The sequence below is a fragment of the Tursiops truncatus genome, chromosome 17 (assembly GCF_011762595.2).
Source record: "Tursiops truncatus isolate mTurTru1 chromosome 17, mTurTru1.mat.Y, whole genome shotgun sequence".
Taxonomy (NCBI): domain Eukaryota; kingdom Metazoa; phylum Chordata; class Mammalia; order Artiodactyla; family Delphinidae; genus Tursiops; species Tursiops truncatus.
This window is the reverse complement of record NC_047050.1, coordinates 34,518,460-34,806,817: the sequence shown is the minus strand read 5'-3', so window position 1 is coordinate 34,806,817 and position 288,358 is coordinate 34,518,460. Positions and strand designations below refer to the sequence as shown.

General features: G+C 36.2%; 2 protein-coding genes across 2 annotated transcripts; both read right to left on the bottom strand.

The window, feature by feature from the left end:
* Window positions 1–80,723: 80,723 nt before the first annotated feature.
* Window positions 80,724–262,173, bottom strand: SLC26A7 (solute carrier family 26 member 7). The gene is made up of 18 exons (XM_019925419.3): window positions 260,332–262,173; window positions 220,279–220,389; window positions 214,346–214,518; window positions 176,357–176,521; window positions 150,820–150,972; window positions 147,528–147,610; window positions 144,738–144,885; window positions 142,605–142,718; window positions 134,579–134,656; window positions 133,300–133,395; window positions 125,425–125,531; window positions 124,375–124,441; window positions 118,838–118,975; window positions 113,805–113,853; window positions 87,439–87,539; window positions 82,020–82,074; window positions 81,834–81,937; window positions 80,724–80,759 (listed from the first exon to the last, which is right to left on the bottom strand). The coding sequence occupies exons 1-18, from the start codon at window positions 260,522–260,524 to the stop codon at window positions 80,724–80,726; spliced, it is 1,971 nt and encodes a 656-aa protein (XP_019780978.1). The 5' UTR covers window positions 260,525–262,173.
* Window positions 120,098–124,209, bottom strand: LOC101332449 (serine/threonine-protein phosphatase PP1-gamma catalytic subunit B). Its single transcript, XM_019925385.1, is given in 4 exon segments — window positions 120,098–120,168; window positions 121,166–121,565; window positions 121,567–122,133; window positions 124,135–124,209. Coding segments are annotated over 4 exon segments (1,113 nt in total).
* Window positions 262,174–288,358: the final 26,185 nt, after the last annotated feature.

The window sequence follows — 288,358 nt, the reverse complement described above, 5'->3', positions numbered from 1 at the left end:
ACAATCTGATTATAAAATGAGTATAGAACCTGAATAGAAATTTTTCCAAAGAATATATACAGACAGCCAGCAGACACGTGAAAATATACTCAGCATCACTAATCATCAGGGAAATGCAAAAGAAAACCACAATGAGATATCACCTCACATCTGTCAGAATAGCTATCATCAAAAAGACAACAAATAACAAGTGTTGGCTAGGATGAGGAGAGAAGGAAATCCTCATGCACTATGGGTGGGATTGTAAATCTGTTTGGTCACTATGGAAACAGTTATGGAGTTTCCTCAAAAAATTAAAAATAAAAATGTCATGTGATCCAGCAATTTCACTTGGGTATTTACTCAAAAAAATCCTACTAATTTGAAAAGATAAATACATGCCAATGTTCATTTCCACATTATTTACAATAGTCAAGGTATGGAAGCAACATAACTGTCCATCAATAGATGAATGGATAAAGAAGATCTGGAATACAGTGGAATATTATTCAACCATAAAAGAGAATGAAATCTTGTCTTTTGCAAAACATGGATGTATCTAGAAGGTATTATGCTAAGTGAAATAAATCAGACGGAGAAACACAAATACCAAATGCTTTCACTTAGATGTGGAATCCAAAAAAACAAAGGCAACAAAGAAACAAAACAAAATGAAAACAGACTCATAGATACAGAGAACAATCAGATGGTTGTCAGAAGGAAGGGAGTGGTGGGATGTGCTAAATAGGTGAAGGGAATTAAGAGGTACAAACCTCCAGTTATATAATAAATAAGTCACAGGGATGTATTTTACAGCATAAGAAGCATGGTTAATAATATTGCAATAACCTTGTATGGGAACAGATGGTTACTAGAATTATCATGGCAATCATTTCATAATGTATGCAAATGTCAAATCATCATGTAGTACACCTGAAACTAACTTAATATTGTACACCAACTATATTTCAATAAATAAAAGAAGTATTTGCATTCTATTATGCATGAAAGAAGGGAATCAGTGCTTTGTTTAACTTAATACAATCAATCCTTTTTTCTTTTTTCTCTGAGTGATGTCAGTTATTTTGGCATTTCTTGTTTCCTTAAGGTCATCAATAGCTGTTACAACAGATAAATCTCCAAATTTCAGTGGTTTAACATAATAAAAGTGTGTTTTTTCTCACATAACAATTCAATGAGAACATTTGGTACATAACTTTCCATGTAATGATTCAGGACAAAGAATCTTTCCATGTTCTGTCTACCACATCCCCTAAGGGTCTCATGGTGTTTTGTTTACAGCTTGGGAGAAAGGGGAAGTGAAAGTAGAGAAAGCACATCTACTTCTTTATCAATTTGGTTAAGAAGTGGTACATCTCTACTCATATTCCATTTATAAGAGGTAATTTTATGTCCCTCCCCCACCTACTAATATGCAGAGCAGAAAATGTAGTCATTTGAACAGCAGCTTCCTAAAAAATATTCTCCTGTATGGAATGGGAGCATGGATATTTACTAGACAGCTGAATGTGTCTGTCACAGTTTCCAATAGCTGGACATTTGGCCTCAGATAGACAAAATCATATGACAGTTATTGAATGAATGAATGAGTGTATTTATGTGCATGTTTACATATTTGAGGATATATGTGTTAATTGAACCTATAGAGACTACAGTGAACATCAGTTGTTTTAGTTTGTGGGATATTCCTTCCTACTGGTAACACATTTTTTGTGGTTTGGCTAGAGCCACAAAACCCACTGCCAATTCAGGAACACATTGATCAGGCCTTGTGATTCAGAGTGGACTTGACCATTCCTCTGGTAGCTGTAATTGGTTCATGAACCAATCTGGGTTCTCCACAGGATTTAGTAGCTTAAAGGATGTAAATATAAGGCTGTCAGCAGCTATCATGCCCTTCATAAGAGTATTCATTAGAAAACCTCAGAGACCATTGGAGAAGACCTAGCCCAAAGTTATTTTATTTTCTCATCTTCATTTATCACATGTCCTTCTTACTTGTACTCTCTCTGGTATGGTTCCTAAAGAATGAGCAGCAAGAAGAGAAAAGAGATAATTAATAATGAGGACAAGTATATAAACAATGGAGGGGAGCATGTGCAGAAGATGCTGGCCTGGTTGGCAGCAGAGAGGGCAGAGGCTTAAAGGAAGATGTTGTTGCTCAGTAAGGTGTGGCCATACCAGAAAATATTTTTAAAGTTGGAAAAATTAGTGTGAGATTTCTTCTGTGGACAGTAGGTGAACATTAAGATTTTTGAAAAAAAGTAGAAATATTGAATCATAAAACAAGTAAGAATTTGTGAAACTTCAGAGTTAGGAACATATAGAGATCATTTTATCAAAATTTTTTTTCTCTATATTTAAATTCTGATTCAGAACTGAAAATTGGGTAATTAGAAGATAAATCAGCATCTTTGTGGGAAAATAAAAAATGGAATCATGCAGGGTGTTATCAGAGTGGGCTTGGGCTAGGAAACTGGCCCTGTATAAGAATTATAGTAATTAAAAGCATTCCATATAGAGTTCCAAAGTAAGGAAAAGTCATATGCACTTAGATTTCAGGTGAAAAAATGGAGATATGGTACCACTGACTAAAACAGAAAAGTTAAATAAGAATGCCAGTTTTGGAGAAATACCATCAGTTCTGTTTTAAAAGTATACACCCAGAGAATGTTGAGTTTCTGAGTATAGCAAATCACACAGGAAAATTTTCCAGTAGAACTAGTTATAGGGGACTTCCCTGGTGGTCCAGTGGTTAAGACTCTGCACTTCTACTGCAGGAGGTGTGGGGCAACTAAGATCCCACACGCTGTGTGGCATGGCCAGAAAATAAAAATGAACTAGTTATAGAGCATATAGTAAGGGCTAAGAACTACGATAAGTGATTTATTTACAGATACTATCAAATTTGATTCTCACAACACTGGTTTGGGTTCTCAATGAGAAGGTTTAATGGCTTTGCCTAAAGTCCCAGAACTACCAAGGGTCAGGGCTGGTAGTGAAGTCAAGACTCAGCTGTCTTCCAGGCTCATCCTCTCAATAATGACATCTCCCATTGTCCTGTCTTCCTGAAGATACTTTGGAGGAGTAACCAACATGACTCAGTGACCAACATGACTCAGTGACATATAGGCCCTGAAGGAGGTGAAACAGTCATTACTTCCAAAGTAAGGGTGTACATATGTATTTTTAAATCATTGGTACAGAGATGATTGTGTATCCTTTGAGAAGGGCATGGGGCAGTTCTCACGCTGTGGTAATGAAGTGAGGAATATAGAACAAAGACAAGATCTTAAGTATCTATACCCACAATAAGGTCCTGCACAGAAAAAAAGAACTAATAACAGGGTAGAAAAAGGAAACTCAGAGAAATTGGAAGACTTAGAAATGGCATGTTTTAAAGTATATAGTATCTTAGAAAGCCAGGAAGAAGAGGTTTAAAGAAGATGGATTTAATTACTCAGGTCTAAGGCAACAAAAAATCAAGGTACAATTGTGAAAAAATAGATTTGGCCATTATGATACCATGGGCACCTTAGTGAGTGCAGTTACTTAGTAATGTGGAGCAAGCCTGTGGTGGTGAAATAGAAAGATAAAGGTACAGAAATAGAAACAGTGGGTCTAATTCTGCCTTCACATGGATTTTTTTTCTTCATCTGCTTCTGTATCATATAATCATAACTGCATATAATTTATATTTCTACATTTGAAACTCTAATCAGAATATTCACTTCATTTAGACTTTGATCCTTTGCTCACTGGTTCTCTCAACTATTCTCAGGTCATCTGTCAGCTCATAAGCATCTCCATGCTCCAAAAAGAAGAGACGTTGCTGTCTATGTTCTAAATCCCAGTGACTTAGAACATGCAGAAATCCCTTAATGGGGAAACAGTGGGAAAGATCTGTGTAGTGATAAAGGAAAGAGGACAGACTTGGTAGAGCTTTTTAAAGGAATTTTGTCCTTTCCCTACTGTTACCTGTCTGATCACAAATCACTCACAGCCAGATGGAACTAGATTTGCATGATCTGATTTTCTGGCAAAGGCCAGACTTCTCTCACTTCTCAAAGAAAAGTATCCAGTCCTGCTGCAGAAGCAGCCGTCCTTTTAGATTTCAACATGGAATTTTTATGCTGTTTTGCTTGCTCCTCTTTGGTATTATAAAACAGTCAAGCAAGATGAATATGGCTGGTAATTTATACTAGTAACTTGCATTGAATTGTACTTGGATGACTTATTAAATGAAGGATATGATCAATATTACATCTGTCATAAATGAAAAACTCCACTTTTGAATGGATTTAATCCATTCATTGTTTTATGAGCAGAGTGGCCTCCATAGAGAGTCACAAATCCAAATAATGTCACTGAGTGATGGATTTTATGTTCTCTTCTCAGACATGGCTAAAAAATGTGTGAGATCCTTATGCAGAATGAGGGTTCCCCTTTGGCAAATCATTGAAGCACTGAAAGAATCTTTCATAGAAAAGTTTCATGAGACTATCAGGAAATGTCTTTGTTCAGCTGCAAAGATTATAAAAAGCAAGGAAATAAATGGCAGATGGGTAAATATGGCCTCAGATAAAAAGAACCTCTTGTTTCCTTACTAGTCCCTATGAAATCATTTAATGAAAGAGGCTAGATTTGGAAGTCTAAGGTTCCTTCACTTGGTTGATGTTGTTTAGCTCAATCACTGTGTTTTGCAACAATGACAAGGAAATTAAAAACCACAAAAGTTTCCTCATTTCCTTAACAATATTTCCTATTATACATAATATTTTGCATTAATTTGTAATTTGTAATGCTTAATCTCTTTTTGATGAACTATAATATCTTCCATATAAGACACAATCCATTTTGTGTAAACTCAACTCTAAGATAAAAATGGATGACAACCATTGTAGAGTTCTCTAGAACAATAGTAGTCATCCATTTTAAATTAATTTTAAATAAAATTAAAATTATTTAATTCTATAAGACATCGATGAGATAGGTTATATTATTGTCCCATTTTTAGACAAGAAAACTGAGAAATAAATATTATATTTTTTGTTTTGTTTACATATTGTCTGTGGCTGCTTTTTTAAAACTGAAGTATAGTTGATTTACAATATTGTGTTAGTTTCAGGTGTACTACAAAATGATTTGGTTTTATATACATATATATATTATATATATATATATATATATAAAATTCTTTTCCATCATAGTCTATTTACAAGAGAGTGAATGTAGTTCCCTGTGCTATACAGTAAATCCTTGTTGTTTATCTATTTTATATATGGTAGAATGCATCTGTTAATCCTATACTCCCAATTTATCCCTTACTCTCTTCCCCTTTGGTAACCATCAGTTTGTTTTCTATGTCTGTGAATCTGTTTCAGTTCTGTAAATAAGTTCATTTGTACTATTTTTTAGATTCCACATATAAGTGATATAATATTTGTCTTTTTCTGTCAGACTTACTTAATTTAGTATGATAATGTCTAAGTCCATTCATATTGTTACAAATGGCATTATTCCATTTTTTTATGGCTGGATAGAAAATATTTTTAAATTGCTTAATATCAAATAGCATGCATCAGAACTCCAGAACTCTCACTCTTAACCATTAAATATAATTCCTCATAAACCTCATAAATCACTTGTAGAAGAAAATTTCCCAGGGTGAATATACATTATTCTACTGATTAAAAGAGCTCATCAAGTGCCCAGTACAACAGATGAAAAAAATATCTCACCAAAGCTCATCTTTTTGAAATCTCACAATAGGAGTGAGGAATAGTAACTAGAGATTTTAGAAAGAATAAATATCACCTACAAAGGGATGAAGAATTATCTGACATAAGGTATTTTAACAGCAAGCTTCAATGCTAAAAAATTTATACCCAGCCAAACTTTTAACCAATAGACAGTAGAATGAAGACATTTACAGACAACTATGGTCTCTGAAACTTTATCTGATATGTCACCTTTCTTAGGGAGTTCCTTGAGAGTGTACTACAGCAAAAACAAATGAGTAAGTAGAGAGGAAGAAACAGGTTTCAGGAAACCACAAATGAAACCCAAGAGAGCAGTAATAGGCCATCCCAGGAAGATGTCTGTGCCCCAGGCTCTGAGAACCTTGAGGCAGAACTGCATAAAATTCACTAAGGAAAAAGCTTACTCATTAAAATGTAAGAAATGATGGCATGTTTGTAAAGAAAAAAAAGAAAGAAAGAGGATTACTTTAAGTCATTTTCTTGGGGAATGGGAGAGAATGGATACTTCAGAAAGGGAAATTAATGGTTTGCTTAGAGTATATTGGGGAGGAGATTGGTTCAAGATGGTGGAGTAGAAGGACATGCACTCACTCCCTCTTGCAAGAGCACCGTAATCACAACTAACTGCTGAACAATCAACAACAGGAAGACACTGGAACTCCCCAAAAAAGATACCCCACATCCAAAGACAAAGGACAAGCCACAATGAGATGGTAGGAGGGGCACAATCACAAATAATCAAATCCTATAACTGCTGGGCAAGGGTGGTGACTCAAAAACTGGAGAACACATACCACAAGCGTCCACCCACTGGAGTAAAGGTACTAAGCCCCACGTAAGGCTTCCCAACATGGGGGTCTGGCAATGGGAGGAAGAATTCTTAGAGAATCAGACTTAGAAGTCTAGCAGGATTTGATTGCAGGACTTCAACAGGATTGGGGAAAACAGAGACTCCACTCTTAGAGGGCACACACAAAGTAGTGTGCACATCAGGACCCAGGGAAAGGAGCAGTGACCAGACCTACCTGCTAGTGTTGGGGGGTCTCCTGCAGGTAGGGGGTGGCTGTGGCTCACCATGGGCACAAGGACACTGGCAGCAGAAGTTCTGGAAAGTGCTCCTTGGCATGAGCCCTCCCAGAGTCCATCATTAGCCCAACCAAAGAGCCAGGTAAGCTCCAGTGCTGGGTCACCTCAGGCCAAAAAAACAATAGGGAGGGAACTCAGCCCCACCCATCAGCAGAGAAGCAGATTAAAGTTTTACTGAGCTCTGCCCACCAGAGCAACACCCAGCTTTACCCACCAGCAGTCCCTCTTATTAGGAAGCTTTCAAAAGCCTCTTAGACAGCCTCATCCACAAGAGGGCAGGCAGCAGAAGCAAGAAGACTTTTTATTCTGCAGTGTGTGGAATGAAAACCACATTCACAGAAAGATAGACAAAATGAAAAGGCAGAGGGCTATGTACCAGATGAAAGAACAAAATAAAGCCCCAGAAAAACAACTAAATGAAGTAGAGATAAGAAAACTTCCAGAAAAAGAATTCAGAATAATGATGGTGAAGATGATCCAGACCTCAGAAAAAGAATGGAGACAAAGATTGAGAAGGTGCAAGAAATGTTTAACAAAGACCTAGAAGAATTAAAGAACAACAAAAAAAGAGATGAACAATACAATAACTGAAATAAAAAATACACTAGGAGGAATCAATAGCAGAATAACTGAGGCAGAAGAACAGATAAGTGACCTGGAAGACAGAATTATGTAAATCACTGCCATGGAACAGAATAAAAAAAAAAAAAAGAATGAAAAGAAAAGAAGACAGCCTAAGAGACCTCTGGGACAGCATTAAATGCAACAACATTTGCATTATAGGGTTCCCAGAAGAAGAAGAGAGAGAAAAGGGGCCCAAGAAAATATTTAAAGAGATTATAGTCGAAAAATTCCTTAACATGGGAAGGGAAATAGCCACTGAAGTCCAGGAAGCACAGAGAGTTCTAGGCAGGATAAACCCAAGGAGAAACATGCCAAGATACATAGTATTAAATTGACAAGATTAAAGACAAAGAAAAATTATTAAAAGCAAGAAGGGAAAAATGACAAATAACATACAAGTAAACTCCCATAAGATTAACAGCTGATTTCTCAACAAAAACTCTACAAGCTAGAAAGGAGGGGCATGATATATTTAAAGTGATGACAGGGAAGAGCCTACAACCAAGATTACTCTACCTGGCAAGGATGTCATTCAGATTTGATGGAGAAATCAAAACCTTTACAGAAAAGCATAAGCTAAAAGAATTCAGCACCACCAAACCAGCTTTACAGCAAATGCTAAAGGAACTTCTTTAAGTGGGAAACACAAGAGAGGAAAAGGAACTACAAAAACAAACCCATAACAATTAAGAAAATGGTAATAGGAGCATACATATTGATAATTACCCTAAATGTGAATGGATTAAATGCTCCAACCAAAAGAAAAAGACTCACTGAATGGATACAAAAAAGAGACCCATAGGGCTTCCCTGGTGGTGCAGTGGTTGAGAGTCCACCTGCCAATACAGGGGACACGGGTTCATGCCCCGGTCTGAGAAGACACCACATGCCGTGGAGAGGCTGGGCCCGTGAGCCATGGCTGCTGAGCCTGCATGTCCAAAGTCTGTGCTCTGCAACAGGAGAGGCCACAACAGTGAGAGGCCCACGTACCGCAAAAAAAAAAAAAAAAAAGAGACCCATATATATGCTGTCTACAAGAGACCCACTTCAGACTTAGGGACACATACAGACTGAAAGTGAGGGGATGGAAAAAGATATTCCATGCAAATGGAAATCAAAAGAAAGCTGGAGTAGCAATACTCATATGGGACAAAATGGACTTTAAAATAAAGAATGTTATAAGACACAAGGAAGGACTCTACACAGTGATCAAGGGATTAACCCAAAAAGAAGATATAACAATTATAAATACATATGTACCCAACCTAGGAGCACCCCAATACATAAGGCAACTGCTAACCACTATAAAAGAGGAAATCGACAGTAACACAATAATCATGGGGGACTTTAACACCTCACTTACACCAATCGACAGATCATCCAGACAGAAAATTAATATGGAAATGTAAGCTTTAAATGACACAATAGGCCAGATAGATTTAATTGATATTTATAAGACATTCCATCCAAAAACAGCCGATTACACTTTCTTCTCAACTGCACATGGAACATTCTCCAGGATAGATCACATCTTGGGTCACAAATCAAGCCTCAGTAAATTTAAGAAAATTGAAATCATATCAAGCATCTTTTCCAACCACAACACTATGAGAGTAGAAATCAATTACAGGGGTAAAAATGTAAAAAACACAAACACATGGAAGCTAAACACTACGTTACTAAATAACCAAGAGACCACTGAAGAAATCAAAGAGGAAATCAAAAAATACCTAGAGAAAAATGACAAAACATGATGATCCTAAACCTATGGGATGCAGCAAAAGCAGTTCTAAGAGGGAAGTTTATAGCGATACAATCCTACCTCAAGAAACAAGAAAAATATCAAACAATCTACATTTATACTTAAAGGAACTGAAGAAAGAAATAAAAACAAAACCCAAAGTTAGTAGAAGGAAAGAAATCATAAAGATCAGAGAAGAAATAAAAACAAAGGAAACAATAGCAAAGATCAATAAAACTAAAAGCTGGTGTTTTGAGAAGATAAACAAAATTGATAAACCTTTAGCCAGACTCATCAAGAGAAAAAGGGAGAGGAATCAAATCAATAAAATTAGAAATGAAAAAGGAGAAGTTACAATTGACACCACAGAAGTACAAAGCATCATAAGAGACTACTACAAGCAACTCTATGCCAGGAAAATAGAAGAAGTGGACAAATTCTTAGAAAGGTATAACTTTCCAAGACTGAACCAGGAAGAAATGGAAAATATGAACAGACCAATCACAAGTAATGAAATTGAAACTGTGATTAACAATCTTCCAACAAACAGAAATCCAAAACCAGATGGCTTCACAGGTGAATTTTATCAAACATTTAGAGAAGAGCTAACACCCATTTTTCTCAAACTCTTCTAAAAAACTGCAGAGGAAGGAACACTCCCAAACTCATTCCACGAGGCCACCATCACTTTGATAACAAAACCAGACAGAGATACTACAAAAAAAAGAAAATTACAGACAAATATCACTGATGAATATAGATGCAAAAAATCCTCAAAAAATACTAGAAAAGAACACATTAAAAGGATCATAAACCATGATCAATTGAGAGTTATCCCAGGGATGCATGTTTCTTCACTATATGAAAATCAATCAACGTGAAAAACCATATTCACAAACTGAAGAATAAAAACCATATAAATATCTCATTAGATGTAGAAAATGCCTTTGACAAAATTCAACACTGATTTATGATAAAATCACTCCAGAAGGTGGGCATAGAGGGAAACTACCTCAGCATAGTAAAGGCCATATACAACAAACCCACAGCAAACATTATTCTCAATGGAGAAAAACTGTAATCATTTCCTCTAAGATCAGGAAAAGGACAAAGATGTCCACTCTCACCACTATTATTCAACATATTTTTGGAAGTCTAGCCATGGCAATCAGAGAAGAAAAAGAAATAAATGGAATACAAATTGGAAAAGAAGAAGTAAAAGTGTCACTGTCTGCAGGTGACATAATACTACACGTAGATAATCCTAAAGATGCCACCAGAAAACTACTAGAGCTAATCAATGAAATGGCTAAATTTGCAGGATACAAATATAATGCACAGAAATCTCTTGCAATCCTATACACTAACAACGAAAGATCAGAAAGAGAATTTAGGGAAACAATTCCATTCACCATTGCAACAAAAAGAATAAAATACCTAGGAATAAACCTACCTAAGGAGGTTAAATACCTGTACTCAGAAAACTATAAGACTTTGATGAAAGAAATCAAAGATGACACAAACAGATCAAGAGATATACCATGTTCTAGGATTAGAAGAATCAATATTGTGCAAATGATTATACTACACAAAGCAATCTAGAGATCCTATGCAATACCTATCAAATTACCAGTGACATTTTCCACAGAACCTGAACAAAAAATCTTAAAATTTGTATGGAGACACAAAAGACCCTGAATTGCCAAAGCAGTCTTGAGGGAAAAAACAGAGCTGGAGGAATCAGACTCCCTGACTTCAGACTATAGTACAAAGCTACAGTAATAAAGACAATATAATACTGGCACAAAAACAGAAATATAAATCAATGAAACAGTATAGAAAGTCCAAATATAAACCCACACACCTATGGTCAACTAATTTATGACAAAAGAGGTAAGGATATACAATGGAAGCAGACAGTCTCTTCAATAAGTGGTGCTGGGAAAACTAGACAACTACATGTAAAAGAATGAAATTAGAACACTCTCTAGCACCATACACAAAAATAAACTCAAAATGGATTAAAGACCTAAATGTAAGACCAGACACTATAAAACTGCTAGAGGAAAACTTAGGAATAACACTCTTTGACATAAATTACAGCAAGATCTTTTTTGATCCACCTCCTAGAGTAATGGAAATAAAAACACAAATAAACAAATGGGACCTCATGAAACTTAAAAGATTTTGCACAGCAAAGGAAACTATAAACAAAACGAAAAGACAAACCTCAGAATGGGAGAAAATATTTGCAAACTAATCAACGAACAAAGGATTAATCCCCAAAATATATAAACAGCTCATGCAACTCAATATTAAGAAAAACAAACAACCCAATCAAAAAATGGGCAGAAGATCTAAACAAACATCTTTCCAAAGAAGATGTACAGATGGCCAAGAGGCACATGAAAAGCTAACGTCACTAATAGAGAAATGCAAATCAAAACTACAATGAGGTATCACCTCGCACCAGTTAGAATGGTCATCATCAGAAAATCTATAAATGACAAATGCCGGAGAGGGTGTGGAGAAAAGGGAACCCTCTTGCACTGTTGGTGAGAATGTAAATTGGTACAGCCACTATGGAGAACAGTATGGAGGTTCCTTAAAAAATTAAAAATAGAATTACCATGTGACCCAACAATCCCACTACTGGGCATATACCCAGAGAAAACCATAATTCAAAAAGACACATGCTCCCCAATGTTCATGCAACACTATTTACAATAGCCAGGTCATGGAAACAACCTAAATGTCCATTGACAGATGAATGGATAAAGAAGATGTGGTACATATGTACAATGGAATATTACTCAGCCATAAAAAGGAATGAAATTTGGTCATTTGTAGAGACGTGAATGGACAGACTGTCATACAGAGTGAGGTTAAGTCAGAAAGAGAAAAACAAATATCGTATATTAATGCATATATGTGGAATCTAGAAAAATGGTACAGATGAACCGATTTGCAAGGCAGAAATAGAGACACAGATGTACAGAACAAATGTATGGACACCAAGGGGGGATTTGGGGGGCATGAATTGGGAAATTGGGATTGACCTATATACACTAATATGTATAAAATAGGTAAGTAATAAGAACTAATAAGAACCTGCTGTATAAAAAATAAATAAAATAAAATTTAAGGTTAAAAAAAAGAAAGAATCAAGAATGGGCAGAAGTAAGAAAAAGTTATTTTGAAACAGAAGTTATTACCAGTTGAGAGAATTTTATCTTGTGCTTCTAAGATGACCGTGGTAGAAATTTATTTTATATTTCCGATTAGGCCACTCCCAAGGTACTTTTTTTCTAATCACTTTTGCTGGTTGGAAAGGAACTTTCTTGTGGGTGATTCAGAATGAAGGAGGAGGGATGCTAAAGAGCTTTCCTTCTCTACCCCTGCCATCTTTACCCTTCACCCTTCCCCCTGGCCCTATCGCCTAGAGGAGAAAGAGACTAGATTCTGAAACAGAATCGGCCAAAATGGCCTGGATCTAGAGTAACATTTTCTGCAAATTTCCAAGTCTATGCTCGCATTGTGGGAGGGAATTCATCAAGGAGGGATGAGGAGAGACACTTTTAATAAAGGAATCAACATTTCAATTTGGAGTAGGAGTTAGTCAAGTCAAAGTGAGCAGTAGGGAAAATTTTCCAGGCTGAGGGAATAGCTTTGTCAAGAAGTGAGGAGACCATTTCATGTTCTGATAAAGTGTTCTGTGTGACTACATTGTGAAAGATCTCAATTCACGTGAGAAAAATACACCAAAAAGAAAGAGAGCAGTTCAGAAAATCCTTGCTGAAGGAATGGACTCCTCAAACCTGAGCTATTCAACATGAAACAGTTCTGAATCCATGTCCAAACATAGGGAATTTGGATGTTCCAATATTTTTTTAAAAAAATGAGAAAAGAGAACAAAAAAATGTGAATGGAGAAATAAAACTTTACATAAAAAATCCACAAAGCAAGAAAAATGTTGGAAAGCAAATGGGATCACACTGAGTAAAGTTAGTTCCTATAGTGTTCAAACATGTTGAAGAATTAGCTATAGATTTGCAAGACCGAAGTCACATTAAGAGCATTATGAACTATTTTCTCACTATGAAAGTCATGGATGTTGGATGTTCACATTTAACAAGGTAGGATTAGTGACCCACAGGGTGCATGTGCTGTGGCTTCAGGTGATACTTAATGGGAAGAATGTGTCCTAGGACCAAGTCAGGAAATATATGGCCTTTTCACAATCACAGTACATATCAAGGTAGCCAGGCCAATAGAGAGAGACCTGAAGTGAGGCTCGCTAAAATAGAGTAGATCGCTTAAATTCTGGTCAAAATAACACTCATTTGAAGACAATAACTGCCTTTGAAATCTGAACAATGAGAGTTAAGAAACAAAACAGGATTGATTCAGGACATTTTCTGATCCATACCAGGATTGCATCAAAAGAACTGTGTTTCTTACTCTAGTGGTGTACAAGCTGTGTGTTTTCACATAGAGGTTTTATTGCTGCTTATGCTTTTCTTATTAATCATATTCCATATATTTTGGCGGCCTGTGTACTGTGCTTTTGTTTTATATCCATGAGATGAGAGAAAATTATTCAGGAAGCAAGTCAGCCATCATTTTTGACAAAATATTCTCAAACATCTTATGGGAGCTCCTCCGCCCTCCAGAAGGAAACACAATTGACTTTAATATCAAAGTCACAGTTGTAGGGAGTACAGCTTTTACTAAGATGAAAAGATTGAGGCCTAAAGTAAAGAAGGTCAGGAGGAAGCAAGTTAGGGTTTAAGGAGAACTGGAAGCCTTTGAGAAGCACATATGCGCAATGGATTTTACTGGGCTAGAAGTTTGGGGACAAACATTAGTATGAAAAAAAATGGGCATTTATCTATAATTTAATTTAATTTTATGCAGAGGCATATATTCCCTGAAAATCCAAGTGGTTGAGGATTCTGTGACTTGAGGCTTCAGTCATTCCTCTTTCCCTCAAGGACATAATTAACATTATTATTACTGAAATATAACTAACAAATATTTTTAAAGTATTCACTAGTTATCTATATATAATGGCTCTAGGATAGAATGTTTCTCTTTGAAATAACAGAATTTTTAAAAAGCAGAATAAAGAGCAGTTATTTCTTTTTTTTTTTTTTTTTTTTTTTTTGCTGTACGCGGGCCTCTCACTGTTGTGGCCTCTCCCGTTGCGGAGCACAGGCTCCGGACGCGCAGGCTCAGTGGCCATGGCTCACGGGCCCAGCCACTCCATGGCATGTGAGATCTTCCCAGACCGGGGCACGAACCCGTGTCCCCTGCATCGGCAGGAGGACTCTCAACCACTGTGCCACCAGGGAAGCCCAAGAGCAGTTATTTCTTAAAAATAAAAAAGGGAAGATACACAAACTCTATTACATTTTTTTATTACAAATAGATTATAAATTCCTCTTACAAAATTAAGGAAGTACAGGTTAGAAAAACTGTACAGTTTAAAAAAAAACTTTGAATCACATCATACCTAGCTTTTTAATCTGCTTTTTCATTTATACTTATATATCATCAAGAGTAAAGAGTCAGATACTTGGCTTCCTTTTACTCCCCCCTTTCATTTATTTCTTTCATAGTCAATAGAGCTGGTTTCAGATATTTTCTCTCAATTTTTAAATTTATCAAAGCTTCAAAGGTTAGCAAGGGAAAACACTAATCTGTATACATAGACAATGCAAAACTAAAATAAAGACTGTCCTCATTTTGGCAAAGAATTAAAACACTTAATACTGCTATGGGAAGAAAAATAGTCATTTCTTTTGATTGAAATACTAAACAATCTATGCAATTATCTAGTAAGAATAAAAATCCAGTAAGATGACCAATAATGCTCTCTCTACTTTATATTAATACCCATTAGGCATTACAGAGGAAAAGAAGACTCAACATCCTCTTTTTTTTTCCACATTCAGGTTTATGTTATTAAAATAAACAGATTACTTACAGTGGAGAATTTGTCTTGTGTTTCCAAATTCAATCTGATTGGGTAGTATTAAGCCTAGGAGCTTATTAGGAAACCTTTAAAAATAAGCTTATTCTCATTTCTGCTTGAATAAAACATTATTGTGAAATAAATCTCTTAGATGTGCAATTATATTATGTACATGTCTTAAACTTTATTTTACCTATTTATTTATTTACTTACTTCAAGTATATCCTGAACAGGTGTTACCTTTGTGGTCTAAATGTTAGTGAATTGTCATAAGTAAAAGTCAGTGGGCAACCAGGACTTCTGGAATATGAACTCAATCCCTCTCACTTTAATATGTCAGCCTACGGTGCTAACATATGTGAGTATATCTGCCATTGCCCTAAGAGCATATCACACCCCCTATGCCTATCCTTCCTCATTAGATTGGAAGCTCCCTGAGGATTGGGATCTTATCTTTCACGCCTTCATGTCATCTTCACTTCCTATCAAAACAATGGAAGTGTAGCAAAGTTGAACAAATATTTGCTAAATGAATTAATATATGTCATTCATTCACACCAGGTCATCAAACTACTTTTTTTGTTGACTTAGTGAGTATATGTCTTCAAACATGTCTGTTAGAAAGAATACCAACCCCTGAAAAAATGTAACACTATTTGAAATGTTCTATTTTATCACCACTCTGTTTATCTGTTCTCAAGGACTCATGGCTAAGGCGTTTTAGACAGGAAAATAGAACATACCATGAAGATAGTTTAAGATAAAACTGACCCTCACACTTATCCCATGCAAAATCAAATTAAGCCCTCCACACATATATACACTAACAAACGTAAGGTAGATAGCTAGTGGGAAGCAGCCGCATGGCACAGCGATATCAGCTTGGTGCTTTGTGACCGCCTGGAGGGGTGGGATAGGGAGGGTGGGAGGGAGGGAGACTCAAGAGGGAAGAACTATGGGAACATATGTATATGTATAACTGATTCACTTTGTTATAAAGCAGAAACTAACACACCATTGTAAAGCAATTATACCCCAATAAAGATGTTAAAAAAACAAACAAACAAACAAATTAAGCCCTCCATATCTGATCCGGTTATTGAAATGGATGGCAGATAATCCCACAGAAGGATGATACTAATAAATAAATTTTGGGCTCCCAACGACAAGGTAGGGAGAATTTGTATATTTCTCTCAATCTTTTTTCTGGTATTTTTAGAACTTAATCTTCTACATTTGGGTCAACAAAGTTGGGAAGGGTCAACAACTCCCAAGAATAAAGGAGAAAGTAATAAGGTGGTTGTGGGGCTTTGTGGACTATAATTGAAATCCTTACTTTTTAACAGGAAAATTACTTTTACCCACATTTTTCTTTAGAGCTAAACAGACCCTTGAACTATACTTGAATCCCTCTCTTTAATATGTAGCAATACCATGCTTTTTTTGCTAAGAAAGCTGCACTGTGTTAGTGCAGCTAACACAGTTAGTGCAAAGTTGAGATGCAAGACTGGGTTGAATATCAAAATGTGTTTCTTTGTAGACATGTTGTGCCGGTTGAATCACCTATACACAAGGGAATTATTTACTTCATTTTAATTTATTTAAAATATCTTAGAAACCATTTGATGGCAAACCATTTTCACTGAAAAGGAAATAGTGACATCTGGTGGAATATTTTTATCTAAAAGCCTAGCCATTAACATTTCTACTCCCTCAAAATAAATGTTTAAAATATACATTCTTTCCCTGGAGAACAAATGTGCCTTTGTAATGGAACTGGCATTTGCTATATATCATGATGTTACATTATGGTTCCAATACCAGTAACTAATTCCCTTCTTAAAGTAAAAAACATGGAGATTCTTCAGTTAATGTCCACAGCAATAAATCTTAAAAAAAAAAACCAAAAACTGATTACAAGGATTTGAGTCTTCTATCATTCTAGCCATTTGAGCAATACAATCTGAAAGTCACAAGCAATATGGTATGTACAGAGATATGTAAACATACTTGTATATGTATATGTGCATATATGTGTATGTATATATTAATTATATATTATATGCTTATGTATATATTAATTATATGTTATATTATTATATTATATTAATTATATAGTATATGTGTATCTAATATGTGCATACACATATATAACTATATATAATTATATGTACATACACATATATTAATTATATATTAATATTAATTATGTATTTACACTTTATATATTTAATATAATCATATATATATACAATATAAAAACATAATTTGTGAGGTCAGGTAACCTGGAGAAAAGTGAAACATGCTTTTATAATGCTCAAGAGGGCTTAACCCAGACCATAATGAACTTGCAAATATTCAAATGCCTGTGTAGCATATAATTTTAAAATTAATTTATAATTGAGTATGAATAGTGAACCATGAAGTAGTCATAAATTACAGTACTGAATGATGGTCTAGCCTGGTGCCCACATAGCAGCCACAAAGGGTAAATGTTTCCATGATTACTAATTGTACTACATGTCCTGGAATGTGAGTCATTTGTAGCTACTGTGTATTGCAAATTCTAAGTCAAATAAAGCCAAAGATCTCGTCTAGGTTACATGGTTCTTAAGAGGTAGTTTAGATCTTAGACTTGGATTCCCACAGACCTGGATTAGAATCCTGGTTTCAAATTGGTTAAGTCATTTAATTTCTCTGTATCCCCATTAGTAAAATGGGGACAAAGGTGCAACTGAGTTGTTGTAAGTATGAATGGAAAAATATATGTAAAACACTTTAGCAGAGTGACTGGAAAATAATGCTTATTTTGCAACAGTTATGATTACTCTTATTACTCCCTTTCTGTGTCACACGTTGTATAATACATTGTGTAACACAGTATGTTGTATCACATATTTATTTTTGTGTAAAAATTTCTGACCTTAAGTACAAAGGTCAAAGCTACACAGCACTTGAGAGCTTGGAGTCTAGAGCAAAATCAGAATGTGGTTCAAATCTTGGCTCTGTCATTTACTGTGTGGTCTTGGGAAAGTTACTTAATTTTTCAGTGACCCAGTTTCATCAGTTATAAAATGAGGATAAAACTTTATCTTACCTCATACAGTTTTATTATGAGAACTTATTGTGAGGTTTTATTGTGAGGATTAAATGGTTTATGCATGTGAAGCTTTAGAGCACTGCCTGGCAGAAGGTAAGAGCTTTATAAATATTACCTCTTAGTATTGCATTATCTAAAATGTAATAACACAGAAAACAAAGAGAACACTTGGTCTACTATTCCAAATAATTTCAGTGGATGTGAGTGGAGAAGTTGATCTAAATTTGACTCCTAAAGTACAAATAGCCCAGAAGAGAATTCCGTGGCCTCTGTCACTGATCACTTCAGCTTGCTTATCCATTGATGAGTATATGTACTCAACTGAAATGTGTAATTGATTTTTCCTTCTTATGTATATATGATCTCACCTTGGGCCTAAATTATGCTCACTGTTGGGATTCAGACATCACTGGATATCTCTGGATGACAGGAAGAAATTGCGTTGGGGTAGTATTGTGAGTTGGACCTAGATGGTAAATAGAAGCCAAATCAAAAAGGGCCTTGAGTATTAAGCTTATCTATCAAATGGGAAAGTTGTAATGCATAGACTCTTGTTCTGTGTCTTTCATGTAGCGTTTGCTGTAATGGACGTAAAGCCCTTTCTCCTATATCACGTGGAAAAGTAGAAGCTCAGGATTGGGTGAAACGAACTCCTAATTCCAATCTGAGGCAGGAATCCTGTCAAAGTTCCTCTTGAGTGATTGTCCGTTCTCTGCTTGAACACCTCCTGTGACTGAGAACCATCACCTCTTGAGATATCACATTACGCCTTTTAGAAAGTAATTACTGTAACTAAAGTCAAACATGAAATATTGAGCAACCCATTTATCTCCCCTCTTCATCTTCAAAATCCAAGTAAAACAAGTAAAGAATTGCTTTTTTTAAAATTCCACAAGAGCAAAGAGCCAGGGATGTTAATTAAACTTTGGAAGCTGATTTGACAGAATAGAGAAATGAGAAACTCAAGTCTGCAAGGCAGAAGACAAACCATGGAAAGGCTCATGTACATCTGAAGTGTGATGTGGGGCTGAAAATGAGAACTTATTGAAAGGCTGTTTAAAAAGAGTCAGACACCCAGATTCTCTCCCTCACCTCATAAAGCCAGAGAACTGTCCTCCCTTTCACCCAGGCATATTGAATTCCTTTCTGAAGATGTTGAACAATAAAGATTGTCAACACTTGGACACCAGGCAGAGGGGATGGTGGAGGTGAAGCACCTTCTGAAAACAAGGGGATTAAGTGTGGTTCTGTATATTGAACACTGAGCCTCTCAAAAGGCCTTCCAGCACAGTAGTCACCACCCAACTCCTTCCCCAATTTCATCTGTGGAAATTTACCAGCCCAAGAGAAATATCTCTGATACTGATACTTAAGGATCTCCCTAAGTGATCACTCTCCCAAAATAATCACCTTGTGGTAAGGTCTACCATTTGCCTAACCTCACGCACATCACAGAATTTAATTGCCTTGCTGTTGTGGATTCTGTAGTGTATTATCTAGATTCTCTCTTTAGGACTGAGGTGATGCTCCTAGTTGCTGGATGTATCAGTGGCTTATGGATCATAGCTGATTTCCTCTTAGGAAATCACCCCAAATGAAGAGAGTTGCCTTGCCCAGAGGACTAGCCCAAATCCATTGATTTGTAGATGATTACAGTCTTTCCTGGAGCACATCCCAAATTCAACAATTTGTAGATGTGAAGCAAAGAGGTCTGGCCCTCTTGCCTCAATTTAGTCCATCTCTCATGTGTTATCCCAATACCAGAGCTTTCCTTGTGTTTGCCTGATAACTGATTGAAACCATATTCTCACCCAATTTCTCTCTCTCCCCTTCAGGTGTTGATCCCAAGAAAATCCTGAGTAAACCTGCTGCACAATCTATTTTCCAGGGAACCTAATCTAACAGACTCACTCTAGAATATGAGAGGATGTCCCAGCCTTTAGTTTTTAGGAAAGACTCTAACATGAAACGCTGAGTACAAATCAATGCACAGTGAGGAGGAAAAAAAGGAACTTGAAGGAGAAAGGCAATACAGAGAATATTAATACTAAATTATTCTCAAAGATAATACTTCATTCATAAAATGAAAAACAGGTTGCTCTAAGAACAGAACTTTCAGAGAACAAAGACAAGCTCTTGAGAATTAAAAATACAGTAACAGAAATAAAAATTTTGATAGCCTGAAAGATAGAATTGTGGAACTCTTCAGAATATAGAACAAAATACAGAGAGATGGAGAATAAGAAAGATAGCATGAGAAACTTCGATCTGGGAGGCACAACATTTTACTAGAAAAGTAATTTTAAAAATAGAAAAGTTCTTTAAAAAACTAATAGAGAACATGAGAAAATTTCTCTGAACTGAAGGCCAAGAGTTTCTAAAGTATCCACACAATCAATAAAAAATTCCACATTAATGCAAATCGCTGAGAAATTTCAGACTAGAAAGTATAAAGAGAATTTACTGAAAACTTTCCAGAAGGAGAATAAGCAAATAAATGCAACATATATGCAAAGGATAGTCTCAGGCTTCTTACCAACAATCCTGAAAGTTAGAAAACAATGATGAAAGCCATGCCTTTAAAATTTGAGGGAGTGTAATTTCCAATCCAGAATTCTAAGCCCAGGAATACTCTGAATCAACTTTAGGAAAGAATAGGGACATTTTCAGCTGGTCAAGTTTCAAAAATTTTATTTATTATACGTGAGGAAGCTTACTGGAAAAAATGTTCCATTAAAATAGGGAAATAGAACAAGAAAGAGGAAACTGTAAAATTCAGGAAATAGGTAAAGGGTATTGAAAGGACCACAGGTGCATCAAGATAGGAGCCAGTGAGCTGAAGACCCCAAAGAGAATTTTGCTAAGAGAAAAGGGCACTGAAAGATTGACCAACATGTTTTACTGCATTGATTGAAGCCTTGCATCTCTGATGGAGAGTTTGAGGATGAATTAATAAAAGCACCCAGGGGAAATAGCAAAAATAGGATAATCATTAATTCTAAGGAAAACAAGACATTGTATAAGACAGAAAATATCATCTTAATACTTTATGTGACTCAATCATGAGCTATTTATATAAAGTACATTCTGAATATTGATTTAACCAGAAACAGTTATTTAACTATGCTGAGAGAAGGGGAGAAGAGGGACAAGGTGATAGAGAAATAAATTCCCATTTTCTATAGTAGAAGTCATTAGATTTAATGTTTTTAAAGCAGAATATGCATGATATTTAGAAAACAGAAGGAAATACTGGAAACATAAGTGAAAATAGTCCCTAGAGGTTGCTCTGGGGAGCAAGGATTATGGTGGGCAGAGAGAAGATAACTGTTGTTTTAAATTACATGCTTTGCAGTGTTATTTGTCTCTGTAAACTCTGTGTGTGTGAATTACTTTGATAAACATTTTTTAAAAAATAAACATTTACAATAAAATTTCTTTCTTGTTCTGACCTAATATCTGTCTCTCTACCTTCTGGTCCTAATTACACTCTCTGTGACTCAACATATAAAAAAATTAAGACTTTCTCTTCACCATGACTATCCTTCAAGTACTTTAAACCAGAGCTCTTATTCTTCCTTCAGTTTGCATTTATAAGGGCTAAAATCTCCTGTTTCATTCAACCGCACTTTACGTGAAACCATTTGCTTCCCTGACTTGATTGCTTTTCTCTGTACTCAATGGAGAGGTATCTGGAGCTGAGGAAGATACTCTGGAGATAAGTCTGGCTAATTTACAGCAACATTATCACTTCTTTCATTCTGTACATTATAATCCATTAAAGGCAACAAAGATCACATTAACTATCTTAGAATCCAAAACACATTAATGCTTCATAGTGAAATCTTAAAGTCTCTTCTGCGCATATTATTTTTAAGTCACCTATCCTACAGGTAGAATTTGCTGTGTAGATCTTTTTTTTTTTTTTTTTTTGTCTTGGTAGAGAGCCTTATATTTACCTCTGTTAATGTGTAACTTATTAAAGTCATCTTATCATCAAACTGAAAAGAAAATATATTTGGCTCTTGATCTATTCATAGACGGTATTAGCTATCTCTTCCAAATTTGTGTCACATAAAAGTGATAGCTGTACTTTCAATTCAGGTCTTGAGTAAAAATGGCAAACACCACCAAACCTAGCAAGACAGAGCCCTTCAGCCACTGGAACACGTGTTTCAGGTTACCAACCATCTGTTAGTCAGCTTTAAGTTACAACTTGTTCAACTGTTACAATATCATCGAATCTGGCCCAGAGCCAGATACACCAAGTAGGTAACAGTCCTATATTTTAGTCATTTTATTAGTCCAGTCATTAAAAAGATAAATTAATATAATTAAATGTATTACTCTTTATTCTGATACAAATTATTATGAAACAAATACAAGCAGCTACTATCATTCCTACTTCATTAGCTATTCAGACACAGAGCCGTCATTTGGCTTGTCTGTTATAGTGACAGACCTGGATACAAGGTGTTTTTTTTGCGGTACGCGGTTCTCTCACTGTTGTGGCCTCTCCCATTGTGGAGCACAGGCTCCGGACGCGCAGGCTCAGCAGCCATGGCTCACGGACCCAGCTGCTCCGCAGCATGTGGGATCTTCCCAGACCGGGGCACAAACCCATGTCCCCTGCATCGGCAGGCGGACTCTCAACCACTGCGCCACCAGGGAAGCCCTGGATACAAGTTTTGATTTTGGCTCCTGACTTCAAGCCCTATTCTTTAGAAGTGTCTTTGAATATATTATTATTGCTGTTGTTGCTGTTGTTATCTTAATGTGAGTTTGTAAGCCAAAGATTTTTATCTTCATTTTCATACCCTGAAATCCCACGTGCATATAGCATAGCTCAGTCCTGGAGGTCACGCCATAGATATTTACATTTTAACGCGCAAACCCTGGCCTCCCCAGGCCCAGCTATTCCCATTGCTTTCTGACAACTGACTGAAGATACAGCTTTAAGCCTTTAGATGTTCCTAGGCAAAGAGTCTGTACTTTGACATTTGCATTTATCTCATTATGTTTGACTGGCATATTGAGATCCATAAGCTTGTGGTTAATACACTGTCAAGGATTCTTAATTAAGCTGGTTGTACAAAAAAGGCATCAGAGTCTCTTGAGAAATGTATAATCTTTGCCAGTCATTCACTATGAATTTGCCTTGTTGCCCTGGTGGTATAACAGTAGCACTACAGGGAAGATTGGAGGCTTGACATAACAACCAAAGGCTTGTAACCTGGTTCTGCCATTTGAGTTGGGAGGCAAGGAAAACTGTCATGATAGAGAGGAGAGACATGCAGAATACCTAAGTTCATATTCCCTATGGACAAATGAAACAGAAAAACAAAATATATCACAGGCAAAGCTGCCAGTTGTCATACTCCAGGGAATTAGTGAACATTAACATGTTTACTTTTTACTTACTTTTTCCTACTAGCCTTTTCATGAAATCAGGGAAGCTGAGGCAAAAAACATATCTCTACTGAATCAAAGTCACATATATGTGACTGTGTACTGTAAGGCAGTGGGTCTCAAAGTTTGCTGCAGGGACAAGCAGGACCAGTATCAGCTGGCAATTTAGAAATGCAAATTCTCGGGCTTCCCTGGTGGCGCAGTGGTTGAGAGTCCGCCTGCCGATGCAGGGGACACGGGTTCGTGCCCCGGTCCGGGAAGATCCCACATATCGCAGGGCGGCTGGGCCTGTAAGCCAATGCCGCTGAGCCTGCACGTCCGGAGCCTGTGCTCCGCAATGGGAGAGGACATAACAGTGAGAGGCCCGCGTACCGCAAAAAAAAAAAAAAAAAAAAGCAAATTCTCAAGTCCCACTCCAGAGCTATTAAATCAAAAACTTTAAGGGGAGGGCCCAGAAATGGGCGTTTTAACAAGTCACCCAGGTCACTCTGAAGCACTTCAGTTTGAGAACCACTGGTATAAAGGAACCACTCGAAGTTTCCAAGGTGGGAACCTCTCAAAAGAGATGATAGAGTGATTCTGAGCAAGGCAAGGACAGCTCGTGGAAAACTTTAGGCTGAGTTTACTCACTTTTTCCCCTGCCTGCTTGGCTGTCATTGAATTAGCATCCCCTGTGTGGCAAAAGCCACAGGGACCACAGTGTCCATCAGATGTCCTTAGGGGTTTCCTTTAGGAAGCAGCATTCCTATAGAAGAGGCATGATGCTTTTCTCCCCATGATCCATTACCTGCCAAAGTAACTTCCACCTTTGCCTTCTGTCTTCTTTGCCCTACCTCATGATTATGAGTCTTGTGAGAAAATTAATTTTGTTGACTTTGGGCATTTGCATTCATGTCATTCACACCTTCCCTCCCCTTCCTGTTCAGGATTCCTCCAGGCATCCCCTTTATGGCCTGACCAGCAGGACGCTGTGGTTTAAATATAGGTCATGCAACGCATAGTGCGCCACTGGGATCTAGGCTGCTCTGCTTTCCTTATACCCTGTTTATTTCTAATGATCCCATTCTCAGTTTTGTTCCAAACCCCTAGATAATGCTTCCCTGGCACACGATGGTTGAGACGTCTCAGCTCTGCTATGCCCACTGAGAATCTGTTAAATACAGAGAATGAGTATTGGGCTTTAGTCCAAGAAGGGTTTGGTGACATTTCCCTTAATTGTCATATATACCAAATAACCCTATGGCATGCACCCTTGAACAGCAACTGTTCTACTAGGAGGCACATGAGGGTACATGCTGAAACAAATGCGTTTAAATCTTTTCGATTGTGGATTCCTAAGTTGTTTTCCTTTTGCTGTTCACTCACTGTGCCTAACCTTTGCCAAACAACTGCAGAACTATGATCTGGCCACAGGTTTTATTTGTTGCCTTTAGTCATTTTCAATTTCTTAGCAGAAGCAAATATGAAAGTAAAAGTCAATGGAAAGCAGGTTTAGGTAAGCTCCATTCTGTCCATACATATTGCCAAGAATCCCTGCATGTACTTGAGGCAAGGAGGTAGTTTCTGCTTGGATTTGGAACACCATAAATCAAATAACTATGGTTCAACCACCCCCAAGACCACTGACATGTCTCCTTCCCAATATTTATTGCCACATGTAAGAACTTACAAATGCCAGCATAAATATGCTGCCTGCATCTGGCAAATTATTTCTGGTTTGTCAGAAAATCCAGGGGCTGCTTTTGTTTGATGTTAGCATGGTTCAGTTATTGTTCCAGTGCTGTTTGAATGACAATCATTTCACAGCAACAGAAAAGGTGGGAATCACCAGGAGAACCTCCAGACCTCATATTGTATAATCCTTTTCTCCATAAATGCTCACTGACAAGCCTCTCTTCATATGTGCCAGCATTTAAAGATTTCAAAGACAGAGGTGACCAGTGAGTTGTTTTCATAGCTAGCAGGTATAGTTAGTTGAGTTGTCATTTTACATGGGTGAGAAAATGATGTGTTTGATGAGCATTTCGTGAGCATCTAGTATGTGTCAGCCACTGTGCTGGGGACAGTGGACACTGACCCTGCCCTCAGGAAGCTGACATCCTTTGGCACCATTTAGGAGTCCAAGTGGCTTTCTCCCTGCTTGTTTACCAACACACGTGTACCCCTTGATGTCTGAGTGGTTCTTAGCTGTTCTCTGTCGCACTGAGCTCTGTGGGATGGAGTTAGTTATATTGTCATTGTAGCATAGCTAGTGACAAGGTCATAGAGGATATGACCCAAGGCTGGCCATTCCAATATGGTCACATGATTCTACTAGAGCCAGTCATAGTATTTCCTAAGGCTTTTTACTTGAACTAACAAGGAGTCTAGGAAGATGTACAGGAAGCCATTCTGACGGCCACAAGGAGAGCCCCTGCCTGAAGAATGAAATCAAGTAGAGAGACAAGCAAAACAGTAAAAGAGAACCCTAATGATAATCTCTGATTTCCAGGTTGTAGCTATATCTGAAGTTGGCTTTGTTCCTAGAATTCTAAGTTTCATGAGACAGTAATTACTATTTAGCTCAAACTAGCTGTAGATTTTTTTGATACTTTCAAACCAAAAACACTGAAAAAACAAAACCTATTCTAACATACAACTCCAAACTATCCCACAGAGCTATAGGAAATATAAAATCTAAGGCCAAGTCTGAGCCACATTGACTAGAATGAGGTTCGGAGGAAGAATTTATCAGTTTGATCAGAGCTACATATCTAAAGAATGGAACCAATTCTCAGGTTAAATAAACTGAAAGGGCATTTAGAAATGTACTCATGGGGCTTCCCTGGTGGCACAGTGGTTGAGAGCCCGCCTGCCAATGCGGGGGACATGGGTTCGTGACCCACATGCCGTGGAGCGGCTGGGCCTGTGAGCCATGGCTGCTGAGCCTGCGCGTCCGGAGCCTGTGCTCCGCAATGGGAGAGGCCACAACAGTGAGAGGCCCGCTTACAGCAAAAGAAAGAAAGAAAGAAATGTATTCATTAGTTCTTTTCTTAAAAAAGATTTATTTATTATTTATTTATTTAATTAATTAATTTTGGCTGCCTCACGTCTTAGTTGCATCACGCAGGATCTTCACTGAGGCATGCGGGATCTTTCCTTGCGGCGTACGGGCTTCTCTCTAGTTGTGGTGTACGGGTTTTCTCTTCTCTAGTTGTGGCGTGCAGGCTCCAGGGCATGTGGGCTCTGTAGTTGTGGCACACGGATTCCACAGTGTGTTGGCTCTGTAGTTTGCGGCACACAACCTCTCTAGTTGAGGCATGAGAGCTCAGCAGTTGTGGCACGTGGGCTTATTTGCCCTGCAGCATGTGGTATCTTAATTCCCCGACCAGGGATCGAATCCGCGTCCCTGCATTGTAGGGTGGATTCTTTATCACTGGACGAAGCCCCTATTCATTAATTCTTACACACTATGTGCTTTTTTTTTTATAAATATGAAATAAGAAAGCTCCAACTCATATCCCATGTCATGATAGTCACTGAAGAGGGAAGAATACAATAAGTAGAAAACATGGCCCTCGTTTCAAAGAGTTACTAACCTAGTTTGACAAAATTGATACATGCATATTTCCTGTTGCTTAACTAAAACCTAAAAGAAAAGTGATCAAAGTAGCTCACTTCTATAGCCTGCTCTACTAGGACTTTTTGGAATATATGTTATGTATAGGACTACATAGGATCAACACATTTTCCCCAGTTAGGCTCCAGCTGATGCTAGGATGCATTCTATGAAGGTATGTAATATGTAATATATGAGGTAATAGAAATAACACTGAACTGAGAGCCAGGAGACCTCCTGTAGATAAGTCACTAGCCCCAAGTTGTCAGGTGACTTAGGCTTATCATTTAACTGAGTTCTAGTTTATTCATCTATTCAACAAGCAATTTAAACTTCAAAGGCTCTAGCACTAAAAGTCAGAGATTCATTATTTAAAATATAACACCTCAGAATAAGGAATTAGAGTTGTCCCTTAAGACTATTGTTTCTTCAGTTACTCAGCCCATGTCACCACTTTGGTGAATCCCCTGAGCTCTCTAGACAGAGATATAACACATCTAAATATTCAAGATGGTTGAAAATAAAGAATGGAAAGATATGTTAGGCAAACAATGACAATAAGCTTGTATAGGTACATTAAGAACATTATTAAACATATCATAATTTAACAAATTGTTATAAAGTGCACACCTTGTACCCACCACACAGATCAAGAAAGGGAGGATTACTGGCAGGACTGGCCCCCACCTGAAACCACTGTGCGTGTCTTACTAAGCACAATGCTTTCCTTCCCTCCTTGAGATACAACAGTAACTTTATGGCAAGAATGTTCTTGCTATACATTATATTTTTACCATCATTGTTTTTCAACTGTATGTGAAACAGAATCATAGTACATACATTTCTTTGTGATTTGCTTCTTTAAAGTAACATTATATTTGTTGCAGCCAGCTGCAATTTGTTCACTTTCATTATCATATAACATTCCATGTGTGCCAATTATTGATTTATTTTTTTCTCTTACCCTTCCTTGCCTTAGCTTTGTGATACTGGAGCTAGATCTTGCACATATTTCTTTTCTGCCAACTCACACAATATTGAGCTTTGTTAGTAGAGCACGCTGGAGAAGATCTATAGGAAGAAGAGGCTTTATCTTCCTGGTCCTAGTGTGTTTTCTTCTTGTTTTTGTGGTTCATAGCTGTCAGCTTCATCAGGGACACCTGGTGACACTCATGTCATGCATTTCAGTGACACCTCAGTGGATGACTGTTCAGGGAGTTTCACAGCACCCCTGCAGGCAGGTTCCTAGTGAGTTGCACTGGCATCCTAGTTCATGGTTTCCTGTATACCAACCCTGGCCTGTCGCACCTCAGCAAATTTCTCTGACATGCAGTGGGCCACAGCCTCACCCTCCCCTTGAGGTGTGAACCTCATCCTTGTAGGGACCCTTCTTCAAGCTTCTTCCTTCCTTGGGTACTTTCTCTCAGCTCTAGGCTATCCCTGTATCTGTTCTTTCTATATTGGTTAGAATTCTCTTTCCCTCTCTTAGTAGTTTATCCTCTGCTATTAATTATCTCTTTTATTAAATTTTGAAATTAGTGATACGGTTTCTGTCTCCTGCCTGGACTCTGACTGATATATTTCATACATGCAAATATTTCTTAATTGTATTAGTTTTTTTTCAAAGAACCAACTCTTGGTTTTGGTGATCTTCATCTTTGTATATTCCTGTTCTATATCACTAATTTCTGATCTTTATTTCACCCTTTCTTCTACTTTACTTTCCTTTACTAATGTCTGCGATGGATGCTCATTTTATTTGTTTTAATCTTCTTATTTTCTAGTATAGGTATTTAAAGCTATAAACTGCTTTCTAAGTACTACTATAGCTCCAACATGCATGTTTCTAAGATTTTGCTATCATTCAGTCTAAAATATGTTATTTCCATTTTAATTTACTTTTAACTCATGGAAGATTTAATTTTCAAACATTTGGGAATATTCTAGTTCTCTTTTTGGTATTAACTTTTAGATTTCATTTCCCTTTTTATCAGTTAACAGTCCCTATATGATGTCAGTTCTTTGAAATTGTTGACACTTTTATGTCTCAATACATAGGAAATTCTTATTTTCTATTTCTTGAGGTGATATTATTAGGTTCATACAAATTTTAAATTAATATATTTTTCTGATGAATTTAATCCTTTTATGAAGTGGATCTCTTTACCTCCCTTAATGTTTTGTCTAAAATCTAATTTGTCTATTATTAGTGCAGCTATAAAAGCTTTCTCAGTATTTGCCTAGTGTATCTTTTCCTATCCTCAGATTTTCAACCTTTCCATATTCTTAGGTTTGGGGTGTTTCTCTTTTAAATAGTGTAATTGTATTTTTTAAAATTCATTCAGAAAATCTTTACCTTCCTTTTATTCTACTTGCATATGTATAAATACTGGTATATTTGGGTTTAAATCTATTATCTATTTGTCCTGCTTAATAAATATTCTTTTTTCTCTTCTATATTGCTTACTTTTATATTGCTGAATATTTGTAGCATTTTCCTTTCTGGTTTCAATATTTTAATGTTTATCCTAGGAATTAAAATATGTATACTAAAAACATCAACATTAAAACATGTATAATCAACATTTACCTTCCTCTCAGGTAACACAAGGGCCTGAGAATATTTCACCTGCAATTCACTCTTACTCTTGACTGATATTTCACAGTTTTCCACGTATTTTGACTCAATAATTTTTAACTCTCTTAGAGATTATTCTAACTGTTTTGTATATCATTGTTCATTTACATTTGCCCACATATTTATACTTTTTTCCTCTTAATTTGCTTTTGCATCTCACACCTTCCATCTGGGATCACTTTAATTCTTCCTTAAACATCTTTTGAATATCCTATTGAAATAACGCTATTAATAAATTCTTTTAGCTTCATTTCTTTGAAAATATCTTTATTTTGAAAAATATTTTTGATGGTTTTGGAATTCTAAGTGGTCAATTCTTTTCCACAGCAAATAGAAAATATCATTACACTTACTTCCACCTTCCATTTTTATGGTTCAGTCAGATGTCAGTAGCTTAAACAGAATTTGGGTTAGGTTTGGTCTCTTCAAATTTTTAAAGATTTTTTTCTCTTTTTAGTTTTATGTAATTTTCTTATGGTATGACTAGGTGTGGAGTTTTTCATTTTATTGTAGTTGGAATCCTCTGGGACACTTCACCCTGTAAATGGAAGAATTTCTTATTTCTCATTATTATATCTGCTCCTCCTTCTGTGACTCATCAAATGTTTGTTGATCTCCTTAAAGTTCCCCCCACATTTCTTGCCCCTTATTTCCATCTTTTTTCCTCTTGGTGTGTATATTGAGTAAATTCCTCTGATCAATTTTTCAGTTTACACATTCCCTATTTCTTTATTCTATCTGCTGCTAAACACTTCCATTAAGTTTTCTTTGTTTAACTATTTATTCAGAAGTAGATACAGTAATACAACAAACATAATACTCACACAGCTTCAACAATTATTAGCTCGCAGCCAATCTTGCTTCATTTATATCTTTTCTCACTTCTCTCATACCCATAACATTTTTTTATACCCATAACATTTTGAAGCTATTCCCAGGTAGCATTTCACTTCATCTGTAAATGTTTCAATGTGTTTTCCAACAGAAATAATTGTTTTCAAAATAATCACAGTAATATTATCACAAATTAAATTTGAAAAGTCTTTACTGTCACCAAGTATCCAGAGTTAAATTTCCTACTGTTTTATAATATCTTTTACTCTGGTGCTTTTTTTGTTTTTTCCATTAAATCATTGAGCATATTTATAAGAGGTCTTTTAAAATCTTTATTAGCTACTTTAATCATTTCTGTAATTTCTGGGCCTGTTTTCATTGACCGCTTTTTCTACCAGTTATGGGTCTTTTTTTTTCCTGCTTCTTCACATTTCTAGTAACTTATATTAGATACCAGACACCATAAATCTTATTTTTGAATATTGGATTTTGTTTTATCTCTTTAGATATATGAGCTTTGTTCTGGCAGGGACTTAGGGCACTTGTGAATCAGCTTGATCTTTTCTAGGGCTCTTTTTAAGCTTTTGTAGGGCCAGGTCAGAGAAACTTTGCTCTGGCCTTTCTTTAGTCCCACTGCTAATATGTGCCCCTTTTATATCTCTACTTAGAGGCTGTATATTCAACAAGGTCTCTCCACTCTGGCTAGTGCAAACACAAATGATTCCAAATCTTTGTGTTCAGTTTACTGTTCCTTGATAATTATTATTTTTAAGCTTTTTTTTTTGCATATTCTTTGGAGTTTCACCTTACGTATACACAGATGGGTATTAAAACAAAGACTCAGGGAAATCCCTATGCAGATTTCTGTAGCTCTTTCTCTGCATAGCTCCTTCCTCTAGGATACTCTACCTGTAAATTCTGTCTCCTCAACTTCGTAAAATTGCTGCACTCTGTTTGGGTTCCCTACCTCTGTATCAATTCAGAAATTGCCACCGGACCTACAGTTGTTGTAATTGTAGGGCTCATTATTTTTATTTCCCTTCTCTCAGATCACACAGTTCTGAACTCACCATTGTTCAGTGTCTGAAAACAGTTGTTTCATATATTTTTTCCAGTTTTATAGTGATATATAATGATAAGGTTTAAGTCCTGTAGAAATTAATCTCTCATAATCGAAAGAAGTCTGATAATTATTTTCTTTTAACATAGAAACTATAGATGTTTTATAATCTTTGGATAATTCTAATATCTGAAATCTGTTTCTCCTCTCTATTTTCTTCTTTGGTTCTCACTTTTACTACCTTGTAGCCTTGATGTCTATTTATCTTTGGCAGAATGATCGTCACTGCATTTTTTTTTTTTTAATTACATGGAGATTCCCTAAGGCCTAGGATGTATGTGTCTTCTACCAGAGGCATTTGGATGGGAATCTCCTCAAACCTGGGACAAAAAGAAAATAAACGGAAATATTAATCTACTGTCATAAATTTTTAGATATTTTTTCCCCATTTCTCCTAGTTCATTGCTTAAGTCATATTTTTCAAAGTTTGGAGAGAAAGACAAAGATAGTTTTAATTATGGGTTGCCCTTATTTCCTCAGTGAGACCAGTCCTAGCTTAATGTGGGAGAGGATCTCTTATAAACTGTGGATAGGATCTTTTATGAAAAACAAAAACTTGAGTTTAAGCTTCTGTTTTCCTTGCCCCAAGAGGGCCAATAGTGTCACCTTCACATATCCTCAGCATAAAACAAACAACAAATGACAAATAAATGGCTTTAGTGTTCTGATATTCTGTTTACTTTGCCTGATTTTCTAGATTTAGACTTTTTCAAATATTTGATCTTTGATATGCAGTTTCCTACTAGTATATATTAAAAATACATAAATAATATATAACTAACTTGTAAAAAATAAATCATAATATAACATATTATTCCATATATATTAATATAATTATATATTAATATATAGTATATACTAATATATATATACTATATATTAATATAATATATAATATAATATATATTAAATATGTACTATAATATATGTGATATAGATGATATATATTTGGAAAGAGCATATAATTCCACTATATCTTACTGTTTTCAGCAAGAGAAAGTAATCTAAATAATCTAATTCATCATTCCCAGAAATAGAATTCTTTCGAACCAATTACTTAAAAGCTGAAATCGTGAAGAGTGAAGAAATTGTTCTCTTCTTCCTTCTCAGCCTCAGTGCAAGGTGAAGTAGTTTTTTTGGGTAAGTGTGACTGCTCTGAAGACCCCTCTTCCCATGTGGGCTGTTCTAAAGTGCAGGCTTAGAGGGATAGATAGTATTATCAGCTCCATTTGATTGTAGATCTATAACCATATTCTTTTTTCATCTTATAACTGGAAGTCTATATCTTTTGACCACCTCTAGCCATATTCTTCAATCAGGTTTATCTATATAATAAGGCTTATATTTGATCTCCAGTTCTCTGTTTCCTATGTCTTATTTCTCAATTGCTTCCCAAACTTGGAAAAGAAGAATAGTTACCCATTCTATCCAAACCCTTCCCCCCCAAAAGAAAAACACAACAGCATATATTAAAAGATATTTTTCCTTTTAATTCCTAGCTAAATTTGTATGTGGAATTATGAAAAGGTAGATGAAAAAGAATGATGCAAGAAAAGAGAAACAAATCCTTTGTGCTAGTCATGGTCACTGAGATGGGAAAGAGGACTAGTTATTTCCTGTTTCTCCTCTGCTACCCAGAGAATAGCTTGATGATCCCTACTACTAAGTCCAATGGTGCCCCAAAGATACCTAGCTTCAGTATGTGGTTTTACAGTTTGAGGATCCTCAAGATAAGTATGTTACATTGTTTTATTTCTCAGGACAACTAAAGTCATTACATACAGCAGTGTTACCTTCTAGCACTTTTACTCAATGACTGCTCTAAACCTCACCTGTTAAATATTCATTTGGGGGACCTCTGCGTTCCTTTAACTTCTTTGGCCAGAAAATAAGAAAACATGTATGAAATAATTAAAGACATCTCAATGAGGTTAAGGTAAGAATTAAAGAAAATTGCTTAGTTCTTAAATACACCTAAAATAATGAGCCACAAAATCTCTGCTTTCTATGCACTCTCCAAATCATTCTGGTTTCTGGTGCCTGGGACAGGCTAAGAAGATCAGCCTACACTGTAACTCAATTACCAGTCCACTAGTATCAGTTATGCACAATGAGACAACAATAATATTGGATGACAAGAGAGTCTGTTGGAGTGTAAAAAAGTTAAAAGGTCAGAAAGGTAAACAGAATCAGGTCCATTGAGAACTTTATAGGTCATTAAAAGAATTTTGAAAGCCATATGCTCTCTAGGAGGCAGCCAAGATAGAGATTGTAAGATGGGAGAAATATGATCTGTAGATCAAGTCCTAGTAACAACGCTGGCAGCAGCAGCATTCAAAACCATCTGCAGCCAGTTTAGCAAACAATCTGGAGTGCCACCAGGAACAAATTAAAATAGTCAGTCCTGAAAGAAATGAAAGCCTAGCATGGATGAGTGAAATGTTGCTTGCTGGAGAATGCAGAGCCTGTAGTCTTACAATATTCTAGAAACCATAAAAAGAATTTTTCACCACCAATGTAATATGGAGATTGAAAGTTAAATTGAGGGCCATAAAAAGAAACATGCGTGGAAAAACTGCCTTTTGAGGCAGTTTGAACATGAATCCCAATCCCATTGGTTCTGCTAGCATAACGTGCAGCTCAGTTGGGAAGGAACAAGGTTAACTCTGCCACAGTCTGTAAGGGACACTGCTCACCTGGCCAGCCTTAGAAGGACAATAAGGTTGAGTTTTGGAGCCAGCAATTTGAATAATGCCCCTTGATAATACCTAAAGTGGACTTTTAGATCAGAACTATATTAAGACTGCAACTCGATTTGTTAACACTTGTTGAGAATGAACTCACGTCATTCAGTAAACATATTGATTCTTAAATAACAAGCAAAAGCATAAGCAAACATACATGATCACTAACATTTACTAAATGCTTACTCTATAAGCCAGCACAGTTCTATGTGCTTTATATAAAGTCTAAGGTCATTCTGACATCATGAAATACTGTTATGATTTACCTGTTTCCTTTAGGCTAAGTGCCTGGTTGTCTTATAACTCCTCTTCCTAACCCTTCAATGACATTGCTCAGAGAGAAAAATCCATGCCCTGTCCTTTGCAATCATTGGAGCAGAGGATTCTTTAGAATAAGTATGGGTTTCTAGCATTGCAAATTTACATGTAGAAACTGATGAGACTAAATGTGCCTGATGTTGTAACATTACCAGTGAAGTGATCATCCCCATTTTACAGATAAGAAAGCCAAGGAACCATGAAATTTAGTAGCTTGCACTTTAGTGCAGTGGTCCCCTTAGTATTCAGGACCTGTCTTCCCCAACCCCACGGATACCAAAATCTGTGAATGTAAGTCCCTTACATAAAACTGCCTAGTATTTGCACATAACCTATGCAAATCCTTCCATATACTTTAAATCATCTGTAGATTATTTATAATCACTAATGCCATGTAAACTCTGTGTAAATAGTTGTAAATACAATGTAAATGCTATGTAAATAGGTGTCAGCACAGGGCAAACTCAAGGTTTTTTTTGGAACTTTCTAGAAATTTTTTTTTTTCCAAATATTTTTGATCCATGGTTGGTTGAATAAGGGCCATCTATGTGTTGCTGGGCCAGAATTTGAACTCTGCTGCTTTAAAATCTTATACAAATCTAACCTCATAGTGGTTCTGCATTGTCCGTTGAGTTCCTCTTGAGCCAGCCTCTCAACCTCTCTCCCTCTTTCTCTGTTTTCCCATGTGAATGAAAAATATTGCTTACCATATCAATAAACAAATCATGTTGCAGCCATCAAGCCATAACATTACAGCTGCCCGAGGAAGTTAGCCCTAAGGAGACTCAGGAAGAAAAAGAACAGGATACTGGCCCCAGATAGCTGAGGTGCATATCAAAGAAATGATTTCAGTGAGTCCAGACTCTTGCATCTTCCCATACATAGAAAAAGAAATAAATTCCTTAACCTGAGATATCTGGTTTTCTTTAATTAACAGTGACTCTTTTGATGTTCTGGCTACCTGGTCTTTGTTGCAAAAACTCTTATATATCCTGGCTTCTCCCTTGCCTCTACAGAGCAGTCTCTAAGAGCTATCTGAGATGCTGTGTCCAGGGCTTAACTCCTCAGTTTTGTCCACCGAATAAAACATAATTCTCAACTTTTAGGTTGTGCATTTTTTTTTCAGTCAACACCCATTACTCATTGTATAAATTTAGAAACTAATGATATGCTTCAGTATCTGTCTGAAACTGTTCACAATTCAGAACTTTTTTTTTTTTTTTTTTTTTTTTTTTGCAGTACGCGGGCCTCACTTTTGTGGCCTCTCCCGTTGCGGAGCACAGGCTCCGGACGCGCAGGCTCAGCGGCCATGGCTCACAGGCCCAGGCGCTCCGCGACATGTGGGGTCTTCCCGGACCGGAGCACGAACCTGCGTCCCCTGCATCAGCAAGCGGACTCTCAACCACGGCGCCACCAGGGAAGCCCGCACAATTCAGAACTTTTAAAGACAAAGCGCCCCGCAGGGAGATTTAAACACCTCCAGCTCTCCGTCTCATTTCTGCAATGTTAGAACTCCTATGCTCATTCTAAGAAGTTGTCAGCTCTAGTTGCTTGCAAAGAGCCTTGTATAGCCTTTTTTCTCTCTTGGTAATGTCACTGAGGAGTTAGGGAGAGAAGTAACAGGATAAATTTGGCAATACAAGCATACCTCATTTTATTGCACTTCGCTTCATTGTATTTCACAGATACTGCATTTTTTTACAAATTAAAGGTTTGTGCCAACCTTGCTTCAGCAAGTCTATTGGCACCATTTTTTCCAGCAGCATTTGTTCACTTATGTCTTTGGGTCTCATTTTGATAATTCTCACAATATTTCACATTTATTATTTATTTCATACTTTATTATTTCACACTTTATTATTATTATATTTGTTATGGTGATGTGTAATCAGTGATCTTTGACGTTATTACTACTACTCACTGAAGGCTCAGATGATGGTTAGCATTCTTTAGCAATAAAGTATTTTTTAATTAAGGTATGCACATTGTTTTGTTTAGGCATAATGCTATTGTGCATACAGTAGACTACAGTATAGTGTAAACATAACTTTTATATGCACTAGGAAGTCCCAAAATTCATCTGACTCACTTTATTGCAGTGGTCTGGAACAGAACCTGCAATATTTCTGAAGTATGCCTATAATAACTTTCTATTTGAGCTCTGTCTAAAAAAGTTTTATCCCATTGTATTGACTTCTTAAAAGTGTTAAGGATAATTTCTGTGTTATACTCATAAAGTCTATCCTCCTTTACTTCAGGAGTTACAAGTGTTGACCAGCAGCACCATCCTGGTATTTAACATTTCAAACTCACTGTGTTGGCTTCACTTGCAGGCTCCAAAAGATCAACTATGAATCACGGGAGATTTGCAAGTGGGCTTAAACTTCCTCAGAAATAACCCTCACCCAAGCACGAATGGACAAGGATACATTAACTACAAAATGGTAATATTTGGTTAAACCACAGCACAACCAGTGAAAAATTAGATGAATATTTGAAGGTTTCTGTTTGTTTTACCATGATTCTCAGAAGAGGAACAGTAACAGGAAAAATCCATCTGCGAGGAAGCCAGATTTTATATGTAAATTCTGAGAAAGATTCAAAAGTCGGTTGAGATTTGCATATGACTTTGATATTTTAAGTAGGATGGGTGCCTTGTAAATTTGCTCTAAAATATGGTTAAGAGATTATTCTAACTTTGAAGATTACTGTTAAAACTGCATCTTGAGCCTAATTTATGATTGAGGAAGGACATTCTGATATTCTAAAAAAATGTAAAGTATCAAATTTACATACAGAGATGTATTACTGACATTGATAGCAATTGATCCTGTGAATAAAGTTTACAATAGTCATGAAGCTATTTTTGTCTTTATCACTTCTTTACACATCAGACATAATATGGACTAGAATTCAGTGTTTTAATAGCTAATTCAATAGAATACCACTGATGATTATTCCATTAAACTAAATACTAACTGCTGGTTCCCTAGTTTATACAAAATTTCACAGCCAAGGAAGAAACTAAGAAGTGGGATGGAAATAAACTGAAAGAAAAAGAGTAGAAGTCATGTATTCAAAGCTTAAATTTGCTAGGCACATCCTAAATATTTTTACATTCAGTATTCATTTGATTGACACTGCATATTAATGGCCCTTTAAAGAAGAGGACTCCAACTATAGTAGCCAATGGGCAACAGGAAATTACAACTTAAAAGCATAAAAGTAGACTAGTACTATAAATGTTCAAGTCAGTGCTTTAGGATTCAGGATTTTGACATATTCTGTAGATGGCATTATTGTGTCCTGAAGGAATATCTAAATGTTTATTTCAGTAATTTTTTTCAAGAAATATTTTCACATTCTCGTAAATGTCAGAGATTTCATGTATAAATACACAATCATATATATGTAAATATACATATACATCTACTCTGAAAATAACTGATATTTATATTAACCATCCAAAAAGTTGGGCAAATTTGAAAACTTGTGCATATATGTTCATAGCAGCATTATTCATGTAGCAAAAATGGAAACAACTCAAATGTTTATCAACTGATAATGGATAAATGAAATATAGTATGCTCATACAATAGAATATTATTCAGCAATAAAATATAATGAAGTATTGATACATGCTACATGAACCTTAGAAACGTTAAGATAAGTGAAAGAATCATAGTCATATAAAAGCATGATGTATATTTCCATTTATATGAAATGTCTAGAATAAACAAATCTATGGAGACAGAAAGTAGCTTAGTGATTCCATGTAGTAAGGAATAGGAAGTGAGTACTAATGGGCATGGGGTGATAAAATATTATAAAAATAGATAGTGGTAATGGTTGCATAAGTCTGTGAATATACTAAAAAAATACCTCTGAATTAAATACTGTAAGAAGGCAAGTTTTATAAGTGAATTATATCTCAATTAATTTATAAAAATATAACTATGATCACATTTAGAATAATATAAATTTGTCAATTCATGAAAGCAACATACATCAAGAGAAAATCATTGACTAGAGTCATGTGACATATAAAATTAGGACAATTTTGATGCAGTTCCAGTCTAGATGTTATTAATTTTAAGGGTAGATAACTGATTATCAAAAAAGAGAATATGTGGGGCTTCCCTGGTGGTGCAGTGGTTGAGAATCCACCTGTCAATGCAGGGGACGTGGGTTCGAGCCCTGGTCCGGGAGGATCCCACATGCCGCGGAGCAACTGGGCTGGTGCGCCACGGCTGCTGAGCCTGCGCTCTAGAGCCCCCGAGCCACACCTACCAAAGCCCGCGCACCTGGGGCCCCTGCTCCGCAACGGGAGAGGTCACTGCAATGAGAAGCCTGTGCACCGCAGTGGGAAGTGGTCCCTGCTCACTGCAACTAGAGAAAGCCCGCTTGTAGCAGCGAAGGCCCAATACAGCCAAAAATTAAATAAATGAATAAATAAATTTATTTAAAAAAAAAAAGAAAATATGTGACCAAGACAGCTTTCATAGGAAAATAATTGCCAATCTAGCTTAAAATTTGAGAGTCACTTTAGTAAGCAATTTAAAAACATTATTTATTATCTTTAGTAAACAAGACCATTCTTTCATGGTAAATGAAGAGAAATCCACTCAATCCAAAAGTTAAGCTAATATAAATGTATTCTGTCTTTTATAAGACGATGTTGTTATTTTTACTCTCACAGGTAAATCTATTTTAAAAATACCCAAATAATACTATCTGTGACTCTTCAGAACAGGACATGGTGCACAAGAAGAGGACTGATATTCAGCTGGTACAACTGGTATGACCATACTAGTGGTTAAAATAGTGAAATAGTCTGTACTTTCTTGTAAATAGCATCTACCTCTACTAACCTCTTAGTGCCTCCCTCCCTTCCAGTTGACCTGAACCATACCTTAGATTCCAGCCTCAGATCTCTGTATAAAGCAAGTATAGGATTGAAAATCTGGTGTCCATACAATGCAGTTGTAAATAGTCAGAATATAACACCTGATTAGAAATAATAATCTGGCAAAAGCAACAGCTAATCAAAGCATAGCATTTATAGCTTATAAATTGCTTCCACACATTTTTTTTTAAATTAAAGCATAGTCGATTTACAATATTATATTAGTTTCAGGTGTACAACATAGTGATTCATGTAATGCAAAGTTGTTTCAACAAATGAAAATCAATGTCATACATCACATTAACACAATTAAAAACAAGATGATCTCAATTCAACACTTGACAAAATTCAACACTGTTTCAGTCATGACATTCAGCACACTAGGAAGAAAATTACCTCATAATACGTAATAAAGGCCATCTATGAAAAACCCACAGTTAACGTCAAATTCTATGAGGCAACTAAATCATTTATTTTAAAAACAGGAACAAGATAAGGATGCCCATGTTTGCTACCTCTATTCAACACAGTACTGAAAGCCCTAATCAGAGCAATCAGGTAAGAAAAATAAATAAATAAAAGTAATCCAAATTGGAGAAATAAATAAAAGTAATCCAAATTGGAAAGGAAAATATTTATAAAATTATCTCTGTTTGTAGATGGAATGATCTCATATGCACCAATACTAACGATTCCACATTTTTATAAAAAGCTGTTAGAACTAATTTAAAAATTCATCATTCTCTTATGAACATACAAAAATCAACATCAACACAATTTCATATTTTTACATGTAGTTGTCCAGTTTTCCCAGCACCATTTATTGAAGAGACTGTCTTTCCTCCATTTAACACCACACACAAAAATAAATTCAAAATGGATTAAAGACCTAAATGCAAGACCAGACATTATAAAACTCTTAGAGGAAAACATAGGCAGAACACTCTCTGACATAAATTACAGCAATATCTTTTTCAATCCATCTCCCAGAGTAATGGAAATAAAAACAAAAATTAAAAAATGGGACCTAATTAAACTCAAAAGCTTTGGCACAACAAGGGAAACTATAAATGAAACAAAAATACAACCCACGGAATGGGAGAAAATATTTGCAAATTAAGCAACTGATAAGGGATTAATCTCCAAAATATACAAACAGCTTATGCAGCTCAATGTCAAAAAAACAAGGAACTCAATCAAAAACTGGGCAGAAATCTAAATAGATATTTCTCCAAAGAAGACATACAGATTGCCAAGATGCACATGAAACTGTGCTCAGCATCACTAATTATTAGAGAAAATCAAAACTACAATGAGGTGCCACCTCACACCAATTAGAATGGCTATCATCAAAAAATCTACAAACAATAAATGCTGGAGAAGGTGTGGAGAAAAGGTAACCCTCCTACACTGTTGGTAGGAATGTAAATTGGGACAGTCACTATGGAGAACAGTATGGAGATTCCTTATAAAAGTAAAAGTAGAGCTACCATATGATCCAGCAATCCTACTCCTGGGCATATATCCAGAGAAAATGATAATTTGAAAGGATACATGTGCCCCAATGTTCATTGCAGCACTATTTACAGTAGCCAGGACATGGAAGCAACCTAAATGTCCATCAACAGAAGAATGGATAAATAAGATATGTTACATATACACAATGGAATATTACTCAGCCATAAAAGAATGAAATAATGCCATTTGCAGCAACATGGGTGGACCTAGAGATTGTCATACTGAGTGAAGTAAGTCAGACACAGAAAGAAAAATATCATATGATACCACTTACATGTGGAATCTAAAAAAAACGGGTACAAATGAACTTATTTACAAAACAGAGCTAGAGTCATGGCTATAGAAAACAAACTTATGGTTACCAGGGAATAAGGGGTGGAGGGATAAATTGGTAGATTGGGATTGACATATACCCACTACTATTTATAAAATAGATAACTAATAAGAACCTACTGTATAGCACAGGTAACTCCATTCAATACTCTGTAATGGCCTATATGGGAATAGAATCTTAAAAAAAAGAGTGGATATATTTATATGTATAACTGACTCACTTTGCTGTACAGCAGAAACATTGTAAATTAACTATACTCCAATAAAAATATTAGATAATAAAAAAATCAACACAAAAAATCAGTTGTGCTTCTGTACACTAACAATGAATAATCTGAAAAGGAAATTAAGAAAACAATGATATTGAAAATAATAAGATACTTAAGAATTAACCACAATGATGAAGACTTGTACATTGAAAACTATAAAGCATTACTGAAGGAAATTAAAGAAGATAAATAAAAAGAAAAGCATCCTGGGTTTATGGATTGGAAGACAATATTGTTAAGAAACCAATGCTACACAAAATGATCTATAGATCCACTGAAACCCTTATCAAAACCCAATGACTTTTTTTTGCAGAATTGAAAAATCCATCCTAAAATTCATATGGAATATTAAGGGATCTTCAATTGCCAAACCAACTAGAAAAAGAGCAAAGCTGGATTTCAAAACTTACTACAAAGCTACAGTAATCAAAAGAGTGTGTTACAGGCATAAAGACAGACATATAGACCAATGGAATAGAATGGAGAGCTCAGAAATAAACCCTCATATTTATCTGCTTATGTCAAAACTTCTTAGAAGTTTCTTAGAAAATATCCCTGGGTTAAAATTGTCCATAACATTTATTTATACTTTTGGTTTACAGGATTAATACATAAAAATACATTCATGTTTTATTGGTCCAATAACTGTGTTGTGGCTATATTGCCAATAATAACCTTTTTTGTCTCAGTAGCCTAGCTGGTAATGGTATACAGGGTCAGGTAGATGGGTCAGGGTTCAAATCTTGCAGAAGAGTGGGATTTATATTAACTATGTGTACCAAGGAAGAGTTCTATAGTTAGAGAAAAACACAGAGGACAAGCTGAGAAGGGGATCTCATGATGCATGTTGTGTTAATACAGGCATACCTTGGAGATATTGTAGGTTTGGTTCCAGACCACTGCAATAAAGTGAATATTGCAATAAAGTAAGTCAGGTTTTTTCAGTTTCCTAGTGCATATGAAAGTAATATTTTATATTATGGTGTAGTTTATTAAGAGTGCAATAACATTATTTCTAGAAAACAATGTGATACCTTAATTTAAAAACATTTTATTACTAAAAAAAATGCTAACCGGGACTTCCCTGGTGGCACAGTGGTTAAGGATCTGCCTGCCAATGCAGGGGACACAGATTCGAGGCCTGGTCCGGGAAGATCCCACAGGCCGCAGACCAACTAAGCCTGTGCACCACAACTACTGAGCCTGTGCTATAGAGACACAACTACTGAAGCCTGTGAGCCACAACTACTGAAGCCTGCACACCTAGAGCCCGTGCTCCGCAACAAAAGAAGCCACCACAATGAAAGCCTGCGCACTGTAACGAAGAGTAGCCCATGCTCGCCGCAACTAGAGAAAGCCCACTCACAGCAATGAAGACCAAACGTAGCCAAAAATAAATAAATGTATATTTTAAAATGCTAACCATCATCTGAGTCATTAGCAAGTCACAGTGGTTTTGCTGGTGGAGGTCTTGCCTCCATGCTGATGGCTATGACTCATCAGGGTTGTGGTTGCTGAAGGTTGAGGTAGCTGTAGCAATTCCTTAAAATGAGACTACAAGGAAGTTTGTCACATCAATTGATTCTTCCTTTCACAAACAAGAACTCTGTAGCATGCAATGACACTTGATAGCATTTTACCCACAGTAAAGTTTCTTTCAAAATTGGAGTCAATCATCTCAAACCCTGCTGCTGCTTTATCAACTAAGTTCAAGTAATATTTTAAATCTTTTGTTGTCATTCCAACAATCTTCACAGCATCTTCACCAGGAGAAAATAACATCTCAAGAAACCACTTTTGAGCTTACCTGGTGGCGCAGTGGTTGAGAGTCCGCCTGCCGATGCAGGGGACACGGGTTCGTGTCCCGGTCTGGGAAGATCCCACATGCCGTGGAGCGGCTGGGCCCGTGAGCCATGGCTGCTGAGCCTGCGCGTCCGGAGCCTGTGCTCTGCAACGGGAGAGGACACAGCAATGAGAGGCCTGCGTACCGCAAAAAAAAAAAAAAAAGAAACCACTTTCTTTGCTCATCCATAAGATGCAACTCTTCGTCCATTAAAGTTTTACCATGAGATTGCAACAGTTCAGTCACATCTTCAGGCTCCATTTCTAATACTAGTTCTCTTGCCATCTCCACCACATCTGCAGTTACTTCATCCACTGAAGTGTTGAACCCCTCAAAGTTATCCATGAGAGTTGGAATCAACCTCTTTCAAACTCCTGTTAATGTTGATATTTTGATCCCTTCCTATGAATTGTAAATGTTCTTAATGGCATCTAGAATGGTGAATCCTTTCCAGATGTTTTCAACTTACTTTGTACATATCCATCAGAGGAATCACTATCTATGGGAGCTATAACTTTACAAAATATTTACCTTAAGTAATAAGACTTTAAAGTCAAAATGACTCCTTAATCCATGGGCTTCAGAATGGATATTGTATTATCATGTATGAAAACAACATGAATCACATTGTCCATCTCCACAAGAGCTCTTGGGTGACCCGGTGTACTGTCAATAAGCAGTAATATTTTGAAAGGAATCTTTGTTTCTGAGCAGTAGCTCTCAACAGTAGGCTTAAAATATTCAGTAAACCATGTTGTAAACAAATGTGCTTTGTTTGTTCTAGTTTTAGAGCAGAGTGGATTCAGCAGAATTCTTAAGGGCTCTAGGATTTTCAGAATGGTAAATGAGCCTTGGCTTCAACTTAAAAGTCACCAGCTGCATTATGCACTACCAAGAGAGTCAACCTATCCTTTGATCCTCTGAAGCCAAGAATTGACTTCTCTCCCCTACCTATGAAAGTCCTAGATGGTATCTTCTTCCAGTATAGAGCTGTTTTGTCTACATTGAAAATCTATTAATTAGTGTAGCCACATTCATTAATTATCTTAACTAGGTCTTCTGTATAACTTGGTAGAGATTCTACATCAGCATTTGCTGCTTCTCCTTGCACTTTTTTTTTTTTTTTTTGTATGCGGGCCTCTCACTGTTGTGGCCTCTCCCGTTGTGGAGCACAGGCTCTGGACACGCAGGCCCAGCGGCCATGGCTCACGGGCCCAGCCGCTCCGCGGCATGTGGGATCTTCCCGGACCGGGGCACGAACCTGTGTCCCCTGCATCGGCAGGCGGACTCTCAACCACTGTGCCACTAGGGAAGCCACCCTTGCACTTTTATGTTATGGAGATGGCCTCTTTCCTTAAATTACGTGAACCAACTTCTGCTAGCTTCAAACTTTTCTGCTACAGGTTCCTCACCTCTCTCAGCCTTCGAAAAATTGAAGAGTTAGGGCCTTTCTCTGGATTAGGTTTTGGCTTAAGGGAATGTTGTGGTTGGTTTGATTCTCCTATCTAGACTATTAAACTCTCTCCAAATCAACAACAAGACTGTTTCGCTTTCATATCATTCATGTGTTCACTGGAGTAGCACTTTTAATTTACTTCAAGAACTTTTCCTTGGCTATTTGGTGCAAGAGGCTTAGCTTTCAGCCTATCTCAGCTTTCAATATGACTTCCTAAGGCATGATTTCTAGCTTTTGATTTAAAGTTAGTGATGTGTGCCTTTTCCTTTCACTTGAACACTTAGAGGCCATTGTAGGCTTATTAACTGACCTAATTTCAATGTTGTTGTGTCTCAGAAAGTAGGGAAGCCCAAGGAGAGGGAAAGAGATGGGGAAGGGCTGGTCAGTGGAGCAGTCAGAACAAACGCATCTATTAAGTGTGTCATTTTATGTGGCACAGTTCAAGGCACCCCAGAACAATTACAAAATAACATCAAAGATCACTGATCACAGATTACCATAACAAATATAATGAAAAAGTTTGAAATACTGTGAGAATTACCAAAATAAGACACAGGGACACAAAGTGAGCAAATGCTTTTGGAAAAATGGTGCCAATAGACTTTGCTCAAAGCAGGTTTGCCACAAAATTTCAATTTGTAAAAAACACAATTATCTGGGAAGTGCAGTAAAACAAGTTATGCCTATATGTCACTGGGCATTTGGTTGGATGTGGCTGGGTTGTTCCATGAGGGAGGAGTTTGAAAAGAGAAGCTTGGTGAAACACTATAAAAAACAGGTGGCGAACATGTTAATGTAGGCTCTTTACAAAGTGTCTTGCTTGTTTGGAAGCAATGAGATCAAGTGTTGTAACCAAGCAGGACACATCATCCCCACCCTGCCATGTCCTCCACATTGTCTGTAGAAAAACGTTAGCCTCCTAGGCCTTACCCGAGTTCCAATGAGTAAATTTATTCAGAGAAGTGAGAAAATGCATAAGGAAAGGAAAACAGTCAAGCAAGACAAAATAATAATTGTTTTGCCAATAAACAAAGTCAAGGACCTGTAGTTCCTCCTCAAGGACTATAGATAATATTCTGAGCCATATCCTTTGAGCTGTTTTACAGATAGTGAAACCCCCACCATGTGGAAGAAGTTAACTGTATGCTGCCCACAAGCATATAGACCCCAGACCAGTTGGAACCAGAAAGTTGATGGTGTTGATTCACAATTATCTCACCACCAACCAGACAGAAGAATGTACACAATCTGATCTTGCACCCCACAACCCCTCCTCCCTCACCCTCTCTTTAAAAACCTTTCTCTGAAAGTCTTTGGGGAGTTCAGGCCTTTTAAGCACTAGCTGCCTAGACTCCTTGCTTGGTACCCTGCAATAAACCCTGCACTTTCCTTCACCACACCCAGTGTCAGTAGATTGGCTTTACTGTGCATGGGCAAGTGGACTCAAGTTTGGTTCGGTAACAGTGTGGCTCTCTACCACTTAGAGGTTGGGTGTAGTAGCACCATAATGGGGATACTGAGTATCTAATTAACCCCCCTACAGCTATCCCATCTCCCAGAGTTAATAGGTGATGCTTCCCTTGAATTTTGTTACATAGAGGTATGAGAGCTGTAGACCACAAGAAGTATGGGCTGCTATTTGGAGAGGTTTTTGTAGGTATGACTCCCACACTTACCTGTCCTTGGCTGGTGCTTACCTAGTGGCTGATCCAGCCCAGCTGAATGAGGTGTCAATTTCATAAGATATAAGTAATGTTTTTCCTACCTTTAAATCAGTGACCATTGGTCAGACAGCTACAAAAGAAAAAAAATGACCCTTCTCCTGTTGCTTGGCAATATGACATCTTTATTTGAAAATTCTCAGCAGAATGTGGCAGAAATAGTATACTCACAAAAAGAAAAGCCAGTGCTATGTTATAGTGGGTTTTGTTACTATTTCCATTCCTTTAACAAAGATAGAAGTGAAAGGTACTGGTGCTGTAAAAAAGATGAGAATCTGCAATGTCCAATGTACAACTAGTCAAGATTTGGATAATGTTATAGCCATTCAAAATGGGACAGGAAAATATGAGCACAACACTGAGGTTAAAGAAGAAGTAAGGAAAACCATGAAAAGCTTAAGACAACATTTGGAAGAACCAAATGCAACACCATCACAGGTACTTTGAAGAACTCTTTGTGATATTGAGATGCTACAGGAAAGAAACTGATTAAAGAAGCAACTAAATAGAACTCAAAATAAACATCAACCTCAAAACCCAACTTAATTGTATTGAACTGAAATTCCAGAGGAGTATAATTCCAGACACAGAGAACAATTTCTTATGCATTGTTCCAGTGCTTGAGATGACAAAATAATTCTTATTTACACAACTCATGACAATATACAACATTAAATGCCAGTACTTCATTATTCAGTGATGGCAACTTCGAGATGGCATCAACAGAGTTCACTCACTTATTTACTACACATGCTGTAGTGTTGGGTTATACTATGCCATTGATTTATGCATTAACAATGGAAACGCGAGATGACACTTACAGATATATATATATTTCATATATATATTTCATATATGTATACATATATATTTCATATATATGTATATATATATGAAAGTTCTTGAATTTGCATGGGAAAGAAATCTTGATATTATCTCCTCACTGTGTGTGATAAATTCAAGATTGCAAATATGAATGCAATCTCAAATGCAATTTGACTATTCCTACCAAATGCACAACTAAAAATGCTTGTTTCACTTTTCACAATCATTTTGACAAAAAATATCTTCTTTGAGTCTAACACATGAGTGTATGACAATGGAAAGTAACACTGTACATGTGCATACACGTTGTTTAGACTTCCACTTATGTCTTTGGAAGATGTAAATGAAACTTTTGAGTATATTGTGGAGAATGCAGAAGAAAATTTAGATGAACTGATGGATTATGTTGAGAGAGTGTATGTCCATGGAAGGTATGGCAGAGAGAGAAGACAAGAAGCTCCAAGATTCCCACCAGAAACTTGGAATGTTTATACATCAGTACTGAACAGTGATCACAAGATGAATAATGCAGTGGAAGACTAGCATAGCAAATTTCAAAAGCTGATGGTAGTGCATCATCTCTTAATGTGTCTTCACATAGTTTTCCTTTGTATATGCACACTCTTGGTCTCTCTTCTTTTAAGACCACAGTCCTGTTGGATTAGGGCCCCATCCATATGACCTTAATTATCCTTAATTACCTCATTAACGGCCCTATCTCCAAGTACAGTCACATCGGGTGTTACGACTTCCACACATGAATTTTGAGAGGACACCATTCAGTTCATAACAGACTCTTACTTACCTTCACAAACCTCCCCATGGCACCATCTTCCCAAATTGTTGACCAAATTCTATCGGACAATTCTTATGCTATCAACCTTACAAAATTACTTCTTATTTGGTAATAAAGTAACCATGATTATGTTGCTAACTAACAAGAAATTTTCAAGATAGTAAATTAGTTGAAAATACAGTGTATAGTTGTTCTCTGAGGAAAAAATGCAAATTCAATCATTCAATAAGAAAGCACAGATTGTTACACCTTTGCACAGTAACACATCCATCAGACCAGATAACTGCATATTCATGCATCGTTTGGTCTGTCAAAATAAAATTGCTATAACAAGACATCAATGTAGACTGCTTTGAAACTAAATACTTCATTTCAATAAATGTCTTGGCTTCTGCTATGATTCCATCTTACAATGCAATAACATTTTATTTGATCCACATCCTACCCCTCTAATATTCTCTGTTAATTAAAGTTTAAGAACAATTGATTAGGTAGACAAAACAGATGCTTCTTCAGATCCGTAGATTGTATACTTCAAGCTTATTTTCAGTCTTTGCCAGTTGTTTATGTCTAGCTTTCAAAAAATGGTAGGTTGCTATCCTGTTGGTAGTGAATCATTGTTATATATTGTGCTTCATCTGAGTCACATTGACCTGAGGTTCATAGACACTGACTCACTCTTGTCACTTAGGACCTATTTAGTATTTTTTGCCCACCCCAAATCTTTAAAAATACTAAAGATATTATTCATCATATCCATTATGAAACTCTGGATTTGACAGTTGAAGTTAACCAGTTATTTATATTAATATAGTTAAATTTTTAAAATTTACTTATTGAAAGGAATAAATACAGAAAATGATATTTTCACAATTGACTTCTCACTATTGCAGCAAACTAAAAATATTTCTTTCTGGATGATTAAGTTTTTTGGGGAAAAATTTTAATTTTTTTAATGTGTTTATCTTATATAAGATAACTTTTACTTTGTAACAAAACCAACATTACCACTAATCAAACATTGTTCTTTTATTAAATTTTAGAGTATTGATAACAGATGCTTGCTGATCAAATAGTTTATTCACTTGATTCCTAAGAAATTATTTGATACTTCTGGAATGTCCTATTACCACAGAGAAATACCTAACAATGCATGCATATTACAATGGTGGGCCAATTGAAGAAATTTGATAGGTAGTAATAATTATAATAAAAATAATGATTAAGATTCAAGGAAAACATGATTTTCCATATAAAAGTGGATACAATTCCTGTATTTAATCAGAAATCACTCAACATACAATTATTGAGTGCCTACTATGTGCAACTATCAGCAATAATCTCTGAGAATAGTGCATCAAACAAAAAATATAGAAATAGTTAACACAAAAAGAAGGCTCTTTTCTTCTGTTTACAGATTCTTTGGAACCCTATTTGCCCACATACAACATAAATTCAATTTGCATGATTTATAGCATAATACTTTGAGTGGGATTTTTTTTTCCTTCAGTACTCCATGACCACCCCTAATGCAAAATTACTACTAATATCTATTTCTTTCTCATATGGTTCCATCATTGCTGGAAAGTGTTAAAGACAAAGAGATCTGTTCCTGAATTCTTCTTGAGAATTCTGAAATTTGGCTCACTATTCTTCATTTACTCCTCCAGCACTTCCTAGAAGAGAAAAATTGAAGTTGTTGGCCAAAGGCAAGAATATAAAGTTAGGAAGAAGTTGTGTTCTTTCAACTCTTTTTAGCTCACTGGTATTTCACATACATTAAAAAAAGAGAGAGACAAAGAAAAGAAAAATGATAAGAGAAAGAAAGGAAAAGAAAAACCACTGTGGTAGCCCAGTTCAAAAAGTTTGAGAACAGTCAGCTCTGTCACAGTTTTTCTTTGAGAAATTGAGAAAAGGAAGGTCAAAAAGGAAAAAGTCTCCATTCAATGTTATGTTTTGTAAATGTATTTCCCAAAGATTTTTCAGCTTTCCTATAGGAAAGAATCAGAGTTCATTGATTCAAATGGTCATCTCTACCTATGGGATTAAAATCAGATGAACCTAGATCTTTTTCTTGGCTAAAAACCTCAAAAGAAAGGAGAAGGGATACAATGGTGGTTGACTACAGATGAGAAAAAGAATTGGTTTGATTCACAGCTTTTCTGTAGTTCAATGAAGAAAATTTTCTATTATTATTCCCTGAACTCAGCGCTGTATTGTATTACCAGGCTAAAATTATCTTTAGACATGCTAATATATATATATATATATATATATATATATATATATATATATATATATATATATATACATGAATGTTTCTATTAGAATTAAAATGCTCTTTGCAATTATTTGATATCAATCTAGTTGGCTAGAATTATATACATCTATTTATCAATTTGGAGATTAATCTCAAGTAAAATAAAATAACATTAAATTACTAAAATTATTGCTTTGTGTTGGTTGAAGTGAACAATACAAGATAATTTGAAAATGAAGTGCAGAGGCTGTCTGGTGCAATTTCATGCAAACTGACTTAGAGTTTTGTTTTGAATATTAAGAAACTGACCTAAATTGGGAAGCTACAGAGCTTTCTATGAACAATTGTGTATAGGTATATCAATTTATTATTGTTGATCTTTGAAAAATGAATATAAAGCTTAACTCAGGTGATTATCATACCAAATTTGAAGTTGATAATCATAAGGGTATTTACTATGAAAACTTTGCCTCAAGACTTGGATGAGTCTCCACTGGATTGCTTCTTGTTAATATCAATCTCATTTCACAATGCCTAGAAACCCATGTCCTAAAGGAGATCTCCTTTTGGTTTTATTCCCATTTATTTTGTTAACTTACATTTTTGACAAATACTATAAATTGACTTACTATACCTTCTATAAAATGGAAACAATAGCATTTGTTCTTTTCTTTGTTCCCATAGCATATATATAAAGTGATAATACGGAGAGTTTCTATAAGTACTTCCAAAAAATTGATAAGACTTCTCCCTGGGCACAAAAATAATCCTCCTTCAAAATAGTAAGCATAAATTGTAAAATCACCCATGATTTAACAAATATTAATTGTGCACTTTCTCTATCTCAGACACTGTGATTAATGACATAAAAATGAAGAAGGCAGTGTCCCTTTTCTCAAAAATTTTACCACCTAATAAGGGAAATAAATAAATATAAAGTGGTAAATTCTGTATCTATGGTGAGACCCTCAAATCATAATTGTCAGTCTAATCTGAAGGTATCAAGGAGTAACTTGGTAAGATTTGATGTTTAAATAGAGTCTTGAAGGATGATTCTTCAAGCTCATCCACAAAAAATGAGGAGGAATTCTGTGTGCAAAGACACAGTGAGTGACATGAGATGGGAGTGTGTGAATGTGGTGCAGTATGGCTACACATTAAATGTGTGAGGATTATATGAATCAGTACTCTTTCGATTGCAAGAGAAAGAAATACAGCTCAAATGAACTTAAACATATAAGGAAAATTTGTTGATTTAAATAACTAAACTACAAAAAGACAAAGATAGTCTTTAAGGCAATGGGATCCAGAGACACGACTTCTATTAGGACTCAGTTTCTCCATCTTTGTCTCTTATCTCTTCTTTGTTTGTTATCTTATGTTTTGTTCCTTTTCACTATGCAGGTCTTTCTCTACAGTGCAAAGAACACAAGCACTGGGAGCTCGAGATTCACATTCTAACCTAACATCAAGAGAGAAGAAAGCTTTTTTCTTTCTTCCAGCTACAGAATGAGAATTTCCAGGGAAGGAGTAATAATATAAAATAGGTCAGTGTGAGTCGTATAAAAGGGAGCAAATATAATAGCTACAACCTTATTACAGATAAGATAGGTCATAGACCATTGAGGATTCTTTATGCTATGCAGAGTTTGGTTTTCATCCTTTATCTTAAAGGGCAGCAGTGAAGGGTTTTAAATAGTGGAGTAATAGATCAGGTCTCTATACTTAAATCACAGAGTATGATAGGGTAAAAAGAGAGGACAGGGGCTTCCCTGGTGGCGCAGTGGTTGAGAGTCCGCCTGCCAATGCAGGGGACGCGGGTTCGTGCCCCGGTCCGGGAAGATCCCACATGCCGCGGGGCGGCTGGGTCTGTGAGCCATGGCTGTTGAGCCTGCGCGTCCGGAGCCTGTGCTCCGCAATGGGAGAGCCCACAACAGTGAGAGGTCCGCGTACCGCAAAAAAAAAAAAAAAAAAAAAAAGAAAGAGAACAGGATGACAGGAGGTGGTTGCCTTGATCTATACGTGAGATGATAATGGCTTGATTTAGAATAATAGCAGTAGTAGTCTAGGAGAAATGGAGTAAATAGGAACTAGTATTCACTAGTTATAGGTGTTTGAGAAGGAAATTTGTATGGAATGACAAGAAGATTTCTGGTTTGCGTGCTAGGTAAATAATGGCACTGTTAGCTAGAATGAGAACTATGGAAAGAGGAAAGAGGTTCATTTTGAATAAGTTGAGGATTATGTGAGATATCGAGGTGATGTCCAGCAGCATCTTGATTATCTATGTCTAGAGCTAAGGAGACAAGTCAGCTAAGCTGGGAATATAAAGTTGGGGGATATTCACATAGAATTGGTAGTTGAAGTCATAGAGGAGGCTGAGGTAGGCAAGAGAATATGTAAGGTGAGAAAAGAACAAAATACAATTGTCCCTTTATATTCACTGGGGACTCATTCTAGGACCCCATGCAGATACCAAAATCTGAAGATGCTCAAGCTCTTTATACAAAATGGTGTAGTATTTGCATATAACCTACACATAACCTCCCATATATTTTAAATTATCTCTAGATTATTTATAATACCTAATACAATGTAGATGCTATGTAAATAGTTGTAAACCCAAGGTAAATTTTGAGTAAATGGTTTCTGGTGCAGGGCAAATTCAAGTTTTGCTTTCTGAAACTTTCTAGAAATGTTTTTTTTTTTTTTTTTGATTTGTGTTTGGTTGAATCTGTAGATGTGGCAACTGAGAATACAAAGGGCACACTGCACAGAACACTATTGAATTAATGGATGACTGTGATGACTTTGTAAAGTGTCCACTTCGCTGAACTATATTTCTTAGAATTCTCTTTTTTTGGTACATTTCCAGTTGAAGTGGACTGGTGATTCTCTTGCTAGAGTTAAGGGAGCAGAATGGAGGTGACAGCTATTTTGTTCTGTCACCAAATATGTGGAGAATATTCAATATGTTCTTGAGAAGAATATCTATTCTGCTCTTATTGGGTGGAATCTTCTATATATGTCTATTAGGTTCAATTGTCTATAGTGTTGTTCAAGTCCTCTGCTTATTGATCTTCTGTCTGATTGACCTATCCATTATTAAAAGTAGAGTATTGAAATCTACTATTATTTTTAATATTTCCCTTTTCAATTCTGTCAATGTTTGCTTCATATCGTTGGATGCTTTGCTATTTTGTACATAAGTGTTTATAAGCATTATGTCTTCCTGGTGAATTGATTATATTATGATTATATAATGTCCTTCTTTGTATCTTGTAATGGTTTTTGACTTAAAGTTTATTTTGTCTGCTATAAGTATATCCACTCTTACTCTTATTTGGTTACCATTTGCTTAGTATATCTTTTCCCATTCTTTTACTTTCAGACTATGTATGCCCTTATATCTAGAGTGAATCTCTTTTAAACAGCATATATCAATAGACCTTGTTTTTTCACCCATTCATATACTCTATGTCTTTTTATTGGAGAGTTTAAACCCTTTATGTTTGAAGTAACTGGTGATAGGAAAGAAAACCTTATATTGTCATTTTGTTTATTGTTTTCTGTATGTTGTAGAGCTATTTTGTCCCTCTTTTCCTCTATTGCTGCCTTTCTTGTGTTTAACTGATTTTTTGTAAAGACAGACTTTGATTCCTTTCTTGTTTTCTTTTGGGCATCTTCTGTAGGTATTTTCTTTGTTGTTACCATATGGATTATATAAAGCATATTATAGCTAAAACAATCTATTTTAAACTGATAACAACTTAACTACAGTGACATAACAACTCTACTCCTTTAAATTTTCCCCACCACTTTACATTATCAATGTCACAAATTACATCTTATTTATATTTTTTATCCATTAACATATTTTTATATTTTTATGTTTTTATAATTTAAATTCTATACGTGAACTGAAAATAATTTATACAGGATTCTGTATTTGTCTATATATTTACCTTTACCAGGGAGGTTTATATTCTCACATCCTTTTATGTTCCAGCCTAGGGTCTTTTATTTTAACTTGAAGAACTTCCTTTAGCAACTCTTGTACTGCATGCCTAGTGGTGATGAACTTCCTCAGCCTTTATCTTGGAAGTTCTTTATTTTTCCTTCATTTTTGAAGGTCAGTTTTGCCCCATATAGTATTCTTGGTCAGCAGGTTTTTTCTTTCAATACTTCGACAATATCATCCCACTCCCTTCTGGCTTGTAATGTTTCTGCTGAGAAATCCTCTAATAATTTATGAGAGGACACTTATATGTAACAAGTCACTTTTATTTTGATGCTTTCAAGATTCTTTGTCTTTAATTGTGTGTCTCGTGCATTTATTCTCCTGAGTCAAATTACCGATGGGTACACTGAAAAATGAAATTCCTGGACTTACAAATCCAAGAGCAAGACCATACTTTCCTAATCATTTTATTTCCCTAGGAGGCCCTCTCTTAACAGCAAGCTGTGAGCTCCTTGAGAGTATCTTTCTTCCTTTTAGCTGACCTAGTTACTGCTCAGTCAATATTTGTTAAATAAGTGAATGAGTAAATGGCAAGCCAGAATCTTTAAATGATTGTTCTATAGTCCAACTCAACAATATGGATCATATCTGGAGGATTTTGTGTTTTTTTGAAAGAAGAATCATTTGAAACCAAGGGAGTGTAATGAAACACAGCATAAATAATATTAATTTCTTTATTGTCTTAGAAACATTTTTCTAACATCTTGCTTTCTTTATGAAGACAATTCTCACAAAAATTGTTCAGCATTTGATTATACGGTTGCCCTGATACATTATTCTCAGAAAGAGGCGCTGAACCAGAATATGGCTTTAGCTGTTTTAGGGTGTGATGTCACCCTCTCAAAGTTCTGTGAGCTCTGATCTCCTGTGGGTTGTTCTGTAGAGTCATGGAATTAGAAGTTAGGTCCACCTTGGTGTAGATGTTCCCCTAAGTTTTCATGTGGGTGTTGAATGGCTTCTATTTTTAAAAAAGTTCATTTTTTCCCCATTTTTGTCCTACACAAATAATATTGGTTGTCAATTAGTTGTCCAAAATATGACCTCATCCTGGCTCTTCAATACATTTCAAAGTAATATCAGTAATATCTTTGAGTAGATAATACAACCCACTCACTAAGTGAGTTTCTTTAGGTATCATGACCACAGACAAGAGAATTTCTTATTTAACTTCTAAAAATAGTAATAGAAAACAGTGGTTTCCTGGTGATATAATCAACTTAATATCCATAATCTTTGATACAAAACCAGTATTAACTAGAATTATGAATGGATTTTCCAACTTTAGAAAAAAAAAAAAACAAGTGTACATTTCAGAAATCTTGGTCAATTTGGATTAAATGAAATTTATAGATCAGGCTATCTAAATTTCTCTGGTTTAGTTAGTGTATGCAAAGTAAGTTTATGCAGCTGAATTAATCACAAGCTCAAGCTAATATTTTTTGCATCCTTACTAATCAGGCTAGGATTTCTGTTCTATGAATGTAAACATAGAAAGTTCAACAGTTTTGCTACGGGCATGTTCTAAGTCATGGGAATTAAGTGAAAAGTCATCTTTCACTCCCTTGCTGGACGAAAAACAGAATCAATCCTTAATACCGAGTTTTAGATAATGTGGAATGTGTTGTATTCACAGAGCATATACTTTCTGAGCAACAACAAAGGTCATTATAGGATTGTCAGCCGAGTCCACATGGTTCCTTGAATAGTGAAAAGTGGTTTTGCATATTATGCCTTGGGATATTTCTTTACTTTTTTTTCCCCCTCCAAGAAGATTTTGTGGATTGCAATAATGCTCCACATGCTGATTTTTAGTATGAGATTTGCTACTTGATGTGCCAAAGGTAATGGGCAATAAAGTAGATAGCTTAAATTAATTTAGAAAGTTTGTGTTTTTCTCTAAGAGAGAAAATATTGTATTACTTTAGAAGCCCTTATAAAAGATAGCAGTTGGGAAATTACATCAAGCAAAGTTCTTCACTCTTAAAGTTTTAGTCTGCCCTTGTGGGGCTCATAGCTTAGCTCAGTCACTGTTGTGTTACTTACCATTGCCCTTGCTTTATACCCTCTCACATATCTAGGTCTAGAGCTTCCTGATGCTCTGATTGGTACTCCCACTTGAGTCTTTTTAGCTCAGCTGATCACTGGACTTTGAACACTTTATCCCAAAGTTCTCTTTGGGTAGCAGATATGATCTCAGACACTTTGGCACCCAGATTGGCAATACAGAATAGATGGACCCATGTGCAATCGGCCAAGAGAGATCCCTGCATGCCTGCCCCTAAGATACCTGGGTAACTGGCACACTTGTCATGGGCTCTAGGAGTGGCACATAACCCCTAAGCCTTACTAGGCTGAGGACGGGTCACCTGTATCACTCTTCTTTTCCACTTATTCAGTACCTATCAGGACTCAGGCTTAGTCCCAGGAATTTAGCATTCATTAGTACTAATCTCCACTAATAAATTCTTCTACAACATAGGTACAAAGAAGCTTTTGTCACCCAAGGACACAAAGCCAAAATTCCAACCTCTTCAGCTTTCTGGTTGTGGTACTAATTCCCTGATGGGATTGATGTGCTACCTTGAAACTAGCCCATTCGGCTGGTACTTGTGTAATCTGTCTGGTTCTTACCAATTCCTTTCTCTTCAGAGAAGAGAAAGAAGAGACAGAAGAAGAGACAGAAACCTCTTCCCTAATACCCCAAGACATTCTCAAAGACACTTATATTTTGTAGCTTTTATTTGGACAGACTCTATGGGTCCTGATGCTACAGTTTACCTGGCTGAAAATATCTCCATCATCTGACTGCTGCTGACTTTACCCACCAGGTCTAACTCCTTGGATGATGACGACCATATGAGTGACATGGGAAACCACTAGTTTTCAAAGTATCAGACTCTATACTAGGACCTTTGCATTTAGTAGGTAATTTATTGATCACAAAAATTCTATGATATGGACATTGTCATCTCTGATTTATGAATGAGGCCCAGAAAGGTTAAGCCATTTGCCCAAGTTCTGTGACTAGAAACTGGATTCAAACTCACTGTAATACTCCAAAATCCATATTCTGATGCTTAGGAAATATTATGATATAGGGCTCCATTTAGAGGATCAATCTCTCTGATTTAGGATGACCCATCAGCCTGATTCTCCTGGGACTCTCCTGGTTTTAACTGAGAAGTGCTTCTTTTCTCCGAGGAAACCCCTCAGTCTTGGAAAAGCCAGTACTATTGGCCCCTAGCCTGTGTTAGAAGCCTTAACTTTGGTTCTTCCTCTTTTTGTGGTACTACATGGCCAGGCCTGCAGTAGACCCAATGTAGTAGTAGATACATGAAGGCCAAAGTAACTCCTTCCTGGTGTAACTTAGGAAAGATTAGAGGCTTCTAGCACTCTGACCTCGAGAGTTAACCAATTCTGAGACTGTTTTGAGTTGTGTTGGTAAGGAACTAGGGGAGCATTGGGAAGCAATGTCCTTAACTCACATATTTTTTTACTTTGTACTGTTGGTTTGTTTCTCAGTAGTAAATAGAAGAGACAACAATCTTCAGCTGACCCGAAGTTGTCACTCTTGGCAGTCTTAAAATCTGAACCTGTCTTTGGTGAAATGGCCTTACTTACCTTCCCTAGACCCATTCTCTGTCCCATACAAGGCTAGGTTTCTGGAATGTTTTACCATGGGAGCCATCTACAGCTTCAGAGCCCCCATGCTCTTGGGATGGCTCATGGTTGGATTCCTCCTCAGGTGGGCAGCAGAGGCTCATTGACCATGAAGTTATTGAAGCTTAAGCTTCAAGGTCCTGCACCTGCATGAGTATTTTCAGAGTCCCTGAGAAAGACTTGAGTAACATATTCACATGATGCAATTTTTTTTAAATAATATTTTTCAAAAGTAAGACATTTTAACCTCAATTTATTAAGACAGGTGTCTCTTTCCATACCTATGACCCTTGCATATATTGTACCTTTGATGGGTGACTTTTGCATAGTTGTGACTATATTTTAGGATCTGGCTAAGGAAAAGGTAAGCTGGGAATATGTTGTATTAAATGAACTTTAGAAGAATGTTTTAGAAAGTTTCAGTAAAACAAATGGAAATTACAGATAATTGATTTGACCTTATATTTTGTCTGTTTTAAAATTTACCTATTAAATATGCTTTTTAAAACTCAGATTAAAAATTAAGGGAGTAGGAAACAGAATCAAAAGTATGTACAAGGAAATTAAGACAATGATTCTACAATGAGAAATGAATTGCAGCACAACAAAACTCACATAATACCAAAATCAGTAATTCTTTGTATGAGGGGGTCATTTCCAAATAGAAATAATGAATAGGCATTGGTTTATTTGAGAATCCAATTAATGAAGAGAAGTAAATCATATTAACACATTTGAAGAAAATATTTAAATTGCCTGCTGATTTAACCAATATGAACAATGAGAAAGATAATAAAATACTCAGAATACTACAGTATAACAAGAACACCAGTGACAAACTGGTTAATGCCAATTGTCAATTCAATGGCCACTTGAAAGTGGTCATTGCACAAGAAAACTTGAAATGCCCTGAAATGAGACAGCTAATACATAAAAGAAATTTTGATAGAGATTTTTACAACTTTGAAAACTATCCTAAATGTCCACATAACATTATTAATACCAAATCACAATTCTAAAATATTTTCAAATTTACCAACACAAAAATACAATTATTACTCAACCATGCTAAAAGAAATAATACATTTTCTATATTTAAAAATTTACACTCACAGTCATCTAGAAGTTCTTGATAAAGAACAACGTTATAATTTAAAAATGCTGGAGAGAAAAGAGATGCCTAATGGAGCAAGGTCCTTTTGGTAATGTGACAGGAGGCACCAAAAGGAAGAAGAGTTGAACAGAAAGCAATGTTGCTTCTGCTGGGATTAGAGACAGGGAGGAAGGCTGGACCAGAGACAGTAAACCTGGAGGTGTGAGCAGGGCCAGTTTCAGGGCCTTGCGACTGTGAGGTGGCAGGCGCTCACCCTCGCAAGGAGCCTATGTTAGCCCACTTTCAGATTCTTAATAATGTTCTCTTTGAACTTGCATCTCATATGTGGAGTCCAATGGGACCACGAAGCACGCACATGAACAGAAAAGGTACGCCTGGCGGCTGTGCGCACACACTCAAGTTCAAGTCCACAGACACAACAGTCAATAGGCAGCCCACTGATATGCATTAAAGCATATCAGGGAGTTATTAGAATATTTCAAAGAGTTCAGAATTTCTGGGTTTGAAAACTGCAACACTGCCAAGCAAATGTCCATTAAATTGCCATGGTATAAATTTACATTTAAAATTAAATTCAGACTTAACACAGAACTGATAGTATGAAAAGTTAAATCTTTTTAGAAAAATTGTTCCACAAGAATCATCAGCTCTAGATGTACTAAAATTTATATTTCAAAATAATTTTTCAGAAATTTATCTCAATGCTGTCATAGCCTATAAAATACTCTTAAGAGATCTCAAATTATCAAAAACTATTTGCAATCTTGCATTGGAAAAGAGCAACTGATGTTGCTTTCAATTATATTGTTCGAAAATGAAGTTGCTGAAAGTAAAAATTGTGCCAAGCTAATTAATGGACTTGCAGAAAAGTGAGCCAGAATAATCTTGTGATTAGAATGTCACATTAATAAAATATTGTCAAGTATTTTATTATATACAATTATGATACCAAAGGTATTATTTTTTGTAATTTGTAAGCTTATGTTTTATTCATCTGTCACTATTACTCCTAATATATACTGCAGTTAATAAAATATTTTTAAAGGAAAAAAATTTACATAATTGCTGTCATTTGAAGTGGTGATTAAAGAGTATGCAGGGAAAAAATGTTTTAAAAACATTATAGAAGTGGGATTTCCCTGGTGGTCCATTGCTTAATACTCTGTGCTTCCAATGCAGGGAGCACAGGTTCGATCCCTTTCAGGGGACTAAGATCCTGTGTGCCTCGGGGTGCGGCCAAAAAAAAAAAAAAAACCCATTATGGAAGTGAATCCAGAAGTTAATTAACTAAAAATAATATTATTTTTCTAGGTTTGGTGGTGTTTGTGATATTTGTCAGTTTTGTTACATTTAAAAATGTTATTTAACTTTTTTTCTCAGTATAAATAAATACTTATTTTTATACCTAATTTCATAATCTTTTTCTGGATTTGAGAGGTCACTTCCCATAGTTTAAGCTCCAGATCCCACAGAGCCTAGACCTGCTTTCTTCTTACTTGCAATGCCTGAGGGCTGTAGATTCAATCAACCAGGCCGGCCTGGGCTATTTCTGTATGCAGAGTCAGACTCCATCTTACGTAACTAGAACTTCTACTTCTTTCTTCAGGCACTAGCCTGAGAATTGAAACTACTCAAAACTTTCCCATTTTAAGCACAGAAGTTAGTGATTCTCCAAAGCGACGTTTTGGAAGTATACTTATTAGGATACACAAGTGTCCACCACTGCTATTTCCCCCAGTATATTTTAGAGTCTGTTTCTGAAGTTTTGGCTTAAATACTACAGAGCCCCAATAGATGTTCAATCATGTATTAATTATTTGCTTGCAGTTAGAAGATTTGACAGTAAGTAAAGTTTTATAAATTTAATCAGTCTGATAGTAGAATCAGCTGGTTTTGCTTTATTTATTGTCATTATGTTACTGTAGTAGCTTTACAACTGGAAAAATCTTAAACATGAGATATCAAATATACCCAAATATACTCCACCCTATCCACCTCCAACCATCTGGTCCTTCACTTAACCTAGATTCTACTCATTTATCTATAGCATCAAGGAGTCTGGCAAAACTAGATCCTATTGTATAAAAAATTGAGGTGAATTAAATGCACCATAAATCAGTTTACTTAAAATAATTTCAACCTTTTGGGGACTATCTAGTTATTTACTAATATGAACAATCAAGTTTATTTGAAACATCTACCTTATTTATTAGAAACAGCCTAGGTCCCATGACAGTGAAGTTTGTTCAAATTATGACTTATTCCAAATGTATAACTTATGTATAACTTATGATTTCAGAACAACAGAGCAATAGAATAAAAAGGATACAAGAGCCACACCTGGAGGTGACAGACTGAATCCCTGAGAATAAATGTTTTAGCACATGAAATTTATATCAGGAAATAAAACTAATATAAACTATTTAAAGCAGTCTTTGGTCTTAAGGCAGCTGAATTTAGACTTTGTGAACGCTGGATTAGGAGTCAGTCAGAAGTGGGTTTAAAAGCTATCTGACATGGCCAAGTTATTGAGTTAGCTACACCTAACTTCCCTGGTATGTAATAATAATAATAATGACCTTATAAGGATATTGAGAAAAATGTACATAATAGACACCAATAAAAGGAAGATATCTTTAACCCTGTTCTAATAGAAGTTATACAATGATTTTTAAAAATAAGAGTGGTATCTATATTATCTATGTAAAATAACTTCCATTGTGTTTATTATACTTCGTTTACCAATGTACAATTTTTAAATAATTAGGAGAAAAATTTGGATGGCAGGGAGGATCTTTCAAAATATATTTGTCAGGGAGGAATCTCAACCTTATAGGAAGGGAGGGAACAAACTTGCTACTATTCCATAGACGCCGAATGTAGATGAGACAGTTTATCACTCACAGCAGAGCACACAGCAGGGACATCAGTAGAGTGGTGCCGGATCCCGGGTCCCCAAGTCCTACGGGCAACACCATGGGCCCAGATGGATGCTTAGAGCCAAGGGACAAGCAATCCTTGAGCAAGCAGCAAACAAGTCAGTCCCACTCCGTGAGGGAATGAGACCATTTTCTGGTCATCCGAACCTGCTTAGTGGCCCATGTGGCTAACTATGAAGACTGCTCAGGATCAGGAGATGGATAAACCTTGCAGTTTATGCACATGGCAAGAATATTCATGGACACTCAGGGCTCGTGGCCAATCGCTTTCCCTGACAATGTTATTTTCAAGAAATAACAATCTTCCTTTGAAGTTAAACACTAACTGGAGATGCTATTGTTTACATAATCTAATTCTGATTTGACCTTTTTACAAATTAAAGGTTATGAAATGATGAAGAACTTTCTTCTCCTCTTCCTACCTGTCTAGAAGTTTAGACTTTAGAATTTAACTGGTATAGTATAATATAAACTGCTCTTGTAATACAGACTGACCATTTCATTTTGGCTATTGTGTTACTCTTTCTCATCTACACATGTTTTTTTCCAGGTCGGTTTCTGCTTCCATCTTCTACTCAGCCACAGGAGGATGTGGTAAATGATGATACAAAAATACAAAAGTCCAATAACAATCCACAAAGCATTAGCAGTTAAAAAACAAGTAGGTTGATTTTAGATTCTCTCATTGCCCCTTCACCTTAGTAAATTGTTGGCAAAGTTACTGTAAGTCTCAGAACAATTTTTAACTTCTACAAAGCAAAAGATGAAAAAAGTATGTAAGATTATGCTAAATATCATTTAACACCATAGATTTTCAAAAGATCAACTGCCTTATATGATGTTAAATATAGTTGAATGTGGTCCCACATCTCTGCACCACTTGCCAAGTTTCCGTCGGATGCGATTTGCAACAACATATTAAACCTCCATAAATAGTCATTATAATGTAAACACTGAACACGCCTTATTGCAGCAATGAAAGCAGCCTCTCCAAAATATATAAAACAGAAAACAAATCCTTGAATTTCATCTCAGGGCAGAAGGTGGATTTGAATTTGGAAACATGCCAAATGGTAATTTTGGGCACAAATATTTCAGACAAAGCTGATCCATTATGAGTAATAACAGCATATGTTAGTTTCTAAGTCAGTTTGTGCATGCCACAGAAAGCACACCCAAATAGTATGTGAGGCCATTTACACTTCAGCAAAGTTCTGAAGAGTAAATCATAACAATGTAGGTATAATCAAATTATACCTTCTATTTTAAATATGCATAAAAATCAGACACAAAAACAACAATACGGAGAAAAAGAGAATCTTAAATGAATTAAATCAGCAAATTAACTTCTTTTCTTTCTCCTTCTTCTTCTTCTTCTTATTATTATTTTATTTTCACATAGCCAGTTGCTATGGCTCTTGACAGTTTCCTTTTAGCTAGCTAAGCCTCAGAGGATTAAAGAAGACATTTGGCCTTTATGGTTTTCTGTGTCTGAATGTGTATGTCCTGAGGAGAAAAGGAGATGTGCAAGAAGCTATTAAGCCTCAGTGAGTGAGCACGGATGTGGAAGATCTGAGTTATGTTCATCAAAACAGATGGCATGTCCCAGAATTCCCAGAGCTGCCTCAGGCTTTTGCTGGTGTCAACCCTGTGGTAAATGGGTTTTCATAATGAATTTACTGTTAATTTTCACACACACACACACACACACACACACACACACACACACACCATTAGAATCACATTAAAGGGCTGACTAAATGCCACCAAGACTCCAAGCATGACTGTCTTTTGTTCATTTGGAAGAAGCTCTGAAGAATCCAGAATCTCAAATCACTCATTCATGATAGCTTGCGGAGAATAGCAGGCCTCCCTGTGGCTGGAGAGGGGCAAATACTTTTGCGGGTTCCCAAATCCCACTCACTAGAGCAAGGCTTCTAATTTTTTTCCAGATAATCACAGTAATGGTCACTGCTCTCAATACCAAATATAGGGTATCTTATCAAACTAACTTGATTTTTAAATTTTTGTTTAGTCATTTCTCTCTAAAATATGTTTTAGCAAATAAAGCAAAAAACCTTTGGCTGGAATAAATAATGTAAATGTATTAGAGAAACACATATTCCACAGAGACTACCAACTATGTGTGGAATATCTAGAGGATACAATAGCTTAATATAAATGCTCTGAAGGTAAGTATAAAAACAACAGGGAGAGTCACAGAGACTGACAGAAAGACAGACAGATAAGAGCATTATCAAAAGGGGACACTCAAAGTGAGATCTGTTTTTCTGAAAATAGCAAATCTACTAGTACTGCTAAAAATAATAAAAACAGCAATCAATTCTGTTGATTGAGCACCCAATATGTTTCAAGCACTATACTAGACGGTTTTCATTGTTTCTTTCTCATAAAAAAGTGTCAAGAATAAAAGCTAAAAGCATTTGTAAATGCTTCCTTCATGCCAAGCTCTGTTGTCAACACCCACACCATCACCCCCAAGCCATACTGTTGTCCTTTCAACGTTTTAACACTTGAGATTTTTCTTGCAGCTGAGTTTTCCTCTTTGGAGTCCTCTTGTGTCAGCTTCACCTACCCTAAACTTGCTTTTTTGGGGGTATCTCCCTCTTCTCCATGACTTCTCACTTAAAAATCGTCTCCTCTAATAAGTGTTAGGTTCCCAACTGTCTCACTCAATCCCTCCTCACCCCTCCTCCTTCCCAATCCCTCCTCTCCCCTCTTCCTTCCATCTGTGTTATTCTCTATCATGGTGGTGACTTGCTTAGTTCCTCAGGACACTTTCTCAATTTGTAAGTATTTATTTGCCTTATTTTTGTCTTACTGCAGTAAAGAATCTTAAGGTCAGGTACCAGCTCCTTTTCAGTCACCAGTCAATACACAGCACATAACAAGGAATGTGGTGCATGGTTGGTACTCAATAAACATTCATTAGATGAAAGAATGTGCTAAATGCCTTGCATTAATTATCTCATTTAATGAATGATCTTCCTGTGAGCTTACTGAGGACAATGTGCCCTTGCCCACACAACTAATAATTGCCTATGGTAAAATCCAAAGCCAATTCTGTAGGACTTCAGACCATGACCTTATCCATTATATGCCCATTTGACAATCTCACAGATTCATAACATCAATTTGGTATAGATATTTAAGATTGTTTTGTGTTTTTTTAAAAAACAATCTTTCACAATTTTGGCCAATACACAAATCATTTTCAGTGTTGCTTTAACACTACTGCTCTCAAGTGTTCATCAGCTACATTCAGCTTAGTAGCTCATCAGCAACTTGGAGTAAAGTAGACCAAGAAAAGGCAAGACATATAGCTTCCGCAATATATATAGCTCTCGCTGTATACAAGCCCAAGGAATAAAAATCTCACCCTGTTTTAATACCACAGTATGGGTTAAAGCCACATGAAAGATAAGGGGGCTTTGTTACATGGGACTTTGGTTAGAACCTGAAAGGAATCATCATTCTATTTTACTGAGGCTTCTAACTTTAAGCTACTATGATATATGTTTGTTTATTTTTAAAGAGAAAGCAATGAAGTTTCTATGGACTGAATTGTTTCCCCCACCCCCCATTCATATGTTGAAGCTTTAGCTTCCGATGTGATATTTGAAGGTGGGGCCTTTAGGAGGTTTAGATGAGGTCTAGATGAGTTTAGATGAGGTCTTTAGAGTGGAGCCCTCATGATGGGATTTGTGCCTTTATAAAAAGAGACATTACAGAGCTTGCTTCTTCTTTCTCTCTCTTTGGCAGGCACCAAAGAAAGGCCGTGTGAGGACACAGTGAGAAAGCAGACATCAAAAACCCAGAAACTAACACAGTATTGTGAAGCAATTATACTCCAATGAAGATCTATTAAAAAAAAAAAAAAAAAAAACAAGGAGAGAGCTCTCACCAGATACCGACCCTTCTGTCACCTTGACCTGGAACTTTCAGGCTCCAGAACTCTGAGAAACAAATTCCTACTGTTTAAGCCACCAGACTGTGCTATTTTGTTATGGCAGTCCAAGCTGACTGGGACAGTTTCCTCTGCCAAAAGCAAAACCCCACATAGTATGACTACTTGATATTGTTTCCCATACATCATTTATTTGTGACTTTAGGTCATGTCCTTATGCTACTATCTTTCTCATAGTCATTGACCTTCGGGATATTGGGGAAATTTAAAGAAATAGAGACGACTTGCATACTGCCTTCTAAATATTTGTTTGGTGACATAGCATTTCCCATATTTTTGGAACTGAGCATATTTCTATGCTAGGAAAAAAATTACATAAAAAGTTTTCACAAAACCATTAATACACCACAGCATTGTAATATCATCTCATATTTTTTCCCAATCCCATCTTTATTTTATATATATAGGAAAAGTGAGCAGAAGAGATTCTTAAATATATCTTTTCTCCTAGATAGTCTAAGACTTTTATCTCTGAATTTGTCATTATGCTTTGAAAACTAATGATTTCAAGCTCTATAGCTCCATAACTTTCAGAAAGTAACTCCAGGTATAAACCAATTATACAGAAGGGGAAAAAGCATAAACTAAAGCAAAATTGTGTATAAATCCAGCTAATTTTGCCCTTAGAATAAATAGATACACATGAAGATTAAAACAGAGAAGAAAATATGGGTATTCATGGAATTTTCAAAGAAGAATATTCAGATTCTTGGTCATCTTAACCAGAGTTTAAAAAGATGAACTTTGGGGAAAACTTTCTACATCGTAGAGTTGCTTTAAGTATTAAATTATTATAATACTTTAAAGTATTTAAAACAGTGCTGACACAGGAGGTAATCAATAAATGATCATTTATATTTACCCTTTAACATCTTAGACACTCTCCTGTGGGCTCAACCACACTGACTCCAATTTGTCAGCTCCATCTTAGGTCCCAGTCCTAGCTCCACCCCCTTCCACATGACTGAGCTTTAGCCTACTCATAAGGAATGTACCCAAGCCAGATAAGCTCCCTATCAACATTTACTCTGCCTTTATCTTATATGAAAACCGAAGAATGCCTTTTGCTGATGCAGATAGTGGCCATGAGACCCCTGGTGGTGGGGTGCAGATGTGCCTCTCCCTAATAGTCAGATTCTACTTTTAGCTTTGACCCCTTTAGATCCACCTGTATCCTTTTCAGCACAGAGTGCAGCTGCAAATGCCTCTGGACCATCGTCAGCCCAATCCTCCCTATATGTAAGTTACCCACAATAATCTTCATAATTGCATTTTATGGAGTTGCCTGCCTCAGTTTTTGGTATCAAATTTTCTTCTCATTTGGGAGGGTATTATTCAATATCTTCACCTTCCAACACTCTTATAAAATGAATCAATCAGGTGTACCTTATAACCTAGAAATATAACCAGCTCTTTATATCCTCAATTACTTTGTCATTTTCAATATTGATTTTGCTTCCTCTTGGCATTGGTCAAGGTAAAGAAGAGAATAATCTCTGGACATGTTATATTGTTTTATCAACAGTGGCTTGAATTAGTTTTTTTTTTTTTTTTAATTTGTTTCTCCTTGATGTGCCTTTCCACTCCTAATCATGGAAAGAAATAGGATGCAATGTGGATATCCTGACCAAAGAATTTTGCTATGAAATTCATGAGATGGGGCATGTATGGCTGTTAGCATAACTGATGCCATCTTGGGCCCTTACAGTTTCTCCTGTCGTTTCACTGACTCTGCTCAGGACTGTATTGTGAGTAAATCACTCTCTGTCATCAAGGGCATTGTAGTTAATATATATTGTTTGTTAATCATTAGGATCAAGTAGCCTCTACGGTCTATTAGTCCCCAAACAATGATAAAAAACTTCACTGACATATTCCCAGTGCCCACAAGACTAGTTATCAATTCATAAATTAGGAATGCACATTCTGTTTCCAAGCACCCACCTCCATACCCTAGGTTAACTATGAAATTATCCCAATGGCCCCTCGGTAGTGCGGAGTGCAGCTGTGAATGCTTCTGGATCGTTGTCTGCCTGATCTTGATCTCACTCTGTAAGTTATCCAACTGACCCATTGATTATATGGCTATGATGCTCAGTTCAGTGGGCACTTTTTGTTCCCTCTGTCCTCCAACAGGGTGATGCAACTAGTTGTTTAGGTCACAGATTGGGAAGTGGGAGTTGTCAGGTCGGGGAGAGGAGAAAATAGAGGCTGGAAGGAGACTTCTTAGTGGGGGCTGGAAGAGCAATGAGGAAGTGCTGTTGGAGACTAGTAAGAATGCAACTGAGTTACATAGTGGCAGAACAACAGAGAATATTGCCTGCAGGAATTTGAATATAGAAAATGAATTTATGGATCTGGCTAAGAAGAGTGTCAGGTAGCATTGAAAGTGCCATTTGGTTTTGGTTTTTGTTTGTAGGTGTTTCTTGTAAGGTGAGGGAAAGGAGAGATGAGTTAAGAGAGAAATTTTCAGTTTGAAAGCAGAATGTAAAGGAAATATAGAAAAGCTAAGAATTGCTTGGTTAAAATATAAAACAAATTCGCATTTCCATCCTGTAGAAGATTCTCATGTAAGAGATGATCTATAAATATATATAAATATAAAGTAAATATCTATTTAAATATGAAGTTATAAAACCCCTTGCTAAGATCTCAGAAAGACTAAGGGTGGTGGCTAGTTGACCCCTAATCAGTCAAAGATTTTCTAAAAATCAAGTGTGTTGTCCCACAGCAGTTTAATATGCTCAAAGTAGATAGAGATCTGTTCCAAAAAGAATTATGTATATCACTTTTGGGGCATGGCATCAACACCAATAAGATTCATGACAATTTGAAGAGAATGATATTGATGCAAACCCTGCCTCCTTGGACCAAAAGGAACAGAAACAGGAAAAGAAAGTCCTCTGGAACTTTAACTTTCTATGAAAAATAGAGCAGGCTAAGACAGCTAATCAACTGCAAAAGCAGCTATTTCTATCAAAAAGAGAAGACTTCTTAGACAGCAGAACCAAAAAGTCTGAAGCTGAAGTCAAGATCCAAGAACAATGGATTTGAGAATCACTCCCAGGCTGCAGAACTTGACCCTAATTAAGGAACCTGCCTTGCTCCCAGAGGAGGGAAAGCTGGTGACATGTACCAAATTGTTTTTCAAAATTACAAGAAAATCATGACTGCTATGTGCTTCCCACTCTTAGTCTCTTTCTTTTTCTTAAAGTTTTAAAAAATTTTAGATTACTTTTATATTTACTGAAAAACTGCAAAGATAATAGAGAATTCCCACATACTCCTCATCTACTTTCCCAAACTATTAACGTTATACACTACCATGAAGCATTTGTCACAACTAAGGAACGAATATTGTAATTACAATATAGTAATATAGTAATTACACTACTAATAATGAAACTCCACAGCATTTCATTATTAAATAGTGAAAATTTTCACTATTTCCCCCACTGTCCTAATGTTCTATTTCAGAATATTCTGCAAGATACCACAGTTCATTCAGTCATCACGACTCTTCAGTTTCCTCTGTGATAGTATCTTAGTCTTTGCATTTTATGACCTTGACAGTTTTCAGGTGTACTGGTCAGGTATTTTGAAGATGAACTGGGGGTCTTTGACCCTCTAATTAAGTTTTTCAGTTTTTTTTTTAACGGACTAGAACCAGCCATCTCTCCAAGGAGCTCTGGTTCCTTCTATTGCTTAATAGAATTAGAAAGCAAGATGTGGGTGTTGAATATTCCCATTGTTCCATTCTTACTTTTTTTGAACAGGAGTGTCTATTATGGCTATTCTGCCCCTCTCTTACCATTGTATACTGCGGTGTGTGACTGGAAGATCATTTGTGTTTCTAGTTCCCAGCTCTTAGAATCAAAAGAAGCTGCACCTGAGGAACTGGACCTGAGGAGCTTCACCCACACTGAACCAGACACTGGTTATGAGACACTGGACTCAAAACCTGATGCTATAATTGGGGTGAGAATTTGGAGTCCTTGGATGTGAGTGAGCATATTTTGCATGTTGAAGGAATGTGAATAATTTGTGTGACCAGAGGTACACTCTGATATATTGTTTGATGGCTAAAACATTATGCACATCTCTTTGCAAAGTGGCTCTGCCACTCCTCCCATGCAGAGATAGAGTATTTCTCCATTCCCTTAAAATTGAACTGGACTTGTGGCGGAAGAAATGTGGTGGAAGTGACATTTTTTGAGTTCCTGAGCATAGGCCTTAAGAGCCTTGCAACTGCTGCCTTCATTCTCTTGGAATCCTATGACTTCTCTAGGTTTGTGAAGAAGCCCAGCCATCCATGGGATCCCAGGCGAGCCCCACCCTCAGCTAACTCACCAGCTGAATGCAGCAACATGAGTGAACCCAGGGGAGCTCAGCAGAATCCAGCCGACAAATAGAATCATGAGAAATGATAATTCACTATGTTTTGGAGTAGTTTGTTAAGAAGAAATGGATAATTAACACAGTACAACTGACTACTAAAAAAAGATCATATTTTTATTGATCCAATATGTAAGTTCTATTTACCCAAGTCAGGGTTTTTGGTAGGCAATAAAATATAGTCAATTGTAATAGCAAGTTAATATCTTAATTTTCTCTTTTCATTTTATAGTATTTTTACTGATGACGTATGGAATTATGTTTTACTGGAAAAGAGTTTTATCAGTAAGCAATTTGAGAATTGTAACAAATTGGCAAGGTATTTGGAGAATTGAAACTTCTGATTCCCCCTCAGATGTCATCATAGAGATACCTACTTACTCCACCTGAAACTAGAGATTAGTTCTCTGGGAGTCAAGGTTAGGACACTGCAGTGTAATTGTGACTGGAAACTGGCAGGCTTATATTGTTCAGTAGAGACAGCAACATTTTCATGAAGAAAGTTCTATTTATCTCTCCAGATTTACTTCAAGTTACTGACCTTGTTTATTCTGTCCTAAACACACTGGCCTTCTGAGTCCATTGAAGATAGATGCCAGCCTCTTTTCCTTAGGTGATTCCTAGGTTTTTAATATCTTTACATAGTGTTAATTTGGATTGACAACATTTTGTTCATCTCTTCAACAAACACATATTAAACATAACATTTAATGAACCAGGAATACAACAATGATTACTACATAGCTGATGCCTTTAAAAGGATACAAATGAAAATTTATCATGAAATACTGTCAGTGTAACCTTAGAGGAGGGAATGGGTAGGCATCTAATGTAAATTGGGTGAATTGTAATAAAGACTCTAACTCCGTTATTTGACTACTGCTGACAGCTTTTAAACCAAACACCTTTCTTTTCCCCTCTGCCCCACATCTGGGCAAACTTATAGGAAGGCTTGAGTGCTTCCTTCTTTGTTATGGGAGGTTCAAGAACACTTTCCCTCACCACACCTTCTAACCACCATAAAAATCTCAAGCTAGTCTCCTTCCCTTGGTCTCTCAAATCATTTTTTATGAGGGTAGGAGGCCCACCCACTATCCCCAGAAAGCTGATTATCTAAGCAACAAACATTTTCAAACTGTCTTTGTGCCTGTGTGGCACCATAATTCTCAAGCCAAATTTTGAGAAAGGGTAGCCATCTTGTCTCTAAAGAGTGACCACAAAAGAGGTGATCAAGAAAGGTAGCCTGGATGATATTTGAACAGTATCTTAAACTGTGTATACTTAGCATGTAGGATTATAATTCTCTTTTTACCTATTTATATCTTGCCCAGAAGTAACTAATATCCTTAAAGGAAAGAAATTACTCATTCTTGTATCCATATCAACCAGCATGGTACATGGAATGTAATAGATGTACAAATACTTTTTGAACACATGAATGATTTTCAGATGCCAAGAGAGAGCACGATTTTAAGGAAGAGAGGGTAGTTGAGAATATGAAAGCAAAGAGGATAAGTAAGAAGTGTATTAAAAAGTAGCTACTTAGTTTGGGAATTTAGAAGTAAATGATCATGATTTTTTCAGAATCCTTTAAAGTTATGAGGGCAAAAGTCAGACTGTGAAGGCCAGAGATGGGCAAGTTGAGATAGTAAATGTTGACTACTGTTTTAGCAAATTGGAATGAAGATTATTCAGGCAAGACTGAAGATAAGCAGAGAGAAGAGCCAGAAAAGAAAGCATGGCCAGGTGAGGAATTTTTTTTTTTTTTTTTGAGGAGGGGAGTAAGATAACAAAGTTTTTTTTTTTTTAATAAACTATGGTTACATCCAGTCAAGCAAAAGAGATTAAGATAAGACACTAGAAAGAAGAGTTAATTGATAGATCTTGCCGGGAAAGGCAAGATGGAAGTTTTGGATTGTAAAAAATGAAGCTAAACTAACAAAGAAAGATAGGGAGGAGAAAATTGCATGTGGCAGATTTGATCTTGATTAGAAGAAAGTACACCTCAACCAAATATACTCAAACAATGTAAGTACTTATGGATATGGATGTGTGTATCTTTTAGGTGGCTAGGATCAGTAGGACATTGAGGGAGAAAATGCATAATGGCTTCCTAAAGTGGTAGAAGCAAGGTTATCTGTGGAAGGCCCTGAGGAATGGGATTTAGAAGAGGAATTAAGGATGTGATGATGGTTTAGAACACTGGAAAGTAGGAATGGCAGAATCACTAAGCACAGAGAAGTGAAAGCATTGACAGACAGCACACAAGGCCCACCTCGTGGTAGAGACTAGGACTTTTCAGGGACACTAATCTGCAGAAATGTGACATTTTCCCAGTCTGTATATACCACAAGAATTGGGATACAGGATCTCAAGACCATACATATTAGATTCCCCTCCATTCTCACTCAGACTGCAACTAATTTTTCTAACATTTATTATGTCCTGTTTTGCTTTATCCTCTCTCTCCCTTACATTGCTGTTAACCTAGATGGTTTGTCCTGGGCGAGTGAGGCATGGGAAGATGTGCAGAGAGGTCCCCCTCACAGCTCCTCTTGGACTTAGGTTGCAGAACATTGCTATATAACATTCACTTTAGAACAATTTCTGATTTCTTTAAAAATAAAGAAATTTTAAAAAGATTGAGATGGAGTCCAAATACATATTTTTATTAATTTTTAGATCTTCTGAACATTTAATGTAATTAAATCAATTACCCATAGAAAGAGAATCACTTTAAAAAGTGGATAAGGAATATACTGAAGTAAGAATATTCCAGAAAAATGAAACCTGAAGACATACATTCACACATCTGGCAGTGATTCATAATTGAATATTATTTTCTCTGTAGTTATGATGGTTTACATCAACCCCATTCCCAAACTAAAAGTAGCTGAGTAATATTACTGACACCATCTCTTTATCCTAGCTCCATACGTGCAGAATAAAAGATTTTAACTACAATTCACTCTGGTAACATTACACAGGAAATTTCAATGAAAATGCTGAAAGAAAATAATCACCCATGGAGCCTTAGGCTGGAAGGGAAATCTCTCTCTCTCTTTATGAAGTGTTTCTAATAGATATGTGTGAGGAGCAGCTTGGAGGATGAGACCATTTTCTTATATGACTATATTAGTATCTTTCAGAAACAGTATAAATTTGTGAAACAAGGAGACTGAAATTTTCCATGATGAAAGATATTAAATACAAACTTCCTGTCTTAGGAACTTCACCCAAGAGTATATGAATAGGGATAGTATGTTTCAGATACTTTCTGACTCTGACAAACTCATATTGATCAAAAGGTATGGTGAATTTGACACAGTCCTTTGCCATGTTAGGCCCAGTTCTGGTAACTGAAGCATAGCACTGTAGATCCACTATATATCCACAATACACTGTGACTGATGCACAAGCCCAAATAAAACAAGTGGTGAACACATATGTGCCTAAGACTTAGAGTACAGGGCTTCTTTCTAATACCAGACTAAAGAAAGCCTTTGTGACAGTGATTCCAAACTTTAGTGTATAAAATGAAAGTGGATGATTTTTTTAAAACTCTTATCCACAAAGTCACTCCAAAGAAATTCTGATCCACTAGGTTTTGGGTAGGATGCTTAAATCTACATATGTAGAAAACACCCATGGTGATTCTTGTGCAGATATTATAAGGATGACATTTTAACCAAGATTTAGGAGAGAGCTGGCACCATCATTTTCTTGGTTTTAATTGATTAAGCCACTACTCTGTTAAGTGAGACCCTCACTACTTCAATCTTTTCATCGGCAGAGTGAAGAGGAGCAATTGAAAAAAAAAAAGGTTTACACAAGGCAAGAATTGTATGTCAATTCCATTTTTGGCAGTTACACTGCTATTCTCAAATTTTAATTCCAGAGCCAAAGCCAAAGGCATGGGTCAAAATTCCAGGAAAAGCTGATATGTGGGAAGAACTGTGTTTGGCTTCATAAACACCAGTTCCACCATGTCTGTGTCTTTGGAGTAAGGTGAAGGGGTGAGGGCCTGGCCATCCAGTTATGCCTGAGGCACACTGTTCAGCCTGTCTCCCAAACCCATACTGCCATTCTCATCCCTGCCCTCAGCAGCACCCTGAACTCCAAGAGATTTTTAACCAGGCTTTCCTCATCAAAATTCATTCGTGCTTTGTTTTTCTCAGCCCTTGATGACAGTGTCATAAGCTTATCAGATGAACCAGTTCTTCCTAACGCTAACACAATGCATGGCAGGACTAACATGTGTTCTTCCTTTCTTATAATATTTACTCCATCCTAAATAAGTGGTTAATGCTGAGAATCTCAGGCCCCTTGGAAGACTGATGAAGTATATATTTGGACTCAGGAGACAGCTATATATTCCTAAAATCATAGGGTTTGCCATGCCAACCAACCTCCTCCTCATCTACTCACTACTCGCCTTTATCCTCAGCCTTTCCTCCTCCCCCAAGACCATCTAGTGCCTAGGCATTACATTCACTGCCCTCCCTTCCCCATACTCTCTCAGGCTTCATTAGCCGAAGGAAAGGCACCTTTATTTAAACAATAGATCCCTTGTTACAAATTAAGAAAATAGGGAGCATGGAAGCTTGAGAACTCTGTAGCATATAAATCAAGGTGTAAAGAAGTGTAGAAATAGGGCTGTTAAATATGGAAGTTGATTTGGAAAACATATTGCAGTCTAATAGAGTCTGTCTTTCTTTACTTTTCTACCCTCACAAGGCCAGAAATTGCTTTAAAACAAAGAAGGGACAAAAGGCAGGTCTAGAAGCAAAGGAAATAAAGATACAATTCTATTTTTTTAATTGAAGCATTTTTTTTTTAATGCAACAATTATTCTTGTTAAGTATAAATTCTTACTGGACTTATTCATTAGCTGATTTCTAAATATGGCCATAAAAACAAGAGGCTCCAAATAGGCAAAAATACTAAATACTTTCTATACTTAGTAGAGAGACTGGTCTTTATTATTTAGGACAGAAAGGAAATATGTTTGACCAAGATAACCTTGTGTTCCTGGATCAATAGAAAATGAGTGAGGATTTTTACATAATGAGCACTCTGAAAGCCATAATTTCAGAGCACTTAGCTAATTTGTAGTAACCTAGTATTCTTTCCTTCTTAATAAAAAAACAAACAAACAAAAACCACAAAGAAACAAACAAAAAAGTGGAAATCTCTCACTGCAGTTAGCATCAGCACTCTGTTCTGCACCTGTCCCTGTGACAACTGGTAGAATTAAGCATTTCTCTTGTTATTTTCTTTAACAATATGATAGTTAAGGGAAAGCTAACTAATTCAATTCTATCTTCAAATCAGGATGGCTAATCATTAGAAACCATCACCAGAATACAATGTCTTGGCTTCTGAACAACCATTGGTATACTGCAAACCCATTCTGACCACTTCACATGTTTCATGGCCAGAATCTCATCTCAGTAACCAGGTATGGCTAGTAATATCTATGCTAACCTACACTTTCTAGCATTGAAATGCTTTAACCAGACAGTTCACAATTATTTCTCATGTTTTTGATGCAAAAGCATCACATTATATTAAATATAAATAAAATTCTAGTAAGCCTAATTTTCAGACATAAAAAGGAATTTTTTAATATATAAGAAATTTATAACTCCCTGCTATGGACTTGTGTCTCCCTAAAATTCATATATTGAAGCCCTAACCCCCAATGTGACTGTATGTGGAGATTGAGCATATAGGTAAGTAATGAAGGTTAAATAAGGCCATAAGGGTGAAGTCCTAAGCTTATAGGTTTATAGGATCCTTTAGAAGAGACCAGAGAGCACTCTTTTTCCACCATGTGAAGGACACACCAAGAAAGTAGCTGTCTACTACTAGCTACAAGCCAGAAAAGAAGCTCTCACCAGAAAATTGAATCAGTTGCCACCTTGATCTTTGACTTCCCAACTTACCAAACTTTGAGAAATAAATGTCTATTGTTTAAGCTCACCAGTCTGTGGTATTTTACCATAGTATTCTGCTAAAACATTCCTGTTATCACCATTCCTGCCACCCTATCTCAGGACACAACACCCACTTTTCTGCCATACTTTCTATCTTCTTTCCTTAATTTATTCTTATTCTTAGCACATATTATCATTTAACTTATAATAAAGGTATTTAAAGTTTATCCCATTTATTTTGTCTTCCCTTGTTAGAATGTAAGTTCCATGAGGGAAGGGATGTTTTTTCTGCTTTATTCACTGCCATACCTCCAACACCTAGAAGACTGACTTATCTTCTTGTTCTTTGAGCAGTAACCTTTAAAATTCTGGAGAATATTGAACTCAGCCTAGAAACTCAGGAAAGATAAACAACAGTATATAAATGAAGAACCCAAACAAGTTAAAAAATTAAATTATATATTGATTAAAATTAGAACACAAAGGATTTAAACGTGGTGTAAAAAGATTGTGTAAATGTAGTGTTGCAGCAAAAAGTAACTTTATTAGCCTTCCATAAATTGACATACCATACCCTACAATTCTAGGTTTAAATTTTGTAAGAACAAATTACAAAGAATATTTAATCCAGGAATTGTCAACACATTAGACTGTGGTCAGTCTAAGACAGCAAAATGTATTATTTGCTTTACAGGAGGGTGAATAATTTGAAATAATGGACACAAATCCATTTAAGCATAATAGTTACCACATGTCAGTTTATTTCCATGTAAATTGGTTGTTATATGCTGAGTCGGTGCAAAGGATTATTTAAAAGATAATTAAATGCATTGAAAAATATAAAAATATGTGTGACATATTAGATGATACGATTTTTAACTAAAAATCTTAAGATTGTGCAAGCCTCACTTAACTCCCTATTGAAAATCTGGCAACAAAATCACTGCCAAAAAGTATATTTTACATTGAATTAGACGATCATCCCACAGTATGCAGAACATGCATTTCTAAGCATATGTATGTTCAAAAACATACTAATATATTTTGGTAACCACTAAATGTAAAACATTATCCATACAGGGTATTAACACATTAATGTTTTCATTAAAAAAGAGAGATTTCTTTCCTCATTACATTACACATTTATACAGTAGAGATCTGTCACATAAATTACTGCAAAGTAATTCAAGTTAGACTTTATAACACGTGAATCATATAATCAGGGGAAAATAACCTTTAAAATGAAAGATAAATGGTAAAATTTAAGGGCATTTAATTTGCATAAATATAATGTTAACAGTCTTTTTCCTGGTTACACACTTTATGGTTAATTTATATATGTCACTCTATTAGGTCCTTAACTGGTCTTATAGGTCAGTTTTAATTTTTCCCAATTTTATTTTACCATAATAAGTAATATGAAAGTAATTTATCATATACAAAAATAAGGTAATCTCATAAAACTAATTAATCATGACTAGAAACAGTCTAGCATCAGTGCCCTATTATAGTTCTCCTGTTATTAATGTCTGCTTTGAAATAAACATTTATGTTTTAGAATCTTGTGTGTCTGAAACTCATATTCAGTTATTGAGCTTTCAAAACTCAATTTCAGGGATTCCTACAGGTCTAGTCACTGGGATCTTAGTATGCAGGGTAAGCCTTAGAACACAGGGTTATTTATGGTACATGTTTTGGTCTTCCTTTACTTTGAATATAATAACATTTGACACCAAAGTTATTAGCTTTAAGTTTTATCTATTAGATGTCTACTATAAACACTGAAATGCATTCAAATACATCTTCTCATACAACTAGGTGTCAGCTTTGTTAATAAAACAGAAGAAACCATCCATTGATTACCTGTAATGATTTTAACGTCATCTACAGTCCATAATCTCTAACAAATTAGAAAATGCCTACAGTGCATGCATTTAATAATAGACTAAATTTGCATAGAAATACATCAATTTATACATAGCAAAATATATTTCTTTCTTAACTTCCCTTGACTCATGTTTATGTGCCAATGACCAATGGATTAGCGATGGTGAATGTTGCCACCATCCACCATTGTAATAATTTAATCAGAAAAGGAGAGTGAAACTCCTTTCTTTAAGGAAATTTTACTTCTAATTATTACTTCCACATTTTCTTGGAACAGTATTTGATGGGAAGAAAAGTCGGCTTCACTCATTTCAATCCAAATTAGTGATGAAAGGATTGAAGCTTCCTGTGGGACAAAAACTACCGTTTGTAGTTCATGTCAATCAGAATTGACATGAATAAATAAGTTACGAGAAGTTGAAATGTTTATTATTCCCCTTTCATTTTATTACATTGTCTGCCTAGGACTCAATGGTAAAAATAAGGGCCATGTGAATGTTTACTACACATTTGCTAGGAACCATTACATCACACGGCAGATATTAGAATTTACTCTTACAGATGTTCTCAAAAACACCTAAATTACCAGTCTTTAAATTTGTTTTCAAACTACTTCTCAAACTCACTTTAAAGTACTTGGCTTTTTGTTAACTGGTAATTTCTAGAACAGTTAAAATGTCTTAAGACTAAAGAGTGCATCTACATCTATCTTTGAAAGTGAGATTTCTTCATAGGTAAATCAAATTGTTAGATAAAAATATGAAACTATATAATTGTATGTGACTGAAAATATATGTAGAAACATGAAAATAATAACTTATACAAGTCAGCCTGGCCTGTGGTGTTTATTTGTCAATACCCTGGTGGTTTAGTGGGTTAAAAGATAATCACTTACCTAAGCTCCCTTCTAACAAAAGAAAAGAAAAAGCATTCTAAGGAGATCTATCTATCTATAGGGATATAGATAGATAAATGTATTATATTATATTGACTATCTCTCTGAAATAGGAAAGTCCCAAACTACTACAGTTAATCCTATATTGGAAAAGTACAAAGCTATTCTACTGGTGATATTTTCTCTTCTAAAAATCATATTTGTGAAAAAATCATAAGGGGTTCAACTTCCACATTCTCTGGTTCCAAAAAAACTAAAGCTGAAAATGGAAACTTTTATGGGGTGGGAATGTGGAAATTAGGGCTATAAGTTCTGAAGATCCTAAGCAGTTCCAATATTTACAGCAAAACAGACTAATGTCAAGGACATGGTTTCACTGGGATACTACTTATGTTGAAAACATTCCTGAAGACATCTATGCATGGAAAGGTATGGAGAAGAATGGTTTCTAGTTTGCCATTTGTTTCTGTTTGACTTACTTTCTGTGAATTTCATAATCATATTGCATGAAGTAACATTTAAGCTTATTGATATTTAATGGCTTCTTTGGTTAGGGAAAATGGCACACTTGCTAAGTTGTTTTTATGTATTAGTTACAGGTGATCCTGCATTTTTACAAATGGCTTGCAAATGTTCTAAATCTCTTATCATATGACAAAGTATTTCTCACTTTTACAAATGAACTACAACTGAATTAACACAAAATACTTTGGTATGAAAAAAGGAAATAAATTCATGTTTACCTTTCAGTACACTAAAACTAAATGCATACTGATTTTTATAAAATAACTATACAATAACCTACAAAGTGAATTTGCTTACTAACAAAGATTAGATAAAATTGTTGGCAAACCTTGAGCAGCGGTTATGTGGTTAGTAAGTCACATCACACTTATTTTAGTAGAGGTCATTTGTAGGATCTACACAACAAAAAATGTGAAAATACTTGAGTATGGCCTCTTCGGGGCAGTTGCTAAAGAAAAGAGCTGTACTGCAGCATGAGAGTCTCAGATTTCACTGTGGTCACTGAGTTTGCTCAAATTCTGAAATAGAAGGGGAAGAAATTAGCAATTGCTACTTACTTAACCCTTAAGTTGATATCATAGTCAAAGAACAGTAGTAACTGAAGCAAGCTGTCCAGCCAAGCTAAGAAAATGGATATTCTCTGAGGCATCAGAGCATAGAAGTTTAAAGCTCCAGGTCCTAGGTCAGACTGCTGACTTTGAAACTGGCTCTACCACTTACAAATGGTATAACTTCCCTGGACCTCAGTTTCCTTATTTCTAAAAATAGGTTCAATAATAATATCTACTTCATGAGGTTGTGGCAAATTTAGTGAAGTAACATAGGTAAAGCTCTTAGCACATTCCTGGAACATAATGAGCACACAGTGAATGTTAGGTATATAACAGTAGTAGCAGCAGCAGCAGCAGCAGTAATAGTAGTAGTAGAAATGATAATAATAACAATAATATTATTATTATTCTGTAAATACATACTCTTCTAATTGCACATAATAGGGATGACTCAGAGAGATAACAGATGCTGTTCTAGGGTTAAGGAAAGGCCAAACAATTCAAAATCAAAGAAAAATTATGGGAAATCAAAGTTCTAGGAACAGTTCTTAAACTAACCATACAGCCCAGTATTGGAAGATAACTTTGACACTTCAAACCATGTGAGTGCTGGGCTCTGCAAATAGTATTTCCAAAGGTGGCAGTATGAGCTTAGAGTAAAGGGTATGAGAGCAGCAAAAAGCTATAAGGCTATATTTAGAGTTTTTGCATTTGACAGAGGTGGATTCCAATTCCCAGGATAGTGGATCCTGGAAGATGCATTTATTTTTATAAGCAAGCAGTTTGCACTTAATAGGTGATCACCAAATCCTCTAAGCAGTGATATTGTTGGAAGATCCAAATTATTAAACAATTCATAACTTGTCCAAAAAAGGAATGAAAAAATTCCTTTACTTGTAGCAGAGGACTCTGAGGAGGGGTCACATTTTAATAGGTTTTTAGATGTCAGTGGGATAATAGGCTAATATAAAAAATGCAAAGCCCATGTATTCTACATTTCAATTTTCTTATAATTCTGGCATGCAAACTTGCTCAACTCACCTTATTTAAGTGGATGTTAGTTATTGCAGCAGATACTGATTCAAAAAAAATTGGTTTCTCTGAATCTAGGTTTCCCCAGTATTTCATTGCTTTTATCAAAGAAGCTATAAGAAAACACAAGTGATATAAGGTTACGTGGAGCAGCAGAAGGATCATGTCCAATGTTAGCCAAGGATACTCCCTTACCTGTGCAGTGGACTAATGATACATCCACACTCTTGTTCTTGCAGTCCGTGTAAACCTGGAAGAATTAAAATAGTACACCCACAATTAATTCAGGATAGCTGGCAGGAAGGAATAAGATGAGCTTCAGAAGGCAGAATTTCTAGTAAAAAAAAAAGTCAATGTTTATGACACCACACCACCAGGGGGTGGCATTGTAACACATTCAGGCATACTCTGACCCACTTCTAAAAGAGATGGTCTTAGCAAAGGAAGATGAACGCCAGCAAGGCATTTACCTTTTTTCTTTCTTTCTTTCTTTCTTTTTTTTTTAAATAGATCTTTATTGGAGTATAATTGCTTCAGAATACTGTGTTAGTTTCTGTTGTATAACAAAGTGAATCAGCTATATGTATACATATATCCCCATATCCCCTCCTTCTTGCATGTCCCTCCGACACTCTCTATCTCACCCTTGTAGGTTCACAAAGCACCGAACTGATCTTCTTGTGCTATGCTGCTGCTTCCCACTAGCTATCTATTTTACATTTGGTAGTATATATATGTCGATGCTACTCTCTCACTTTGCCCCAGTTTCCCCCTCCCCCTCTGTGTCCTCAAGTCAATTCTCTATGTTTATGGCTTTATTCCTGCCCTGCCACTACGTTCATCAGTGCCATTTTTCTTTTTTTTTTAGATTCCATATATATGCGTTAGCATACAGTATTTGTTTTTCTATTTCTGACTTACTTCACTTTGTATGCCAGACTCTAGGTCCATCCACCTCACTACAAATAACTCAATTTCATTTCTTTTTATGGCTGAGTAATATTCCATTGTGTATATGTGTCACATCTTCTTTATCCGTTCATCTGTTGATGGACATTTAGGTTGCTTCCATGTTCTGGCATTTACCTTTTATGTAACTAAATTTTGCTGCTTACATTTTCCATTTTAATTAATAAAAATAAAAACACCACTTTTCCTTCCCTATAAGAATGATATAAAATTGTTTTCAACCGTCTTTTATTGGAAGTCAAGGACCCATCTGTGAATATGATGAAACTGCTTACCTACTGCTTACTTTAATATTTTACAAAAATTTGCACATATTCGTGGATTCTCTAAACCCCATCCATGGACAGTAAATTGAGAACCTCACTATAATCAAAGCCAAGTTTCATTGCCCAACTTCCATTTTTATGGTCCACCAAGATGAGAGATCCTGACTAACTTTCTTGGCATACTGCAGGGTCTTGCCTTCTTTAAGTCCTAGAAAATCTCAAGTAGTAACAACCTTACTGACGGCCCTGATCTTAAATTCACCCAGACCAAAGTCAGCCGACAAAACTCAGTAAATCCAGAAGTTTTAGTAAAGTAGGTTGGATTTGGTTACGTAATAGTAAAGTGTCATACATATAAAATGTAGAATGCTGCGTTTACAAAACTTTTTAAGGGTATGCATGATACACCCAAAATTTTCCCTTATATTCTTCCAGCAATAAGCAGTTACCTCTATGGTAGAAGAATTGTGGAATAATAGGAGACATCACTCTGGGCATAAATAAACAGGCAAATAAACAAATAAATAATACATGGTCTGAGGCTTGCCATTGAATAAATGGCTCCTGTTTTCGTAAGTTAAAATGACAATTCAAAGTGATCTGTCAGTGTTTTACTTTTTCTTAAGCTCAGTGAAGCACAAACACATTGCTATGGGTGGTTTATTGATGCTGATAAACATATTCTCTAGTTCACTAAGTAGAAGTGTCCTAAGTAGAAGAACAAATAGCATTCACTCCATTTTCTTCAACCTATACCTCTTAGGAGAATCTTCCTTATACCAAAGTGAGAAAATAATCCAGGGAGTGTTTTTGGGAAGCAGGAAGACATGCATGGCTGAAGAGATTCTGTGGCTCTTTAGTCTGGACCCTATTTCAGGGTGGCAGGAACTAAGAAATAGTATTAGTTGTAGTGATATTATTTTAAGAAATGACTTTTGCAAAATGAGAACAAATAGAAGCTAGCATTACTGAGTACTTAACTAACTTCTAGAAACCTTTTTATACGCTTTATATACAATATGTCATTTCTAAGCTTCACAACAACTCAAAGTATTTCTACTTCCAGTTTACAGAAGAGCAAACAAATACTTAAACCCAGATCCTAGAACTAGTTATGTAGCTAATACTTGGACCTAGAATTTGTCTATATTTAAAGTTTATGGTTGTAACATACATCATAATTTACTGTAACCATGATGAAATAAACTAAATACTAATAAGGAAACTAAAAATAGCAAATTGAAGGGCTTCCCTGGTGACACAGTGGTTGAGAGCCCGCCTGCCAATGCTAGGGGACACGGGTTCGTGCCCCGGTCCGGAAAGATCCCACATGCCGTGGAGTGGCTGGGCCCATGAGCCATGGCCGCTGAGCCTGCGCGTCCGGAGCCTGTGCTCCGCAACGGGAGAGGCCACAGCAGTGAGAGGCCCGCATAACACACACACACACACACACACACACACAAGCAAATTGATACAAAACTGCTGGTTTTATATATACAGAAGGGCAAATGTCTTTCTGCCCATTTAAAAATAAAATACATCAGTTGACTTATTCCTTCATTATGTTGTGCAATATTTTAAAACCATTAAGATGAATTCTTAAAAGTTTCTTTCTCACCATGCCCAAAACATAGATTATTTGAATTCCTCTGAATTTTCAACCTTAGATCTTAAACTCACTGACAATAAGTAACCATTTCCTCCTCTTTACTAACTCTAAGTCCTGATTTGCAATATCTAGAGAGGACAGCTAATAAATACTGGAGTATATTCAAAACAAATTTTAAATACAATTAAACAAAAAATATACATACTGACTTTTCCCAGTGAAAGGACAATCCTAGTCTAGTGTTGCTCAAAACATAATCCTTGGACAAACTACATTGTTTAAAATGAATATTCCTGGGCCAGAACCAGGACTCAGAAAACTGCATTTTTTTCCTTCCAGTTTTATTGAGTTATAATTGACATACATCACTGTATAAGTTTAAGGTATAACAGCATAACGATTTGACATACATACATCATGGAATGATGACCACAATAAGTTTGGTGAACATCCATCATCTAATATAGATACAAAATTAAAGAAATAGAAAAAAGATATTCTTCCTCTGATGAGAACTCTCAGGATTTACTCTCTCAACAACTTTCATATATAACATACAGCAGTGCTCATTCTATTTATCATGTTGTACCTACATCCCTAGTACTTTTTATCTTATAACCAGAAGTTTGTACCTTTTAACTGCCTTCATCCAATTCCCCTTTCCCTCACCCCTTGCCTCTGGTAACCACAAATCTGATCTCTTTTTCTATGAGTTTGTTTGTTTGTTTGCTTTTGGAGTATAATTGACCAACAACACTGTGTTAGCTCCTGTTACATAATATAATGTTTCAAAATTTCTGTACATTTCAAAATGATCACTCCATCAAAAGACTGCATCTTAAATAAGCTCCCCAGGTGATCCTTATACACATAGGTTTAACAGTGCTCTTCTAGACCTTGGCAACACAGTAAATAAAAGTGCTGAACACAAGAAGCCCTCCAATGATGAGAGACTCTCTGTTTACAGTCAGGATTTAGATGCAAGAAAAGTATTGAGGTTGAACCCTATGCCAAATTGTGCAAAGTTTTCATGGTGAGCAACAAGAAATTAAAAGCATATTACACGTGGAAAATTTACCAAAAACAGCCACTAGATTTAAGGCCTAGGATATTTAAAATTCAATTCTTTTGCATAATTTATTTCTTTTTTTAATATCTACTAAATCTGAAACAAAATCACCCCCCCATTTTTACAAAATGAATAAACTGAGATCCAGACAGTTTAGACAATTTTCCTAACCCCTCCCAGCGGGTGTGATAGATCTGAGACTACGCTCTGTCACATAGTAAGCTGCTTCTCTTCACATAGTCCCACCCCATCTTCACAGGAAAGCCAGACTGAAGCTGAGTTTTGTACTATCTTGAGTTTGAAAGGTTGGACATTTCAAATTTAAAATATGAATGAATAGAGACAGTTATGCAACACCATGAGAAAGCAATCAAAATCTACAATGTGAGACCTTCTAGGACTACTGGTTTTAACTCTTTAAAAGTCAAGGTCCAATTTTGACTTCTGGCCATGAAGAGTAATTAATATAAAGACTATCCTATCCTTCGTAAATAAGTAGACAAATGGAGAAAATATATAAATTGTTTTTCGACAATGGGAACAGGCAGAAAAGGACTGAGTTTTCTGAAAGAAAAAAAAACAAACGAGGTGAGCTCTCAGATCATCTCAGCTTTCTGCTTCAAAGCAGTTTGTGGACCGTGACATGATGTCGGGGGAACCCAAGCAAAATGCAGCCACTTTACTGAGCTGAGAAGACAGAACTGGTATTTAGGAAGGCTTGAGTGGGTGAAATTTATGGGAGAGAGTAATGGAAAGAACGGAAATATGCAGGGAAAGAGCTCCAGAAATTGCCATAGGTTATGATTAAGTTTTTGGCTGAATACAAAGCCTCACACAGCAGGAGACTGTATGAAGCCAGGGTAAGAGAACCGCTGGGGAACAAACAGCCAAAGGCGAGATGAACCAAGTTCCACACAGCAGAAGCTAATGGAGGACTGAGGACAGCTGAGAAACAGACATTGCTTGGTCCTCAAAATCCTCCCTCATATTTAGGGTATTGAGGAGAGAATAAATGGAAATTAGAAAGGGAGTACATTCCTTGTTGACTTAGTACTCAAAAAAAAAGGAGGAAACAATTCCAGAAGTGTCTGAGTTTTCCTTGAATTGGCAAAATTAGGTGTTCCATCTAACTAAATGGAGGCTTCAGTTTTAAAGAAATAAAACTTTTATTTTTTGCAACCGGGATCATGGAGACCCCATGGATATCATGGGGTAGAGGACACGATTATCTGAGAGAATGGAGAAAAACCCCTGCACTGAGTATTATTTCAGAGACCAGGAATGGTTTCAAGTCAGACTGTACCCATCCATGATGTGAGAGACAACATCCTGCCATCATCAGGCCCCTTGCTCATGGAGGGGACTTTTCTCCTTCTTTCTAGAAACCTAGGAGTTGACTGCCCAGCATCTGCTATACCCATTACATCCCAAGTCTATGTTCTGTTCTAACACCCCACATGAATACCCACCTCTACTCCTCCCGCGCTCTCCAGATTCACACACAGTTAGAAACTTCACGGCATCTCCTGAAAAGAAATCTATAGTAGTGGGAGTAATAAAGTCTGTGCCCTTTGGAGAGAATGGGTGAGATGAGTATTGAAACAAGCAGGATCAAAACCCCAGAGCTGAGAGAGAGGCTGGTGAAACCCTGTTACTAAAGGGAAGGGAAAGAATCAGTCCAAACACAAGCTGTGCAAATACCTCAACAAGCATGGAGACTCCAGAATAGTCATAAAAGGTCAATCCACTGCAATCTAGGATTAAAGAACACTTCTGATTCAGGCAGGGCTGTGTTGCTTCTTCTGTAGGAGGAACAGAGTTGAGTTAGGGAGAATTCTTAGAGATTTTTACTGTTGACATTGTTGAACATTGGGAAGATTAATGGTGGCCTCGTGTTTAACAAGGTTAATTCCAAACACTTTTAATTTTTACATTTTTCAGTTAATTACTAATTATTTTTGAACTCTTTGATTTTTGAATATTCAAATGTTGTCTCAGGTAATTATTACAGAACTCAGATAGGAAGATGGGCTAACTTAATTACCAGTATCATTTCACAGATAAACAAACTGAAGCTCAGCAAGTTTAGACGATTCTGAAAGGAGACCTGGCAAGTTAATGCCAAACACAGCCCAGAATCGAGGCCGCTAGACATCCTCAAAGTTCTCTTTGCACAATATCCCACATTTTCTTTCATGGGTATGCCCATAGGTAGAGCCCTATTTTGTGGTGTCTGAAGTTTATACAATTTTCGTGTCACACTAAGGAAAAGATTCTACCTTGGAGTGTGTCCCTCAGACTTAGAAGCGTTCTGTGTGAGGGGCCTGAAAATTAAGCTTCATTTGGTTCATAGTAAATCTGACTCTGAATGCACCTGGTGGGAATTTTGTTTTTAATTAGGAGTTCATGACCTCTTTCTCACTAATGTCCTCAGGGCCACAGTTTTCTCATGTGAAATGACATATTTCTAAACAGTGACAGGCCACCACATCTGAGGTCCCTCTAAAGAGTGATAAGGTTCTGAGAGCAAATCATGTAGGCCAAGATTCCCCCACCATTAGAAGGGGGAATTCAAATAAACTCCAATTCATTCATTATTATGAAATTCTCTGAAAATATACATTTTTAATTGGAATAGTTTTGCTATTTAAAATGTCCATGGTTTTCCTCTATAGTGGCTACAGAAAAATTGGAATATGGTTGTTTCTCAATTAGCATTGAAGGGAAGTATGAGGGAAAATTGGTATTTTTAAAAACTAAGAAATGTTACAAAGTAATTTTTAATGTATTTTAAGAGTAGTATTCAGGTATAGGATTTGTTTCCAAGTTTCATCTTTAGATGTATATTCATATTTATTAATTGAAATAATAACAATAGAGCATGAGTTTGTTCACAAAATTTTTTGAAATGAAGTGAACCATACAAATATGCAAGATCCTATCCCTTTCTTCTAGGAGTTTATCCTTGAGTGCCAAGGATAATGTTGGTAAATAACACATGATTAAAAATGAAAGAGAATGGAAAATTAAAAGAGGAAGAAATCTCTTTGGAGCAATCAGGGAAGGCTTCACACAAAAGTAAGCTTGAAGGGTATGTTTAATTCCAAAAAGTAGAAACAGGATGGAGTTGTAAGCATTCTAATCATGTGGACAGTTTTAATTAAACACTAATGATAGTCTGAGATCTCAAACTTTTCCTGCTCCCAGTCAATCAATATTTATTGGGGGCCTACCTCATGCCAGGCACTCTAGTAGTGCCTTCTGTTTCCCTTTTTCTCCCATGAGAAGGAGGGCTGAGGGTAAGCATAGATCCAGGCTATGATACTGGCTCCAAATGGTAAATTAGAAACTCAAACAAAACGAAAAGTGAACACAACTTAGCTCTTCCACTGACCACTCGGTAGTAACCATTATAATTCAATATTTGCCTAACTAAAATAGGACCTAGCCCTACTATACCAGGGCTCTTATTTTATAAATTCAGATATAATGTGTCCCTGCTCATTATCAGAGATTGGAGAGAGGGTTTAAGAATACAGGAAAAATAAAAATATGTATCCTAAGCAAAGATAAACAGTGGAATGTTGATTGGTATTTATTCCTTTTATCTCCTAGTCTCACAAACACACACACACATGCACACACATATGCACACATATAGGTTGGCACTACATTAATTAGTTTAGAGATACATTTATTCCACCTTATTTAGAATTACAGAGGCAGAATTACTAGATCAATATTAAAAGATTTGCTAAGACATTTGGCCAATTATTTGTTTGTGATATGTATTTCCTTGCAAATTTTTTATGATTCATAAATATATTTTTATCCAATTTGGAAATATTTTATTGAATTTTAAGAGTATAAGAATCTATAACAAATATCAGATAAGCTTTCCTGCAAAAGTTCAACAATTAACAAGATAAACATATATAAAATATATATAATGGAGTAGATATTTCCTTACAAAGTTAGATATAAAAATCTTTAGTAAGACTAATCGTTTGCAATGTACCATGGAGTTCAAAATTTGAAGGGCTTGTATGCAATTCTCCTGAATATATCTGTTTTAAAAAATAAACTGTATGTGATTTTTTAAAAGACATCTCAGACCAGCTCTGTTTACATCTTTTCAGAATGTCAATAGTGTACATATCTTTTCAAGCTCTATGTTTAATGAAAACATATTTATACCATGGAAATCGGCAAGTGCAACAAATCAGTGCTTTTCCAACATCCCATGCCATAACCTCCACTCCAAGAGTTGTTTGTCAAAGACTTACCAGCACATCATTACGTAAATCTGGGTACTCTTGTTAAACAAAGAAAATAATCAGTAATGTTTAAAAATTCAATGGCTTGGATTAAATAAATAACTGAAACCTCTGACATATTTAGCAATAGATCTTAAAATGACAGTGATACTCTACACACAGCCTGCTGTCTCCACCTCCATCTTGAGTTGGGATGCTGTGCAACCGCTTTGAGCTAGAAACTCTGGTCTGAAGGTGCTGGGTTTGAGGTCTCTGCACACTGCACCCTATGAGCCAGTGAAACTAGACTAAATGCAAAACAAAAGAAAAAAAAGTGGCCTGGAACTGTACCAGCAATATTTTCAATGTCCTCCTGTATACAATTTGGTGAGTTTGGACATATGCAAACACTCATGAAAACATCACCATGATCAAGCTGAAGGTGTCATTACTGTGATCTGTGGGATGATTTTGCACACGAGCTGGTATTTCTCTTTCCTCTCATCAGACTTGGAGCCGTGTGGCTGGCAGGGTCTTGGTGCTCCAGCTGGTGTCAGCTCTGTGCCTCTGAGGTGGGAGAGCTGAGTTCAGGACATTGGTCCACTGAGACCTCCCAGCTCCATGTAATATCAACCAGTGAAAGCTCTCACAGAAATCTCCATCTCAACCCTAAAACCCAGCTCCACTCAGCAAGCAGTAAGCTACAGTGCTGGACAACCTATGCCAAACCACTTGCAAGACAGAAACACAACTCCACCCATTAGCAGAGAGGATGCCTAAAATCATAATGAGGTCACAGACACTCCCCAAAAAGCCAAACAGATGCAGTCCTGCTCACCAGAAAGACAAGATCCAGCCGTATCCACCAGAACATAGGCACTAGTGGGTACTACTAGTACCCACTAGTGGGTACTATCCACCAGGAAGCCTACACAACCCACGAACAAACCATAGCCACTGGAGGTAAAGACCAAAAACAATGGGAACTATGAATGTGCAGCCTGCGGAAAGGAGACACCAAATACAGTAAGTTAATCAAAATGAGAAGACAGAGAAACACACAGCAGATGAAGGAGCAACATAAAAACACACCAGAAAAAAAAAAAAAGAGGAAATAGGCAGTATTCCTGAAAAAGAATTCAGAGTAATGATAGTAAAGATGATCCAAAATCTTGTAAATAGAATGGAGAAAACACAAGAAACGTTTAACAAGGACTTATAAAACTAAGAGGAAACAAAAAATGATGAACAACACAATAAATAAAATTAAAAATTCTCTAGAAGTAATCAACAGCAGAATAACTGAGGCAGAAGAACAGATAAGTGACCTGGAAGATAAAAAAATGGAAATAACTATTGCAGAGCAGAATAAAGAGAAAAGAATGATAAGAATTGAGGACAGTCTTAGAGACTACTGGGACAACATTAAATGCACCGACATTTGAATTATAGGGTTTCCAGAAGAAAAAGAGAACAAGAAAGAGTCTGAGAAAATATTTGAAGAGACTATAGTTGAAAATTTCCCTAACATGGGAAAGGAGATAGTCAATCAAGTCCAGGAGGCACAGAGAGTCCCATACAGGATAAATGCAAGGGGAAACACACCAAGACACATATTAACCAAACTACCAAAAGTTAAATACAAAGAAAAAATATTAAAAGCAACAAGGGAAAAAAACAAATAACATACAGGGGAATCCCCATAAGGTTAACAGCAGACCTTACAGCAGAAACTCTGCAAGCCAGAGGGAGAGCCAGGACATATTTAAAGTGATGAAAGGGAAAAATATACAACCAAGATTACTCTACGCGTCAAGGATCTCATTCAGGTTTGATGGAGAAATTAAAAGCTTTACAGACAAGCAAAAGCTAAGAGGCTTCAGCACCACCAAAACAGCTTTAAAGCAATTGCTAAAAGAACTTCTCTAGGCAGGAAATAAAAGAGAGGGAAAAGACCTACAATAACAAACCCAAAACAATTAAGAAAATGGTAATAGGAATATACATATTGATAATTACCTTAAATGTAAATGGATAAAATGTTCTCACCAAAATACAGAGGCTGGCTGAATGGATACAAAAACAAGACCCATATATATGCTGTCTACAAGAGGCCCACTTCAGACTAGGGACACATACATCCTGAAAGTGAGGGGATGGAAAAATATATTCCATGCAAATGGAAAATCAAAAGAAAGCTGGAGTAGCAATACTCATATCAGACAAAATAGACTTTAAAATAAAGACAATTATGAGAGACAAAGCAGGACACTACATAATGATCAAGGGATCAATTCGGGAAGAAGATATAACAATTGTCAATATTTATGCACCCAACATAGGAGCACCTCAATACATAAGGCAAATGCCATAAAAGGGGAAATCATAAGCCATAAAAGGGGAAATCAACAGTAACACAATCATAGGAGGGGACTTTAACACCCCACTTTCACCAATGAACAGATCATCCAAAATGCAAATAAATACGGAAACACAAGCTTTAAATGATACATTAAACAAGGTGGACTTAATTGATATTTATAGGACATTCCATGCAAAAACAACAGAATACGCTTTCTTCTCAAGTGCTCATGGAACATTCTCCAGGATAGATCATAGCTTGGGTCACAAATCAATCCTTGGTAAATTTAAGAAAATTGAAATTCTATCAAGAATCTTTTCTGACTGCAATGCTATAAGACTAGATACCAATTACAGGAAAATATCTGTAAATAATGCAAACACATGGAGGCTAAACAATACACTACTTAATAACCAAGAGGTCACTGAAGAAAACAAAGAGGAAATCAAAAAATACCTAGAAACAAATGACAATGAAAACACACAGACCCAAAACCTATGGGATACAGCAAAAGCAGTTCTAAGAGGGAAATTTATAGCATTACAATCCTACCTCAAGAAACAAGAAATATCTCAAATAAAAACCCTAACATTACACCTAGAACAATTAGAGGAAGAAGAAAAAAAAAAAAAAACCCAAAGTTAGCAGAAGGAAGGATATCATAAAGAACAGATCAGATATAAATGAAAAAGAAATGAAGGAAGCCATAACAAAGATCAATAAAACTAAAAGCTGGTTCATTGAGAAGATAAATAAAATTGATAAACCATTAGCCAGACTCATCAAGGAAAAAAACGGGAGAAGACTCAAACCAATAGAATTTTAAATGAAAATGAAGAAGTAACAACTGACACTGAAGAAATACCAATGATCATGAGAGATTACTACAAGCAACTATATACCAATAAAATGGACAACCTGGAAGAAATGGACAATTACTTAGAAAAGCACAACTTCTGAGAGTATACTAGGAAGAAATAGAAAATATGAACAAACCAATCACAAGCACTGAAAATTAAACTGTGATTAAAAATTTTCCAACAAAAGGAAGCCTAGGACCAGATGGCTTCACACGTGACTTCTCTCAAACATTTAGAGAAGTGCTAACACTTATCCTTCTCAAAGTCTTTCAAAATATAGCAGAGGGAGGAACACCCCCAAACTCATTCTACAATGCCACCATCACCATGATACCAAAACTGGACAAAGATGTCACAAAGAAATAAAACTACAGGGCAATATCACTGATAAACATAGATGCAAAAATCCTCAAGAAAATACTAGCAAACAGAATCTAACAGCACATTAAAAGGACGATAAACCATGATCAACTGGGGTTTATCCCAGAAATGCAAGGATTCTTCACTATACGCAAATTGATCAATGTGATACACCATATTAACAAACTGAAGGAGAGAACCCATATGATTGTCTCAATAGATGGAGAAAAAACTTTCAACAAAATTCAACACCCGTTTATAATAAAAACCTCTGGAAAGTAGGCAAAGATGGAACTTACCTCAACATAATAAAGGCCATATACGCCAAACCCACAGCCAACCTTGTTCTCAATGGTTAAAAATTGAAACCACCTCCTCCAAGATCAGGAATAAGACAAGTTTGTCCATTCTCACCATTATTATTCAACATAGTTTTGGAAGTATTAGCCACAGCCATCAGAGAAATAAAGGAAATTCAAAGCAGAAAAGAAGTAAAGTTGTCACTGTTTGCAGATGACATGATACTATACATAGACAATCCTAAAGATGGTACTAGAAAACTTCTAGACCTAATCAATGAATTTGGTAAAGTAGCAGGATACAATGTTAATGTACAGAAATCTTTTGCATTCCTATACATTAATGATGAAAAATCTGAAAGATAAATTAAAGAAACGCTCTCATTTACCATTGCAACAAACAGAATAAAATACCTAGTAATAAACCTACATATGGAGACAAAAGACCTGTATGCAGAAAACTATAAGACACTGATGAAAGAAGTTAAGGATGATACAAGCAGATGGAGAGATATACTATGTCTTGGATTGGAAGAATCAACATTGCAAAAATGACTATACTACCCAAAGAAATCTACAGATTCAGTGCAATCCCTATCAAAGTATCAATGGCATTTTTCACAGAACTAGAACCAAAAATTTCACAATTTGTATGGAAACACAAAAGACCCTGAATAGCCAAAGCAATCTTGAGGAAAAAAAAAAAAAAAAAAAACGGAGCTGGAGAAATCAGGCTCCCAGAGTTCACACTATACTACAAGACTACAGTAATCAAGACAGTATGGTACTGGCACAAAAACAGAAATATAGATCAATGGAACAGGATATAAAGTCCAGAGATAAACCCACGCACATATGGTCACCTTATTTTTGATAAAGCAAGCAAGAATATACAGTGGAGAAAGGACAGCCTCTTCACTAAGTGGTGCAGGGGAAACTGGACAGCTACATGTAAAAGAATGCAATTAAAACACTCCCTAACACCATACACAAAAATAAACTCAAAATGGATTAAAAACCTAAATGAAAGGTCAGACACTATAAAACTCTTAGAGGAAAACATAGGCAGAACACTGTATGACATAAATCACAGCAAAATCCTTTTTGACCCACCTCCTAGAGAAATGAAAATAAAAACAAAAATAAACAAATGGGACCTAATGAAACTTAAAAGCTTTTGCACAGCAAAGGAATCCAAAAACAAGATGAAAAGACAACCCTCAGAATGGGAGAACATTTCTGCAAATGAAGCAACTGACAAAAGATTAATCTTCAAGGTTTACAAGCAGCTCATGCAGCTCAATATCAAAAAAACATATAACCAATCCAAAAATTGGTAGAAGACCTAAATAGACATTTCTCCAAAGAAGGTATACAGATTTCCAACAAACACATGAAAGGATGCTCAACATCACTAATCATCAGAGAAATGCAAATCAAAACTACAGTGAGGTATCACCTCACAGCAGTCAGAATAGCCATCATCAAACTATCTACAAACAATAAATGCTGTAGAGGGTGTGGAGAAAAGGGAACCCTCTTGCACTGCTGGTGGGCAGGTAAATTGATACAGCCACTATGGAAAACAGTATGGAAGTTCCTTAAAAAACTAAAAATAGAACTACCATAAGACCCAGCAATCCTACTACTGGGCATATACCCTGAGAAAACCATAATTCTAAAAGAGTCATGTACCACACTGTTCATTGCAGCTCTATTTACAATACCAGGACATGGAAGCCACCTCAGTGTCCATCGACTGATGAATGGATAAAGAAGATGTGGCACATATATACAATGGAATATTACTCAGCCATAAAAAGAAATGAAATTGAGTTATTTGTATTGAGGTGGATGGACCTAGAGACTGTCATACCAAGTGAAGTAAGTCAGAAAGAGAAAAATAAAAACCGTGTGCTAACACACACATGTATGGAATCTAACAACAAAAAAATGATTCTGAAGAACCTAGGATCAGAATAGGAATAAAGACGCAGACATAGAGAATGAACTTGAGGAAACGGTGAGAGGGGATTGCAAGCTGGGATGAAGTGAGAGAGTGGCTTGGACTTATATATACTACCAAATATAAAGTAGATAACTAGTAGGAAACAGCCGCATAGCACAGGGAGATCAGCTCAGTTCTTTGTGGCCACCTAGAGGGGTGGGATAGGGAGGGTGGGAGGGAGATGCAAGAGGGACGAGATATGTGGATATATGTATATGTATAGCTGATTCACTTTATTATAAAGCAGAAACTAACACACCCTTGTAAAGCAATTATACTCCAATAAAGATGTTAAAAAAAAGACAGTGATGATACAATTTGAGAACAAAATTAATGAAGTCTTTTTTTACATTTTCTTACACAGCATTGTTCTTAACAAATGGCATATGTTTTTTATATTACATATTTCAAAATAAGCTTAATCTAAACTCCTTAGTCCAAAAATTTATGTAGAAAAAGTTATCATTAATATCTAATCCCCCAAATTATATAAATTATGAATTTTTGAGATTTTTAAGGCTTATTATTTATTTACTAGAAAGCATAATTGTTATTGGCAATATTTAATAGAATTAAATATATATATTCAATATAATCTGAAAAATATTAACAACTATTTCATTTGGAAAATGTCAATGCATTGCTTTTCCTGAAGGAGGTACATAAATTATTACCCATAACTAACTTTATGGTATGCATTCTATCATCCCCATTCCTTAGCAAGCCAAACATGGCTAATCAATCATGGTAATTTTTCCACTTATGTCAAAGAAGACCTCAGAATTTTTATCAATTCAGTGCTGCAGGAAGTCACTACTAGTTCATAAGAAATTTACTTGTTGATCTGAAAATAACATTCCAGTGAAAAAACTCTGTATATATTATTTGGAGAGATTGATCACTAGATCTAAATGATTCAGAAATGGTGGTTAAAAGGTACAGAAAATTATTTAAGAACTAAGTTTCTTTCTCTTTTCTATCCTAGCACATTTATTTCACTTGTAAATTATACTTGCCATTCTCTGTATTTTCTTGCAATTATTTCATTATTTAAGTGATGATAGATTGTTAACTATGAAAATGTTTGGGTTTAATCAATAGAGAAACAAAAATTTTCCTTCCATTCTTACAGTGTGCTTGCTCTGTCTTTCATTTTTACATTCAAGTTTCCTCTTTTCTGCTCCTTTATTCAAAATGCATGCACATTTTCACATCATCCAAAAAAAATAAATAAAAGAATTGTGCTATGTATTTGTGGATAATCATTTAAGTAAGCTATATTAAGAGAAGCAATTCATGATTTTTTTGTAAATAAAAAGACATTCTTAATGGCAAAGTTACCATTTCACTCAAATGGAAATTTAAATACAACGGACATTTCTGAAATCTTTCCAAAAATAAGTGAAATTTTCTTTTACACTCTCAGTTTTGCCATTGTAATGATTTTATGGCTATATCCTCAGGTTCTAAGCTTCTAAGTAAATCAACCAGTGCAATAAAAATCACATTGTTATAGAAAAGAGTAAAGTGAATGCACAGCTAATATCCTGCCTTATGCAAAATGAGGTAAGCTTGGAGCATGTACAAAGGAGACAACTAATCTGTACCCATGTGGGATGTGGTAAATGATGGGCTTTATCTACACTAAACAACATTTCAGAAAGAAATTAACAACCAGGTGTGGGTGAGCAATTAACTCCAGACTGTGCAAGCCAGCTCTTTCCTGTGGAATATTCATTAACTCCTTTTATTAAAAAGTATTCATAGTTGCATAATTTAGGAGTGCTTCTTTTATACTTCAAAATGTTCTTGACAGTCTGTGAGTCATTCATAATTTTTTAAAAGAAGGCATTTTCTGTTGATATCAAGTAACTATTGAGAAACAGATTTACATCTCAAACTTCACAAGAAAACAAGGATCTCAGAAATATTTAGGACAAACCAAAACACTATCTTTGGAAAACATGTGCACATATTATTGAGCATCTCTCTAATTCATTCATTCATTCAAGCAGTCAATCAATATAGAAGTATTGGGTGCTTAGTCTAAGCATTGTCCTAAAAATACAAGCAGAATGATGGACAAGAGAGATGACGGTCCTTACCCTCAATAGACTCACAACCAAGCTAGGAAACCAGTCAGTTGAACTAGTAATCTGAAGTGTTACAAAGGCTGGGAAAGTTATGCAGAAAGTGCTAAGGAGGTACAGGATACACCTCATATTATAGACAGAATAATGACCCCCAATTATGTCCATATCTTAATCCCTAGAACCTGTGGAATATGTTGCCTTACATGGCAAAAGGAATTTTGCAGACTTGATTAAATTAAGGATCTTGAGATGAGCAGATTACCCTGGATTATTGTGGTGAGGGAGGTCCAATGTAATTATAAGAGTTCTTATGAGAGGGAGGCAGGAGGGTCAGAGTCAGAGAGGGAGATGTGGTGATGGAAGAAGAGGTCAGAGAGATATGAAAATGCCAACACTGCTGGTTTGAAGATGGAGAAAGGGGCCATGAGCCAAGGAAAGTGAATGGCCTCAAGAAATTGAAAAGGACAAGGAAGTAGAAGTGCTCTCCCCTAGAGTCTCCAGACGAAATACAGCTGGTTTGGGGAACTAGAAGTGGGGGGGCGGTTGAGAGAGGGGAGCTAATTTAGGTTTCAGCATCCATGATGACAGAAATCATGCCTGCTTTCTTCATCCTTGAATATACAGCGTCTGTCATTGTGCCTAGGACTCAGAAGATGTCCATTAAATACAAAAATATTTGCTGAGTGAACAAGGACATGATAATACAGGAATGAAAGGAAGAATGGGACATGTAACCTGAGATTTGGAGGATAGTTTGAAGTTAAGCAGGTAAGAAGGTGGTGGAGGGAGACCTTCAAGAAGGCAGAAGAGTAAGATGTGGAGATCACCTTCCTCCCCACAAATACATCAGAAATACATCTACATATGGAACAACTCCTTCAGAACACCAACTGAGTGCTGGCAGAAGACCTCAGACCTCCAAAAAAGCAAGAAACTCCCCTCGTACCTGGGTAAGGCAAAAGAAAAAACAAAAAACAGAGACAATAGAATAGGGATGGGACCTGCACCAGCGGGGAGGGAGCTGTGAAGGAGGAAACGTTTCCACACAGTAGGAAACCCTTTGCGGGCAGAGACTGCGGGGCGGAGTGGGGAAGCTTCGGAGCCATGGAGCAGAGCACAGCAACAGGGGTGCAGAGGGCAAAGCAGAGAGATTCCCACACAGAGGATCGGTGCTGACCAGCACTCACCAGCCCGAGAGGCTTGACTGGTCACCCGCCAGGACGTGTGGGGGCTGGGACCTGATGCTCAGGCTTCAGAGGTCAGATCCCAGGGAGAGGACTGGAGTTGGCTGCGTGAACACAGACTGCAGAGGGCTAGTGAGCCGTGGCTAGCCAGGAGGGAGTCCAGGAAAAGGTCTGGAACTGTCGAGGAGGCAAGAGACTTTTTATTGCCTCTTTGTTTCCTGGTGCACGAGGAGAGGGGATTAAGAGCGCTACTTAAAGGAGCTCCAGAGATGGGTGCCAGCGGCGGCTATCAGCGTAGACCCCAGAGACAGGCATGAGATGCTAAGATTGCTGCTGCAGCCACCAAGAAGTCTGTGTGCAAGCACAGGTCATTATCCATACCTCCCCTCCTGGGAGACTGTGTAGCCCGCCACTGCCAGGGTCCCATGATCCAGGGACAACTTCCTTGGGAGAACACACAGCACGCCTCAGGCTATTGCAATGTCATGTTGGCCTCTGCTGCCGCAGGCTCGTCCTGCACTCCGTACCCCTCCCTCACCCCAGCCTAAGTGAACCAGATTCCCTAATCAGCTGCTCCTTTAACCCCATCCTGTCTGAGCGAAGAACAGAAGCCCTCAGGCGACCTACATGCAGAGGCAGGGCCAAATCCAAAGCTGAATCCCAGGAGCTGTGCGAACAAAGAAGAGAAAGGGAAATCTCTCCCAGGAGCCTAAGGAGCAATGGATTAAATCCCCACAGTCAACCTGATGTACCCTGCATCTGTGGAATACCTGAATAGACAACGAATCATCCCAAATTGAGGAGGTGGACTTTGGAAGCAAGGATATATATTTTTTTTCCCTTTTTCTCTTTTTGTAAGTGTGTATGCATATGCTTCTGTGTGTGATTTTGTCTGTATAGTTTTGCTTTTACCATTTGACTTAGGGTTCCCTCTCTCTGTTTTTTTTTTTTTTTTTTAGTATAGTTTTCACAACTTGCTATCATTGGTGGATTTGTTTTTTAGTTTGGTTGTTCTTTCTTTCATTCTTTTTTTAAATTAATTAAAACAATTTTTAAATAATTATTTTTGAGTTTTTCTTTTAATAACTTTTTAATTTTATTTTATCTTTTTCTTTCTTTCTTTCTTTTTTTCTCCCTTTTATTTTGAGCTGTGTGGATGACAGATTCTTGGTGCTCCAGCCAGGCATCAGGGATATGCCTCTGAGGTGGGAGAGCCAAGTTCAGGACATTAGTCCACCAGAGATCTCTCAGCTCCACGTAATATCAAATGGTGAAAATCTCCCAGAGATCTCCATCTCAATGCCAAGACCCAGCTCCACTTAACGACCAGAAAGCTACAGTGCTAGACACCTTATGCCAAACAAATAGCAAGACAGGGACACAACCCCACCCATTAGCAGAGAGGCTGCCTAAAACCATAATAAGGTCATAGACACCCCAAATACACACCACCAAATGTGGACCTGCCCAATAGAAAGACAAGATACAGGCTCATCCACCAAAACACAGGCAACAGTCCCCTCCACCAGGAAGCCTACGTGACCGCTGAACCAACCTTAGCCACTGGGGGCAGACACCAGAAACAACAGGAACTGCGAACCTTCAGGCTGTGAAAAGGAGACCCCAAACACAGTAAGTTAAGCAAAATGAGAAGACTAAGGAACACACAGCAGATGAAGGAGCAAGGTAAAAAACCACCAGGCCTAAATAATGAAGAAGAAATAGGCAGTCTACCTGAAAAAGAATTCAGAATAATGATAGTAAAGGTGATCCAAAATATTGGAAATAGAATGGAGAAAATGCAAGAAACGTTTAACAAGGACCTAGAAGAACTAAAGTGCAAACAAACAATCATGAACAGCACAATAAATGAAATTAAAAATTCTCTACAAGGGATCAATAGAAGAATAACTGAGGGAGAAGAACGGATAAGTGACCTGGAAGATAAATAGTGGAAAACACTACTGCAGAGCAGAATAAAGAAAAAAGAATGAAGAGAATTGAGGACAGTCTCAGAGACTTCTGGGACAATATTAAACACACCAACATTCGAATTATAGGGGTCCCAGAAGAAGAGAAAAAGAAAGAGAAGGAGAAAATACTTGAAGAGATTATGGTTGAAAACTTCCCTAATATGGTAAAGCAAATAGTTAATCAAGTCCAGGAAGCACAGAGAGTCCCATACAGGATAAATCCAAGGAGAAATGCACAAAGACACATATTAATCAAACTGTCAAAAATTAAATACACAGAAAATCTGTTAAAAGCAACAAGGGAAAAACAACAAATAACATACAAGGGAATCCCCATAAGGTTAACAGCTCATCTTTCATCAGAAACTATACAAGCCAGAAGGGAGTGGCAGGACATATTTAAAGTGATGGAAGGGAAAAACCTACAATCAAGATTACTCTATGCAGCAAGGATCTCATTCACATTCGATGGAGATTAAAACCTTTAAAGAAAAGCAAAAGCTAAAAGAAGTCAGCACCACCAAACCAGCTTTACAACAAATGTTAAAGGAACTTCTCTGGGCAGGAGACACAACAGAAGGAAAAGACCTACAATAACAACCTCCAAAAAGTAAGAAAATGGTAATAGGAACATACATATTGGTGACTACTTTAAGTGTAAATGGATTAAATGCTCCAACCAAAAGACATAGACTGGCTGAATGTATACAAAAAGAAGACCTGTATATATGCTGTCTACAAGATACCCACTTCAGACCTAGGGACACATGCATCCTGAAAGTGAGGGGATGGAAAAAGATATTCCATGCAAATGGAAATCAAAATAATTCTGGAGTAGCAATTCTCATATCAGACAAAATGGACTTTAAAACACAGACTATTACAAGAGAAAAGAAGGACACTACATAATGGATTGATCAAGGGATCAATCCAAGAAGAAGATATAACAATTGTAAATATTTATGAATCCAACATAGGAGCACCTCAATACATAAGGCAAATACTAACAGCCATAAAAGGAGAAATCGACAGTAACACAATCACACTAGGGGAATATAACACCCCAATTTCACCAATGGACTGATCATCCAAAATGAAAATAAATAAGAAAACACTACCTATAAATGATACATTAAACAAGATGAACTTAATTGATATTTATAGGACATTCCATCCAAAAACAACACAACACACTTCTTTCTCAAGTGCTCATGAAACATTCTCCAGGATACATCATATCTTGGGTCACAAATCAAGCCTGGGTACGTTTAAGAAAATTGAAATCATATGAGGTAGCTTTTCTGACCACAACACTATGAGACTAGATATCAATTACAGGAAAACATATGTAAAAAATACAAACACATGGAGGATAAAAAATACACTACTTAATAACCAAGAGATCACTGAAGAAATCAAAAAGGAAATCACAAAATATCTAGAAACAAAGGAAAATGAAAACAAGATGAGCCAAAACTTAAGGGATGCAGCAAAAGCTGTATTAAAAGGGAAGAGTATAGCAATACTATCCAACCTTAAGAAACAAGAAACACTTCAAATAAACCAACTAACCTTACACCTGAAGGAATTAGAGAAAGAAGAACAAAAAACCTGCAAAGTTACCAGAAGGAAAGAAACCATAAAGATAAGACCAGAAATAAATAAAAAATAAATGAAGGAAACGAGAGCAAAGATCAATAAAAGTAAAAGCTGTTTTCTGAGGGCTTCCCTGGTGGCGCAGTGGTTGAGAGTCCACCTGCTGATGCAGGGGACATGGGCTTGTGCCCAGGTCCAGGAAGAGCCCACATGCTGCAGAGAGGCTGGGCCCGTGAGCCATGGCCACTGAGCCTGTGCGTCCGGAGCCTGTGCTCTGCAATGGGAGAAGCCACAACAGTGAGAGACCCGTGTACCGCAAAAAATAAATAAATAAAAAGCTGTTTCTCTGAGAAAATAAACAAAATTGAGAAACTGTTAGCCAGACTCAGAAAGAAAAAGTGGGGTAAGACTCAAATCAATAGAATTAGCAATGAAAAAGGAGAAATAACAACTGACACTGCAGAAATACCAAGGATCATGAGAGATTACTACAAGCAACTATATGCCAATAAAAAGGACAACCTGGAAGAAATGGACAAATTCTTAGAAATGCACAACTTCCTAGACTGAACCAGGAAGAAATAGAAAATATGAACAGACCAATCACAAGCACTGAAATTGAAAATGTGATTAAAAATCTTCCAACAAACAAAGGCCCAGGACCAAATGGCTTCACAGGCGAATTCTATCAAACATTTAGAGAAGAGGTAACACGTATCCTTCTAAAACTCTTCCAAAATATGGCAGATGAAGGAACACTCCCAAACATATTCTACAAGGCCACCATCACCATGACACCAGAAGCAGACAAAGATGTCACAAAACAGAAAACTACCGACCAATATCACTGATGAACATATATGCAAAAATCCTCAGCAAAATGCTAGCAAACAGAATCCAACAACACATTAAAAAGATCAAACTCCATGACCAAGTGGGGTTTATCCCAGGAATGCAAGGATTCTACATTATATGCAAATCAATCAATGTGATACACCATATTAACAAATTGAAGGAGAAAAACCATATGATTATTTCAATAGATGCAGAGAAAACATTCGACAGAATTCAACACCCATTTATAATAAAAACCATTCAGAAAGTAGGCATAGCGGGAACTTATCTCAACATAATAAAGGTCATATATGACAAACCCATAGCCAACATCGTCCTCAATGGTGAAAAACTGAAACCATTTCCACTAAGATCAGGAGCAAGATAAGGTTGCCCACTCTCACCAGTATTATTCAACATAGTTTTGGAAGTTTTAGCCACAGCAATTAGAGAAGAAAAAGAAATAAAAGGAATCCAAAGTGGAAAAGAAGAAGTAAAGTTGTCACTGTTTGCAGATGACATGATACTATACATAGAGAATCCTAAAGATGCTACCAGAAAACTACTAGAGCTAATCAATGAATTTGGTAAAGTAGCAGCATACAAAATTAATGCACAGAAATCTCTTTCATTCCTATACACTAATGATGAAAAATATGAAGCTGAAATTAAGAATACGTTCCCACTTACCACTGCAACAAAAAGTATAAAATACCTAGGAATAAACCTACCTAAGGAGACAAAGGACCTATATGCAGAAAACTATAAGACACTGAAAAAAGAAATTAAAGGTGATACAAATAGATGGAGAAATATACCATGTCCTTGGATTGGAAGCATGAACATTGTGAAAATGACTATATTACCCAAAGTAACACACAGATTCAATGCAATCCCCATCAAACTACCACTAGCATTTTTTACAGAACTGGGAGGAAAAATTTCACAATTTGTATGGAACCACAAAACACCCCGAAGAGCCAAAGCAATCTTGAGAAAGAAAAATGCAGCTGGAGGAATCAGCACCCTGACTTCAGACTACACTACAAAGCTATGGTAATCAAGACAGTATGGTACTGGCATAAAAACAGAAATATAGATCAATGGAACAGGATAGAAAGCCCAGAGATAAACCCATGCACATGTGGTCACCTTATCTTTGATAAAGGAGGCAAGAATATCCAACGGAGAAAAGACAGCCTCTTCAATAAGTGGTGCTGGGAACACTGGACAGCTACGTGTAAAAGAATGAAATTAGAACACTCCCTAAAACCATACACAAAAATAAACTCAAAACGCATTAAGAACATAACTGTAAGGCCAGACACTATCAAACTCTTAGAGGAAAACATAGGTGGAACACTCTATGACATAAATGACAGCAAGATCCCTTTTGACCCACCTCCTAGAGGAATGGAAATAAAAATAAACAAATGGGACCTAATGAAATTTAAAAGCTTTTGCACAGCAATGGAAAACATGAACAAGATGAGAATACAACCCTCCGAATGGGAGAAAATATTTGCAAATGAAGCAACTGACAAAGGATTAATCTCCAAAATTTACAAGCAGCTCATGTAGCTCAATATCAAAAAAAACAAACAACCCAATATAAAAATGGGCAGAAGACCTAAATAGACATTTCTCCAAACAAGATACACAGATTGCCAACAAGCATATGAAAGAATCCTCAACATCATTAATCATTAGAGAAATGCAAATCAAAACTATGTTGCGATATCCTCTCACACTGGGCAGAATGGCCATAATCAAAAAACCTACAAACAATAAATGCTGGAAAGGGGATGGAGAAAAGGGAACCCTCATACACTGTTGGTGGGAATGTAAATAGATAGAGCCACTATGGAGAACAGTATGGAGGTTCCTTAAAAAACTAAAAATAGAACTCCCATATGACCCAGCAATTCCACTACTGGGCATTTACCCTGAAAAACCATAATTCAAAGAGAGTCATGTACCACAATGTTCATTGCAGCTCTACTTACAATAGCGAGGACATGGAAGCACCCTAAGTGTCCATCGACAGATGAATGGATAAAGCAGATGTGGCACATATATACAATAGAATATTACTCAGCCATAAAAAGAAACAAAATTGAGTTATTTGTAGTGAGGTGGGTAGACCTAGAGTCTGTCATACAGAGTGAAGTAAGTCAGAAAGAGAAAAACAAATACTGTATGCTAACACATATATATGGAATCTAAAAGTAAAAGAAAAAATGGTCTTGAAGAACCTAGGGACCAGATGGGAATAAAGACGCAGAACTACTAGAGAATGGACTTGAGGACACGGGGAGTGGGAAGGGTAAGCTGGGACAAACTGAGAGACTGGTAGTGTATATATGGACATATATACACTACCAAATGTAAAATAGATAGCTAGTGGGAAGCAGTCACCCAGCACAGGGAGATCAGCTCAGTGCTTTGTGACCAGATAGATGGTGGGATAGGGAAGGTGGGAGGGAGGAAGATGCAAGAGAAAAGAGATATGAGGATATACGTATAGCTGATTCACTTTGTTATAAAACAGAAACTAAAACACCATTGTAAACCAATTATACTCCAATAACTATGTTAAAAAAGAAAAAAAAGGGAGAAGACTCAAAACAATAGAATTAGAAATTAAAAAGGAGAAGTAACAACTGACACTGAAGAAATACAAAGCACCATGAGAGATTACTACAAGCAACTCTATGGCAATAAAATGGACAACCTGGAAGAAATGGACAAATTCTTAGAAAAGCACAACTTTCTGAGACTTAACCAGGAAAAAATTAAAAAATATATACAGACGAAACACAAGCACTGAAATTGGGACTGTGATCTACAATCTTCCAACAATCATAAGCCAAGGACCAGAAGGCTTCACAGGTGAATTCTATCAAACATTTAGGGAAGAGTTATCACCTGTCCTTCTCAAACTCTTCCACAGTAGAGCAGAGGGAGGAACACTCACAAACTTATCCTATGAGGCCACCCTCTTAACAAAATCAGAAAAAGATGTCACAATAAGAGTACTATAGGCCAAAATCAGTGGTGAATATAGATGCAAAAATCCTCAAAAAAATAGTAGCAAACAGAATCCAACAGCTCATTAATAAGATCATACACCATGATCACGTGGGGTTTATCCCAGGAATGTAAGGATTCTTCAATAAACGCAAATCAATCAATGTGATACACCATATTAACAAATTGAAGGAGAAAAACATATGATCATCTCAATAGATGCAGAAAAAGCTTTTGACAAAATTCAACACCCGTTTATGATAAAAAAAAAAAAAAAAAAAAAAAAAAAAAAAAAAAAAACCAGAATGTAGGTATAGTGGGAACTTACCTCAACATAATAAAGGCCATATGTGACAAACCCACACCCAACATTGTTCTTAATGGTCAAAAAATAAAACCATTTCCACTAAGATCAGTAAGAAAACAAGTTTGCCCACTCTCAGTGTTATTCAACATAGTTTTGGAAGTTTTAGCCAGAGCAATCAGAGAAGTAAAAGAAATAAAAGGAATCCAAATCGGAAAAGAAGAAGTAAAGTTGTCACTGTTTGCAGATGACATGATACTATACATAGAGAATCCTAAAGATGCTACCAGAAAACTACTAGAGCTAATCAATGAATTTGGTAAAGTAGCAGCATACAAAATTAATGCACAGAAATCTCTTGCATTTCTATACACTAACAATGAAAGATCAGAAAAGGAGATTAAGGAAACACTTCCATTTACCATTGCAAGAAAAAGAATAAAATACCTAGGAATAAACCTACTTAAGGAGACAAAAGATCTGCATGCAGAAAACTATAAGACACTGATGAAAAATTAAATATGATACAAGCAGATGGAGAGATATACCATGCTTTTGGGTTGGAAGAATCAACATTGTGAAAATGACTACACTACACAAAGCAATCTACAGATTCAATTCCATCCCTATCAAACTACCAATGGCATTTTTCACAGAACTAGAACAAAAACTTTCCAAATTTGTATGCAAACACAAGAGACCCCAAATAGCCAAAGTAATCTTAAGAAAGAAAAACAGAGCTGGAGGAATCAGGCTCACAGACTGCAGACTATACTGCAAAGCTACAGTAATCAAGACAGTATGGTACTGGCACAAAAACAGAAATATAGATCAATGGAACAGGATAGAAAACCTAGAGATGAACCCACACACATATGGCCCCCTTATCTTTGATAAATTTGGCAAGAATATCCAATGGAGAAAAGACAGCCTCTTCAATAAGTGGTGCTGGGAAAACTGGACAGCTATATGTAAATGAATGTTATTAGAAGACTCCCTAACACCATAAACAAAAATAAACTAAAAATGTATTAAAGACTCAAATGTAAGTCCACACACTATCAAACTATTAGAGGAAAACTTAGGCAGAACACTGTATGACATAAATCACAGCAAGATCCTCTTTGACCCACCTCCTAGAGATTGGAAATAAGAACAAAAATAAACAAATGGGGTCTAATGAAACTTAAACACTTTTGCACAGCAAAGGAAACCATAAACAAGATGAAAAGACAACCCTCAGAATGGGAGAAAATATCTGCAAATGAAGCAAATAACAAAGGATTAATCTCCAAAATTTACAAGCATCTGATGCAGCTCAATATCAAAAAAACAAACATCCCAATCCAAAATTGGGCAGAAGACCTAAATAGACATTTCTCCAAAGAAGATATACAGATTGCCAACAAACACATGAAAGGATGCTCGACATCACTAATCATTAGAGATATGCAAATCAAAATGACAATGAGGTATCACCTCACACCAGTCAGAATGGCCATCAACAAAATATCTGCAAACAGTAAATGCTGGAGAAGGTGTGGGGAAAAGGGAACCCTCTTGCACTGCTGGTGGACATGTAAATTGATACAGCCACTATGGAAAACAGTATGGAGGTTCCTTAAAAAAACTAAAAATAGAACTGCCATGCGACCCAGCATTCCCAGTACTGTGCATATACCCTGAGAAAACCGTAATTCAAAAAGAGTCATGTACCACAATATTCATTGCAGCACTATTTACAATAACCAGGACATGGAAGCAACCTAAGAGTCCATCGACTGATGAATGCATAAACATGTGGCACATATATACAATGGAATATTACTCAGCCATAAAAAGAAACTACATTGAGTTATTTGTAGTGAGGTCGATGGACATAGAGACTGTCATATAGAGTGAAGTAAGTTAGAAAGATAAAAATAAATACAGCATGCTAACACATATATATGGAATCTAAAAAAAAAATGTTCTGATAACCTAGGGGCAACACAGAAATAAAGACGTAGACATAGAGAATGGACTTGAGGACATGGGGAGGGGGAAAGGTAAGCTGGGATAAAGTGAGAGAGTGGCATGGACTTATATATACTACCTAATATAAAATAGATAGCTAATGGGAAGCATCCTCATAGCACAGGGAGATTAGCTGGGTGCTTTGTGACCACCTAGAGGGGTGGCATATGGAAGGTCGGAGGTAGGTGTAAGAGGGACTACATATTGGGATATACGTATATGTATAGGTGATTCAATTTCCTGTAAAGCAGAAACTAACACACTATTGTAAAGCAATTATACACCAATAAAGATGTTAAAAAAAAAAGAAGATGGTGGAGATGAACCTGAAAAATCACAATGCTAAGAGGGACGTTGACAGAGTGCCTCTTGGTAATGGCACAATGTGACTAAAGTGTTTTGGAACACAACATACTAAACATGTTAATGGAAGATTTGTTCACATTTGTGCAATTTTTGTTTTCATTCAGAGAAATATGATGATTTCCATCTTATTATTTATGTAGTTTATATGTATTTACATATTTTGATTTTTCAATCCAATCTTCCTCTTCTGTAAAGATTGTTTGGAGGGGGTATTTTTTATTCTCTTTCCTCTTTCCTACTCCCTTTCCCAGCTGATATCTCCCTTTGCTTTAGTTACTTCCAGATCTCTTCAGTGGTCCCCAAAACTCATGGATGTCTCCTGATGATCTCCCAGTATCTTAAATTCACCATCTCCTAAAATAAACTTCCCTTTCCTTTTAGCTACCCTCCTGGATTTCCTGTTATTTATCCCAGTTTGAGTGGTTCAAAGCTTCAAATCATCATTTGTATTGCCCTCTCTCTTCCCCCAACACCTAAACCGTGCTGGTTATGTTAATTACATACTGAAATCTCTTTTAAGTCCATCCTCTATGTCCATTTTCACAAGCTTTCAACCAAAGAAGAGGAAGATGGTGCTGTCTGTTACCTCCTTTTCCCTGTATTAGCACCAACACACCCTTCTTGGTTGTGTTCCTGCAGACTGCATCTGGCTCAGAACTCCCAAATCCCAGCTTTAAGCACCCTTTCCTGTACACATGTCTGTGTTTGACAGGGACTTGAGTTCCTCCTCTGTCCCTAACCAACTGCACAATCCTGAGCAAGTTAGTTATCTATGTCCTCAACATTTTCATCAGTAAAATGAATAGTATCCTATTACCTATTTGAAAATGGAAGTATAGTTGCCAATTATCTATTTCAGTTATTCAGAAGAATGTCCTTTGAAAACTTGGAAGTGCTATACAAATATTAGCACTGTAATTTTCATTCACTGACCTAGTGTTCATTGGACAATGAAGGATAATGCAATGGAAATTTAAAATACATTTCTTCCCTTAAAAATCTAGTTAGGAGGAAAATATGGATGAATGAAACAACTTTATAACCATGTAAGGCGATATGTGACTGAGTGAGGCATGTGGTAGTCTCTCCATGTTACTATGATTTCCATCTTACAGCTGAAGACACTGAATTCCAGGCTGCACTTGACTGTATATTCCCCTCTATGGATCTGGCTGACTTCTTTGTCTACCTGAGATTGCCAAAGAGTGTGTCCCTTCAATTTACTTTACTTCTCTATTAAACCTTGAAGAAAATATAGTATTTGGATTGGCAAAAAAGTAGATTGTTCTAGAAGGGAGAAGATAAATAAAGGATCAGATCCAGGGACAATAAAATTAGATGTAGGGGCCATGAACTGATTCATCTGATTGGGATAGAGAACTTGTGTAATGTGTAGTGAAAGGGAAATCAGTTTGAGAAAATAAGGAAGGGTTTTAGATGAGGAGTGGGCACTTGATCCTCAGAAGGGAATCTTTATAATCTCTAATGCATAAGAAGGCTTTTTTAAAAAGGTGATTTAAGATTAATGTATCATTACATCACAGAATATAATAAAGCTGGGATGGCAACTACATCTCAGCTTGTGTGTCAACACCAACCATTTGTAGCAGCTTCTTAAAACTGCCTGTTTAGAAGATTCTCAGGTTACTTTGGCTCATAGGAGGAAGTGCCTTGATTAATTAATTCTGTCTGATGTAAGCATGGGAAACTGGGTATTTTCTATCCATGGAGTAAGACAAAGACTGTCTCATAACAGAAAAAAAATATATGAAAGTCATACTAATTCATTTTGAATATGGTTAAAGACAGAATTAGAGTCACAGAAGTGAAAATGTAAAGGCAATAAAACCAAGAGTTATAGGTTTTACTAGTTAAATTGAGAGAGGAAACCAAGAACATGAGCAGTAAATGAAACCTGAGGATTTAAAGCACAGGGAAGTGAGAACAGGAGGTTGCCCCTGAACAAGAGTGAGAGATGGGAGAACCTAGATACTTTGGAGTGTCAGAAGAGGGGAGAGAAGGAAAATACCAGAAAAATATTCTGGTCAACCAGTCCTAGCTACTATAAAAGGGCCACTGGGTGCCAAAATTTCACAAGGACAGAGCAAAGGTGACCATGACCATCAGCTACTGCTCTGTGCAAAGTGAGCCTGATCTAATGATGCAGAGGTGAGAATGCCCTTAAAAAGTTTCCAGATTAGCAGAAAAGTGAGATCTTTAAGAAATGATCATTAAATAAGTACAATACCAGTATTATACAAGCGTCCTTTGAAAGCACAATGTAGGAGAAAGTAAATTCGCTACAAGAAGTCAGAAGAGACCAGAGAAGCTAACATCTGAGCTGCATCCATGTTGATGTGGGTCATGCAATTAATTCATATATTTATATGATATTTATTTTATTCTATTCTATATGTTATACATTTATTTAGAACACTTTACATAAAGTAATATAATAGATATTATAATATGTATTTATTATAATATGTATTTATATAAACATTCCATATGTTCTTTATCCACTGTACTGTTAATAAATATTTTAGTTGTTTCTGCATTTGGGAGAATTATAAACAAAGCTACTATGAACAATCTTGTATGTGTTTCCAGGTACAGATATTAAGAGATTCCTTTTTTATTGTCTTTAGAAGAACAAAAATCAGTATGTCAGCTTTTCCTGTTGTTTTTTTTAAGTTTATATAATGGAATTTGAATTTAATGTTTTCTTTCATCTTTTTATTTTTGCCCAATTAAGTTTATAAGACTCATCTAGTTTTCATTATTGTATATATATATAGTATAATAAATATATCAAATAAAAATTCAAATGTACAAATATTCCATAGTTATATATACCTGATAACTTTTTTTTGAAATACGAGCTGTTTCCAGGTTTGTGTAGTTACAACCAATACTGTGTGAACATTCTTGTTTATGTAAATTGCTAGAATGTATAACTGGGAGTGGAATTGCTGGTCATAAGGTATGGTATCTTCAACTTTATATGATATTGTGAAACTGTTTTTCCAAGGTGGTTGTAACAGTTTACACTCCCACTAGCACTGCAAGAAACTTTTTGTTGCTGTACATCCTCACCAATACTTGATATTGTCAGACTTTTAAAAATATCAATTATATATATATATATATGTGTATATATGTGTATATATATATATATATATACACATATATACACATATATATGTAGTGTTATTTATTATGAATTTAATATACATTTCCTCAATAATTATTATAAATAACAATAGTGAATTTAAGCATATTCTCATATGTTTATTGGTATATTTGAAAATGTCTCATTTTGTGAAATGTCTGTTCATGTCTCTTGCCCATTTTCCTAACAGGCCATCTGCCATTTTTACTCCTTGATATCCTGGGGAGTGCAATTCTTTCTCCATTTTATTTGTTACACCTATCTCTTTTTACTCTGGTTTATCTCTTTATGCTTTATATGATGCCTTTTGGTAAACAAAAGCTCTTGATAATAATCTAGTGAATTTTAATGATAATGTTTAACATTTCTTATATATATTCTCCTATGTTCTCTTCTAAATTTATAATTTGTCTACCACTCCTAGGACTTTGATCCAGCTGGTACTGATTTGGGGTATGGTATGAGATAAAGGTCTAATTTCATTCATTATGGATACATGATTGTCTCATCATTGTATATTAACAAGACTGTCTTTTACTCACTGCTTTTGTCACAAATGCCACATTTGTCACAAATAAAACACCAATATATGTGAGATTTTTTCCTTACTTCTGTGCTCTCTACTCTGTCCTATTGATCTGTTCACTTATCTTTGAACCAGTACCACACTCCACTGATTATTAGGGCTTTATAATACATCTATACATACATAAGAAAACATGTTCTCCCACTTGTTCATATATTTCAACAGTTGTGCCTATTCTTAGCCATTTGTTTTTGTACAAAATTGAGAATGAGCTTGTCAATTGCCATTAAAATGTCCTATTGGAATTTTAATTGTGATTCAATTTATATCTATAAATAAATTCGAGAACTGACATCTTTTCAATATTGTACATTCTGATCAGTGGACATTGTATTTCCTTCCATTTTTACAAAAAAAGTACCATTAATTTGTGTTTCAGGTATTCTTAACGCCTCATAATAAAGTTTTACACCTTCATCCTTTGTAGGTTTATACATCTTAAATTCACTTCTAAAAGATTAGGAGGATGAGAGGGAAGAAGAAGAAAAGAAGGAGGAAGGGGGAGGACAGAATAGGAGAGAGATAAGAGAAAGAAGGAGGAAGAGAGAAAAAAGAGAGGAGGATGGAGTAGGCAAAGAGGAGGGAGATGGAGGAGGAGAGAATAGGAGGAGGGAGGAAGAGAAGGTGGAGACAGGACGGAGGATGTAGACCAGGAGGAGAGAGGGAAGAAAGAAGTAGGAGGCAGAGAGGGAGAAGAAGGGGAAGAAGATTTCATTCTCTGGTCTATGTTCAAGTCAGACCACTTAGTTGTTTTTTAAGCTAACTCACCATTGCAAATGCCATTGGATAGAGAATTGAGCAATGTGTTTTGTTCACACTGAAATGAAAACAAATATAAAGAAGAATAACATTATAAAAATTCATTTCTGTCCCTGAAAAAGAACATCATTCTTTTCTCCATAAATAACAAAGGAAACTAGTATCCAATAATTATTTTTCCTAGCTTTTTTCAGAATGATAAATACAACAAACTAAAATAATAAAATAATTAGTTCTAAGCTTATGTTAGCTCAGTAGATAATTTAAACTATCAAGTCAAACCATCTTCTTTAGAACGTTTTCTGCAAGATTAAGTTTGTTTTAATATTTGATCAGGAATTGAACATTTGTACGTGTTTTTCATTGTAGCGTATCCAGTCAGAAATTAACTTCATTAACACAGCACTCTCAAAGAGAGACCGCCAACCATATATTTCATATTATACAAAAGTTAGCTGTTCACTTAATATGATAAACTCTAGGTCCATCCATGTTGCTGCAAATGGCATTATTTTATTCTTTTTTATGGCTGAGTAATGTGAAGTAAGCCAGACAGAGATAAATATCATATGATATCGCGTATATGTGGAATCTAAAAAATAATGATACAAATGAACTTATTTACAAAACAAAAACAGACTCATAGACATAGAAAACAAGGGTATGGTTACCAATGGGGAAAGTGTGGGGGAAGGATAAATTAGGATTTGGGGATTAACATATACACACTACTATATATGACGTATATAACCAACAAGGACCTACTGTGTAGCACAGGGAACTGTACTCAATATTTTGTAATAACCTGTAAGTGAAAAGAATCTGAAAAAAAAAGATACATATGTTTGTATAACTGAATCATTTTGTTGTAACCTGAAACTAACACAAACTAATAACAATTGTTATTTCTTGAGTACTTATTATATACCAAGAACTTGACATTAATCATTTAATCCTCAGAATAATCCTATGAATTTACTACTGATCTCATTTTTCATCCGAAAGTTGGAAAATTTCTGAATTTGGAAGACTTCTAAAGATTGAAATGGTTAAATAATCTGACCAAAGTCACAAAGCTAGTAAGAACTGAGTTAGAACCTGAGCTCATGTCTTTCCACTCTGCACCTCATGCTTCAAACTTCTACATTATATTGCTTTTCTCATGAAATCAGATTTCATCTTAGAGGGTGACCACAAAACATCTATTTTCCCTTCTTAATCCCAGTGGTTCAGCTTATATGTTTTAAGTCTGATTCTGACAGTTATCAAATAATTTTCACCAGGTTATTTTACATTTCTAAGTCTCAACCTTCCTTTTTTGTAACATTCAGGTAAAGTCAGTTACATCATGGGGCTGATAACAATTAAGTTAGATAGCCCACTTAAAGGGACTTGCCCTTGAGAGACAGTCAACAAATGTGATTCCTTTCCCTCCTCTTAAAATACCTTGTCTGAAATCTCTCCTGCAGAAGAAGTTTAAATCAGTTACTCCACCCTCGAGAAGGTGGAGAACGACTCCACACTCCTTAAGTACAGGCTGCACAGAGTGACTTGCTTTCAAGGACTACAGCATGGAAAGGGGAAAAAAGAGTAACTTTACAGTGAAGAAACCTGACAAATACTATCTCATCCAAGTGATCAAGGTCAACATCAACAGTGATAAATCATGTTTATATTTGTACCCTTGAAACAATGTGATGAAAATGGCACTTCACCTCTATAGTTTTCCTCCTGAAAACCCATATATCCAGTCCTACCATGAGAAAAATAAGAGATAATTCCACCAGAGGGGCATTCTACAAAATACCTGACCAGTACTACTCAAAACTGTCAAGGCCATCAAAAAAGGGAAAGTCTAAGAAACTATCACAGCCAAGAGAATCTAAGGAGACAGGACAACTAACTGTAATGTAATATCCTGGCTGGAATTCTGGAGCAGTAAAAGGACATTAGGTAAAACTAAGTAAATCTGAATAAAGCATGGACTATAATTAATGATAATGTACCCATATTGGTTGATCGATTATAATAAATATGTCACACTAATACAAGAAGTTAATAATAGAGGAAACTGTGTGGTGTGGGGTATATAGGAACTCTCTATACTAACTTCTCAATTTTTCTCTGTAAATCTAAAACTGTTCCAAAAACTAAAATCTACTTTAAAAAAAAAAAAACCTTGTCTGAGCAAAAGAAAATTTTAGGTAAACAGCAGATTGAAACTTCTCTTGCAAAGTGAGACCACAAAATGGTGATAATATTATAGTGAATATCTGTAGCCTATATAATAATGAGCATGAATCCATCAAACACTAGCAGTCTGAGATCCTTCTAAGCTTCTGCATTCAGGGAGATATTTAATAGTGATATACAGGAAGTAGAGCAGTATAATGATATAGAAGTATATTGTTACATAACCTAACAGGGGATCCTTTTTCAGTTTATGTTTTGAATAAGATGTAAATCTTCCTGCTCTGGAATGTTTAAAATGCCCTTCCATCACTACTATCTGTTGAAAATTCAGCTGTCAGAGAAGAGAAGATCAAGTCCCTGGCAGAGCACTCCAGTTCAAGGAACAACTATAGACTGCTATGTTCAGCCTGATAAAGGGAGGCAAAGCTGCAGCAGAGATTAATTGATGCAGACTTGTTACTCCAAAACTGAACTTACAATAAGTGCATAGTCCTTAAAATAAGTAGATATCCTAGGCAGACAGTGTGTGACAAGGACAATATGAGTTGCCCAAAAGATCATCCATGCTCAAGACTATCCTTTTAAGCATTCTGAATAAAGGTTTACCCCAGGTTCCTCTGAGAGGAGGAATTCCAGAGTGCCATCTGAGTCCTTGTTGTGTCCTTTAAAATTCATAACATACAAATATACATACAATAGTTGCTTTATTATCATTAGAGTAGAGCTCAGTTTCAACAAATTCTTTCTCACCATCATAAAGTTCTGAGTTAAAGAATCCTTTTGGGTGCCATTACGTACCAAAAACCTAGATTCAATAAACTCTATTTGATTTTTAGACTCAATTTTCTGAAGTCCCAAGTAGGTAAAATCATATATGTAGAACCTTCTCACAGAAGACTGTGTTAATGAGATTTGTTTCTAAGGTACACTACAAGGTAAACACACACCAATTTGCAATTTCTGAAAACAAGTTGGAGCAACCTTAATCTTGCAGGAAAATATTCTAAGGAAAACACTATCGACTATCGGTAAATAATTTGTTATAAGAATCCTCATGTCAGGTACTCTACTAGAAATGATAAAGCCCACAATCTAGTATATTATTTCAATAAGTAAATTTAGATTTTGGTAAAGTAAGACCACAACTTCTTGTGGGTTAATTAGGTTATTTGACACTCTAGACAGATTTTCCCACAATATTGTTATGCATGGTGTTATGAGCTTAACGTCAGCCGCAAGAGCCTACCTCTCTCACAATACAGTTTAACACTCTGTAAGGTATAGAATGGCTTTGTGATTAAAAATAGGCCTAATATACAACTTGAACAATTAGGAATATATCTCCCCCTTTGGCATAAGAGCAAGTTCTTCTCACCCCAAAATCAAAGGTGCTAGTTCCTAATATTCCAATGAAAGTGACATCCTAAAAATCACAGTGAGGGGTAAAGAAGGTCTGGAGATATATAGACAGGGCCAGCTTCATGGGCTTGAGCCCTGTGCAGTCACACAGGACCCCATGCTTAGAAGGGTCTCTCATTTGGCTTAATGCTCTGTTGTCACCATTTTGAAATTCATAACAACTGTTGAAAAAGGAACTTCACATTTTCATTTTGAACTGTGCCCAGCAAATTTCATATTTGATCTTGTATTTAGGACCTCTGTTATGTGGATCACTATGAGGCCCAGAGGCAGAAGCATGAAGCTGCAGAGACAGGAGTGTGGAATTAGCTCCTGAGATACCAGAAGTGGAAGGGCCAAGGTCTCCTATGTATCTGACTGACTGGGAGGTAGTATATGCTCAAGGATACAAGAGAAAAAAGAGATCTTTGTTATCTAAAAGTCAAGAAATGCTTCATTGAGAGGGCATTATTTGCACTGAATCAAACTAATAATTCTAGCTAAGATTTTTTTTTTTTTTTTTTTTTTTTTGCGGTACGCGGGCCTCTCGCTGTTGTGGCCTCTCCTGTTGCGGAGCACAGGCTCCGGACGCGCAGGCTCAGTGGCCATGGCTCACGGGCCTAGCCGCTCCACGGCATGTGGGATCTTCCCGGACCTGGGCACGAACCCGTGTCCCCTGCATCGACAGGCGGACTCTCAACCACTGCGCCACCAGGGAAGCCCTCTAGCTAAGACTTTATAGTATTGAGTAGGCCAGACACTATTCTAATTTCTTTGTGTATATTAGCTCATTTAATCATCTCTAGTACTGATTAGGAAACTGCAACAGAAAAGATTAAATATCTTGGTTAGGATCCCACCATTCCTAAGTGGCTCACCCAGGCAGCTTAGCTCCAAAGTCCCTGCTCTTAACATTGCAGAGAGCTTAAGGATTCAAATGATTACAGATAGCTCATTCACATGAACTCATCCTGATGCACATTTGATTTACTATCTGTGTTAATTGAGATAATTTATGGAGATAAAGAATGATGGCATTTTAAAATAACGTTATAATGATGGCAACAGTTTATCCTTCTCTGAGTTATTTACCATATTCTCTTTTAGAGGTAGATCTAACTCTTCTTTCTCTTGGTAAAAAGATCCTTTGATTTAAGTGATTTGTCTTATTTATTCTCCTCAGGGTTATAGCACTTAGTACACATGTCCATTAGATATATGCTGAATTAATGAGTAAGTGAACAACTGAACAAATGAATGAACAAAAGCGATTACCTAAAAGCTAACTACAAGAGCCAAATAAAAAGTATAATACAATATAAGGTTTTGTTCAGGAAGAGATCTCTGAACACTTTTATAACATATTATATTTACATGATAACGTTTTTGGGGTATCATGATATAAGGTTATCTGTAGCATGATATTGTAATCATGAAAGAGTTGACCCTACCTTGCTGATTTCATCAAGTGGCTGGTTGTTGGCATTTTCTTTTTGGATTATGTTCATTAGATCAGTATGAAACTTCTTTACATTCAGAAAAACAAGTGGGTTGTTTATTGAGATAATTTTCACCTGCTGCAGCGTTTCCTTTTACAAGGAAAAAAAAAGGAATAGATTCAGAGTTCTGAAAGAAATAAATCCTACAATGAATCAAAATCCTACAAGTCCAAATGCCCCTCAGTTATGGAAGCAATCTCCTGGCTGATGTTTTCATTAAAATTTCTTTGGAGAATTTAGTATACTATCATACTTCTCAGGGAAAATATGTACTTCCTCTTTATTAAGAAACATTAGTAACCATGAGATAAGTCTGCAGCTTTTCCGAAAAATGGTCCTTATTCCTGCTAATTGGGTTTTGGGGAGGCAACAGCCTAGACTATCCAAAGAGTATCATGAAGACTTATCCTCCTAAAAGTACCTCTTCCACTCAGTCTAGAAATTTAAAATTCCTTTACCTAGCCATCAGTATTTTTAAAAATGAAAATATGTCCTAAAGGGTCATTGTCAAGTCATTTACCTCATAATGACATAGTCTTCCTTAGGCAGGAATATAACCTTACAAGTGACTGATAGTTCCGATTGAGAGAAAGAAACCAAGAGGTATTATCAGGAAGGTAATTTCACTTTGGGCAGGCCTAGATTACATTGGATTTAGGATGTAGGCAAGACATGAGGAAATGAGGAAGGAAAAATTTCAATACAAAGGGTGTCTGCTTTGGCCATTTGCCCAGGTCTTCCTGGCAATACCATCTTCTCCATGACCTTTGGGGCAGGGGTCTGTCTTAGAAACTGAGAGGATGGTAAGTTCTATGAAATGATAACTCCTTACCAACTAAATAAAGCAATATCCCTTCAGACTTTAGTACTCACATTGAGGAGGAGACACAGACAGGCAGAGATAGAAAGATAAAAGAAAATATCAGATATATGAATTTGGACAATTAGTTTAACCTCTCTTAGATTCCTTGCTTTTTAAAGTAGGTAATTTTTTTTTTAAACAATTCCATCATTTAATAAGTCTGAATTCATTTTTACCACATGGTCAGCTGTTGAAACAGATTTCTTTTAAACAGATCTTAGTTTTAAAACAGTCATAGATACTGTGAGTTCTGTATAAACTGGTGGATAGTAAGTTAGTTCCTTTGTTTTGACTTATAAGCCTCAATTTCACCACAGAATAAAGAATGTAGGGAAAGAAAGCATAATTGGTCACTCATATAGAACAGTATTATTTCTATAATTTGAAGCTTTCTGAATGGACGGGTTCAAGCCTGATATAACTGTAAAAGGATTACTTAGTGAAAAGACTATATGGAAATCATACAAAATGTTATTAACTTTAATCAATAGCTTAAACAGCACTATGTTACTAATTGGTATTCAAACTCAAAAACCTGTTTTTGAATCCCCATGAAGGCAGCAGGGGTACACAACCATGCCACCTTGTACTTAGGGGAGTGTCAATACATATTTCAACAGAAACTTTGGCTTTAGGAAAGAGTCATAATGGCTTTATAATGTCAAATAATGGCTTTAATTGTCATTTTAAGTATACCACAGGGGAAAGTGTGATTTAATTAAATATATATACCAGTGATGCTGGTAAGGTTGAAAGTTACTCCTAATTTTGATAGCTATAAAAACTAGTTTGTGGGCTTTCCTGGTGGCGCAGTGGTTGAGAGTCCGCCTGCCGATGCAGGGGACACGGGTTCGTGCCCCGATCCGGGAAGATCCCACATGCTGTGGAGCGGCTGGGCCTGTGAGCCATGGCCATTGAGCCTGCGAGTCCGGAGCCTGTGCTCCGCAACGGGAGAGGCCACAACACAACAGTGAGAGGCCCATGTACCGCAAAAAAAAAAAAAAAAAAAAAAAAAAATAGTTTGTACATGACAAGACAATGAGAGAAAAACAAGCAATTCCTTTGAAACAAACAAACAAACAAAAAAGTTCACAGTGTTTTGTATCCAACAGTATGCATTTTATGACAATAATGTACAGATTGAGCACACTAGGTCTCTATATCCTAAAGAAAATGAGCATTTACATTATTCATGGGCTGTACTGAATTTTTAAAAAAAGATCAACTATACACTCACCCCTTACACAGGATAAACTGTCCTGGGCTGTATAGCTTTAGCACCATCACTAAAGTTGTTTGTAAAAGCTGACCAATATACATTTCAGTTTTAAAAATGAAGGATATAGAGTATATGTTACAAGTCTCAAGTAGGCAGTGTCAAAATGACATCTATTTCTTTGCCTGCTTTGTGATCATACCCCTTGGAGGTGTTATGGGTCTCATGGTATTTGGTTTCTTTTTCTCTGCAGGATTTAAAATCTGAAAAGAACACATTAGTGTTTCATCCACACTCATCATGGCACCTGCATTGTCAAACCCTCCACAACAACTGCGTGCAGAAAACAGAGTGACCAATTGTCTCTTTGCAAAAAATTTATATCCGTCTTCAACCACCTGATAGGCTCTACATATAAGATCCAAATCATACTTATGGAGAAATTTTGCAACCACTTCTGCACCAAATGTGAAGGACACGCCTCTGTCATTTTCAACCCAGCCTAAGACATCTTTATCAGGGTCAGACCACAAAAGAAGACCTTGATCTGGTACATCAATTGGTTGAATAATTCACTGAATCTGCTCCATAGACTGAAGATCCTGGTGATAAACCTCCATGACAGCAGAATATTTTCTCATCCATGATGGCTGCTATTGGTAAACAGTTAAAGCAGTCTGTGAAAGTTTTCCATAGTTTAATGTTGTATCTTCTTTTACATTCATCATAAAATCCATAAATTCTATTGATGCTGGCATATTCGTGATTTCCTCTGAGAAGAAAAAAATTCTCGGGATATTTGGTTTTGTAAGGCAATAAGAGGCAGATTGTCACCAATGACTGCTATCCCCTGTCCACATAGTCCCCAAAAAACAGGTAATTGTTTTCTGGCGGGAAAACACCATACTCAAAAAGTCAAAGCAAATAATACTACTGCCCATGGATATCACCACATATTTTGAGTGGTGCTTCAAGTTCCAGTAGGATAGGCTGACTTTGGAAGATCTCTCCGAACTTTAAGCAAAGTCCTCTGATTTCGTTCTCCTGTAGCTGGACATTCTTACCAGGCTTGGACACTCTCACTTCCAGCAGCCATTGGATGATGCTGTCGATGTTTAGTTTATATCTTCCATTACGTTCCCACCGCCGACCCTCCCGCAGCGGCAACAACTACGGTAGCACCTTGGGATTCACGCCTCTTTTCCCACACCACCAGCACAGACATGGTGGTGGCAGCGGTGGCAGGGGCTCCCTGTTTCCTCCTTCTCTCCCCACTGGAACCACGAGAGCTAACATAGGTAAATTTTTAAGCTAGATAATGTCAAAAAGTTTCTATAGCTACACAACTGTTTAAACTCTAGAAAGTTAGAAGATTTGCTGAAAATAAACAATTCAAGAAAACAAAAACGCTTAAGTTACCAAATTAACTTTTTTTTTTTTTTTGCTGTACACGGGCCTCTCACTGTTGTGGCCTCTTCCGTTGCGGAGCACAGGCTGCGGACGCGCAGGCTCAGCGGCCATGGTTCATGGGCCTAGCCACTCAGCGGCATGTGGGATTTTCCCGGACCGGGGCACGAACCCGTGTCCCCAGCATAGGCAGGCGGACTCTCAACCACTGCGCCACCAGGGAAGCCCTACCAAATTAACTTTTAATCAAGAGGAAATCTCTTATAAGCCAAAAATAAAACAATTATTTGGCCTGTCAGGTTTAGTTATGACAAAGACCCACATCTTAAATGGACTCACTAATCACACCAATTGTTTGTGCCAATATGCTTTAAGATAATATACTTTTTAAAGCTAGGTATTTATTAAGGAACAGAGACTCAAATGGGGCAAGAAAAGAAATTCTCAATAGAGTTGAATTCACTGAGTGGGGAGGGGTCTTCCAAATTGAGAGTGAGTGTTTCATGTGAAGAAGGGGTGGGAGCGTGCATAAACAGAAGGGAGGAGTGACAGATCACCACTACTCTTGAAGTTAGCTAAAAGTTCCACCTAAGAGTTCATATTCAAATCTTTCTCTATCTTACTGTTTTCCCTCTTAGTTTTGGTACAAAACATTAAATAACTAGTGAGGTGTAATATTCTAATAAAATTAAGATTTCCATGTGACACAGTTATTATTCAGGTAGGTGGCTAGACTAGAACAAATCAAGTTTTAAAGACATGGAGAAATTTCAGCACTTTCATCTTCCTGCAAATCCCCTCATTCACTTCCTCACATATTTAGCTTGAGAAGAAGGTATGAATTAGGTAGAATTTATTAACCAGTGATCTTTAAACTGAGAATTCTGTTTCAAAGCTAAGAATGTCAAGGCTACGGTATATGGCTGTACGTGTGGGGTGGATACACTGAGGACTTTAGAGGCCTGAGTCAGTCTGGGACTTTGCATAAGCATTAAATTCCCATGGAAAATTTAAAGGAAGAAAAGAAAGGGATAGGAAAGGAAGGTAGCATTGGTGGAAAATTTGAGCCTGGGACACCTTCAGAGTCTTTGAACTCCAATAGCTTTCTATGAAGCAAATCTTTCCATACTTGTTAAAAAACACAAGCCATTTCCCTAGGTGTCACAGAAGGACTCCTGCTGCTACTTTCTACTTCCAGTCTACTCAGAAATACCCTGACACTGATCCTTCTGATAGGAGGCTAGTTCTCTCTGTTCTGAGGGCAATCATGGGGTACTAAAACAAGTAAAAATGAAAAATAAAGAAAAAAAAAAGGTTAGTGAAACATTACAAAGCAGGTTCAAAGTAAGGCCAATTTTTTTAATTGACAAAAATTCAAGTTGACATTTTCTTTCTTCACTTTAAACTTGTTTGGGTCATCCTTCAGAACAAGAAGCTAGAACTCAAACATAATTGGCCTGCCTAAACATGGATTGAATGAGACAATTTATATGTTGTTTCCTTAAAAAGGTGTCCACTGTGCAAGAAACAAATCCTGGTGGCATCAATTACCCTCTGCTAATAAAACAGAGGGTCACTGATTGTGTTAACAAATACCATGACCCCACTTTGTTTTATTCCCTTCCCTATTCCCTATCTTCCTCCATCATTTTATTTGGAATAGACTATTAGTTTAGTTTGACTGTTTTATGTCAACTTAATAATGGAAAAGAGGTTTCCAAATAACTGAACTAGTCTGGGCCATGATTATTCTGTGAACTTTACATCTATGAACCATGCTATCCTCTTATCTGCATGCTGATACAAGCTTTCTGTTGTTGTTCTATTGATTTGTTGCATGTTGATTGCTATATATATGGTGGTTACACATGCCACTGAAAGTTCAAACTAATCAACGATAGAATTATCATTTTTAAAGTAATAATTTATCTGCTTATGATACCTTGAAACTATCTGACCTACAAAAATTATTAATTGCACGAAGGAAAAGGAAACTAAACTTACATCATCCATTTCTGTCTTCACTTTAAATTCCATTTCTTTCATATTTTTTATACTCAGAGTCTTTGCTCTAGAATTAAGGCAGATATAAAATACAATGTCATTTCCAAATTACTACATCAACCATGAAGAAATAAAAAGGATAAGCCATTTTATTTTAACAATTAGAACATATTTAGAATGGTTTAGATGCTATATCCCATTTGTTCATAAGACACTGGTAAATGTGTGTCTCTCTGGGATCCTCAGAAACAGAGACATCTAAATAGAGATTTTAGAATGTAATTTATCTCACCTGGGCTCCCAGCTACCATATCTTCAAGCTAAAGAGGTGGATTGATAAAGAAGAGCAATAAGGGAGAAGGCTAGAAAGTATACGGTATTTAAGAAAATCTTGTTTTAGGGTAAAGGAAGTAAAGAGGGAATCAATGGTAAGATTGGACCACATAACAATGAATCTATATATAGAAACTTCATAAAGATAGAATCTATAGAGGTAAAACTTAAATTTTTAAGAATATATTATTTCACAAAGAATTTCAAGGGAAGGATGAGAAGTGAGTAGAAGCATTATCGGATGATGAACATTGGGAAACAGAAAAAGAATTGATCAAAATATGGAATGGTTTACAGATGTGCCGTAAAAAACAAAAAGAATGTGTTCATTAATAAATTATCTAGAAAAAAGTAGCTAGATTAATAAAGCTTCTGAAAAATTAAATTTTTTGAGGTTATTTAACTTTTCAAATGATTACATTGTTATATGGTTTGTGTCTCATTAAATACTATATCCATTCACTTAAAAAAATAGCTCTGTGATGCACTGTATAGCTGTGGGGTTAATTTGTTTACTTTAATAGATTTTATATATTCTATTTTATAGTTCTGACTGGTCCTCATTAAGACCAGTGCTGTTATATATCACATGTAGATAAAAACTTCTATATAAATAAAACATGAGAGTAATACTATCTATTCCACAGAAATAAAAGTAACTGGCAACAGTATATTTGCTGCTGTGTCAGAATAAACAGCATTTAAATAAGATCTTACCTTGGGAAACGACCAATCACAATAACTATGGTACACACAACACCAAACAGCAGCCCCACATTGGCAGCAAAGCATATTGTAAATATATATGTACTGACCCATATGCCCTGAAAAACAAACAGGAAACAAGATATGGGTCCTTTGTATTCTCATCTTTCTCGTTATTGCTAAATTCCTCACAATCTTGTTCTCTACCATTCCTGTGATGAAATCTCTCAGCAAGAATATATTACTCAAGGAGTGGTAAACAGAAGCCCAGGAACACAGAAACAAACCCAGGCCCCAGCGGACTCCCAGTGACAGAGGTTAAGGGAAAGGCAAAGGGAAAAGGCACATTCTTTTTACATAGATGCTGCCAACCCTTATTTCAATCCCCAAAAAACTTTCTATTTAAGATCTGTAAATAGTTGGCTGATGTGCTTGCTTCAAAAGCATTCCATAATTACCTACTGTTTTCTCATTTGGTGTAATAATATTACAAACAAGTGTTTGTAGATTTTTGGTCATTCTCAGTAATATTCTGTTTTCTGGGATTGCTATAAAGAGAACTAAGATAGCTTATTACTATTGATACGTAGGACTCTCAAAGCCTATTGTTAAAATGATTGACTCTAACAGCACAACCAAAGCCACTTTTAGACCAACCACTATAAAAATAGTTATACTTTTATTTGCAAGGGGTCACTTCTTGTGAAATTGTGAAAGCTAAAAACTCAAGGCCAACTTAGTTCTTGGGAATATTTCAAAAGATTGCAAGAAAATTCTATTTCTCCTTCAATTGGGATTCCAACAATATTGCAGTTTTGTCTACCACCTGAAATTACAATTTGCAACAGGATACTGTATTATATTGGCAATTCGAAGTTTATTTCTGACAAAAATAGCTCTAAAAGGAAAATAATTTGTGAAATCCAGAAAGTTATATTTTCTAAACACAAAATTCTGCATTTGGCAAATAGTAGACCAACAAAATTTTCAAACTCTCTCTTTTCTCCCAAATTACCTTCATTACTTTATGCAAGTAATTCTAAGTTGATTTCTTTCTGTCCCAATAGCTGTATTACCATTTTAAACAACATAATTCAATTCCATATGCTAATGAAAGATAAATTTCTCTATAATCTGAAAACAGCACAGATTCTTGGAGGGGTATAGGTTTCTTTTTTCCAGACAAGTTTGAAACAAATGTTTCTAAAAGGTATTTTTTAACTTGAAATTTTTTACTTCTCCTTTATCTGTATTATTTATCTACACTGAGCTTGAGTGGTTCTTAATGTTGAGCTATTTTCAAAAGCTAAGCTCTTGGAAGCAAATGGACAGATTTTTATCTGTAAAATTCCTTTTTGATATAGAAGAAACAAACATTTGGGAATAAACATGAAACTATATTTTAAGTGTTCTCATGTTAAGATCCATCACCTACAAACGTAATGCTGTTAACACTTATTATTACACCATCCTGTCATCTAATAGGTTAGACACTGAGATATTTTTCCTCTATTCAGGTGAATGGAGAGTCATTTGAATCTTCTATTTGTACACAGTGTGTCTTTTCCTTCCCAACTTATTGCACCAAACTTGATTGTGTACAAAATAAGGCTGCAAATTTTTGATCATTACTTCAACTTGCCATGATTGCTCTGTTTCTCACTCATCCCCTAATGCTTACTGAACCTGCCTGGGTGTGGCAGAATAAGACCTCACCAAAAGCTTTATAAGTCCTGTTCCTCCTGGCCAACCTCCATGATTCAATATAGCATGGGGAACTGAGGATCCTGGTCCCTGCCATTTAAAAAAACACAGAGCCTGGATGCCATGATTCATCAGAGCGACCAAAAATGTTGGTACCATCTGGTTCTATTTTTAAAGTGAATTTACTCTCCCACAATATCACCTATTGTAAGCTGGGCTTATAATGCTTAGTTATTTTCCAGGGCTACATTTATAACTTTGAAAAAAATATCAAATAGAAATTAGTAACATAGACAAGTAAATAGTTCCACTGGTTAGAATAAGTCCCAACACTATTCTGTAACAATTCCTATTAAAATCCAAATCCTAGATGTCATAGCTATAAGGAATTGGGTTCTTGAAACCCTTTTTTTTTTTTGAAACCCTATTTTTTTGCATTATGCATTCTTACTTGATCTCCTCCCTATTTGGCACTCACAGCCCCTAAATATAAGATAACCCCAAAGTTGGCCTCAAGTAGGGAACACATAAACTCTTCCTTTTATAGAAAATGTATCGGTGTAAAACACAGTTCAGCAGATACTCAATCACTTCACTTCTCTGCTCCATCTGTTACGCTGTTTTGGTGATTGATCCATATTATTAAATTTCTGTAGGTCTTAATTCTATCTCTACTGTTCAGTTACTCAAACTCAGTTCTAAGTCCATCAGTAAGGCTTCCATTTTAGATCCCTATTTCCTCATTATCTCAAAGAGGGTTTTGATCTACAACTCAAAGTAGAATTATTATTAAACTGTAAAAAGTTTAAAGAAATAAAAATTTCTAATTTTTCTTTTATTTTAGCATCTTTATTGGAGTATAATTGCTTTACAATGTTGTGTTAGTTTCTGCTTTATAATAAAGTGAATCAGCTATACATATACATATATCCCCATATCTCCTCCCTCTTGCCTCTCCCTCCCACCCTCCCTATCCCACCCCTCTAGGTGGTCACAAAGCACCAAGCTGATCTCCCTGTGCTATGCGGCTGCTTCCCACTAGCTACCTATTCTACATTTGGTAGTGTATATATGTCCATGGCATTCTCTCACTTCGTCCCAGCTTACCCTTCCCCCCACCCTGTGTCCTAAAGCCCATTCTCTACATCTGCTTCTTTATTCCTATCCTGCTCCTGGTTCTTCAGAACCTTTTTTTTTTTTTTTGATTCCATATATATGCATTAGCATGCGGTATTTGTTTTTCTCTTTCTGACTTACTTCACTCTGTATGACAAACTCTAGGTCCATCCACCTCATTATAAAAAACTCAATTTCGTTTCTTTTTATGGCTGAGTAATAGTCCATTGTATATATGTGCCACATTTTCTTTCTCCATTCATCTGTGATGACTACTTACATGTTTTCTTAAACTTTCAACCTTCAAATTGCTTTACACATACATACATTTTTGGTAACTTTGCTTCATATTTAGGTATATTCTAACTATTGAGTTATCTGGACATATTCTGTCTACTGGGTGATCTAGCATATATCCACAAAAGTCTGTGCAATATTATCACTACAAATGCTTTGCCCAGATCATATTCCAATAACCCATGGCCTCTCACTGTTGAATTCCTTAACAACTAGAGATACCTGTCCACTTCAACCACAGGAGGCCATTGTCAAGCTAAACCCAACATCGCATTTAATTATCATGTACCTGCTATATCCGTGTCACCTTTCTCAACATTATTTTCTTCCCAAACCATACTCCCTACTTACTCCAGGTTTTCACCTATTACCTCTATGTAGGAGATTACAAATTATGAGCCATTAAAGCAGTTTCAAACAGTCTACAAAATACCTTCAAACTCAGTGTGTCCAAATGCAAACTCATTAACTTCATCCCCCAAGCCTTCTTCTACTGTCCTCTTTCAGTTATAACACTAATATTCTTCAAGACACTACAATCAGAAACCTTGGAATAATATTTTACTATTTCTCCTTTTTCATCTACTTGTCCAATCATTTCCAAGTCCTATCAATTATTAATAAAAAATATCTCAAATTATACCCTCTTCTCAATTCACTGATAATGTCCTAGTTCATACTTTGCTATTGTTCCCTTAAACTGTTCTAACAACCTCCTACTTAACTATCTGCTTTTGTTATCAGCATTGTAATCCATTTGCCATACTGCTGCCAGAATAACCTTTCTAAGTATAGATTTGGACATCAGATTTAGATAGTGTATTAAAATCATTTTTACTTTACTCCCCTCTATTAAACTCCACCCAAAGCAATATAAAAATGAATATATATGGAGGAAAATCCAGCTTTGATGAAACAAGAACATAGTCACAACTCCTAACTATAAAATACAATGTAGAGTTGCAAAATTTATAAGATATCAAGGACATTGGAAGCCAACAAATTTATCCTCAAAGTTTAATCAATTATAGATTTCTCCATGAATGTCACAATTTTAAAAATTCTATACAATAATCTTCTGATAAGAGCTTTAAGTTCTAGGGGCAATAGTGGACCACCAGAGAAGAAGGAAAGGTACCCGTATGGTATCTATTTGATACTATATAAAGAAGAGCAGTAAGATAAAATGCCATTTGTATCACTTACAACCTAGCTTCCTAACCAAAGGAGACTGACAGAGATGAAACAAGGTGAAGAAGGTAGAGGAGACAGCTAGTAAAAGATCATCAGAGAGCCTGTGATTTGTGAGGCTTTATTGCAACTAGGGACAAATCTTCAGATGACATAGTTAAATCAGAGTCATGAGATGCTCCACTTCACTTCCTACCTTCTGCCCTCCCCACATTATTTTTCAGCAAATAGCTATGTCCACTAAAGATGCATCATAATCATAAAGGAATAATCAAGGAAGCTATTTATAAAAATGGGAAAAAGAAATAAAGTAACAAAATAGAGACAGAGGATAAGTTTAGGCAATAAAATCTCAGGAAAACTCCCTCAAAAATAGATATGAAGAGTCAAAGAAGAAAAACTGGGAAAGAAGTTGGATGGAAACAAAAATATTACAGAGATAAAAGCCATATTTAAAATTTACTAAATAGGATAATCACAATAAGAAATACATAATCAGAGATACAGTGAATAGTCCAGAGAAACCATATGCACACACACACACACACACACACATGCACACCCCAAAATAACCACGGGAAAATGTACAGATTTTAAGAAACAAAGTAAATTAAAAATACATAACTCATTAAGAGAACAGGACATATATATTTGAAAAAATATTCAAAGACATATTAGAAGAAAAATTTTGTATGTAATTCTTGATTCCAAGATCACAAGGATATGTCACTCTCTTAGAAATTTGATACTAACTGTTCAACCACAAGAAATATTCTGACAATATTACCAAACTTTATGAGCAAGAAAGAAACTCACTGAGCATCCATTTAGAAAAATAAGCTCACATTAAATAGTAAAATATTATGTTGACCTGTGATTTCTCTGCCTTATCCCTCAATGTCTGAAGATAATTCAAGCTTAAAAAGCCTGGGGGAAAGCATTTTAGACTCAGCCAAAAACTTCCTTCTAGTATAAAAAGAAAACATGGTTTCACCATGAAGTAGTTCTGGAAATATAAAACACATGAGCCCTTCTTGGAAAACTGCTTTGTGATAACATACAAAATACAACTAGAGGAACTGAAAGAAATAACTCAGGAATGTGAAACTGTATTTTTTTAAAGACTAAAGGTAACCACCAAATGCATTTAAATAAGCTTCCATGTTCTATAATTCAATGAATGACATCATTTTCCTCCAGTGATGTTCCTAACTGAAAACTTAGGAGCCACTTCAGACTGATGCACTTCATGTGATGAATTGGTGATGAGGGATAACTAATGAAACCATTTTAGTATTTTTCAACTCTATTCCTTCCTCTTGAATCTCAAGTGTTAGTTGTGGTCCAGGTCTTCCTGATTTATTTGCCTGAATTATTAAAGAAGTGCTTCCAATTGTTGTATACTTCATCAGATCGATCCATCTTCCTCAAATTACTCATATGACCTTTCTAATACATAAATCTTATTCCTATTTCTCCTTTCAGTGATGCCGCACTGCCTTCATGATGAAGTCTAATCTTTGCAGGATGTAAGCAGCTCTCTCAGTCCAACCCTTTCTTCACTTTTCCAACCCCATCTGTTACTACTCTCACCTTCATGCTATATGTTCTATCCATCATTTCTTGGAAAAAGCCTTCCCTGACACCTCTCCCCTTCCATTATGGTAATGTGCTCCCCCTTACGTGATTAATGAGTTCCTTAGAAATATCTTTATCATGGGGTTTTCAGGAGCTTGTTAAATAAGTTTATATCTTCTCATTTTTCTGTTTCCATGTGCCACCTCACATATATCACCTTAAAAAAGTCATTATCCTCCAACAGCCTAGTTAATTTTGGTCTCTTGGACTGCCTACAAAATACCGTTCCTTCAAGTCTCAGTTCATATTTCAGCTCTGCTCTAAGTCTTCTGTATTAACCTAGTACAAATTAAATGTTCCAGCCTCTATTTTTCTCCAGTACTAAGTTTTTTCTTTTGCTTCCAGGTCATATTGTATCTTGCGTCATATAATAGTTACTATTTCTGTGCCTGCATCCTGCACAAATATTAGTGTCTAAAGAAGGTAAGTATTTCTTTATTCATCTCTGAATTCCACATGGCACCCACTATTGTACCTTGGTAGAAGCTCAGTAATATTGAGACTTAAGAGGAATATTATCTTTTTTTTAACATCTTTATTGGAGTATAATTGCTTTACAATGTTGTGTTAGTTTCTGCTGTATAACAAAGTGAATCAGCTATATGTATACATATATCTCCCCATATCCCCTCCCTCTTGCGCCTCCCTCCCACCCTCCCTATCCCACCCCTCTAGGTGGTCACAAAGCACAGAGATGATCTCTCTGTGTTATGCAGCTGCTTCCCACTAACTATCTATTTTACATTTGGTAGTGTATATATGTCAATGTTACTCTCTCACTTCATTCCAGCTTATGCTTCCCCCTCCCCGTGTCCTCAAGTCCATTCTCTATGTCTGCATCTTTATTCCTGTCCTGTCCCTAGGTTCATCAAAACCTTTTCTTCTTTTTTTTTTTTTTTAGATTCCATATATATGTGTTATCATACAGTATTTGTTTTTCTCTTTCCGACTTACTTCACTCTGTATGACAGACTCTAGGTCCATCCACCTCACTACAAATAACTCAATTTCATTTCTTTTTATGGATGAGTAATATTCCATTGTATATATGTGTCACATCTTCTTTATCCATTCATCTGTTAATGGACATTTAGGTTGCTTCCATGTCCTGGCTATTGTAAATAGTGCTGCAATGAACATTGTGGTACATGACTCTTTTTAAGAGGAGTATTATTAAAGTACTTGCCAGCATAAGTAATCCCCCAAAGTGTCTCAGATCAAAGGCCCTGAAGGAGGGAGAATACATAAATAATTGCATTTCAATATGGTGAAAGCCATAATAAAGCTAAACAGAGGCTACTCATGAAATAATTCACCCATATAGGAGAGGGAGAGAATTTTGGATGTTCTTGCATAGATACATTTCTCTAGAACAAGTATATTAAACATTTATGTTAGTAAAATTCATATTTTATCATTGTTCAATATAATTTAATCTGTTCCTATCAATATCCTATTAACATAATGCTCCTCTCAATGTAACACATTTAAAAAACAATTCATGAGACTCTTTGTATTTAGAATGAATATGGTCACTATTAATATGTTTACCCTATATTAATGCAGCATACATTTCTTAGCAATTAATGCTGGCTTTTCATGTATGTTATAAATAGTCATATTTCTACTGGCTATTCTTTGATGAACTTCACTTCCAGAATCAATTCATAATGGAAACTGGGAATCCCCAAACCACTCAAGTTAGCTAGCATTTCTTTAAAAGTTCTTAAACACATCAATCAAAATTTGACAGAATTCCATTTCTGTTTCTTATAAAGATATTTTACATTTTAATACTTTTATTGAGTTTGAAAAAAGATAGCTTGTAAAATGTAAGTCTCAAATGGCTAAAACTATTTTTTGCAAATGGAACTATTAAAGCTTATTTTGTAACATGTGTTTAAGCCAAAGATAGTAATTTTAGATCAAATTTCTACTTACCCAATCAATTTTATCCACATTCCAATATTTTTTTAAATCCCGAAACTGTATTAGCATTCCCTTCAGTCCCACGACAATAATACTTGCAAGAACACACTACAAATAAGAAATAAGTTGATGAAGATGCAAGATAAAGATTTTAATCTAAATTTAAAAGAATCATTGTATTTTTATGTCTTTGTCTTTGAAGTACTTACTAAAGGAAAGAAATAACCATTTAGAAGACTGAAGTAATATTCATTTTGTTTAGAACTAACCTATTATTGTACTTTAGGAATATAATAGCAATTCTAGAAAATCACAGGGTACATGTTATGGCATTCTAAAAAAAAAGAAGAAAGGAAAAGAAAAGTAGTGAATTATAAGGGTGAATGTTATAAGGCTGAATGTCCTCTTAACTTTATAATAATTATTCACTGCCATTTGTTTGAAATCTGTTTGTTGCAAAAATTAAATATTTATATAATGTATTTCTTTATAATTGTCTTGAGTATCAGTTTTCTGATTTCACCTGAATATATTTATAACTCTTGAAAAGTGAACTTGGTTATTGGGAGATCCTCTCGTGAAAGTGATTTATTCTTATTACATGAAAGAAGAATTAGAACAAGAAAGGACTGACACCGTCTCTGGATCTCTGAAGACCAGGATCTTACTCACATCACTTTAGTGCCCCAGGCTTCTGAAAAGCAAGGTAAATACGTGTACTAATACTCTGAGTCACTTTGTATAACCATGCATCAAGGGTGGCAAGATGCATTTTGTTGCCTACTCTCTTGCCCAGTATGTATTTTCTAAGAGTACAAATTTTATAAAATTCTTCCAAAATCTACTTCTTATAACAGACTTCCCTGGTGGTCCAGTGGTTAAGACTCTGTGCTTCCACTGCAGGGGGTGCAGGTTCAATCTCTGGTCAGTAAACTAAGGTCCAGCATGCCACATGGCACAGCCAAAAAAAAAAAAAGAATAAAAGAATGTCATGTACATCTTATAACAGAGATTGCCTAGTTCCACCTTCCAAATGAATACAGAATAAATCTAATTCCACGATGTCATTTTTATACAAAAGCCTAAGAATTAGAAAACAGCCATAGTACCCTCCCATACCTTCCCCATCAAATGTGGACTCTTTCTACCTTTCCTCCATTCAGCCATTACTTATGTCACATAAGGTTTCAGATTTAGGATCATTGAGGTTGTTCTTCAAAGAAATTTTTAAAATACAATGATTCTCATTAAAAGTAAAGTTAAAAAGTAAATAATAAAAAGCACTACTTACCATGGGCAGCCAGTAAAGCAAGGGTCCTATTGCATAGATGACTATCAGGATGAAAATGCAAGATATTAGACAAGCCACCTGTAAAATACAAGACAGACAAAAAAGAAAGCTTGAACTTTCTTATTATTCCAAAGTTATAGAGGGAAAAAGATAATTCTTTGTTCTTCTTGATAAGAAGAAACAAAATGTTGGCACATGATTGTTAAATTAAATAGACTGTCATCTATATTTTGTAGCTGAAGGAACCCAAATGTGACAGCTGACAAACTGGTACAATCAAATTAAGTCAGCAATGACAAAAAAAGCAATTCTAAACAAAGAAATAGGACACCATCAACTTTTATCACACATCACAGCATGGCTTTTTTGTTTGTTTGTCTGTTTAATAGTGAAAATGACATTTCAGCTAAAAGTCCTTTAGCCTATAGTTGTTCAGCCTGGCCCCCCTTCTCCTAGTTGTTTCCTAGTTGTTTGGGTAATAACTGAATATGCAGCTTAGGGTTTTTCTGTGCTGATGACAAATTTCCACAGAAGCCTTTACTCTCTTCGTTGGAGTCCTTTGTTAATATGAAACAGTTATATGGGATTAAGGAAGCAGTCTCTGCAGTGAAACAGACTTAATTTTATTAATCCTGAAAAGTCATTAGTATTGTGTTCTAACCAACTCAACTTGCTGACAAAAGGTAATTCAAAACAGCTCACTCCTAGCTATGCTCCACTTAATGGAGAACAAATTTCACATAAGCAAATGCTCATGTCTTAATAGAAGCATTTAGCCAAACTATCAGCCTAACAAGAGGAAAGAGGGCTTTCACAGGACCAAAACGATACCTAAAATATCTTTATGGAAAAATCAAAGGAAATAAAGCCTATTAGAGTGGCTAAAAATAAATATATAAACAAATAATCAATAGCAAGGGCTGGCAAGGACTCAGAGCAACTAGAGTTCTCAGACACTACTAGTGGTAATTCAATATGGTACAGCCACTTCAAAACCAGTTTGGCAGCTTCTTATGGAGTTATGTATGACCCAGAAATACCTAAGAGAAAGGAAAACATACACCTATGAAAATACTTACATGTAAATATTTATAGCAGTTTTATTCATAAATACCAAAAACTGTAAATAACTGAATTGTCCACCAATTGGTGAATAGATAAGTTTTGGGACATCCATACAATAGAATACTACTCAACAATAAAAAAGAACAGACTATTGATACATGCAACAGCATGGATGAAACTCAAAACCATTAAACTAAATGAAAGAAGCTTGATACAAGCTCCTTCCATATTTAGTGGAGCTCATCTACATCACTCCCCAGCATATAAAGAGGGAAAAGTCCTTCTGTGGGAAATAAGTCATTAGAGAACTAAAGATTGTCCATAAAAGAAGTTATAGTACACAAAACTGTCACTAGACTGATTATTTAGGAGTAACTGGTGATTTTACATGACAATAATTTTTAAATAACAAAATATTATGCCTGTAACTCCACTAGACTGGAGAGAGCTAGTTGTCAGAAGGCAGATTAAAGGATTCATTCAGATACCCGTGTGACTCAGTATATCCATGTTTATGTGGAAAGAAAAAGACGCCAACTGCTAAGGTGCACTTCATATCAAAAGACAATGGCATGAGGAGGACTTTCAAAGATGGTGGAGGATTAAGATGTGGAGATCACCTTCCTCCCCACAAATACATCAAAAATACATCTACATGTGGAACAACTCCTATAGAACACCTACTGAACGCTGCCAGAAGTCCTCAAACTTCCAAAAAGGAGAGAATATCCTCACTTACCTGGGTATGGCAAAAGAAAAAAAAAAAAGAGAGACAAAGGAACCAGGATGGGACCTGCACCTCTGGGAGGAAGCTGTGAAGCAAGAAAAGTTTCCACACACTAGGAAGCCCCTTCACTGGCCGGGGAGGGGGAGCTTCAGGGTGTCAGAGGAGAGCACAACAGGGTGTGGAGGACAAAGTGGAGAGATTCCCACACAGAGGATCGGTGCCAACCAGTGGGAGGGGGCTGAGGCTGAGGCTTGGGCTTTGCAGGCCAGACCCCAGGGAGAGGATTGGTGTTGGCTGCGTGAAGACAGCCTGAAAGGGGCTAGTACACCACAGCTAGCCAGGAGCGAGTCTGGGAAAAAGTCTGGACCTGCTGGAGAGGCAAGAGACCATTGTTTTGGGGTGCGCAAGGAGAGAGTCTTCCTGCTCTGTGTGCCCACAGACGTCAGAGCACCACCTAAGTGAGCTCGAGAGATGGGCGCAAGCCGCGGCTATCATCTCAGACCCAAAGGCAGGCACGGACTGCTACTGTTGCCGCCGCTGCCACCAAGAGTCCTGTGTGCAAGTGCAGGTCACTACCCACACCTTCCTGGGAGCCTGTCAGCACACCACTGCCAGGGCACCATGATCCAGGGCCAACTTCCCTGGGAGAACACATAGCACACCTCAGGCTGTTGCTACTTTACACCGGCCTCTGCCACCGCAGGCATTCCCCACATCACAATTGTGACTAGCGTAACCCTCCCTCTCCTCGGCCTGAGTGAGCAAGAGAGCCCTAATCAGCCTCTGTTTTAACCTTGTCTTGTCTGGGTGGGGAAGAGACACCTGAGGGCAGCCTACATGCAGAGGCAGGGCCAAAACCAAAGCTGAACTGCAGGAGCTGCGCGACAAAAGAAGAGAAAGGGAAATCTCTCTGTGCAGCCTCAGGAGTAGCAGATTACATCCCCACAATTGGCTTGGTAAACCCTGCATCTGTGGCATTCCTGAATAGACAACAAGTGTTCCCAAAATTGAGACTGTGGACGTTGGGGACAACTGTGGACTTGGGGTTTAATTTCTGTGTTTGACTTATTTTTGGTTTTACGTTTATCTTAATTTAGTTTTTAGTGTTTTTTTTCATTTCTGAGTTTGTTTATTGGTTTGGTTGCTCTCTTCCTTTTTTGATTTTTTCTCTTTTGTGAGTGTGTGTATGTTTCTTTGTGTGATTTGTCTGTTTAGTTTTGCTCTTTAAAAAAAAATTAAGCACTTATATAAATACTCAGGAATATAAAACTGGCCAGAAGGAATTTTGGGCTCATGTGATCTAGAAAATATTCAACATTAAACTGATATCTGGTATTGAAGGTGGCTTAAGCTTGTTGATCTAATTAATATAGACATGTTTTTAGAGTCATTAATATTAGGCATAATACTTTATTGTACCTAGGAATGAAATAAGACCTTATTACATCTGTTGCAAGGAAAATAACTTGATAGGATGAAACTTTAAATGTAAATGAGATAAGAGCTTTCAGGTAAATGCTATAGGAATAATTATGTTCTGAAAATTATCTAAAATAGTGTCTCCAGATTTTGGTAACTATTACTTGCCACTTGGTTTTCACTAAAAATTAAGGTTTTTAAGAGTTGGGGACTCTAATTTAAATATGTAATTAAAGCTACTAAAAATAAAATCTTTCACTATATAATAGGAAAGTGGGACATATGTTTTGAGTAAAAAGGAGTTTTATGCATGGTCAGACTGAGATTATATTAAACTTAATTGGGTAAATGGATTTTGTTATTAAAAGTAGACTGGTGCAGGACAAGACTTGGCTCCTCTCTGCTAAGAGAACAAGTTTACTTAGAATGCTGCTTTTGATAACATATTGTGCGAACTATCTTGCCCTTAATTGAGCTGTTTTTGTTCTTAAATATTCTATCTGACCAAATGCTTTTTAAGAAAAAACTTTTTGATATTTTGGTTGAATTTCCTATCAAAGTCTAATTAAAGTTCTTTTGACTTCAGCTAGCTTTGGGATGCTTCAGAGGGCCCCAGAGAGTCTTCCTTATTGCATAGGTTTCACCTGTGGTGGAGCGTTGATTGGGATTTTCCCTTTTGAACTAGCCTTGGTCATTCATTCAGCTTTATCTTCAATGGGGCATTGGTTGGGGGTTCTTCCCTTTCGGACTGATGGGGTATTGGTTCGGAATCTTCCTTTTTTGTGGCTGAGGAACAGTGACCCCGAGAGACTGATTTGATAACAGGACTTGTATGTGACAACACCAGGGTATACTTCCCTACTGCATTGGTTTTGCCTGCAGCAAAGCGTTCATTGGGATTTTCTTCCTTTTTGGGGGGCTAGGGAACTGTGACCCTAAGGCACCTCAGAGGAAAATAAATATTTTATATATATATATATATATATATATATATATTTATTTATATATATTAAACTGACTAGAATTGGTTGGTATGCTAAATTACATGGAAAGCATTGTCAAATGAGCAATAAGCCTCCTCAGATTATATGGTATGAATAAATGTTATTAAAATAGATTTTCTAAAATTTACACAAAGTTTCTGAAATTTGCATATGTTCTGGTATAATACTATACTTTTAGTTGTTATCTTAAAATGCTGTATGTCACAACAACTTGGATAAGCTTCTTTGCCAAGAAGAATTCTAATCACATCTTTATCCTTGCCATTTTAAGACTTTTGTCATTCATAGGAAGCTTAGGCGATGATTTGCAAAACTGCTGCATCTTCAAGAAGGCTCATAAAAAGGAACTTTTTTTAACAAATATGTTTCTGATAGCCTTTAGATAATACCACTAGACTGCATAACAAATGACAAATCTGGATGAACTGATTACTTCATCCAGATCAACAGGAATTAATTACATGGGACTGAATGAACTGATGAATATGATTTATAACTATATGACTTTGGGAAATATACTAGCCTTAACCTTTGTTTTCCAGAAAAACCTTTTCTCTTATGTTATGACCTACAACAAGTTGATGAAGTATACCCTTGTAAACAAAGATGAAACATTTATCTTTTTCTCTCTACCTGATCCTGCCTGAATTTGGCTTCTCCAGCTGGCTCTCTTGTGGACTTGATGGTTTATTGTAACTGGATTACAACCAGTTATATTAAGCATTGCTTTTGCTTATTCTTTGTTTCCAAATTGTTTATGCTTTGTGTCTTCCTGCTGCACTAGGACTTTGTCAATGTTACTACCTGCATTACTTATATCCTGTCTATTTTATAAGATTGCTGTCTCTTACAGTGTGTAATCAAGTCTCCAACAAAATTGATGATGGCTAAACATCCTGAGGAAATAGATCACATTTATGACTCTTATATAATAATTGTAATAGTATGATTCTAAGTATGGGAAGAAGCAATAAGGGAAAACATTTCTTGGATCACAATAGACTAGAAAGACAGAGGATTCAGAGAATCTTTAATTATCAACAGGGCCTAATCCAGAAATTAGCACCTGGAGTGGCATATCAACAAGAATTTTTGCCTGATCTGGGATGAGCCTCCCAGTGCTGTGGGACAAAATTTGGTCATGAAATGTCTCCCAAATACTGGTCAAATTCCAGACCAAGAGGAAGATCTGAGAAATTGAATATTTCCATTAGTCTGCCATCTTCTCAGACGCCAATCTTTCTGAATAAAGTCGCTATTCCTTGCCTCAACACCTCGTCTCCCAATTTATTGGCCTGTCGTGCGGTGAGCAGAGCAAGCTTGGACTTGGTAAAAATATCAGCAAAATTGACTAGTTTTATAATTATCAGACACTTTCATTTTTCATTAATTCTTTTTTTTTTTTTTTTTTTTTTGTGCGGTACGCGGGCCTCTCACTGCTGTGGCCTCTCCCGTTGTGGAACATAGGCTCCGGACGCGCAGGCTCAACGGCCATGGCTCACGGGCCCAGCCGCTCCGTGGCATGTGGGATCTTCCCAGACCGGGTCACGAACCCGTGTCCCCTGCATCGGCAGGGGGACTCTCAACCACTGTGCCACCAGGGAAGCCACCCTTGCACTTTTATGTTATGGAGATGGCCTCTTTCCTTAAACTACGTGAACCAACTTCTGCTAGCTTCAAAAGCACTCAGTTTTGGTAACATAAAGGTCTGAATTCTAAGACCTACGTAAAACCTTTTATGGGCTCTAGGAGGAAGTAACAAGATCATATTTGTATTTTAAAAGATATCTTTCTACAGAAATACTAATAGTGTTTCTGAACAAGAAAGAGTCAGTTGGTGAAATAATTGACAAATGCAAGGTGGTTCCCACTGCTATTTTGATTGGCTATTATTAGCCTAAAAGTGGAAGCGTTTTAATTCTTCTAGATTAACTTACTGGGTATAAGTCTAGTACCTGGGAGAGACAGAGCTATTTAAGGGATTGCTTTGTGAAGTATTGTCACATAGAAAACTGGTTTCACAGCCTATTTAGAACAAAACTTTTAAGACTTGGCTCACCCAGTGCCTTCTTCAAATCATGTCAGTTATCTCCACGTAAACTTAATAGTTTTAATGCCAAAATGACTACCATGGGAAAGCATCCTCGATTTGGGTATGCACAGTAAATCAGATTCCTTCTCTGTGCAATTTAATGGGAATTGTTGAGCAGATTAGCGACAATCTCAACAAGCAGATCAGCATGAAAATACTGTGCTGCCAAGCTTTGTTTCCCTGAACTAGTGTTTTGTTAGGTACCTTTTGTTTCTTCTGAAGTCTGATGAATAGAATACCATGCAGAAATGATGAGAGGAAATCTAACACACTCATCCTTGTAAGAAACTAGGTGGAAACCACTATAGAATCCTAGAATTTTATAGATAGAAGAGTCTCCAGAGTAAGGAATGATACTTGAGTACACTATGTATTAAGCATTCAAATTTAGGTTATAAGTATGTGAGAGTTTGCAAAAATGTTTATGCCAATACACATGATGAACTTATGCTTTAAATCACGAACTTTGTAAAAATCAAATTGTCATGTAAAACAATGTTGAATGAGAATTACACATCTTTGATGATGAGTTGTGGCAATAATATGTCAAATTATCATAGATTCAGAATTTGTTGCTTCTTCCCCTCTGCTCCATGGTACGTTCATCAAATTTTATTCGTTAATTTTACGCAATATTTTAATGTTCATTTACCCGTCTTTCTCTGGCCACTTGCCCCCAATGTCAAGAACCATATCCTTTTCAAATTTACTCTTCTACAACCCCTGAAAAGGACTTAATATAAGGTAAACTGCTAATAAATGTTTAAATTATCACATAAAATGTTTTATAAATTCTCATTCAACTCCAATTTAAAATAAGTGTGAATTGTTTTATAATGGTTAGCTGTTAATGTTAATTTATTAAATTAACATATACATGAATTTTCTTGTATAGAACAGTAGTTAAGAATGCAAGATTTGGAGTAGATCTATCTGGGTTCAAATCCCAGCTCTACCACTTACAAGCTCTGTGACTTGGACAAGTTAGTTTAACCCTCTTTTCCTCAACTTTCTCATGTGGAATCCTAGCATAATAATTACATCTCCTTCATAGAGGTACCTAAAAGATTAAATGAGTTCATTTATATAAAATGTATGACATGCATATAACTTGATATATGCTTCCACCAACACCACCACCATCATCATCATCACAGAAACATCTTTATTACTACCATCGACATCTTATCAGTACCAAGCATAATAACTAGTATATAAAAGGTTCTCAAATGTCAAATTGATTTGAGTTCCTAAAAATACATAATTGTTTCTTTAAACCGAAATGTGCACAGACATCGTATTATTCATTTACATACATGTACATCTCTATAGACAGGAATGTCATTGTCAAGGACTGATTTTTCATACAGTTGTTTTCATTTTATTTAAAGGAAGTGAACAAAAATTTTAAAATTTCAAATTGACTGGTTAGATTAGCAAAAAGTACCATCAGAGACACCACTAGAGGGAGCATTTGTTCAAAGATTGACAACAATAAAGCTGCCATTAATACAGGATTTTTTTGTCTGCTCGTTGAATCATTCAGCTTCTTAAGGATCTTTCCTAAGAAAGAGAAGAGATAGAATTCCTTGATACTAGTTTTAAGAAATTGAAGACGTAAAAATATTCTCAGGATTTTAGAGAGAAGCTCATTCTTCCCACTCTCCAAGGAGAGTAAAGGCCCATCAGTTCTTTTGTCCCTGCTGAAAATAAAGTTACCTGTGTCTTTGCTCCCGTGCTATATAGGACAGCGGTCCTTCCCATGGCAGCAGCACTTGGTATGCAGAAGAAAAATGAAGGAATCACATTGCTGAGACCATGGGCCAAAAGTTCCTACAGGAATGATAATAGGAGAATATATCATTTCCTAATCACAATCAACTTTTAGAGACCACAGGTAAAACTTGTCATGGAATGAAACTTATTCTGTATTCTATTTATTCTCTCCACTGGTCGTAATTTAACCATTATTTTAAGAAGAGCTAATATTTACTGAGTGCTTACAATGAGCCAGAAACTGTTCTAAGCACTTCATTGTTTAATCCTTATAACAATAACAACCTTATAGGGAAGTACACGGTATTTATTGTATCGGTTGCCAATTTCTCCTCTTTCAGGACATTAGAATCAAGGTTTTGTTCCCACCACTCCACCAATGACTTCCACAGTGCTAAATCCAATGGTTAATTCCTACCCTACCTGGCCTAAAATTAGCATTTGACACAGTCGCTCACTTCCTCCTCCTTAAAGGCTCCTTCTAGGACCTCTCACCCTCCTGGTTTTCTCCTACCTCCCTGGCCACCACTTCTCAGTCTCCTTTGTGGTTCCTTCTCATCTAACCAATCACAGGTATTGGACCACTTCCCTCTCTAATCTTAGCTACCCAAATACACGTTGACAGCCCCCAAATTTATATCTCTAGCCTAGACCACTCTTCTGAATTTCAGACTGACATAGCCACTCAGCATTTTCATTTGGATGGTTAACAGGTATCTCAAACTTACCTAATCAGTCTATGCTCTATATATTCCCACCCTGGTTCTCCCACATCCTTCCCTGTCTCAAGCTCCAGTTGCTTGGGCCAAAAGCTTTAGAGATAGTCTTGACTACCCCTTTTCCCAGATGGTGTCCACATCCAATGCAGAATTTGTCCCTTTCTCATCTCCTTCACTGCTACATCCTGGTCCAAGTCATCAAGTGTCATTTGGATTATTGCAAAAGCCTCCTAATGTTTTCCTGCTTCTGCTGTTGCCAGTAAATAATACAGACAAAAATCCCTGCCCTCACAGACTGGAGTTCTAATGAGGAAATGCTGACAATAAACAAGATGAATATGGAAAGTAAAGCAGAGAAGGGAGTGGAAAATTTTGGAATTTAGGATTTTAGCTTACCAAGGAAGGACTCCCTGAGAAGGGAACATTTGAATAAAGGAGGCATGCAGCTACCTGAGGGTACAAAATTCCTGGAAACGGGGACAGCAAGTACAAATGTCCTGAGCTAGAAACATGACTAGTGAACTCAAGGAAAAACAAGGCAGTAAGTGTGGCTAGAACTATAAAAGAAATATGAGATCATAGAGGAAAGGGGATGGTGACAAGGTCAAGCATGGCCTTGTAAGCCTTGGTAATAGGCTTTTAATCTGAGTACTATGGGAAGCCACTGGGAGGTTTTGAGATGAGGAAAGACATGGTCTGCATTATGTACCATTGTATCCCTTGTTCCTAGGCCAGTACCTGGTAAATAGTAGGGTTCAATACACATCTGTTGAATGAATAAATCTGCTTTTTTACAGATGACAAAACTGGGGCACAGAAACAATTTCAGAGTGAGATTTAGATATAGGTACTTTGGCATTCTAACCACTATTCCATAGTTATCTCTGCAGGCCTGTGCAGAAATGTAGGGCCACAGGGCTTGAGACAAGACACTAGCAGAGGTAGATTCAGAAACATGCTCAATAAAATCTTCATCCTTTGGTATTCTAAGAATAGACCCTTGCAACCTTTAGTTTTTTACTAAGAAGAGTAATATTAGTGTTCTTTGTATTTTGAAATCCAAAATTTTTAAGTCAGCATGCAATGATAAATATATTTAGATTCTCTCCTAAAACCAAATCATCAAGATGCCCCTCTCTAAAAAACAGAGTGTACCATAACCAATCCACGAAAGTCAGATTTTCACCTTTCTATGAATGACTTAGATATTTTCTTTTGTTTTCTTCTACCCATTTGTGTTATACACTTAGGAAAGTTGTATTTTTCATAAGTTCAACATTTTCAGGATCTGGGAGTACACCGTACAGTGATACAATAGCTATGGAGAGGTGTGGAGAGGGGTTGGGGTGTACTCCACCTGGTTGTCATCAACTGAATATTTGAATTTTTTGGCAGATCCTTGAGCAAGAGCCAGTGAGGCCACATAGCCTACAAGTGCCACTCCAAAAGCTTCAGTGATTACTGCAGAGAGGATGTTCATTGGGGGAGCTCTAGGTGGAGGAATTCTGTTGAAAGAAAGACCATATTGAACTCATCAACTTTCATGTTATTTCTGTAACAACTTGCAGTGAATTCAACTATGGTAATGACTCTGAAGTTTACATAGAATATATGAAATATCACTGAGAAAACCAAGCAATCTTACCCTTAGAAGCCTTTTGTTTTCAACATTATTTAGCAGAAAAGCAAAATCACAAAGAACACCACAAGGACAGCTCCATGCGTCTAACTGTCATTCACTCCCAGAGAATTCAGGTTATAGCACAGAAAATTTGACTCAACAAAAATTTCCTGTATCAGAACAAAAACAAATCTGGAGCATTCTTTCATTGAATCTTCCTAAACTTTTATTTGGCTGGCATTAGAAACTGTATTTCCTGCCTTGAATACTGCAGTGCTGTATGCAAACATTAGTTTACTGTGAGCTACGATTCTTGAGCTAATCCTTAAATTTTCCATTGAGTTTATAATCTTAATTATGTTTTTTAACATGATTCTTTCACAGTACACTTAACTATTGTTAAAAAAGAGACAACAGGCCCACAATGGAGTCACTTGTGCTAAGCCCCATTTAAGCAAACTAAGAATTTAAGCAAACTACCTAATTTAACTGCAGTTTCAGCCTTTCCCAGGAATGTAACCTTAGCCAGTCAATTTAGAATTACCTGGTCAGCACTAGCGAGGTAATTTGCCCTTCTGTCCCACATAGGAAAGTGACCTTGCCTGAAACAATCCACTCTTTGTTAGAAACTTCCTTTTTCTGCTCTTCCCCTTCTGACTATAAAAGCCTTTCATTTTGTACAGCTCTTCAGGGCTCCTTTCGATTTGCTAGATGGATTGCTGCTCAATTAAGGAATTGTTGAACAAAGTCAATAAGACCTCTAAATGTACTCAGTTGAATTTTGTTTTTTGACTCTATGTATCACATGTTAAGAAAAATATCTATAAAGTGTCCAGTTACACTCTGTTGCAAAATACAGGACCACAGTTAGCTGTTTCTCAGTTTTAAATAACTGTTTAAAATATTTCTTCCAACTAATACACAGTCATTGTCTTTTGGAAAACCACTTGAGCCCAGTGTTATTGTTTATTTATCCCTGATGATGCTTTGTGACACTTACTTCCCCTCTTTAAAAAAAACCCTCTGGGGCAAAAGTAGAAGAAAAAGGTAAATTAATTCATGCTGATTTAATACTGAGCATGTAAATTGAATGCTCAGCACTTTCATGTTAGCAGTTTTATTTAATTCTCCCCACAATCTCCAGACCAAGTACCACTAATGCAATGTATAGAGGAGAAAACATTTTGAGAAATGTATCTAAATCACAAAATGAATTCAACCTCAGCTCCATTTCTTATTAATGCCATGTTTTTCCTATGATTCTTTAAGAAGATGGGTCTGGAAAGGTTACTCAAAATAAAGAAGAATTAGACTGGATGGAGGAGAGGTATATTTTTTTTTACCCACTCCCTCAAGTTTATCCCCAAGTCAAATTGATTTGTACCATTACAAGCCCTAAGATATATGATACATAAAAGTGCTACCATTTCAAACTATAAGAACTTTTGTTTCATAAAAAATTGAGCTTGCCTAATTATTAATAATGATAAACTAAGCTAGAGAAAAAAAACAATAAACTAAATTTGAAGGTGAAAAGTAGAGAACCCTTTAGAAAACACAAATTGATTCCAATAATCACTATTAACCTATATCTTTAGCATAAAGGCTAAAGACAGGATTTTTTTTAATTATCTTTTTAATCTATGAGAATTTTTCTACTGTCCCTCCATTTTAATGCAGTTAGAAGCCAAACTTTGGGACTGGAAAATAAAAATATAGAGGACTCAGCAACTCTAACTTTGTCCCAAATTTATAAATATTTGTGTATAGTACAGCCCATTAAAAGAGACATCCCCTTTCTCCCCTAAGATGACTTTATTTTCTTTCAGGCTGTATTTGGAACAACATTTTGTCTTTTTAGGGTGAACACTTCTTCTTCTTGTTAATCTTCCTCTTAGTGTCCTGAGGAAGGCTTTAAGACAGGTGGGAAACATGCCCTCGTCTCCACTTCCACCCTCTCTTTCATGATTGTACACCACTCATTCCTATAGGTTTGCTATTTCAGATGATGCTTGTGTATTTTTACTATGTTTTAAGTGAAATAAAAATAGTCATAGGAATATGTGAGTGGAATAGGGAAGACTATATCCTAGAGCATGACTCTAATTTGGAAATTCAAAGTCTTGCTTTCTTTTTCAAATAATATTCATATAATTTCCAAATCTTTTACCTGAAGTGATGCTGTACAAAATAGTTATCAACTTCCTAAGTAATTGATAACCAGTCTAAGAAGTTATTTTTTTCTTTATTGTGAACTGTTTGTTTCTATCATTGTAAAATAGAAATTAATTGGAATTTTGTCCCATAGAGAGCCTTTGAAAGAAATGAAATTCATACCCACCTACCTCCAGTTGCTTCCTCCATCAAAAAACGAAAGAAAGAAAGAAAAAAAAAGAAGAAAGAAAGAAGGAAAGAAAGAAAGAAAGAAAGAAAGAAAGAAAGAAAGAAAGAAAGAAAGAAAGAAAGAAAAAAGAAAGAAAGAAGGAAAGAAAGAAAAAGAAAGAAAGAAAAAAAAGATTACATTACCCTTTTGGAATATGACCAACTACTTCTAATCCATATGTGTTTTCCATATTGGTACAATAACAAGTAAATGATGCAGCAATAATCTGTGTGGTTCCATTTGAAAAAAGAAAAAGAAAATTATTCCTGGCTTCTCAAACATCTTAAAACTATTTTTAAAAGTAAACATTGTTCATGTGCCCCATGATTTTCTCGAGTAATATAGCAGTGGCACAGATTTTTAAACACTAAGAAGAATTTTAAAAATCAAAAAATCCCTCTGAGATTTGACAGCACTTAATTTGCAGTCTCAAAAATTAAATGGCATTATAATAATACAACTTTTCTTATATCCTTCCCAATTGTGTCTGATTCTGAAGAGGAGCAGAACACAGACTATAGGAGTGTGTGTGTGCATGCGTGCATGCTTGTGTATGTACAGATACCACAATCCAACCTAAATACTTGTCTCTTATAATATGAAGGGATGCTTTATAACACAGAACGTTTTCCCTCCATTGCAGCAACCACCTAAGAGTTTAAGATGTTGCATCAATATTCCTAATGTAGGTTAGTAATCAATTATGATTTACAGTCTCCTTGAATAATTTTGAATTTTGAGTTTTGCTATTTCTTGAAGTAAAATATCCTAGTTAATAATGTGTCAAACTTGATACTTTTGAAATTACCTCCCTGGAGTCTCAGGTGCCTGACCCTCTGTTATATGATATAATGATATATAATAAGTGAAACCAAGTGTTTGCAAATATCCATGATCACTTTTAAAATGTATATTCAGGATTCTGTTCAGCATTTGTTTTTACCAGCCATGCCACTTAATGTTTTCCATCCATTTTCACATTCTTTTTTCATTCTTCTGATAATTTAATAGGTGCTGTAAATTTCACATGGTTATCATATCAGTTTGGTATAACTATTTATATACTACACTTTTTTGTTTAAAAGAGACACACTAATTACCCATTTAAAGTACGAATTTACCATATACATGGTCAGAAAAAAGATACAACAAAATCACACTAGCAAAATAAGGAATATCTAACAATGCCTAATAATATTATTTTGTAGGGATTTTTCCTGTGTATTTCTGTTCTCTGTGATGATACTTAACTGAATTTATAGAAGTTTTTAAAACATCGAATAGACTTAAAAAGCAAAAGAGGCTTGAGGATATTTTTTAAAGGCAGCAAAACTCTACAGGTTATACTTTAAACTTTATAAATATTGTGCTATAATTGTATTTTCTACAGAATATAGTAGTAGTTAAAAGTTCAGCTATTAGGTTGGAATCAGAAGTATTAATGTATTCAAAAATTTCTAAGCCAATTAATAAATTTTAATTGCTAATAATTTTCATGAAATATTTATATCAAGTCAGAAAATATTGTGAGCTGTAAAAGAAAATACACCATAGCCACAAGATGCTGGATCCTTATTGAAAATGGAAGAATACATGGTGTTTAATACACAAAAATTAAGTAATCTAAGTCACTAACTTGGTCTTTCAGACAGTGCTTTAGAGGGTTCTAATCTGGTCATCCTCCTACTGCAGCTCTCCCCATAAAATGGGAGTTTTGTAGGGGCAAAGGGAGGTACCCAACTCAAACCTGGACTCCTCTTTCTAGACCACACCCTGAATCGTCAGGAATCTATAATTTCCTGCCTAAATGGCTCCAAGTCTACTTCCAGAATACCTTCCCCAGGTCTATCCTTCCAGTGTAGCCCAAGGAAAGGCCAAGGGACAGTTGTGGGGCAAGGGTATCCACATTTATACTTATGAATCCCACTGTATATGGGATAGAGCTGAAGTAGGAAGAGAAGAGGCAGGCCAAGGGACTGGCTTTCCCCTTGCTGCCACATTCTAGCAGAACCCAAAGGATTAAGAGAATTCTCTATTTTAACCTGACATTCAAGGTAATCACTAAGGTATTTTAGTCAAGATAGGAAAATAGAACCTATTTTATTTAACATTTTGATCTATAACTCAAGTATTTGGGCCTGCATTATTATTTTTGCCTTAGGTCTTACACATATTAGGGGCAACACTGTATAAGGAGTACCTTTTATTTTTTGTAAGGATAATTCTTACAATTTTTGTATTGAATGAACAACTGTCTTATTCAGTGTTTTATTCAGTATTGAATAAAAAGAGTTAAGACTCTTCTTCCCCAAGGTTATTTTCAATTTCTGGTTTCATGAAACATATAATCAAGCTTCCCAGGATATAATAAGCATTCCTTAATACCTATAGGACTTTGGAATAAAATATGTTTCACAGTTGTCTCCATGAAAACTACTAATAACCATAGTACTCTCCACTTGTCTGGCTTATTTGAAATACACACACATATACAAGCACACACACATTATATAGATTACATATGTTATATGTATCTCTACAAATTATACAAGGCCTAATTATGGAGAGAAGCCATCCATCTTAGTTATGCAGAAAAAAAGTCATATCCCTCAGAGACAGTTGCCAATGTGCTAGCCTTATACTATACCATTTCAACAGTATGAAGGGATATTTCAATAGGTGAAATTATTTAGGCACCACTTGTCAAATACATGTATATAACCCAAAGACCATTAAAAAGCTAAAACCAATTAATAATAAGTAAGTTAGTAGACTGTGGTTGGCTTAACATTTCAATGTAATGCTTTGTTTAGTTAAGAGTTCCCATTAGAGGCACTTAAAATTTCAAAATGTAGTTTTTAATGCCATAAGTCTTAGGAGCAAAGTACGATTTGTTGCTTTGCCAAGTACAACAACAACAAAAAAATCTTAGAGAATCAGCCCTGGCTAGTGAAAATCATGAGTATCCTTTAATAAAGCAAAATTGGGTCAATAAAAAGTGTCAATAAATTTATCAATCATTAACGGACATTTGTCAGTTGATAATATTTCTATGCATCATATCATACAAATAACATATCAATAGGATGTGGTATCACTTCTTGTTGCTTTAGGAAAATCATGCCAGAGATATTTTGGGTCTCATCCTTAGAAATGTCTCCTTATTTAAAATCTTAAGCTACATGTTTTCTTATTTACCTAAAAAAATTACAGGCATCTGTGAAAATTGAAAACGCGTGTGCCTCCTTTTTAAAATTATTGACTCAACATATTTCCTGTCTTTACATTAATGTATAGCCACACAAATTAGCCCTGCTTTAATGAGAGACAGGATTAGCTGTGGCTTACTTTAGACAATAATGTGAGCCTCTGCAGGTTACCCACAGCAACTGCAAACATTGCAGGGCAGAATGCTAAATGTTGATTCATACTTACCAAGACTAAGTCAATAGGAAGAACAATTTTAATTTTCCTTTTAAATTGTTCATTCAGCTCTTTAACCAGAACAAGCACCACGATGCTCAGCAAGGATAAGAGCAGTGCTTCCAGTCGCACAGACTTGATGTTTTCAAAGACATATGCATAGATCTACAGTAATGAGGAAAAATACAAACAAAATTCAGGATCACCCACAATATATCAAAACTAAAATCTGGCCCCCAAATGAACTCAGTGATGTTTTGCAAAAGTAGCTGAAGGGGTGGGAAGTGAAAGGTGGGGCATAGAAGGGTAGTCAGTGCTGATATAGAGCAAGCTATAATTCATTTGCATGTAGAAAATTGCTTTGCCCTTGATTCTTCCACCAAACTCAGTGTTTGTTCCTTCCTACATAAGGACACTACTACACTTCCAGCTCCTCCCCAGACACTTATAGGCAGAGATGCTAAAACTCATTAGCTACATGCAGATTCATGATTAAGAGCAAGTGAGGGGACTATAGGCTCCCTTGAACCCCACCACTCTTCTTCAAACCTCAGAATCAAAATACACACATACTTTAAATATCAATGGATATATCTGGAAGCTAATAGCTCTGTGTAAGGAGATATTTGTGTTAATCTGTATCTTCCAAATTTTCTCTTACAAAGATGTATGACTTGTATAATTTTAAGGTTTCACATAGGCCTTAAATGCTTACCTTCAAAATGTCTCAACTCCTCCTTTTCTTCGAATATGTTAAATCTGATTTTTATAAACTCATTTCTATTCATCCACAGCTGATTTATTAAGTCTAGTTTCAAGTGATAAAAACTAGTTTTTACTTTAGCATACAGACAATTCTTATAGTAGCCCAACTTGTTGGTGTTCTTTGCCCTCTCTTTTTAGTATCTCAAAGATAATTTGACCACAACTAAAAATATTGGATTAAAATACTATGTAGACAACATATCAAAAGAATTTATATAGACTATGTTCCTCAGCATCTCCTAAAATTCTGCTCAGTAGGTTTCCTCATTGAACCCATCTGATCCAGGGATCAGGAACACACCTGGTGTAAATGAGGTACATCAGGCTATCTAACATGGATTCTATATATTGAATATTATCATTAACACTGTAACTGTTTCAAACAAACAAAGAAAATATACTCAGTTAACATGGAGCCTTGTTGGGTGAACGGGATCGGGGTAATGTAGAATCCAGAATCTCCTTTGTCCACACAGTTAGAAAAAGTTGGTTGTGTAATCAAATACATTAAGGAATAATTGGGGGTCAGATAGCTTTACTTGTTACCCTTTTCACAGCATTCTAGTATTCCACACTACTTGGAAAGAAAATCAGGTACTACAATATCATGGTTATCTGAGATGCAGACAATATTTTTCCTCTCTGCCTAAGCTGTGGATAATAACTGTTCCCAGAACTCCTACAGCAAGTGAAGAAGCAGGTTCCATTTCTCATAGTTACCCCTTACTCAAAGCCCAGGACAAAAATCCAAAATGCTACTCAAAGAAATATATTCTATAGCGGATGGAGTCAGAGGGATGTCAAGAAAATTTGGTCTAAATACACAGCTTTCTGATGATTTATTATGATCCAAAGATAAAATTGAGACTATCATTCAGATGATTTGCCAAGAATAAAACAAGCATCCAAATGTTTCAAAACATTTAGAGGCTTATTCCTTCTGTTTTATCCATGGTATTAAAAGTATTCCATGACAGTGCCTGTATAAGAAATCAGAGAAATGTGAAAAACTCGCAAGCCATACCAAATTTGCTGTAATGTGTATTTCGAGAACATGTGTTTGCAGTAATAAAAATGGCCACCCCAGAATGAAAGGAATGAGAAACTCTCCCCCAGGGTTTTTATTGTCTGTCTGAATTAAACTACAATTTGTAGAGCAAATTACGTCTCACAAGATGCTCCAGAAGAAGATCGGGATGGGCAGAGGCTTGTTACAACCAGCACGAAGAACAATAGAAAAATAGGCTGATGAGGAGTTATACTAATGACTATCATGTGGACCCACACGGAGAAATCACAGCTAAAGATGGCTTCTAGGAGATGGGTGGCATTTGGAGATAGAAATAGGGACAGGGACAGGCATGTGCAAACACACACACATGCACACATTTACACATGCTCATTTAATATAGGTCTAGGCCTCCTAAACACACATTGACATTTCTCATTTCTAGTATAAATCAAGTCATTTGGGTATGTTATCACACGCTACACTTCAGTAGATAAAAATTCCTATTGAAGATCAGCATTCATTTCCCAGACCTCAGAGAAGCAATCATAGTTTATATGTGTATAGATAAATAAGTAAACTATTTCATTAGAACTGACCAATCTGTTTTATAAAATAGGAGTTTAGCTCAGTTTGAGACTATAATATTAGTAATTGTTTAAACTGGCCATTTAATATAACTTGACATAAAATGAAAAATATCAGTATATATAAACAAATGCATTTTGAGATATTTCAAAGAATGAAAATGCCTATCCAACATATACATATATTATTTTTTATAATTTTCTTTACAGAGGAGACTTTTCTTAAGCACTTCATGTACATTTACACACACAAACACATTCATATATACACACCACTACTTATATAATGTGTTTTTATCTGATTTGGACATTCTTAATACATTTTTTTTTTCACTGATGGATTCTCAACTCCTAGAATAGTGTCTGGCAGACAGCAGGCACTCAATAAACACTGTTGAACGAATAAAAGATTTGGTCTAACATAGTAATAGTAACAATAAATCTGTAAATAGGAGCAGATGTTACCCTGAATAAGCAGAATGATGGAAGAACTCACACTCCTCTTTTCTCACTATCAATACTTAGCTATATCATATTAAGGGGATTTGTAGTTATCATTTATTCATTCACTCAACATATTTTTTTCATGTTCATTCTGTTTATATTTTTTAAATTTTTATTTTATATTAGAGTATAGTTGATTAACAATGTTGTTAGTTTCAGATGTACAGCAAACTGATTCAGTTATACATATGCATGTATCTATTCTTTTTAAAATTCATTTCCCATTTAGGTTATTACAGAATATTAAGCAGCATTCCCTATGCTATACAGTAGGTCCTGTTGGTTATCAACTTTAAATATAGCAGTGTGTATAAGTCAATCCCAAACTCCCAATCTATGCCTCCCCCTCTACCTTCCCCACTGATAACCATAAGTTCATTCTCTAATCTGTATGTTTCTGTTTTGTAAATAAGTTCATTTGTATCATTTTTTTAAGATTCCACATATAAGTTGTATCATATGATACTTGTCTTTCTCTGTGAGACTTACTACACTTAGTATGATAATCTCCAGGTATATCCATGTTGAGGCAAATGGCACTATTTCATTTTTTTTAATGGCTGAGTGATATTCCATTGTACATGTGTACCACATCTTCTTTATCTTTTCCTCTATATATGGACTTTTAGGTGGCTTGCATGTCTTGGCTATTGTAAACACTGCAATGAATATTGGGGCACATGTACCTTTGTGAACTATGGTTTTCTCTGGATATATGCCCAGGAGTGGGATTGCTGACTTATATGGTAACTCTATTTTTAGTATTTTGTGTGTTTTTTTAACATCTTTATTGGAGTATAATTGCTTTACGATGGTATGTTAGTTTCTGCATTATAACAAAGTGAATCAGTTATACATATACATATGTTCCCATATCTCTTCCCTCTTCCATCTCCCTCCCTCCCACCCTCCCTATCCCACCCCTCTAGGTGGTCACAAAGCACCAAGTTGATCTCCCTCTGCCATGCGGCTGCTTCCCACTAGCTATCTATTTTATGTTTGGTAGTGTATATATGTCCATGCCACTCTCTCACGTTGTCACAGCTTACCCCTCCCCCTTCTCATATCCTCAAGTCCATTCTGTAGTAGGTCTGTGTCTTTATTCCTGTCTTACCCCTAGGTTCCTCATGACCTTTTTTTTTTTTTCCCTTAGATTCCATATATATGTGTTAGCATACGGTATTTGTTTTTCTCTTTCTGACTTACTTCACTCTGTATAGTAGACTCTAGGTCCATCCACCTCACTATAAATAGCTCAATTTTGTTTCTTTTTATGGCTGAGTAATATTCCATTGTATATATGTGCAACATCTTCTTTATCCATTCATCTGATGATGGACACTTAGGTTGCTTCCATCTCCTAGCTATTGTAAATAGAGCTGAAATGAACATTTTGGTACATGACTCTTTTTGAATTTTGGTTTTCTCAGGGTATATGCCCGGTAGTGGGATTGCTGGGTCATATGGTAGTTCTACTTGTAGTTTTTTAAGGAACCTCCATACTGTTCTCCATAGTGGCTGTATCAATTTACATTCCCACCAACAGTGTAGGAGGGTACTCTTTTTCCCACACCCTCTCCAGCATGTTTTGTTTGTAGATTTTTTTATGGTGACCATTCTGACTGGTGAGAGGTAATACCACATTGTAGTTTTGATTTGCATTTCTCTAATAATTAGTGATGTTGAGCAACTTTTCATGTGCTTTTTAGCCATCTGTATATGTTCTTTGGAGAAACATCTGCTTAGATCTGCTCATTTTTTGATTGGGCTCTTTGCTTTTTTGATATTGAGCTGCATGAGCTCTTTGTATATTTTGGAGATTAATCCCTTGTCAGTCTCATTCTTTGCAAATATTTTCTCCCATTCTGTAGGGTTTTTCATTTTTTTATGGTTTCCTTTGCTGTGCAAAAGTTTTTGAGTTTAATTAGATCCCATTTGTTTATTTTTGTTTTCATTTCCATTACTCTAGGAGACGGATCCAAAAGATATTGCAGCAATTTATATCAAAGAGTGTTCTGCCTATGTTTTCCTCTAAGAGTTTTGTAATATACGGTCTTACATTTAGGTCTTTAATCCATTTGGGATATTTTTATGTATGCTGTTAAAGAATATTCTAATTGCATTTTTTTTACATGCAGCTGTCCAGTTTTCCAAACACCACTTATTGAAGAGACTGTCTTTCCTCCATTGTAGGGTCTTGCCTCATTTGTTGTAGATTAATTGACCATAGGTGCATGGGTATATCTCTGGGATTTCTATCCTGTTCCATTGATCTATATTTCTGTTTTTGTGCCACTACCATACTATTTTGATGATGTAACTTTGTAGTAGAGTCTGAAGTCAGGGAGTTTGACTCCAACAGCTCCAGTTTTCTTTCTCAAGATTGCTTTGGCTATTCATGGTCTTTATGTTTCCATACAAATAGTAAAGTTTTTTGTTCTAGTACTGTGAAAAATGCCCTTGGTAATTTATAGGAATTGCATTGAATCTGTAGATAGCCTTGAGTAGTATAGTCATTTTGACAATATTGATTCTTCTAATCAAAGAACATAGTATATCTCTCCATCTGTTTGTGTCATCTTCGATTTCCTTCACCAGCATCTCAAAGTTTTGGAGTACAGGTCTTTTGCCTCCTTAGGTAGATTTATTTCTAGGTATCTTATTCTTTTTAATATGATGGTAAATAGGATCATTTCTTTAATTTCTCTTTCTGATCTTTCATTGCCAGTGTATAGAAATGCAACAAATTTATGTGTATTAATTTTGTATCCTGCAAATTTACTTTACTCATTGATGAGCTCTAGGAGATTTCTGGTAGCATTTTTAGGATTTTCTATGTATAGTATCATGTCATCTGCAAACAGTGACAGTTTTACTTCTTCTTTTCCAAATTAGATTCCTTTTATTTCTTTTTCTTTGCTGATTGCCATGGCTAGGACTTCCAAAACTATGTTGAATAAAAGTGGCAAGAGTGAACATCCTTGTCTTGTTCCTGATCTTAGAGGAAATGCTTTTAGCTTTTCACCATTGAGTATGATGTTAGCTGTGGGTTGGTCATATATGGTCTTTATTATTTTGAGGTATGTTTCCTCTATGCGCACTTTCTGGAAAGCTTTTATCATAAATCGCTGTTGAATTTTGTCAAAAGTTTTTTCTGCATCTACTGAGATGATCATATAGTTTTTATTCTTCACTGTGTTGATGTGGTGTATCACATTGATTGATTTGTGTGTATTGAAGAATACTTGTATCCCTGGGATAAATCACACTCGATCTTGGTGTATGATCCTTTTAATGTATTGTTGGATTCAGATTGCTAGTTTTTTGTTGAGGATTTTTCTATCTATGTTCATCAGTGCTATTGACGTGAACATTTCTTTTCTTATGGTATCTTTGCCTGATTTTGATGTCAGGGTTATGTTGGTATCATAGAATGAGTTTGGAAGTGTTCCAAGCACTGCAATTTTTTGGAATAGTTTCAGAATGATAGGTGTTAACTCTTCTCTAAATGTTTGATAGAATTTTCCTGTGAAGCCATCTGGTCCTGGACTTTTGTTTTTTTGGAGTTTTTTAATCACAGTTTCAATATGAGTACTTGTGATTGGTCTGTTCATATTTTCTATTTCTTCCTGGTTCAGTCTTGGAAGTTTGTATCTTTTTAAGAATTTGTCTATTTCTTCTATGTTTTCCACTTTATTGGAATATAGTTGCTTGTAGTAGTCTGTAATGATCCTTTGTATTTCTGTGGTGTCCATTACAACTTCTTTTTCATTTATAATTTTATTGATTTGAGCCCTCTCCCTTTTTACTTGAGGAGTGTGGTTAAGGTTTATCATTTTTATCTTTTCAAATAACCTGCTTATAGTTTCATTGATCTTTTCTATTGTTTTGTTCATCTCTATTTCATTAATTTCTGCTCTGATCTTTATGATTTCTTTCCTTCTACTAACTCTGGGTTTTGTTTGTTCCTCTTTCTCTGGTTGCTTTAGGTGTAAGGTTAGGTTGTTTATTTCAGATTTTTCTTGTTTCTTGAGGTAAGATTGTATTGCTGTAAACTTCCCTCTTAGAGCTGCTTTTGTGAAGTTGATGGTGGGGCAGAACACAGAGTTCATGTCTCCCCACAACCAGGGCACCCACCAGACAATTTTGGGGGACCTCGGTGCCCAAAGAGATGGGAGGAACCCCCGAGTGACCAAATAGGATGTGAGGGGAGTGAGGGGGAAGAAGTGGGCCCCTTCCTAAGCCCCGGCCCCACACAGTGAAAGCCTTTTCTGGCTTTTTTTTTGTTTTTTCTCCTCTTTTTCACTATTGTGTTCTGTTTTACCTTCCAATTGTTGTTTCATCTGTATTTTTATTTTTTATCTTTCTAACATATCTGTTATTTTTCTAATCTTATTTTATTTTTTACTCTTTGCTATTTTCTGCTCCTTTTTTTCATTTTTTCTCAACCCTGCATGGCTTGAGGGATCTTGGGATGTGAGCTGAGGGTTGGGCCAGAGCTCCTGCAGTGAGAGCTCTGAGTCTGAACCATTGGACTAACAGAGAACCTCAGACCACAGGGAATATTCATCACAGTGAGGTCTCCTGGAGATCCTCATCTTAGCACTGAGATCCAGCTCTACCCAACAGTCTACAAACTCCAGTGCTGGATACCTCAGGCCAAACAACCAGTAAGACAGGAACACAATCCAACCAATCAATAAAAAAATGAGATGACAAAAAATATGTCACAGATGAAGGAGCAAGGTAAAAACGTACAAGACCAAATAAATGAAGAGGAAATGGGCAACCTTCCTGAAAAAGAATTCAGAGTAATGATAGTAAACATGATCCAGAACCTCAGAAATAGAATGGAGGTATGGATTAAGAAAATAAAAGAAATGTTTAACAAAGATTTAGAAGAACAAAAGAACAAACAAACAGAGGCAAACAACACAATAAATGAAATGAAAACTACACTAGAAGGAATCAATAACAGAATAACTGAGGGAGAAGATCAAAGAAGTGAGCTGGAAGACAGAATGGTGTAAATAACTGCTGAGGAACAGAATAAAGAAAAAAGAATAAAAAGAATTGAAGACAATCTCAGAGACTTCTGGGGCAACAGTAAGCTAACCAAAATTCGAATTATAGGGGTCCCAGAAGAAGAAGAGAAAAAGAAACGGTATGAGAAAATTTTTGAAGGGATTATAGTGGAAAACTTCCCTAACATGGGAAAGGAAATAAGACCAGGTACTGCAGTGAGTCCCATTCAGGAAAAACCCTAGGAGAAACACACCAAAACACACATTAATCAAACTAACAAAAATTAAATTCAAAGAAAAATATTAAAAGCAGCAAGGGAAAAGCAAAAAATAACGTATAAAGGAATCCCCATAAGATTATAAGCTGATTTTTCAGCAGAAACTCTGCAGGCCAGAAGGGAGTGGCAGGGTATACTTAAAGTGATGAAAGAGAAAAAACTACAGCCAAGATTACTCTGTCCAGCAAGGATCTCATTGTGATTTGATGGAGAAATCAAAAGCTTTACAGACAAGCAAAAAGTAAGAGAATTCAGCATCACCAAACCAGCTTTACAACAAATGCTAAAGGAACTTCACTAGGCAGGAAACACTAGAGAAGAAAAAAACACCAAAAAAGAGACCCAAAACAATTAAGAAAATGGTAATAGGAACATGTATATTGATAATAACCTTGAATGTAAATGGATTAAATGCTCCAACAAAAAGACACGGACTGGCTGAATGGATACAAAAACAAGATCCATATTGATGCTGCTTATAAGAGACCAATTTCAGACATAGGAACATATACAGACTCAAAGTGAGGGGATGGAAAAAGATATTCCATGCAAATGGAAATCAAAAGAAAGCTGGAGTAGCAATATTCATATCAGACAAAATAGACACTAACATATTGTTACAAGAGACAAGGAAGGACACTACATAATGAGCAAGGGATCAATCCAAGAAGAAGTTATAACAAATATAAATATTTATGCACCAAACATAGGAGCACCTCAGTATATAAGGCAAATTCTAACAACCATAAGAAGGGAAATTGACAATAACACAATAATAGTAGGGGACTTTAACTCCCCACTTACACCAATGGACAGATCATCCACACAGAAACAAATGAGGAAACACAAGCTTTAAATGACACAATAGAACAGATAGATTTAACTAATATCTATAGGACATTCCACCCGAAGGTGGCAGAATACACTTTCTTCTCAAGACCACATGGAACATTCTCCAGGGTAGATCACACCTTGGGTCACAAATCAAGCCTCAGAAAATTTAAGAAAATTGAAATTGTATCAAGCATCTTTTCTGACCACATGCTGTGAGACTGGCAATCAATTACTAGAAAAAAAACAAATGTAGAAAACACAAATACATGGAGGCTGAAGAGTGCACTACTAAATAACCAAGAGATCACTGAAGAAATCAAAGAAGAATTTAAAAAAATACATGGAAACAAATGACAACAAAAACAAGACAACCCAAAACCTATGCAATGCAACAAAAGCAGTTCTAAGAAGTTTATATCAATTCAATCTCACCTCAAGAAACAAGAAAAATCTCTAACAGTCTAACCTTACACCTAAAGCAACTAGAGTACAAAGAAGAAAACCCAAAATCAGTAGAAGGAAAGAAATCATAAAGATCAGAACAGAAATAAATGAAATAGAAATGAAGAAAACAATATCATAGATAAATAAAATTAAAAGTGGGTTTTATGAGAAGATAAACAAAACTGATAAACCTTTAGCCACATTCATCAAGAAAAACAAACAGACAGGACTCAAATCAATAAAATTAGAAATGGAAAAGGAGAAATTACAACAGACACCACAGAAATAGAAAGGATCATAAGAAACTACTACAAACAACTATATACAAATAAAATGGACAACCTGGAAGAAATGGACAAATTCTTGGAAAGGTACAATTTTCCAAGACTGAAACAGGAATAATTAGAAAATATAAACAGACCTATCACAAGTATTGAAATTGAAACTATTGAAATTAAATAGTTGAAATTATTGAAATTAAAAGTCTTCCAACAAACAAAAGTCCAGGACCACGTGACTTCATAGGTGAATTCTATCAAACATTTAGAGAAGAGGTAACACCTATCCTCCTCAAACTCTTCCAAAAAAATTGCAGAGGGAGGAACACTTAAAAGTTCTTTCTATAAAGCTACCACCACACTGATACCAAAACCAGACAAAGATATCACAAAAAAAGAAAATTAGAGACTAGTAACACTGATGAATATAGATGCAAAAATCCTGAACAAAGTATGAACAAACAAAATCCAACAACACAGTAAAATGATCATAGACCATGATGGAGTGGGGTTTATCCCAGGAATGCAAGGATTCTTCAATATACACAAATTAATCAATGTGATACATCATATTAACAAAATGAAGAATAAAAACCATATGATCATCTCAATAGATGCAGAAAAAGCTTTTGACAAAATTAAACACCCATTTATGATGAAAACTCTCCAGAAAATGGACATAGAGGGAACCTATCTCAACATAATAAAGGCCCTACATGACAAACCCACAGCAAATATCATTCTCAATGGTGAAAAACTGAAAGTATTTCCTCTAAGATCAGGAACAAGTCAAGGGTATCCACTCTCATCACTATTACTCAATATAGTTTTGGAAGTCCTAGCCATGGCAATTGGAGAAGAAAAAGAAATAAAGGAATACAATTTGGAAAAGAAGAAGTAAAACTGTCACTGTTTGCAGATGACAGGATACTATACATAGATAATCTTAAAGATGCCACAAGAAAACTAATAGAGCTAATCAACGAATTTGGTAAGGTTGCAGGATACAAAATTAATGCACAGAAATCTCTCACATTCCTATACTAATAATGGAAAATCAGAAAGATAAATTAAGGAACAATCATATTTACCTTCACAACAAAAAGAATAAAATACTTAGGAATAAACCTACATAAGGAGACAAAAGACCTGTATGCAGAAAACTATAAAACACTGATGAAAGAAATCAAAATGACACAAACAGGTGGAGAAATATACCATGTTCTTAGTTTGGAAGAATCAATATTGTGAAAATGACTATACTACCCAAAGCAATCTACAGATTCAGTGCAATCCCTATCAAACAACCAATGTCATTCTTCACAGAATTAGAGCAAAAAATTTCACAATTTATATGGAAACACAAAAGACCCCAAATAGCCAAAGCAATCTTGAGAAAAAAAAAAAAAAAAAACAGAGCTAGAGGAATCAGGCTCCCCAACTTCAAACTATACTACAAATCTATAGTAATCAAGACAGTATAGTACTGGCACGAAAACAGAAATATAGATCAATGGAACAGGATAGAAAGCCCAGAGATAAACCCACACACTAATGGTCACCTGATTTATGACAAAGGAGGCAAGAATATACAATGGAGAAAAGACAGTCTCTTCAATAAAAGTGGTCCTGGGAAAACTGGACAGCTACATGTAAAATACTACATGTAGAATACTCCCTAACACCATACACAAAAATAAACTCCAAATGGATTAAAGACCTAAATGTAAGACTGGATACTTAAAAATCTTAGAGGAAAACATAGGAAAAACACTTTGACATAAACCACAGCAAGATCTTTTTTGACCCACGTCCTATAGTAATGAAAATGAAAATAAACAAATGGGACCTAATGAACGTTAAAAGCTTTTGCACAGGTGTTCCCTGGTGGTACAGTGGTTAAGAGTCTGCCTGCCGATGCAGCGGACATGGGTTCGTGCCCCGGTCCGGGAAGATCTCACATGCCATGGAGCAGCTGGACCCGTGAGCCATGGCCGCTAAGCCTGCGCGTCCGGAGCCTGTGCTCTGCAGTGGGAGAGGCCACAACAGTGAGAGGCCCATGTACCGGAAAAAAAAAAAAAAAAGCTTTTGCACAGCAAAGGAAACCATAAACAAGCTGAAAAGACAACCCTCAGAATGGGAGAAAATATTTGCAAATGAAGCAACAAACAAAGGATTAATCTCAAAAATATAGAAACAGCTCATGGAGCTCAATACCAAAAAAACAAACAACCCAATCAAAAAATGGGCAGAAGACCTAAATAGACATTTCACCAAAGAAGACATACATATGGCCAAGAGGCAAATGAAAAGATGCTCAACATCACAATTACTAGACATGCAAATCTCTAATAATTAGTGATGAATGATACAATGAAGTATCACCTAACACTGCTCAGAACGTCCATCATCAAAAAATCTACAAACAATAAAAACTGGAGAGGGTATGGAGAAAAAGGAACCATTTTGCACTGTTGGTGGGAATGTAAATTGATGCAGCCACTATGAAGAACATTGTGGATGTTCCTTAAAAATCTAAAAATAGAACTACCATATGACACAGCAATCCCACTACTGGGCATATGCCCTGAGAAAACCATAATCCAAAAAGATACATGTATCACAATGTTCATTGCAGCACTATTTACAATTGCCAGGACATGGAAACAACCTAAATGTCCAACAATAGATGAATGGATGAAGATGATGTGGCACATATATGCAATGGAATATTACTCAGCCATAAAAAGGAATGAAAGTGGATCATTTGTAGAGATATGGATGGACCTAGAGTCTGTCATACAGAGTGAAGTAAGCCAGAAAGAGAAAAACAAATATTATATATTAATGCATATATGTGGAATCTAGAAAAATGGTACAGATAAACTTATTTGTAGGGCAGGAATAGAGATGTAGACATAGAGAATGGACATGTGGACATGGGGGTTAAGGGGAGGGTGGGATGAACTGGGATATTAGGTTTAACATAAATACACTACTGTGTGTAAAATAGATAGCTAGTGGGAACCTGCTATATAGCACAGGGAGCTCATTTCAGTGCTCTGTGATGACCTAGGTGGGTGGGATGGGGAGGTGGGAGGGAAGTCCAAGAGAGAGGGGATATATGTATACATATAGCTGTTTCACTTCATTGTATAGCAGAAACTAACACAGCACTGTTAAGCAATTTTACTCCAATAAAAAATTAAAATTAATAAATTAATTTTAAAAAGAATTGCTTTTGCTGCATCCCTTAGGTTTGGGATCATTGTGTTTTCATTGTTATTTGTCTCTAGGTATTTTTTTTTTTCTTTTTTGATTTCTTCAGTGATCCATTGGTTGTTCAGTAGCATATTGTTTATCCTCCACATGTTTGTGTTTTTTTACAGTTGTTGCCTTGTTTCTAACTCATAGCATTGTGGTTAGAAAAGATGTTTGATATGATTTCAATTTTCTTAAATTTACCATGGCTCACTTTCTGGCTCAGCATGTGATCAATCCTGAAGAATGTTCCATGTGCACTTGAGAAGAATGTGTATTCTGCTGCTTTTGGGTAGAATGTTTTATACATATCAATAAAGTCCATCTGGTCTAATGTGGCATTTAAGGCTTGTGTTTCCTTATTGATTTTCTGTCTGGATGATCTGTCCATTGATGAGAGTGGGGTGTTAAAGTCCCCCACTATTATTGTGTTTCTGTTGATTTCTCCTTTTATGCCTGTTTTATTTGCCTTATATATTAAGGTTCTCCTATGTTGGGTGCACATATATTTACAATTGTTATATCTTCTTCTTGGATTGATCCCTTGGTCACTATGTAGTGCCCTTCTCTGTCTCTTGTAACAGCCTTTATTTTAAAGTCTATTTTGTCTGATAAGAATATTGCCACTCCAGCTTTCTTTTGATTTCCGTTATCATGGAATAACCTTTTCCATCCCCTCACTTTCAGTCTCTATGTATCCCCAGATCTGAAGTGGGTCTCTTGTACACAGCATATATATGGCTCTTGTTTTTGTATCCATTCAGCCAGTCTATGTCTTGGTTGGAGCATTTAATCCATTTACATTTAAGGGAATTACCGATTTTGTATATATTTTTTTTTTTTTTTTTGCGGTACACGGGCCTCTCACTGTTGTGGCCTCTTCCGTTGTGGAGCACAGGCTCCGGACGCGCAGGCTCAGCGGCCATGGCTCACGGGTCCAGCCGCTCCGCGGCATGTGGGATCTTCCCGGACCGGGGCACCAACCTGTGTCCCCTGCATTGGCAGGCAGACTCTCAACCACTGTGCCACCAAGGAAGCCCCGATTTTGTATATTCTTATTGCTATTTTCTTAATCGTTTTGGATTTGTTCTTGTAGGTCTTTTTCTTCCCTTCCTCTTTTGTTCTCTTGTGATTTGTTAACAATTTTAGTGCTGTGTTTATCCTTTTTCTTTTTTGTGTGTGTATCTCTTGTAGATTTTTGGTTTGCAGTTATCATGAGGTTTTGATACAGTAGTCTATAAATAAAGAAGATTGTTTTAAGTTGCTTGTCTTTTATTTTCAAATGTACTTCCAATATCCTGCATTTGTGCTCTCCTTGTTGCACAATTGCTGGTTTTGATATATTTGTGTGTGGATGATTTCCTACCTTTACTGTATGTTTGCCTTTACTGGTGTGTTTTTCCATTCATATTTTTCTTTTAATAGTTGTGGTCTTTTCTTTTCCACATAGAGAAGTTCCTTTAGCATTTGTTGCAAAACTGGTCTGGTGGTGATGAATTCTCTTAGCTTTTTCTTTTCTGTAATACTTTCGATTCTCCATCGAATCTGAATGAGAGCCTTGCTGGGTAAAGTATTCTTGGTTGTAGGTTCGTCCCTTTCATCATTTTAAATATATCATGCCACTTCCTTCTGGATTGCAGAGTTTCTGCTGAGAAATTAGCTGATGACCTTATTGGAACTCCCTTGTTTGTTATGTTGCTTTTCCCCTTGATGCTTCTAACATTTTTCCTTTGTTTCTATGTTTTGTCAGTTTGATTACTCTGTGTCTTGACATGTTCCTCCATGGGTTTTTCCTGTCTGGGACTTTCTGTGCTTCTTGGACTTGGGTGACTGTTTCCTTTCCCATGTTTGGGAAGTTTTCATCTATTACCTCTTCAATTATCTTCTCAGGTCTTTTCTCTCTCTCTTCTCCTTCTGGGACCCCTGCCATGCAAATGTTAGTGACTTTACTGTTTTCCCAGAGGCCTCTTAGACTGTCCTTGTTTCTTTTCATTCTTTGTTCTTTATTCTGTTCCACGACAGTGATTTCCACCATTCTGTATTCCAGATCACTTACCCATTCTTCTGCCTTAGTTATTCTGCTATTGATTCCTTCTAGTGTATTTTTCATTTCAGTTATTGTATTGTTCATCTCTGTTTGTTGGCTCTTTATTTCTTCTAGCTCTTGGTTAAACATTTCCTATATCTTCTCAATCTGTGCCTCCATTCTTCTTCCGAGATCTTGGATATCTTTACTATCATTCCTCTGAATTCTTTTTTGGGTAGATTGCCTATCTCCACTTCACTTAGTTGTTCTTCTGGGGTTTTATCTTGTTCCTTCAGCTGGAACATATTCCTCTGCTAGCTTATTTTGTCTAACTTTCTGTGATTGTGGTTTCCATTCCACAGGCTGCAGGACTATAGCTCTTCTTGCTTCTGCTGTCTTCCCCTTGGTGGGTGAGGCTGTCTAACAGACTTGTGCAGACTTCCTGATGGGAGGGACATGTTTCTGCCCACTGGTTTGTAGAACTGGGTCTTGTCCCTCTGGTGAGCAGGGCTGTGTCAAGGGATGTGTTTAGCAGGAAGCTGTGGGCTCAGGAAGACTTTAAGCACCCTGTCTGCTGATGAGTGGGGCTGTGTTGCTGCCCTGTTGGTTGGTTAGCCTGAGGTGTCCCAGCACTGGAGCCTACAGGCTGTTGGGTGGGGCCCCCTCTTGGTGGAAAAATGGCAGTCACCAAGAGTGCTCATGCCAGTGAGTACCCCCCAAAACTACCACTGCCAATGTATTTGTCCCTTCAGTGAGTCACAACCACTCCCTGCCTCCACAGGAGACCCTCCAATTCTACCAGCTAGGTCTGAACCTGGCTCTTATGAGGTCACTGCTTTTTTCACCATGTCCTGGTGCACATGAGACCTTGTATGTACCTTCCAAGAGTGGAGTTTCTGTTTCCCCCAGTCCTACGGAATTCCTCCAATCAAATCCCACTGGACTTCAAAGCCACATTCTCTGGGGGCTCCTCCTCCCATTGCTAGACCCCCAGGTTGGGGAGCCTAATATGAGGCTCAGAACTTTCACTCCTGTGGGAGAACTTTTGTGGTATAATTATTTTCCAGCTTGTGGGTCACCCACCCAATAGGTATGGGATTTGATTTTATCACAGTTATGCCCCTCCAACTGTTTCATTGTGATTTCTCCTTTTTCTTTGGATGTAGGATATTCTTTGTGTGAGGTTCCAGCATTTTTGTTTTTTGATGGTTGTTCAGCAGTTAGTTGTGATTTTGATGTTTCTGTAAGGAGAGGTGAGCTCACATCCTAATACTGCACCATCTTTCTGAGGTAGCCCCTGGAAACCTGAAGATCCCATCATGACATGGCTACTGCTATTATTTGGAGAAGCAATCTCACTCAACATGTTTATTAGGGTTCTACTTGTACAAGACATTGATCTAAATTTTAAGCCTATTATTACAGTAAATCTTAAGTAATCCATCTTTGATATATGCTATTTGATCTAAATAATCAGATGTTAAATCATTCTGTTTTTATAAGAATGAAGCAAAATCCAAAGCTAAAAATCCTCATATTCAGGATTTAATTAAGAAAAAAGGAGGTCATACCCTTTTAATAGTTTCCATGGTCATACCCATTCAATAGTTTCTCATTGTACAACTGTTACTGAAGTTCTAAAGACGGCCCTGTATAGAAACACCTGTGCCCAGAGAAAAATAGGTTTGTGTTTCACTAGAGAAACAACAAAGTGACAGTATAACAAACAAACTTTAATAAATCTGACAGTACATTACTTTATGGTAGGTATTAAGTACTGATCTGAAATCTATGAATCTTAACTCCCAATATATGACTTTGTGTCAGTCATCGACCACAAATCCAGGAGTATCTCCAGAAAAATGGTAACATTCATGCATGCTTGTTACCATGTGTTCAGACTTTGGTCTGAAAACACATTTGGCATAATCTATGCATAGACATTTGTCTAAAATCCAGTAACCTGTACCCTTATAGGAGACAGAAGAGGAGCAGACACACACACAGAGGGGAAGGCCATGTGGTGACAGAGGTACAGTTTGGTGTGATGCAGCCATAAGCCAAGGAATGCCTGGAGCTACCAGAAGCTAGAAGACAAGGAATGATTCTCCCCTAGAACCTCCAGAGCATGTGTGGCCCTGGTGACACCTTGATTTTGGACTTCTGGCCTCTGTAAATGAGAGAATAAATTTTTGTGTGTTGTTACCATGTTTATGGTAATTTATTACAGTAGCCATAGGCTACAAACACAGTTACCAAGTAAAATGCTTCTCACTGCTGAGACAATTCAAAGAGGGTGTTATGGACTCAATTGTGTTTCCCTAAAATTCATATGTTGAAGCCCAAATCCTCAATACCTCATAATGTGACTCATAATATTTGGAGACAGGGCCTTTAAAGAGGTAATTAAGTTAAAATGATGCTTTTCGGGTGGACCCTAATCCAATATGACTGGTGTCTTTATAAAAAGAAGAGCTTAAGACAGACAGAGAGATACCAGGAATGCACATGCACAGAGGTGCTACCATGTGAAGAGGCAGGAGGGTGGTCATATACAAGCAAAGGAGAGAAGCCTCAGAGCAAACCAGCCATACTGGCATCTTGATTTTTGACTTCCAGCATTCAGAACTGTGAGAAAATACATTTCTATTTTTTAAGCCACCCAGTCTATACAGTTTGTCATGGCAGCCCTAGCAATACAGAGGACAAAGGGACTCACAGCTTTTGCCTTTGGAGTTCCCTATATACCCTAGTAAATTCCTTCCTCTTCAAGTTAACAAAGATAAAAGTAACCAAGATAAAACACAAACTGAAACTAAACAGAAAGCTTTTAGTAACAGTGACTAAACAATTAGTACCATTAAGAGAGACAGCCAACTGATTAAGCACCTGTCACAGATAAATAGGCATGGTGGATAGCTGTGGTAAGGATTTCAACTACAGTGCCTAACAAAGGCAGTATTTAGAATACAGTTGTCAGAGCTAGAAAGACCTTAGAAATCAACCAGTTGAATGTACTCATTCTACAGATGTAGAAACCAAGGCTCCAAAGATTTGTAACTTACCTTATCCTAGGAGACTTGGCTTGTGAGTGACAGAGTCAAGACTGTGACTCAGGTTCTCTGAACCCTAGAGCAACACATTCACCAATGCCTCACACACTATTCTCTTCTTTCAGTCCAATAACAATTTTTCCAAACTTCCCCAGGGCTTCCTTTTTCCCATGGGATATATGGAGGGGAGATGCCACCCTTTGAAAGAGACTATTATCGAGCATGGAGTCTGATTTTGTTTGTTAGTGGTGGGATTCAATGGCACCTATCTGCTTCTCAGACAAACAAGCTCTACCCACCTGCTGCCTTGTGCCTTTAACACCAGCAGCAGAATCAAGTCAATCCAAGGGAAGCAATAATGCCTTCCAACTTTATTCTAAAAACTGTGAGAACATGAACCATGACTGTTTTTTTCTTAGCATATACACATTTGGTGAAAGTATACTTGTATCCACACAGTACATTCACCTTAGTTCCTTCTCTCCACCTCGAATAGAAAGAAATTTTTATATTATCCTTACCACAAACATATGGTGGGAGGGCAGACTGGGATGGAAAGAATAGGAGAGATTGTTTAAAATTCATCACTTTCTAGAAGAGTGGGGGAACTAACATTTCTAGGCACTAGGCTAGCCAACCTATATGCAGTGACTCATTTAATTACTCAATTAATATAAGGTGAGCATATTCACTCTATCACATTATCTGCTTCAATTACACTGCCTGGTTTCCTTCTTTAACACTATCTGAGATTATCTTGTTCACCAATTTTTCTCCTCCCTTCCTAATTCACATCGCCCCTGCCTCAGCATTTCAATAAAACTCCATGAGAACAGGGATGTTATTTCTCAACTGTATTCTCATCACCTATGAGGTGGTCAATTAACATCTGTTGAGTAAATCCATTATAGTGGTTCTTAAACTCTTGAATCAAGGATATACAACTAATCTTTTCCCATCCACGTGTAGATTATTCTGTTGAATATTTCTGGTTTTGAAGCCTCACATTTAGTTCAACTCTCCCACTTTTCAGATGAGACTGAAGTCTGCTGCGGGCCCTGGCTTTTGTTTTTTAAGGTAGTTTTCACATCCTTGGAGCCTTTAAACATGAGCCACAATTGCCCAGGCACACCCTCTCCCTGCCCCAATTTGCTTTCAACTTGATTATATTTGTCTATTTTTTTTAATGTTTTTTTTTTGGCCGTGCCATGCAGCATTCGGGATCTTATTTCCCTGAGCAGGGATCAAACCCATGCTCTCTACAGTGGAAGCACGGAGTCTCAACAACTGCCCAGCCAGGAAGTCCCCAACTTGATTATATTTGAATTCTACCTAAGCAGATCTAGATTCCTGCTCAGGGACCATTAAAGCCATTTATGATCATTCCAAAATTGATGTTGGCACAAGTTCTCTCTGGTATTCAGAATTTGATGTCTCCTATAAACTTTGCCTACATATCTTTAAACAATTTAGAATGGTTATTGTTAAGATCATTCTCCCCTAATCCCTCTACTTCCCAAAGTAGCACACACTAATAGAAAAACAAGACTAATATTAAGTTTAAAGCTCAAACACAATCTGTGTTTTCATGAATACAAACACAACCCCAAAAAGAAGAGAAAAATTACAACATTCTATTATTCTTTACATCATTTTATATGCATATTTCTGATCAATAACTGCTCCTTACACTGGAAATTTATCCCAATAAACTACTGCTTTAAGGCATACTTTAAGTCTCCAACCAAAATGTGATCTAGGGGAAGTATGGTATGTTAAACAGCTAGAGACAGCATGGGTGCACAAAACTCACTTGCACCAAACTCACAATCAAGCATGCCAAGGCCCAAGTGGCATCCAGCCATCCCTTGTTTAGAAAACCAAGTTTAATTTGAATTACTTAAGCAACTGGATTTTGTGCTGATGAATTTTTCAGTGAATTGCGGGGGATGGAGAGCTTAGCCCAAGATAATTGAATTGCTAAAATATTTGCCTTCTGATTTAGAATTTTAAAGTAACCTTTGTTACAAATTCCCATATAATTGTTTCATATCCAAATTAAACCTGCCACATTTTCTCTCCCCTATATCCCTGATTGATTCAAGCTGCAGATTAACATTCCTTTTCTCTCCCCTTCAATTTATTCTGTCCATTTTTCAGGGTGTATTGAACGTCCTTACAATTCACAATAGAAATATCACAATAACTGCAGAGAAAATGTGGGCTGTCATAAAATACCAAAGCATGTTCTTGATTCAGAAATCCCAGAGGGCCTGTGTCTTCAAAGTAGATTTGTTCACATATAAGCCTCATTTTTACATTTTTAATTGTGATCTCATTCTCTATGGAAGAAAATGTTTCATTGGCTTTGATTTCCTTCTGATGTTTCTAGCCCAGTTTGTTAATATTCTTGGTTCCTGCTTTGTAGCCTTCAGAGCTACGCAAACTAGAAAAGTGCTTTGCTGTACTTCAGGGATGGGAGTGGGAATGAAATTGCTTTCTGGTTCTGAAACTCCTCAATTTTAAAAAAGCAAATAAAAACTTCCCAAAAAGGATAGATGAATGTGTTGCCAAGCTTGCCTTGTGCTCTTGGCTTTAATGTACAGAATTATTTAGAAGAGTTCTCATATAAAGCCATGCCAGTGAAAATAACTTTGCCAAATTTATCATAGGCTGCTACAGTCTGAGACACTGGCGCCACCTCAAAGAAATTCACATTTGCTAATATGAACTAGTAATTTTTGTTTTATTGTGCCTTTTGGGGGGAAACATCCTTTCTAATAAAAAGATACATCATCATTTCTCAGTATAAAAACTCAATTTTTGTATTGACAAGAATAATTAACCTTTTCCCTGTTATCTGTGTGGGACCAACTATCAGTCAAAAATTTAAATTTGATAAAAAATTTTATTTGGTCTTGACCTGCTATCTTCCTGCTCTCTGATTGCCTTCTCCAGAAGCTTTTAGGCTTCAAAAATTCACATAGTGAGACTTTTTCTCTAGATTTTGGTTTTATCAATTAGAGAATTTCCCTTCTAAAGAGTATTAAAACAAACTTCAAAATTATTTTTCATTTTATAAAAATCTCTCAAAAGGGAACCCTAGTGCACTGTTAGTGGGAATGTAGATTGGTGCAGCCACTATGGAAAATAGTATGGTGGTTTCTCAATAAAACTAAAAATAGAACTACCATATGATCCAGCAAGTCCACTTCTGGGTATTAATCCTCCAAAATGAAAATGCTAATTCAAAAAGATACATGTACCCCAATGTTCACAGCAATATTGTTTACAATAGTCAAGATATGGAAGCAACCTAAGTGTTCATCAATAGATGAATGAATAAAGAAGATGTGGTGTGTATATATATATATATACCATATATATACAATGGAATATTACTCAGCCACACACGCAAAAAAATGAAATTTTGCCATTTGCAACAACATGGATGGATCTGGAGGGTATTATGCTAAGTGAAATAAATCAGACAGAGAAAGACAAATACTTTATGATACCACTTATATGTGGGGTCTAAAAACTAAAGCTAAAAAATATAACAAAATAGAAAAACAATTTTAATTTGAGAACACAGGAATAAAATGATTTAACTGGTGAGTCAGGGTCCAAAGATAGAAGTGACTCATAATATTATTGCTTCTGCTTGTTTTACAATATATTGCAGAACTGTTTATAATTTATTAAATGGGTTTATAACTGGTTGGGGGAGGATGAGCTGAATAGATGGAATTATTTTAAATTAAAAATAAAATAAAAAACATAGCATTTCTTTACTTCTGATGACTAACCCTCATTAATAGCAGATATTTTTTATGTTTTATAAATTTTGGAATCATCTTTATTTGATGATTAGTAAGTTGAAAAAAAAGATATAATTTTGTTTTATTATTTAGATTTGCTTATCTGATTAACAGTCCTCTAGAGAGGAAAAGGATTAGTATCTATTACTTATATAGCACTTTTTAAAGTGCACTGACATAGAAAACAAACTTATGGTTTCCAAAGGGGAAAGAGAATGGGGGGGAGGGATAAATTAGGAATCTGGGATTAACAGATAAACACTACTATATATAAAACAGGTAAACAACAAGGACGTGACTGTATAACAGAGGGAACTATATTCAATACCTTGTAATAACCTTAATGGAAAAGAATCTGAAAAAGAATTACACCTGAAACAATGTAAATCAACTATAAGTCAAAAAAAAGGATCTATTGGAAGTCTGTTCTATAATCTGAGAGGGAAGAACTGAGCATGTAACACTAACCTTATCTGATTCAAATTAATCGTTTAAAATGTTCCATGGAAGCAAGAACATCTGCCAGCCCTAAGTAACCAAAGAGATAGAGATTTTAGCTAATCAAACTAGAGAATTAGATTCTCTTAGTAGAACAGAATCAGGCATCCACCAGGAAGAAGACACTGTAGAAACCACTGCAGTGGCAGATGGAAGATACCTCAATATGAAGTGACCTAAGAACAGGATAAAGACAAAAGGCTATGTTTTCTCTCAAAGTTGACCGTAAGTGCTGCTATTACTGGAATTAATTAATGCACATTTTGATTGGCCAATTCTGAATTGTTTTAGGAAATTTGAGTGTTCCAGCTGAGACTATTTGGAGTGGTGACTGGCACATTGTATGAGTCTCAAATAGTCTAGATATTAATTTATGTTCCAAGGAATATCAGTAACATATTCTTTATCCTTCATCAACTTGAGTAGCTTTCATAAAGGATATAACAGTTTTGAGAACTTAGGAGCAGAAAAAATCCAAAAATATGTTAAATCACTCTCCTCTAGGTTCTTTGACCTGATGATCAAGGCCTCTATTTTGTCCTCTGTTCTATACCTCTGTACTGAGTTCAGCTCTCCTCCTTCACATCCCACCTAAATGATCCATGGGCAAGTTCAGATTTACATTATTATCATCAGATTCTTTTTTAGCCTAACTACACCAAAGCACACCTTCTAAATGTCCCAGTGTGACCTATGCATGATGCAAAATCTATTTCTTAATCTAATGCTCAGATCACAATTTTTGACTTTGCAATATCAGCATTAATTTTGAAACCTTGGCAAGAACCAAAGCATCATTCTTACCTAGGTGCCTAACAGTGCAGGGCTCTGAGACTTTGAAAAGCAAGAGCAACTTTTCTTTGTTTTCCATCTACACAAAGCATACCAACTTCCACCAACTGAGTAATGCAAATTTAGTCAGCCATCTAACAATATTTCTAAATCTGATTACATTTCAGTATGAGAACTTACAAAAGACCCCCAAAAGTCACATTACAGTGTCTGATCTACAAGGCAAAGAAAAACTAGCTTGCAGCTTAACCTTCCAAGAAAACAAAATTTAAAAAATCATACACAAAACACTTCAATGTAGCATTTTATACACATTGCCACCAGAGAAACGAGCTGAAAGACCAAATGTTCTCATATCCGGCTATCCAGCTTCTTTTAGCACAACTAGTGAAAAGAGGAATGATTATTTGTGTAATGTGAATATGACTGAAGTGGCCAACTTGTAACCTGCACTCATTTCTTTACACTGCTCATGCACAGACAAGCATGCCGTTCCCAGTCAGGAGATCAGGACAGAATCTAGTACTGATTTGGTTCTGTTGGTGCACACCTGGCATCACCAAAAGTTTTAACTCAGCCAGTCACCTGATAACTTACAGCTATTTTGGTCTACTTTTGTTTGATTTAGAGCTTGGAATTATATTGTTTCCACTTCCAGTTTTAGTGTTCTTGTTTTAGTTTTATGTTTTCTTATAATGAATGAATCACTGAGCAAAATATTACCTAAATAACAAAAATTCAGAACAAGCTTCCAGCTTTGTGTTGCCAATTACTATCTATATTAACTACTTTACCAACTAATCAGAGAAACACACAAACAGAAAAGTGATACTATTTTTCACATAACAAAATGGCAAATTTTAAAAATAGTAATAATCAGAGTTGACTGATGAGAGTAAATATTAATTGGTACAGCTTTTCAGATTGGTATTTGGCAAAAATGTTTTAATCCAGTGATTCCATAACTAGGAATTGATCTCAATGAAATCATCAGGGATGCAAACTAGAACATAGGAATAAAACAAATCTTCAATGAGCTGTGTATAATGGTGAAATACCACAAACCACCTCAATAACAGGAATTAGATAATTTATTAAACTTCTATATATGGAGCTACTATTCAGCCATTCCTTGATTAAGAGCAAGAATATTAGGAATGGTAATACTCTCATTAGAAAACATTAATGTAATTCAGTATAGAACATTACATTGTAGGAGACCAGAATATGCCACTCCAAAATATGCCTCTTTGGTATAAGAATTATTTTTAGCTTATTATTTTGAGAAACAGCAGACACAGGGAACCTCTGAGAACAGTGTAAGTTACCCTTTCATAGAGAAATTTACATTTATATAGAAAATCTCTGTCTGCAAGGGTGTCTTCCTCTTAGTACCAGGAAGAAAAAGATGACTCTAAATCAAAAGAAAGTCTTACCAATGGAGAAGGCACTGATTTAAATCTGCATAATAAATCTTACCCATGTTCACTGTATTTTTCATGGTCACCTTCTCATAACTTGCTTCCCTCAACTCTTATTCCTTTGTTTTAACTGAAGATGGTATTTAAACCCAAATCCTAGCCACTTCTTTTGAGTTACTAATCCTGGAGTTTCTCCCATGTGTATATGAAATATACATGCTAATAAACTTGTTTGTTTTTCTCTTGTTAATCTTTTGTTACAGGAGCCCCAGCTCCTCAAGGATAGAAGGAAAATATACTTTTCCTCCTCTACAATATAAAATTAAATAAAATGAAGTCTGATTGCTCTCAACTTCATTAGTAAGACATTGATTTTCTTATAAAACTCCAATAGGATGTGACTTCCTGAGCAGTCATAGATTTTAGGTCAGCTTCAAAAAGAGACCAAGAAGAATGGGGAATTATTAGGATAATATGTTGAAACTGGACACATGTTTCTATCTCAGGTTCAAGTGACTTTTAATAACTGATTGTCTGCTATTGGGACTCCAGAACCCAATTTTGACCAAGCCTCTGATTTGATCTATACCAGGGTTCACAATATGGAAAGAATGTTGTAAGGTGTACTGTTGTTACACTGGGCCACAAGCCTGGTAGATGGCTTCCATTAGAAGTTAGCAACATATCTGGTCACAGAAAAATTCAAGCTATTTTTTCCAACCATGTTCCCAAATTATACCATATTTAGTTGTTTATTACACAGAATTTCTCCCCAAATTAGTAGGTTTTACTAATTAGTTTCATACCCTTAATCACATTAAAAATATCCTAAAAGATTTTATTTAAGCCCAAGTTGCTTTAAAATAGAAAAATCTCAACATTGTAATTAACCAAATTTTACTATGTGAAACACACACCCAAAATATATGAACAAAGACATACGGAAAAACTCACATAAAAGAATCCAAGTGGTCCAGATATATACGGCATTTTCATTCCCAAGAGATATTTGACTTGTGATGTCACGACATGGGTGGCAGCCCCAGTTGTCATCGCACTGATCACAGGTTCTGTAAGCAGGAATGTGGCACTACCCAGTTGTAGCACAAACATGGCCACCTAAGAGGACAAAGGAAGATGAAACTTCCCAAGCTTCCTAGAAGGATTAATATCTGACACATTTTCATTTTCAATACACAGACATAGGGAACTGATGTGAAATGTGCTCCTTAAATTTTATATATTCAATAGCTTGAGTTTTCTTGAGAACATTACTAGTTTCCAAGATTCCCCAGATGTTTTTGGGTACAATTACAAGTGCTTCAGTTAAAGTTAACACAGTTTTTTTCTGAATATTGACTTTTTTTCCCTTTTCCTAATAATATATGTTACAAAAAAGGAAATATGTTCAAATCAGTTAATATATGGGGTTCTGTGGGGAAAAATAAAATTTGCATTATCATATCTATAATTTTTTAAAAATCCAAAGGACATGATTCATTACTTTATACCCAGTAGGCTTAAAACTTCAAAAGCATTGAGGAGAAAAAGCCATTTCTTGAGTTTCTGCCACGTTCTGAGAAATGGAAACCTACTGTTTTGACTAGATACTCCATCAAGTAGCTGTAAAGGGCAAATATTAATAGGAAAACATCAGGACTTATGTGTATATGGAGAAGAGCAGAAGACAGAAATAGGTTAAAGGAATATGTCTTAAGAAACCCAGGAATCAGTAGGAAAGTCATTCTTCTTAAACTTTTCCTTTCTGCTCCTAGCATCATGCTCCATCGCAAAACTATTTCATGGCCAGACAAAATAATCTCATCTGAGTAGAAGCTGTGCATTGAGCTCTGCTGGACAAAAGATGGCAGCAAAAATCAATTCTCTTTTCTCTACTAACTACTAACATTGCAATGATTAGTGCAGAGAAAGAACTTTTAGGAGATGGCCCACTCTTTGACTGAATGCATCCATGTAAACTCAGTCATAGAGATTTGTTGTTTTGAAAGTAACATTAAATTACATTAATGAGCATCCACACTGGAAAATGAACACAAATTGGGTCACGCTGATATATCCTCTTAATGTGTTAATTATAATATTTAGGTCAGGTCTTAAAATTCTTGTTGGAAAATAAGATTAACTATTAAAGAAATCAAAGGAAAGAATAGCAATGAGATCTCCTTCTGTCAAAAGGTCACAGTGATAAATATGAGAAGTATAAAGTGCTATCTAAGTACCACCAGAGCATACATTGCAAAATATATCATTTCCATCATATCACAATGTCCCTTGGCCAAAAGCAGTAATACTCTAAACTTGTATTAGGGTGGAGTTTTCTGGGCTTAAATCTGAAAACTTAAATTCTGATTCTGGCTCTACCACATCCTAGTTTTTGTGACTATAGAAAATCTGTTAAAAATTTCCAAGCCTCATGATCTATAAATAATTAGAATGATGTCTGCCCTATTGATATTGCAGAATTGTTGTAAAGTGAATGTGAAATAACATATGAAAGAGCTTTGAAACCTGTAAAATGTGCAACATACGCGATGTACCTTGTATGTCATAAGGTGCCATATATATTTACCCAGCATGGAAAACTAGCCATGAGATTTCAAAATGTAGAAAAGGTCACACCATATTTTCCACTTCTGGAGAACATGAACAAATTTATCAGTGCAGAAAGAAATGTATTTGAACTGTTTGCATCTATGTGTCAGTTTGTCAAATAGAAATGTCCCAAGGGAAATACCCAATCAATCAATAGTATAGGTACAGTTGGAACACACTGATTCATAGTCTGTTGATCTTCATCCTGAAAACACAATTAGTTAAGAAAAATACTGAACCAATTTTTCCCAAGTATCTTTCTACTAGTTAGTTACAAATTATGACACTAACTCTTAAAGGCCATAAGGATGAAATTAGCATATTATTGGGGTAAGATGAACTCCAGAGAGTTGGATTTTCATTTCAGCTAAATGCAGTATACAAGAAATCCAAATCGTTGAAATTGTGAAACCTGTTTGCATATATGGAATTTTATGCATACATGGAATGTTAGAAAGTTCTTATCTGTATGACAAGAAATCTTATTTTCATTTATTTTGAGAAGCAAACTCCTTTGGGAGGCCTCGTATAGATCATCACCATTTTATTTTCTGGTTTTTATTTGTTTCCTACCCAGCGTCTACTTAAAAGGGTTAATGATTTCTCATGCCTGAGAAACAAACGTCACCTAACCTGAAGTGATACACCAACAACTTCCAGCTAACCACCATCTTCTAGTAGCAACTTCTTTATGTCATTTCCACAACCTGAAAGTTACAAATGGAAGGGTATGGGAAAAGTTCAAGATATAAAAAGAGTTCAGCCCTTTCAAATGTTCAAAATATATGGACCTACCTTACAATATAAATCAAAAAGATTTAAAACTTATCCAAAGACTCAAAGTATTTTTGTAATATTCTACCCGTAGTTTTATACTTTAAAAAAAAATCTTCCCAGCAACGAATAAATTCCTAAAATGGAGAATTCTTGACTTTGAAAGTTCAACAAGCCCCTTAAGACCTCATTTCTGATACAAAATATTGTGTATGTAAAGGATGATTGCAAACATGTGAGATTTAGCTAAAGAGAAATTACTTTCTTCTGGATGACAACATTCTCCATAACCCAAATTTTTTAAGAAGGAAAAAGAGGAAAAGGAGGAGGGGGAGGGATAGGACAAGGAGGAGAAAGAGAAGAAGGAGAAATTTAAGAACTCCTCTTTCCCCAGCACCCAAATCTCAACAGTTTATTCACATCAAAATTAGGGATCTAGCATACAGAGGCTGAGGTACACAGGTTGAAGGCAGCAAGTACCTGTGCAACACAGGCTTTGTAAGAGGTGCCCACAGATGGAACTGTTGTTTCCAAGATTTTTCTGGAATTTAAGTATGTAAAATGAGGATCTTTCTAGAATATTTCACTTGGAGGCCTAGTGTTTAAATTTTATGCCAATGTTAAACAATTTTTAAGCAAATGACTTAATAAAGAGCTACATCAACGCCTTTTACTAATAATAGGAATGATGATAATTCTAATCTGGCTAGCTAATTCCCAAAAACTTGCCCATGCAACATTTTATGAGAAAATAAATTTCTTACAATATATTTCAGCTGTTTGTAGTAATGTTGATGTTCTGGGCTAATGCTGAAAACCTCTGACACACATTATCAAGGTTCACTAGCATGATACTATTTGGTAATGCTTTTATAAACACCATATGTTCTATATAAATTGAATGTATGTCAGATTTCAGGCCATTTTTTGCAAGTGGCCTTCAAGTAGTGAAAAAAGAAAAGAGTGCATAGAAAATAGCTATACTACCCAAGTGGATGGAATATTGCATGCATTTCAGGTTTTGTCAGTTTGTCTGCAATCTGGCTCTCACATTATACCAAATCACTTATTTGTTTGTTCAGTGAATATTTATTGAATACCTACTAGGGGCAAGGCACAACACTGTTGCAGAATACAGAGATAAAGATATAGCTCACACTTTGAAAGAACTTATAAAGTGAGATGAAATGTTGATGTTGGGAGCAGGGAATGTTAACCAGGAGCATAAAGAACTGTAATGTAGGTGTTAATAGGGAGGTAAGGTCTAAGAAGCTGTTTGAGTGGGAGCTAAAACCCTAAAAGCCCTTTGTTCTCTACTGAGTATAGTATTCAGGTTTGGGGGAGAGAGCTAAATTGTTCATGATTATAGGAGAACAACTGAGTACTGTGTAGGGATATGGCAGAAAAAACCTCTGTGTGACAAGAGAACATGAGAAAAAAATGTCAGGTGGATACCTATGAGGTTATGTGCTGTGGAATTCAGAATATAAAGTCCTTCTCCATACTATTCAGTAATAAAAAGGAATGGCCTATCAAGCCATGCAAAGACATGGATGAATCTTAAATGAATATTGTAAGCAAATGAAGACAGTCTGGAAAGGCCACATACTGCATGATTCCATTTATACGACATTCTAGAAAAGGCAAAACTATAGAGACAGTAAGCAGATCAGTAGTTGCCAGGGGCTTAGGTGTTGGAAAGTATGTAAAAGGTGAAACATAGGGAACTTTTTAGGATGGTGAAATTATTCTATGATGCTATAATAGTGTATATATGACATTAAGCATTTGTCAAAACCCATGAACCTTAATGTGTGCAAATATTTAGAAAATCATTTGGAGGTCAGGAGACCCCAGGATGGAATGCAGAATGTGACAAAGAATCTAACCGATGACCAATGCTTCATTTACTCTCTATATATGTTTTGCCTTTTCTAGAGTGTCATTTAAATGGACTCATACAATGTACAGATTTTTAAGACTTGCTAAATGTATGAACAAACCTCACTGAAAGGAATGCAGAAAATGTGCTCATGTGAATAACTCTGGAAATTGGTAAAGAATGTAAAACCAAAGGCAAAAAAGAAACACTGTACTTGAGTTGATAAAGTTATTTCCCATGGGAGTAGAGGTTAACAATTCTGAAACCACTATAAATATACACTGGAATTGAAAAATCAAGTAAATGGATGATAGACAGTGAGAGCCAGGTTTCTCACTATTGCATAAGTTATAGACAAGCAAGGGGAGAAGGCTAGAATGATCAGTATGGGAGGGATAAGAGTTGCAGACATCAGTAGGAAACCATGTTTAGTTTAACACAGATATAGATGGATACATTTAGAAATATATAGGTATGTTTACATACTTTTGTTGATATACACACATATATGTCCTTGCTGTGTCAGCTGAAATGGCTTAGAAGCCAACAACACCCCTGTGGCACACCTCACACCCAGATCTTAATCTCTAATACCATTATCCAATGAAAGAAACCAGATCTCCTTAGAAAAAGGGCTGATTCTAGGACTAGGGTAGGAAATATACACTATGAGCCTGGATCATCTTGTAGTGCCAGAAAGTGAAAAAGAACTCCAAAATTAAATAACAAACAAACAAATAAGTGGGAGTAGATTAAGGAGGGACATAGAAGCCAACTGAAAAAAACCTCCCAATGTTCAAAGCTGGAACAATCTGAAGAACAACATAAAGTAGTACTGAATTATAACCCAAAGGATAAAATAAATATGCTTGAATCCATACTGATATAAATGATTGATTAAATTTTAAAATGAGAGAGCTGGAAAACTACTGTTCAGAAGAATTCCAGTAATTTATGTAGATAATCCCCACTTTTTATCTTAACTCTCCTTTAACGTAACTCTCACATGTTAAGAGTAGGCTGTGCATATTGACTTTTTTCCAAAAAATGCAGTATAGAAAAGTGGAAAATAGAGTAACTTAGAGAAACCTAACAAACTAGCACTAGTTCAACAAGGTGATCCAGGTTAACATTAAGAGTGATAAGTTATGTTGATAGTCTACACTGTTAATAAGATGTGATGAGAATATCACTCTGTCTCTCTCATTTTCCTCCCCCAAACCCACAAGCCCAGTTAAATCATAAGAAAAACATCAGACAAATCCCAATTGAGGGACATTCTAGAGAATACTGACCAGTAGTCCTCACAACTGTCAAGATCATCAAACACAAGAAAAGCCTCAGACATTTTCACAGTTAAGAGGAGCCTACCAGGAGACAAGACAACCAAATGTAATGTGGTATACCAGATGGGATCCTAGAACAAAAAATAACATTAGGTAAAATTTAAGGAAATCTGATTGCCGTATATGGACTTTACTTAACAGCAATGTATCAATCTGATTCATTAGTTGTGACTAATACACTATGCTAATGTAGATATTAATAATAGGGGAAACTGTGGGTGGGTGCGGTACGTGGCAACTGTGTGTACTATCCTTGCAACTTTACTGAAAATCAAAAATTACTCTAAATCAAGGTTTGTTTTTTTAAAAAAAGAAAGAAAAGAAAAGAAAACCTCCTCTGCCTCTCTCACAGAAACTTCAGGTAAGTCTACATTTCTCCAACATGCATGTGTTGTTTAATATGAATTCCTGAGTTCTGCATACATGGGGACAGGGGAAAAGAGGGTCTCCAGAAGCTCCAGGCAGCTGGGTTTAGAGGCATGATATGTGTAAATAACCACACCAAGACAAGTCTGCACACGTATAAAAGAGAGGAATAGAAAATGTGCCACTAGTTTTCAGAAGGAGAATGAAATACTGCTGGATAGGGATAAAAGTGTATCTTGACACTTAAGGAATCCAAGAAGAAAGAAGTTATTAGAAAGCATTTCAGAAAGAGGGAAGAATACGAGTATAAAGCAGGACAGCATGGGATATGCTCAGAAGACACGGCGTTGTTAGTTTAGAAGAACAACTAGCCAAAAGGGAGTAATAAAAAATAAAGCAAGACATTTTGAAGTCCAAGTATGGAGCATCTTAAAAGTAGTGAAAAGAGAGTTTTCCAGGTGTGAGAGACATCACTCTTCCATACATTTATTAAACACTTAATTTTGCAAACAAGTGTGGCTCAAAACACTGGCTCAAAAATCAGAGCTGTGCTTTGGTAGGATCAATCTGATGATAAAATGTGAAACAACTAGCTGGTTTCAAAGGTTAGTATGAGAAGAGTAGCAAGAGGAAAAAGGACAAAAGCAGCTAAACTGGACATAGCAGGAATGGAGAACAGATATGAGACAAATATTGGATTATCCAGTAGGCAGACTTATCATATGCTTAGGAAACAAACACAAATTATGTTTTATTTGATTTTTTTTGTGGAATATATCAGAAAGTCACAGGGCTTAAGAATTATTTTATTTGGAATTGCATGTTTGAAGGCAGCCTCATAATCTTTTCAGTTCTCAGACTTTTCTAGAAAATAAAAAGCCTCTAAAGCAAGAGGCAGTGAGAATCAGAACTGCTAGGGATGGACAACAATTTGACTCTTCTGCCTTCCATTCTGCCCTAGCTAAAGAAAATGATAAAGATTTAAAATGGGGTGATTGGAGCATGATATTATTAGCCTTGGTGTGTGCATGTGTCTTCTTGTGGGGGATGGAGGGAGAAAATGATAAATTAGAAAAGGTAAAAATAAAATATCAATTTAATTTTGGTTATTTGACATAGTGATACTACTAGCATTAAATTGATCTTATTCTTATACAAGTTATTCAACTCATGTTTATTCTGTACCAGCTGTTAGAATTATAGAGCTCAACAGTCTCTGTTATATAGAAACTAACTTGAATGTCTCCAGAGAGACATTCAAGAAGGCAGAAAAGTAAGACGTGGAAATAACCTTTCTTCACACAAATACATCAGAAATACATGTACATGTGGAACACTCCTACAGAACACATATTGATGCTGGCAGAAGACCTCAGACTTCCCAAAAGGCAAGAAACTCCCCACATACCTGGGTAGGGCAAAAGAAAAAAGAAAAAAACAGAAACAAAAGAATAAGGATGGGACCTGTGCCACTGGTAAAGAGCTGTGAAGGAGGAAAAGTTTCCACACACTATGAAGCCCATACACTGGCAGAGACGGGGGATGGCAGGGGAGAAGCTTCGGAGCCACATAGGAGAGCACAGCAACAGGGGTGCAGAGAGCAAAGCGGAGAGATTCCTGCACAGAGGATCAGTGCCAACCAGCACTCACCAGCCTGAGAACATTGTCTGCTCACCTGCCAGCCAGGACAGGTGGGGGCTGGGAGCTGAGGCTCAGGATTTGGAGGTCAGATCCCAGGGAGAGGACTGGGATTGGCTGCGTGAACACAGCCAGAAGGGGATTAGTGCACCACAGCTAGCCAGGACGTAGTCCAGGAAAAAGTCTGGACGTACCTAAGAGGCAAGAGACCATTGTTTCGGGGTGCACGAAGAGAGGGGATTCAGAGCATCGCCTAAAGAAGCTCCAGAGAGAGGCGCAAGTGGCGGTTATCAGCACAGACACCAGAGACGGGCACAAAACGCTAAGGTTGCTTCTGCAGCAACCAAGAAGCCTGTGTGAAAGCACAGGTCACTATCCACACCTCCTCTCCCAGGAGGCTGTGGAGCCCGCCACTGCCAGCGTCCCGTGATCCAGGGACAACTTCCCTGGGAGAATACACAGCACACCTCAGGCTGTTGCAACATCATGCCTGTCTCTGCCACCACAGGCTTGCCCCACATTCTGTACCCCTCCCTCCCCACCGCCTAAGTGAGACAGAGTCCCCTAATCAGCAGCTCCTTTAACCCCGTCCTGTTTGAGTGAAGAACAGATGCCCTCAGGTGACCTACATGCAGAAGCAGGGCCAAATCCAAAGTTGAACCCCAGGAGCTGTGTGAACAAAAGAAGATAAAGGGAAATCTCTCCCAGCAGCCTCAGGAGCAGCAGATTAAATCTCAACAATCAACTTGATGTCCCTGCATCTGTGGAATAACTGAATAGACAATGAATCATGCCAAAATTGAGGTGGTGGACTTTGGGGGCAAAGATATATGTATTTTTTTCATTTTTCTCTTTTTGTGAATGTGTATGTATATGCTTCTTTGTGTGATTTTGTCTGTATAACTTTGCTTTTACCATTTGTCCTAGGGTTCTGTCTGTCCTTTTTGTTTTAGTATAGTTTTTAGCACTTGTTATCATTGCTGGACTTGCTTTTTGGTTTGGTTTCTCTCTTCTTTCTTTCTTTTTCTTTTTTATTATGTTATGATTTTTTTAATTTTTAATAATTATTTTTTATTTAAATAACTTTATTTTTTCTTTCTTTCTTTCTTTCTTTCTTTCTTTCTTTCTTTCTTTCTTTTTTTCTCCCTTTTCTTCTGAGCTGTGTGGCTGAGAGGGTCTCAGTGCTCCAGCCAGGTATCAGGCCTGTGCCTCTGAGGTGGGAGAGCTGAATTCAGGTCACTGGTCCACCAGAGACCTCCTGGCTCCCCGTAATATCAAATGGTGAAAGCTCTCTGAGAGATCTCCATCTCAAGGCTAAGACCCAGCTCCACTGAACAACTAGCAAGCTACAGTGCTGGACACCCTATGCCAGACAACTAGCAAGACAGGAACACAATGCCACCCATTAGCAGAGAAGCTTCTTAAAATCATAACAAGGTCAGAGACAGCCCAAAACATACCACCAGACACAGTCCTGCCCACCAGAAAGAAAATATCCAGCCTCATCCACCAGAACACAGGCACCAGTCCCCTCCACCAGGAAGCTTACACAACCCACTGAACCAGCATTAGCTACTGGGGCAGACATCAAAAACAACGGGAACTATGAACCTGGAAAAGGAAACCCCAAACACAGTAAGTTAAGCAAAACGAGAAGACAGAGAAACACACAGCAGATGAAGGAGCAAGGTAAAAACACAACAGACCAAACAAATGAAGAGGAAGTAGGCAGTCTACCGGAAAAGGAATTCAGAGTAATGATAGTAAAGATGATCCAAAATCTTGGAAATAGAATGGAGAAAATACAAGAAACATTTAACAAGAACCTAGAAGAACTAAAGAGCAAACAATGATGAACAACACAATAAATGAAATTAAAATTCTCTAGAAGGAATCAATAGCAGAATAAGTGAGGCAGAAGAACGGATAAGTGACCTGGAAGATAAAATAGTGGAAATAATTACTTCAGAGCAGAATAAAGAAAAAAGAATGATAAGAATTAAGGACACTCTCAGAGACCTCTGGGACAACATTCAATGCACCAACATTCGAATTATAGGGGTCCCAGAAAAAGAAGAGAAAAAGAAAGGCACTGAGAAAATACTTAAAGACATTATAGTTGAAAACTTCCCTAATATGGGAAAGGAAATAGTCAATTAAGTGCAGGAGGTGCAGAGAGCCCCATACAGGATAGAGAAACATTCTAAACACATATTAATCAAACTATCAAAAATTAAATATAGAGAAAAAATATTAAAAGCAGCAAAGGAAAAACAAGAAATAACATACAAGGGAATCCCCATAAGTTTAACAGCTGATCTTTCAGCAGAAACTCTGCAAGCCAGAAGGGAGTGGCAGGACATATTTAAAGTGATGAAAGGGAAAAAACTACAACCAACATTATTCTAAACAGCAAGGATCTCATTCAGATTTGACAGAGAAATTAAAACATTTACAGATGAGCAAAAGCTAAGAGAATTCAGCACCACAAAACCAGCTTTATAATAAATGCTAAAGAAACTTCTCTAGGCAGGAAACACAAGAGAAGGAAAAGGACTACAATAGCAATCACAAAAAAATTAATAAAATGGTAATAAGAACATACATATCGATAACTACCTTAAATGTAAATGGATGAAATGCTCCAACCAAAAGTCATAGACTGACTGAATGGATACAAATACAAGACCCATATATATGCTGTCTACAAGAGACCCACTTCAGACCTAGGGACACATACATGAAAGTGAGGGGATGAAAAAAGATATTCTATGCAGACAGTAAACAAAAGAAAACTAGAGTAGCAATTCTCATAACAGACAAAATAGACTCTAAAATAAAGGCTATTACAAGAGACAAAGAAGGACACTACATAATGATCAAGGGATCAATCCATGAAGAAGGTATAACAATTGTAAATATTTATGCACCCAAAATAGGAGCACCTCAATATATAAGGCAAATGGTAAGAGACATAAAAGGGGAAATCAACAGTAACAAAATCATAGTATAAGGGATTTTAACACCCCACTTTCACCAATGGACAGATCATCTGAAATGAAAATAAATAAGGAAACACAGCTTTAAATGATACATTAAACAAGATGGACTCAATTGATAATTATAGGACATTCCATCCAAAAACAACAGAATACAGTTTCTTCTCAAGTGCTCATGGAAGATTCTCCAGGATAGATCACATCCTGGGTCACAAATCAAGCCTTGGTAAATTTAAGATAATCAAAATCGTATCAATTACCTTTTCTGATGACAACGCTATGAGACTACATATGAATTACAGGAAAAAAATCTGTAAATAATACAAATGCATGGAGGCTAAACAATACACTACTTAATAACCAAGAGATCACTGAAGAAATCAAAAAATATTTAGAAACAAATGACAGTAAAAACACAACGACCCAAAACCTATGGGATGTAGCAAAAGCAGTTCTAAGAGGGAAGTTTATAGCAATACAATCCTACCTCAAGAAACAAGAAACATCTTAAACAAAAAACCTAACCTTACACATAAAGTAATTAGAGAAAGAAGAACAAGAAACCTCCAAAGTTAGCAGAAGGAAAGAAATCATAAAGATCCGATCAGAAATAAATGAAAAAGAAGTGAAGGAAACAATAGCAAAGATCAATAAAACTAAAAGCTGGTTCTTTGAGAAGATAAACAAAATTGATAAACCATTAGCCAGAATCATCAAAAAAAAAAAAAAAGGAGAAGGCTCATATCAATAGAATTAGAAATGAAAAAGGAGAAGTAACAACTGACACTGCAGAAATACAAAGGATCATGAGAGATTATTACAGGAACTATATGCCAATAAAATGGATAACCTGGAAGAAATGGACAAATTCTTAGAAAAGCACAACCTTTTGACATTGAACCAGGAAGAAATACAAAGTATAAACATACCAATCACAAGCATTTAAACTGAGACTGTGATTAAAAAAATTCCAACAAAAGCCCAGGACCAGACAGCTTCTCAGGCGAATTCATAAAATGTTTAGAGAAGAGTTAACGCCTATCCTTCTGAAAATCTTCCAAAATATAGCAGAGTGTGGGAAACTCCTAGATACATACTATGAGGCCAACATCACCCTGATACCAAAACCAGACAAAGATGTCACAAAGAAAGAGAACTACAGGCTGATATCACTGATGAACATAGATGTAAAACTCCTCAACAAAAATACCAGCAAACAGCACATTAACAGGATCATACATCACAATCAAGTGGGGTTTATCCCAGAAATGCAAGGATTCTTCAATATATACAAATCAACCAATGTGATATACCACTTTAAAAAAACCATATGATCATCTCAATAGATGCAGAAAAAGCTTTCAACAAAATTCAACACCCATTTATGATAAATACCCTTCGGAAAGTAGGCATAGAGGGAACCTACCTCAACATAATAAAGGCCATATATGACAAGCCCACAAACAACATCTTTCTCAATGGTGAAAAACTGAAACCATTCCCTCTAAGATAAGGAACAAGACAAGGGTTCCCCTCTCACCACTATTATTCAACTTAGTTTTGGAAGTTTTAGCCACAGAAATCACAGAAGAAAAAGGAATAAAAGGAATCCAAATTGGAAAAGAAGAAGTAAAGCTGTCACTGTTTGCAGGTAAAATTATACTCTACATACAGAATCGTAAAGGCTCTACCAGAAAACTACTAGAGCTAATCAATGAATTTGGTAAAGTAGCAGGATACAAAATTAATGCACAGGAATCTCTTGCTTTCCTATACACTAATGATGAAAAATCTGAAAGAGAAATTAAGGAAACACTACCATTTACCACTGAAAGAAAAGAATAAAATACCTAGGAATAAACCTATCTAAGGAGACAAAAGACCTGTATGCAGACAACTCTAAGACACTGATGAAAAAATCTAAAGATGATACAAACAGATGGAGAGATATACCATGTTCTTGGATTGGAAGGATCAACATTGTGAAAATGACTATACCACCCAAAGCCATCGACAGATTCAATTCCATCCCTATCAAACTACCACTGGCATTTTTCACAGAACTATAACAAAAACTTTCCAAATTTGTATGCAAACACAAGAGAACCCAAATAGCCAAAGCAATCAAGAAAAAGAAAAATGGAGCTGGAGGAATCAGGCTCCTGGACTTCAGACTATACTACAAAGCTACAGTAATCAAGACAGTATGGTATTGGCAGAGAAACAGAAATATAGATCAATGGAAGAGAATAGAAAGGCCAGAGATAAGCCCACAAACATATGGTCACCTTATTTTTGACAAAGGTGGCAAGAATATACAATGGAGAAAAGACAGCCTCTTCAATAAGTAATGCTGGGAAAACTGGACAGCTACATGTAAAAGAATGAAATTAGTACACTCTCTAATGCCATACACAAAAATAAACTCAAAATGGATTAAAGACCTTAATGTAAGGCCAGACACTATAAAATTCTTAAAGGGAAACCTAGGCAGAACTCTCTATGACATAAATCACAGCAAGATCCTTTTTGACCCACCTCCTAGAGAAATGGAAATAAAAACACAAATAAACAAATGGGACCTAATGAAAACTTAAAAGCTTTTGCATCACAAAGGAAACCATAAACAGGATGAAAAGGCAACCCTCAGAATGGGAGAAAATATTTGCAAATGAAGCAACTAACAAAGGATTAATCTCCAAAATTTACAAGCAGTTCATGCAGCTCAATATCAAAAATCAAATAATCCAAGCCAAAAATGGGCAGAAACCCTAAATAAACATTTTTCCACAGAAGATTTACAGATTGCCAATAAACACATGAAATAATGCTCAACATCACTAATCATTAGAGAAATACAAATCAAAACTACAATGAGGTATCACCTCACACCAGTCAGAATGGCCATCATCAAAAAATCTACAAACAATAAATGCTGGAGAGGGTGTGGAGAAAAGGGAACCATCTTCCACTGTTGGTGGGAATGTAAATTGATACAGCCACTATGGAGAACAGTATGGAAGTGTCTTAAAGAAACTAAAAAATAGAACTACCATACGACTCAGCATTCCCACTACTTGGCATATACCCTGAGAAAGCCATAATCAAAAAGTGTCATGTACCACAATGTTCATTGTAGCTCTATTTACAATAGCCAGGACATGGAAGCAACCTAAGTGTCCATCAACAGATGAATGGAAAAAGAAGATGTGGCACATTTTTACAAAGAAATATTACTCAGCTGTAAAAAGAAATGAAATTGAGTTATTTGTAGTGAGGTGGATGAACCTAGAGTCTGTCATACAGAATGAAGTAAGTCAAAAAGAGAAAAACAAACACCATACGCTAACACTTATATATAGAATAATAAAAAAAAAAGGTTATGAAGAACCTATGGGCGGTACAGGAATAAAGATGCTGATGTAGAGAATGGACTTGAAGACGTGGGGAGGGGGAAGGGTAACCTGGGACGAAGTCAGAGAGTGGCATGGACTTATATATACTACCAATTGTAAAATAGATAGGTAGCAGGATGCAGCTGCTTAGCACAGGAAGATCAGCACAGTGCTATTCAACCACCGAGAGGGGAGGGTGGGAGGGAGATGCAAGAGGGAGGACATATGGTGATATATGTATATGTATAGCTGTTTCACTTTGTCATAAAGCAGAAACTAACACCATTGTAAAGCAATTATTCTCCAATAAAGATGTTAAAAAAAAAAAAGAATTGGTATTTTTAGCTATTGATTCTAAAAAAAAAAAAAAGAAACTAACAGTCCATAAAGGAAGGTAAATACATGTGAAACATTTTCTGGTAGATTGAGAAATCCTATAATGTAAGTTATGAGCAATGTCTCATAGAGGAAGTAAGGATAATCAGTTAAAACCATATTCAGAGATATCAGTGAAGGTTTGTCTGAGATGATTATATTTAAGCTGAGCCCTGAACGACATACAAGTGTTGTCATGTAAATGGTGTTAGAAAGGACCTTGAAGGTCTCAAGAATGGCAGGTACACAGTTGTACAGCCAAGTCCATTGCCTTACCAGACAAGTCATGCCTAGCACACAGGCTGCTGCTACTCTTAAGGAGATAAAATGTTGGAGAGAACTAGCACAATGCCTGGCTGGAGCAGGTGCTGGATTGAATTTCCTTGCTTCCTTTCTCAGTATTAGTTTAAAAAGCTGTGTAGCATAGCACTTAAGAGACTGTATACTTGAGTCCAACTCCTACCCACCAATTCCTAACTATGAGATTCTAAATAAGTTGCTTAACTTTCAATATGTTCATCAGTATATTGGGAAGTATAATATTATTTATTTCATAAAATGCTGATGGAGATCAAATATATGAATACATGCAGTAAGCTTAGAACAGAGTTTGGCACATAGTAGGATAATAAATATTATTACTGTTTTTAATATGTGGAATTTTCAATCTATAATTTTAAGGATGTTATAATCCTAAATTTATTAAGTGAATTGCTTCTTAGATTTGCCAGGTACAAACATAGCTGGAAAGATTTAGAGTAAACAGAATAATGGCTTCCTGTCTGTAATGGTTGTGAAATAGTAAAACGTCATCAAAAGGGACTTTAGGTTGTCTTCCCCAGGATTACAAAAGAATAAGTTCAACTTTTCTGGAAGGAGTAAGAATGATGTGTTGAATAAGCAGGTTAAATGAGTTAACATCTTAAATCCTTTCTATACTCATGATCTTATTATTTAGAAAATGCAAAAAAATATTTAGTACAAAATCAAAAGTAAATGGAAAATCTCTTATTTGGTCTGCAGCTGTTTTTTATCATTTGTGAAGACGTAAAACTATGTGTTTCCAGAATGTACCAGTATGATGATAAAAGGCTCTGTCAGTAAACACCCCCACCTATGCCACCCCATGCTTGTGCAACTGTTGAACAAAGGAGCCGTATATCCCCATATCCTCCAGGGCAGAAATCTTGTCCTGTGGTTGCTTCAGAAAAGTAAAGCTTGGGGAAATTTCCAAAGGTAAATGGATGGGGGACAATCCCAGACTCCTCTAAGTTCTTGGAAAAAGGAATGGGCAAAGTGCCCATTATGGAGAATAATAAGAGCTACAGGGAAAAGAGAACAATGGTTTTTAAAGTGCCATAATTTTTTTTTTTTCTGTTCGTGGGCCTCTCACTGTTGTGGCCTCTCCCGTTGCAGAGCACAGGCTCCGGACGCACAGGCTCAGCAGCCATGGCTCACAGGTCTAGCCGCTCCACGGCATGTGGGATCTTCTTGGACCGGGGCACGAACCCCTGTCCTCTGCATCAGCAGGCAGACTCTCAACCACTACGCCACCAGGGAAGTCCAAAGTGCCATAATTTTTAATGAGGGTTTGTTTCCCCAACAAAAATGCTTATTGATACTGTCATTTTAAATGGTTCTACCTTGCCTCGAAATTAACACCTCATTGCTATAAGCAAGTAATCAATTCCTCTCTTGGCTGCTACCGTTTTTTGGCTAGAAAATGTTTCCTTGTGTTGAAAAGTAAGAATAATAGTACAAACTTACATCAGTAACATTAGCGTTTCTTTGTAAAATGAGACATTTAAAGTATCTTATAAATAGATGACATAAATGGAAATAAAAATATTCCCAGAGCAGTCAGTTCAGTCACAATCAGATAGTGCATGAGTTCTACTCACAGAGGTCCCTACTGTGTTACAAAACCATTACAATAAAACTAGAAAATCAAAAACAATAAAGTTATGCAGAGGGAAAGAAACCAAACAAAAATAATACAATGGATACATTTTTATAAATCTCTAGAAAATATAAATTAATTGATAGTGCTTAGTGGTTGATGAGAAGGGGGTTTCCTAAAGGAATGAGAAGAAGGTCAAGTGTCAGGGGAATAATTTAAGGGAGTGACAGATATTTTCATTATATTGATTGTTGTGATGGTTTCATGGGTATGTCCATACGTCAAAATTTACTCCAAATATGTGGAATTTATACTTAGATAAAGATGTTTTTAAAGAGCCCATAATGTAATCTACAACATAGAAACATATCACATTATATCACTGTGGTGTAAAAGTACACTTTATACTAGCAACATAAAAGAAATAGTAAGGGAGAAGAGAAATAGGAATGATTTATTTTACATGAATGACAATGAATGAGAGGCATTTGAATGCATTATGACTCACATATGTACAGTTTACCTAAAAGGTGATCAAACCACTACAAGGCAACTTCTGTTTATTTTGATAAAGGCAACCTACAGTAATGAATGCACCATTTTTTAATGCAAGAAAGATCAAGTAGACAAAAATAATAATAATATTAAAGATGTAACAACATAATCAGTAAGGTAGAACTTATAGCTAGACATTAAGAGGCACATTTTCCCCCAAGTGCTCATGAAACATTCACAAAAATTTATTATATATTAAGTTATAAGGAAAAAGTTAGTAAATTAGAAAATGTAGAGCTATTACAAATAATAATCTCTGACCACAATGCAACAACAGTAGAAATTATAGACAAAATTGAAAAAAAAAGCCTCATTCTTTTGGAAATTTAAAACTATTTTCCTAAATAATTGTTGGGTGAAAGGAGAAATATGAACTGAAATCACAAAATTTCTAAAAAATATCAATATTGAAACACAATCATAATGTATAGAAAATATTTCAATAGATGAGCATAGGAAAATTCATAGTCCTAAATATTTTTTATAAATAAAAAATTTTTAAGTTATAATAAATAAATTGAATTCCTAGCTCAAAAACTAGAAAAATAATAAACTAAAAAGTAGCAAAAGGAAGGAAATAATAAAGATAAAAGCAGAGATACCAATAGAAATAAAAAGATCTACTATTTCAAAATCCTGTTATTTAAAAAATATAAAGAATTAACCAAATAGACAAACCACCAGCTAATTTGTTCATGAAAAAAGGATAAAAGCACAAATATAAAAATAAGAAGTGACAAAGGGGAAAAATGATTAAAATAAGAGATTATTTAAAAATCATAAGAAATTAAAGACCTACATACAAATGAATTTGAAAAGCTGCACGAAAAGGATAATTTTCTACAGAAAATTTCTAGCAAAATTTCAATTGCCAAATTTGACAAATTAGAGATAGAATGCTTAAACTGATCAATTTTTGTAGAAGAAATAGAGTACATTATCAGTCACCCCAAAGAGCACCAGGGATCAAATGATTTCAATGGGAGATTCTTTAAAGGAGGATTCTACAAAACTTTCAAAGACTAGATGTTCCAAAAGTGTGATACATTGCTTAAGAGCATTGGAAAAGAATGTTAAGAAGAAAGAAAAACATTGATAACTAGATCTGATAGAGATAGTACAAAAACGAAAACTATACACCAATACCACTGAAGAAGAATTATACAAAAGTACTAAATAATTTAATAAACAGAATCCAAACCACAATAAAAATAAAATAGAGGTGTGGCCAAGATAGTGGAGTAGGAAAACCCTGAACTCACCTCCTCTTATGGGCACACTAATATTACAACTATTTACAGAGCAACTATCTATGAGAACAACCTGAAGAGTAGCAGAAATGATGTTCCACAAACAGAGATATAAAAAGGAAACCACAATGAGATGGGTAGAAGGGGCAGAGATGCAGTACAGTCAGGAACCACACCCTAGGTAGGCAACTCACAAATGGGAGGACAATCACAACTGCATGGGTTCTCCCCAAGAAGTGATGGGTCCTAGTCACACATCAGGCTCTCAAGCCTGGGGGTTCTACACCAAGAAAATGAGCTCCCATAATGTCTGGCTTTAAAGACCAGGAGGACTTGCATACAGGAGATCCCAGAGAGTTGTAGGAGCAGAAACTCTCTTCTTGAAGAGTGTTTGTGAAGTCTCAGTTGTTCCAAGTCCCAGCATGAAGGCAGTGATTTAAAATGAACCTGGGTCAGATCCAACTGCTGATCTTTGAAAGTCTCCTAGAGAGGCAGGAGGTAACTGGGGACATAGATGCTGGGGTCAGCTATTTTTTGGAGGTTGTTCTACCACAAGGACACTGGTGCTAGCAAGTGACATTTTGAAATCCTCCCTCTAGTCTACTAGTCCTGAGGACATACTTATCCACCAGTGGCCGGCACCATCCTGGGCCCATGATAGCTAGCCACCTGGAGATGCAACCCTGCCCAACCGTGACACTGAACCACCCCAGGATCTCCCAAACTTCATGGCCAGCTATCCCACAACCACTACATGAAGCATGTTCTTAAAACAACCAGGCCAGTGTCTAGGCCCACATATGCCCTAAAAGGGCCCACACAGCCCATATAGGAGGAAACCTTCAATCATATAGCTCTGGTGACCAGAGAGGAGTGTGCTGCTGATCTCCACATGAAGTCTCCTACATAGTCACTTCTCTAAGATACAGAAACATAAATGACCTATTAGATAGAAAGAAACACAGAGATTTGGGCAAAATGAGGAGACAGAAGAATATGTTCCAAACAAAGGAGTAAGAAAAAAGCCCAGAAAAAGAAATAAACAAAGTGGAGATAAGCAATCACTTGATAAAGAGTTCAAGGTAATGATCATAAACATGCTCAATGACCTTAGGAGAAGAATGGATGAACACAGTCAGAATTTTAACAAAGAGTTGGAAAATATAAAGATAACCAAAAAGAGATGAATAATAAAATTAATTAAAAATACACACACAAAAAAATAAACAGAACATTAGATGGTACCAAAGAAATGAATCAGTGAACTGGAAGACAGGTTACGGGAAATCACTCAAGCCAGATGGAGAAAAGAAAAAAAGGAATTTTAAAATAAGGATAGTTGAAGAGACTGCTGAGACAACATTGGGACAACATCAAGCAAAGTAACATTAGCATTATAGGGGTTCCAGAAGAATAGAGAGAGAAAGGGGCAGAGAACTTATTTGAAGAAATAAATAAATTAGAAAATTTCCTAATCTGGGAAAAGAAACAGAAATCCAGGCCCACGAAGCACAGAGAGCTCCAAACAAGATGAACACTAGGAGGTTCACATTAAAACACATTATAATTAAAATGTCAAAACTTAAAGAAAGAATTTTAAAAGCAGCAAGAGAATAGCAACTAGTTATATACAAGGGAACTACCATAGAGCTATCAGCTGACTTTTCAGCAGAAGTTTTACAGTCCAGAAGGTAGTGGCATGACATATTCAAAATAATGAAAGGAAGAAAAAACCTATGACCAAGAATACTTTATCCACCAAGGATATTTTTCAGATTTGAAGGAGAGGTGAAGGGTTTTGCAGACAAGCAAAAGCTAAAAGAGTTCAGTACCATTAAACTGGTTTTAAAAGAAATGATAAAGAGACTTCTCTAAGTGGAAAAGAGAAGGCCACAACTAGAACTAAGAAAAATCACAAAAGTAAAGTCTTATTGGTAAAGATAAACATATAGTAAAGATAGCAGATCAACCACTTATGAAGCTATCAGAAAGGTTAAAAGACAAAAGTAGTAAAATCCTCTATATCCACAATAAGTAGTTAAGAGATACACAAAACAAAAATATGCAAAATAAGATTTCATAGAAATTAAGTGGGGGGGATGAGTAAAAATGCAAGGTTCTTCAAATTCATTTGAACTTAAGAGATCATTAACTTGTTATATATGAACCTCATGGTAACTACAAAACAAAAACTTATAATATATACACACAATAAAGGAGAAAGGAATCCAAGAATAACACTAAATATAGTCATCAAATAACAAGGGAAGAGAACAAAAGAAGAATAAAGAAAAAAAACAGCTACAAAAATAATCAGAAAACAATTAACAAAATTGCAATAAGTAGATAACTATCAATAATTATTTTAAAAGTTAATAGACCTAATGTTGTAGTCAAAAATCCACTTCACAGAGTGGCTGAATGGGTTAGAAAAAAACAAGACTCATATATATGCTGCCTACAAAAGACTTTTCAGAAATAAAGACACTCACAAACTGAAAGTGAGGAAATGAAATGAGGAAATGAAAGTAAGCAAATGAAAACGAAAAGAAAGGTGAGGTAGCAATATTTATATGAGACAAAATAGACTTTAAAACAAAGACTGTAATAAGACACAAAGAAGGAAATTACATGATAAAGGGATCAATCCAATGAGAAGATATAACAACTTTAAATATATATGCACCTAACATAGAAGCACCTAAATACATAAAGCAAATATTAACAGAAATAAAGAGAGAAATTAACAGTAACTCAATAATAGTGACAGACCTTAACAACCCACTTACATCAATAGACAGATCATTCAAACAGAAAATCAATAAGGAAAACTGGCCTTAGATGACACATTAGACCAGATAAACTTAATAGATACATAGAGAACATTCCATCCGAAAGCAGCAGAATACACCTTCTTTTCAAGTGCACATGGAACATTCTCCAGAATAGATCACATGCTAGACCACAAAACATGTCTCACTAAACTTAAAAAGATTCAAATCATATCAAACATCTTTTCCGGCCACAATGTCATGAGATCAGAAATCAACAAGAAAAAAATGCAAAACCACAAACACGTGGAGGCTAAACAATATGCTACTAAAAAACAAATTGATCACTGAGAAAATAAAAGCGGCAACCAAAAAATATCTGGATATAAAAAGGAAAAACAATGATCCAAAATCCATGGAATACCACAAAAGTAACTTTAAGAGGGAAGTTTATAGTGATACAATCCTACCTCAGGAAACAAGGAAAATCTCAAAAACAATCTAATCTACACATAAAGGAAGTAGAAAACGAAGAACAAGCATAACTCAAAGTTAGTAGAAAGGAAAAAATTCATAAAGATCAGAGCAGAAATAAATGAAACAAGATAAACAAAATTGGGACAAACCTTTAGCCAGATTCACCAAGAAAAAAAAGAGAGAGGGCCTAATTAAATAAAATAAATAGAAATAAAAGAGAATATACAACCAACACCACAGAAATACAAGAGGTCATAGGAAATTAGTATGAACAATTATATGCCCATAAAATGGACAACCTAGAAGAAATCAATAAATTCTCAAAAAGTTCAATCTACCAACTCTGAATCAGGAAGAAATATAAAATATGAACTGACCAATTACCAATAATGAAATTGAATCAGTAATTAAAACAAAAAAACAAATAAAAGTCGAGGATCAGACAGTTTCATAGGTGAAGTTTACAAAACATTTAAAGAAGAGTTAACACCTATCCTTCCCAAACTATTCCAAAAAACTGTAGAGGAAGGAATACTTCCAAACTCATTCTATGAGGTCAGTCTTACCCTGATACAAAAACTAGGCAAAGACACCACACACACAAAAAAGGAAACTACAAGACAGTATCACTGATTAAAAATAATGTAAAAATTCTCAACAAAATAATAGCAAACCAAAATCAACAATACAGTAAAAGGATCATATACCATGATCAAGTGGGATTTAATCCATGGATATAAGGATGGCTCAATATCCACAAATCAATCAATGTTATACACCACATTAACAAAATGAAGAATAAAAATCATATGATCATCTCAATAGATGCAGAAAAAGCTTTTCACAAAATTCAACATCCATTTGTAAAAATCTCAACAAACTGGGTATAAAGGGAACATATCTCAACATAAAAAGACCATATACACCCCACAACTGGCATCATATTCAATGGTGAAAAGCTAAAAGCATTTACTATAAGATCAGAAATAATACATGGATACCCACTGTTGCCACTATTATTCAACATAGTATTGGAAGTTCTAGCAAGAGCAATTAGACAAGAAAAAGAAGTAAATGTAATCCAAATTATAAAGGAAGAAGTTGCAAATGATATGATACTGTGTATAGAAAATCCTAAAGACACCACCAAAAACTATTAGAACTAATATAGGAATTCAGTAAAGTTACAGGATAGAAAATTAATATACAGAAACCTGCTGTTTGTATACATTAACAATAAACAATCAGAAAGAGAAATTAAGAAAACAATCCCATTTACAATTACATCAAAAAAGAATAAAATACCTAAGAGTATATCTAACCAAGGTGGTAAAAGAACTGTCCCCTGAAAACAATAAGACTGATGAATGAAATTGAAGATGACACACACAAAAAAAATTGTAAAGATAATACTGTGCTCATAGGTTGGAAGAATTAATATTGTTAAAATGATCAGACTACCAAAGGCAATCTACAAATTCAGTCTTTATCAAAGAATCAATGGCATATTTCATAGAATTAGAACAAGTAATTCTAAAATTTGTATGGAAACACAAAAGACCCAGAATAGCCAAAAAATCTTGAGAAAGAAGAAGAAAGCTGAGGGTATCATGCTGCCTGATTTCAAACTATATTACAAAGCTGTAATAATCAAAACAGTCTTGTACTGGCACAAAAATGACACATGTAGATCAATGAAACAGAATAGAGAACCCAAGACCTCACACTTACATGATCAAGTAATCTACAATGAAGGAAGGAAGACTATATAATGGGGAAAAGATAGACTCTTCAATAAATGAAAATTGAACAGCTAAATACAAAAGAATCAATCTAGATTACTTTCTCACATCATATACAAAAATAAACTCAAAATGATTTAAAGATTCAAATGTAAGTCCTGAAACTATAAAACTCCTAGAAGAGAACATAAGAGTACATTCTTTGACATCAGCCTTAGCAATATTTTTTTGGATATCTCCTCAGGCAACAGAAATAAAAGCAAAAATAAACAAATGGAACTACCCCAAATTAAAAAAAAAACTTTTGTATAGTGAAGGAAACTATCAAAGCAAAAGGAAGCTTACTGATGGGAGAAGATATTTGCAAATATATGTCTGATAAGGGGTTTATATCCAAAACATATAAAGGACTCATACAACTCAATATCGATAAACAAACAACCCAACTAAAAAATAGGCAGGGGACCCAAAAAGACATTTTCCAAAGAAGACAAACAGATGTCCAACAGACACATGAAAAGATGCTCAACATCACTTATAATCAGGAAAATGCAAATCAAAACTACAATGAGATACCACCTCACACCTGTCAGAATGGCTATCATCAAAAAGATAACAAATAACAAGTGTTGGCCAGGTTGTGAAGAAAAGGGAATCCACATGAAATGTTGTTGGGAATATAAATTGGTGCAGTTACTATAGAAAACATTATGGAGGGTCCCCCCAAAATTAAAAATATAATTACCATTTGATCCAGTAATTTCACTTCTGGGTATTCACTTGGAGAAAACAAAAAACACTAATTCAAAAAGATATATTCACACTAATGTTCATTGCCACATTATTTGCAATAACTAAGATATGGAAGCAACCTAAGTGTCCATCAATAGATGAATGGATAAAGAAGATCTGGTATGTATATACAATGGAATATTACTCAGCCACAAAAGAGAATGAAATCTTGCCACTTGTCACAACATGAATGGATCTAGAGGGTTTATGCTAAGTGAAATAAATCAGACAGAGAAAGACAAATACCTCATGATCTCACTTATAGGTGGAGTCTAAAAAGCAAAACAAAGAAAACAAAATAAAAACAGACTTATAGATACAGAGAGCATATGGGTAGTTGCCAGAGGAAGGCAGGGCGGGAGGTAGGGAGCAAAAGAGTTTCAGGTGATTAAGAGGTATAAACCTCCAGTTATATAATAAATAAGTCACAGGGATGTGATATACAGCATAAGTAATATGGTCAATAATACTGTAATAACTTTCCATGGGACAAATGGACTAGACTAATCATGGTGATCATTTCATAATGTATACATATGTCAAATCATTATACAGTACAACTGAAACTAATTTAATATTGTACGTGAACTATATTTTAATTTAAAAAAAAGAATAAAATACACCATGATCAAGTGGTATTTATTTGAGCAATATAATGTTGGTTCAATATTAGGGAATCCATTCATATAATATACCACATAATAGATTTAAGAAGAAAAAAATCATATACTTGTCTCTATATATGCTGAAAAAGCCTATAACAATATTCAACACTTTTTCAGATTTCTATTCAAAACACAAAATTATAAAACAATACATAATTTCTTAACATAATAACATATATAGACTTTATTTTTAAGGCCAGTATCTTAATTGAGATGCTAATGGCATTTTGAGTAAGCTTAAGAAAAAGACAAGAATGCCCACTGTTTCCACTATTATTTAACATTATAATAGAGTATAACCTAATGTAACTGGACAAGAGAAATCACAAATTATATGAATTTGTAAAGAAGTAAAAATATCTCTAGAAAATACCAGAGAATCAATGAACAATAAAATGAATTTAAATAATGAACTCAATAAGTTATCAAGATATATATAAAAATCAATAGCTTTCATAGACACAAACAATAACTAACTAGATGGCATAATGATAAAGAAAGCCTCATTTGTAGTAGCAACAAAGATGATTAAATACATAGGAATAAACTTGACAAAAATGTGCAAAACCTACGAGAGGAAACACTCCTGAAAGATACAGAACTATGGTTGAACAAAAGGTAAGACATCCCTGTTGTTGGATAGGACAACTCAACATCATAAATATGTCAGTTTAACACAATCTCAATAAAAATATCAACCAACTTTTTTATGGAGCTAGACAAGGTGATGCTAAAGTGTATAAGGAAAAACAAACATATAGGAATAGCAGGAGCATACTAAGAAATAAAAACTACAAAGGTGGATTCCTGCTGTAAGATATTAAACCATACTATAAGTCTCCATCTCTAAAACAGGGTGGTACTGCCACGAAGATTTTATTTATAGACTAATAGAATAGAATAGAAAGTCCTGAGCTAGATCTAAATAAAGATGGATATAATGAGGGTTGCATCTTAAAACATGGAAACAAAGATGAGCTTCTTAATAAATGTTGCTGGCATAACTGGCAAGCCATGTAGAAAAAAGATAAAGTTAGATCCATATCTAATGCCACACACAAGAATAAACTCCACACTGATCATGAAACTAAATGTAAAAGAAAATTATATATAAACAAATATATAATAGAAAATAATTTAATAAATTAATGTGGAAAAATATGGTGAATTCCTCTGTAAACTCAGTGTAGGAAAAAGATTTCTAATGCTGACTCAAAATCTGGGGGCAAGAAAAGAAAGAATTCATCAATTTGACTATATAAATTGTTTTAATGGCATGGTAAAATAAAGTTAAAGAAAAACTGTCAAATTAGAAGAAAACATTTGCAGCATATATCACAGATAAAAGACTAATATCCATAATACGTAAAGAACCCATAAAATTTGAGAGGTAAAGGACCAAAACTGTGATAGAAAAATGGGAAAGATATATGAACAGACAATTCACAAAACGGATATAAATGGTCTTAAACATATGAAAAAGTGTCAAATCTCTCATAATTTAAGAAACACAAATTACCCTTGTAATATAATTTCTCACCTACCTGATTGGCTAAAATTGAAAAGTCTCACAACACATTCTGTTGGTGAGGCTGAGGGAACTCTCACACATTTCCGTGGGAATGCAAACTGCTACAACTCCTTTGGAAGGGAATTTGACAATATCTAAAAAATGTACATATGCACTGACTTTTTGGATCCAGGAATTCCATTCTAAGACTTCACCTTGAACAGATACCAATAACATTATGAAAGTTCATGTGCACATACATAGCAGCATTGTTTACAATTGTAAAATTTTGGAATCAACCAAAATGCTCAAATATAGATATGTTGAATCACTATGATATATCCATATAATTAAGTACTATGCAGCAATGAAAAAGCATGAAGGACTTTTCTATGAGCTGACATGGAATGATTTCTAGGATACGTTGTAAAATAAAGTAAAATACAAAAGAATACTACCTTTCATATGACAAAATGTGGGAAATAAGAAAACACACATGTATCTTCTCATTGTGCAATAAGAAAAACTAGAAGTATAAACCTGGAATGAATGAGATGGGTTACCCCCAGAAGGTGAGTGAGACTAGGATAGAAATGATGAGGATATGGGGGGTGAAATGTGAGGAGACTGAAATTCTATGAGTGTGACTTCTTTTAAAATGCCCTCTTGATATAACCATAATTAAAATCAACAAATGTCAGATTCAATTATTTATTTTAATCACAAAATTATTACCTAGCATAATGTTTGTTATTTCTTAGGTTTCAGATTCCTGAACTAATATAGGCATATTTCATTTTATTGTACTTTGCAAATACTGTGTTTCTTTTAAAAATTGAAGATAATGTGGCAACCCTACATCAAGCAAGTCTGTGCCATTTTTACAACAGCATTTGCTCAATTCGTGTTCGTGTTGCTCAATTACCAAAATCACATTTTGGTAATTCTCTCAATATTTCAAAAATTGTCATTATTATTAAATTTGTTATGGTGATCTGTAATCAGTGATCTTTGATGTTACTGTCACAAGCCTCTGAAGGTTCAGGTGATGGTTAGTGTTTTTTAAGCAATAAGGTATTTAATTAAGGTAGGTACATTGCTTTTCTAGACATAATACTATTTAATACTTAATAGACTATAATATGCTGTAAACATAACCTTTATTTGTACTTGGAAGCCAAAAACTTTGTGACTTGTTTAATTGCAATATTCACTTGAGGACCTGGATCCAAAAGATCCAACAGACCATACAGTTTTGGTTGACAACAGACAGATGGCTTTGGAGGTCAAATAAAGTCCATCCATTTGTTTAAAAATTGGCTAAAATATAGGTCACGTGTCCAGGATCAGAGCTAATGACAAAGGAAAGCAGATGCTTGACGAAGTTACAAGACAAAATATGTTAACTCTGGATCAGATCTTACATGTAATGAAAGGCCATGAAAACCAAACTATTTTTACTATCTTTGATAATATCCTGTTTTAATCTTGTGATTCTATGGAGTTTCATTCTGGGAAATGAGACATTTATTTTTATGTTGCTAGAATTGTGGCATTTACATTTATATTTTATTATCATTTAAATTCTTAATCCAGGAAACAACCTAAATGCCTCTTTATAGACGAATAGATAAAGAAGATGTGGTACATATATACAATGGAATATAACTCAGCCATAAAAAGGAATGAAATTTGGTCATTTGTAGAGATGTGGATGGACCTAGAGACTGTCATACGGAGTGAAGTAAGCCAGAAAGAGAAAAACAAATATCGTATATTAATGCATATATGTGCAATATACAAAAATGGTTCAGATGAACCAGTTTGCAAGGTAGAAATAGAGACACAGATGTAGAGAACAAATGTAAGGAAACCAAGGGGGGAAAGTGGCAGCAGGGGGGTGGTAGTGTGATGAATTGGGAGATTGGGATTGACATATATACACTAATATGTATAAAGTGGATAACTAATAAGAACCTGCTGTATAAAAAAATAAATTAAATAAAATTCAAAAAATAAATAAATAAATTCTTAATCCAAATTGTCTATATAATAACAAAATACCTGGTAATTGTTTTAAACTCACAGAAAATAGTTAAAATGAGAATAAGCAGAGGTTGCTGGATCTTATTGCTAATTATATATGCTCTTAGACTTTTAAAAAATACTAATATATATCTAAAACTACTTTCTCCATGCTGAATGGGATAAGAGAAGGTCCAAACCTAGGAAAAATCATAAATTCAAAAAGAAATATGAATGGAAAACAATGGGACCAGAAAAAGTAGTGATAATATCTTTGCTGTGTTAACACAGAGATTTTTATTTTAAGTGAACATAAATTAAGGAAAATCTATACCAAATCTATGGCAACATATCCAAATCTGAATCACCAGTTCACATGGCTGATTATTTCTGAGATGGACACAGATAATAGATTCATGAGGGGGACTCACATAGGCCAAGCTAGGAGGAAAAGGCCACTAACCTTGTTTTTGCAAGTCTCAGACATAGGTTGACATCATTCATGTCATGTTAAAAATGAATAGCAAATGTTATAAGGTACCCAGGCAACAGGTTTGTATTTCATGAAAGCACAGACTCAGCCACAGAATATATCTATTGGCCCTCTAGTCTGATAATCTCCTAGGTAAAGCTACCACTCAGATGATCTGTTTTCTGAGGAACTGTGAATGCTGGAGTTCTTTGTCTTACATCCTTAATTCTTCCATCCTTTTTACATAGCTAAAAGGCAATGTAACTCTAAGAATTTTAATGTTTCTTTCCCTCTAGGTTATATTTTTCTTCCTACAATCCAATTACAGGCAATCATCAACTATTTTTCTCTCTTCTTGTAATTTACACCATCTTTGACCTTGTAAATAATGTAATACTGTAAAATAGAACCTCTAGCAACCCAGAAAACAGCCACCAAGGAAGTTAATGTATACCTAAGCCAGTTTAAAATGAGAGAGTAAGCCAAAATGGCTATCAAGTAGGCAACCCATGTCTAATAGTCAGTACTTGTCTACATTTATTTTATTTTCACTTCTGAGTTATCTAATTTTGACAACTGATTAGAAACAGTAAATTACATGGTCTAATATTTTTTTATCTTCTAAATTTATTTATTTTTTGGCTGTGTTGGGTCTTTGTTGCTGTGTGAGGGCTTTCTCTAGTTGCAGCGAGTGGGGGCTACTCTTCATTGCAGTGCCTGAGCTTCTCATTGCGGCGGTTTCTCTTGTTGCAGAGCATGGGCTGTAGGCATGTGGGCTACAGTAGTTGTGGCATGTGGGCTCAGTAGTTGTGGCTTGTGGGCTCTAGAGTGCAGGCTCAGTAGTTGAGTCACATGGGCTTAGTTGCTCTGTGGCATGTGGAATCTTCCCAGGCAAGGGCTCGAACCTGTGACCCCTGCATTGGCAGGTGGATTCTTAACCACTACATGACCAGGGAAGCCCCCATAGTCTGATATTTTGAAGAAACAGATAGACTAGAGCAGATCTGGCAACAACAAACATGCTTGATGCTGAAAGGGGCAAAGACTGGTACAGATCTGAATACCAAACCCTCACACCAGCAAGTCTATGGCACAAACTAAATACCATTTTTTAACTGATGTATACAGTAAAATCATAAGATCTGAAAATTGGGAAGGATCCTAGCAATCTAGTCATGTCTCCTTCCCATTGTAGGAATCTCTCCTACATTATCCTACGGTGATGATCTGATCACTGTGTGAATACAAGGACTACATCATTGCCTTACAAGGATGCCCATTCCCTTTTAAAAAATCATTTTTTAGAAAGCTCATTCTTGAAAAGCCAAGAACTCCTTCCCTGTAACTTCTATTTATTGATTTTAATTCATTTATTCAACCAGCACTTATAAAGTAATTACTCTATTTAATAGACACTATTTTCATAAATATAAAACACATCTGCCCTTTATCCATGTAGAGAGACAAACACATGAACAAGAATAAAAATAAAGCAACAGAGTAAGTGGCCAAGACGGGGGAGTAGGGAGACCCTGAGCTCACCTCCTCCCACAGGCACATCCAAAATTACAACTATATACAGAGAAACTATTGATGAGAAAGACTGGAAGACTAGCAGAAAAGATCTTCTACAACTAAAAATATAATGAAGGAACCACAATGAGATGAGTAGATGGGTGGAAACACAGTATAGTTGAGACTCACACCCCTAGTAGGTGACCCACAAACAGAAGGATAATTACAATTGCAGAGGTTCTCCATAAGGAGTGAGGGGTCTCAGTTCCACATCATGTTCCCTAGCCTAGAGGTCCTGCAGTGGAAAGAAGAGCACCCAGAATGTTTGGCTTTGAAGGCCATGGGGGCTTATTTTGGGGAGAGCCAGAGGACTGTGGAAATATAAACTCCACTCTTAAAGAGCACACACAAAATCTCACACACTCTGGAACATAGGGCAGAAGCAGTTATTTGAAAGGAGCCTGGGTTAGACACATTTGTTACCCTGGAGAGCCTCCTGTAGAGGCAGGAGGTAACTGGGACTCATCCTAGAGACATAGACACTGGTTGCAGTCACTTTAGGGGGCTCATTCTGCCATGAGGACACCGGTGCTGGCAAAGGACATTTGGAATCCTCCCTCTAGCTTATTAGCACTGGGACCCAGGCCCACCCACCAGCCTGTAGTCACCAGTACTAAGATGCCTCAGGCCAAGCAACTAATCAGGCAGGGACACAGCCCCAACCACCAGCAGCACTGCTGCATTAAGACTATCTGAGCCCATAGCCACCGTGGGACAGGTCCTACCCACCAGACGGCTGACACACCAGTGCAACCATACTAGCCTGAGGCCACACCCCCCATGCCTCACAGCCAGAAATAGGGACCCAGCACCACCCACCAGTAGACCAAGATCAACTCTGAAAAACTCAGGGTCCTGAAGCCAGAGACCCTGGGACCCAGCTCTGCCCACCAGTGGGCAGGCACCAGCCCTAGGACTCACTGAGCCCTGGCACCACCCATTAGTGGGCCAGTACACCAATGCCAGATACCCAGGGCCCTGCAGCCAGGGACTCTGGGACCAAGCTCCACCCACCAGTGGGCCCACACTAGCCTCAAGAACTGGCTTCAACCACCAGTGGGTGGACACCAGCCCAAGGACAACTGTGACCCTGAAGCTTGTGATGTTATGATGCAGCTCACCCACCAGCAGACCAATGTCAGCACTGAGACACCTTGGGCACTTCAGCCAGCCACCCCAGGAACCTGCCCCACCCACCAGAAGGTTGACGCCAGTTTTGGACCCCCCAGAACCCCAGCCAACTGTGTCATGAACAGGTCCTGTCCAGCAGTGAGAAAACTCCAGCTCTGGGACCCTTAGGGCCCTGTAGCCAGAGACCCCAGGACCTGGCTTCACTCACCAGTGAATTAGCACTAGCCACTGGACCCCCAGGGACCAGGCCCCACCTACCAGCAGGCTGACACCAGCTTTGGGAAACCCCAGACACTGCATCCAGCCACGTCAGGAACTGACTCCACCCACTAGCAGGACAACACTATATCCAAGATTATTGGGCCCATAACCACCCACCCCGGAACCCAGCTCCACATACCAGTAGGCCAGCACTAGCCCTGGAACCACCTAGGGCTTTGCAAACAGCCACATCACTACCAGGCCCTGCCCACCTGCAGAAGGCAGTTTTCCCAAAAGACAGGGCCTAGCAACCAAACTGGACAGACCACCTACAGTAGTCAGCCTGCAAAAACAGAAGGATGCATAGAGCTCAATAAGGGGCACACCTAACAATATATAGAACTGGTGATCAGAGAGTAGTATGCTGCTGGGACAGATAGGACATCTCCTACAAAAAGCAACTTCTCCAAGGTCAGAAAACATAGCCAACTTACCAAATACATAGAAATAAAAATAACAAATTAGGCAAATAGAGGTAACAGAGGAATATATTCCAAATGAAAGAACAATAGAAAAAACAACAAAGTGAAGTGGAGATATGCAACCTCCCCAATAAAGCTTAAAGGTAATGATCATAAAGATTCTCAGACAATTCAGGAGAAGATTGGATGAACAGAGTAAGAAGGTAGAAGATTTTTAGCAAAGAGTTAGAAAATATAAAGAACAGAGATGAAGAATACCGTAACTGAAATAAAAAAACACACTAGAAGGAATCAACAGTAATTAGAAGAATGGATTCGGTAGCTGGATGACAGAGTAGTGAAATTCACTGAAACTGAGCAGAAAAAATAATAAAAAGAAATGAGGACAGTTAAAGAGACCTCTGGGACAACATCAAGCATACTAACATTCACATTTTAAGGGTCCCAGAAGAAGAGAGAAAGGGACAGAGAACTTATTTGAAGAAATAAGGGCTGAAAATATCCCTAACCTGGAAAAGGAAACAGACATCCAGGTCCAGGAAACACAGAGAGTTCCAAACAAGATGAACCAAAATAGGTTCACACAAAGGCACATTAAAATAACAATGTCAAAAATTAAACATAAAGAGAAAATATTAAAATAAGCAAGGGAAAGGAAACTAGTTACGTAAAAGAGACTTCCCATAAGGCTATCAGCTGACTTTTTGGCAGAAACTATACAAGCTACAGGAAGTGGCATGATAAATTAAAGTGATGAAGGAGAAAACCCTACAACCAAGAATACTCTACCCGGCAAGACTGTCATTCAGATTTGATGAAGAGATGAAAAGTTTTAAAGACAGGCAAAAACTAAAAGAGTTAAACACCACCAAAACAGCTTTACAAGAAATGTTAAAGGGACTTCCCCAAGTTAAAAAGACCACTAGATATATAAAAATTGAGAAAGAAAAAAATCTCATTGGTAAAGGAAAATACATAATGAAGGTAGTAAATCAACAATAACATATAAAGCTAGTTGGGAGGTTTAAAGACCAAAGTAGTAAAATCATCTAAACCACCATAAGTAGTTAAGGGATATTTTTTAAAAGTTGTAAAATATGAAACATTAAATGTGGGGTGGGAGATGCAGGACTGTTAGAATGCATTTGAACTTAAGAAATGAACAACCCCAAATAATCACATATACATATAGAGATTTCTATACATAAACCTCATAGTAACCACAAACCAAAAACCTATAATAGATACACACTCAATAAAAGAGAAAGGAATCCAAAGATAACACTAATGATAGTTATCAGATCACAAAGGAAGAGAACAAAAGAAGAATAAAGGAGCAAAAAACAACCACAAAACGATCAGAAAACAATTAACAAAATGGCACTAAGTAGATAAATATTAATAATTACTTTGAAAGTTAATGGACTGAATGCTCCAGTCAAAAATCCACTCCACATAGAGTCACTGAATGGATAAAAAAACAAGACCCATATATATGCTGTCTACAAAAGACTCACTTCAGAAATAAAGACACCTGCAAATTGAAAGTGAGGTGTTGGGAAAAGTTATTCCATGCAAATGAAAATGAAAAGAAAGATGAGGTATCAATATTTATATGAGACAAAATAGACTTTAAAACAAAGACTGTAATAAGAGACAAAAAGGACATTACATAATGATAAAAGGATCAATCCACAAAGATATAACAATTGTAAGTATATATGTACTCAACATAGGAACAACTAAACACATAGAGACAATATTAACAGACATAAAGAAAGAAATTGACAGTAACACAATAATAGTAGGAGACTTTATCATCCCATTTAAATCAATGAATAGATCATCCAGACAGAAGATCAAAGAGTGGCCTTAAATGATGCATTATACCAAATGGACTTACTAGTCATATATAGAACATTCTATCCAAAAGCTGATGAATATACATTCTTTTCAAGTGTACATTGAACTATATTCAGGATAGATCCCATGCTAGACCACAAAGCAAGTTTCTGTAAATTTAAGAAAACTGAAATCATTTTAAGCATCATTTCCGACCACAACACTTTGAGACTAGAAATTAATTACAAGGAAAAAAACTGCAAAAACACAAACTCATGGAAGCTAAACAGTATGCTACTGAACAAAATTAAAAATCAAAGAGGAAAAAATCAAAATTGAAATAAAAAAATATCAGAAGATTAATGGAAATGAAAAGACAAGGATGCAAAATTTTATGGGAAGCAGAAAAGGCAGTGCTAAGAGGGGACTTTAGAATGATACAAGCTTACCTCTGGAAACAAGAAAAATCTCAAATAAACAATCTAACCTGATACCTAAAGGAACCAGAAAAAGAACAAACAAAACACAAAGTCATCAGAAGGAAAAAAATTATAAAGATCAGAGAGGATATAAATTAAATGGAGACTAAAAATAAATAAATAAATAAAAAGGTCAATGAAACAAAAAGCTTGTTCTTTGAAAAGATAAAGGATCATAAAAGATTACTAAGAAAAACTATATGCCAATAAAATGGACAACCAAGAAGAAATGGACAAATTCGTAGAAATGTACACTTTCCCGAGATTGTACCAAGAAGAAATAGAAAATAAAAATAGATCAATATGAGTAATGAAATTGAATCCATTAAAACAAACAAACAAACTACCAACAAACAAAAGTCCTGGACCAAACAGCTTCACAGATGAATTCTAGCAAACATTTAGAGAAGAGTTAACATTTATCCTTCTAAAACTATTCCAAAAAATTGCAGAGGAAATAATGCTTTCAAACTCATTCTACAAGACCAGTATCATCCTGAAACCAAAACCAAAGGTATCACACTAAAAAGAAAATTACAGGCCAATAGAACTGATTAACATAGATACAAAAATATCAACATAATATTTACAAACCCAGTTCAACAATACAGTAAAAGGATGATACAGCATGATCAAATGGGATTTATCCCAAGGATGTAAGGATGGTTCAATATTCACAAATCCATCGATGTGATACACCACATAAACAAAGTGAAGAATAAAAATTGTGATCATATCAATAGATGCAGAGAAAGCTTTTCATAAAATTCAACACCATTTTTGATCAAAACTCTCAACAAACTGGGAATAGAGGGAAAATACATCAACATGATAAAGACCCTATATACCCCACAGCTAACATCACATTCAATGGTGAAAAGCTGAAAGCATTTACTCTAAGATCTGAAATAAGACAAGGATGCCTACTCTCACCACTTTTATTTAACATAGGATTAGAAGTCATAGTCACAACAATCAGACAAGAAAAAAGTTAGTAATTCAAATTGGAAAGAAATAAATAGAACTGTCACTGTTTGTCCATGACATGATGAAATACATAGAAAATCCTAATGACACCAGCAAAAAAACTACAAAGAATTCTGTAAAGTTCCAAGATACAAAATTAACATACAAAAATCTGTTATATTTCTATACACTAACAGTGAATGATTATAAAGAGAAATTAAGAAAACAATCCCATTTACAATTGCATCAAAAAGAATAAAATACCAAGGAATAAATCTAACGAATGATGTAAAAAACCTGTACTCAGAAAACTATAAGACATTGATGAAAAAGTTGAAGATGACACAAACAGGGACTTCCCTGGTGGCACAGTGGGTAAGATGCCACACTCCCAATGCAGGGGGCCCAGGTTCGATCCCTGGTCAGGTAACTAGATCCCACATGCATGCCACAACTAAGAGTTCTCATGCCACAACCAAGGAGCCCATGAACTGCAACTAAGTATCCCACCTACCACAACTAAGACCCAGTGCAACCAAATAAATAATAAATAAAAAAAATATTTTTTAAAAAGATGACACAAACAGATAAAAAGATATATCATGTTCATAGATTGGAATAATTAATATTGTTAAAATGACATACTATCCAAGGCAACCTACAGATAGATTCATTGCAATCTGTATCAAAATCCCAATGGCATGCATTTTTCACAGAACTAGAGCAAATGATCCTAAAATTTATATGGAACCACAAAAGACCTCTAATAGCCAAAGCAATCTTGAGAAAAAAGAACAAAGCTGGAGGTATCACACTCCCAATTTCAAACTATACTACGAAGCTACAGTAATCAAAACAGTATGTTACTGGCACAAAAACAGACACATAGCTTAATGGAACAGAATAAAGATCCCAGAAATGAACCCACACTTATATGGCCAATTAACCTACAATGAAGGAAGCAAGAATATACAATGGGGAAAAGACAGCCTCTTCAATAAATGTGGTTGGGAAAACTGGACAGCTACAAGCAAAAGAATCAAACTGGACTACTCTCTCACACTATGCACAAAAATTAACTCAAAATAGATTAAAGACTTAAATGTAAGATCTGAAACCATAAAACTCTAGAAACAGGCATTATGTTCTTTGGTTCTGTTTTTTTTTTAATTAAAAAAAAATTCAGGTAGTATGCTCTTTGACATTGGCCTTAGTAATACTTTTATTGGATATGTTTCCTCAGACAAGGGAAACAAAAGCAAAAACAAACAAATGGGATTCATCAAACTAAAAAGTTTTGTACAGCAAAGGAATCTATGAACAAAACAAAAAGGTCACCTACTGAATGGGAGAAGATATTGCAAACAGTATATCTGATAATGGTTTAATATCCAAAAAAAATATTAAAAACTCCTAGAACTCAACATCAAAAAACATACAACCCAACTAAAAAATAGGAGAGGATCTGAACGGACATTTTTCCAAAGAAGACATACATTTGGTCAAAAGGCACGTGAAAAGATGCTCAACATCATTAATCATAAGGGAAATGCAAATCAAAACCACAATGAAATATCACCTCACACCTGTCAGAATGGTTATTATCAAAAAGACAACAAATAACCAGTGCTGGTGAGGATGTAGAGAAAAGGGATCCCTGGTGCACTATTTGTGGGAATGTAAATAAGTGCAGCCACTATGGAATACATTAGGGAGGGTCCTCAAAAAATTACAAATAGAAATACAATATTATCCAGCACTTCTACTCCTGGGTATTTATTCAAAGAAAATGAAAACACTAATTAGAAAAGATATATTCACCCCTATGTTTATTGCAGCATTATTTATAATAGCCAAGATATGGAAGCAACCTAAATGCCCATCAGTAGAAGAATGAATAAAAAAGATGTGGTCTATGTATACAATGGAATATTACTCAACCATATAAATAATGAAATCTTGCCATTTGCGACAACATGGATGGACCTAGAGGGTATTATGCTTAGTAAAATAAGTCAGACAAGGAAAGACAAATACTGTATGATTTCAATTATATATGGAATCTAAAAAACAAAACAATAAATAAACACAACAAAACAGAAGTAGGAATATAGAGAGAACAAATAGATGGTTGCCAGAGGGAGGTGGGTGGGGAAAGGAAAGAAATAGTTGAAAGAAAATAGAAGTACAAACTTCCAGTTGCAAAACAAATGAGTCACAGGTATGAAATACACAGTGTGGGGAATATAGTCAATAATTATGTAATATCTTTGTATGGTGACAGATCTTAACTAGACTTATTATGGTGATTATTTTGAAATACATAGCAATATTGAATCACTATATTATGTAACTATAAGATAAATAAGTACAATGTGTTAAATGTAATTAATACTGCTGTATGTTATACATGGAAGTTGTTAAGAGGGTAAATCCTAAGTGTTCTCAGTACAAGAAAAAATGTTTTTTTTTTCTATTTCTTTAATTTTGTATCTATATGAGATGATGAATGTTCATTAAACTTAAATTCCATGATGTATGTATGTCAAATCATTATGCTGTACACCTTAAGCTTATATAGTGCTGTATGTCAATTATCTCAATAAAACTGGAAGAAAAATTCAATTGACAGGAAAAGATGACTTTAATAAATAAAACACCAATCGCCTTTTCTTTGCTACTGTCTCCCTTTCTTTATTCCCGAGTTTCAGCATACTTACCTGAATCACACCTCCCAAGAAGGAAACAGCTGCAGCAACACCAATCCTTTGCATCTCAAAGTCAGATAAGCCCAGCACACTTGTGTTACTCTGTGTGGTAAGGTTCTGACTGTTCAGAGGGACAAGCCGTTCCACTGCATTAGCTGATATTAAGGATGTCAAGGCAAAGGTGCCTAAAGTGGGTGGGGGGGGGGGATCTTCTGTTAGTAACAGACTCAATAAACATTATTGGATTCCACCATTAAAGTTGAATCCATGTTGTAAAACCAAAACAGATCTATTAGAAGCACTTTCCTCTGCACCCCAACTATTCCACCCTTCACTCCATGGAATAAACAGAAACTCACCTTTTTATACACAAATTTCTTCCACATACAGCCATGCCATCTACTTGCTATTCCCTCCTAGGCCATACATTTTCCTACCTCTCTGCAGACCTACATAGAGAATGTCCTCAAAACAGGGATTAAGATCATGGTGTGGATTTGAATCCAGCTCCTCCATTTAACACTATCACGATTTAAAGCACATTACTTTGAGTCTAAATCGCCTCATCCATAAAATGCAGGTAATAATGCCTATGTTTTAGAGTTTGAGGAGAATATAAATGAGATGATAAATATGAAGACCTCAATAGGCTCAGTGGAAAATATGACTCTTTGCTGAATCTGGGGCTCATTGACTGAAATTCTTGCTCCTCCAACCTACTTATAAAAACATCCTTGTCTTTCCTGGTCTGGCTCAAATTCCATATTCAACATAGATCCATCCCAGATTCCCCAGTCCAGGTTAAATATTTCTATTCCTTGTGCTCTCATAACAGAGTACACCTTTATTATAGTATAACAACAACATGCTGTGGCCCATAAAATGATGAAACATACCGTTTCTGTCTACTGTAACTAGATAAGTTTCAAAGGTATATCCCAGGAATTGTCCTGGCCTCACACAAATGCAGGACCATTTTCAGTGTGTTCCCCTCTTCCTGCCAAGAGTTCTGATGCTCTTATCTTGGCACAGCATGTCTGAGAATGTAGCCACACCAGCAGGGAAATTTCCCAAAGAGAGGGTTCAGCAATTTTGGATTAAAGAAACAAATTGCAGCATGGTAAAAACATTCCCCCAACCCTTTACCTAAAGACCTTACTTTGCCCCAGGTCATAAATGACACTGTGAAAAAGGGCCTGTCACAAGATATAGACATCTCAACAAATGGTATGCAGCCTCATAGGGCAAGAGAGCTAAGTCAGGCAGAAACAAAGTCTCAGTGGAAAGCTGACGCAGAAAATCCTTTGGTTTTAGAGGATAAGTGAGGCAGTATGTGCTGTGATTCAGAATAGTATGGTGATTGTAGCCTCCAATAAACCTCACCTTAAATCTCAGTACCACCATCTCAATATCTTTATCTAAAGACAGAAAGCATTCCTCACCCAATGGGGTTGTGATGAGACTTAAATGAAATAATGTACTATACCACATATCCCAATATATTGCATGTAGCTGACACCTAAAAAAGGTAATTCTTAATAAGATTAAAACCGGAATGCTCTGTTATAGTCTGTTATTCAATGTTCACTGTTCCGTTGAATTGATGGTATATAAATACATAGAGCAAATTGCATAAAGTTCTCTTAGGGAGCTAAGTCATTCTCAATAAATCATCAATAAATATCAACTGTCATGATCACTGTTCTCATCATAAAGTACTAAATTAAGAACACATCAAGGACCAAATATATATAATGATTAGAGACAAGATTCTGACATCAAGGATTGGCAATGCCAAATAAGGAATATTTGCCATAGGATCTGCCCTTGCCTTATTTTTTCAAGGTATGCTACAACAGAATTTCTCAAAGTCTTATATTCCTGAAAGTGAAGAAGTGTGTATTTTGGCCTTTAAATCTAGAACATAAAGCAAAATGATTTGTACAAAAGCCACTGAACAAATGACTAGAGAACTGAGAACAAAAATGATCTAGAGTTAATTTTTGAGTAGGCCTAGCTTTCCTAAGATTTGAAAGAAGATAAGAAGGAATTGAATGGTAAGAGAGAACAGCCAACAAAAATGTTTTGTTGAGAAAAGAAAAGTGAGTCTCACCTGTGTGTGAGTCACATCCCAAGAACTTCTCTAGAGAGAGACATTGCCAGAAATGGCTATGGGGTTACTTACTGTGTCAACATGTTTATGGGAGTATTGCCTCTTTTCAAAGGATGACACTTTGCTGTTTCTGAGATAGTTGAGAACAATCAAGGATGTTGAGGCTGCTGGTGACTATATGATGATGTTGTGAATGACATTTTACCTTCTCTATCTTATTGGTCTTGCTTGTCTTTATCTCCTCCCTACTACTCTTCTGCTCTTTCCTTCAATTTCTCAATGTTTCATTCTGGTTAGGCTTTAAACCTACTAGTGGTACCCTTAAATACCACTAAACCCATCTAGTAGCTTAAGAGTGGGTGACAAGACCTAATAGGAAGTGAATTGGGGCCTCAGAATTGGACAGGGCTAAGTTCAAATTCCTGGTCAAGGTACCTAACCTCTCTCAGCTTGCTTATTTGTAAGATGATGATAAAATATCTAGCTACAAAATCTGGGTAGAGATTAAGTGATATTTCATATATAAAAACATCTGTCACAATTCCTACCACATTTGGTAAATAATTGTTTGCTTATTTTCTTTTCTTCTACAGAGAATTCTATTGTCTCCCTAATCTTTTCTCTAAATTAATGAACATATTTTTCTCTTTAAATTTTTTTCTCTAATTTAGAAGATAATTATATCCTACAAATTGTCACATATGGGTTATCTTCAACAATTTTGTTTCCACTGGACTGATACCCAAGTTTCTGTTCTTTTCCTTTTTAGTCTAAGATATGTTCTTTGCAAGTCACAAGAAGCAATCAATGATTTATTCCTTTTTAAAATATATATGTATTTTAAATTAAAATAAGAAAATTGTGCTGTTAAAAATATAGCACATTTGGTGTCTTTATATTCTAGCTTTTGAATTATTTGCTTTTAAAGATACCTCAAGCATTATTTATTATTGCATTTAGTAATTCATTATTGCATTCTGATTACCTGAGTTGGAGGGAAAATCCCAGATAATGTGATTTTTCTTTATGAAAGCAACATCAATCTCTTAATAGTAAAGTAGAAGTAGGCATTCCCACACACATATATACACCAAAATAAAGTATAATAATATTATTTAAAAGAAAAATATGTTTCTATACTAAATGTTTGCAGAAAATTTAGGTTGATTCCTATAATTAAGATCATAGGAAGTTCAAAAATAATTAGTTTGTATATTTCTCCTGATATATATATTATATTTAATATTATTAAATTTGCTAAATACAGAACCTTATACAAGTGGTAATGTGTATATATATAAATATAATGCCATGAGGAAAAAGGATCATTTCTTCTTTACTGATTCTAAAGAATTCTAAATCTGTTGGGATAAAAAGAGAAATGAGGAGATCCAGCTGGCTCTGTCTTTTGGAGAAGTGCTTATGCAGAAATAAAATGCCTTAAGCATTTATTGTGCTATACAGTATCTATAGTAAAGCCTGTAAATTATATGTATTTTGAAATGTATATTATTTACCTAGTAGACTACGAGATTCCTATAGCTGTTAATAATATTTGTTAAATCCAAAGTTTTACATAAACGGCAATTTCAAAACCATGTCACCAGTAAAATGTTTATGATTCCTTAGGAAATAAAGTGGTTTATGTAAATACATACTTAGGTATATCAAGTTAAGTATTTTTGACTTCTTAAAGTAATTATGGTCTATTGGGAATTTTTTTTTTTACCTTTTCTTTTATCCTTTGTTTAACAGAGGAGATGTTTTGAGTTCAGCTCTAAAAATAATCTGCTTTTTCTTTCTAATGACATATTTAAATGTTTTGAAGAATGAAAATAAATTTCCTAGGAAATTAGGGAGCAGGAAATTTTGAATATAATAGGCTTCAAGAACTTCTGATTCATTATTGTGCTTTTCTCCCTTTACATCAACACAAAAGGAAACTGCATTCTTGAGCAGCTGATTGTAAAGAGGAAAAGCTTGGGCTTCAGGTTTGACCACACTTGGCTTGTAATCCATGCATCTACAACTTAATCTGTGCTCTCACAGAAAACTTTATGAAATTAAGAGGTATTTTTAACCTAAATATGCAAATAATGATGTCTATTTAAAATAATTGTATTAAGATAAAATAGCACATGTAAAGCTCTTAATAAATCATCTAATAAATAGTACACCTAAGGTTCTCAAATTTAAGTACATATCTACACATACATGTGTAGATAGATGCATTATTTTAAAAAACTGGAGATTGTGTGAAAATGCTGATTCTGATTGAATAGATCTGAAGTGGGATTTTGCATTTCTAGCAAGATTCCACATAAAACTGATCCTGCTGGTTCGTGGACCATACGTTAGGTAGCAGTGTTGTAAATGTCTGATAATTGTTGATCCTAACCTCCATGACAAAGTTGATTATATAAGAAGCCAAATTTACATAAATAAGACATTATTTTATAGGTTAATTTCTGCATGAGAAAATGCATGTATCAATGTGGTAGGCAGAATTATGGCCTTCCAAATGCATCCACATCCTGTAAATATCTTATGTTACATGTCAAAGGGTAATTAATGCTGCAGATGGAATTAAGGTTGCTAATAAACTGACCTTCAGATAAGGATATCCTGGATTGTCTAGGTGTACCCAGTGTAATCACAAGGGTCCTTTAAACATGGAGGATGGAAGCAAAAGATCATAATCAGAAAGAGATTTCCCTGCTGACTCTGAAAATGAAGCATTTGAGCCAAGAATTCAGGAAGCTTTTAGAAGGTGGAAAAGTTAAGAAAACCAAATTGTTCTCTAGAACCTCCAGAAAGAAATGCAGCTCTACTGACATCTCAGTTTTAGCCCTGTGGGCCTCATTTCAAACTTCTGATCTCTAAAACTATGGGATAATAAATTTTTCTTGTAGGAAATAAAGTTTTCTTCAATAACACAAACTGACCACTGAAGAAATAGACACAAAATGGTATTACTTGCTTACAGACTGATATCTTGCATAAACAAAATGGATAAAAATGCGTCTATGGATATTTCCTCTTGAGTACTTTTATTATTATTACCATAATATTTAAGATTAAGGTATCATTTTTGTAATGATAGCAGCTTTTATTAATTTTTATGTAGCAAGTAACAAATTAGACACTTGTACATCAATTATGTTATCAATATAATCATGATTTTTTTTTGACATTTTACTATCAAGAAAGCAGCAAATAGACCTTTAAAACTTTGCCCAAGCTCATGCGATAGCAAACACTAAATGTGACACACACCCAGGTCTATCTAACTTCCAAGCCTTTGTTTTTAACCAGGCTGCTCTATTATCAGATTACTTGTTCACATTTTATTTGGTAATGAAATGCTAGGCAATGTAAGAGATATACTAATTAGAGGGCATTGTAGAACCTAGCTTGGAAGAAACTTAAAAGATTGTTTAATCTAAATATTAATTACATGGAAAATAATTTTCAATATTTGAGTAACTAAATTTTATAGTCTTTTCCTCAGAGTGCTTATTTTCATTTCATTGTAAATTCAGAACATTTATCCTTCTCTTACAGTCTTTTTACAACTTAAAAATGAACAGAATCTTTAACAATAACCTTGGTTACATAGTAATATAGCAATAAATCACAGTATGTGTTGAGGCACAGAAAGTTAAATGTCTTGCCCTAATATTTGCTGATATTATTTGCTGATAATATTTGCCCTAATATTTTCAGTAGTAAAGTAAGAATTACATTGGAAATGTAATCAGTAACAAATGATCACTTCTGAGTCCCCTTCATTAGTAATATGAGAAGCATAAGCATAGACAGAAATTATTACCTGTGGCAACATGACGTCCCATTCCAAATATGGCATAAATGATGGCAGGAAACAGAGACCCATACAAACCAAACACGGGGTGCACAGATGAGAGAACAGCAAAGGCCAACCCTATGAAGAAGAACCAGAGTAAATAGGACCATCTTATAACCCCAAGATACAGTCCATTACAAAGTAGAATGGATATTGGTTTATTTAATATGAAAGGAATTATGATTTAATTATTCTACTTGCTCAGTGAAAGACTAGCATCATTGTCCTAAATAACAGAAAATTCACTTATTAGCTCATATTTACATTTCAATTCTAAAATCATTCTTTTTGGCCTACTACTTTTTACTTGATTACAGAGATGGCTACAAGAAGACATTAGCTCGGAGTGTCTTCCTGGTAAAAGTGAGAATCATTTTCACATGTTCATTCTATTCACACAATAGCATCTGTGAGATAGGCAGAACTAGTAGCAATACCACTGACAAATAAGAAGCCTGACATGAAATGTAATTAAGGCTGGGGCAAAAAGGATTCACACATTCAAAGGTGCCTGGTTGGCTGGCTAGCTGGCTGGCCTAAGATTGTGTATCCCAGTATTGGGCCAGTGTGTGAATTCATGAATGTCTCATAACTGGACCCCAGCCTGTATTCAGGTACAATTTCCTAGAGTGAAAAAAACTCAACTTTGCTTATTCAAAGAATAAGTAAGGTGTACCTTAAAACTGTTAATTTTTGTTCTCCTTAGATACTACTGCCTGCACAGTTTGTTTGTCACAGGCACATAGAAAATTTTCCTAGACATGTCTAAATTACCACTAGCCATTTAAACGTGACCAAAGTGTGCATGAGTATAAATTGATTAAAGTGATCTTGTTTGCCGCTGATCCTTGGCATTAAACAGGTAGTTCTGAGGCAGGAGATAGATGGACTCCAGGATAGAGATTTACAACTTGCCTGCCTGTTTACATTCCCTGGGGAGAGGAAAAGATGGGCTTCAGGCTGGACACTTACAACTAGCCTCCTGTTTATATTTCCTGAGACAGGACATAAGTGGGCTCCAGGTTAGATATTTACAACCAGCCTCCTGTTCGCACTTTGAAATAGAAATAACAACAGAACTGGTTAAATAGCTAGGCTTTGTCTCCTGAGGACACTCTAAGATAACAGTCATGGCAGGAACAGAGAGGGGCTAAACCCTGTCCGAGTAAAGATCAAGAGGTCATGCATTTCCCATCCTTGGGGCAAGGGAGACACTGCACATGTGCAGAAAGACTCAAAAAGGAGGGGGCACCACCCCATAATATGTGACTCTAAGGCCACTCTTGGGCTGAAATCCATTTTGGAAAAAAGTTGGGCATGCATATTGGGAAGCATCCTATGGCAGGTCAGGTGTGGAAGAAGAAACCAGATAATTGACCAAAGGTAAACAAAGACCCTGAAGAACTGCCCTATATAAGTGACTTAACCACCTCTTTACCGCTTTCCTCATTAGGGAGGATGCCCACACCCTTTCTCTCTGGATGTACGTCTCTGCCTTGCTTCTATCTTAACTAAACAATTTCTTTGTGTTCTATCTCACTTGTTGTGCTATGTCTCTAATAATAAACTTTGTACCTGTTTTTACAGTTTTTGCCTCCATGAGAAATACATTTTTAACTGGGGGTGAGAACCAAGGAAAAATAACTTCTAGCCTCTAGCCCTTGGTGGTCTGGTGGCTAAAGTTCCTGGTTTTCATCCAGGCTACCCAGGTTCAATTCCTGGGCAGGGAATTAAGCCACCGCTCACTGCTGCCTCTCCAAGATCAGTTCAGCTAGGTTCTGATAATCCATTCAAGTTTACATGGTTTAATGATAGCCATTTGATTGAGCATAATGGACTTGACAAGCTACAAAAAGATTTGAGGAAGGAGCTGGCATTAGAACCTAGATTACCTGAACATTAGGCCAGTTAATTATTCACACTATGGAGCCTGGCAATCTGGTTCCCATATCAGTACTTTTTACTGTTTAACTTTTACTATTTTAAAGTTAAGTTTAATCTCTTTAAAATAAATAAACTCTAGTTTTACATCAAATATTTTGTTTCAAGAAGTACAAGATATTTCAGTTACAGTTAAAATGCATGAAAGATCTACCAATAACCAGTTCCTTCTTCAGTGTTAAAAACCTGCTTGGGTTGCTTGTTTGCTGACAATGTATTCCTAAAAGTCTGGTGAAGACAAATAAAAAGTTGTTATAGAAGAGTTACTGGCAGAGGCTGCTCTAGAATTTCACACAGGCAGGATGTGAGGCAGCAATCTTGCTGCTGAGAAAGGTCGTGTGAAAGTGCAGGTCTCCAAGCCAGGTTAGCATTGTAAAGCTAAACTTTCCCCCACCCCAATAACAAACAACTCCTGGCATTTATTATAGTGTAAGCAACTGTGTAAGAATATTTTGTGCATTAAATCAGTCATATGGAAAGCTAAAAAGCAACTTTTTCTCATCCATTTTCAGAATGAGTTACTTGATAAAAATTACCTATCAAGAGACAGAAATACAGAGTGCTTCCAAGTAAGAAAAAATGTTGCCCACATTTCAGATCACCCAGATCTACTAAATCAGTGATGGGGGGAAAGGGAAATATGTATGTGGCATATTTAACAAAAGCACCTTGGCTGAATTGCATGGACACTAAATTCTGAAAGATGTGGTAAATACCAACAGAATCAAGTTTGCCAGAAGTACCCTATTTGGCTACATTTCTACTCCACCTGCAACAGCAAACGTAAATACAAAACTAGAAGCAGTCAGAATGGCCATCATCAAAAAATCTAGAAACAATAAATGCTGGAGAGGGTCTGGAGAAAAGGGAACACTCTTGCACTGCTGGTGGGAATGTGAATTTGTACAGCCACTATGGAGAGCAGTATGGAGGTTCCTTAAAAAACTACAAGTAGAACTACCATATGACCCAGCAATCCCACTATTGGGCATACACCCTAAGAAAACCATAATTCAAAAAGAGTCATGTACCAAAATGTTCATTGCAGCTCTATTTACAATAGCCCGGAGATGGAAACAACCTAAGTGTCCATCATCGGATGAATGGATAAAGAAGATGTGACACATATATACAATGGAATATTACTCAGCCATAAAAATAAACGAAATTGAGCTATTTGTAATGAGGTGGATGGACCTAGAGTCTGTCATACAGAGTGAAGTAAGTCAGAAAGAGAAAGACAAATACCGTATGCTAACACATATATACAGACACAGACCTACTAGAGAATGGACGTGAGGATATGGGGAAGGGGAAGGGGAAGCTGTGACAAAGCGAGAGAGTGGCATGGACATATATACACTACCAAACGTAAAATAGATAGCTAGTGGGAAGCAGCCACATAGCACAGGGAAATCAGCTTGGTGGTTTGTGACAACCTAGAGGGGTGGGATAGGGAGGGTGGGAGGGAGGAAGACTCAAGAGGGAAGAGATATGGGAACATATGTATATGCATTCACTTTGTTATAAAGCAGAAACTAACACACCATTGTAAAGCAATTATACTCCAATAAAGATGTAAAAAAAAAAAAAAAAACTAGAAGCAGCTGGATTCTCTCCTCTTGCCTTGTGAATAGGTACTTTTTGTCTGCTTTATTACAAAACTCATCTCTCTCTCTCTGTTCATCCCAAGTGAAATCTATAAAAAATTAGTTCAAAAACAGAATTTCTTTGGATCTCATATTCCTATCAAATTAAAATAGGAATAATCATGGAAAACATTTCTAACTGCAATCTTTAAAAGATCTCTAGACCTATAAACGCAAAATATCACCTCAGTAGATTTTACAAGAATGATCTCAAAGACCAGAAATCATGTAGACACTTCCTTAATCTCAAATGACACTGATACTGAGCTTTCACATTAAGCAAATGTTGTACACTCTCATTGAGAATCTACCTCTCTGCTAATATGACAATGAACAATGGCCAAAATGAAGGAATGAACTAATTCAGAAATACAATGCTTTAAATTTCAAGTACCCCTTCCATAGATAAAAACTAAAAAACCCAAACCACCCTCCCATACCCACCTCCAAAAAGGAGAGGAAACAGCATAAAGTTTTCTTTCTCTGATTCATTTATTATTCTGGTTCATACTGTAACCAACATACATATTTTCATACAAACTAAAATATGTTAAATAAAATAAATTATTTAATAAATTATTTAATAAATTAAATAAAATAAAATAATGAAAATACTAACTAGTTAGAGTCACTTACAAATTAGTAGAATTATCTACACTTTTCTCCATGTTTAATAAAACAGGGTGTTCAATTCAATCAGAGCAGAATTAGAACTCTCTATTACTTTGGGGGAAAATTGCTGCAAATACTGATAGATATTTGTATTATTTAATCTCACTTAGATAAGAGCAAAAGCAGCACAACAAACAAAAGTATAGAAGAATAAAAACAAAATGGGGGGCTTCCCTGGTGGTGCAGTGGTTGGGAATCTGCCTGCCGATGCAGGGGACACAGGTTCGAGCCCTGGTCTGGGAAGATCCCATATGTCGCGGAGCAATTAAGCCCGTGAGCCACGGCTACTGAGCCTGCGTGTCTGGAGCCTGTGCTCTGCAACGGGAGAGGCCGCAACGGTGAGGGGCCCGCGCACAGTGATGAAGAGTGGCCCCCACTCGCCACAACTGGAGAGGGCCCTCACACAGAAACGAAGACCCAACACAGCCAAAAATAAATAAATAAATTTATTAAAAATAAAAAAAAATTGGGTATTAGGGCAAAGGGTGTCAAAAGGGGACAGAGGAGGAATGAGAGGAGAAACGGAGAGAGACAGAGATTGATTGATTGATTGGAGGAGAAAACCCATAATGAGATCTTTAGATAGCTGATTTTTTAAAAAAATCAAAAATCATGTATTGGTAATGCAAGTCTGATATATCCATTAAAGAATGATCACTAGAAGACTTTGAAAGATGCAATTTTTAAGAAAACATGTTTTATAGGTGTGATAACGGTTATTAAAGTAGAAGAAACTCCATATTCCCATGTCAATATTATCAGCAGTTTCAGGGCTTATGAACACTCCCCACCTTTTGAGGGACCCTGAGTGTGAAGTTGGACATTTACCACTGGCAACACTTGCTCCTCCAACCCAGGCTACTGTGAAAATGGTTTCCCTAGACAGAGTGCCTGACCCCTGCTAAGGAAGAACACAAAAGCAGGTAGTTAGCTCACTCTACCTCTGCACTAACCACAATCTCTTGGCTGAGATTGCTAGAAAGTGACCAATCACTGCTAGTGAGAATGAGAACTGTTTATCACAGAGATGATATGTTATATTTTAAGATACATATTTTTATTTCAGCTTCAGACCAGTTTTATTTGGATTTGTATGATAGCAATTATTTAGAAAATTAAAGAAACCTGGAACTGCAAAAGATCATGTCTAGAAATTGAATAGTGTATCTGAAGTTGTTAATTGGTGCTGGAACTACATACAGAGAGCTGCTCTATTGGGGACTTTATATTTTCTTGGCTTAGTGACCTCACTTCTTTATTGAGAGCCCAGGCAGCTAAGACTCAGAGGCACTGGTTTATTCCCCTCAAGCATGAACACAAGAACAGCAGTATTTCATAGACTGTAGCATTTAGTTATGGAGCTTCAAATACTACCCAGAAAACTACAGTTACCACAACTCAATGAAACAACTATTCCAGTAGAATTCACTGCTCCCAGAATGTCAATCCTTTTCATGAAACACCTTTGGGCTTTCTTAGGGGTTGAACTGTTCCCCACTCTGATTCATATGTTGAAATCCTAATTCCTAGCACCTCAGAATATGGCTTTATTTGGAAATAGGGTCATTGCAGATGTAATTGTGTAGGAATTCACAAGGTTGTAGGATGCAGTCATCCCAGAATACAGTGGGTTTATAATCCAATATGACTGATAAAAGAATGCCATATGAAGAAACATAAGCACACAGGAAGAATGCCATACAAAGATGAAGGCAGAAATCAGGATAATTATTCTGCATGCCAAGAACACCAAAAGTTGCCAGCAAACCACCAGAAGCTAGGGGAGTGGCACATTAACAAATTATCCCTCACAGCTCTCAGAAGATATCAACACTGCTCATACCTCGACTTTAGAATTCTAGCCTCCAGAACTGTGGGGCAATAAATTTCTGTTGTTTAAGTCACCCAGCTTATGGTATTTTGTTACAGGACCCCTAGCAAACATACAAGTATTAGTTTTTGGAAGGAGCAGAAAGTAAGAGGTCATTTGATGCTGTGGTGTTCAATCTCACATTCTGAACAGGACTGAAACACTTATCCTTAAAAAATATTAAATAATATTTCCAACTTTGAACTTCCAATTCATAATCCCTAAATCTATATAATATCATTAAAAATTTGTATTTTGAATCATCTCAAATAGCATCTAAGCAATTTAGTTCCTAAATAATGAGTGTCTAGAAATTAAGTTGCTAAATGTTAAAGATAGTCTTCTGAAGACTGCTTACTCAAAACTCAGAAGTGAAAGGTAAAGTCCCATTCAATCTCTATTATACATGGTACCATCACTAGAAGTTGTGTTGGCAGGAGTCTCAAGGACACTATTCTTAGTACTCAGCTTCTATAACTTTAAGGAAATGGAGCTTACTGAGTGTCTAAAGGCAAATGTGAGTAAATTTGGGCCAACCACATTTGGAACAGTGGTCAGTCTTTCAAGGCTTTGTAGAACTGAGTTTCTACAAGAAGTAAATTCTTCCACAAGAAGTAATACAAGTTAATTGTCTCATTACTTTCTCCAATTTCTGGTACACAAGAAAGAAAATAGTTGTAAAAATACTAAGAAAGCTGAACCCATGCTGACCTGCTCAAGCAAAGCTCTTACAGGTTCTTGGCCTCTGCAGCCAGCCCACATCTAACCTCACCTGCTGCTAGATCATTCAGTAACCTTGTGTAAATTAGAAAAAGGGACCCCCTGCTAGATGATCTAACCAACTTTATTTGTGAACAATAACTGAGGAAATGCCACTCTCCAAAACCACTGATAGCTTTCCCCTATCTTCTACAAAAATGGGAAGCTTTGGTCAATTCTGAAAATGTTCATTTCTCAAAATCATGTTAAAACACTGGATTCATGTTTTGGAAATTGCCAAAGAGAAACCAAACAATGATTTTCAATTCTAAATGTTGATTTCACAGGTGAATTACTGCATTTGGCTATAGTAGAAGAGGAGGTATTTATTTTAAAACCAAAGATAAGATTTTTATCCTAATAAGTCAGACTACATGATAAATCATAGCATTATCCCACCAGAGTGCATCCCTGTGCACAATCACAAGGGAGCTAAGCTGGATCCAGGGAAGAGTCCACCATCATTGAAGAGCTTCCTATGCATTCCTGTTCACATTTGGGAGGGGGCAGCTCAGTGGTGTGGCACCAACCTCTCTGGCCCTGACCCAGCCTCTAACCAAGGTGCACACACTGGGGAAAAAGTAAAATCAGCATGGAAGTTCAGCCCCAAGCCCTCAGGCCATAGCTACCTCCCACCTTCACCTCAAACCAAGGTGGAGACTGCCATCACACTCGAGAAACCCAACTTTGCTACTGCTCCAGCCCCTCAGGCCCCAAACCCAATTGGACTGTGATGACCACTGAGCATAGTAGAAGCCTGACTTGCACCTGGCTCTGGCTCAGGCCCCTCCAACTCCAGACCACCCACTAAGGTGGTGGCTGCCAGCACAGAGGAAGAGGAGCTCACGATAACCTCAGATACAGTTCTCCCACCAAAGACATGGGCACATGCAGACTACATAGGGATGCTCATACACAAGGACACTGGGAACATGCAGACTGCATAGGGATGTCTTCAAGATCAGGATAGGTAAGTGTTTCACAACATTTCATAGAGTGAGAGAAAGTTAAACAAATTAAGAAGACAGAAGAATATGTTTCACATGAAAAAATAAGAAAAAATCCCTGAAAAAAACCTAATGAAACAGAGATAATTTACCTAATAAAGAGTTCAAAGCAATACTAATAAGAATGCTAACTGAACTGGGGAAAAGAACAGATTAACATAATGAGAATTTTAACAAAGAACTGGAAAATATTATAAAGAATCAGTCAGAGCTAAAGAAACAATAACTGAAATTAAAAATACACAGGAGGGAATTAATAGCAGATTAGGTGATACAGAAAAATACATAAGTAATCTGCAATACATAATAATGGAATTCACACAGTCAGGAAAGCAAAACAAAAAACAAATTAAAAATAATGAGGACAGTTTAAGAGACCTCTGGTACAACATCAAGCATACTAACATTCACATTATAGGGGTTCCAGAAGGAGAAGAGAGAGAGAAAAGAGTTCAAAAAATATTTGATGAAATTATGACTAAAAACTGAAGAATTAAACAGATGTCCAGGTACAGGAAGAACAGAGAGTCTCAAATAAGATGAAGTTAAAGAGACCCACACAAAGATATATCATAACTAAAATGGCAAAAGGTAAAGATTTAAAGACAGCAAAAGGAAAAAAAGAGTCACATACAAGGGAAACCCCAGAAGACTATAAGCAGATTTTTCAGCAGCAACTGCAGGCCAGAAGGGAGTGGTGTAATATAATTAAAGTCCGGAAAGAAAAAAAATGTACAACCTAGGATACCGTCTCCAGCAAGGTTATCAATCAAAACTGAAGAAGCTATAACTTCTTAGAGAAGCAAAAAATTAAAGTGTTCATCAATACTAAATTGACCTGACAAGAAATGTTAAAGGGTCTTCTTTAAGTGAAAAAGAAAAGGCCACAACAATAAACAAGAAATTACAGGAGGGGGAAAATTCCACTGGTAAAGGAAAATTTAAAGACTGTGGTTCAATGATTGAAATAAGCTAGTACCAAGGTTAAAGACAAAATTTGAAAAATCAGCTATGATTACAATAAACAGTTAAGGGACTCACATGAAGATGTAAAATATGACATCAAAAATACAAAGTACTGTTGTGGGGAAGGAGAAAAATATGGAACTTTTAGAATGTGTTTAAGTTAAATAAGTATCAGTTTAAAATAAGTAGATATAGTTATAGTTCAATATATATGAACTCTATGGTAACCAGTAATCAAAAACTTACAATAGATATACAAAAACTAGAGAGAAAGGAACATAAACATAATACTAAAGAAAATCATCAAACCACAAGTGAAGATACTAAAAGAAGAAGAAAAGAACAGAGAAGAACTACAGGAAAACAAATAACAAAATGGCAATAAGTATATAACAAACAATCAATTTAAATGTAAATGCACTAAATGTACCAATCAAAAGACATAGGGTGGCTGATTTTATAAAACAAAACCAAAAACACCATTATATATGCTTCCTACAAGAGATTCACTTCAGAGCTAAGAAACACACAGACTGAAACTGAGGGGATAGAAAATGATATTCCATGCAACAGGAAATGAAAAGAAAGCTCAGGTAGCACTATTCATATCAAAGTGAACTTTAAAACAAAGTTTATAATAAAAGATAATGAAGGATATTATATAATAGCAAATCAATCAGTACAAAAAGATGAAACAATATTCACAAACATATATGCACCTAATGTAAGAGCACCTAAATATATAAAGCAAATATTAACAGACACAAGGAGAAATTGACAGTAACACAATAATAGCAGGGGACTTTAACACCCCACATACATCAATGGACAGATCATCCAGACAGAAAAATCAATAAGGAAAGAGTGGCCTTAAATAACACAGTAGACCAGTGGGACTTAATAGATATCTACAGTACATTCAATTCCAAAACAGCAGAATACACATTCTTTTCAAGTGCACATGGAATTTCTTCAGGGTAGATCATATGGTAGGCCAGAAAACATGTCTCAACAACCTTAAGAGGATAGAAATTATATCAAACATCTTTTCCAACTACAATGGTGTGAAACTAGAAATCAATTATAGAAATAAAAATGGAAAAACACAAACATGGGGAGACTAAACAACATGCTACTAAAAAACCAATGTATCAATGAAGAAATCAAAGTGGGAACCAGAAAATACCTTGAGATGAATGAAAATGAAAACACAAATTTCCAAAGTCTATGAGACACAGCAAAAGCAGTTCTAAGAGAAGATTATAGTGATTAATCCCTACCTCAAGAAACAAGAAAAATCTCAAATAAACAACCTAATCTACCATCTAAACGAATTAGAAAAAGAAAAACAAGCAAAGCCCCAAAGTAAGCAGCAGGAAGGGAATAGGAAAGATCAGAGAGGAAATAAATAGAAACGAAAAAGCAACAGAAAAAGAATCAATGAAACCAAGAACTGGTTTTTTGAAAGGATAAACAAAATTAATAAACCTTCAGCCAGGCTCACTAAGATGAAAAGAGAGGAATTAGAAAAAGAACAAACAAGCTCAAAGTCAGCAGAAGAAAGGAAATAATAAAGACCAGAGAATAAATAAATAAAATAGAGATCAAAAAGGCAATAGAATAGATCAAAGAAAATAAGAACTGGTTTTTGAAAGGATAAACAAAATTAATAAATCTTTAGCCAGGCTCACTAAGAAGAAAAGAGAGGACCCTAATAAACAAAATAAGAAATGAAAGAGGAGAAATAACAACCAATACCACAGAGACACAAAAAACTGTAAGAGAATAATATGAACAGTTATATACCAACAAATTAGACAACCTAGAAGAAATGGTCAAATTTCTAGAAACATACAACCTACAAAGACTGAATCAAGAAGAAACAGACAATCTGAACAGACTGATTACTAGAACTGAAGTTGAATTTGTAATAAAAAATTCCCAGCAACAAAAAAGTGCAAGACTGGACTGCTTCACAGGGAAATTCTACCAAAATATAAAGAAGAGAAAACACATATCCTTCTCAAAGTATTCAAAAAACTGAAGAGGATAGAACACTCCCAAATTCATTCTATAAGGCCCAATTACCATGATACCAAAACCAGACACTAAAAAAGAGAAAAGGAAATTACAGGTCAATATCTTTGATGAATATAGATGCAAAAGTCTTCAACAAAATGTTAGCAAACCGAATCCGACAATATAGAAAAAGATCATAAACGATGATTGACTTGGATTTATTCCAGGGATGCAAGGATGGTTCAACATCTACAAATCAATCAATGTGATACATCATATTAACAAAAGGAAGGATAAATATCATGTGATCATCTCAATAGACACAGAAAGAGCATTTGACAAAAATTCAACATTGATTCATGATAAAAACTCTCATCAAAGTTGGTATAGAGAGAACATATCTCAACAAATAAGGTTATTTATGACAAACACACAGCTAACATCATACTCAATGGTGAAAAACTAAAAGTCTTTCCTCTATTTTCAGGATAAGACAAGGATGCCCACTCTCTCACTTCTATTTAACATAGTATTGGAAGTCCTAGCCACAGAAATCAGACAAGAAAAATAAGTAAAAGTTATCCAATTTGGAAGGGAAGAAGTAAAACCATCACTATTTGCAGAATGGCATGATCCTTTATATAATAAAACCCTAAAGTCTCCACCAAAAACTATTAAAACTAATATATAAATTCAGAAAAGTTGCAGGATACAAGATTAACATACAGAAATCTGTTGCTTTTCTATACACTAATAATGAACTCACAGAAAGAGAAATTAAGAAAAGAATCCCATTTAAAATCACATCAAAAATAATAAAATACCTAAGAATACACTTAACCAATGAGGTGAAAGACCTGTACACTGAAAACTATAAAACATGAAGGAAATTGAAGATGATAGAAAGAAATGAAAAGATATCCTGTGCTCTTGGATTGGAAGAATTAATATTGTTAAAATGGCCATACTACCTAAAGCAATTTACAGATTCAATGTAATCCATATCAAAACAACTATGACATTTTTCAAAGCTAAAACAAATAATCCTAAAATTTGTATGGAACCACCAAAGACCCCAAATAGTCAAAGCAATCTTGAGGAAAAAGAACAAAGTTGGAAGTATCGTGCTCCCTGACTTCAGAATATACTACAAAGCCACAGTAATCAAAACAGTATGTTACTGGCACATAAACAGACACATAGATCAATGGAATGGAATAGAGAGACCAGAAATAAACCAATGCACACATGGTCAATTAATCTATGATCAAAATATACAATGGGGAAAAGACAGTCTCTTCAAAAATTGGTGATGGAAAAAGTGGACAGCTACATGTAAAAAATGAAGTTAGAACATTTTCTCACACCATGTACAAAAATAAATTCAAAATGGATTAAAGACCTAAATGTAAGACCAGAAACCATAAAATTCCTAGAAGAACATAGGCAGTATGCTCTTTGACATAAGTCTTCGCAATATATTTTTGGATCTGTCACTTCAGACAAGGAAAACAAAAGTAAAAATAAACAAATGGGACCTAATTAAACTTAAAAGCTTTTGCACAGCAAAGAAAACCATCGACAAAATGAAAAGACAACCTACTAAATGGGAGAAGATATTTACAAATATGTCTGATAAGCGGTTAATATCCAAAATATAGAAATAGGTCATACAACTCAACAATAACAAAAAAAAATAAACACCCAATTTAAAAATGGGCAGAAGACCTGAATAGACATTCTTCCATAGAAGACATACAGGTGACCAACAGGCACATGAAAAGATATTCAACATCACTAAGCATTAGGAAAATGTAAATCAAAACAACAATGAGCTATCACCTCACACCTGTCAGAATGGCTATAGTCAAAAAACAACAAATAATAAATTTTGGCGAGGATATGGAGAAAAGGAACCTTAGTTCACTGTTGGTAGGAATGTAAATTGGTACAGCCACTATGGAAACCAATATGGGGGTTCCTTAAAAAATGAAAAATAGAACTACCATATGATCCAGCAACTTCATTCCTTGGTATATATCCAAAGAAAATGAAAACACTAATCAGAAAACATATATACACCCAATGTTCATAGCAACATTATTTTTATAATAGCCAAGATATGGAAGCAAACTAAGTGCCCGTCAACAGAAGAATATAAAAAGAAGTGGTATATATACAGAATGGAATATTACCCATTAAAAAGAATGAAATCTGGACCTAGAGGGTATTATGCTTAGTGAAGTCAGTCAGATAGAGAAAGACAAATACTACATGATCTCACTTATATGTGGAATCTAAAAAATAAAATGAATGAATACAATAAAATAGAAACAGACTCATAGATACAGAGAACAAAGTAGTGGTCACCAGTGGGGAGAGGGGTGGTAAGAGGGACAAGACAGGGGAAGTGGATTAAGAGATGCAAAGTACTAGATACTGTGGACAAAGAATGCTGCCTGCCATATCAGTAAATAAAAGATATTGCAGCCATCAGGCCATCAGCCACTGCAGCTGCCATCCCCGAAGGTGCATCATGGAGAAAAAAACATGTAGACACTGTCTCTAAACAGTTAAGGTGCATATCAAAGGAATAATTTCATTAAGGCCAGTCTCTTGCATCTTTCCATACATAGAAAAGTGCTAAATTCAATAGCTTGAGATGTCCTTTTTTTTTTCTCAAAAACTCCTATATATCCTGCTCCTCCCATCCCCTTTGAAACCGTCCCTCAGAGCTATCCGAGAGGCTGTCTCCTGGGCTTTAGTCCTCAGTAAGTCTGCCGAGTAAATCATAATTCTCAACTTTTAGGTTGTGCATTTTTTTCAGTCAACAATATAAAATAAATAAGATACAAGGATATAATGTACAACACGGGAAATATAACCAATATTTTATAATAACTTTAAATGGAATATAACCTATAAAAATATCAAATCATTATGTTGTACACCTGAAACTAATATAACATTGTAAATCAACTATACTTCAATAAACAAATAAATATTTTTAAAAAAATCATAGCATTATCCAAAAAACACCCCCTCATTAAACGTATTGCATATGAATAAAAGTTAGCCATTGACAAAAAATTATTTCTTAGAAAGACTGGGTGTTAGTAGTGGAAATGACAGAGTGATATCTTGAATACTGAGCATCAGAGGTATTTTTGTATGCTTCTCAGAACTTATTCTGAGCCTAGAATTGCTAAAAATTTATGCACTTAAAAGTTCTCAGGGACTTCCCTGATGGTCCAGTGGTTAAGACTTTGCTTCCCAATGCAGGAAGGGCAGGTTTAATCCCTAGTTGGGGGAACTAAGATCCCACGTGCTTCATGGCCGAAAAACCAAAACATAAAACAGAAGCAATATTGCAAAAAATTCAATAAAAACTTTTTAAAAAATGGTCCACATCAAAAAAAAATTTTTTTTAAAGTTCTCATTGCAAGGAATAAGGACTAAGTACCAATAATTCCATAAATAAAAGAAAGAGTTTAGAATTGGAGAAAATACTAGCAATGAGCCCCAACAAAAGGAAATGAAAGATTAAATCCTGTGCTGCATTCCTTAATCACCGACTTAAGGTTCATATGGAAGGCAAGGTGAACTTGAGACACTTTTCTAGGTTAACAATTAGAAAGAAGGATGGTTACTCAAGGAAATATGAAGGTATTGTGCAATTCTCTTCTCCCTCCCTCCAACTCTCTCTCCCTCTCTCCCTCCTTTTTCCTCCTAACCTTCTTCTCTTTCTCTGAGAGAAAGTTTTATATTAATATCAGTTAATTTTAATTAATATCAGTTTTATATTTTCTCTGATTCAAAGGAGGTGGTGGAAATATTTAGAATCTCTTAACATTGGGACAGTGGGAAGATAAGAATCTTGAGTCACTACAAATGGCCTATCAGCTACACATTTCATTTCTTCTTCAAATGAAGTTATTTGTCCCAGGAATAGAGGCAAACATGCATTTATAAATCTGATAATGAAAGCTCATTTTGGATATGTGCCCACACACGCAAATACAAAGTCAGGAGCTGCACACCGTGTGGAAAGCTTCTGGGCAGGTTACTGACAGACTGAACTAAGGGCATTCCGTGTGCTACACAGGCCACTGACTTTTAGCTCCTCCAGAGAAGTGGGCCTAGACATACCCTTACTCGATACATGGATTCTGTTTGGAAAAACCTCTGAGGCCTTAGAAATCAAAGTTAATTAGTTACTGCTGACTCCTACATGTTGCTGAGAATATTCACTTCTCAATTCTAGATAGGGTATATAACCTTTATAGGGTAAACAAAATGGACATGTGCTCCAAGTTGATCAAGTCGCCCACCATAGCTTTAGGCTAACTGAAATTTTCTTGAGTCAGATTTTACTAATAAAGTGATACATGTATAGAACTTCAAAGCCTCCGTGTTTCTGTATTTCCTATGCTCCCATAGGATGAAATCCTTGTCTACAACATGGGAACAATGTCACTCACCTGCCTCAGTGTTTGAACAAGCCATTAGCTCCTGTTACTGTAAGATGTTTGCTATGTTTTAGCCACCCAATTCCATTCTTCCTTCTTTCATTAGCAGCACACTAATTTCCTTCAAGAAGTCACTCTTTCCACCTGAAGTACATGGGCTGAGAATAAGGGAATTGACCTCTACCCCAAATCTAGGCATGACCACATGACTCATCCCAGCTAATAGGAGGTTTGCACTCCCCTCACCATAATATCTGGTTTAGAGAAGGGCACAGGATGCATGTATGTTCAGTGAAATCTCATTATACTTTTATTGGAATTGTTAGATGAATACATAGTTACATAAGAATTACATTGGAATGTATACCTAATGCTGTGTATTACAATACTTTATGTGCTGATTAAACATGGAAATGACCTGAATGCCCATCAGTATGAAGATGGTTAATAAATTCTGGTACAATGATGTTATGGAATATCATGCAGCTGTTGAAAAGATTGAATTAGAACCATAGCCATTAATCCACTATATATTGTTAGACATGACAGGTTTCAGGCTTATATTTTTTTGTATATACTTTACATAAAAATCCAAGAACAAGGCTACTGGTGTTTCTTATACATCTTTGAAAGATACTTTTTCACCTTGTACAATGAGTTCATAAACCTATACAACTTAATTTTTGATATAGACTTTTTAAAGCAATATGAACATTATCATGAATGTTATAGAAGCCTTTAGAAGATTTTTTTCTAATGGAAACAAGATAATGAAGTTTCCTTTTTAAGTGATCAAAGTAACAGTTATATGGAAGACACACTAGATTGGTGGAAAAAAAGAACAGTTAGTAAGTTACTGCTGATATCCAGATAGTCGCAATAGCGAAAAAGACACCATTTCTCAAGGAAATATAGTTCCATCATATATAAATAGATGTTACTCAGACACATTTAAAAAAACAAATCAGTTCCACTGCCCTTGGCTTTAGCAAAGAACCCTTTCTTCCTAGAACATGTCAGAGGTCTAAAGTTGATTGATTAAATATGAGCAGGAAATGACAGGAACCTCCTAAAAGACAACTAAAGTCCTGGATTAAGTCACTCAAAGAGAGTGGTCAGATTAGAGTAAGATGAGCAGAAGGCTGGAGGCCTTGGTCAACATCAGAATTCAAGGAGTGAAGGAATTGTCAGATGCATAGAAAAAGAACTAGAAGAAAAGAGTATAAAAAAGCCAGGGCCAGTCATCTGCAGCAACTCCACAGAAATGGTATTCATGAAAAAGAGCAGAAGTGTCTGTTGAATTGATAATACAGGGTTCTGGTGACCTTAAGAAGAGCACTTCTTGGGGAATCGAGGGTGTAGGAACCAAGTGGGAGTGGTTTAAGAAATAGGTATGAGTGGAGGGAGAGGAGTCAGGAAACATGAACCAGTCTTTGAAAAACCTTGTTTGTGAAGAGAAGAGAGGGAAAGACTTGGTGCCAAATGAGGACATGGGATAAGAAAACTTGTTTGTTTGTTTTTTTATTAGTTTTCAGATAGGATAAACTTGAGCACAGGAGTGATCCAGGTTTTGTGAGCCCTAAATCCTATATATCATAGGGGCTTCCTAGAAAAAAGATAAAATTACAATATAAAATTAATTACAAAGGCAATGTATTTAAAATGAGAAATCACAACAAATTATAAATTTTAAAATGCTGGCAAATTCCATGGTCAAATATCCAGAAAAAAATATAATATTTTTATTAACTATTTGCCCGATATACCTGTATAATAGCTTTTCCCCTTACAATTTTAGGTTGTATATTCAATGATTTTTGCAATATTTTCTATAGAGAGAATAGAAAGATAATTTTGGCCTTCCTCTTGCATATCAGACATTTCTAATACATCATTTCAGTGCTGTTGGTGTTGCCTGTTTCTTGTAGCTCTGCAAAGGCTGTCTGACTTCACATGGTGCAATCTGACAGCTCCTCTTTTTCTCATACCCTAGGATTTCCCTGTTAACACTTGTTCTGGGGTTCAACTGTTAATGCCCAGACTCACCTATACAAACTCAGAGGAGCACTGAGAAGTGAGCCTTTGACCAATGAGAGAGTGAGCAGTCCATGTTTCCTCTTTTCTCCCCACTGAAAGATGGTTTGGAGGTGCAGTTGATACCTACTTGGGGGTATGCTCCAGTGATAGAGCCATCTGCCTCCCTTAGAAGCAGCCAGCCCTGTAATAGGCATTCTCTGGCCCCTGTCCCTCACTTCTGCTCTCTGGGCTTACCCTCCCTAATAATAAAGTAGTACATAGCCCTCTGTCTCAGGCTTTAATTTCTGGGGAATCAGAGTAAAGTATATTTAAGTTCATTTTTCATATTAATAGGTTAGAAATTTTTATTTTAGCTTTGTAAGTAGTTAAAAATATCATTGTGAAATTCAAACTGTCAAACTGAAAACCTCTATTAGAACTCTTGGTAACTATAAAATTTCAAGGCATTTCAAGTTTTCTTATGCAAAAACTTAAATACTATTTGAAAATTACAGACATTAATTAACAAGGTCATGACAATGTCCTTTATACAATGCCATACAATGAGCTTTATTTGATATTCATCAAGTCAGGTTTTTGCGGCAACTTACACTTAATCAGACCCCAAAAATATCTGCAGCCACTCCAAAACCACCAGACATAAGAAGCATGGGGGCTTCCCTGGTGGCGCAGTGGTTGAGAGTCCACCTGCCGATGCAGGGTACACGGGTTCGTGCCCTGGTCCGGGAAGATCCCACATGCCGCGGAGCCGCTAGGCCCATGAGCCATGGCCGCTGAGCCTGCGCGTCCGCAGCCTGTGCTCCACAACGGGAGAGGCCACAACAGTGAGAGGCCCACGTACCGCAAAAAAAAAAAAAAAAAAAAAAAACACGATTCAAGGGAAGTTGAGTTAGGAAAAGTGAGTACTTTTAATTTCTGTTAAAATATCTTTGGAAATTCTACAAAAATATATGACCATGTGAAGACAATTGGCCTTGGAAGTGACACATGCAAATGGAGATGAAGTACTGAACAAGTTATATATTGAGCATGTAAATATAAGTGTGATATGTTTTATACATGAATTATCAAGGGCAATGGAAGAACGATTAGCTTCCACTTGAGAGGGGTATTTGGGAGATAATGCCCTTAAATGAGAAAATCAGCTTTTAAGAAAGGCAAACAGGATGTCTTGTGAAGATTCTGAAAGTTCAGTTATTCCCTAAGTAAGAGTGGTTCCTCCTGCTACACTGTTGGTGGGAATATAAGTTGGCACAACCACTATGGAAAACAGTATGGAGGTTCCTCAGAAAACTAAAAATAGAATTACCATATGATCCAGCAATCCCACTCCTGGGCATATACCCAGACTAAACTATAATTTTAAAAGATACATGCACCCCTACATTCATAGCAGCATGATTCACAATAGCCAAGACGTGAAAACAACCTAAATATCCATCGACAAATGAATGGATAAAGAAAATGTGATATATATATACAATGGGATACTATACTCAGTCATGAAAGAATGAAATAATGCCATTTGCAGCAACATGGATGCAACTAGAGATTATCCTACTAAGTGAAGTACATCAGAAAGAGAAAGACAAACACCACACGGTATCACTTATATGTGGAATCTAAAATATGACACAAATGAACCTACCTAAGAAACAGAAACAGAATCACGGACATAGAGACCAGACTGGTGGTTGCCAAGGGGGAGAGGATTGGGGGAGGGATGGAGTGGGAGGTTGGGGTTAGCAGAGGTAAACTATTATACATAGAATGGATAAACCACAAGGTCCTACTGTATAGCACAGAGAACTATATTCAATATCCTATGATAAACCATAATGGAAAAGTATATAAAAAAAGGAATGTATATATATATATATATATATATATATATATATATATAACTGAATCCCTCTGTTGTAGAGCAGTAATTAACACAACGTTGTAAATCAACTATATTTTGATTTAAAAAAAAAAGTGGTTCCTGAGGGTGCATTGGTAAAGGCTTGCTGTGAAGCTATCAGTGGAAGTACAAGCCAGGGAGGAGGACACACATGGCAGTGTCAGAGGAAGAGAAGGGAAAGATGATTAAGAAAGGGCCTGATTTCATGTGGTGACCAATGATGACATGAAACAGAGACAAATGTGCAAGTATATACTTAATTATACATGACATATGCCATTTTTCTGTCTCTTCTTACCATATTTATATTGGACTCTTAAGACCTCCTGATTAGAAAGAGAAAGAGACTACCATAATGATCCCTGGTTTTCCTGGTCTTGAAGTAGGTCAATCTGAAGGACTTTTTCCTTGTCACTCTCATCTTTTAATATTTTTAATGAAAGAGATGTTACTTATATATAGTCAAACTTCTAATTTTCAAAGAAAAAAAAAGAAGTAATCTCTTAACTTTAGTGATACAATTATATAAGTGAACATCAGACCATGAATGTAAGCAGACTGGGCAGACCAGTGCAGAGAGTTGCAGTCAGGCTGGCACTCCCTTGCCACAAGATGCAGCCTTAAAGTAGGAGGCAGCTTGGCCACACAAGATGGTACCAGGGCAATAATGATGATTCTTCTCTCTGTGCAGTGCCATCCTCTGGCAATACCTCAGTTTAATGAAATTGGTCATGAACCTATAGGATACAAATAACTATTAAAATGTTCTTTTACTCAATCATGTATATAAACGTTGGTTCATGTGCCTAGAGACCCAAACAGAATGATGCAATGAACTTAAAATGCTAATTAGGCTACTTGGCATCTCTTCCCACTCCCTTTAGGATTTGTTTGTTTTCATTTGTTTCTATTTTACCTGGGTAGATGGGGCACGAAGGAAAGGGCAATGAGACAGAGATGTGTATATTCATGCAAAGACTACCTGCAAAAGTTAAATGATGTCTGTCTAACAATTGACATTGGTAGTAGCTAAGATTTGGAGAGAAAGGTTCAAAGTATCTGTCCTTGGCAAATTTGGGAGGGTGCCCTAGACATTTTTTAAGAGGGCTAGAATTTCTCTAATTTACTTGTTTTGAAAGATTTTTTGCAACTTCCCTGGTGATGCAGTGGTTAAGAATCCGCCTGCCAATGCAGGGGACACGGGTTCAATCCCTGGTCCAGGAAGATCCCACATGATGTGGAGCAATTAAGCCTGTGCATCACAACTACTGAGCCTGCACTCTAGAGCCCGCACGCCACAACTACTGAGCCCACACACCACAACTACTGAAGCCCACGTGCTCTAGGGCCCACTTCCCACAAATACTGAGCTCGTGTGCTACAACTACTGAAGCCCACATGCCTAGATCAAGTGTCCCACAACAAGAGTAGCCACCGCAATGAGAAGCCCACGCACTGCAACAAAGAGTAGGCTCTGCTCACCACAACTAGAGAAAGCCAGTGTGCAGCAGCAGAGACCCAATGCAGCCAAAAATTTTAAAAAAAGAAAGATTTCTTGCAAACTGATATTCTTCACCTTCTTACCTTCCTCTTATCTTCAAGTAGCAGAGTTAAAACTCAGAGGTAAAAAATATCTGCCTAGAATTAAACACCTACTATGTGCCAGGCACTTGAGATAAATCAATTAACAGGCCATGTAAAAATCCCCACCTCCATGGAGTTTACATTTCATGAGAAATAGAAGATGGTAACAATAATAACATTAAAATAAGTCTTTATGGAACACTTCTTTTGTACTAGATTCTGCCCTGAGTGCTTTATTTTCTCTCTTTTACTCTTCAAAGCAATTCTTTGTACTAAGTATTATTATCCCCATTGTACATATAGGAAGACTTAATCTTAGAGCAGCTAAAGCACTTGTCCAAGTGATGTATCTGGAATTCAAAACTGAGGTCTTTGACTGTTAGCCTACAAGTACTCATAAAGCTCTTACTATGTATCCAAATCCACTTATTAAATTCCATGAGAGATTTAAAGGAACATGAAATATGAACTATAAGGTCCTTGCCTGAAACAAACATTATCCAACATTAAACAATTATATGTGCAGTTTATAGAACAATCAGTGTAGTCAAAGTTTAGAGAAGATAGAGAAATTATGAGAGACATAATCACAGAAACTTTTATTGGAAGTTTATAATTTAAATGTGGGTTGAAGGATAGACAGAACTTTTACAAGTTTTTTCCACAAATTGCCCACATTCCTGAAGAGTTGTGAAGCACTTTGTTCTGGTACAACTGATTTTGTCATTAAGAATATTTTCCAGGGCTTTTTGTTGAATTTTACATTTTTGGTTCTAAGCATTATTGCTTTCGTCCTGGAAACTCTATGTTTCATACATACATTTTACACTGTCAACCCTATCTTTCTTAAAGCTCTTATCCATTGGCTCCCAGAGCACCATGATGTTCACGGACCATGTCTTCTCATTCCTCTTTGTCAGCCCCTCAGCCACTTAAATATCAGTGTCTCCCAGGGCTTCTTCCATTCTGATTCCTCTTTTTATTGTACACATTAACCATGATTATCCCATCCATTCCCATGACATTAGTCATAAGATCTTAATCAATATATCTTAATAATATCTCTCCTAAACTCCAGATCCAGACATACATCAACTAGAGATCCCACAGGTGGGGGAGGAGTCAAGATGGCAGAACAGGAGGACACAGAATTTGTTGCTCCTCACAAGTTCATCAAAAACACATTCACGAATGGAACAATTCCCACAGAGCTCCTGATGAACAGTAGAGGTAGACTTCAGACACCTAAAAGAATGAAAGAAAGATGAAAAAAGAAAAGAGGAATAAAAAAAGAGACAAGCAACCCTGGTGGGAAGCTGAGGGTGAACAAAGATCCCCACATTAAAAAAGATTCTCTCACGGAGGGGAAATCAGCTGGGACAGAAGAGGAACTTCGGGAGATCAAAGGAGAATGCAGCAGGTGGTCTGTGGAAGGCAAGACAAGGTAAGAACTGCACGCATGATCTACACTGCAGCTCTGTGCATTCCAGCCTGAATCGTGAGTTGCCTGTTGCAAAGGGGAGCCGGGTGCTGGAAAGAGGGATTTGGAGTGCAAACCCAGGGAGAGGACAATACTTGGCTGTGAAAAGACAGCCCAAAGGGACAGGAGCAAGGGGCGCCACAACCAGGAAAGTCTGTGGAAAAAGTATGACACGCCATAGCAAGGCATCATTGTCAAATGATGTGCAAGGGGTGGAGCCGCCATTATAACCCTCTTCCCCACCAGCTGGCTTCTTTGGCCTCTGCGGGCATTGGGAGGGGCTTCCACCTGAGTGGGCCTGCCAACCCCTCTGGCCAGGGTCACTTCCGCCTGCATAGGCTCTGGGGCCCTGAGTGCTGCTCACCCCAAAATTTCCTTGGGAATCAGCCCTGAGCACCCCTGCCTGGAATGAGAGTCCACCAAAGCTGGCAGGGTCAGAGGGCTTTAGCATGGGGTTGGAAGAATAAACCCAGGAAGAGAAATGCAGTTGGCTACACGGATACATAGAAGGGACAGGAGTAGGGGATGTGCAGCCGGGAATGCCCCTAGAGGAAGCAGGGTCTGCCTGGAAGGTGAAGTGCCATTGTTGAGAGGCGTGCCAGGGGTGGGGCTGATAACATTCTCATCCTGCCACTGCAACCACTGGGAGTACCCAATTGTGCTCCAAGCAGCCACTGCTTTTGCTCCCACTCACCTGGGCAAGGATCAGATGCCTTAGGGTAGCAGACACACAGAGGTGGGATTAAAACCAAAACTGAGACTAAGGGGGGTGCAACCAAGGAAGAGAAACACAAATCTTTCTAGGCAGCAGCACAAGCTGTGGATTAAATCCCCAAGATCGGCTGGGTAATTCCTGCATTTGTGAAATACCTGAATAGGCAAGTGTTTCAAAATCTGAGACAAGTCTAGCCTTTGCAGCACTGGAATTTGCGTCAGATCAGTCTGAGCTGGCCCCACAGTGTCCACAGAAGGTCCAGACCTACATAGAGGTATTAGAAGTCCTCCTGGGGAGGTGGCTCCAGGGAAGTATTCTTAGTACTAATATTTCTTTGTTGGTTTGTTTCATTTTGTTCACTTGTTGGTGCTGCTGCTTTCATTATTTTTTACCTTTTATTTTTTATTTTCTACTTTTTAAAAAATATTTTATCTTATGTTATTTTCTTAATACATATAAAGTTTTTATTTTTCCTTTAATTTTTTTGTTGCTCTGTGGCTTTTGTCTTGTTTTTGTTCTTCATTTTATATATATTTTTCCCCTTTTCTTTTTTCAATTGTTTTTAAGTGTATATTCTACATTTTATTTGTTTTGTTGTTGTTGTTGATGTTGTTTGCTTGCCCCCGTTTCTGTTTTATTTTTCATTCTTTGTTTTCATTAGTATAATCCTTATTGACTGTTCTTATATCAGAATTCTCTTGTTTTGTTGTCTGTTCCCTTGGTTTTCTTTCTTTTCTGTGTGTGTGTGTGTGTGTGTGTGTGTGTGTTGTGTTGTGTTGCTCTTGCTACTGTTTGTTTGCTGCTGTTCTTGTTATTTGCCCTAAGCTTTGTTTGTCTGTTTTTGTTCTGTTTTGTTGTTATTGCTTGGGCTTTTTGTTTTTCTTTTTTCCTTTTCTCTATTTTTTGTCAGGCCACACTGTGCAGCTTGCAGGCTCTTGGTTCCCCAACCAGGGGTCGGGCCTGGGCCTCCTGGGTGGGAACATAGAGTCCAGGATGTTGGAATACCAGAGAATTCCTGGGTCCAGGGAATATTACTCGGTGTGTGCATTCCTGAAGGTATCCATATCAACACGAAGACCTGACCCCACACAACTGCCTGCAGGGTCCAGTGCTAAACACCTCACACCAAACAACCAACAAGACAGGAACACAGCCCCACCCATCAGTAGACAAGTGGCCTAAAGTTGCACTAAGCTCTCAGACACCTGAAAACACACCACCTGACATAATCCTGCCCATCAGAGGGAAAATACTCAACTCCATCCAACAGAGCGCAGGCACCAGGCCCTCCCACCAGGAAGCCTACACAAGCCCCTGGACCAACCTCACTCAACAGGGGTCATTCCACATAAACAAGAGGAACTATGACCCTGCAGCCTGCAGAAAGAAGACAATAAACACAATTGGTTAGACAAAATGAAACGACAGAGAAATACACTGCAGACAAAGGAGCAAGGTAAAATCCCACAAGAACAAATAAATGAGGAGGAAATAGGCAAGGTATCTGAAAAAGAATTCAGCTAATGATAATAAAGATGTTCCAAGATCTAGGAAATAGAATGGAGAAAATACGAGAAACTTTTAACAAGGACCTAGAAGAACTAAAAAACTGTCAGTGATGAACAACACAGTAATTGAAATGAAAAATACCCAAGAATGGGGCTTCCCTGGTGGCGCAGTGGTTGGGAGTCCGCCTGCCGATGCAGGGGATGCAGGTTCGTGCCCCAGTCTGGGAAGATCCCACGTGCCGCAGAGTGGCTGGGCTCGTGAGCCATGGCCACTGGGCCTGCATGTCCAGAGCCTGTGCTCCGCAACAGGAGAGGCCACAACAGTGAGAGGCCCGTGTACCGCAAAAAAAAAAAAAAAAAAAAAAACAACAATGAATCAACAGCAGAATAACTGAGGCAGAAGAATGAATAAGTGAGCTGAAAGATAGAATGGTGGAGTTAAACAGAATAAAGAAAAAAGAATGAAAAGAATTGAGGACAGTCTCAGAGAATCTGGGACAACATCAAACGCACCAACATTTGAATTATAGGGGTCCCAGAAGAAGAAGAGAGAAAGAAAGGGACTGAGAAAATATTTCAAGAGATTAGAGTTGAAAACTTCCCTAATATGGGAAAGGAAATAGTCAATCAAGTGCAGGAAGTACAGAGTTCCACACAGCATAAAGCCAAGGAGAAACATGCCAAGACACATATTAATCAAGCTAACAAAAATTAAATACAAAGAAAAATAAAAGCAGCAAGGGAAAAGCAACAAATAACCTACAAGGGAATCTCCATAAAATTATAAGGTGATCTTTCAGCAGAAACTTGGCAGGCCAGAAGGGAATGGCAGGCCAGAAGGGAATGGCAGGACAAAGGGATAAACCTACACCCAAGATTACTCTCCCCAGCAAGGATCTCATTCAGAATTGACAGAGAAATCAAAAGCTTTACAGACAAACAAAAGTTAAGGGAATTCAGCACCACCAAACCAGCATTGCAACAAATGCTAAAGGAACTTCTCTAGATGGGAAACACAAGAAAAGAAAAAGACCTACAAGAATAAACCCAAAACAATTATGAAAATGGTAATAGGAATATACATATCAATAATTACCTTAAATGTGCATGGATTAAATGCTCCAACCAAAAAACACAGACTGGCTGAACGGATACAAAAACAAGACCCATATATATGCTGTCTACAAGAGACCTATTTCAGACCTAGGGACACATACAGACTGAAAGTGAGGGGATGGAAAAAGATATTCCATGAAAATGGGAATCAGAAGAAAGTTGGAGTAGCAATACTCAGACAAGATAGACTTTAAAATAAAGACTATTACAAGAGACAAGGAAGGACACTACATAATGATCAAAGGATCAATCCAAGAAGATATAGCAATTGTAAATACCTATGCTCCCAGCATAGGAGCACCTCAATACATAAGGCAAATGCTAACAGCCATAAAAGAAGAAATTGACAGTAACAATAATAGTGAGGGACTTTAACACCCTACTTACACCAATGGACAGATCATCCAAACAGAAAACAAATAAGGAAACACAAGGTTTCCTTGTGCACTTTTTTCTCAAGTGCACATGGAACATTCTCCAGGATAGATCATATCTTGGGTCACAAATCAAGCCTTGGTAAATTTTAGAAAATTGAAATCATATCAAGCATCTTTCCTGACCAAAACACTATGAGATTAGAAATCAATTACAGGAGATCCCACAGGCACTCACATAGCAAATCCAAAATGAAAATTATTTATTAATTATTTTGATCCCTCCCACAACAAATTCTGCTATAACAACAAAACAATGTGCATTAAAAACAAAGCAAACAGACAAAAATGCTGGTAGTTCCTTGTTTACTTATGCCCTGTCTCAGAAAATGGCATTGTCACGCAAATAGTCACCCAATTCAGAAACCTAGAAGTTATCAAAAATATTGTCTCCTTCTCTTTTTCACCCTCACATTGCAGAGCACATTGATCACCTTATCTATTCCATTTAATACTGGTGGATTCTGTCTCTCCTACTGCTCCTAATGCTGCCTTTCTCTGTTCAGACCACCGTTTTTTCTTTCCTGAACAGGATTTTTCCTAATTAGTCTTTCCTAACTAGTTTCTTGCCTCTGTCAAGTATGTAATTAAGCTGCTGCCGGAGTGATTATTCTATAACACAAACTTTTGTCACTCCCTGGCATCCTTCAAGATCCATCAATGTGCTCCATTACCCTGGAAAATAAGCCCAAACGCTTTTTCCAGTCAAGAAGACTTTTATGATCTGGACTCTGCTAACCTCTCCAGCTACAATTCCCACCAAGTTAGATTATTGACAAGTATTTAAACAAGCTATGTTCTTTTATTCTTCTTAACACTGCATATTTTTCTTCTTTCTATAGTGCTCTATATCCATGGGCTAACTGGGAAACTTGTATTAGCCTTCAAGATGCAGTTAAAGTATAATTTCCTCTTGAAACTTTCCCTGACTACCAATCTCATCCCCACTCTAGGAAGAGTTTATAATGTTATCAGTGCTATTGCTGTACCTTATACATTCTTCATTTGTACAACCTACCAAAATTATTATAATTACCTGCTTTTGTATCCAGGTCTCCAATTATATTGTGAGATCTATTGTTAAGGAAGCTAATAAGAATTAATTCCATTTGTAAGTAAACTAGTGTGCATCAAGCTAAGTACTGGTATCTCTTTCATGGGGCTCCAATAAAAAAAGAAAGAGGCCTAGGAATAAAATGATACATTTACCCAAAGCTATGAGGAGTATGAGAAGGAAAACAAAGGCTCAAAGCAAAGAAATGTCCTGATTATCAGGTGGATGAAGGCATAAGCGAGGTTAAGTGGTCAAGAAGATTATAAAGAGGTCAGGAAATGAGGTTAATAAGCAGTTCATTGCAGAACCCAGTACCAACTCAAGGGTGCTGAATGCTAGATTTTTTAGGAGGTGCTGACCACATAGAGCATGACTGGGAGCTTCAAGGCTTCTCACAGGTCCTGACCGTCTTTCCCCTTGAATACCCTGAGTAAAGTTGAACAGGAACTTTACCATGGCATATTTTATTGGTTTTTGTTGCTTTTGTTTTTGATTTTTGTTTTTGTTTTTTGAGGACCGAGTTTATATAGCACTCCTCTAAACCACACACTAGGCCCAGGACCAGCAGAGGATAAGAACTTTCCTCCCCACTTTACATTAACTGCTGGCTAATATCTTCTTCCTTATTTCTCTTTGCCAGCTTGGTGTATCTTCTCACTACCTCCTATGGGCTCAGGCCCACCTACCAAAATTTGAGGCCTGCTCATGTCCTGGATAGAAAATTAGAAAAGACTATGAGATCTATTCATACTGCTGGGTCCCTAGACTGTAATTGAAAACTTTTTACCCAGGACCTTGGACTCAGATACTAATCCTGAGTTGCTCTTACACTTTACCTGAGCTTCTGACACTTTATTTTCCAGTTTTACCTTTTGTGTTCTGGTCCCACTAGTTGACACCCAGGTGCTAAACTTTACACTCACAAGCTGAGTTTGTATGCCTTAGCTAACCTCCCTGGACCTGACCTCAATTCTACCTTCTCAAATATCTTGATTCCATCCACCTCTCTCTAGTTACAGTGCCACAACCTCAGCTCAAGTGGTAGAGCAGAAGTCCTCAGACTCCTCTCCACCACCTTCCACTTCCCCCACCCAAGAGGAGGACTGCTAATAGGAGGGGTCAAAATAGAACACCGAGGAAGACAGATTTCTTGATGGGAAAGGCTATGTCCACATGCGTATGTTTTTGCTCTTGTACTATTTCTTCATCCATGCTACTGATATGATAAAAAGACCAGGGCCTGCCTCAAGGTCAGCTCTGATGATACGTCTCTTTTCTTTCTACAAGCACATCCAAATCTTAGCTTTACAAAAAAAAAGGAAATAGCTCTTCAACCTCAGGCCTGAATTGTTTTGCTCCACTCCAGGTTTGCTAGATCTATGGTTTAAAACACTAATTCAGCTAATAAAGTAGGATACATTCCCTAAATGTTACCTGTGTATATAGCTCCCTTGAAATCCTCTCCAGAGAAAGAGTGCTTGGCAGGACTTGATTTCTTAAAATTCCATTTCATACAATACCATGTGCCCTTAGGTAATCAAATCTTGCCAATTTTTTAAGACTGTTGTTTTCTTCTCTATGTTGATCCAGTTTTTACAACCAAACATTCATTTCATGTCATGTTATATAGATAGGATTGTACTACTCTTCACTTTTCTTAATAAAAACACAGAAATCTTTGGCAGCTCCCTAGGTTATACAATCTACTCAGAAAGTGGCTGAAACCAATACTCTACAAACTTTCATTAAGAAAATGTTCCCACCCTTATGTACCCACACCGGAATATCTTCAAGGTTGAAATAACAAGATCATATTCTCATATACTTTTGTACAAATTTCTGAGGAAGGAAAAAATAATAAGGCCTTTGTGGGCTGGATTGTTGTCTTTTTCTTCTCTCTTTCCAAGAACATAGCAAAGGACTACTTTTTCAAGTATTTTTTAAAATAGAAATGAATAAAGAACCCTAGGAAGACAGATTAGTATTCTTGAAAACAAAATAATTAGGTGGTAGTAGGCACTTCCAAGAATTATATATAAGAAATCAAACACAAACTGTGTGGGTAATGATAAAAGTTATTTCCCTCTGGCAACTGGTTTATGGTGGTCTTAGCACTGTTATTAACAAACCACAATATAATCAGCTGTCTGGTTCACAGCATCAGTGGGCTCAGGGTTAAGTGATATTACAAGTGGATCTCTCAGGGTAAATTGACATATATCCAAGAAACACAACTGTGTGAAACAAAATTCCTATAGAAAGACATTCTCTTGGTTCACAGACAAGTATTGTTAATCAAAGATCATTGGTTCTAATCACTTGAGGGGTTAAGGCAAAATACATCATGTTTTCATACTGTAGCTTATTGTACAGGTGAGATCTCACAAGAGTGAAAATAATTACCATGATCAAAAAGCTTCATGATCAACAGACCTACAAGCTTAAATATTAGAAACAGTAAGAGATTAAAAGTTTCCATGGGGAGAGTAGCCACAGGAAAGCTCTATCCCATCATCTCAATTATGATTTTTTACTATCAAGAAACATTTGAGCACCTACTATGTGCCAAAGGCATTGATAAGAGCTAGAAGGGTTTCCTAGGACTCAGGACATTCATTGCTAAAACCAGGATGACTGGTCATCCTGAACGGTAAAGAGTCCCTGCCACCAAGGAACTTATAGCTTAGAAGAAAAATCAAATATAAATCAAAAACAAATGTGACAGAGTTAATTAAGTGGATAAGAGAGGGTACTCTGGGAAAACAAAATAGAGGTATCTATCAAGCATCTTCTGAAAGCCCATAGTTCTCAACCCTAGCTGCTCATTTTTCTTTATTTGTTATCATTAGTTGAGGAAGCTGAGGTGCAGAACATTAAATGATTTGCCCTAAATTCCTCAGAGATTTTGATTTAATTGGCATAGGGCTTGCTTGGGCATGGGTATTTTTTTTTAAGTGCTGAAAGAGATTATAATATACAGCCAAGGTTCAGAACTACAGAGCTAAACCCAGCCTGAAATGTGCTAAGATATAATCAGGTGAAGGGGGCCAGGGGAGAAAGATTATCCATTTAAGAGGAAGCAGTATGTGCAAATGTCCTGAGGCAAAACAAGCATGATCCTTTAGAACACTAAGAGCAGTTCAGTGTAACTAGAACATAGGATGAAGGTAAAGAGAGATGTATGTGAGATCCAGATATTGAAGGGCCTTGAAAAAACATTTTCAGAAGTTCATGCCTGTGTAAAGAGAGAAAAGTTGGATATTTATAGTTTGCTTTTTATATAAAACAACTTGTTTTTCTGAATGCTTTGATACGTTTGGGCAATCAGAGTGTCTTTGAGTTGCATTTGAGAACATCCTACTCTAGATCTGAAGAGGATGAATAACAGGAGTGAAGCGGTATTAATGTAAAAGGATAGAGAGTGTTGGGGAATATGACAAATTGCAAAGTCCATGCCTACATAAAGAGTGCAGGCACCAGTCAACTTCAGCCTCTTGTTTCCATTCAGGAATATTAGCCCTTTGCTGTTAGGTGATTAGATTTAAATGAGGAAAAAAAACTCTCAATTTTAAAATGAAGTCTTCTAATATTTATACATTGGCTCCCAACATTATACAAGCCAATAAAAATGCACCTGCAGTTTCAGTTCCAGGGAAGTATTTGGAGTTCCAGGGAGCCAAGACGGAAGGGATGAGAAGGTATGAGAAGGGAAAGTGAGAGAGGCCAGTGAGATGGTGTGAAACAAGGATGCTATGAAGAGTAAAATAGCAAATTAAAAAGCCATTTGCAATGGCACAGCTGAAGGAATTTAAAACAAAGATACCCACTGTATAACTTAATTATTTTGTGCAGTTTGATAATAGATAATAGAGGGACAAAATTATAAATGCGAAGACATTCTAACTGGCAAGAACTGAATAATGGTGACTTTTTATTAAGATAGGAGCACGGACTCAAGATTTAGAAAGACACACATTTAAACACTTCCTATGATTTATAGAAACTGTATTACCTTGCAATACAAGCAAACTAATCAGCCTTCCTTCATCTGTAAAATATAAGTAATATCAAACTCTTGGGTTATTATGAAGATTCAATGATATATCACGCAGTGAATGTTTAGCACATTTTGTGGCACATTTTAAGCATTTAGCAAATGTAATATCTACTATTACCAGGGAGGTTGCCACAAGGACAATGGGCATTCAGATACATTAGAGAGACATTAAAAGGAAAGAATTTATAAAACTTGAATAACTGAATATGGCTGAAGGGGGAAAAGGCAGTAAAGATCCCCACTAGACTTCTGGCATAGACAACTGAATAGATGGGGGTGACTTTCAGTATAATAAAGAATAGAGGATAAGGACTATTTTCCCCTTTTATTTCTCCCTAGCTTTTAGTAAACTCTCATACAGACATTTTATCCTGTGTCACCTCTGCCACATGGTAAAAGCTATTGTCCGTTGATGCTCAGGCCAGTATTAAAGCACATCTATCCTTCCTCCCACACTCTAAGGTAGTGTAGCAGGGGGTATGAGAGGCTCTCAAGGGAAAGAACAGGAGCTCTGGTATAGGTACTTCTTCCCACTGGCACAGCCCTCTTCCCCTCTCAACCAGAATCTCTGGGTTTTATTTTATCAAGGAAGGTGACATGTCATCATGTGATGGGGCAGTCTGAGGGGCTGTTGTGCAGTGTGCTGCTCAGTTCATTCCCAGTCCCACTCAGGTTATGTCTGTTATACACAAAGCAAACTGGAGAACAGAGAGCAGTGAGGGATGAAAGATGGAGCCCAGCAGATTTACATTTCAATCCCTCTTAGCAGTACTAGAATTGAGGGCAAGTCACCCAGTGTTCTCAACTTCAGACTCCTCTTCTCATGAAAAGGACTGTAAAGTATGAAATATCTATCTTGCTGGGTTTTATAAAATTAGAGACAATTTGTGTAACACATTTAAATTGCAATAACCCTCAAATGTGTAGTTAAGGTGATTAGAAGTAATCCAACTTAAACCTAATTAACAACAACCAAAAAAGTGTTTGCACATGCAAGTGAAAAGTCAGAAGTGTACTAGCTATCATCAGTACTCAGTTTCTCTCTGCTACGCCCTTTGCTGTGTTGCCTTCATTTTCAGGCTTTGGAGGCCCAGGGAAGTTGTAGAGGCACATCATCCTGACTGTTAGTAGTCTCAGCACAAAGGAAGATGTCTTTTCCTTTCTTTCTGAAAGGTTCCACACATGTCCTAGGATCCAAAGTGAGTGGACCTTTCAGGTCATTTGTATTGCCATCACCATTTTAAAATAGGAAATGACTTTTGTTGTGTTGTAAACCCCCTCGTGCCTAGGGGGGAAATTGTCACCATTGAACCAGTTCCTGGCCAGGTGTATGGAATTGTGCTAATTATCAAGACGAGCCACAAGTCTTCACCTGGATCAACAACTGTCTGGTTGCAGCTCTCAACACTGATGCACATTAGAATCTGGGACAATTTATAAAAGAAGAAACACAATGCCTCCATGTCTGGGAACTACTCCCAGGAAAGCTGATTTAATTGTTTGTCACGTGGCCTAGGTACCAATGTTCTTTTAGGCACCAAGGTGGTTCCAGTGGGCCCCAAAGTTGAGAATCCTGGTTGAGGGAGACTTATTTTTCTGATCATCCTAGAGCCAAAATTAGAATCTCACCTGAACCATGTATACCAAAAATGGAAGAGGGATTGTTCCTCAAAACAAATCCAAGGCATAATTACTAAAAGAAGCAAGGATGGATCCTAGCTGGCAAAAACAGAAGTCTATTACTATATAGGTCACACACCTTATCTTCACAGCCACTACACATCTGTTTGTTGCAAACCTTCCCAAGTTTTCACCACTCTAAAATGGAAGGTCATGGTTCTTCCATGCGAACAGGTCTAAATATTATAGGGAGTATTATTCTAAGTGCAGAAATATATAAATAGCCTTTGAATATATAAATCACCATTAATTTACATTTATGAGAAAAAGGAAATCAGAAGTGCTGAATGAAGCCTAGAGCTATGGGTAAGAGCATGTGTCATGGGATGAGGGGAAATGGAGAAGTGAAAAGCCAGCAGAGTGTTCCTAGCTCCTGTGTCCATTTTTATGGAGGTCAGGGAAAGTATAATTTAGATTTATTTAGCAATATTTGGCTGCATTGTTCCTGGAGAAAAGTTACTAGATATAATAAATCATTATAATCTCTCTACATTATAATCTACATGCTTATAGTGATTAAGGGTGTTAGGTTAGAGATATGTAGCTAATGCTAGGATTCTTAACCCTCAGGGCTGAGACCATGCAGGGAAAAGTTCTCAGATAAGCCTTTAATTTTCAAAGTGCAGTATGCTTCAGGAATTTCCACTTATCGTTCCACGTGTCACTAAGCTGCCCTCAGGAGTGCAATGAAGATCTGCTTCCACACATTTTGGTGCCAGTAATGCCACAAGTTCTACATAATTATAAGGAACATACACCCTTTGTCTGTGGCTCAGAACACTGTGGTTTGAACATCAGGCAACCCTATGGCAGCATAAAATTTTCATGGTTTGGCAACAAAAATTCTAGGTGATCCGTTGGAATGCAAGTCAAAACATTCTCATATTCCTCCTTCAGTGTATTAGATACTTATATGGCAAGTCATGCATTTTAGGTCTCCACCCTGTCTCAATGCTTGAGTTTTTCAGATTGGAAAAAAAAAGAAAATATTTCCTGCAAGTGGTCATTCAGGGTAGAATGTGAACTCTACCTACTCTAGAGTCATACTGCTTAACTTGCCAACCATGTTAGTGACATGTTTAAGTCAATGACATTCTCTAGAATGTTTGTTCACCTTCAAACTACATTCTGTAGTGAGGTCCTACAAGATGTCAGTTAAAGAACACTGTGGTAGATGCCAGTTATAATGGTTTTCACCTGATGTTAGTACTGAGTGCTCCCAAATGTTTTTAATATTTTAAAAAACACAAAGCATTTCTAAGAAATATTTGAACATGGTGAAAGAATGTCCTAAAATTCCTTTTCGTTTTTTCTTTGAAATGAGCACACATACACATATTTATTTACTTCGGGGAGTAAATATCTACTTTGAGGACTCCTTTAGCAGTCTGGTATAGCCTATGAACCCCTTCCTAGAATACTTTCTTAACATAAGTAACAGAAAATACATAGAATTATAAAGAAATGAAGTATTCATACTCTCCCTGGCCAGGCTTAAGCCACGCCACACTAGGGACAGACGTTCCTGCCCCTTGCCTCCCCCACCCCAGCCCCGTCGAGGGGTGTGTGGAAGGGAGGGGTGCGGCCTCCAGCCCTGACCCTCAGTCTCCCGCCCCCTGCCTCAAGGCCTCGGGGGAGCCGTGGTCCTCTGACACAGCAGACACTCTCGCTTTGCCTCCTTGGCGTGTGCCTCGCCATTGGTTCTCCCTGAGGTGGGGGGGGGGGGGGGGGGTACCCGCCCGGGGGCGGGGGGTCCCGCCCCGCGCTGCGCGCCCCTGTCGGTGCCTGAGCGTGCCTCTCCGGGCCCTCTGTGGTGACCCTGGAGCGCTCCAGGTCGTCCCTCAGGTGCCTGAGGCCGAGCGGTGGTGTCATTTCCCTTTCCCAGCGCGCTCCTCTGGTCCCTGCCACGGTGGTGTGTCCCGTGAGCAGCTCTCTTGGGGGGTTCGAGACGGTAAGAGAGGCGTGCCTGTCCCCCACCCCTCGGTGGAGCTAGGTGCCACCTCGTCGTGGTCGTCCTCTTGCGGTGTGCCCTGGGGAGACTGACTGGCCGGGCGAACGCCACGTGTGCCCCTTTGTGGGGGTCGCAGGCGGGCCGTGGGGGTGATCGTGGTGGGCCAGGGCCTGCGAGAGGGGAGGCTGTCACGCTTCTCGGGCGTGCTCCTCCCTTCAAGAGCCCGCTGGACGAGACTGAGAGCAGCACAGGTCATGCCCCGGCCCTGACCGTGAACGCTCCTGTGGGCCGTGTGCCTACCCATACTGCAGCAGGCCCCACTCCTCCGCCCAGTCAAGGACTGGCGTCTCATGGAGCGCCTCCGTGGGCTCGAAGGGAAGACGATGGGTGGGGGACGACGCGCCGTCGGTGAGAAAGCCTTCTCTAGCTATCTGAGAGGGAGCCTTGGGATACCGGAACCCCCAGCTGCTGCCCCTCCCAAGCCCAGTGGCCACTGTGGCGAGTGCCAGAGCACGTGGGAAGAACCCCTCGCCTTCCCCGGATGGGTGCGCCTGCCTGCGGTGGGTCCCAGCGCCTGCTCTTTGAAAAAGAAAAAAAGAAAAAACATAGAAAGAAAAAAAATTAAAAACAAAAGAAAAACAAAAAAAAGAAATGAAGTATATTAGAATATATTCATGCAAGTCCACAGACCTAAAAGTTGTGCGGATTTAAGTTAAGAGCCTAGTCTTACGTATTCTCTTTTAAAGGTTTTATTCAAGAATGAGTTCAAGGCATTTCAACAAAACATGTTAGAAAGTGTCTTGGCAGGGGATACAAATTCAGACACTCATAGGGATAGGCAGATAATAGGGATACTAGGAGGAAGAGTGGCAGCAGATGTGTGAATGGTGGAAACTGTAGCAAAATACAAAGCACATGCCCTGTCCACAGGGGGAGCGAGCAGGTTTTTACCACATGGGAACATGGGCCTCTTATGGCCATGTATTTCCCTTTTTCAAGAGAAGCCAGGCACCTAGATTTTCATATGAACTATACAGATGGGTTAATGTTGGAGAAAAACACTGGGATGAAGGAAACACAGACCAATCTTTTACCAGATTTGTCTGGTGGGCTATAAGTTTATAAATTCAGGGAAGTAAGGGAAATTGGAAGAAATTAATTACTCACATTTTTATGTGAATTTTACTATCGATATCTTTATTACATTTATTTTGAAGACATAAGAATTAATTTAAATTTAATTCCTTTCCTAGAGTGGCAGCATATTACCATAGAACAATCAGAGGCTTCAGGAGCTAAATTGTTTATTTAATGATATGGAGAAACATTTACTGAAAACCTATGTTACTGAAAACCTATGTCGATGCACCAGGTACAAGTCGGCAAAAATATAAAGATTAAGACATTCTTTCCAAAGCTTACCCACCAGTGCATAAAGAGTTGTACCAAAAGATTACAATGCAATCTGATAAGGCCTATCATAGAGATATGTAAAAAGTACAAAGGGAGTCGGAGGTAAGAAAACATACATCTTTCCCAGGAGATTGGGAGGGATTCTCAGAGGACAGATCTCTTTGAGTAGAACTTTGCATTAAGAGGCCCAGATTATTAATGATCTAATAGATTATTCTGAAGAATCGGGCTTTTATCCTAGAGGAAACAGAGGGTCACTGAAGAATTATGAACAGGGAATTGATGTTTAGATTTTTATGATCATTCCAGCTACAGTATGGAATGGCCTGCAGGAGGAGATAGAGTAGAGAATGAAGACCCACAAGATGATGATTTCAGTAGGTCAGTGAACTAGGGCAGTAGCCGGGAACATGAAGTAAGACTACTAGTTTGGAAAGATATTTAGGGAATAGAAACAACAGAACCTGGTGGTTGATTGTACACTAGATGGTAGAATAGCAAAAGAGAGGGAAGAGTTGAGAATAACTTGAGACTCTGTGAGAGGTAGTCTGGTACAAAGGTGAGAACATAGTCCCTGGAGCCAGACCACTTGGGTTAAAATTCTATCTCTTCTAACTCATTTACTGTGTGACTTTAAGCAAGTTATTTATTCTCTATAAGCCTCAGTTTTGTATATATGTCGTGTTCTTTTGTGTCTAAAAATTACTGTTATTATTATTTATTATTATAATTCTGGTTAGGATGGTGGCATCATTCAGTTTGTTTCTTTTAGAAGACTAGCGTTGCCTTTGAAGTGCTTTTAGGAGATTCTAGGTTTGTATAGTTGAAGACGTGGATCTCGGGTTGAGAAGAAAGTTTCAATAGTACAGTTAAGGTGTTTACAGCCTCTGATGTAGATGAAATAGCCTAAGGCATTCATTTTCAGAGAAGAAGGCCCAGTGTTTGAGTCTCCAGGACACTAGTGTTTAATGGGTTGGTAGAGTAGGAAGCAAAATCTGCAAAGGCTCATAATAAGAGAAGGCCAGAGAGGTAGCAGAATATAAACAGAAGAGCAGTGTCTAAAACCCAAGAGAAGAAATGGTTTTAAAAAGGCTACAGTCAACACAGAAAATACTACAGAGGAATCAATTGTGATGATGACTGACAAGTATCTATATTTAACAACTAGGAAATCTTTAATAAAGTAAGTTAAAATGGCTCCTTGGTATTTGACATATAGAAAAGACTCAAATGTTAGTTTCCTTTAACCTTAATTTTAAATGCATTTCTAGAGAAAGAAGAATTAAAAACAACTACTGGATTGAATTATATAATTTTTTGTATTTGTAGGTTAAAAATCATTGAATTCAACAATTTCATGTAATTCAACTATGTTGAATAACTGAAAAGCTGCTTCAAAGACTGGTAGAGTAAAATCAGATCTTTGTTTCTATTGTTTGCATTATGATGCAAGAGCAAAACTTACCCCTTCTTTCTTCTAATTTTTCCTAAAGAAATTGAGTTGATAATGATTGCCAATACTGTATTCACATGAATAGCAGGTAATGATATCTAAGTGCCTTCCTTACTCCATGTTCTACTGTAGTTATTTCCCTTGTCACTCTGCCTTTGAGTCTGAAAACTACAGGGGTGAAACCTAAATGCAAAGACAATTTAAAGGAAAGGATGTTTGCACCTTTCCAAAGAAATGCCTTCTATTACTAATAACATTGGTATTATGAAAAAGTCTAGTTATTTTGGCAGTGTAGAGTATAAAGCATAAAATGTTGAGTGTTAGCTTTGGAATCAAGTCCTGACTCTATCACTTATCAGGCATGAATTCCAGGGAAAATTATTTACTTGTCTAAGCTTCCACTTTCTCATGTGGAAAATGGAGGACTGCTATCATTTGGGATTTTGTTGTGATAGGGTAAGATAATGTATATAAGGGATTTACAACAATGCCCCTTACAACAAATGGTAACTTATGATATTTACCCATAGTGAGTAAGCATGAGAAAGTTTGAGAGAATTGTTTTTAAAGTACTTTTAGAAGGATTAGTCTGTCCATACACCAACAAAGACCTTTAAGTTCTTTCTAGCAGTGTAGCTTCCTTGCCCAATCACTGGGAGCCTTCCAAGAGAACCAAGAGCCAGATCCATAACTTCCAAGACACAAGGGCTGAGTAAGCTTTGTGCTTCTCATCAGTCGGGGGCTGGTAACATATTTCTTCATAACCGGTGAAATGCATGACTCATAAAACAAAACCCCTCAATATTTATATCCAAGGAAAAGCCATACAATTAACTACCAAAGACACATAAATGATAATGCTAATGATGTATCACAGGTATCTTTATCATATCCCCAAATTTTCTTATTAACCTGATATTTAACAAAGATGAAAAATATTTAGTTTTAGAAATATATTCTTCTTTCACTTTACAATAAATTAAAGCAAAATAAATTTATAAAATATACTGAAACTATCTGGTGAAAAAGTCCTTGTAAGCTCATCACCTTAGTTTCAAAGTCCATGGTAGTGTTTCATTTCGAATTAAAAATTCAATAAATACAATCCTAAAAAATGCCTTAACCTGCTATTTACTTTGCATTTTTATGAAAGACTACTATGCTTTGCTTTTGGCAAAATGGTCATTAAAAATATCATAGAAGACTATTCAGGGAAATGGAATCCCAGAAAGTATGATAGTATTATGGATCTTAAAGTAAAGCCACCAGTGCAGATGTTCCTGATCATACTAAAAACAGAAACACATAAACCAGTTTGTTCCAGCTACAGAATAATTCAGTTATAAAAGTGCTTATAATTTAATGGTATGAATAATAGTTCAAGCCAGGGAGGTAGTAAAACTGCAAAAAAAATATAAATCTACAGAATCTGTGCCAAGGAATATTTTACAAATTCTCAAGGTTGAAAAAATCAGTTCCTTTTCTTGCTACAGGTAGAAAATTATTACCTGAATTAATTTTAAAAAATACAATGAATATACCTTTCAGGAAAATACACACACAAAAAACACATACATGATCATACACTGTATGCACACTAGTTACCTAAGAGCTTTCACCAAGAGAAACATCTATCTAAATCCAGAATATCATTTATAATCTGCTTTGGGAAAGTTAAAATCAGACTTCTCAACAGTTTAAATTTCATATTGAGAAACAAACAGTATGTAGTGTGATACAGAATTAAATCGGCATGTGAAAACGTAAGCTCTAAGGACACACAGGATTTTCTTTGCAAATAATGATCTTGGCAAAGAGCCTCCTTTATGTACGGAAAGGTCTGCTCCTTGCTTATAGCAACCCTCAAGACTACAAAGGTAATTGTATGCTGCTAATTAGGTTTACAAATGACTTGTTCAAGCCAGGAGATATTTTATAGCTTGATTCAGCTTAAGTAGAAAGCTGTATCAGCAAGGTCAAACTATAAAAACTCATTCTCCCACAATTACTGAAATTATTGATCTCTACTCATATAGTATGAATTTTAACATTGCAAATATATAATGCCATTAAAAATTTGGTTTGATGCTTATTAGGTATCAAAAAATAGCAAAAAAAAAAGACAACTAGGAAAACATTTGTATACAGATATTCAATGTGTTTATTCCCCCAAAGTTAATTAAAATACATTTCATTAGTAGATCTTAGGTCACAATACTCTTCCAAGAAAACAAAGTGGTATCTATTCTGCATAAAACAGGAAAATCAAATGCAGTACATTACCTTGTGTCACCTGTTGAACTGCCAGCATTATCCCAGACACAGTGTCTGGAAGCAAGTTTTCTTTCAGATTATAATGTGTTGCCCATTCCAAAATAGGTAGCCGCCTTCTACACCACTGTTTAAAGTCTTCACAATGGGGCATATGCATCTTGCTCCAGAGCACACTTTTCTTTTTTCTCTTTGCCCCTGTCATTTTCAGATTACCTCTTGTAGAAGTAAACTTCTTTAAACAAGAAAAAAAATCGTTGCAGAACACCTCCTTTCAATGCCAGGCTCCAACTCGTCTGTGGTTTACAATGTCAAAGGAATCCAGAAAATAAATCAATAAAAGAAAGAGGGAGAGAGACAGCACTTAAATATATGCAGCCAGGCTGTATGTGTTATTATGGTACAGCTAATTATGCTAGATGAAAGATACAGACTAAAACCTTGAATTCTTATTTGAATGAGATGGAGAAATGGTCCCTATTAGTATAATATTTTTCTCATCTTGGAAAAGTAATGGATTCAGTGTTAAGTTGGTGTAGAGTTCTCTTGCCAGTAATTCCCCTTATATTCACTGTAGTCTTATGCTTTGGCTTAAATCCCAGCAGCTAATGAGGTAGTTCTGGGCATGTGTTGGAAGTGGGCAGGGTTATGCTAATGAACCTAGGACGCATTTAGCTATTCCCGTCTCTCCCTACAAGCTATGCAAAACCATAAAATTGCCAGAGAGGTTTGCCATGCAAAATGTGTTCAGAGAATCTAGATTTACTTCTTTGGGGAGTGTATATTTTCAATATATCAAACAACTACCAGTTCTAAAACATTCAGAAACGTAAGAGGCATTGCTAAATGTCTTTATTTTTTTTTTGCCTGGGAGATGAGATTTTCATTCATACAGAAACATTCAGACAGCCACTGCCCAGTCTGGGAACAGAATAGCCAGTTCTCATAAACAAACTGAAATTTCATTTCATGGGCTAAGAAAATATGCATACAATGAACAATTATTTGTGGCAACAGTTATTTCCTGTCTCTGAACTTTTCATTCAGTTTTCTCTATTTTTCCAATTATATAATTCTCACACTCGTGCTCTTGTAACTGAAATTTCTGAAGAATGACATATGGTTCATACTACTGTTTGAAATGTCCCCAATATTTTTTATGATTCTGGCCTCTTTTCACATGACTTTTGGGGGGTTTCTCTATTTTAAAAAGGATGTTACATTTTATAATGGAACAGTCAGGCTGTCAAAGACCTTTATTTTATGATTGTAAGGCCCAGCCCCCAGAATAAAAAGCCTGCATTTATGAGCTGTGCCATTCGAATTAAACCAAAAAGCCAATATATTAACTAAAATTGTGAAGTTAAGGAAAAGAATACCATGTATAGAGTTTGCTGGAGCCCTTTTAATGCCTATTTGTCCAGAGAGTAGAGATCCATTTTCTGGAAGTCTTTAGAATAACGAAGTACTTGGACACCTTGGCTACCTCCAAGATTCCCTGCTGTACTTTTTTCCCATTGTTTTTAAATTAAGGTGAATATCTACTCTTTCAGTCTTCCCAAAATGACATCACTGGCTTTCTATCTGTGCAAAAATACCTCTCTTTTTATAAATCCATTGAATCCTAAATATGTAGTGATATATGTACACTTTATTCATGTGTACAGAATAGAATTTGCTTTGTGTTTTTCCAATTGTTTACATATGTTACATTTATGAACCTTTCATTAATTTAGATTTGGAGTCCCATCAGAGACTCAGTTGTAGTATTTTAGCCCTATTCTTCTGGTGTCAGAGGTAGACTCATCAGATAAGGAAATCCACCTTTAATAGAGACGCTATGTTGCTTTTTCTTCACAAATAGAAATCTAACTTTGTTTTATATACTCTACTCATTACATAAACAAAGAAATACAGAAGCTGTATATAAACTGAGTATTATTATGTTTATAGTCAAAATAAAGAGTAAAGTTTTTTTTCTAAACATATCTAGGTGAAAAATTCAAATCCATGTTAACAAAATGAGAAGAATAATTGAAAGCTTAAATACTGAAATCACCAATCAACCGCTATGATTTGTGTAATTTCAATCATGTAAAAAAAAATCCGTGTTCAATGTTAGTAACAAAGAATTCACATGAATAGAATTTTTAGAATTGAAAATGAATCTATATAGAAATATCTAATCATATTAGTGCCAGCAATTGCTCTAAAACATCCTAAGACCAGGAGGGAAAAGAAATTAGTTTGATAAAATAGTTCTGTAGTCTCTCAATAAAAGAGATAAAACTCCTAAAAGTTACAGTAAATCTTTCCTAAAAATATTTTGTTAAATATAAATCTGGAATTACAACTCCAGGTTTTCTTCCAACTCCATGTGCTTAGACATTATTTAAAACATGCCAAAATCTCACTCCAAAGCATGGTATCAAGAGTAGGATTGATTGATTATAACCAGCAATACCAAAAATCCTTTGTGAAAAAGTTTATTCACACCCACGATACTCTTAGAGCACTTTACCTAGCCCATAAAATTCAAGAGTAAACGTATTTATTCAAAAGTTTCAATGGCTAAAATTAGCTTAAAGTTCAGTACTACATGTCATCTATATAAGATATCTCTTCTCAAATGTCCAGGTAACACCTATGCAAATAAAAAGTTGAACTTATCTTCCACCTCCCATGTAGAACAACAGAAAAATTCTTTTTCCTAAAATATTTTGATCACATCCCTGACATGTTAGAACTTCCAGTGATTTCCAATACTACACTTAAACTCATTAGCACAAGCATGTGACCCTTTCTCCACATCTCTATCCCTCCTCTAACTACATATCAACTCTATTTAAATCAGCAACTATTTATTGATGAATCACATTTTGCTAGACTGTGGGAAATGCGATAGAAGGATGGGGGAGGGGAAGATATTGTCTATTTTCTAGGGGTTATTTAATGAAGGAAATAGAAAAAGGCAGAATAGGATAAACTAACAATCAAGTCACACAATGAGTGTTATGGGCGCTCAAAGGATGGAGAGTTGTAGTCCCAGTGAGAATAAAGGCTTCCCACCTTGCCTAGACCCTGTGTTCTAGCAGGTTAGTATACTCGCTGTCTGCTGCACACTGACTCTTCAGTTTATCTCTATACTAATTTCCCTAGTTCCATGTTTTTTTCCTTGTCTAAACATTTACTCAATACTTACCTCTTCCATGAAAATTTCCCTGGCTTCCCCACAGTTCTGTTCTTGCTGAACACCCAAGATCCAGGTAACCAGGCTATTCATGGGTATACAGCTATAGTCATTTTCACTGTCTATTGATATTCTTCCTCGAAATTTATTGCATGTGATTTTAACCAGTCTGGCTCATGAAACTGTAAATTCCGTGTGAGTAGGGATTATTCACATAACTTGCTTTGCCTCTTTCCTCAGGATCTAATGGAAGGTTCTGCAGACATAGGATCTACTCAGTAAGTATTAACATATGAATGTCCCTACTCTTGAAATTACCAAAGAATCATTTAATCTATCTCAGCCTAGTTTCCAGACTGTGCTGTTAAAGAATCAGGAAAATAGATAGAGATAGAAAGAGAGTTAGAGATAGTAGTGGGAAAAATAAGGAAAGATTCTTTTTTTACTTGCTCAAACTCTCCCTATTCTTTCATAATATAAGGAAAATTCTATCTTTTTCAACATGATTCCTTTCTCTTATATTATAGAATATGAAGAATGTGGAGAGGAAAAACTAGAATAAATGCAGAAGAAAGAGATGAGACAAAAGAGAGAAAACCTCATGGACAGGAGTTTCAGAGAGAGTTTTAGAGGGTTAGTGTGTGACAGGAAAATTGCTCTGGAGAAATTATGAAAAAAGAGAGAACTGAGCCAGGCACAAATGAAGAAAAATGTTAAAGAAAAACATTTTAAGAAAAGTTGTGCACTAGAAACTGGATCACATTTAATAGTTTTTGAGAAACACTAGTAAAGACTGAAATTCTTCTCACGTTACTTTTTATTGTGACATTATGCTTCTTTGAATGTGGTCTATGTGGAGACCAGAACACCTAAAGCAGTGATTTATATTCACATTACACTTGGAAAGGTAGACTTATAAATATTAGAGGGCATTAACTCCAAACTCAAGCCTACTTATGGAAGTTGATCTACAGCATTCCTAATAAGAGGACGTTGCAAAGGTTTCCCATCTGAGTAGGTAAGTAGTAGCTGAAACTGAATCCATGTTCTACTAAGTCATGTAACTGACATGGCGATACATCAACACAGAGGGAGCAACTTTAATTAACTCATCCAGTAGATATGGTACCTTTTTCACAATTTGCTTAAAATGTCATATAGGCTGGCCTAGCCCTGAATCCAACCTATGTTTTAATTCTTCTAATGACTGTAATTGACAAGCTTAGAAAAATAGCTTTTTCCAATTTTCAGACATTCTAATTGTTAGAACATTTTTTTCTATTAATAATTAGCCAAGATCTGCTATTTAAAATACCCACTGTTGACCAGAGGACAGACAGCAGAAGCAAGAAGAACTACAGTCCCAAAGCCTGTGGAACGAAAACCACCATCACAGAAAGATAGGAAAAATGAAAAGGCAGAGGACTATGTCACAGATGAAGGAACAAGATAAAACCCCAGAAAAACAATTAAATGAAGTGGAGATAGGCAAACTTCCAGAAAAAGAATTTAGAATCATGATAGTGAAGATGATCCAGGACCTCAGAAAAAGAATGGATGCAAGCATTGAGAAGATGCAAGAAATGTTTAACAAAGACTTAGAAGAATTAAAGAACAAACAGAGATGAACAATACAATAACTGAAATGAAAACTACATTAGAAGGAATCAATAGCAGAATAACTGAGGCAAAAGAACAGATAAGTGACCTGGAAGACAGAATGGTGGAAATAACTGCTACAGAACAGAATAAAGAAAAAATAATGAAAAGAAATGAAGACAGTCTAAGAGACATCTGGGACAACATTAAATGCACCAACATTCACATTATAGGGGTCCCAGAAGGAGGAGAGAGAGAAAGGACCCGAGAAAATATTTGAAGAGAATTATAGTTGAAAACTTCCCTAACATGGGAAACGAAATAGCCACCCAAGTCCAGGAAGTGCAGAGTGTCCCAGGCAGCATAAACCCAAGGAGAAATGCACCAAGATACATAGTAATCAAATTGACAAAAACTAAAGTCAAGGGAAAAATGAAAAAATACATACAAGGGAACTCCCAAAAGGTAATCAGCTGATTTCTCAGCAGAAACTCTGCAAGCCAGAAGGGAGTGGCATGATGTATTTAAAGTGAAGAAAAGGAAGAACCTACAACCAAGATTACTCTACCCAGCAAGGATCTCATTCAGATTCTACAGAGATATCAAAAGCTTTACAGACAAGCAAAAGCTAAAAGAATTCAGCACCACCAAACCAGCTCTACAACAAATGCCAAAAGAACTTCTCTAAGTGAGAAACACAAGAGGAGAGAAGGACCTACAAAAACAAACCCAAAACAATTAAGAAAATGGTAATAGGAACATACATATCAATAATTACCTAAAGTGTGAATGCATTAAATGCTCCAAACAAAAGACACAGACTGGCCGAATGGATACAAAAACAAGACCCATATATATGCTGTCTACAAGAGACCCATTTCAGACCTACAGACACATACAGACTGAAAGTGAGGGGATGGAAAAATATATTCCATGCAAACAAATCAAAAGAAAGCTGGAGTAGCAATACTCATATCAGGTAAAATAGACTTTAAAATAAAGAATGTTACAAGAGACAAGGAAGGACACTATATAATGATCGAGGAATTAATCCAAGAACATATAACAGTTATAAATATTTCTGCATCCAACATAGGAGCACCTCAATACATAAGCCAAGTGCTAACAGCCATAAAAGGGGAACTCGACAGTAACACAATAATACCAGGGGATTTTAACACCTCACTATGCCAATGGACAGATCATCCAGACAGCAAATTAATAAGGAAACACAAGCTTTAAATGACACAATAGACCACATAGATGTAATCAATATTAATAGGACATTCCATCCAAAAACAGCAGATTACTCTTTCTTCTCAAGTGTACATTGAACATTCTCCAGGATAGATCACCTCTTGGGTCACAAATCAAGCCTCAGTAAATTTAAGAAAAGTGAAATCAAATCAAGCATCTTTTCTGACCACAACACTATAAGATTAGAAATAAATTACAGGAAAAAAAAATGTCAAAAAAACACATGGAGGCTAAACAATATGCTACTAAAGAGCAAAGAGATCACTGAAGAAATCAAAGAGTAAGTCAAAAAATACCTAGAGACAAATGTCAATGAAAACACAACCATCCAAAACCTATGGGATGCAGTAAAAGCAGTTTTAACAGGGAAGTTTACAGCAATACAATCCTACCTCAAGAAACAAGAAAAATCTCAAATAAACAATCTAACGTTACACCTAAAGGAACTAGAGAAAGAAGAACTAACAGAACCCAAAATTAGTAGAAGGAAAGAAATCATAAAGATCAGAGCAGAAATAAATTAAATAGAAAAAAAGAAAACAATAGCAAAGATCAATAAAACTAAAACCTGGCTCTTTGAGAAGATAAACAAAATTGATACACTTTTAGCCAGACTCATCAAGAAAGAGGGAGTGGACTCAAATCAATAAAATTAGAAATGAAAAAAGAGAAGTTACAACGGACACCACAGAAATACAAAGCATCATAAGAGACAATTACAAGCAACTAATGCCAATAAAATGGACAACCTGGAAGAAATGGACAAATTCTTAGAAAGGTATAACCTTCCAGGACTGAACCAGGAAGAAATAAAATATATGTACAGAACAATCACAAGTAATGAAATTGAAACTGTGATTAAAAATCTTCCAACAGGGCTTCCCTGGTGGCGCAGTGGTTGAGAGTCCGCCTGCCGATGCAGGGGACACAGGTTCGTTCCTCGGTCCAGGAAGATCCCCCATGCCGTGGAGCAGCTGGGCCCGTGAGCCATGGCCTCTGAGCCTGCGCATCCGGAGCCTGTGCTCTGCAACGGGAGAGGCCACAACAGTGAGAGGCCCGTGTACCGCAAAAAAAAAAAAAAAAAAACTTCCAACAAACAAAATTCCAGTACCAGGTGGATTCACAGATGAAGTCTATCAAACATTTAGAGAAGACCTAATACCTATCCTTCTCAAACTCTTCCAAAATATAGCAGAGGGAGGAAAACTCCCAAACTCATTCTATGAGGCCACCATTATCCTGATACCAAAACCAGACAAAGATAACAAAAAAAGAAATCTACAGGCCAATATCACTGATGAACATAGATACAAAAATCCTCAACAAAATTCTAGCAAACAGAATCCAACAACACATTAAAAGGATCATACACCATGATCAAATGGGGTTTATCCCAGGAAAGCAAGGATTCTTCAATATACGCAGGTCAATCAATGTGATACATGATATTAACAAATTGAAGGATAAAAATCATATGATAATCTCATGCAGAAAAAGCTTTTGATGCAGAAAAAGCTTTTGATGCAGAAAAGGCTTTGGACAAAATTCAACACTCATTTATGATAAACATTCTCTAGAAAGTAGACATAGAGGGAACTTACCTCAACATAATAAAGGCCATTTATGGAAAACCCACAGAAAACATCATTCTCAGTGGTGAAAAACTGAAACCATTTCCTCTAAGATCAGGAACAAGATGCAGATGACATGATACTATAGATAGAAAATCCTAAGGATGCCATCAGAAAACTACTAGAGCTAATCAATGAATTTGGTAAAGTTGCAGGATACAAAATTAATGCACAGAAATCTCTTGCATTCCTATACACTAACAACAAAAGAACAGAAAGAGAAATTAAGGAAACAATCGCATTTACCACTGCAACAAAAAGAATAAAATACCTAGGAATAAACCTACCTAAGGAGGTAAAAACCTGTACTCAGAAAATTATAAGACACTGATGAAAGAAATCAAAGATGACACAAATATGGGGAGATATACCATGTTCTTGGATTGGAAGAATCAATATTGTGAAAATGACTATAGTACCTAAAGCAATCTACAGATTCAATACAATCCCTATCAAATTACCAATGGTATTTTTTACAAAACTAGAACAAAATTCTTAAAATCTGTATGGAGACACAAAAGATCCTGAATAGCCAAAGCAATCTTGAGAAAAAAAAATTGGAGCTGGAGGAATCAGACTCCCTGACTTCACAATATACCACACAATATGGTATTGGCACAAAAACAGAAATATAGATCAATGAAACAGGATAGAAACCCAAGAGATAAACCCACGCACCTATGCTCAACTAAGCTATGACAAAAGAGGCAAGGATACACAGTGGAGAAAAGACAGTCTCTTCAATAAGTGCTGCTGGGAAAACTAGACAGCTACATGTAAAAAATGAAATTAGAACACTCCCTAACACCATACACAAAAATAAACTCAAAATGGATTAAAAACCTAAATTAAGACTGGACACTATAAAGATCTTTTTTGACCCACCTCCTAGAGTAGTAGAAATAAAAACAGAAATAAACAAATGGGAGCTAATGAAACTTTAAAGCATTTGCACAGCAGAGAAAACTATAAACAAGATGAAAAGAAAACCCTCTTAATGGGAGAAAATGTTTGCAAACGAATCAATGGACAAAGGGTTAACCTCCAAAATATATAAACAGCTCATGCAGCTCAATATAAAAAACAACAACAACCTAATGAAAAAATGGGTGGAAAACCTAAATAGTCATTTCTCTAAAGAAGATATACAGATGGCCAAGACGCACATGAAAAGCTGCTTAACATCACTAATTATTAGAGAAATGCAAATCAAAACTACAATGAGGTATCACCTCACACCGGTCAGAATGGCCATCATCAAATAATCTAGAAACAATAAATACTGGAGATGGTGTGGAGAAAAGGGAACCCTCTTGCACTGTTGGTGGGAATGTAAATTGATACAGCCACTATGGAGAACAGTATGTACATTCCTTAAAAAAACTAAAAATAGAACTACCGTATGACACAGCAATCCCACTACTGGGCATATACCCAGGGAAAACCATAATTCAAAAAGACACATGCACCCCAATGTTCACTGCAGCACTATTTACAATAGCCAGGTCATGGAAGCAATCTAAATGTCCATAGACAGACAAATGGATAAAAAAGATGTGGTACATATATACAATGGAATACACTCAGCCATAAAAAGAAACGAAATGTTGAGTTATTTGTAGTGAGGTGGATGAACCTAGAGACTGTCATACAGAGTGAAGTAAGTCAGAAAGAGAAAAACAAATATCGTATATTAATGCATATATATGGAATCTAAAAAAAAAAAAGCTTCTGAAGAACCTAGGGGCAGGACAGAAATAAAGACGCAGTTGTAGAGAATGGACTTGAGGACACAGGGGGGGGAAGGGTAAGCTGGGATGAAGTGAGAGAGTGGCATGGACATATATACACTACCAAATGTAAAAGATAGCTAGTGGGAAGCAGCCGCATAACACAGGGAGATCAACTCGGTGCTTTGTGACCACCTAGAGGGGTGGGATAGGGAGGGTGGGAGGGAGATGCAAGAGGGAGGAGATATGGGGATATATGTATATGTATAACTGATTCACTTTGTTAGAAAGCAGAAACTAGCACACCATTGTAAAGAAATTATACTCCAATAAAGATGTTAAAAAAAAATAACCTGCTGCATAGCACAGGGAACTCCACTTTGCTGTGTGGTAGAAACTAACACAGCATCATAAAAACAACTATACCCCAATAAAAAAATTTTAAATGAAATAAAATACCCACTCTTTAGTCTTCATACTAATCCCTGTGACACATAACAACCTCTCAGGGCTAATTCATTTAGTGCTATCCCAAAAAAGCTCTGATGCTTTTATGGTGCTGTTCATTTTAGAAAAACTGCTACATTTAAATGTGGATGCACATATATGTCAATTACAGTCCTTAACAGTGCAGTTAATATTTTACTCATGATAGGCCAACCAGTAAAGAAAATGAGCACAATCCTGTGCTCTCAGTGTTGATTGCTAACGTAACTTATTTTGCTGTCTTTGGATTAAATAACACTTTACAATCTGTTTAACATGTTTTTTCTTCTGCCATTAGTTTATGTTCTGTGGCTTATTTTGCCTCATAATAGGGGTCAAAAGGAAATAGCTCTAGTGAAGTAAAACAATGCCTAGGGAAAAGAATCACTTGTACTTTCAAATGAATGTTTTACCAGGATCCAAGGCATTTTCAAAGAGAAAGGAGGGAAGGATGAGGGGGGCTAGGGAGGGAAAACAGAAGGTGTTATGGACTGCAGGTTTGTGTCCCCCCAGTATTTTTATGTTGAAACCCTAACAACCAGTGAGATGGTATTAGAAGCTGGGGCTTTTGTGAAGTAATTAGTTTTATACAAGGTCTTGAGGGTGGAGACCATGATGGGATTAGTGCGTTTATAAGAAGAGAAAGAGACTAGAGCTTGCTCTTTCAGTCATGTGAAGATACAGCAAGGAACTGGGAATCTACAAGCCAGGAAGAGGTCATCGCCAGATATAGAATTTCCTGGTGTCTTGATCTTGGGCTTCCAAGTCTTCAGAAATGTGAGAAATAAATGTCTGTTGTTTAAGCCACCCAGTCTATGATATTTTTTGTTATAGCAGACTGAACTGAAAAAGAAAGGAAAGAAGGAAAGAAGGAAGGAGAAAGGAAGAAGAAAAAAGGAAGGAAACAATAAAGAACAGCAGTTCACTGAGGATTAGTAAAAGCTCCTTCTCATTTCTGACCAACAATTGATAAACAGTAAGTAAAATAAACTATGGCTGGGGACACAGCTTGACTTGAAAAGATCTGATGATACCAAGAAGGAATTATCCCATACAGTGCTAGAAATTCACTTCCTTAGAAGTGCATGATTGTGGACCTATGACTGCTGCTTCAGCTCTCCTATTTCTAGGAACAATAACACTCATGCTGAAGGAAATATGTGTAAATATATGTCCTTGTATTTAATGTGGATTTCTTATAGGCAGTATAGAGTTGGGTCCTGTTTTGTAATCCAGTGTCACAATCTCTGCCTTATTTGGAGTATTTAGATTATTTATATGTAAAGTGGTTATTGATATGGTTGGGTTTAAATCTATCTATTTGTCATTTATTCTATATTTATCTCATCAGTTCTTCACTTTTTCCTTTTGTTACCATCTTTTGGATTATTTGTATGATTCTATTTTACTCCTTCGTTGGTTTATTAACTATAACTTATTTTGATGATTGCTTTAGATTTTATAATGTACATCTTTAACTATTAAAGTCTATCTTCAAATGATAACATACCACTTCACATTTAGTATAAGGACATTACAACTGCATACTTCCATTTTCCTTTGTACTACAGTTGTCATACACTTATGTTTACATGTGTTATAACCCCAAAATAAAATATATTAGTTTTTTGCTTTAAAGTTGCATATCTTTAAAAGACATTAAAATAATTTTAAAAGTCTTTTATATTTACCTGCAGAGTTACCATTCCACTACTCTTCATTTTTCATTGGATAGTTCCAGATTTTCATTTGGTATGATTTTCCTGCCTGAAGTACTTACTTTAACATTTCTACTAGTGCAGGTTTGCTGGATAAATTATTTATATATCTGAAAAATGTTTTATCTTCCCTTTGGGTTTTTTTGTTTGTTTGTTTTTATTTAAATTTTATTGGAGTATAGTTGCTTTACAATATTGTGTTAGCTTCTACTACACAGCAAAATGAATCAGCCATACATATACATATATACCCTCCCTATGGATTTCCTTCCCATTTCCCTCCCACTACAGTGCATTAAGTAGAGTTCCCTGTGCTATAGAGTATGTTCTCATCAGTTGTCTATTTTGTTGTTGTTGTTGTTTTTTGTTTTTTGCGGTACGCGGGCCTCTCACTGTTGTGGCATCTCCCGTTGCGGAGCACAGGCTCCGGACCTGCAGGCTCAGCGGCCATGGCTCACGGGCCCAGCCGCTCCGCGGCATGTGGGATCTTCCCAGACCGGGGTACAAACTCGTGTTCCCTGCATCGGCAGGCGGACTCTCAACCACTGCGCCACCAGGGAAGCTCCAGTTGTCTACTTTATACATAGTATCAAGAGTGTATATGTGTCAATCCCAATCTCCCAATTCATCCCAACCCACCCCTTCCCCCCCTTGGTATCTATACATTTGTTCTCTACGTCTGTGTCTCTATTTCTGCTGGGTAAATAAGGTCATCTATAACATTTCTCTAGATTCCACATATATGCATTAATATACAATATTTGGTTTTCTCTTTCTGACTTACTTCACTCTGTATGACACTCTCTAGTTCCATCCATGTCTCTACAAATGACCCGATTTCATTAATTTTTTATGGCTGAGTAACATTACATTATATATATATATATATGTATCACATCTTCTTCATCCATTCCTCTGTTGATGGACATTTAGGTTGCTTCCATGTCCTGACTATTGTAAATAGTGCTGCTATGAACATTGGGGTGCATGTGTCTTTATGAATTATGGTTTTCTCTGGGCATATGCCCAGTAGTGGTATTCCTGGGTCATATGGTGGTTCTATGTTTACTTTTATACGGAACCTACAAACTGTTTTCCATAGTAGTTGTATCAATTTACATTCCCACCAACAGTGCAAGAGGGTTCCCTTTACTCCACACCCTCTCCAGCATTTATTGTTTGTAGATTTTTTGATGATGGCCATTCTGACTGGTGTGAGGTGATGCCTCATTGAAGTTTTGATTTGCATTTCTCTAATAATTAGTGTACTTGAGCAACTTTTCATGTGTTTCTTGGCCATCTGTATGTCTTCTTTGAAGAAATGTATATTTAGGTCTTCCGCCATTTTTTTTATTGGGTTGTTTGCTTTTTGATATTGAGCTACATGAGCTGTTTATATATTTTGGAGATAAATCCTTTGTCAGTTGCTTCATTTACAAATATTTTCTCCCATTCTGAGGGATGTCTGTTCCTCTTGTTTATGGTTTCCTTTGCTGTGCAAAAGCTTTGAAGTATAATTAGGTCTCATATGTTTATTTTTGTTATATTCATTTATCTAGAAGGTGGGTCAAAAAAGATCTTGTTGCAATTTATGTCAAAGATGTTCTGCCTATGTTTTCCTCTAAGAGTTTTATTGTGTCTATCCTTACATTTAGGTTTTTAATCCATTTTGAGTTTATTTTTGTGTATGGTGTTAGGGAGTGTTCCAATTTCATTACTCTAAATGTAGCTGTCTAGTTTTCCCAGCACCACTTATTGAATAGGCTGTCTTTTCTCCATTGTATGTTTTTGCCTCTGTTGTCATAGATTAGGTGATCATAGGTGTATGGATTTATCTCTGGGCTTTGTATCCTGTTCCATTGATCTATATTTCTGTGTTTGTGCCAGTACCATACTGTTTTGATTACTGTAGCTTTGTAGTATAGTCTGAAGTCAGAGAGCCTGATTCCTCAAGCTCGATTTTTCTTTCTCAAGATTACTTTGGCTATTCGGGTCTTTTGTGTTTCCATACAAATGGTCAAATATTTTGTTCTACTTCTGTAAAAAATGCCATTGGTAATTTTATAGGGATTACACAGGGGAAAGAAAAGTAAGAAATACAAACACATGGAGGCTAAACAACACGCTACTAAAGAACCAATAGATCACTGAAGAAATCAAAGAGGAAATCAAAAAATACCTTGAGACAAATGACAATGAAAACATGACAACCCAAAACCTATGGGATGCAGCAAAAGCAGTTCTAAGAGGGGAGTTTATAGCAATCCATCCTACATCAAGAAACAAGAAAAATCTCAAATAAACAATCTAATATTACACTAAAGCAACTAGAGAAAGAAGCACTAACAAAATCCAAAGTTAGTAGAAGGAAAGAAATCATAAAGATAAGAGCAGAAATAAATCAAATAGAAATGAAGAAAACAATTGCAAAGGTCAATAAAATTAAAAGCTGGATCTTTGAGAAGATAAACAAAATTGATAAACCTTTAGCCAGATGTATTAAGAAAAAAAGAGAGAGGGCTCAAATCAATAAAATTAGGAATGGAAACGGAGAACTTACAACTGACACCACAGAAATACAAAAGATTGTAAGAGCAACTATATGGCAATAAAAATGGACAACCTGGAAGAAATGGAAAAATTCTTAGAAAGGTATAACTTTCCAAGACTGAACCAGGAAGAAATAGAAAATATGAACAGAACAATCAAAAGTACTGAAATTGAAACTGTGATTTAAAATCTTTCAATAAAGATTTTGGTTCTGGAACCATATGGCTTCAGAAGTGAATTCTATCAAACATTTGGAGAAGAGCTAACACTTATCCTTCTCAAACTCTTCCAAAAATTTGCAAAGAGTGGAACACTCCTAAGCTCATTCTACAAGAGTACCATCACCCTGATACCAAAACCAGACAAAGATACTACAAAAAAAGAAAACTACAGGTTAATATCACTGATGAACATAGATGCAAAAATCCTCAACAAAATACTAGCAAACAGAATACAACAGCACATTAAAAGGATTATAACCGTGATCAACTGGGATTTATCCCAAAGATGCAAGGATTCTTCAATATACACAAATCAATCAATGTGATACACCATAGTAACAAATTGAAGAATAAAAACCATATGATCATCTCAATAGATGCAGAAAAATATTTTGACAAAATTCAACACCCATTTATGATAAAAACTCTCTAGAAAGTGGGCATAGAGCCAACCTACTTCAACATAATAAAGTCCATATATGACAAACCTACAGCAAACTTATTCTCAGTGGTGAAAAACTGAAAGCATTTCCTCTAAGATCAGGAACAAGTCAAGGGTGTCCACTCTCGCCAATATTATTCAACATAGTTTGGAAGTCCTAGCCACAGCAATCAGAGGAGAAAAATAAAATAAAATAATACAAATTGTAAAAGAAGAAGTAAAATTGTCACTGTTTGAAGATGGCATGATACTATATGTAGAAAATTCTAAAGATGCCACTAGAAAACTACTAGTTAATCAACGAATTTAGTAAAGTTGCAGGATGCAAAATTAATACACATAAATCTGTTGCATTTCTATACACTAACAACAAAAGATAAGAAATAGAAATTAAGGAGACAATCTCATTTACCATTGCAACAAAAAGAATAAAATACCTAGAATAAACCTACGTAAGGAGGTAAAAGACCTGTAAGCAGAAAACTATAAGATACAGTTAAAAGGAATCAAAGTTGACACAAATAGATGGAGAGACATACCATGTTCTTAGATTGGAAGAATCAGTGTTGTGAAAATGATTATACTACCCAAAGCAATCTACAGATTCATTGCCTTTGTTTTTTGTTTTGTTTTGTTTTGTTTCTTTTTTTTAATAAACTTATTTATTTATTTTTGGCTGTGTTGGGTCTTCGTTTCTGCGTGAAGGCTTTCTCCAGTTGTGGCGAGAGCAGGACCAGTCTTCATCGTGGTGCATGGGCCTCTCACTGTCACAGCCTCTCCCATTGCAGAGCACAGGCTCCAGACGCGCAGGCTCAGTAGTTTTGGCTCACAGGCCTAGCCGCTCCGTGGCATGTGGGATCTTCCCGGAACAGGGCTAGAACCCAGTCCCCTGCATTGACAGGCAGATTCTTAACCACTGTGCCACCAGGGAAGCCCCATTGCCTTTGTTTTTGAAAGATAAATCCATTAGGTGTAGAATTCTAGGTCGGCAGGTATTTTTTGCTGTTATTGTCATTTTCTTCTTGTTTTAGTACTTTAAAGACATTGCTCCACTGTCACCTAGCTTGCATTGTTTCCAGCAAGGAATTTTTTTTGCTATCTTTATTGTTCTTCTGTACATGTTTTCTTTATCCTCTAGAGGTTTTTCAGATGTTCTCTTTAGGTCATCTTAAAGCACCCAGTTGATCTCCCTGTGCTATGCTGCTGCTTCCCACTAGCTAATTATTTTGCATTTGGTAGTGTATGTATCTCGATGCTACTATCACTTCATTTGGGATAGGGAAGGTGGGAGGAAGGTGTAAGAGGGAGAGAATATGGGGATATATGTATGCATATGGCTGATTCACTTTGCTGTACACCAGAAACTAACACAGTATTGTGAAGCAATTATACTCCAATAAATATCTATTCTAAAAATTTATTTTTAAAAAAGGTTTTTATTTACCATTGGTTTAAAGTAATTTCATTATGCTGTACCTTGGTGTTTCTTCCTTCCATCGTATTTTGCTCTTATTTATTTCTTTATTTATTTGTGCTTGATGTTTGTTGAGCTTCTTAGATCTGTGAGTTTACAGTTTTTAACACTTTTGGAAAATGTCTAGCAATTATCTACCGAAATATTTTCTATCCTACTTCCTTTGGAAACTCCAAATAAATATATATTAGGCTACTTGATGTTGTCACACAGTTTAACAGTGCTTTGTGTATTTTTTTAAGGCATGTTTTTCTTTCATTTTGAGTAGTTTTTCTTACTATGTTTTCAGGTTCACTAATTCTTTACTCTACCATGTCTAATCTACTGTTAATTCCATGCATCTTTTTCTTCATCTCAAAACTTAAAAGCCAAACCTGAATTATACTGATAGGTGGGACAAGAGCAACATTTATTCCCACTATTGTGGCAGAACTCGTTGCCAGTTGATGCTCTGTGGACTATGGAATTTTCACTCTGGGTAATAGAAACATGAACCTTGTGTGAGTCCCTGGGATTGCTCCTTCTAATCATTTTCCCACTGTCTGTAAATTCCCTACACTTCTGTGCAAATCTTTACTTGGCTTAACACTATGCACATGTGCAGATTTCTGGGGCTCTCTCTCTGGCACTCTGCCATGTGAAATCCAGCTGCTTCAGCCTCTCCAGACTTCCAGGTCCTTCTCTTCAACTTAGGGAGACTGTCTCCTCCTGGGTTCTCCTCCACCTTCATACTCTGCTGCACAATGGCCTGGAAACTCTCCTAGCAGTAAATTGGGACAATCACTGGGCTCATTTCATTTGTTTCCAACCTCTCCAAGATTATTGTCTTTTGTTGCCCGATGTCCAAAATCTTGACAATATTATTTCATATTTTGTCAGGTTCTTATTTGTTTCAGGCAGGAAGATAAATGTTCCTGCAACTCCATTCTAGCTGGAAATTATCATATAATTATGACTTTTAATTAATTAATTAATTAATTTATACATGAAGAAGGATTTTGTTTTTTTAATTTGGTTGTGCAGGGTCTTAGTTGCAGCAGGTAGGCTTCTTAGTTGTGGCATGCATGTGAGATCTAGTTCCCTGACCAGGGATTAAACCCGGGCCCCCTGCATTGGGAGTGCAGAGTCCTAACCACTGTGCCACCAGGCCAGGGAGGTCCCCATGTAATATGACTTTAAAATTGTCCATCATTATGATCACCCTCCTCATGATTTGCTACAACTTGCCGATTTTCCTTTTAGTATGTGATACCAAAATTTAACAGTGCTTAGCTGTGTTCTGGCTTGAAAAGTGTAAACAATACCATACAATTAAACTCTTTTTCCAAACCTACTCTGTTAAGTGATATATTCTCCATCCTTTATTATGTAGGAGACTTTTTATAAAAATCTAAGCATCAAGTTTTATATTAAACCTTACCTGATATATTGAATCTGGTCAATTAATTTGTTGTGATAAAATCTTTCTGAATCTGATCTAGTCATTATTAATACTGATAATTATGTACTTCACTTAAACGTATGAGCTATTCCTCCAAACATTGTTACCTGTATTATTAGTCAGCTCAGGCTGCCATAATAAAATACCAGATACTGGATAACTTAAACCACAGGAATTTATTTCTCACAGTTGTGGAGACTGTGAAGTATAAGATCAAGGAGTTGGCCAATTTGGTTCCTGATGAGGGCCCTCTTCCTGGCTTGCAAAGAGCCATATTCTCACTTTGTCTTCATACAGCAGAGAGAAAGCAGAAGTACCTCATGACATGACCTGAAACTAATTATCTCCTAAAGGCCTCATCTCCAAATACCATCATATTGGGGGTTAGGACTTTAACATATGAATTTTGGGAGACATAACACAGTCCATAGCATTACCCAAAAATTGATGAAGCATGTCATATAAGTCCTTATTCAAATCAGTAAATAAGAAAACCGAGATACATCTACTAGACTCTGTCCTTCAGACTGAAATTTATTTAGTAGGAATTGAGAACAGTCAGTCAAATAGAATGTTTTTATCATCTTGTCCACAAAGGTATCTTAAGAATTCATATCAAACTTATTACTGAAATCAAATATGTCTTCAGTAGTCATGTAATTTTTCAGTTTAGTACTTCTATTAAAAGAGATAATAGAGTTTGTCTAATAACTTCATTAGACTTTCCCCCTGGGTACAGAGTCTCATCTACAAGGTATCGTAATAACAAAGAAAAAAAATCGACTCTGGGATTGCTGTGTTACCCAGAAGAAAAATGTCTAAAATACTCCATACAGCCTATATTTCCACAAAGGGATCATCAAAAAAGCAAGTTTCCCCAACACTTTCAAACAGTGTTTGATTTATGCAATTACTTTTAGTGGAAATTCAATACTAGCACAGATCTTGTAGTGTTACCTCATTAGGTCTTAAGTCTTAAAGTTGAAATAGTACCTAGAGGTGACTCCTAATGAAAAGGATTCAAGCAGTGTGAAAACATTTTTATAGCATTCCTGAGAAATTGTCACTCAGCTTTTTATGCATGAAATAGGGAGCTAGTCTAAGATTCAGGACTGATAATTACTCTTAGGGTCTCACTTGCAACAAGAAGTATTTTTATGAAAAGATAATTATTGTGTATATGAAATATGAGTAAACTTACAAAACTGAAAAATAACCAAATGCATATATATATATATATATATATATATACCAAATATTAAAACCCAAGTTTCTACTTATTCCATTGCTTTTACTTTCCGTGGTCAGCTTCCATGGTTTTGCCTACTTTGTGCCAAGGAGCAATAAGGCAAAAAGTAGAACACCTGCACTTTGATAAGAATTCAGAAGCCATTTATTTTTTCCAATAGTTTTAATTTTTCTGATTATTACATAATCAAATTACTATTATAAAATAGAAAGTTTTGTAAAGTATAGAAATGGTGGTGTTAAACAAAAAGATATGTTCCATGATCACACTGTTGATTAAATTTTTGATATAGTTTGTTCCATTTTTTTTCTATGAAATATTTTTCTTTACATAGTTGAGACAATACGGTACACATAATTTTTTTTTATTTCACTGAACATTATAAGCCTTTGCTATATCATGAAAAACTCTTAGAGAACATCATTTTTTTCATGAGTGCACAATATTCCCTCATAAAGATGTACCAAAGTTTACATAGCCATCTTCCTAGGAATAGATACTTTGGTTCTTCCAGTTTTATGGAGTTTTTTTTTTTTTTTCAAATAACACTAGGATACACATCTTACTAATCATGTCATTTTTTTTGGTGGATATTGTTCTCATGCTCCAATGAGGCTTTTTGGGCTAACATCTTATGCCAGTAAGATGTATAAGAAATTCATCCTTTGGGTGGTCTTATTGGGACATTCTTCAACATGTTACATGTTGATTTCCACAATACTTAAGGATGTCTAGTTTTCTGGATCAACTGACTTCCCAATGGGAATTTAGAGCACTTATGCTTAGAATTTCCTGGGACCTTGAAGCCATGAAACATATTTTTCTTTTGAGCTAGTTTTTTCTTGCTGGTTTACATTCCATACTTAATGACATAATTCAAATATGGGTTTCTACCACTAATGTCTTATTACCAAAACGTACATAATAATATTCAGAAATTCTCAGTGCTTAAGCTTATTTGTCCCCATAGGAAGTCAAATTGGGTGGCTAAGTATAACTCAGACAGTGGAATCAAATTAAGAGAAAGAAATATTTATCATTTATTGGAAGATGTAGACAAATACTCAAATAATTTTAGCTTATTGAAAATTCAAATCTTTGAGGTGCTTTTTAGGACTTCCATAAAGCATTTCTTTCACTTCAAGAAGTAGCATGTAGGGCTTCCCTGGTGGCGCAGTGGTTGAGAGTCCGCCTGCCGATGCAGGGGACATGGGTTCGTGCCCCGGTCCGGGAAGATCCCACATGCCGTGGATCGGCTGTGCCCATGAGCCATGGCCGCTGAGCCTGCGCGTCCGGAGCCTGGGCTCCGCAACGGGAGAGACCACAACAGTGAGAGGCCCGCGTACCGCAAAAAAAAAAAAAAAAAAAAAAAAAAAAAAAATGAAGTAGCATGTAGGGAATAGTACCAGAGTTCTCATTCTCCCAATTAACTAGTGGCATAACTGAAATTTACATGAGAAGTTGCAAGATCTATATTGCACATAGATTACAATGATATTTTGTACCATATTCACTATATATTTGGCAGTAAAAAAAAAAAAAGAAAGAAAATATACTAGAGGAGATAAACCAAGCCCGGGGAACATTACTTTTTATTCACATCAAAAGGAGAACAAGAATAAAGAAATAGTTGAAGTGTTGTACTATGAAACTGGATAAGCAACCAGCACATTGGTGAACAAAACTAAAATTCCATGCCAACTTTTCAAGGTCTTTGAGGGGAGGACTTAGATAAGTAGAGTACCAAGGACAATGTCTGGCATATGGGAAAAGCACTGATAAATGTTAGTTGTTAGCGCCTATAAATTTCTTTCATTAGTTGCTAAGACGATTTGAGTAATGTATTTCAATAGTTTTGAACTGACTTTTTAATATGCCTTAATGCATTGAAAGCATAAAGTAAGAAAACCATGTATGTCTTACTTCCTATCATTATTCAGTTAGAATGGAATATTTTCTTCTTCTGGGATGAACAATCTTATCCAGTTTATATTTTTTGTAAACCAGCCTACTTAGATTCCAAATAGAATAACAAAACAAATCTATTTCTATCTGCCTTGCTTGAAATCAAAATTCTGAATTGGACTATGACATTATTTATCCTCCCCCCAAAAATGGTCACATATCCCTGTTTAGTTTGAAGATATGCATGTCAACTCCATTCTTCCTTTTCAGACTCTAACCTTCGTCATGTCCTCAAGGTGATCCTGAAATGCCTAAATTCTTGACTTTATCTTCTTGTATTTATACGTTCTACATTCTGAAAATGATTAACAAAAAAGCCATCCATATCCTGGGTCAAACAGATGAATTAGTTCTTCAACTGAATTACTGAAATGAGTTCAGAAGAATTCTGAAGCAGTGCATCCACCATGCTCAGCAAGAAAATTTGCATAAATCTCTTAGTGATATATGCCATGGTCATTGGTGGGAATGTAAACTTAACATTATTGCTCTAGCAGTTATTAATCTAAATTAATTCTTTATGAGAGCCAGGAGAAATATTTTCATCTATAAACTGCTTTTAACAAATTGACTGGGGGTCTCAACTCAATCTATAAAAACAAGGTTTTACTGTACCTAGAAACTTAAAACTCGTGTGAAGTAAGAAGTGATGAATATGCTTCGTAGCACAAGTATTTATGCCTGTCAATTCTTTCAGCTGTCTATAGAGAAGGGATTACTTTTGGTGGACAGCCTATTAACCTGTACTTAAAAGAAAAACTCCATTTAATTAAATTTATACTCCAAAAGTCTCCAATCCAATGAACAGTCTTATTATTTGAAGACAGTTTTAATTGGTTGCTTTAAAAATTACACTGGATGATCAGAATGTTTTCTGATACATCTCCATGGATTATTCATTCCCAAGGAAGTCCCAAGAATGAGGAAGAATTATACTTCAGGAGACTTAACATAATTAGGATTGTAAAACCAAGAACAATAGATTTTAAAATTCAAGGTCTAAACTTCACTTCTGGAATTGATTTCTGAGATTAGGAATAAGGTAGATTGTATGTATTATCTTTCTCACATTCTAATCAGCATCTTAAGCAGATAATGCCCAAAACAGTGAATGTAGTGAAAGTACCTATATCACATTCAGCAATAAAGCAATTTCTGAATCTGATGACCCATTTCATATATAGGAGAAAAGAATTACTTTCATATCTAACCTCCATTCTCATGGACTAGAAGATCACTGTCAAATATTGACCAACTGAAAGCAGAGAGATTATCAACTTATTCACAAGTCCAGAAAAGAAGAACCCCACCACAGAATATGCCTTTTACTTCTGGCAGTCCCAGGATAATCATCAGTTAAGGGGATGAAGGCAAGAAAGATGAAATACAATTCTTTTACTGTCAATCTTAAATCCTTTTGAAGAATCCTTTTCCTTTTGATGGTAATAATCAGATTGAAAATCAAAAGAAATAGAGAGATGCAAGAATGTAGCAGATGTAGAAGCCACGTAATACAGCAGAAAAATTGGAGGCCAAAAAATGTCAAAGAAGAATGTGTTTATGTGACTGAGTATATTATATGGTGATGTCATTACTACAATGGAGATACAATTCTCATTCTACAATGAGAATCTGAGACTCTATCACAAGAAGAAGGTGATGATTCATCCATGAGAAAAAATACAGAGAGACTAAAATAAAGAATTAGAGATGGAACACCATCAAATAGAGAGGAAAAAAAAGAAAGATGAGGGCTTAGAAAAGTATGGAATTTAGCAATTAGAAAGCTGTTGAATGAGTTTGGGGAGAAAAGTTTTATTACCAGTTGCAGTTGTTTGAAGAGTAAATGGGTGATAAGAAAATAGGGTCTGCTCTTTGAAGAAGTATAACCAAATAGGGTAGAGAAGCTTGAGGTTTTTTTGAGGTACAAATCTCTAATCACTTTTATAGATGGGAAAAAGACATGATAGTGAGAAAAACAGTGAAAATGAGACAGGGATTATGATAACAAATGGAGCAAGTCTGAAGAGAAGCAGGAAGCAAAAGGATAAAGGATACAGATCATAGGATCATCCTCTAAAAGGACAAATATATATTCCTCAGAAATGGAGGGGGAAATAGTGAAGGGAGAGAGTCCAAGATAGAAAGGGAGAAAATTGAGTGAGTTTTGTTAAACTGCCCCAAGTTAACTGAAATAATAGATAAGGTAATGTTGACAGATTTAGCAAATTAAAATACAGGAGACCTACTTAAATTTGCATTTCAGATAAATAAGAAATAATTTTTATTTTTAATATAGATATGCCCCATGCAATATTGGGGACATATTTATAAAAAAAAATGTATATATTTATTGTGTACCAGAAATACAGATTTTTGTATGGGACATACTTATGCTAAGAAATCATTTATCTGAAACACAAATTTAAATGGGAATCCTGTGTTTTATCTAGCAATCCTAAATTAAGGTTTCCTCCTGTGAATAAAAATATTAGTAGGTATACCAAATAGACCCAGAGTTTTTTCACAGATATGAGTTTCCAAGAACACCTTTTAAAAAGTACTTTGTGATGACCTAGATGAGTGGGATGGGTGGCGTGGGGGTAGGAGGGAGGTCCAAGTGGGAGGGGATATATGTATACCTATAGCTGATTCACTTCATTTTACAACAGAAACAACATTGTAAAGCAACTATATGCCAATAAAAAAAAGTAATGGAAAGGAAACTGTATTATGTTTATGTTAAACTCACCCTACTGTTTTTCCATAGGCCCTCTTATTTTGATATAGACAACTTGATTGGAAATACATACCATCACAGAGCTCAGGTTGTAACCTATCACTAAGCTTGCTGTGTGACTAAAGGGGCCAGAGAAGCTGTCATACAATGTTTGAATTTCAGTTCTGCCACTTCTTAGATTTGTAATCTCCTACAAGTTTGATTGAGAGAAGGATTAAATTAAAGTACAAAGTACAAAGGTCATCACAGAGTTGACAAATTTTAGACATTGGTCTTGTGGTGTATGGTACTAGGAGTAGCAGCAGCAGTAGTAGTACTTAGTAGTTTGTTTTATTATAAGCGTGTGTATATTTTATATAATAGATAGTACTGTCAGAACTATTTGTAATAATGCTGATGATCAGTATTAGTCCAATTTCAGGCTAATATAAACAATAGTGCTTCCTGTATAACTTGTGTAGCTAATGGATCTTCCTGCACTAACTTGGTGAAGCAACAGTGTCACCTAGTGGTTGTCAACAACGAACGATTACGAACACCTGGATAAAGGTTGCTAGGGCAAAATCTGCACAGAACTTAACGAATTTATGTCAGTGATGACTTTGATGGTAATTGATATTTTTAATAATAAATTACATCAAAGTCGTCTCACTTTGCATTAAAATGATGCACACACTACCTACAGAAGAGTATTGGCTATCTGCTGCTTTTACCTACCTTCACCTAACAGTCTAACATACTTTGTTAAAGAAACAAATTCCTGCTGCCCAGGATGTTTTAATTATAAAATTACTCCTAGTTTTTGAACTTCTCACAGCATCTCCTAACTCTACTATTACCTGAAAACCTCAGCAGAAGGGGAGGAGATGGTGGGGAGAACTGGAAATATGAAGCTTGAGGCCTACTTAATTACCAGCTTCAAATTTATTTTCCATCTATTCAGGTTAGAGGTTTCTCTTTTCTTTTGCATGCAGTCAAGAGGATCTATGATTTTCTTTGGGAAAAGAAAAGATGTTGCTTTTCTAAAACTCAAATTAAGATATAAATATTCAATTACAAATTTTGTTTCTATATTAGCTGGGGACCAGTGTCTACTTCAGTTATATTTTATAGCTTCTGTCCTGAGGGCCTCTCAAGGAGATAAGAGATTTATAGCTCTTAGGGTTATGTATGTAAGTAAAATTTTTAAGAAGTAATGAATAATGCAGCTTGTGATCACTTCCAAAAATGTCAAGAGAATTAAGAATCCAAAGTAGCCTTTGGGGGAGATTTTACTCTGACCCTACTTAATCTACTTCTTATATGAGACTATTATAGAAGTTCCAAACTAGAATCCCATGGACTAGTGGTCAACAGATGGTTAAACTAAGTAAACATTGCATTAAAACTGGTAATATATCAACTCAGATATGACTCAAGAGTTATTAATCAATGACTACTAGAAATATTTCCTGAGTTTGTGAGAAATACACACACACACACACACACACACACACACACACATTTCAAACATCCGTTAGGAATCATTCCTTTTAAAGAACCAAACTTTCTTAGATATACATTTTAAATCCCCAAAGATTCTTAATTATCAAAATATTTCTGTGGCTCCCAGACTTTTCACAGTTCTTTCTTCCCCAGACTCCATCCAAAAGCTTTCATAAATATTTCATGACTGACATTGTTTCACAATGTTCCTGGACTGGTGGGAATTATGACTTTCTCTTTTTCTCCTGATAAGAATGAGTAAAAATATTCACATGGATAATTTATTAGAAAGAACATGCCACAGTCCCTAAAACCAGTCCTAAACATGAGCAAAAATCCTGTAAGATTTCTTACCATCTCCTCTAGTTGTTCCTTCTCCTCTTGATGGTTATTTTTAGGACTTAGGGGGACTGAGCTATCAATACCAGAAGTAGATAGCTTAGATACAATTCTATCATGCAGAAGTCCTAGGTATAGCAACAAGGCCAGAGCACTTCATCCCATAAAAACCTCCAACTCCAGCATACCTGGGAAACCACTTCACTAATTCATGTCACGTCTATTTGCAGGACATCAATGACTGCTACTAGAAGAAAAGCTAAATTTGAAGTAACAGGAGATATCACAGAATCCCCTTGAACTAATTTATGAGTTAGTCAAGGAAAAGAATGACATGCTCTCCTTGAATGTATGTACTGCTTATCTGAATATATCTGAGAAAACCAACTAGCAACACGATGACTGTTTGTCCATAACATGTGTATTTATTGAATAAGACTGTTTTCAATCATGGTCATTTACCGTCTGAAAAAAATACAAGGTCTCATTCAGGTTTAGCTGTCTTATTTAAGAGCACCAAACACTTAAAAATTAACTTCTGAATTCCTTCATTAGAATTGAGAATGCGCCAGGTATTTTATGCAAATGAAAAGAAGGCAAAGATATGTGCCCTCCACTGCTAAGTCTCTCTGCAACATTTTCATAAATAATAGAGGAGCCACCCAATTTTAATAGATTAAAGAACTATGACATATACGTGTGTGTATACATACATATATAACTGCTTTAGTAATGACTTAATGATAAGCAACTATTCTACATAATCTATTACTTAATGATAAGCAACTATTCTACATAATCTATTACTTAAGGAATCTATAAGAATTTCCCAATACACAAACCAACTAATGAAGATTTGGGGAGCCACTATGAAAAAATAACAGGTTTAAAACTTTCAGCAAGAATTTTTAAATAAATTTATTATAAGGCCAACAGAGTTTATTAAAACCGATTAATTTATAAGCTAGTGACCTCCAAAATATATTCTTGACCAACATTCCACACCTATAAGGATGGTGGTCACACTGTGAAGAGAAAAAAACAAAAACAAAAAACAGGTACTCTGAAAATTTCAGAGAACTGAGAATTACAGCCATACCTCTTTTTATTGTGTTTCACTTTATTGCACTTCACAGGTATTGCATTTTTCACAAATTGAAGGTTAATGGCAACCCTGTGTTGAACAAATCTATCAGCACCATTTTTTCTAATAGCATTTGCTCATTTCATGTCTCGGTGTCACAATTTGGTAATTCTTGCAATACTTCAAACTTTTTCATTATTATTATATTTGTCATGGTGATCAGTGATCTTTGATGTTACTGTAAGACTCACTGAAAGTTCAGGTGTTGGTTAGCATTTTTTAGCAATAAAGTATTTTTTAGTTAAGGCATGTACTTTTTTTTAGACATAATGCTATTGCACACTTAATAGACTATAGTCTGGTGTAAGCATAAATTATGTTTGTTTTTTTATTGAGGTATAGCTGATGTACAATATACAAATTTCAGGTGTACAACTTAGTGATTCACAAGTTTGAAAGGTTATATTCGACTTATAGTTACTATAAAATATTGGCTATATTTCTTGTATTGTATTATATATATCCTTTTAAATTATTTATCTTATATGTACATAGCAGTTTGTACCTCTTAATCCTCTACCCCTATTTTGCCCCTCCCCCATTCCCTCTCCCCACGGGTAACCACTAGTTTGTTCTCTATAACTGTCACTCTGTTTCTGTTTTGTTATATTCACTCACTTGCTTTATTTTTTAGATTCCACATATAAGTGATATACATTATTTGTCTTTCTCTGTCTGATTTATTTCACTAAGTTTAATACCCTTCATGTCCATCCATGTTGTTGCAAAGGGCAAAATTTTGTTCTTTTTTATGGCTGATTAGTATTCCATTGTATGTATATACTACATCTTCCTTATCCATTCATCTGTTGATGGACACTTAGGATGTTTCCATATCTTGGCAATTGTAAATAATGTTGCTATGGACATTGGGGTACATGTATCTTTTCAAATTAGTGTTTTTGTGGTTTTTTTTTTTTTTTATAAATACCCAAGTGTAGAATTGCTGGGTCATATGATAGTTTAATTTTTTAGTTTTTTGAGAAACCTACATGCTGTTTTCCATAATGGACACACCAAGTTACATTACCAACAACAGCATATGAGAATTCCCTTTTCTCCACATCCTTGCCAAAATTTCTTTGTGGTCTTTTTGATGATAGCCATTCTGACAGGTGTGAGGTCACCTGTGGTTTTAATTTTCATTTCTCTGATGATTAGTCATTTTGAGTATCCTTTCATGTGCCTGTTGGCCATCTGTATGTCTTCTTTGGAAAAATGTCTATTCAGGTCTTCTGCCCATTTTTTAATCAAGTTGTTTGTTTTTGATGTTGAGTTGTACAAGCTGTTTATATATTTTGGTTAACTCCTTATTAGTCATATCATTTGCAAATATTTTCTCCCATTCAACAGTTGTCTTTTTGTTTTGTCAATGGTT

Coding starts and splice junctions, on each gene's coding strand:
- SLC26A7 (XM_019925419.3), bottom strand. CDS start 260,524: ATGACAGGGGCAAAGAGAAAAAAGAAAAGTGTGCTCTGGAGCAAGATG. Junction 150,973..176,356: donor GACCACTTGGATTCTTTTAT/GTGAGTTTTTCC, acceptor TCATTACTGTAG/ATCTATGCATATGTCTTTGA. Junction 82,075..87,438: donor GAGTCTCCATGCTTGTTGAG/GTATTTGCACAG, acceptor TAATTCTTCCAG/GTTTACACGGACTGCAAGAA.